Here is a 232,902-nt window from a genome sequence, read left to right as displayed (position 1 = left end):
GGGAATTAGCAAGACCCAGAAGCGCACTTGTGTGAGTCAGAACATTATTCTTCTATAAGAACAGACCTCCTAGATGTATTCATCCCCGTTACATAACTGCCTCACTGCCAGGGGGCCAGCCTTGGACGCTCCTCAGTGAAAAGGTTGCAGGAGAAGGCAAGCCTCAGGACACACCTCATGCCTTCCTCTACTGAACTCAGGGGGAAGGAAAAGACATGTTGCCCTGAGGGCATCTTGATCCTGGAAGGAAACTAAGGAAGACTGGGTGAAGGGAGTGGGTGGCGAGCCAAGTCTCCCACATGCCCACTCTGTGCTGGGTCCTGCCCACAAGTAGCATCATTTGGCCATTTTTATATCTACCTAGCCAAAGCTTGAAAACTGCAGAAAGGACCTGCCCCAGGTGATCCACTGGGGATGGTGGCCACAGTCCTGCATTCATCCTCAACGGTCTACAAGTCAAATTCCATGTGTCTGTGGGCTTCACACCACAGGCAGCCCCCTGGTGGATCTGTATAGGAACCCACCACTGTCCTCATCAAGACAAACACCGGCCAGACATTCCAGAAAATGAAGAATACTCCCCTGGTGAGTTATTTAGGCGGAGATGTTTCCATCTAGGGGGATTAATGACGTAGCACCTCTTGCCTGCACTACTGAAAAGCTTCATATCTCTTCTATTGCCTGTCGTGTCCTTCTGATCTGCTCTCCACTGGGCAGCTGATATGTTCTTGTGTGTGTGTGTGTGTGTGTGTGTGTGTGTGTGTTAAAATAAACATAACTAAAACCTACCATTTTAACCCCATTAAGTGCAAAGACGCATTCACACTGCTGTGTGACCAAGGCCACCACCCATCTCCAGAGTTTGTTCATCTGAAACCCTGTCCGCATTAAACAAGGGCTCTCTTTTCTCCCCAGTACCCCGCCCCCCCCCCCCCCCCCCAGCCACTACTCTACTTTCTGTCTCTGGATGTTCCTCTCTAGGTACCTCATACCATTATTTCTCCGTCTGTAATGGGTTTATAGCATCATATCCTCAAAATTCACTCCCGTGGCATGTGGCAGATTTGCCTTCCTTTGTCAGGCTGAAAAACATTCCATCGGATGGATAGACCACATTTTGCTTATCCATTTAATCATCAGTGGGCATTTGGGTTGTGTTAGAATGGTTTTTTTGTCCCCACCCCCCTGCCTGGTCTCCACAAGCAATTCCATGGCTGGACACTCTTTTTTTTTTTTAATAAATTTATTTTTTATTGGTGTTCAATTTACCAACATACAGAATAACACCCAGTGCTCATCCCGTCAAGTGCCCCCCTCAGTGCCCGTCACCCATTCACCCCCATCCCCCACCCTCCTCCCCTTCCACCACCCCTAGTGACACTCTTCTTAGCCAGGATGGCAGCAGGGAGGCAGTGCGGAAGTAGAGGGTGGGGCGGCGGCTGGAAGGCCTCCCTGGAGTTTGGTAACTTGGCTTTGAACTACTCCCACCACGAGGAAGGCTCCACGTGACTGTAGACTAGTCAGCCAGCCAGCAGTTGGCGACACCCTTCTCAGTTATGCCCTGCGCTGTCCTCGGCCGGCTGTGCCCCACGGGGAGCAGGGCCCTGGAGGGGCTCCCTGGCATCGCTAGAGCAAACATTTGCACAAACACACAGACGATCGCAGCCCACTTGCTCCCACCGCAAATGCTGCTGTGGAGCCTTGTGAGCATTGGCTGGCTGGGAGAAACTGCGAAGTTGTTTTTCTAGATTTAGACACTTTTCCCCTGATTCAGGGCTGACAAAGGAAGGCACATTATGTGGGGCATCTCCCCTGGGACATCCTCTTCAAATATCAGCGGGTCGAGTTCCTCCTATGCAAATCATTTTGAGCATTTATCCTGCTTTTCATTAACATAATATCTCCCAGGTCATCACCCTGGCCTCTCTCTGAAACATTTCCCAGGCAAGAAAAGCTCTCAACGGGGGAGGGGAATCCCTGCATCTTTGTAAAGGAGGTGGAATTTTTATTCGTGTCTCCTCCAGCTGCTGTACATCACTATATGCAATATCCACATGTAAGAGGCTTTGTTTTTACAATTAAAAAAAAAAAAAACAAAATAAAGCTGAGATTAACTACTCCTGGATTAAGAAGCCTCAGACTCCCAAAGGAGTTCTGAATTCTATCTGTAGAGCACTCTACACAAAGCTGCGCTTGCTATCCAGGAGATGGGCCAGACGCTAGACAGAACACACAACTAAATTGTGCAGACAGTGTGCTCATTGCAAAAGACACTTAGTACTGAGGACGTGTCTCCTCCAGATGGAGAACTTATTCTGTGTAGGAGAGGCTGGAGGCATGGTTTCCACCAGTGCCTTCTCTTCTGGGAGAGCATGTTGCACTTCTCTACCAGCTAAGAATGAGGCAGATGGGGCGGTGGGCACCTTCATAGCCCTATTCTGCTGCTGCCCACTTACTTCCCCAAATGCCATGGTCGCAGCTTGTCACTTGATTTGCATGCACACATGGACCATTCCTTTGGATTCTCCATGTGGTGCCTGTCAGCCAGGCTCCCAACCCATTCTTTCGTTGTACCCACACAGTCCCAGCACTTAGTAGGGAGATGTAGGAGAGCACTTAATCAGTGTTAAATTGAGTACATTTCATGCATTGGGGTGGGAAGTAGGGATTCTCTGGCTTTGAAGAGCCTTTGTTTCTCAAGTCATAAAAACAAGGGCACAGAACCATATACAAGCTGTAATCACGGCTACAAATACATGCGCACCCTTGTGCACAGATGCATTAAGAAAAAAAGGCTGCATGTTATCACCATAGTAGTAAAAGAAGTTACCTCTGAAGAGTTGAAATTATAATTGGTTTTTAGTTTCCTTTTTACATTCTTTTGAAAGGTCTATAGGAGACTCTGTTACTCATCAGGAAAAAAGACCATTTAATTCCTCTATAGAAGTCCCTGGAAACTGGCTAATTCTTAAGTAATCATCAGGCAACATTCTCAGAGCAATCAAGGAACGGCCAGCTCAGAGCAAGGACTCAGAGAAACAGAACATGACACCCGTATCTGAGGTTGGGGGAGAGGCAGTGGTGACAGGGAGGACATGTCACATCTTTGCTTCTGATGTTTTTCTGGGTCTGTCAGCCACAGCTGTCTGCCACACCCTGAGGCAGATCAGAGAGTTCTGGGCCCCTGGAATACCTCCCCTCTTGGGCTTTAAGGTGACAATTTAACTTTCTTATCAGTCAAGGTTCCAAACAGGAAAATGGAGACATCTCCTAGTCTTGAAAACAGAAGGAAATAAATATAAGAGATTGGTTTCACCAGTGAGGGACCAACTGGGGACTGTGAAGGCCCTGAGTGATTAGCACTAGCAGGAAGCCATCAGCAGGGACAAAGGAAGTGCAAGGGCGGGTGACCCTGGGGGAGCTGGGCCTTTTTGCTAGGCCCAGAGCCCTGGAGGGGCATGGAGGGCAAGGGAAGAGAGTACTGGCTTCTGTCTTTCTTTTCCTCGTCTCCTACCCGTACTTCCTGAGTCAACCCCACTGGAAGCAGCCAAACCAGAGGCAGGTGGTTTCAGCCCCAGGGACCCTGGTTGGGGAGCAGGGTGAGCACATTGTCCTTGGACCAGAAGGACTGTGCTGCCATCCGCCCCCCGCCTCCCCCAACTTCCCCAGCTATTAGCAAGATGCATGTGAGCCATGCCAGGTAAATATTTTCTGCTTTTTTTCTTTTTTTTAAAGATTTATTTATTTATTCATGAGAGACACACACACAGAGGCAGAGACATAGGCAGAGGGAGAAGCAGGCTCCATGCAGGGAGTCCGATGTGGAACTCGATCCCAGGCCCCGGGATCATGACAGTTTTATATTCTGCTTTTTAAAGTTAACATATCAAAACTATTTTTAATCTTTAAGTATTTTAAAACATTACAGTAATAGGTTTACAACAGTCCATCTAATGGTTGTTCAGAAATGTAGATATAGATTTTAAGACTTATTCTCTGCAGAATAGAAATATGGTCATGTCTCTTCCATATTCTTTTTAAAATTAATTGCTAGAGCACCATAGGTCCTTGAAGCAGAAAGTCCGTTGCATCCCTCTCCATATTCCCTGCCTGCCCACCTCCCACCCATGTTCTGCAAGAACACTTGATCCTTCCTCACCCTAAGACCAGGAAGGAGATCCAGCCAACAAAACTGGGGACCCAGCGCGCCCACCCTGCGGTTCCTAGAGACTGCCACCAGGTGTCACTGTTGAAGGGTAGTCCTGTAGACGCCAGCAGGCGGACGGCGTCCTCACCTAGGACATCTTGGTCCAGCCCCTCGGAGTTTACATTCCCATTCCCAAACACTGTTCTCTGAGACACAGGCACTGAGAAAGACCTGTGGGTCTTGAGACGCTCCCAAGGTCAGCCACGTACTGTTCTGAAATCAATTCCTCTACCAGTGCTTTGGCTCCTGCTATGAACTTGGAACATGAGCCTCTTCCATCAGGATTACTTTATTTCAGGGTCTTGTTCAGTTCCCTGCCACTAGATTTCAGCCCTCCCTCTTGTACCTGACAGACCTTGCTCATTTCACATTATGGGGAGCAGTGGTTGAATTGTTGACTCACCCAGAGAACCCTGGGCTAAGAAGGCAATCCGATTAGCTTCTTCCCCAGCCAGTAGATCTGCAGATCAAGGAATATGCCAGATTTTACAAAGTCATTAGGAAAAACAAAATGTTTTGTATCTTCCTTTCTTTGGGAAAAGAGATACCTTCTTGCTCTATGTTATAGGACACCATGGCATTGACACAGGTTTTTGCAGTTTGAAGATCTGCTTCAGGACATACCCCTTCTGTTCTTTGTAGCAGCATCACGCAGCCAACTGATGATACTTTTGAGCAGGAATTTTACAATGATCACACGTGGAAGCTATCTATTTGAAAAGGGCACACATGGGGGCACCTGGGTGGTTCAGTCGGTTAAATGTCTGCCTTTGGCTCAGGTCATGATCCCAGGGTCTTGGGATTGAGTCCCGCATCCAGCTCCCTACTCAGTTGGGAGCCTGCTTCTCCCTCTCCTTCTGACTGCTGCTCCCTCTACTTGTGTTCTCTCTCTCTCAAATAACTAAATGAAATCTCTGAAAAGATAAAAAGCACACATAAACCTCAGGATATGTTAGTTATTTTTTGTTAGTTTCATCTTTACTGCAAAAGAAAGTTACTATTTTGATGATGAGTAGAGGGATTCCAGGCTTGTAAATAGGAACTTTCCAAGCATATTAAGAATAAAAAGCAGGGCAAAAGCTGCTCTCCGCCACCTGCAGCTGCACATGATATGAGTTGTTGGGGAGTGGGCATCCCAATGGGGAAATCAGACACAGTTGCTGAGGGTCCTCTTGATACCTGCTTATCATGGTATGTGATATCCATATGGTATGGTATCCACAGAAACTAACAACAAAAAAAAATCATTGGTTATTCGTGGACAATCAGTGCCTTGAAGAGAGGGAAGCATTCCAAGCACTCAAAATAAATGCCTGCGTCCATATCTAATGGAGTTAATTCAGGAAGCAAGAGGTAAAAAAAAAAATTTTTTTTAAGATTTTATTTATTTATTCACAAGAGACACAGAGAGAGGAAGAGACACAGGCAGAGGGAGAAACAGGCTCCATGCAGGGAGCCCGACGTGGGACTCGATCCTGGGACTCCAGGATCACGCTCGGGGCCAAAGGCAGGCTCTAAACCACTGAGCCACCCAGGGATCCCAGAGGTAAAAAATTTTAAACTATGATTATATTCTCTGAATATAATCTACTTGAATATTCAAGTAGATTTCCCTTCAATAAAGCAAGAGCAAGCATCTTGAAAGGGGGCAATTAGATAATAAGACAGATTTTGGAAATTAAAAAACTGAAATGGAAACAATGTGTGGTATATCTACTCAATGGAATACTATTAAGCAATAAAAGGGGAAAAACTATTGTAGGATTGCAGCATGAGTGAGTTGAGCTGAAGAAGCCAGACCCAAAGAGTACATGTAGTATGGTTTCATGTACATGAAACTCTAAAAAAGGCACCGCTAAGCTATGGTCTTAGAAATCATTCATGCCTTCTGGCAAGGGGTTGTGAATTGACTGGGAAGAGGTGTGAGGAACTTGCTGGGATGATAGAAATGCTTTATATTTTGATTGAGCGGTTATATGGTCTACATGTATGCATTTGCTGCAGTTGAAATATACACTTAAAAAGTGTATAAGGGTGCTTAGGTGGCTCAGTGGGTTATGCTTTGACTCTTGATTTCAGCTCAGGTCATGATCTCAGGGTTGTGAAATCAGCCCTGGGATAGGCTCTGTATTCAGTGAGGAGTTGCTTAAGATTCCCTCCTTCTGCCCCAACTTTGTACACATTCTCTTTCTCTCTCTCTCTCTCAAAAAAAAGACTATTTTTAAAAAGTGTGTATTTTGTCTATGAATATTGCACAGCAATTTTTAAAAGGATGTCAAAAACAACATGAATGGACACTGTCTCAAAAAGAAAAAAACCCTACTGAATGGGCACACTGACTTGTAACTCAACTGAAAATTAAATCAGTGAATTAGAGGAGAAGTGATAGAAATCATAAGAAGGGATAAAAAATGAATCCAGAGTAACTAATACCTGAGTAATAGGAATTCTATTAGGAGAGAATAGAATGAATAGGAGAAAAAGCACCAGTGACAATATATAACACATTTTTTTCTGAGTAGAGAGAAAGGGGTCATTGAGCTCCAAGTAGGAAAAAATTAAAAAAACAAAACACTGAGACATTGTCTAATGAAATTTCTCAATTCCAAGGTCAAAGAGAACATTTTTTAAAAAGATTTTATTTATGTATTCATGAGAGACACAGAGACACAGGCAGAGGGAGAAGTAGGCTCTCTGTGGAGAGCCTGATGTGGGACTTGATCTCAGAATCCTGGGATCATGACCTGAGCCAAAGGCAGACACCCAACCTCTGAGCCATCCAGGCGTCCCCAAAGAGAAAAATTTATAAGCTTCAAGGCAGAAAAATAACACAAAACCCCCAGAACAATTAAGAAGAGAACCAAAGAGGGGTACCTGGATGGCTCAGTCGGTTAGGGGTCTTACTCTTGATTTCAGCCTCATGAAACTCTGCTCTGGGTGTGGAGCCTTCTTAAAAAAAAAGAGAAGAGATGGGATGAGCCCTGGGTGTTATACTATATGTTGGCAAATCGAACAAATGAAAAGAAAAAGAGAGAGAAGTGAAGCGAACATCTTCCCCATGACTTCAAATGCTGGAAGATAGTGGGACAACCTTCCCAGGGCCCCCTGAGGAGAAGAACGAACTGTGAGCTGGTGTTCCACATCCCTCCAACTCCTCCCTGGTGTGTGAGGGTAAAAGGAGGCGTGCCCACAATGTTACCAGCTCTTGGTTTAAAACCTGGAAACTACTGAGCCTCCAGGCAGTAAGTGAAAATGCACCAAAGTAAATACTACAAAAAAGATGAAGAGAAGAAACAGTGATAAACAATGAAAGTTGTGGTTGAGTTTGAATCATTACTGGTAACAAGATTGTTAAGTCCCATAGATTTTTTAAAAATATTCTTAAAATAGAAGAGGCATAAGTAGTTAATATTGGCATAAACTCCAACCTTTAGATGATTTTGACTACAACTGAAATACTGGGGAAGGGAGGCAGAAAAGTAAGAGTATGCTAAATATTACACTAAATATTGCATCTTTTTTGAAATTGAGGGAGCTACACATATTTTTTAGTTCTTGATATTGATGAAAATGTATATTCATATATGTTTGTTAGAATAGAAATAGGGCATAAAAAAACCCCTTTCAACAATTAGGGGAGGGAAGGAAGACTGCATTACACATTTTTTCTAAATTTAAATAATTATTTACAATGAACCTGCATTATTTCTGCAAAAATTGTTTTGTTTTCTCTTAAAATTCTTTTAAAGACTTTCAATGGTTGTTAATTGTAAAAGTAACACATGCCCACCAGAAAGATACGCATTTCTTTTGTCTCAGTGAAGAAGTCTAAAGGTATTTTCACTTTAAAAATTGCGAAAAATTTTGTTTTTAGATGTATCCATCAATTTTTGAATGTATCCCTGATTAGTTCATCAGGAGAGTTTTCTTGAAGTGTTATCAATGAGGCCAAAAGGCAGGAGCAGTTTTAAGGGTCTTGGAAAATATTGCCAAATTATCTTTCAGAGAGGTTGTGCCAATGTATGTTTTCATCAGCACGTGTATAATAGCCATTTCATTGTGACTTCACCAATACTGCGTTGTTTTTTAATTTAAACATATAACCAACTTTCAGAAAAGTATTGAGGGCAGCATTTCATTGATGATAAAGTCAAATGTTTTTCCTATATGCTTATTTGTTGTTATTGATTCCATTTATTTAAAACAGCAAAACATATATAGAGTGGGGTGGGTTTTTTTTTTTTTTTTTTGCCTATTTACTGATTTTTCTAATAGAGACTTAGTATTTTTCTTTTTGATTTTATGAGCTTTTTGTGTGTTAAAGACAGTAATTCCTTATCCTACTTAATTCAAGTGTTTCCCCAGTTTTCAGCTTACTTTTCAATTGTGATTTTTGATATGTATTCAAAACCATTTTTAAAATATCTTACTTTATGCTGAAAAAAGTTTTTCCCTTAGCTTTATTGATATACTATTGACATAAAACATATATAAGTTTAAGATGTACAAAGTGATGATTTGACACACATATGTGTTGTGAAATGATAACTACAATAAGGTTAGTTAACGACTCTGTCTCCTCACATAATTCTCATTTGAAATTTTATGTTGATAACATTTAAGATCTACTCTCTTGGGGTGCCTGGGGAGCTCAGCTGGTTAAGTGTCTGACTCTTTTTTTTTTTTTTTTTAAGATTTTATTTATTCATGAGAGACAGAGAGAGAGAGTGAGAGAGAGAGAGGCAGAGACACAGGCAGAGGGAGAAGCAGGCTCCATGCAGGGAGCCTGATGTGGAACTCGATCCCAGGACTCCAGGATCACAACTTAGGCCGAAGGCAATGCTAACTCCTGAGTCACATGGGCTGCCCCAAGCGTCTGACTCTTGGTTTCAGCTGGAGTCATGATCTTGGGCTCCTGGGATGGAGCCCCATGTGGGGGCTCCATGCTCAGTGGGGAGCCTGCTTAAGGATTCTCTCTCCTTCCCCCTCTGCCCCTCCTTCACTCTCTCCCTCTTTCTGTCCCTCAAAAATTAAAAAAAGATCTACACTCTTAACTTCAAGTATATAATACCATATTGTTAATTACAGTCCCCTTTGAATAAATTCTCATCCATTTAGAGATCAGGTATGTATGTTTTCTCATGTTTGTTTGATTTTACTGTGTGTTCCATGCGGAATTTCAGTCAATGTTATGAGATAAGAATTTAACTTTAACAAGTAATAACTTGTAAAAACACTGAAACAAATAGTCCTGAGCTAAAATCCTGGCCCAGGAATAAATTTCTGTGTGACCTTGAACAAGTTACTTAATCTCTCCAAACACTGGCTTTATCACCTGTAAAATGGAGATAATAGCACCCACTTTACTGAATCATAATGATAAAATGATATAACGCATGCAAAACTCCATACAAGCGGCCTGTTGTCAAGAACTGTGGAGAGCCTGAGATCTTAACCCTGCTTTCCAGCTAACAAGTTACCTACCACGCTTCCAATGATGCTGATAGAAGACACGAGACTCTCGTGTCAGCGACAAAGGATTTTGTTACTCAAGGCTCAGCAGCAACAGGAACATCACATATTTGCCTCAATCTCCTGGCCCTAAGTCCAATGGCAATGAATGGGTAGGCACAGAGGGTTGCCTGTATATGCAATGGGTTGCATTCCAGAGAAGCAACCCTGAGCTTAGGGATCCCAAAGCATCTGTAGTGCTTAGTAAACATAGCTGCCCTTTACTCTAAGGGATCCCTCTATGTTACAAGGCTCTTGGCTATATGACCATCCTTAAAATGATAGTCTGGAACAAAAGACAGTTAGTTCCTCTCCTGCAAGACATGCAGAAAAGTGAGAGACCCATGGAGAATTGTCTCCCAGCAGCTGAATATATAGAAAATGTTCAAGAAAGAGAATCAGGTTGTCATCACCTATTAATAGATATCATATTTATTGTATATACTTGGGTCTGTCTCTGGGCTCTTTTGCTCTTTTACTCTTCTATCAGTACCATTTTGATGTAGCTAATCTTATATTCTATGAGAAAAATCAATGTCAATTTGAAAAATTATTTTGATATAAAGGCTGAACAAGTGGCTAACTTAAATAAAGTTGTGTATTGCATAGCTGTTTTAGTACCTGTCAAGGTAGAAGAATCGGTTCACATAGAAGCCACCCTCCACTTCCTTCTGTGCTCCAAACACATGCCAATGATAGACAAAAACATCTTTCAGAAAATTTTGAGGGGATCCCTGGGTGGCTCAGCGGTTTGGCACCTGCCTTCAGGCCAGGGCATGATCCTGGAGGCCTGGGATTGAGTCCCACGTTGGGCTCCCTGCATGGAGCCTGCTTCTCCCTCTGCCTGTATCTCTGCCCCTCTCTCTCTCTCTCTCTCTCTCGAATAAATAAATATTTTAAAAAAAAGAAAATTTTGAGAAATCTTAAAATTTTTTTGAATAATCGTCCCCAAAACAAGATAAAGACATCTTTGAATCAGAACCAGGAGATAAACTTGAAAAGCCATGGGTCTACTTGGCTTGGGGTCCAGAAACAGTACTGCCCCGTGATAGCACTAGGGGGCAGCATTTGCGCTGGTGTGTATGCAAATGTCTTCCTGGGGTACAGCTCCCTGGGCCAGAGGGCCTAGAGGGCTCCAGAGGAGGCGGGATCTGGAAGCAGAATTGTTAGTAAAATGAGCTATAAAACAGTGTGAAGAGGTTGATTTTATTTATTCGTGAGAGACACACAGAGAGAGGCAGAGACACAGGAAGAGGGAGAAGCAGGCCCCGTGCAGGGACCCTGATGTGAGAATCAATCCCGAGACTCCAGGATCACACCCTGAGCAGAAGGCAGGCACTCAACTGCTGAGCCACCTAGGCGTCCCTGTGAAGAAGAGGTTTAGAACACTACTCAGGACTGGGACTGGTATTGAGCTGCATGTCTGCTGGAGTCAACACTTGTCATGTGTGGCTGCTTGCTATTTTGACCAACCTCTCCCTACTGAATTCCCGCATATTGAGTCTTGCCTTTCCAAAGTAGAAGCCAGAAAATCTACATTCCAGGAATTCCTTGAAACCAGGCTCCAGGTGTAGGGCCTGGTCTCCACCAATCAGGCGAGTCCCCGTGAGGCCTGGACTCTGTAGTAAGCAAGATGCTGTGGACTGGATTGTGCGCCCCCAAAATTCATAGATCAATGATCGAAGCCCTCACCCCCAGTATGACTTGTCTGGAGATAGGGCCTCTGGGAGATAATTAAGGTCAAATAAGGTCATGAGGGTGGGACCCTGATCCAATAGGATAGGTATCCTTAACGGAAGAGGAAGAGACACCACGGCCTGGTGACTGGAGAAGAAGCCAAGTGAGGACACAGCGAGAAGGCAGTCATCCACAATCCAAGGGGAGAGATCGCAGGAGAATCCAGTGTTAACATCTCCATCATGGATGTCCAACCTCTGGAACTGTGAGAAATATCTTTCTGTTCTTTAAGCCTCCCAGTCTGTGGTGGTATTTTGTATGACCACCCAAGCTAAGAGGCAAGATGAGGCCATCCTGCATGCTGGCAGAAGCATCTGTTTCTTCGGGAGATGGCAGCGGTGAAGATTCTGATACCTAGCTCCGAATACATCAGGGAACAAATGGCAGGAGAGTTGTTGCTAGAATAGCACCTGTGATGTCACTGGGCTTTGTTCCTAATCGTGTGTTCCTAATCGGAGCTTGGAGTTCTAGCCTTACCAGAGACTTTTGAACTACCTTATATCCTTTAATAAATCCCTTTTCTCTTTATTTATTTATTTTTTCCTTTTCTCTTTAAACACCACTGTTATTTGCATCTTTGAGCCCCAGCCAATATAGTGATTTTCCATAGGGAACAGTATCAGAGAAAACCAAACTATAGTGACTTACCATGAAAAGGTTGTGCCAGGGATGCCTGGGTGGCTCAGTGGCTGAGTGTCTGTCTTCGGCTCAGGGCATGACCCCGGGGTCCTGGGATCGAGTTCTGCATCGGGCTCCCTGCGAGGAGCCTGCTTTCTCTCTCTGTCTCTGCCTTTCTGTCATGAATAAATAAATAAAATCCTTAAAAAAAAGTTTTTGTCATGCACCAGGTGGACTTGAGGTGGGGAGTCCAGTATGGGTACAGTGGCTTATGAAGGCCCCTGCTCTGTTGTCCTTGTGGGTGGTCTTTGTCCTCATAGCTGTAAGTGCCCTCTGCATCCTCTACATTGAGGGTCAGGAAATTTCTTGTGAAGGAGCCAGAGAGTGGCTAGCAGGCCACAGGTTTCTGTCACAGCTACCCCACTCTGCCAGCGTCACACAAAAGCAGCCACGGACACATGCAAACAAATGGGCATAGCTGTGTTCCACTAAAACTCGATTTACAAGAATAGATGCCAGGTGGAATTTGGCTGGCAGGCCGCAGTTTGCCTGAACCCTGTTCTACATCTACGTTCCAAGAGGAAGGAGGAAGAACAAGAGTCAGCACTCGGTGACGTCAACTAGACATCGGCTAGAGCTGTGTTAGGTGACTACCTCTTGCTGCAAAGGCAGTTGGAAGCCTGAGCATCTATTAGCATGTTCAGCCTTCAGAGCAGTGCTTCCCAAGCATCTCCTACTGTGTTATGCATGGAAAGTAACACTTGTGTAGTGTATAGGAATACTTGGTCAATGCTACTTATGGCCAGAGCACACAGACCAGGGTCCACAGGGGACCCAGGTCCCATCTGGCCACCTCAAAGGCTGGCAGGATCAATTTTTCAGTCACATGTGGAGCTCATTTGCAGATATTGGTTGGAATGCTCTGCTCTGGAGAGATCCAGAGTAATCCGGGCAAGGAGGAAGGTTGTAAAATTGAGCAGGTTCCCCGATGTGTGCGTGGGTTCAGGGGCTGTATCTTTAATAACCTTGCAAAATGGAACCCCTCAGCCATGGTGGGAAACTTGGCTTTCGTCAAATACCTATTTTAATTTTGATCATAAGTATTTTCATAAGCAGAACCATCTGTAAGTGTTTGGTAATATGGTGTGATGTGCTTCCTGTGGTGCCTACCAGGAGGCAGGAGGTGACACTTCAAGCTATAGTTGATTCTCTAGAAACAAGGACATCTTTGTGCACCCTGTGAGTGACAAGACTCCCTGGTACTGCTTTCAAACCACAGAGCTCCGTATTTTTGGATGAGTGTGGATACTTTAGAAATAATTCCAAGCCAAACCACAAAGCTCCTTATTTTTGGGTCAGTGTGGATCTTTTAAAAACAATTCTAGGGCAGCCCCGGTGGCGCAGCGGTTTAGCACCGCCTGCAGCCTGAGATGTGATCCTGGAGACACGCGTTGGGCCCCCTGCGTGGAGCCTGCTTCTCTCTCTGCCCATGCCTCACTCTCTCTCTCTCTCTCTCTGAATAAATAAATACAAATATTTAAAAAAAATTCCAGGGCACCTGGGTGGCTCAGTGGTTAAGCATCTGCCTTTGGCTCAGGTCGTGATCCCGGGGTCCTGGGATTGAGTCCCACATCGGGCTCCCTGCATAGAACCTGCTTCTCCCTCTGCCTATGTCTCTGCCTCTCTCTCAGTGTCTCTCATGAATAAATAAATAAAATCTTTAAAAAATAATAATAATTCCAAACCTTAAAAGTCTTCCCTTTGCCCAGGTTCACCTCCTTGGTAGGTCCTCTTCACTGTTTGGTACTCAAGTCCCTTGTTCTATTTCCACTTTGGGCTTCCTCCTTGTACTGAGACACAGCACAGTCTGGGAGCAGGTGCTTCCAGAGTCGCCTGTGCCATAGCTCAAAGTCTATTTCCTGATACACCCGTGAGGCATTCTGCATGCCTCGCCCGTGTTTGCATTTGGCTGCAAATATTAGAAGTCTTTGTCTGATTGTACTAAAGCCAGAAGGATTTATATTTTGTTTATTAACCAAGAAGCCAGGCAGTGAGCCGCATAAGGACTAGGATGACACCTTCACAATGTCATCAAAGATCATATTCTTTTCTGTCATCCTTGGTACATCGGGTGGGCTTTTTCTTTGTGGACACAAGCATGGACTTTGCATGACAATGTCCAAAGCATGAAGGAAGAGGATGGGGCTCCTCTTTTTTAGAGAAGCCCCACAGTATCTCTCCATATGCCTCCTTGCCAGCTTCAGGCCACATGCCTAACCTTAGAGTGGTAGGAGGCCAATCATAAGTCTAGCCCCGTGACTGGGCAAAATCGGGTTCTGTGAACAAGAAAAAGGACAAATGGCTCCTAGGGCAGTGACCAGCAGCACCTGTCCTTATCCCTTTGGTCCTGAAGACCAAGCATCCTGTACGCAGCAGGGGTCTTGTGTTTTGGGTCTTTCCTGTCTCCTCTTCTAGCCCACTAGAGTGATCTATTCGAAGGGAGACCAAATAGAGGTCTTTTAGAAAACTATGTGTGTTCTTGTGGAATACTACTCAGCCATAAAAGAGACAAATTCCTGACCTATGGAATGACATGGCTGGATGTCAGATGCTGTTGAGTCAAAGAAGCCAGACACAAAGACTCATACATCATGATTCCACTTATATGAAGATCTATGATTAGCAAAAATATATTAAGGTGAGAAAACTCGATCAGTGGTTACCACAAAGGGATAGGAGGGAGCTTTCAGTGAGAAGGGAGATGTTCTATCTTGTGATAAGGTGTGGATTACGAGGTGTCTCATTTGCCCAATTTGTCCCAAAATTGCCCTTCTGAGCTGTGTGCAGTCCACACAGGAGAGGGTGGACACATAGAGATGAAACCAGAACAGCAGAATGTTACTCTTTGTTGGAGCTGGTTGACAGGAACATGAGGTTCACTGTTTTCATTCTGTTTATTTTATATTTTGAGTTTTTAATTTTTTTTCTTATCTTGAAATCTCCTATCTCCTTCATTCCAGCTGGGTCTTTAGTTTGCATCTCCTCATTCTGAGGCTTTTCCCCAGAAAGGGCCTAGTTGGCTGCCCTTTGCAGCATTCTGGCATGAGAGGCAGGGCCTGGTGTTCTAACTGGAAGCACCCGGCTCGCTGGACAGAGGCCCAGGTGCAGACCGCCCCCATCACTCCATGAACTCTGTCATAGTAACGTATAATCTTTGGACTCCTTGAAAGTAGGGATGGACACTCTCCCTGTGTGCCTAGCACCTAGCACAGAGCCTAGAGTGGGTGCTCCCCCAATGTCTGGCAAATGAACAAATGAAAAAATTCACAGAACAGTTAAACCAACAGATTAAGCCAATCATTGTAATAGCCTGTAACCATTTCTTTTTTTTTTTTTTTTAAGGTTTTATTTATTTATTTATTCTTGAGACACAGAGAGAGGCAGACTTAGGCAGAGGGAGAAGCAGGCTCCCTATGGGAGGCCTGATAATGGGACTCGGTCCCAGGACCCCAGGATCACGACCTGAGCCTAAGGCAGATGCTTAACCACTGAGCCACCCAAGTGCCCCTAGGCTGTAACCTTTCCAAAAAACAAATATATTGTAGACAGAACAGTTTATAAATGGACAGTATGCCAAAGATTCATTTGTCAACTGTTTGCTTTTCTTGATGAATTTCTCTTGAGTGAAGTTTCCAGATCTGCTACAGAAGATGATGGCTTCCTTCTAATCGAAGCATGTAATATTGTCTCCATGCACAAGTGAAAAAAATACATCCTGAGATCCAGCCTGGAAAGTTCGTCTTTAGTGGAAAGCTGCAAATGCGCGAATATGAAATAGTCTGTATTTACTGAGAGGCAGTGACCTAGCTAGCGAGCAAGAGAGTGAGCAGGCAGACAAAGAGCTTCCTGGAAGCTTCTCCTTCCCCAGCCTGCGAAGATGTTCTGCTGCGCGCTCCCTCCATGGCCTGCACTTCCCATCGCTAAGGGTGGCTTCAGAATTTTTATCCAGAAAGATGCTTGGAGGTCTCGTCTAGAAGCAGTATTTGCTTTAACTTAGATTGCGGTATATTTGGAATTTCATGCAGTTGGGGTTGCAAAGGTCTCTCCCCCGCGCCCATGCCTTGGCGCTGTCACTACAGATAGGCAAGCAGTCATTATTGCTTTAACTAATACTTATCTTCCCCAGAAAAATGCCTGCCTGGTGGGAACAAGCATTGTGCCTGGTGTTTTTGTTTGTTTGTTTTGGGTTTTGTTTGTCATTAACCCTCCAGCAGCTGGCCAGGGCTCAGCTATTGCGGGATGTCAGATGAATGCGCTGAAGCCTGAGAACCAGGCCGCCGGTGTGGTTTGCACGTGAAGCCTACAGATGTTTCTAGATTCCCGGAAGAACATCCCTAACCTCTGCTGGCCAGGGCTGGGCCGGACTTCGAGCAGGGGGGCCACGGAGACGTCTCCCTCGAGGATGCCGAAGGAAAGCTCTCTTGGAGACGGTGGGACCCATTCCCTACTGGATGTCTACCCTGTGCTATGCGCTTGAGGTTTGATGTACACGATCTTGTTTTACTCTCATGAGTTACATAAATATCCCCGCTGCACCGATGGGGAGACAGAGGCTTGGAGCCGGTTCTGCATGGAAATAATACAGGCACGAATTCACTCAACGCACCTAATACCCACCCAATGCCTTGGGGTCAAAGGCAGCGTCCAGGGAACTGCGTCACTCCGGCCCAGTACAGCCGTGGATGCCCAAAGCCCATCCCGTATCTGCCAGCCTGTGTGACCTGAGGACGTCTGAGCACATCATCAGGCTTCCATACATGCCCACAGGCGAGACATGTACCTCAGGCACCCACCTGTGGACACCCATGTCTTCGTTTCCTGTGGCTGCAGTAACAAATCCCCGCAAACCAAGTGGCTGACAACAACACAGATTTACTCAGTTACAATTCTAGGGGCCAGAATTTTGAAATCAGTGGAGAAATCCTGGAGGTGTTGGCAGGGCTGGTTCCTTCTGGAGGCTCTGGAGGAGAATCTGTTTCTTGCCTTTTCTGGGTCCTGGAGGCTGCCTGCCCTCCTTGCCTCTGCCCATCACACCAGCCTCTGTTTCTGTTGTACCATCCCCTCCCCAACCCCATGACTTTGACCTTCCTCCCTCCCACTTCCAGGATACTTGTTTGCGATTATATTTCAAATAGACCAGAATAAGCTCCCCATCTCAAGATCTCCAAGGAGGTCACAACTGCAAAGTCCCTTTTGCCGTGGAGGTGACCTTTGCATGTTCCTGGTTTTAGGCCATGAACATCTGGAGGACCATTATTCATCTCCACTAGGATCTCCTGCGAATAGGTCTAACGCTCGTAGGGCCAACATGGCAAGCAAACGGTTCACTCGAAAATATGAACTTCAAAATATTACTTGTAAAAGCGTAGAAGGGAAAAATCATCCCGCTACCCTTTGAAAAAATCGACAACTATTCTTTCTTCTTTTCTCACTCCTGTCCTTGGCTAAATGCAGACATCCATCACGTCATTGCTGGCATACTTAATATAATTTCTGTTCTGCCCTTTTCACTTAACATGTATTTTAAAGTATGTGTAACTATAACCGAGAACTTATTTTAGCTTATTCTTCCATGCAAAAGAGGGTGTGGTAACAGACTTCTGTAAAATACCAGGGAACTGCTGAGATTAACAGGTGCTCCTGCGGGGGTGGGGGGGGTGGGGGAGGGCTGCATCACACTTCTTCCCCCAACGTCAAGATCAGGGCCCCGGTCCCTGGTGCCCTGATGCCTCACCGCCAGAACAGTTTAAGATGTTTTCAATTGACCTTAGAAATAGGTCTCCCCTCCCCCAATTATTTTTTTTTAGTCATCGACAAGCCCCTTGCTTTCTACTGGATGGGAAGGACCCATGGGAGCCACATGGACGGTGGGGAAGAGGAAAAGAGAAAATGAATGCCTGAGAGGACGCATTGGACAGACACCGACTTGTGTATCATTCCAAATTTATTCCCTCGCTCACCCCCGCCCAGCAGCTGGGCTCTTAGAAGACGACAGTGTTGGCTAGACAGTCAGGCCTCTCTTATTCTGGAAGGATTTCTTGCTGAAATAGCAGCTGCGGATGCCTCCCACAGAGAAGGGAAAGGCAGCCAGCAGGAAAGTTTATTCAATTCCCTGGGTCCAAAGGTTATTCTGATGCTGCCGTCTTTTCTCTTTAAATCCTACAAAGGTAAGGCAGGAACAAATTTTACTGTAATAGGAAAAATAATTTAAAAACCCAACCCAACCCTTGGGCCCATGGATTCAGTAATTAGCTCAATGTGCTAATGAGAGTCTTCAGGGAGAACAGCATTAATTAATGGGTGAATTTCACTTTAATAAATGTATAGGCAATTTTCTAAATGCAGATGGCAGAGTGCGCTCTGATGGCTCTACCTAGAGCCACTCAATATGGTAAGTATCTGAGGAAAGTGGTTAATTTGTAAAATGCTTCATGATCCTGATTAGAAGAGAAATAATGCTTATGTTTGCTTTCCAATGTATTATTCATCTCTCCCAGGCTGAGAACCCATCTTTCCCCACCTCCATGGTGTCCTTTTAGTTGCTCCTATTGTCCTGAGTGAGAAGACAACTCCCTCCCACCCTCCCTCCCAGATGCCCCCTCCTGAAGGCTTTCTCTCTCAAAACCAGCCCACCATGTCTTTATCTTCCCTACCTCTAGTACCAGAAAGGGCCAGAATGTGGTCAAGCCAAGATCAACACACCGTCTCAGAGAAATCATCTTCCGGGAAATGTGACGTACCAAAGCCACCATTTCTTTAAGAAATAATTAGCTAATTAGTATCTGGTTAATGACATTGGCAAACACCAGCCCTGATAGGGAGCTAAGAAAAATGAGTTTCTCTTTTCCTGTAACTAACCCTCTGGGTTGGGTTCATCCTCCAACCTCAAGATCATGTGAACCTGGGTTACAATTCAAAAACAAATTTCCAGACTTTAGGAACCAGCTCTCTCCTCAAGATTTCTCAGGAACTTTTGTGTGCACTCCTACGGGGAAGTCAGAAGCACAATAAAATGTAACTGTTCTGGATCAATAAACTTGAAAAATTTTAAGTAGTCAAAATTCATCACAACCATTATCTTGACGGTAAAATCTCAGTTTAACAAATTCTCTATTAGCTAGAATCAAACTAATTGGAAAGTCCAGTTAAATGGAAACGACGTGGCCTGTGATTCCAAGTATTAAGAATCAAAATGAGATGCTGGGTGGTGCAGTCAGTTAAATGTCCAGCTCTTGGTTTCGGGTCAGGTCACGGTCTCAGTGGTAATGAAATCGAGCCCTGTGTCAGGGTCTGCCCTCAGCAGGGAGTGTGCTTGAAGATTCTCTCCCTTTGCCACTTCCCCAACTTGTACATGTATGCTTTGTCTCTCTCTGTCTCTAAAATAAATAAATATTTTTAAAAAATAGAATCAAAGTGGGAAACTGCTCCTGGATCACTGCTACTGCTTAGGAAAAAGAGATATATGACAATATCACTTATCTGCACAGGATCAAACTCCTCCCTCACTGGGCATTTTCCACTGGAGACTCTATCACTGTCATGGACCCCATAAAGCTTTGCTGATATTTGAGAGGTGACTCTAAGGGACAGCAGGAGCCTCAAAATAGAGCCCACCCACCTTTGGATGGCATCCCCGAGGGTGAGGTAAACCACCACACTCCAGAGACACTTAGGTTCATGAGTAGAATTGCTTCCCCCCTCAACGCATGATGAGTAGTAAACTAAGTTAATCGGACATTATGTTCTCATAAATAGATTCTGAATCCAGCATGAAAATCCAATACAACCACAGAATCTGTATGGCCCTGAAATCACAGGAGATTTTTAGGAACTGAGATAGAACTTGGGATTATTGAGTGTTCACAGCCCAGATGAGAAGAGCAAGTCCTGGAAGGGTACGGGTACATGCTCAGAGCCAGCTACATGGAGCAGAATGAAGCACGGACCCAGTTCCCACCCTACAGATGAAAGCATCGCCTCGAAAGAAGGGGCAGCCAGGATCTGCCTGCTTGCTCTTTTCTTGGCAACCCTTCAGTATGCACACTTTGACCCGGCCATTAATACACTGGCATCGTTGCTCTAGGCTTGGCTGGATTCTAGTCTTTGGAGTAAATAGGCTGCTAAATTTAGACAAGTGGAGCAGATTTAGCTAAGTCAAGAAACCATCATTGCCATGTCCAGATATACAGCAGCCCAACCGGATGTAATTGGTATCTGCAGGAGATGCCCACCTAATTCATGGGCCTAATTTATGGACCCTTGGAAGGAAGGAAAAGTCTCCTTTTAAAAAAATTTAAAGATGTATCTACTTATTTTAGTGGGGACAGTGGGAGAGGAAGAGAAAGTCTCTAGCAGACTTTCTGAGTGCTGAGCGCAGAGCCTGATACGGGGTTCAGTCTTACAACCCTGAAGTCATTACCTGAACCAAAATAAAAAGTTGGACATGTAACCAACTGAGCCATCCAGGCATCCTCAAAAGTCTGATTTTATAAGCAAACTGGGAAGAGAAATGCAGAAATGCATGTCTGACTCCCTTTCATGATATTGGCTATTGAGATGTGGACAATTTTTTAAAATGTGCTTAGAAAATTCTTGCTAAGAGTTAGAAGAAAGAGCGTGGGGCAGCCTGGGTGGCTCAGCGATTTAGCGGCTGCCTTCAGCCCAGGGCATGATCCTGGAGACCCGGGATCGAGTCCCACATCGGGCTCCCTGCATGGAGCCTGCTTCTCCCTCTGCCTGTGTCTCTGCCTCTCTCTCTCTCTCTCTCTCTCTCTCTGTCTCTCAAGAATAAATAAATAAAATCTTAAAACAAAAAGAAGAAGAAGAAGAAAGAGTGTGTGAAGGGCTAGAGACTTCCTCACTCCAGCTGGACCCTGTTCAGAGGTTCCAAGTGACACTAGGCATGTCCCTTTGTCTCTGCTATGAGAAAGCAAGGACCACTGACAGTTGGTCTCCATTGCTGAGGCTGTGTCATTGCTTAATGGTCTATTTTAAAAACCCCACTGGCCCACAGGAGCACTGAGAGGGAGACCATTTACTAATCCACTCTGAGGGCAGAGTTTGAAAATGCTAGAGGAGGGGTTCCCCAGGTGGGTCAGTCAGTTGGGTGTCTGGGTTTCAGCTGTGGTCATGACCTCAGGGTTATGGGGTCCAGCCCTGTGTCAAGCTCCACTCAGTGGAGAATCTGTTTGGGATTCTCCCTCTCCCTCTGCCCTTCCCCTCACTTACTCTAAGTAAATTAATTAATTAAATATTTTTAAAAAGAGGGACACTTGGGTGTCTCAGTGGCTGAGTGTCTACCTTCCGCTCAGGGCGTGATCATCAGGTCCGAGGATCGAGTCCTGCATCAGGCTTCTTGCAGGAGCCTGCTTCTCCCTTTGCCTGTGTCTCTGCCTCTCTCTCTCTCTCTCTCTCTCTCTCTCTGTTTCTCATGAATAAATAAATAAATAAAATCTTTTAAAAAATATTTTTAAAAAGAAAGGAAAGGGCTCCTGGGTGGCTCAGTCAGGTAAGTGTCTGCCTTTGGCTCAGGTCATGATCCCAGAGTCCTGGGATCAAGTCCCGCATCCGGCTCCCTGTTCAGTGGGGAGCCTGCCTCTCCCTCACTCACTCCCCCTGCTTGTGTTCTCTCCCCCTCTCTCTTTTTATATCTCTCTCTGTATCAAATAAATAAATAAAATCTTTAAAAAAAGATGAGACAAGAGGAATTGCAGAGACCTTATACATGACCCTAGTGATGTGCCCAGCTGTTGATTTCCATCTTTTCAGCAACTCATTCATTCCGGAAACCTTTAACTGACCACCTCTCCCCACCAGGCACTCATACACCAGGGCAGTTCCCTCCTTACAGAGCACATGGTCTAGCGACAGAGAGCAAGTAAAATAATAATCTCCACGGTAGATCAATTATACAACTAATGTCCCCTTTGACTTGTCTAGTCAATACCCCACCACTTTGTTATGGTGGCTCTTGGGTGCTAAAGAGATAGGTCAGTCTGACTGAGGCCAGGACCAGGAGTCTGGCTCGTCTGCAGGCTCCAGGGGGCAGAGAGACCAAGAGTGTGGCTTCCGATGTCTGACTGCCTGGGCTCCTGTCCTGTCCCTGCCACTTACCAGTTGTGTGACCTTAGGCCAGTAAGCCAAGCATGTCTGAACCTGTTGCCTCAGTTGTGAAGCTGGGTTTATTGTCTGCGGGGTAGGGCCACCGTAGGCCTCCAGTGGAAGGATGTGCAGACAGGTGTACAGTGCCCACGCATAGCACCTGGTTCATGCAAATGTTAGCTGTGGGTTGGCCAAGAGTTCTTGGCCAGAAACTCCGGTTATTGAGAGCAATTTCATTTATGTGATTAACAATAATATCCATGTAAGCAGCGTAGAGGGTCTGGGAGTCTATCGAAGAAATAGAAATAGGGCAGCAAAGTTCAAAAAGTGAGGCTGATCTCAGGCAGAAAGGTCATGCAGGTCACTAGAGCTGTGGCCGTTGTGACCCTCAGGCTCACCCTAAAGCTCCGTCTTACATTCCCTATGGAAGGGAGGTAGGGATAGTGGGAGGATAAAGGGTGTGTGGGGGATCCAGGGAGAACTTTTAAGAGTTCTGAAATAAGAAAGTTTTCCTAGATTTTCCATCTCACTCACCTCTATGCAGTACAAGCTCAATCGAGGTCACGTTCACTCCTGCTTGTGAGCCCAGCTATTCAGAGGGAGACAGGACCCATGCTGTTCTCTGCCTGGATTTTCACTGGAAGCATGAGAAATGAGAGGACACCTGTCCTGTGCATGTCTGCAGGAGAGTTTAAGTTCATAGTTTAGGTTTTAAAACTGCAATTTGAGCCCATTAGAGAGATTGGGCTGTACTGACATATACGGGAAACAGTGCATTAGCCTATTTCCTTCCTGTAAAGACCTGTAAAAGCCAGCGTGATTTTTGCAGAATGAGGTTGTTGCAGCCAGTAATCGGCTCTGACAGCACCAGAAGCCCTGAAATCAGCCAAACACGGGGTCACAGGGGGCTGAGCTGGGCCAGAGTGGCAGGGAGGCTCCGTGCTTGGTATGGAAGGTGAGCCAGCTTATCTTAATATTTGCAGAAATCGGATGGGGTCACAATCAGCCCAATGTCACAGATAAGGGGGCTGAGGCTGTTCAAGGTCAAAGGGGAAGGAAGTTGGGGAGCCAGGATGCTGCTAACTCCCGTGAGTAGCGAAGGAGCCTCAGAGAGGGAAAGCCGCCCAGGAGAGCACAGAGTGTCTCAGGCAGGACAGACGGACCCTGGCTGCAATCCTGCCTCTGTGTCCACTAGCCACACGGTCTTGGGCATGTTTCTTGACTTGTGTGCCCTCAGTTTTTCAAATGTAAGTCCGACTTCCTTCATAGGGCAGTGGGAAAGCACAATGCACAGCATGCTTAACCCAGTGCCCATGTTTTGGCCGGTTGAAGGGAAAAAGATCAAGTGGGGATCCCTGGGTGGCGCAGCGGTTTAGCGCCTGCCTTTGGCCCAGGGCGCGATCCTGGAGACCCTGGATCGAATCCCACGTTGGGCTCCCGGTGCATGGAGCCTGCTTCTCCCTCTGCCTATGTCTCTGCCTCTCTCTCTCTCTCTCTCTCTCTCTCTCTCTCTCTGTGTGACTATCATAAATAAATAAAAATTTAAAAAAAAAAGAAAAAGATCAAGTGTAGTGTCTTGGAGCCTTCTCCCTGCCCCAATGAGTTTGATGAGAAGCTTCAGGCTGCTGGCTCAGCCCAAGTCCAGGCAGCACCAATGCCCAGGGAGGCAGCACTCAAGGCAGAGGTTCCACTGCCACGACTCATTGCCAGGCCCTCCAGTGACTCAGCATGGCCCCAAGCACCCTCGCCTCTACAGCCAGGCAGCCGAGGGAGCAGAAGCTTCCAGCCTGTTCCCTAGATTTTTGCCTTTTGGGTCACACAGCTTCCTCACCTAGAGGTCATAAAGTAGCCCATCCTTTGGGGAAACTTTGAGAAAAAGCAATATGATGATTGAGAGTGCTTTGAGCTCTTGAGGGTTAAGTTTTGTCACCATGATGATCATCACTGGGTTAGTGGATGTAATTAATTCACCATATAGTTTCCCTAAGAACCATGTCTTTGAAAAGCAGTATTTGTAATTTTACAAATCGGATGGCTCCATCCTGCTCAGCAGCCAGCCAGGTGACTGGAAGTAAGCCCAGGAGGGTCCTGGATTGGCATCCTGGGCCTCCCAAGGGCAGAATTGGGACAGGGTACCTCCTTGAGGGTCCTTCACTCCTGAGTCAGCAAATGCCACAGCAACACAGACCTCAGAATGGAAGAAGGATCCTGCAAAAAGTAGCCCTTCCTAAGCTGTCAATGCCAGATGGCACAGCATTCAGAGGCAGCCCACTTGTCTCCTCCTCCCAGGTCCATGGCTTGCCTACATTTCCCCTCATGTCACTGCAGCCGGAAAACCCTCCTCGATGCTCTTTGAAACAGCTGACCTCTGTTCTAGGTTCTGTAAAAGATAAGGAAATTAGACCTTCTCTCTGCCTCTCATAGCACTGATTATGGCTGTGGATGCAGAGGGGGAAGAAAAGACCATTTGACGTGGGAGACAGGGGACCAGGGGCAAGGAGAGAAGGGAGGGGAACTATGGTGACTGCAATGTAGATCTTGTCTTTCTCTTAGGGTCTCCGTGGCCCCCTAAGGCAAGAGTCACTCCTTTTCTTAAAGGATTCCTGATTTCGCAGCCCCAATGCTGAGTAAGTCTACCAATGACTAAGGTTTGCAATTAGTGAATGTAATAGGCCAAGGGTTGCTCACAGGGAGCGGGAACCAGGACCACACACACACACACACACACACGCACACACACACGTGCCCACACAGCCCCTGCGGATATCCGCAGTGATGTGGAGGAGCAAAGCGGTCCTATATGAAGGATATGGGTGAGAGAATTGAAGTACTGGGGATGGGCCCTCACCTCTGCATCTCAGCTGGCCATTGGAAGAGCTCATGTCTGAGTTCCCTTCTGGCTGATTCTGTATTTTACCCACCTTGGCAGACATCACGTTATGAGGCTGATACAAATCAAAGCTCTTGTGTAAAGAGGTCTCTGAGATGCCTCTATCATTGCTTTCCACACTGCACCTGTTCCCTGCGGGCCCTCCTTTTTGACTCTCCTTAGTAGTTCTATTGTTTCCTGAACTCCTTATGTGCTCCAGGTTCTCTGGAGATCCAACATATGTTCATGTGTCTCCTATCTCCTGAGAACCTGCAGGCTTCTAGAAGCAGTACTGAATATTAGCACCCTCGTCTCCGCTGGAAGAGGGGAAGGACAGCTGGGACTGGCCAACGGGCCATTTTGGAGTGGTATCCACAGAACAGTCTGCTCGCACTCCCCTAACAGGGAGCAACACGGCCCTGGGAGCCCCGAGCGTTACTCCGAGAAGGCTCATAAATCCCCCCACCTCTTTATTAACCAAGCATCCACAGCGTCCGGCCAGGCTGTGGACAGATGCAGAGTCTACCCCACAACGAGGAGCTCACGAGAGCAGGATTATGTGATTATTTCTTCCTGATAAGTCACTCACTGCATTGTCAGGAATAATGCTCTCCCACTGGTGTCAGACATCCACTGTGGACAGTCTCAGAGTATTTGGCCCTAAACCATTAACCGTGGGGGCCACCAGTGGTACAACCCTAGCAGGGAACTTCCGTGGTATGGCTTTGAACAACTCAGAAATCATGGACCCAAGCCCTGGAAGAACTCCCAGGGTCAGGCCGACAAGGTAGTCCGAACACCTCCGGGTGGTCCGAAGACACAGCCCTGGAAGTCTGCCTGGCAAGGCATCCACTTGGGAGGGACCGGGGCCCATGCCAGTGCTGTCCAGTCGGTGACTGTCCAGCTCGTCCGAGGGTGTCCTCTGCAGAGCTTTTCACCTGTGTGCCTGTGTGGCTTATTATCTTGTTTGGAGCGCCTTTAAATTAAGACAATCCATGCCAGCATGGTACTGTCATTGTTGCCTCTGGTCTGTTTACTCCTAGCTCTCTTCAGGGAGGAAAAGGCTGGAAACTGCACCCTAATGGCCCAATTAGTCCTAATGCTGCATAGTGTTGACTGTTTAGTTAACACCATATTGTGTACAGAACTAATTGTGGTGAAAGCAAATGAATGGTCAGGAAACAAACAGGCTACTAGAAAATAATTACTTGGAGTGTTTCTGTTTAGTACCTGCGCAGCGGATTTCATTATAGTCAACAGCCTCTAAGCTGCTCGAAATAGTGGTATTTGTCATTTTCATAGAAACTTGATAATGACATTAATTTATCTTAATGGCCTGTTCTATTGTTATAAATAGTAAAATTAGCTTAAATTGTCTTGCTTTTGCTGGTTTTGGATGGCTGCAGAGGGCCCCGCAGCAGCCGACGAGTAGATAATTTGGTGTGCTTGACAGATTTCCAATAATTTGTTATGTGGAGCATGAGTAATGCTAGTACCATTAATGTTCATTTTCCTCTAAATTCATTACTGCCCTTTTCCCTTTTATCTTTTTTAATGTCTGGGCCATTTTTCTATATTTCAAGTGGAGCCACAGAGCCTATTCATATTCAGCCAGCTATTAACATTCTGCACATAGCGAACATCCTGTAGAAAACAACTCTTTATGAAATGATGAGCCTGGTCGCTATTTATGACAGAAAAACAGACAAAATGGGAGGCTTACTGGTATCAGGGCCTGGGTATAATTAAGTCAAATGTAATTTTAAAGAAATTTAAATGTTTTCATTTTATGGCAAAGGTAAAACATACTCCAGGGAGACTCTAAGAAGGTGTAAATGCATTAATCACACTCCCAACCTCCCCTTCGTGTCACTCATATTTCAACCTCACGTGGCATTTTATCAAAGGTTTGTGTGCCACATTCCCTATCAATTCGATTCTAATTAATCCCTAAGAATTGTCACGATTAATTTCATCTGTGCGAGTGGGTATATCGCCGTAACACCTGGAACCGACATAAAGGCTACTTTTCATCAGAATAACTGCTAGAATTTAGTTTATTTACTTTCAGGTCCCGATCTTTGTCCGTATGACCCCAGGGATTGGGAAAGCCACCAAGTCAGCCGCTTCTGCCTCTCCGCCTTTCCTAAGTACAGCTCCCCTTCTTTCATGTGATAGGAAGCCTACCAAGTAGCGAAGAGACTGATTAGAGCCTTTTATAATTTTAACAATGTACACGCTTTGGTTTACAAGCATGAAAGAGTGTGCAATGTTTACCCTGGATGAGGGAAAGAACACAGAAACTCAAAGCCGCTTGCTTTTGATAATCTTGGGCAGAACCCTGGTGAACGCTCAGCGCTCAGAGACCTGCGTTCTGTGCCAGCACCACCAGCCCAGGTTAGAAGGCCCATGTGGTGCGTGGTGACAACGTAAGTAAGTATGGAGAAAAATAGGCTTTTTTGGTAAAAGTTGGTCTTCAAATTCCAGTTAGTTAACATATATGCTGGAATATTCCTTTTGGGTGTTCAATATGGTGATGCAACGCTTCCTTACATCACCCAGTGCTCATCAGGACAAGTGCCCTCCCTAATCCCCATCACTTATTTCCCCCAGCCTCCCCGCCCACCTCCCCTCTGGTCACCATCTGTTTGTTCTCTATAGGTAAAGAGTCAGTCTCTTGGTTTGCCGCTCTCCCTCTTTTATCTCCCCTCCCCCTTTGTTTTGTTTCTTAGATTCCACATGCAAAAGAGTCTTTTACATTAAAAACTGGATCTTTTTTTAAAAAAATGAACTTAACCATAAAGAAAAATGGACTTTCTTATGATGTTTCGTTCTCAAGGTAAGGGAGGTGCTCCTTTCTGTAGCTGTGCAAGACTTACCCCAGTGCTGATGGTTGTGCTGGGAGTGCCAAGGAAAGAAGATGCACTGCATTTGGTGTGTGTGTGACACCCTGAACACTTCTGTCAAACCCAAAGTCCTCAAATGGTGACTTTCACACTGAAATAGCAAATCAACATTTAAAGAACTTTTCCTGCTCATGAAACAAAAGTATTTCTTTTTTTCCACTGATACAAACAGATTTTAAAAGCAGCCTGTTCAATAAAATCACCCAAATGTACTCCTGAGTGTATGCCCAGGCCCTTCAAACCTTGGGGAGGGATGAAGGATAATGTACTAATAATGTGATGTAGCAGAGGGGCAATTCATAAAATATTTATCCTAAAGCAGAAAATGTGTCTGTCTGCCTTGTTCATTTATAAAATAATAGTTTAGGGGAATTAGGTACCAGCTAAATCCCTTAGTCAATGTGGTTGGTTTCACCCAGAGTCCATTAGACTAGGTTATGTATCTGCTAAGGAAGACGCAGCCTGTCAGTGGTGCATAATGGATCATGAAAGATAAATGGAATTAGGCAATTGAATAATTAGAGTAGTGCCCACCGGAGAGGCTCTAAGTAAAGGGCTGCAAGGATTTCCATTAGAAACCTCCATTTCAATGGTTAGAAATCCATCTGGGAAAATTTGGCTGGTGCTGAAAGTTAGTGCATGGTGGGGAGCTAAGGGGAAAGAATCTACCCAGGGGCATCCTGGTACCCAAAAGCTAGTGTTGGGTGATTTACAAGGGACTTGAGCCCTGCTCCCTCCCCCAACTAAGTCTCCCAAGCACTAGTTTTGATGGAATCAAACATTTCCCTGGACTGGTGGAGGTCTGACCTGCTCCTCTGTCCTCAAGCCTGGAACACTCAGCAATCCATTAGGAAAAGGCTGTCTATGAATGGTGCATCCTCAGATTGTGCAGTATACAACCTACCCAACTGCTCAAGCCACCTTTCAAGGGCCACATCTCCAACACAGCACAGTACCTGACAATTAGTGGCTGCCTAAAAATACCTGATTAGTGAGCAAACAAATTGCTATGACCTTTATTGAATCCAATGAGCAACAAGAGAAGATAAATTGCAAACAAAGGTGGCCCCCAGCTTGACAGATGAGGTTAGAAGAATAGGTACGGCTTTCTGGAGATGCATTATGAGGAGAGGATAAAGTTTCTGGGCCACCGTTAACAAAAGCAGGATGCATTTCTCCACTCAGCAAGTGTTTATTGAACAGCTACCATGTGCCAGGCTGTGCTAAGTGATAGGAATGCGAGGATGGAACACTGACTCCTACCCCGAGGATCTTTGTGTGTATTGTGGGGACATCATGCTGGACGAGAAGATTGTTCCCAGTGTGGGGAGCACGCTGAAGGAGGACCCAAGGAGTCTAAGCACATCTGTATGCAATAAAACCTGCACAAACATTCGAGTGCCTGTTTTAGCTCAACAGGATCTAGCTGTGTCCTGAACACTATGGCTGGAAGGAAAAAAGGTTTTTGTTAAAGGTGTCACTACATATAGAGGGAAATCTTAGTCACCTGGCCCCTAGCTCGGCGTCTTATTAGCCAGGTAATCTTGGGCAAGACTAAACATCTAGAAGCCCGTGTTATCAGCAATAATGGTGTTAATAACAGCCAACTCCCAGGGCCCTGGGCAGGACGTATATTGTGAGGCAATATGCTGAGTGTGCTGTGAACTACAAGTGTGCCCAGCTCAGTTAGGGTCATCACCCCTGCCTGGAAAGTCAGAAAAGTCCTACAGCTTTCATTCATGAAACACATATGCATCTTGTCATACACCGCACACATTTGAATTTTGTCATGTTGGCCCTGTTTTATTTCTTTTTAATTTTTATATTTTTTAAAGGTAAGATTTCTCTCTTTTTAAAAGATTTTATTTATTCATGAGAGATACAGAGAGAGGCAGAGACATCAGGCAGGGAGCCTGATGTTGGACTTGATCCCGGTACCCTGGCATCACTACCTGAGCCGAAGGTAGATGCTCAACCGCTGAGCCACCCAGGCATCCGTTGGCCCTGTTTTATAGGGAAGGAAAGTGTGACTTCAGAGGGTTGAGGAATTTGCTCTAATTCAATGGCTGGTGACTGAAGACACAGGCAGGACTCAAACTCAGGTCTGCCTGCCCAGAACACAGGCTTGGCTCAGCCAGGCCAACGGGAAAGTTCTGGCCGCCTGCATCCAGACAGGCTCTCCCCTGCAAATCCCTGCCTTTTGAAGTATCCCGAGGGACACATGCTGCGGAGGGACGCAGCTGGGAGGGTGTGCGACAAGGCATGGCTTCAGAGAGCAAGCCCTGCCCGCTGGCAGCTCTCGGGGAGGAATGCACGGCCTCTCTGCTGTCCCCCTATTGGCTTTACAGATACCTTTGCCCGAGTCTCCCATGAATGACTCCGGACGCCGCGGGTCCTGTTCCACGGAGACAGGCTCACGGTCCAAGCTGCCTCCCTCCTCCATCCTCCTGCCCCCCCACCTCACCCCGTGGGCTCCCGCCCGCCCGCGGGTCCCTGCTCCCGCAGGCTCCTGCATGGCAGCTGGAACGCGCCGCAGGTCCGGCCAGTCCTAAAAATGTCCTACCTGAAGGACAGTCAGTCAGCCGTCCTATTCCGTGGGTCCCTCAGCTACTGCCTTAAAGGCTTGATCTCCGCAGACTGCTACTTTCCCGAGAGAATCCGGTGTCGTTGCGCCCACACCCCTTCCCTTTCTGTCCCCTTCCACCCCATGTACGCCCAGTACTCGCAGGATCCTGTCTTGCTGGGTGGCTGATGACCCGCCCTCCAGATCCCGGGCCCTCAACCCCCCTGCGCCCCTGGTTCTCCATCGGCAGTCATCCCTCTTCCTCCTCCTCCAGCCCCTGAACACATGGTCTCCTCAGGACTTTGTCCTGTGGCCTCAGTGCCCCGAGCTCCCCACCCGCAACCTTGTCCTCTTCAAGTGCCACCTGCCTGCTGACGACTTCCAGGTCTGTGACCAGACCCCGTTGCCCTGAGGCTCTCCTTTCCAGCCCTTTCTTGCCTCCTCCTCTCTTTCCTCTCCCAACATTTATTCAGCACCTGCCATGTGTCTGGTCCTGCTCTTGGCTCTGGCTACAAAGGACTGAAGGAGGGTCCCCTTTAGTTCCAGGCCTGCGTGTTCCTTCTGTGTGCCGCCACCTGGTCCAGGACACATGGGATGAACGTCTGGAGGCCTCCTCACCTTCCACCTGTCTCACAGGCTCCACGTCAAATCCACCGCCGAGGCCTTCAGCCTTACTTGGGAAATGTGCATCCCTCCCTCTGCCACTGCGCCCTTGCATCCTTCCCGAATTCCCCAAAAGGGGATGGCTGCAAAGTCTACCGAATGGTCTGTGTCCTCCAGCTTCAGCTTTTGTTCTGTTTTCTAAAATGCCAAATACATGATTTGCTCTGTGAACCTATGTTTGTGTGCCTGCTGTGTGCCAATTATTGTGCTGGAGACACAGTGGTAGAGGAGCAGGTGGAGGGCCTGCCCTCGGGGAGCTTACTGTCTGCAGGGGTGGGGGGCGGGGGGACAGACGTAGTTAATGGCCGTGGATTTCACAAGGTAGAAGTGCTTTGCTCCAGTCTCCTCTGGGAGCTCTCGATGGTTCTGAGCAGTTCAAGCCCAAACTGCTTACATGATGGTCCAGGCCCTTCATGATCTAGTCTCACCTACGTTACATGGGATCACCTGCCACCATCCATCACTGTGTCCTTGGGACACACTCAACATGTCACCGTTCCTTGAAGACACCAGGCTCTTTCAAGTTTTTAAACTTACGTGTGCCCTTTTCTGCCAAGAAATTCTCTATCCATTTTTTTTCAATGTAGTGAAATACACATAATGTATAGTTTACCATCTTGGAGACTTCTAAATGCACAGTTCAAGAGTGCGAAGTACATTCCCGGGGGCGCCTGGGTGGCTCAGGCAGTTAAGGGTCTGCCTTCCGCTCAGGTCATGATCTCCAGGTCCTGGGATCAAACCCAGCATCAGGATTCCTGCTCAGCTGGAGTCTGCATCTCTTTCTCTCTCTCTGCTCCTCCTCACTGCTCATTCTCTCTCTCAAATAAGTAAAATCTTTTTTTTTTTAAAGCGTTAAGTATATTCCTGTTGTTGTGTAGCCAATCTCCAGAACTCTTCATCCTGCGAACCTGAAATTTCATGTCTGTTAAAAACAACTCCTCCTCTCCCCCCACAGCCCCTGGTAACCACTCTTCTGCCTTCTGTCTCTGCACCGGTGACTACTCGAGGCACCTCAGATAGGTGCAAATCATACAATAGTTGTCATTTCACCAAGTGTGATGTCCTCAAGGCTTATTCACATTGTAGCTTGTGTCGGAATTTCCTTCCTTTTTACGATCGAATAATTTTGCATTGCATGGATGTACTGCCATTGGTTGGGCTGTTCATGTGAACACTTGAGTTGCTTCCACCTCGGTTGTGGTGAATCATGTTGCTATGAATGTGGCTGTACAAATACCTCTTCAAGACCCTGCTTTCAATTCTTTTGGTTATATACCCAAAAGGAGAATTGCTGGATTGTATTGTATTTCTATTTTCAATTTTTTGAGGAACCTCCCCATGGCTTTCCATAGGGCTGCACCATTTTACGTTCCCACCAAGAGTACACAAGGATTCCGGTCTTTTCACATCCTCACCAATACTTTTTATTTTCTAGTGTTTATTTGTTTGCTTTTACAGCAGCCATCCTAATGGGTATAAGGTTATATCCCACTGTGGTTCTAGTCATCTTTTTTTTTTTTTTTAAGATTTTATTTACTTATTTGTTGGAGAGAGAATGCATGAGGGGAGGAGGAGATGAGAAGGGAGAAGAAGAGGGAAAGAATCCCAAGCAGACTGCACTGAGTATGGAGCTCAATGCGGGGCTCAATGCCATGACCCTGAGATCACAACCTGACCCGAAACCAAGAGTCTTGTGCTCAACCCAACTGAGCCAGTCATGCACTCAGTGGTTTTACTTGTCTATTAAGACTTAGCATCAACCTCTTCTCTCCTGTCAAAATTCCCCCAATTGCCCCAAACCAGCTTAGCATCCTATGCATACTATGTGCACCATGACACCTGTTCCCAACTCAATCATGCCTTATGAGGTTCTATATTTATTTGCTTGTCTGTGTCCCCTGCAGGATTCAAGCTCCTAGATGGTGGTCCTATTCAGTCAGTGAGGTGTCTTCAGCAGCCAGTACACAAGAGGTACATTGCAAACGTTTGTTGAATGAATTAAAAAAATTCTGTCCCTCACATTCAGCTTAACATTTTTTGTTGGTTTACTGGCTTTACTTTTTATAGAGCTGTAACTTACATAAATGGCACAGGTCTTAAGTGTGCCGTTCAGTGAACTGTGAGATAAACTTGTGTAACCATAATCCAGATCAAGACTGAACATTTCCAGTACCCTAAAAAGTTCCTTTGGGTGTCCTACCAAATACCCACTCCTTGGGACACCTAGGTGGCTCAGCGTTTGAGCGTCTGCCTTTGGCTTAGGGCGTGATCCTGGAGTCCCCGGATGGAGTCCCACATCGGGCTCCCTTCAGGGAGCCTGCTTCTCCCTCTGTCTATGTCTCTGCCTCTCTCTCTCTCTCTGTGTCTCTCATGAATAAATAAACAAAATCTTTAAAACAACAACAACAACAAAACACTCCCCAGAGTAACTCCTTAGATTTATTTTTATTTTTTTTAATCTCTGATTTTCCTGAATATCTGTCAGCTTTTTCATTTTTTTTTAAAGATTTTATTTATTTATTCATGAGAGACACAGAGAGAGAAGCAGAGACATAAGCAGAGAGAGAAGCAGGCTCCATGCAGGGAGCCCAACGCAGGACTCGATCCCGGGTCTCCAGGATCACACCCTGGGCTAAAGGCGGTGCTAAACCGCAGAGCCACTCGGGCTGCCCCTTAGGTTTATTTTTAGACTCTGAATTGCTTTGCCTCTTCTTGCATGTCATATAAAGGCAATCACCCTGTACTTGCTCTTCAGGGTCTTACTTCTTGTACTCAACTAAATATCTAGAGCGTCATCCATGCTGCTGCATGTTAGTGATTCCTTCCTTTTTCTCCCTGAGTACTATCCTATCCTATGAATATATCATGGTTCACTGAGCACTCCTCTGTTGATGGACATTTGGATCATTTCTAGTTTTTGACTATTGTAACTAAAGCTATTGAAAATATTCTTGGCCACTGCAAATAAAGATGCTGTGTCTTGGACACATCTTAGGAGGGATCTATGCGCTCATTCTGTGCTGGATCATATTCCACATGCCTGAGTAGATTTACACTCTCCCTGAACAATGTGTGGGGGTTCCAGTTATTCCCTACCCTCATCTACACTTGGTACTGTCAGTCATCTGATTTCAGTTATCCTGGTGATGGAGCATAGCTTTTTCATGATCTCTTATCCAATTTCAAATTTTTTCTTTGTAGCAAAATTTTATTTCTATATTGATATTTAAAAATTCATTCGTCACATTTCTTTTTTTTTATTGACAACGTATTTACTTCCTTCTGCTTTTGAGGTAGATATTTAAATATTTTTTAAAGTTTTCTTTTTTTTTTTTTTAAGCTGGGCTTTTAAAGCATAAGTATTTGAGCAATTAGGTGAAAGCTCTGGCTTTGTAATCTGAGAGGAGCAACAGCAGGGGATAGGGAGGGCTGACCTGAGACTGTGTGTTTGACCTGGTTCTGCCATTTAAGCTGCTCCGTGGCTTTGGGCCAGGTGTATAGAGGCTCTTTGTTAACTCAGTTTCTTCATCCATGCAATTGGGACAATAATAGAACCTGCTTCATGACGTTGTTAAGTTCTCCCACTTAGAATAACCCCTAGCACAGAGTTAATACTCATTACATATTAGATACTATTGTCACCAGTTTCTTCAATGATATTTATCAAAGTTACTTTCTTCTCCATTTTTTTCTTATTCCAGGTTAATCCTGGGAGTAGCTCTCATGAAGTTAAGGCATATACTTGGAATCTATGCTTTATTTTATTGACTATTTTTTTCCTGTTCTTAAACCAATGTCATATAGCCCTATTGTCATTTGATAATATATTTTATAATTATCTGGGAAGTGATTTCTCCTGAGCTACTTTCTCCTGAGCTATTTTCCTCCCCCAGTGCAATACTCTAGCCTATGTATTTGTCCAAGTGGATTTTTAATATAATTGTCATGAATATTTTAATTCATTTTTGAACTCTGTAATGAACTGCTCGAGCTTTTTGATCTTTATCATTCTGAATCTTCCTAACCTAAAACAGAGTTCCAAACCCCAAATTTCAATTCTTTATTTCTCCCAGAAAATTTAATAATTTTCTTCAACAGATCCTAAAATTGCAACACCAGATTAATTTCCAAGCATGTTTTTCAAAGCTTCTGTGAATGGAATTTCCTCTTTCACTATGTTTTCTGTGTCACCCTCATGCATTAGAAAGTGATGGGTTTTGTGGGTTCACGTTTTAGCGCATCATTTTGGGGAACCCATTGATTATTCCCAATAATTTTCTGCTTGGGAAGGGAGATGGCACATTACAGTGGAAAGAACATGGGCTTAGAAGGTGATGGGCCACAATGTAGATACATCTTCTTTCATGACTTGTGTGGAACACAGGCAAGTGGCCAGCTTCCCAGAGCCACAGTCTTTGCTGGCAATAATAACATGGAGTAATAATATTAGAGAGGGCTCCTGCTGGAACTCCAGAACTTCTTTCTTTCTTAAAAATCAAATGAGCCACTGGGTATATACTCAAAAGAATTGAGAGTGGAGTCACCAAGAGATATCTATAAACTCACATTTATAGCAGGCTTACTCACAATAACCAAGAATGGAAACAACTCAAATGTCCATAGATGAATAGATGAGCAAAGTGTGGTCTATCCATACAATGGAACGTTATTTAGCCTTAAAAAGGAGCAAAGTTCTGGCATGTTCTACAACATGGATGAACCTTGAGGACATGACACTAAGTGAAATAAGCCAATCACCCAAAGACAAATACTGTATGATTCTACTTACATGAGGAACCTACAGTAGTCAGTTCATAGAGACAAAGAATAGAATGATGATGCCCAGGGGCTGGTGGTGGGAGGGGCATGGAGAGGTAGTGTTTCATGGGGACAAAGTTTCAGTTTGGCAAGATGGAAAGTTCTGGACATGGATGATGGTGATGGTGGCACAACCATGTGAATATACTTCCTGCTGGTGGAAACGCTGTGCTTAAAAATGGCCAGGATGGTAAATTTGGTGTATATTTTTACCACAATTTAAAAAATAACATTTTTAAAACATACAAGCTGGAGTTGGCATTCTGAAAACAAATCCTTAGCAGATGGAAATTGTCAGTGCAAATGAAATCTACACTATGCCCTCAAAACTATAGTGCTCAAAGTCACTGACAAATGTTGAATTGTGCACATTTTATATCTCCTGATATGCAGAATAGGGATCATAATTGCTCCTTTCTTAAGTTAGCAAGTTAGAGGGGAAACCAATCCTTCCACAATCTCCACGGGTGGAGGTGGGCAAGAGGGGTCACAGTGGGGAGAGAGGTGGGAAAACCAGGTGAGAGAAAGGAGGAAAATGTGCAAATTTGGAATCATCTTATTTGTGACATTAATAATAACAAAACTGACAAGGAGTATTTAGTGAGTCTCTGGGTTAAAAATTTTGTAATTGTTATTTTATTTAATATTTGTAGCAACCCATGAAGTAGGAATTATTCCAATTTTTCCAGCAAGAAAACTGAATTTTCGAGAGGACAAGGAAGAGAGAAGAAGCAATATATTTTGCCATTCCTGCAAATAGGCTTCTTCACTCTGTGGGGGGCCTGAGGTTGTTAGTTCTTGGTGAATTTTTGTATTTTTCCAGTCAAACAGGAGAAAAATAGGCTATTCTGTCCCAGGTTCAGTTGGACAGATCCCATTGACCTGGCTTGGGTCACAAGTCCTTTCTGGAAGCAGTCACTACAGTCAATGGAGGTGGGAGCAATATGATTGGCCCAGGGAGAGATGAAGCGCTTAATCAATCATACACTCCTGTTCCTGATTTTAAGGGAGATGCATCTGGTCTATCACCATTAAAAAGCACAGGTGACAAAAGAAAAAAACAGATAAATTGAACTACATCACAGTTAAAAACGTCTGTGCTTCACTACCAAAAAGTAAAAAGATAACCTATAGAATAGAGGACAGGTATTTGAAAATTGTACATCTGATAAAGAACTTATATCCAGAATATATAAAGAACTTTCACAACTCAACAATAAAAACACACATAACCCAATTTAAAAATGGGCAAAGGATAGGAAAACACATTTCTCTGAAAAAGATATACAAATGACTGATAAACATGTGAAAAGGCGCTCAACAGCATTAGTCATTAGAGTAATGTGTATCAAAACCACAATGATAGCACTTCACACCCACTAGATTGGCTATAATTAAAAAAGACAGACAATAATAAATGGTGACAAGGATGTGAGAAATATACTTCTTGTGGGAATATAAAAACGGTGCCGCTGTTTTGAAAAACAGTTTGATGGTTCCTTTAAAAGTTATACATGGAGTTACCATATGACCCAGCAATTCCATTCCTCAGAATTTATCCAGAAAAACTGAACACTTATGTCACAGAAATTTGTACATGAAGATTTACAGCAGCATTATTCATAATAGCCAAAGCAGAAACCCTTTACAGGCCAATCAGCTGACGAACAGATAAACAAAGTATGGGACATCCATACAATGGAATATTATTTAGCTGTAAAAAGAAATGATATATTGATACATCCTAAATGTAGGTGAACCTTGAAAATATAATGTTAAGTGCAAAGAGCCAGTCACACGAGACTGCATATTATATGATTCCGTTTATACAAAGTGTCCAGGATAGGCAAATCCATAGAGATAAAAAGTAAATTAGTTGCTATCTGGGGAAGGAGAATTGGGGATTGATTATTAATAGGTACAGGAGTTATTTTTGAGGAGATGAAAATGTTCTGGAATTAGGTAGTGGTAATGGCTGCACAACTTTGTGAACACACTAGATTGTATACTTTTAAAAGGACAACTTCTATGATTTGTGAATTTTCTCAATTTAAAGAGTTAAAAAAACAGTTGGATTTCTAAGCATTAGCAATAAACTTAGAAAATATAAAAATATATTATTTACTGTATCAGCAAAAGCATCAACTATGTAGTAATAAATCTAACAAAAACAAATTTTTTCTTTTAGAGAAAAAAGTAAAAAACATTGAAACATTTATTTTATTTATTCATTTTAGTGTTTTTAAAGATTTATTTATTTTATAGAGAGAGTATATGCCAGTGGAGGAGGGGCAGAAGGAGTGAAAGGGGAAGCAGACTCACCTCTGAGCATGGAGCTGGTCTTGGGGCTTCAGCTCACAACCTTGCAGTCATTACCTGAGCTGAAACTGAGAATTAGACACTTAACCAATTGAACCACCTAAGTGACCTTCATTTTAGCAATTTTTAAAAGATATTTTATTTATGTATTTTTGAGAGAGAGAAAGCATGAGCGGGGAGAGGGGCAGATGGAGAGGGTCAGGAGGATAGAGAGAAGCAGACTCTGCACTGAGCAGGGAGCTTGACACAGGGCTTGATCCCAAGACCGGAAATCACGAGCTGAGCGGAGGGCAGCTGCTTAACCGACTGAGCCACCCAGGTGCTTCATTTTAGCAATTTTTAATGAAAGTACAGGATTACTTTATTTGTGCATCTTCTCAATTGTTTCTTCCTTATATTTGCTCTTTTCATTTCCTGTTGGCAAGATTTGACTTTATGTTCAAGGATCTTTTGGGGGTTTTTGTCTGGTTTTGGTCTAGTATTAACAACCTTGCTAGGATGAATGCTACATGGACAGCTGTGCCATTAGTCTTCTCCTGCTACACTTGTTCAGTGTAGATGACATAGCTCTTTTTTATTTTTTTTTTTAAAGATTTTATTTATTTATTCATGAGAGACACAGAGAGAGAGAGGCAGAGACATAGGCAGAGGGAGAAGCAGTCTCCATGCAGGGAGCCTAATGTGGGACTTGATGCCGGGACTTCGGGATCACGCCCTGAGCCAAAGGCAGATGCTTAACCGCTGAGCCACCCAGATGTTCCAATGACATAGCTCTTACAAATCTAGACTATGTCGCCAATTTGCTGACCTTTATCGTGTCCTGCAACAACCTGAATGCCATCGTCCCTTCGGATAGGTATGGATTCAACACTGTACTTTTGTCTCAGCTCTTTGGAAAGAGGGGAGACAAAATCTTGCTGCCAATGTGGGAAGGGGCATTGAAATGGCCTTTATGGTTCTTACTCTGGTCAGAAGTCACAGAGAAATTGAACTTCTTTTTTGGCCACTGGTGCTTTAGCAGTGGTTGCAAAAGCGAGGACTGGAGATTTATTTTTTAAAGACCAGAATCAATGTAGAAAACATGAAGTTCAGGGACGCCTGGACACCATGCTCAGTGGTTGAGCATCTGCCTTTGGCTCAGGGTGTGATCCTGGTTCTGGGATTGAGTCCCACATTGGGCTCCCCATGAGGAGCCTGCTTCTCCCTCTGTGTGTCTCTGCCTTTCTCTGTGTATCTCTTATGAATAAATAAATAAAATATTTTTAAATAAATAAAATCTTAAAGAAAACATGAAGTTCATGGATAGCAGATACTGCCATTGTAAATGGAATATTATGAAGATGTCAATGCTCTCTGAATAATCTTAATGCAATTGCAAGCCACTCGCAGCAGGCTTATCCAAGGAATTTAGCAAGCTGAATCTAAATTTTTATGTAAAGGTAAAGAACCTAGAAGACACAAAGAATTCTTGAAGAAGAAAAAAGCAGAGGGACTTTCATATTAAATATAAGGTCTCTTTATGCAGCTATTATTATAGGTCAAAAATGGAATTGATGTCTATCCTACATCATGCACAAAGATCAGTCCTGATGGAAGAAAGACTGTAATATGAAAGGCAAAACTTAAATATAGAAGAGCATCATAATGATATAGACACAGGAAGATCTTAAACAAATTCCCCCAAGTACTAATTATAAATGAAAAATGTAACTGCATTAAAATTAAGAATTCTATTCATCAAAATACAACATAAAGGGAATTAAGGCAATACATATGAAATGCACAGTGGTATCCTACATTGGCTCCTGAAATTGCAAAAAGACATTGCTGGAAAAACTGGTGAAATTCAAAGAAAGCCAAGAGTTTAGTTAACAGTAACATATACCAATGTTTGTGGTGTTTCTTTGTTGTGAGAAATCCCCTTGGTGATATAAAATGTGAGCATTAGGGAAAACTGAGTGAAGAGTAGATGGTAATTCTCTGTACTTTGTAACTTTGTAAATCTATATTACTCCAGAAAGAGAGTTTTTTCACAAGCTGGGAATTGGTTTTTAGAATATATGTAATTAATAAAGGAGTAGTTCTAAAGAACAATAAAAAATCAACAAGAAATAGTCATATTGGTCACCTGGGTGGCTCAGTTGGTTAAGTGTCTGCCTTCTGTCAGGTCATGATCTCAGGATCCTGGGATCCAGCCCCACATCAGGCTCCCTGCTCAGCAGGGAGTCTGCTTCTCCCTCTCCCTCTGTCTCTACCCTCTCTCGTGCTCTCTCTCTCTCTCTCTCAAATAGATAAAACCTTAAAAAAAATAGTCATACCATCCAACAATAAAATGGGCCAAAGTCACAAACAAATATCCTCAGAGGAGATATAAGTGGCAAATAAGATGACAATCCCATCTTACCCACCAGATCACTGAATGAGTACCGCAATGCCATTCCATCTCAATCAATCCTCCAGTGAACTCTCCTAGGATGTAAAATGGTATGGCCACTTAGCAAACAATTTGGAGGCTTGGCAAGCTTTTCCTAGGTACATGCTCTAGGGTCGCTCTTTCTCTTGTGCCAGGGTGCCAAGAGGCATCTGGAAGAATTTTCACAGCAGCACGGTTCAGAATAGACAAAACTGAGTAACAACTGAAATGTCCATCATGGGAGAACAAATAAATAAATCATGATGAGATCACTCTATGGAATATTATACAGCAGTGAAAATGAATGACTGTTAGCAACATACAAAAGTAAGGATGAATCTTAGAAGAAATGTTGAATCAAAAAAAGTCTCAGGAAAGCTAACATAGAGTATGATAGTTTATGAAGTTCAAATCATTCAAAATTAAATTTCATATTATAAAACTGAAAATAAAAAAGCAAGGAGCTGATAAAGAGAAAATTTAGGAAAGTCGTTATCCCAGGGTTAAGGAAGAGGCAGGTAGATGGATTCAGGGAGGGACACTCTTGTTCTTGTGACCTTGGTGACACTGGTGACCTTCTTGGTGACCTTGGTGACAGTCTTGTTCTTAGGCCCTGTGGTGGGTTCATGGTGTTCATTTTATTATTATGCCTCAATCTTATATCTATTATTTTGTATCTGTTAAATGTTACAGAATCTTTAAAAAATTGAAAGATAGGTTTAAAAAAAATAAGCAATGGGCAGAGCAAGCATGTTTCCAAAATTTCCGAGAACATTTTTTTTAACTCTAGTCTTTTTAGAGGAAAATGAAATCTTTTAAGGTTTTCAAGAGACAAGGGAAGCATCCGCATGCCTTCTCAGCTGGAATTTATGCCAAAAATGGAGTGAAGACTGCTGATCTTAATAGGTTGCCTAGAGTCAGTGAGTGGGTGGGTTACGTGTGCAATGCTGCGCAGCCCCCAGCGGGCCTCCACTAAGGCTGCTGAGCGCTGCCCCGGGTGGGGGGGAGGCTCTGGTGCCATCCCCACAAAGAGCTTACAGGGAGCAGCAGACCTCGTGCATTAAGAACATATCCAAAAGAGCCCAAAATGATCTGTTTGGAACATAAGCAGATCGTGTCATCCCTTTGCCTACCTGCCTCGGAGGACTTTCCCTTGGCTGTGAGATAAAGCTCAACCTGGTTTCGGGCAAGGGCCTCCCTTCTCTGGTCCCAGCCCTCCGTGGCCCCAGGGCGGGGTGGCCACGCTCCCTCAGTTCTCCCGGAGACTCTCTTACTGAAGTCCCTTTGTCCCTGGCACATGCCCAAGCTCTCTCTTCCCTGGACTTTTTCACACTCTCGCCAGACTGTCTCCTACCAGTTGCTCTCCCTGCACTGAGTCCTATTGAAAGACTATGCAGTCTCCTCCAAGAAGCATGCTGTGAACCCTGGACCCCAGTTCCCTGTGGTCATAATAATCTGTGGGCACCCCATACCCCCATCAGCTCCGGGGTCAGTCTTGTGCACCATGGGAACCCCAGCAGTGCCTGATCCATGTTTGGTCGATTAATTAGCATTTATCAGAAGCATTGCATCCAGGTTACAGAGGAGGAAGCGGTGATTGTGTTTGGAGGGCAGAGGCGGAGGGCTTTCAGGAGGAAGTGGGGGGGGAGGTGGGGGGACATGTCCATGACTTGCATCAGCTCCCAGTTGCCAAGCTTTTGTCGTGCTGCAGGCTGTCCTCAGTGGGTGGGCTGTGTCTCCCTGAGGTTACAGCACTGCTGGGGAGAGATGAGCTTTCTCTCTAGACCTAGTTCACTAGCTCTCTCTCTGTCACGCTGTCATCTACTCCATGCGCTCCATCCTTTCCTGGTTTCAGCACAAGGTCACCATTTCCGAGGGGGCCTTCCAGGCTGGGAGAAGCTCTGCATTCTCCTGGAAGGACTCTCGGCCACCTTGCATTCCAACAGCAATGCTCTGACCACCCCAACCCAGAGTCAGAGTTTCCCTTGTTAGTCCCATCTGGCCTAGCATGTCCACAATGACAAGTCTCAGGGAGCAAAACCCATCTAGTTCAGAAAGTTGTGTGCTCAGGAAGAAAAGGTGCATTGTGCATGGAAAGCGTGCAAACTCCTCGTTAGCTGAGCATCAGCAAAAAGAAGAGAAAGATCAGTTGTGGCAGGTGCCTTTGGGTGTGGTCTGTGTGAAATCCAACCAATCATACATTTATGGTCTGTGCATTTTTATTTATCTATGTTATGTTTACGTTTTTTAAACATTATAAAAACATCATGTGGGCACCCCGGGGGGCTCAGCGGTTTAGCGCCGCCTTCAGCTCAGGGCATGATCCTGGAGTCCCCGGATGGAGTCCCACTCAGGGCTCCCTGCATGGAGCCTGCTTCTCCCTCTGCCTGTGTCTCTGCCTCTCTCTCTCTCTGTGTCTCTCATGAATAAATAAATTAAAAATCTTTAAAAAAAATACAAAATAAGTAAAAACGTCATGCTCCATTGTCAATCCCCTTTCTAACTTAAAATAAGCTTAAGAGGTTGGATCGGGGGGATGGTCTGGCTGCAAGGCCTACCTTCACTGGTGCTGAGGCCTGCCGGGCTCCCCTGGTTGAGCTGGCAGGCAGCTGGCACCTGCCTCACTCACTGCCCTCAGGGACGGGCACACTCCCCAGTCAGTGGCAAAAGCAAAGAGGCTTGGCATTCTGTCACGGAGCCAGCGCAGGATCAAGAAACGACATGCGAACAGGGTCCCAGAAGCCCTCCCCTGCGGGTCCTCTTCCAGTATCTACTCTCTGAAGTTTGGGTGACCGTCCATTGTAAGGTGAAACGAGTAAGGAGGTTCCCGCACACGGACCCCCTGTCCCCAGGTACTACCAAGACACGCATTGTCCCAGAGGTCCCTCTGATCCTTGGGGCCATTTTATTGTGCACAACTTAGCTGAATCACCACGCTTCAGATGTTTTAAAATCAGAGAATGAGAGAGCCACGCCAGAGCGCATGTTTCCTGGGAGAACATCTTGCCCAAGAAACGATTGCAGACACTAGTATTAATCTCAAGCAGGGCTGAGCTGGAGCCGGGTCCTAGCAGCCAACTGGGGAGCAGCAGCTCTGCATGCGGGACTCCCGGCGACAGCCGCACGGCCCCGGTGGGAGTAGTTCCCCAGGGGCGGCAGATGCTACCGGCTGGGCTCCTCCACCGCCGCTGGGCCCGGGGCGCTCCTCCAGCACTTCGCTGGCAAGTGGAGCTCAACGTGTGACTGGGGAGTAAATTGCCCTTGGCGGGGGCCGCTGTCTCACTCGCTGAACGTCTTGAACATCTTGGTTTGCCTTTGACTGAGGCGTGGCTCCGGGGGCCCTGGGTCCGGCGGCGGAGGAACAGGAGACTTGCGGGCTCAGAAGCGGAGGGCAATTGGCAGCCGGTCACAAGAGACTCTTTGTCCACTCGAGCTGGCACAGGCTGCTGGGTACCGCGCGCCCCAGGCCAGGGAGGGGGGCCCTGCTGCGGGGAGCCAGCCAGGAGACTCCCCGAGGCGACCCGGCATCCCCAGAGTGCTTGTGGGTGTCACTTGCTGGCCTTTCTCAGGAGGCCAAGCAGGTGACCCTCTACCGGGAGGAAATCCCATTGTGCCTTTGGCCACAGAGCTCTTCACGATCATTGTTTGGCTCGGGGATTCTTACACTGGACCTGTAGAGCAGGTGCCAATACCAGGCTAGGAAACTGAGGCTGAGGGCGGGAAGTGGCTACCATGGGTCAATCTGGCTCCAGATTCCCTTTTTCCAGCTCTACCCCAGGCTGGCCCAGCTGGTGCTCTGCTCCCGTTCCCTCCTGAACAGCAGCAACGGAGCAACCCCAGCGCAGGGAAAAGAGGGCAGGTAACCAGCCCCACGGCGAGGGGACAGTGATGGGAATGTGATGGGAATGACCAGAATGGTGGCTGTCCTCTGAAAACCCAGCAATATTTCTCGTCCCACAGGAGCCACAAGCAGAGCTCAGGCTGGAGAAGCCTCCCCACTAAGAAGGAAGTACACTTGGTGTCCCTCCCTCTTCTCCTTTTTTTTTTTTTTTTTTTAATTGTCTTAACTAGGATCATCTTTCCCTTAGGCCTCACCATCCTAGTGGGTACAGTGAGGACGTGGGGACAGCACTAGATTTGAGATTGGGAGACAGGGCCCTGGTCCTGACCCTGGAAAGCCACTGACCTCTAGACTGGTGGTTGGTCTTCATCCCCTACTAGGATGTGTCCATGATCCACAACTCCCCACTCCTCCCTATCCTGCCCACCATCCCTCGTTGGGGAGCAGAATTCCCAGCCCAAGACACCCTTTCTATGAGCCAAGTTCCACTAATAAAGGCAACTCCAGCCCCGAAAGTGCGAGGGACCCCATGGTAGAGACTGTCAGTACAATAAATTGCTCTGTAGAATAGAGCTATTCTCTTGTCCCCAAATAGTGTCCCCAGTAATAGTGCTTGGAGCTGACTGCCAGAAGGGCCCTACAACACCTAACTCGGTTCTATACATGCTTTTCTCTGTCAGTGCTACCCTCCTTCTAGAAAGAAAGGGAGGTGGGAGGAGAAGACTTCACCCTTGTTGATATGACCTCAAGCACTAACGGCACTCCAACATTTTTTCCTCAAATATTCCCCACCAGAAACCCTTCTGCAAGCCCCGAATGCTACCCAAAGGAGCATGGAGGATGTGGCTGGGTTCTTGACAACTCCCCCTCCATCTCAGTGGCACCAGAGATCTCAGAGTTGGAAGCATCCTCAGAGGCCACCTGGTCCAGCTTCTGCTCCAGGGCAGGACCCCTCCCTACATCCACTTGGTCTCCACACAAAACCTCCCAGCGATCTGGCTACAAGCTGAAGTGCCTGGAATTGTAAGGAATTTCCCACACTCTCAGTCCCAATCCACCTCCCTGTGGACCAACCAGCTCAGCCCTGGGGAATTTGCTCTCTTCCAGACTGCAGCCTTGCAAATTTATGAAGACAGCACGGGGTTGCTCTTGGTGATTCCAGGGTAGACATCTACTGTTTCTTCAATCATACCTCAGATGACCAGGCTTTCAGAGCTCCCTTCTGGACACAGTCAGGATCCCACAAAACCTAGACACCACGTGCCTGGAACAAAGGATGGGGGCTACTCCCTCCCTTTATGGAGTCTCTGCTCTGACTGGGTTAATATAGCTGAAAACTGCACAGCCACAAGTGACGTGCTAATTCATATGGGATTTGTGGCTGTCTAGAATTTCCAACTTTACCCCCATCTTGTCTTTGCACAGTTAATTATTTGAACTGAAATGAGGCACTTTACCTTTTAAAAGCTTGTCCTTTCCCTATCAGCTTATTGGTTTTTTTTTTCTTGTCCTGATACTCAGTCATCTAACCTATGAGCTCCCCCATGTAGCTCTGCAGCATCCTGAGGTGATAAGTCACACAGGGTGACCCCAAAGACAGAGATCCAACACCTGATGTTACAGTCTCTTCTTGGTTGACTCTGAAGCATTGAAAATTAGTTAATGTCTCTTTTCAACCACATCTTAACAGCTCTGAGTGTAATAACATTGATTCCACATCTCAGAAATCTTTTGTTTTTTTTAAAAATCACTTTTGCCATGGAGATTGTGTGCGCATGCCATTGTATCCCCAGTTCAGACAGATCCAGAGGGTTCTTACGAAAGTGTTTGCACCAGGCCTAATGCCCACTACGGTCAAGCCTGTGGGATGTCCATAACCACCTCTCATTAATTTTTCCAGAATCTTCTACTAGGGTTCTAGGTGCAATGTTTCTATGCCACACACTGTCTTCCTAGTGTTTCATGGGTGAATGAAGTAAGATGTGAGTGTGACGAGATACATATGCAATGTCACAAGGAGACACAGTTGTGCCTTCCACGGTGGGATTTCTGAGAGGAGAGGCTGAGAAGTGTCTTCTCCTCTTATGTATCTTTCCTAATATGACTTAAACTCTTTTCATCTTTATGCCTTTTAGTTTTCTTTTAACCAACTGTGCCCTGACTAACCTAATTTTGAAATTTCTCCCAGTGTCTACACCTAATGAAGATGAAATTTGTACCCACTCCCCTCCCCTCCCCGCCAGAAGCAGGCAATTTGGACTTGGTGGGGAAGGAGTCTAAATGCCCTGAGCCAAAGTGTCCCTAAAGTCCCTTCCCAACTACAGGACCGGGTCGGAAGTAGGAGGAGGGGTGGGAAATGCCAACTGATGGGGAAATGTTGGAGACACCCCTATCCTGAGCCTGCATCTCCCTCCAGGTGTCCCCAGCAGGGAGAGGCTACCTGGCTGGAGGAGGTACACTGGGCAAGTTTCTTTACTTAATACTACGTCTATAAAATGGGAATGATAATACTCACTTTGCAGGGTTTGCTTTGCTCTGGGTCAGTAGTCCAGACTCCACTCTTCTCCCTCTGGTTTCCTATCTGGGTGTCCCCAGAGGGGATGCAACCTGGCTGAACGTGTTCCTTCCTTATCAAATGAGTATGTCCACCTCCATGTCCTGTGAGATCTCTTGTGGTGCTCAAGGCCATGTGCCAGATGATTTACCTGAATTCTGTTTTCACCAGAGTAACCTGCAGACTGAGGTACGGTTAATCATTTGCTAAATGGTTCGGTTTTTATTTCAGAGAAACACCTACCGCACATAGTGCATATGAGAAAGGTTTGCATTGTATGAATTATTTTCCCATTTGAAACCCAGAATCTCGCTCAAATGGCTTTCCAACCCATATTGTACTGAAGTATCCTGTTTGTTCCATTAACTATTCACAGAGTCAACTGGGGAACCGTTGTTATTAATTTCAATGGAAAGCTAAAATGCAGTTCATTTTCTATAATTGCAGGCCCACGGTCTAAAGAGCCAGCAAAAGCTTTTAATCTGAGGCATTTTTAGAAGAGTATGATCAGAATTACATTGAACATCTTTTGAAGGTACATAATTATGAAAACCTCAATAACATTGACATTCAAAGAGCATGGATGCTAAACTCAAGCGCAGTGAACGAGCGGGATGGCCGTCTAAGTTGCTCCTGATGGAGGAATGCCCACGGGGAATGTTTGCACACCTCGGGTTTCCAGTTTATTCAAGCTCCGCAAGCTCTTCATGCCACATGGGTGGGGATGTGCCGGCTCCCCTTCTACATGCAAGGTGTTCAGAGCTTCAGGGAACCTGCACCAGGCCGGGGGCTGCACACCCAGGGGAGCGAGGGAGGGTGGGCGGTCCCTCCAGCCACCAGAGGGCGTGAGAAGGCGACACAGTTCACCGTCTCCCCGGAGCGCATTCCCAATGCACTGAGCACCCAGCACCCGCAACCGGGTCTGGAGCCCGGCTGCTCCAGTTTGCAGAAAAAAAACTAACCGGTTCCTCCACTTGCTACCTTCTTCCAGACCAGCCAGGAGTCACAAGCACTCGATCAAGGCTGTCATCCCGTGGGTCGCAATCCCAGGAGGATGGAGCTCCGCCCCCTCCCCCCAAGGAGAAGGACAGTAACAGAGGGAAGGGGAGTGACCGGGACCGAGGCCATCAAGAGCCACCTCGCCCCCCCCCCCACCCCACCCCACCCCCCCCGCGGAAGGCAAGTTAAACAACATCGCCAACAGACAGGTGGCTGGAGGCTGTGGGAGATCAGGTGAAGGACAGATGTCGCTTTCATTCAACACGGAAATCCGTTTTTGCAAACATAGGCCATGCTGAGACCATGCTGCTCAGTAAGGGGCTGCAGAGAGGAGGGAGGCACCTGAGCCTGTTTCAGGGCAGCGCCAGCACCTTGCTGGAGCGATGATGACTGTGCTACGGAAGCAGGGACAGGGACGAGGGGCGCGGGGAGTCCCAGGAGGCAGTGAGCACTTGAACCAGCTTTGGCGGAGAAGAGGCCCAGGGTGCAGGGATGCAGGGGATAACAGGGGCAAATGAAAGACCGAGGAAAAGTCCTGTTGGGCGGGGGTGGGGGGGTGGTGTTGGGTGAGGTCTCAGAGGCAGGTTGGGGCTGTGGTCGGTGGGTCCTGTAAGCCTTAAGGCAGACTAGGGAGTCTGGGTTTTATTCAGTTGGCCAGGAGAAGCCAGCAGTGGTTGTAGAGAGCGACAGGGTCAGATGTCTGATTTAGGATGCCAACTCTGAGCCTTTGTTGTCATCACAGCTGGGTGGGTAAGAGGGGACAGTTTAACCATTGTAATGCTGGGAGCTAGTGAGGCAAACCCACATGCTCCTCCGGTGCTCCTTGCTTCCCCTGCAGTCCCTAGGGGGCCATCCGTGTCAGTCTCTTTGAATGGTGGGGAAAAATTAGATTTTCATTCACTTTTTCCTAAAAACTAAAAAACCTAACAAATGCTTAAAATACAGATGGGTGCTGACACCGTCATCCACTCTGCATATTAAAGTCACGTGTCATTTGGGAGATGAGAAAAGTCATTAACAAGAAGTGACCCTCTGCAGAGAAAGGGGCACCTTCTTCCACTGTTGATGGGAATGCAAGCTAATGCAGCCACTCTGGAAAGCAGTATGGAGGTTTCTCAAAAAGTTGAGAATAGGACTGCCTTACGACGCAGCAATTGCACTACTGGGTATTTACCTCAAAGCTACAAATGTAGTGATCCGAAGGGGCACCATACATCAATGTTTATAGCAGCAATGTCCACAACAGCCAAACTATGGAAGGAGCCAGATGTCCATCAACAGATGAATGGATAAAGAAGATGTGGTATAGATATATACATTGGAATATTACTCAGCCATCAAAAAAAAAGAAATCTTACCATTTGTAACGACATGGATGGAACTAGAGGGTATTACGCTAAGTGAAATAATCAGAGAAAGAATTATCATATGATCTCACTCATGTGGAATATAAGAAACAAAACAGAGGATCATGGGGGAATAGAGGAAAAAATAAAACAAGATGAAATCAGAGAGAGAAACAAACCATAAGAGACTCTTAATCATAGGAAACAAATTGAGGGTCACTGGAGGAGAGAGAGGTGGGGGTTATAGGGTAACTGGGTGATGGGCATTAAGGAGGGCATTTGATGGAATAAGCACTGGGTGTTATATAAGACTGGTGAATCACTGACCTCTACCTCAGAAACTAATAATACATTATATGTTAGTTAATTGAACTTAAGTAAAAAAATAAAAATAAGCCAGACAGAAAAATAAGTACCGTATGATTTCACTCATATATGGAATCTTAAAAAACCCAAATAAACAAAAAGCAGAATCAGACCTACAAGCACAGAGAACAAAATGATGGTTGCCAGAGGGGAAGGGGGTGAAGAGATTGGACAAAATGGATGAAGGGAAATGGGAGGTCCTGGTTTCTAGTTATGAAATGAATAGTCATAAGGATAAAAGGCCTAGCATAGGGAACATAGTCACTGGTATTGTAATTGCATTGTATGGTGAGAGATGGCAGCTATCCTTGTGGGGAGCATAGCGTAACATATGGAGTTGTTGAATCACTATGTTGTGTGCCTGAAACCAATGTAACATTGTGTGTCAACTATACTCAAATTTAAAAATTGTATTTTTTAAAAAAAGAGGTGATTCTCAAAGAAGGGTGTCGGGAGGAACCCACACATCTGCATTCATTTTCATTATGTTGTGACTTGTTGCAGTCTGTGTGTGTCTGGTTAAGAGGATTTAAGGGTTTTATAACTTAATGTTAAGTATACTGAACCTGGAAAAAAAACTGACAGGTGGCTTTAAAAAAGAACACTGCAAAGAAACTGAGACTAACGATATAAGTCTTGAAATCACACGTAGACACCAAGGGTCAGCTGAGACTGCTGCTTCTCCTGGGAAGAGCCCTCATCAACCACCCAGCAAAGAAAGCATCCCATCTGGCAGTCTCAGGCCACCAGTGTTTATTTTAGAAAAGCCAACAAATCTGTCATTTCAAGAAAAGATGCTGTAACAATAAGTGGAAACATAATTCTTTTTAAAGATAATTTTCCTCTAGAGGAAATGTATGCTATTAGAATAGTGTTTTGAAAATGAGATATTTGGAAATGTCTTACTATTATGGCATTTTTATTGTCGAAAGGTTAGATTTGTAGTTGCAACCTGTAATAACTCTCATGTGCACACTTCAGGTTGAAACAGAATTTTCTAATTACACAAAAATCTACCTTACAGTGTTTTGAAACCATTTGTTCAAAATGTAAAATTGCAAGAGCTTTTAATTAGCATGCAAAATAGACTGACATCAGAGAAAATGGAAATTTGTAGCTAAATTGAAGCAACAAACTGTATAATTGGTGGATGGACACAGAAGTGAGTATGGAGATAAACCGGTCTCAGAGATGTGTGACAGCCAAGCACCAACGCAAATTAAATTCTAGAACCAGTTTTTCTAGATACTGTATCATCCAGTACTTCTGATACTGTATCCTCAAATACAAAATGAAGTTTTTTTTTAAAAAAGAATGATGTATATCCAAGCCGATTGTTTTCACTAAAACTTAATAATAAATACTTTGGCTCAGGGCAGTCTGGGTGGCTCAGCAGTTTAGCGCTGCCTTCAGCCCACAGGTGTGGTCCTAGAGACCCCGGATCGAGTCCCACATCAGACTCACTGCACGGAATGGAGCCTACTTCTCCCTCCACCTATGTCTGTGCCTCTTTCTCTCTCTCTCTGTGTGTGTGTGTGTGTGTGTGTGTGTGTGTGTCTCATGAATAAATAAATAAAATCTTAAAAAAAATACTTTGGCTCAGTTGGTAGGAGCATGTGACTTTTGATCTTGGAGTTGTGAGTTCAAGCCCCACACTGGGTATAGAGAGTATTAAAAAAGATTAAATTAAATTAAAAAATAAATAATTTAGTGAGGGAAAAGATTTTTTAAATATTTTTCATAAACTAAAACCATATGTTATTTCATCTTTTTCTTCTATTTTCACATTTTGTGTCTAATGTGTCTCTATACTAGCCAAGTCATATATATATATGTCATATATATATATAATTGATAGGTTAATGTATGTATATTGAGGGGGTGAGTGATCCTGATTCCTTCCTGAGGGGGTATGCAATCTTAAAAGTCTGAAGAAACCTGCTTTGATGAGCAAGCATGGTTGTCTCATCTGATCTCGCCTCTGCACAGGCCTGCCACTTCCCAGGGCACAGCCTTCCCGGAGAAGTGCCATGTGGGACACTCCTGCCCCAGGTTGTCTCCTTCACTCTTTGTGTTCTTTTTTTTTTTTTTTTTTTGTAAGATTTTATTTATTTATTCATGAGAGACACACAGAGAGGCAGAGACACAGGCAGAGGGAGCAGCAGGCTCCATGCAGAAAGCCTGACATGGGACTCAATCCCAGGATTCCAGGATCACGTCCTGGGCTGAAGGCAGGTGCTGCCTGGAGTCAATGAGGAGCGCTCTCAGCTGGGGAGGACCTTGGAAGCGTTTGAATGGAGAAGGCCGTCCTGGACACAGAGATGATCCGGGAAGAGACAGGAAGGTGAGTGGGACACATGGCAAAGGGGGATGAGTCTGTGGTTACCGTCCCTCCATTCAGCACATCATAGAAAGCCAAGGAGGCCCACGGGAGGAGGTGTGGGAAAGGGAGGGAGGCTATGGCTGCAGATGGGGACGTGGACCACAAGCCCTGCTCTCAGCTGGCGCATCACCTGCAGAGGCTCTGCATTTGTCTGTACCTTCCCTGGGGCAGGTACCTTGGAGGACTGAGAAACAGCAAAGCCCTGGCACCCATCCTTAGATGGCTCAGAGAACTTGTGCCCAGGTAAGGCTTCCACAAGTGAGAAGGTCGCTCATACTGAATATGGTAAGAGAAATGCTGGAATATTTTGATGTTCCGATAGACCAGATTTTGCAGATTAGAGAAAATAAAGACTATGGATCAGCTTGAAGTATTGTTCAGATCATCGGGAAAATTCTTCCTCTAGAACCTTGTTCCAGGCCTAATTTTGAGAAATAATATATGGAAACATGAAGAAGAGAAAACGGAATTTTTCCATTCTTTGCAACCAGTCTGGAATTCACTGTCACCTGCTCTAAGAAAGAATAAATGAATGAAAAATGGTGGGCCTGTAGGAGAAGCTGCCTTTAAAAAGATAGCCGCCCTGGAAGAGGAGCTCACTTTACTCTGCACCCAGATTGCTGCAATCGTGGGGAGGCAGGGACCCAAAACCAGTGTACATGAGAGCTTCTTTGACTTGAATGACGAGCCTAGCAGTTTGGGACAACAGTCATCACCAGAGACTGCTGAACTGGGTGCCCAGCTGGATCCATTTTCAAGTTCAATGCTTTCCCCTCCTCCTCTGCCTCCTCCTCCACTGCCCCCTCAGCTTTTTTCTCCACAGCCTCTGTGTTCTTCTCTCACACAGCCAGGATTGAAAAATACACGTGACTCAGATAATTCGGCCAATGAAATGAAAAAACAGCACCCAGGTGACAACAGTAAGACCAATTACAGTCGTTTAAAAAACCAGGATAAAAAAAGATGTTCCAAACATATTGGATGTTCTAAAGGACATGAATAAGAATAAGGTTAAGCTTCACGGTATTGAATGGTCACCTGGAGGTAGACCCATTCATAAGAGGAAAAGACAAGATTTACATTGGGATCCAGTGTCTTTAATATCCCATGCACGTAAGAAGAAGTTTGCTTTCCAAGAAGATGATTCTTTTGAGAAAGAAAATAAGTCTTGGGAATCTTCTCCATTTTCCAGGAACTTCAAGAGTGAGCTATAATAATGTAAAGTTAATGTTTTAATTTTTTTTAAGTGTATTGTTCATGATATATCTTTGCCTTCAAGTTCTCTTAAAGTACCTGCACAGAACGGGCTATACAGTTGTTGCTGGTACCGCTAATGTTTCTGTTGTTTCTGTTGTTTCACACATTCCTTTTTGCTTTTGACTTACTATGAAGCTTTTTGAAATAAAACACTTGATTTGAAAAAAAAAAAAAAACGATTAAAAAATAAAATAGGGACGCCTGGGTGGCTCAGTGGTTGAGCCTCTGCCTTCAGCTCCGGGCGTGATCCAGGGGTCCTGGGATCAAGTCCCGCATCAGGTCCCCACAGGGAGCCTCTTTCTCCCTTTGCCTATGTCTCTGCTTCTTTCTATGTGTCTCTCATGAATAAAAAAATAGAATCTTATAAAACAAATAAATAAAAGAGAACAGAAAAAAAGAACCAAAGCTCAGGCGGAGCATAATGTGGGCCTTCCCTGGGCGCTGGAGGTGGTGTACGAGGAGCATAGGGGGTAAAGTGAGCAGGCCCCACAGGGCTGGGGCGGGGGGGCTGGTGGGATCAGATAGGGAAGAGAAGAGAGAAGCTTGGAAATGAAGGAACCAGGGGCTCCTGTGTCCCCGGGGCGCGGGGGAAGTACACCGTCAGACCCTTGAAATCCAGCCACAGACACCTTGAAAGCCTGGCCAAAATGCCACAGGAGCGAGCTGTGGGAAAGAGATCCAAGATCCAAAGCAGGCGTGCTTAGACGCGGTGTCGTTTTCAGGCCGGGGAAGCAAAAAAGAAACAGAGCAAAGAAAGCGAGGACCAAAGTGAAGGAAAGAGGGATGGGCACAAAACAGAGGCAGACAGGACAGGCTCAGGGCCAGCAGGCTGGGGTTCCTCTCACGATCTTGGGGTTTTTACCCTGAGCAGTGTCAGTCCTCTTGTATACCCACAAGCCACTCTGTGCAAGGCCTTGCGAGTGTGGCAGTGACCAAGACAGGCTCTGACACTGCCACCTGGAGCCTCCATGCTACGTGGGCTAAGGAGGGTCTTCCTGCTTTTGGTGGAAAAGCCCAGAACCTTGACGGAGAAAGCCTAGCTTCCTAGAGACCTGTGGGTCCAGCGCCTGGTGCAACCTGACCTGCAGGAGGGTGGCCAGGCCAGTCACAGCTTTGGAGAACAGGCATCTTTGTCAACGATATGTGCTGTTTCTAAGAAGCCCTTGTTCACATTTACTTCTGGATAATTGGAAATCCCATCTATTCAATTACATGGAAATAATAGTGCATTGAGTATAGTTTGCATTGTCAAGTAGCTGGGACAGATCATACGTTCTTTCCAGGGGCAGGAACTATCCAGGGATGGGCTGATTCAACTCAGGGTCTGGCCCACCGGCCGCCAGTTCAGTCTTCCCCTTGCTGCCCGGCCACGTCAGATGTCAGGTGGCAACAAGGGAAATGTGACAAATAGGGAGGCAGATAGATGTCAGACAGGAAGGCAAAAGCAAAGACAGGGTCAGAACGTAGATTTTTGATCCCCAGTCAGTGCTCACACACAAAATCCAGGGAGGTGTCCCCCGGCCTGGTGTGAGATCTGGCGTGGCCTTCGCATCATCATGGGACAGAACACAGCACTGTGAGCTTATCGCTCCACCAACGCTCTGCCCTGGGAGCCCAGTTCTCCATGCCTCAACTTCCCCTGGCTGTGCAGTTGGAATAACTGCAGTGTTTACTTTGAAAGCCTGTGAGGAGTGAGCGCATAAATGTGTGTGAATAATGCTTGGCATAGAGTCGACTTTCAATAAATGTTAGTTACTGTAATTTCACTCAACCACAGAAACCAAAGGAATTTTTTTGGGTTGAGATGCTGTATTTATGGAGGTTTCCAAATTTCTTACTGAATTTCAACATCAAATTGTCAAGCTACCATCTCTGGATTCTGAAGTATACTTGAGATTTTCTGCCAAGATAGGTACTGTGAGAGCCAAGAGAAGGAATTGAGAGGGCGCCTCTGACGAAGTTCCCTGTTTAGAAATTAAAATGGAAATGTGAAAGTACAGAGCTCAGATCAGGAGCATGGGCTGAAGTCAGCTGGTCTAGCATTAGGAACCAAGAATGTCAGTCTTTTGCAAAGTCAAGGATGAGAGAAGTAAATCAGAACATAGACTGAACACAGTGTGCAACCTTGCAAAGCTCCTCCAAGTTAATTCCTGGTCTCTCTAAAGTTCTGGCAGAGGACAGTGACATTATTCACCGTTTTCATCTGACTCATCCCTGTAAACCTCCCAAGGGACAGAGCTGTCCTACTCATTTTCGCTGTTTGTTGAATGGATGCTGACTGTGGCAGAGCACTCCTCTTGGGGAGGGCAGATGTGAAAAGAGGGGGAAAGCAGCTCTATCCCCTATTTTTGGTCATGCCGTGTGATCAGGGCACAAATGGACTATCCTGGGGTACAGTCCGGTCGTAGGCAGCCAACAGGGACACTTGGGTGCAAGTTCTGGCTTCTAGGGTGTATTTGTCCACTTGTTAGTTACGTGCAAATGAGTAAATTCCTAACTCCAGCTTTCTTCTTTTATCAAATGGGTATGATCTCCACCAAACATGTCTCATTAAGTTATTATGAGAATGAAATGAAACATCTGTAATGAATGCAAAACATGTGCAAGTAAAGCATTGATGTTAGGATGTAGTTAGACAGATGCGTGGTGTTCTTGTGTCACTTGCACTCCTTGAACATGCGTAGGGGAACTAGCAAACCTGCCTCGGCATTACACCCAAATAGGTAAGCCAAAAGAAATAAATCACAATCTTGTGTTTCCCATACAGACTCATTTTGCTGATTTCAAACTACAGAGGTCTGGCTAAGGACGGACTTTTTGCTCACTGCCAAGCGCTTTTGTTGTTGTTTTTTTTGCTACAATGCCGTTTCTATTATGGAAAAGTCAAAGAGTCTCTTGCCCCCTTCTTTCTTCCTTTCCCTTACTCCCATTTTTCCTTCTCTGTTTGCTGGAGTGCTTGCAAGCCAGGCCCAGACACCATGTTATTTCATCCACGAAGACTTGTACATTTACATTTTGACAGACTTGTTGCAAAAACTCCCCAGCTGCCCCGCATCCATCCGCCTTACCCCTTGGCCTCTGGTCTTCCCCAGCCCCACCCGCTGCGGAATCTTGAAAGTCATCAGTGGTGCAATCCAGAGAGGGGTCTCCATTCTGTGCCTCGGCTTCTCTGCAGCTCTGACACTGCTGAGCATCGCCTGACGCCCAGTGCCAGGTGCTGTTAGGTGTGCGGGTGGCCGAAGAGCCGACCCGAGGCGCCTGCAGCTGCTGAGGGGGGCTGCAGTGGGGGGTGGGGGCAGCGTCAGAGGGACAAGCACAGCCGAGGGGCATGGGGCACAGGGGGCGCGGGGGGCAGCGGGAGTGAGAATTTGGAGGAGCAGGGCTGGACGCTGTGCAGCCGCAGGCCTCGGGGCTGGGCCGGGAAGGATCCGCAGGGCTGGCAGGCCCTCCCGGAGGGCGGCACGGCCCGAGCAGCAGCCCGGCCACGTCTGGGAGAGTGAGTCACTTGAGTAATCAGGGTGCATGACAGAACCTGCCGAGTGCACAAAACACGCACAATACTGAGGGCAAACAAAAGTTGGGGTTCAGAGGAAACTCGGAAAGCAGGTAACTCCCTTCTAGTGCTTCTCAGTGACTCCTAGGGATGTGTAGCCAGTGTCTCTGTCTACACATTGACTACAGCCTGTTTAGCGCAACGCGTCAGCCACTTTATATGCACGATCTCTGAAACTTGCACCCACCTAGTGGAGTAAGCACATAACTTCTCATTTGCTAGATGAGAACACGGAGGAGCTGAGATTAAAGGACTTGCTCCAGGTCTCTCAGGCTGGTAAGTGCAAGCACAGACCTCTCAGCCTGTTTGGCTCCATGCACTGTGTCGCCCAGTGGGCCTCCCCCTAAATTAGTATCATGTGCACCTCAGCACACATCAGTGCTTTTGTTGCAGAGCAGGGGCAGGAAAAGAGGAGTGATCGCCACCACGTGATCCGGAGGTCTCTAAACAACTGATGGTGCGCAGTCCAATGGCAGCAGTGAGCCCGTATTCCACCTGATGCCTCCTTAGAGGCTTTCCCTGATTGCCTCTCTCACACAGCTCGTTTCCACCGCATGCCCTCTGTTCACCTGGCTTTTTTTCCTTCCTTGCATTTATCACCTCCTAAAAGCATATGATTTCATTTTAGTGTTTATGCTTTACCTCTTTCAACTGTAAGCTAACAGATAGCCGACAACTTTGTCTTGGTAACTGGTGGATTTTGAACACCTAGCACAGTGCCTGGCATGTAAGCAGGTGCTAAGGAAACCTTTGTTGAGCAAAAGGGAGAAAAAGTATCAGTACTTTGTGTATTGTGCACACCTGACATTTATTTAGATATTAAAGATAACAAATGAAGAGATATCTTCCTTTCCCAAGTGTCTACATTCCAGCCGGAGAAAGGCTCTATTACTGAGAACAATCATTTACAATTACAAATGGAGTAGTGAGGTCCCTGTCATGGAAATATTAAAGCAGGGGCTAGAAGACCATGTTATAGAAGTGATTCTTATATCAGAAAAACACAGATAAGGACTTCCCATCTAAGGTTCTATGATTGGGGTCAATGGGAAAAAGAACTATCTGAAGTATGGGGACTTACATGACACAAGGAACATCGGATCCTTTGGAATGACTTAAAGGTAAGAGGGGATGAAATCTCATTTTCCATATAAATATTCAGTAATTCTCCACAGGGGTAGCTTTGCTGCTGTGAGCACCCACTTCTCTGCAGAGTAACCACCTACATCAGCACAGGGTGGGACCCCAGGGTCAGGAGGACAGCCCATGCCGTCAAGAGGGCAGGCAAGACCCAGAGGCTCACACCATGGAGGAAGGATACGGCCACAGAAGGGAGGAGGCGAATCGACCCAATTGTTCTGGGGTGTCACTTCCCCAGGAGGTCTGGTGGTGGGAGGGTTGCAGTCATGGGTATGTGACTGAACACATCCCATGACCTTAGACATTCTTGCAGAGTTGTGGATGAGAGGAGACTCCCTAATAAAATCTTGGCACAATAAAGACGTCCTTAATTTTTAACAGTTGCCTCCACCCTCAAAACCTCAACACTGGACAACCGTGTTACTTCTCTACATCAGATGTAGATGTTTCTACAATAGATATTTCTAACATGCCCGGTCTTCAACCAGTGGCCAGTTTTTGCGCAATTCAAGGAAGGGTTGTTGTTGGACTCACCCTTAAAACTGAAAACTTTTGAGGAACAAAGGCGGGGTACTGGTAGAAGTTTGCAAAACAGCCCAACTTCAAAGCATGATGTGCAGGTGAGTCACTAGAGCTCAAATGGAAATCTTGGCGCACTGGGCATGCAGTCACCCTTCTCCTGGCTGGAGGCCTGCCTTCTGCTGTGGGCGGGGAGGTGTTACGTCTTCTACTCCTTTGTGTGATTAAATTTCAGCACCTCTTACCGTAGGTGCTTTATAGCTGGTAGGCACTGTGCTTACATGTTCACCTTTACTAAAGAGCTTTTGTGTTGCCATAGAAATTAATAGCTAGCACAATTCAATGGAGTAGATTTACACTGTAAAATGGCAAGAGCTTTCTAATAAGGACCCTGAGGGGTTGAAACCTTGCCTTCAGCAGGAAAAGAAGAGAGACTTCAGAGAAGGAGCTCGCTTTACAGCTCCCTCGCCTGTGACTGGGCAGCAAGTTCACTCTGCCATGTAACCTACACTGTTTTATCACCGAATATGGACAAATGGAAGAAGGTGTGAATTATGAAAGATGAAATTAGGTGTTCTCAGAGGTGATCCAGAGCCTGAGAGTCATGCATACAGTAGGTGCTAGGTGGATTCTTGTTTAAATGATCACAAAGGATAAAGACCTATCAATCACTGAAATGTGCCTGGGTATTCAAGTGCTTAAGGCAACTTGGAACCTGTAATAGTTCAGCATGAAGCTTAGATACCCACTTTTTAAATGTTGATTTATTTCTTATATAAAGTGCCAAAGTAACTACAACTCCATTTAAGCTTTCAAGTTCCAAAGAAGTTAAGTCTGAATTAATGGGACTTTGCTGGACTATCACATGGGTCCTGTAGGGATGAGGAACAGGTGAAGTACCCTTAGAAGCTGAAATTCAGGTTCGCTAACTTTAAATTTAAACCATCCACTTATACAAGGTTTCAAACATTTGAGGAATCATAAAAACAGCCCACTTCAATATGCAAAAGAATGGAAACCAAGTTTGGAAATTACAGCAATAGAATCTGCAGACTGCATGGTCTTCTCGTGAGAAAGTACAGTAGCTAATTTGGAGTGTGAGTAGTCCACTACACTACTTGAAAACTTGCTCATATTGCACAGTATCTCAAGAAAACTAACCCTCTAAAATCTCTGGATTCCCTTCTTTCCACCCACAAGGCCTCCTTGAGCAGCACCAGAGACCCCCTCATAGCGCTGACAGGCTCAAAAATAAATGGAGCGTAGAATTCCCCACACCTGTGTCAGCTGTGCAAAGTGACTTCTAGTCCAAAGACTACAGTATAAAGGGAAGAGCAAGCAACTTTACTGTGGAGAAACCTAACACTCTACTTAGGCCAGGTGAACAAGGTCAACACCAAGTTATAGGCCATGCTGATAGAATGCAGCCTCACTAAAACATGAAGACAATGGCATTTCACCTGCAAACCCACAACCCCAGTCTAATCATGAGGGAAAAAAGCAGACAAATTCCAAGAGAGGGCATCCTACACCAGTGCTCAATATTGTCAAGATCCTCATAAGCAAGGAAGTCTGAGAAAATGGCACAGTCAAGGGGAGTCTGAGGGGGCATAACTAGATGTAATATGGTATCCTGGAAGGGATTTGGGACAGAGAAAGGACACTTGGCCTACATTCTCCCTCTAGAATACCCTGGGCTCTTCAGAAGGTATAGAATCTCTGATATTTTATGTCCAATTAAAAAAACTGCTACAGTGGTAATCAAGCACCAATCTGGCAAGTTTTTCATCCTAGTACGCATCCGTGACCCTACAAGTATAACAATAAAATCTTTCAAAAGAGAAAAAAAAGTGCTTGCCCCAGGAGGTTGGTAAAAATTTGCCCAAAAGAGGTAATGCCATTTGAGCCAGGTCAGCCCCAGTAGGCACAGGCGTGATGGTAGTTCTAAATGAGGCAAGGAGTGGGGGGGAAGCGAGGTGGGTGATGGAAGCAGGACCTGAGGATGTGGGCAAACTGTTGGGAGCCACAGAGGGCAAATGGCACCGCAGAGCCATCCAGAAGACCCGCTTGGGGGGTCAGGCCACACAGGCCTTGGTCGGAACTGAATTTGCTAGGAAATTGGGAAGAATTTTCTTCAATTAAAATTTTGTTTTATTTAATGCAGAGAATGCTCAAAGCTCTGGGAGAGACAGGGAAGCACAAGGTCAGGACTGCCTGTTTGGTAAATGCTGTGCCAGTGAAGAGGTGAGGCACCCGGCATGAGGTTTGACAGGAATACAAGGTGAGCCACATCATGTAATTTTGGATTTCCTGGTAACCACATTTTTAAAATGGTGAAAAACTGGTGAAATTAATTTTAGTAATGTATTTTAGGGTTGGGGAGGGTGATTTGGAGGAAGGTGGTCAAAATGTATAAACTTCCACTTATGACATAAATAAGTACTGGGGATGTAATGTACACCATGCAGACTATGGGGAACACTGCTGTGTGATATACAGGGAAGTTGTCAAGAAAGTAGATCCTAAAATAGATCCTTTTTTTTCCCCCCCTTTTTACTGTGTCTATATGAGAATGTGGATGTTAGCTGAACCTCTTGTGGTGACCATTTCACAATATGGGTAATTCAGTCCACCATACTCTATGCCTCAGATTTTACACAGTGATGTGTGTCAATTATTTCTTGATAAAACTGGAAAAAAAATGCATAGAAAAAGACTAACGGGAAATCCACCAAAAAATAAAAATTAAAAAAAAAGCACCATATTTTATATCAGCCTATATATCCAAGGTATTATCACTTCAACATGTAGCCTGGTAGTATTTCTGGTATTCAGTGGCCACACATGTTGGACAATACAGGTCCAGAGGTAGTGCATGGGCAAAACTTCCAACAATCACACGTGTTATGCACATAAGAGGAAGGATCAGAAGATGGACTTAGGATTCTGAGGTCCAAAGCTTGGACCACTGAAATGAGGACAGAGGGATCGTGAACAAACAGAGATCACATACTGAGTCAACTTCTGCTACTCAAGAAAAGAGACAATGTCACTAGTATGGAAAGGATGACTTTTATTTCCATCCTGATTATCACACCATTATTTAAACACATTTGAAAATCCTGAAATAATTTAAACCAAAGGCACAGAACAAATCAAAATATTTGAACTATTTATGCTTAAGATGAGAAAATTCAAATATTTCAACAGTAATAATAAATTATGAACAAGTTTCCATCACCAAATATCATTCTGACCAAAAGCTACCATGTTTTGTAATAAAACCAAATTAGCTTAGGCTGAGTCTGAGATTTCCATGATAAAAATAATGTCGAAAAAAGTGTCTTCTTTCAAAATACTCGTTATATCCCCAGGTTCAATGGAAGTATTTTATATATAACAAAGTAGCCATTAGGATATTTGTTGATGGATGGCCACTCCCCAAGAAATGACACATTCTTACAAAATGTTTAAAAAAATAGCAAAGTAGGATAGAAAATTCTATTTGGGGAGCAGGGGAAAAAAAAAAACTTGTTCCATGTCAATTAGAATATCAAAGCATTTCAATACCAAATTGCTTCAAAAGCCAATCATCACATAACAGTAATATACTGTATGGGGCATTCCACTGTATCTTCATTATATGTTGATCATACAGTGTAGCTAAGGGGTTGAACAAATCAGTAGCAATTATTGTTGCCGTTTCTTATTTATTCAAAAGAGACAGGCTTAAAAAAAATTACTAAGAAACTAACAGGAATAATCAGTGACATGCTATAGACACGATAAATCCTAGCAATGCAATTGCTAGTTTGAAAATCAAGTGGTCATGCTTCATAATATACTGTCATATTTTTAAAATACATTCTCTGATAATCAATACCATTTATTACAGAGGTCACTTGTAAATGAGCTCAGATTCTGAACTATATTTCTAAGTGAAACTTTTTCAAGTATGGATAATATTAATAAGGTAAAGATATTTTGATCTTACTTCTTTATGTATTCTTCCAAGGGACAACCAGGTGGAATGAAGGGCTAACAAAGGGGGTTGATGGTACTTTTCAAAAACAGAAAAATAAGAAGTAGCCTAGTGACCAAGAACTGACTGAAAGATATTAATATCTAAAACCTAATATTTTAGATAAAAATCCAGGACTTTTCAGTCTTTTTCTTAAAATAATTAAGTTCACAAGAAATAATGGGGAAAAAATTTAGGATTTCTAGAACACTCAAGGCTTTTCTTGGAATGAAATAAAAAAGGTATACCTTCTCCTACACTGAGCTGCGATACATATGAATGTGTACTGAATAGCAACACAGTTTTATCTTTAGTTTAACTGCATAAATCACAAAAAGCATGTCTAGCCAAGACTGCTGATAAGTACAATACAAACTCTAGAAAATGAATTTTAGCAAAAACTGCTTCAAAATTTCCCTGCATAACAAATCATTCCTTTGGAAATGAATCTTTAAATGCTACTGGACTTGTGCAAGTAAGTGTGGCTTTTACCATCTCCAGCACTAAACTGTAATCACCTCCCAAATGCCTTTGTCACTGGAAAACGTGATTTTTTATTATCTAGTATTCTAATTAATGATATATTATTTTTTAAAAAGCTCTTTAGTAGTGTCAGACTTCTGTCTTCATCACCTACAAGTACTAAGAGAATAAAGGAGAAATAAAATAAGTCCAGAAAAATCACTTTTTACAAACAGTATGAAGTTTTGAAATGTTGGCACCGACAGGAAAAAAATGGGGAAGGGCTACCAGCTAAATTTAAAACATATCCATTTGTGGCCTTGGTTGAGGCAGGGGCAGAGGAAGCTACCGCTACTGGCTTCACAGACACCAGTGCTGGGGCATGGAACTCATTCTAGGACTTGGAGGGGAAATAAAGAACTGCCTGAGGTCCTCTCATCCAGCTGGCCAGGTCACAGTTTGCGCGATCTTCATTATTTCATTATTTTAGGTCACATTCTGAAAACGGGGAGTCTGGATTTTGAAAATAAGAACTTACAAGGGTTAATGAAAGACTGTTTCCAAGCTAAAAGAAATGTGGCTAACTTGAAGAAAGCCATTTTAACAACAACAAAAGGACAATCTGAGTGGTTCTGGGCCCTGCAAACACCAGCTGAGTCTGGCACTCCTAACCAGAAACACAACACAAGGAAAGAGATTTCTTTCCAAAGTCTAAAAAGGGAAGATGTTTGACTAGAAACCAATTTCAAAACCTACACCAGGCTTCCAGGCCAGCAGATAACTGTCAGAGTGACTTTGTTCCTTTGCTCCTTCAACATGGGAACGAGTGCAGAATGGCTCATGCCCACAGTTGACAGGCCGTTGACGGCTACGATCATATCCCCACATCTGGACAAAGACAAACAGAAATGGGCTGTTAACTATTTTCATGGGATTAGAAAACATTATCCTAACATTGGTTTAGCATGAAATTCACAGTTTCACTTAACCATTAGCTGTCAATGGTAAGGGTCTATTTTCTACTTTGTGAAACATCTGGGGCAATTTTTAAGCCTCTATTGGCCTTCCCTTGCCAATCAAGGACACCCATGGGCCGACCTCTCCTCTAACTGCTGGGTGATTTTGAGGGCAAGCAGAGCAATTTTCATGTAAGCATAAGCAAAATATAATTAGGAGAATAAATGTGCTGTCTCTTGAAGGAATACTAAATAATGCATTTGGAGGGGGGTTGCTTATTATTTTGACTATTCTTTCTCTGTTCATTCTTAGAGCTCATACATTTGAGGGTTTAATTACACTGAGAATAAGACCCATACCTCCTCTTCTTTCAGCTACTGATGCTTGTCTTCTGACAGGATTATCACAAACGGATGATACATCTGAAGGTCTTTCTCTTCTTTATGATTTTTGCTCTTTAGTTTGTAATACTAATAAGTTATTTTGTTGTTAGTTCCTTCAATTTTTTTGGAAGTAGGTGGAATGCAAATTATAAACTAACTGAGACCCACACTGGTTGAGTAACTTAGCTAAGAGAATGGTTAATTCATTTTCCCCCTACTCTTTCTGCCTAAAATACTGATTTTTTTTTCACCCATCTCGGTCAACATAAGACTCATCAGGAGCTTACTGACCCTGATCCACTTTTTACAAGACTATCTGGATGGTACTTTCTCTTTGTGAACAGTATACATTCTCCATCTGTGCGGCACTCTGTCTAGTGTGTCAACATTTACTTTTTAAGAGTTGGCTCTTCCCTCAAAAACTAAACACTAAGAATCTACATAAATCCATCTCCTCTCACTCTGTAGAATCTCTTGATCTAACATCTCGTTCTTCTCCCAGTGCCTGAGCTTTGATAAAGGAACGAGGCTGCACAAGGTTGGCTGAGGACTTCCTGCCCCGCAGAGGAATTAGCAATCCCAGCTCTGTAGAGATAGTCCGGGGTGTGAACCCAATCAACCATATCCAGCTATTTGGCTGTGGGCAAGTTTCTTAATCTTTCTGAGACTTAGTTATCTTGTTTATCAAACAGGAATAGCAACATCACTTACCTCAAAGGGCTGTTAAGAAGATTCAATAATATAATCCCAAGCGCTTAGCATGGTTTCTGGCAGCTATCACATGTTCATTCATCAACTATTTATTGAGACCTTACTATATACTGTTACAGCGGTCAGGAACATAATAATAAATGCAACACATCCCCCCACCCCCAATGGAGCTTGCATAAATATAATGCTAAGTAGACATAAGTGCTGTGGAGGAAAAATAAAGCAGAGTCACCTAATGACAGGACTGGACCGAGGGAGGTGAGACTGTGCAGAGCTAGCTGTCATGTATCACAGTGTGTCTAATCAGATGACTCAGGTTTGGTCCCTGTCATTAGATTAACAAAGCAGACCTATCAGTGGCAAGATGGTAAAAGTGATGCTTCAGTCTAGATCTGGGATGGCAAATTGTTTCTGTAAAAGGCCAGTTAGTAAACAAACATTTCAGTCTTTGTGAACCACATGCCCTCTGTCACAATGACTCAGGACCGCCACTGTGGCTCACAGGCAGCCAAGGAGGATGTATTACCAGCCATGTTCCAGTAAAACTTTATTTACGAGAACGGACAACAGGCTGGGTCTGGAGCTGACCCCAGCTCACGATCGTGTTCATCACAATCAACATGAATCATATTATCTGATATCACAAGACTCACTTTAATCTTCCATCATAATAAGCAGGAGTCCCCAAGACGATAGTTTTAATGAAGAAGGGCTGATTGGTGTGGTTCTCTTCATATCCACCAACAATACTAAAGCCCCAACTTCCCAAGTAGCTTCTTCGTAAAACTATATCATGGCAGCTATGAAGGGCACTGTAACAAACACAAAGATTGAGAAAAGTTAACGGGGAGGCTTTTATCGGTGTTCACCTTTGTTCTAACTCCATACCACATTATACTGATCACTGTGGGGAAACGAGAAAGGGCTACTTTATTTCCTTCTGAACACATTACCCTGACAACCCATCGTCTAGCACACACACAGTCCTAGGTAGACTGGAATTTCTTCAGCATTTTTCAATCTTCTTTTCCCTTGTGAAGGTATGTGTGTACACACAGCGCTAACTACACCTGTTTATAAGTTTATACCACAGAAATGCATATAAAATGGTTCTGTGCTTATATTTGCTCTCTGCACTGTCAAAGACATCCTCAATTCGGATATCCATCTGTATGTACAGAGTTTGTATCTACAAAAAGATGGTACAGAAGGGATCTAGTACCACTGATCTTAGCAGTCAAATGAAAGATGTGAGCATTGTGAAGCTTCCAAAGAAAGGTAGAAAACTCTTTTTAATCTATATGAGTTGTTCTATTGTTGTTATTAGTTGTTGTTCTGCCTCCCTCTGTATGTCTTTCATGAATAAATAAATAAAATCTTTAAAAAGTGCACTCATTTTAAGGGAGACTGATGAAGAAAATCAGGAACTCAATCTAGAAAACACTAATGAAAATCATCTCCCCCCCCTTTTATTTTATTTTTTTTACCAGGGACACTGAGATGCTTCAGTTAAAATACCACTGTCAGTTTGGAGGATGTGAAACATCCGTGCTCTATGAATAAAAATTTAAAAAATAAAAATAGAAAAAAGCCCCATCTAAATGATATAGAAAAAGTATCTTTTTATGAGAATTAAGTATCTTTCATTTTTAGATGAAATTGGATATAAAGTCATCTAAGGCAAGGTTTTTTGTTTTTAATCTATTAAAAAGATTTTTTAATAAAGCCAATTCTGTAGGCAATATATGAAATGCTAGAACTTTTAATCTGGCCCAGTTTTTTAGCTCACCAGTATGAAAGGGCTTTTAAAAAGGCTTCTGGCATAGAGCAGGGTCCCATACATTAGCCTGGTATTTTATAAACGTTATTTTCATTATTCTGCATTTCTGCAAAAAACAATCAAAACAACACAATACAAAACAAAACACATAACTGTTTCATCTGGTATGCTGCTGTCTGGTATACCCCTAGCAAACTGTGGAGGAAGAACCTTTCTTTTCAGAAAGAGCAGAGCTGCTGCCCTATGTGAGATGAAACCTGCTTAAAGAAGCCACCTATACCCACAGAGTAGTGGCCCTTCTGACACATGGTTGTGAATACAGGTTTGCACAGAGACCCCCAAGATTCCACAGAACAGAGACCTTTTATTGACAGATACTCTTTTGAAACAGGTAGACCCCCAAAATAGATCTTATTATCCTATATATATTTTTCATCTGAAATATTCATTAGTCTTCCTGGTACACCTGAAAATGGTCTAAACACAAGAGGTAAAGTACTGACCCACAAACTAGCCTGAACAATAGATAATGAAAACTAAAAGGAGCACGAGCACAGCACAAGTGTCTCTCCAGCACAGCACCAGTGTCTGCCTGTCCACCAGTGGGTGTGGACCCACCCGGCCACTATATGGCAGGGGAAGACCGAAGACCACTCCTTACCCACTGATGTGTGAAGGGGCCTTTCTGACATTCTAGGTTTCACTTGACAGGTCAATGCATTGGGCTGAGTATTTAACATGATAAATGAGGTTCCCTCTGATGGCTGACACTTCACAATTAGGTAGCATGTCTGTGGTTTAATAGCAACCATTTGAATCTACCCCTACATGTCCCTGAGATGTGAATTGTATTACAGTTTCAGGCCTTTTTAGCTTTTTTTCAATCCTGAGGACAAGTCTGTGTTAGATTATTGACAAACGAATTTCACTCATCCTTGCTTTTTCTGCTATTCTTTATGTGAAAGTATTTTTTTAAAAGAGATTTTATTTATTTATTCATGAGAGATACAGAGAGAGAGAGGCAGAGACATAGACAGAGGGAGAAGCAGCTCCCCATGGGGAGTCTGATGCAGAACTTGATCCCAGGACCCCAGGGATCACGACTTGAGCCAAAGGCAGATGCTCAACCACTGAGCCACCCAGGTGACCCTGAAAGTACTTTTTAAAAGTAAATCATATAGGGGCACCTGGGTGGCTCAATTGGTTAAGCATCTGCCTTTAGCTTAGGTCATGATCCTGGGGTCCTGGGATTGAGCCCCACATCAGGCTCCTTGCTCAATAGGGAGCCTGCTTCTTCCTCTCCCTCTGCTGCTCCCCCTGCTTGTGCTCTCTCTGTCAAATAAATAAATAAAACCTTTAAACAACAAAAAAGTAAAATCATTCATATAGCATTATACAAAAGCTAGTTATTACAAATTACATCCAAATGAAGCTAGATGGCTCAGAAACTGGCATTCTTATTGTTTATTTTTATTTTAAAAAATCAGTCATTTTCATATTTGCCTCGGAGTCAAAATGTTACATCATAGCTCAGTTTTAGCATTCCTCTACACATTAAGAATCTAAAGTGATCTGGCAACAAAGACAGTAATACACATTCTTCCTATCTCAATACCAAATTCTACAGCCATCATCAGGAGGTTTCAAACACTGTCATGACCAGACAATGACCAACTGCAGAACATCTTGGCTGGTGTCAATCATGAAGCAGCAAGCTCTTCACCAAGGTTGTGAGGAGCACCTACTCTTGAACACTAATGGTTTGGCTTAAAGACTCTCCTGTGCAATAAAAAACTGGGTTTTAATTCTGCCTTTTAAGGGAGAGTTAAAAGGATTAAGAAAGGGGTTTTGGAAAAACTTCTGGAATAGGGAAAGGCCTGACACACTGACCTGACATTTCTGGTGAAAAATCCACACAAAGTCTAAGCATGTATCAGAAAGCATAGTGGTAAATAACAGCTTTTCTAAAGCAAGAGACTGAACATCCAAATCTCCTGGCTGGTCCACTTGGGAGAATTTTAAGAGGAATGGACAGAATGGCTTTATTCATTTTTACAAACAGATACAATAAGTCTTTTTAGCCTAGTTCTTACTATTAAATGTATCTTTTATTTATTTCACTTATTTTAAAAAATGTTTTAAAAATTAAAAAAACATTTATTTTAAAAACTCATGACCCTGATATCAAGACCTGAGCTGAGATCAAGAGTTGGATGCTTAACTGACTGAATGACTCAGGAGCTCCTTATATTTACCTTTTAAAATACAATAACCTAAGAAAAAAATACCATTTTCTTTTGTAACGTGATATGCTGTTGTCTACTTTTATCTAAGACCTTTTTGCCCACTGGATGAGTGAATTTATGGTGTTATACACTGAGAAAGGTTGTCACTATGATTGTTTCACCATAAAACAACCAAAAAGCTGTCAGTACCTTGGAAGCCCAAGCCACATGACCCATGATGGGGACCAACTGGCATCATACTCATTCTCACTGAAGGTGCTCAGCTGCTCTTCCGTGGCCTGGGTTGCCTCTTCGACAATCTGGACCTCAAGTGCTTTCAGGACAACAGCAGGGGATGCAGCACTGGCTTTCAGCATAGCAACAGCCTCACTGTGACTTAAATTGGTCAAATCAATGCCATTGATATTCAGCAATATATCACCTGTTCAAATGAAGAAACAAGAAAAATGAGATGAGCTACCAAGTAATTATCTTCCCTGTACATCCTGCTATTTGCAAATTAATCAACAAAGGTTAGTTCCAATAACGTACGGTAAAAGACCATTTTTTTTTTACTTCTCTGTAATTTTTATGATACCCAGGGAAAATACAATTAGTGGAAAACATTCCAAAACAACTCAAAACTTTAAGACTGTTTCATAATATATGGAAAAGGTATGGCTTTAAAGCACTGCGATTCAACTGGAAGTCCAAATCATTAGACCTAGTTTTGCTATGTACAGGCCCTGGGTACTTCATTTCTGTTCTCTGGGCTTCAGTGATTTCTATTGTTCTTTCCTACTCAAAAATTATTTGATCCTTTGCTCTTGGAAATGAATTTTTAATATATCCTGTTTTACAGTTATAGAGTTTTATACATAAAGATAGCCCTACATAGTTTGCTCAGTGTGAACATATCAGAATACTTAAAGAGAAGATATCCTTGGGCCTACACAAAGAAATGAAACTTGTGATTTGAACATCTTTTCTTGCTTGAGATAAAGCAAAATATTCTCACTGTAGGAAACTTAAAAAATATAAGAAGATAATCAGAAGGAAATAAAATTGGCAGCCTGGGTGGCTCAGCTGTTTAGCGCCATCTTCAGCCCAGGGTCTAATCCTGAAGACCGGGGATCAAGTCCCATGTTGGGCTCCCTGCATGGAGCCTGCTTCTCCCTCTGCCTGTGTCTCTGCCTCTCTCTCTCTGTGTCTCTCATGAATAAATAAATAAAATCTTTAAACAAAATAAAAAAGGAAATAAAATTACCCCAAATTCCACAATTGGGCAAATTTTTTTTTTTAAATAGCAGCCTTATTAAGGTATAATTCACAAACCGCTCATTCCACTCATTTTAAAGTATACAATTTTATGGCTTTTAGTATGATCATATTGTTGAGTAACCATAACGCATTTCTTTTTGGTTCTCTCCCCCAAGAACCCTGTATTCATTAGCAGTCACTTCCCTCCCCTGCTACCCACCAGCAACCCCTTATCTACTTTATGTCTCTACAGATTTGCCTATTTTCGACATTTCATATACATGCAACCAAACATAGTCTTTTGTGACTGACTGCTTTCACTTAGCATAATGTTTTCAAGGTTGATTCATATGTTAGCTTGAAGTAATACTTCATTCCCTTTTTTTTTTTTTTTTTTTAATACTTCACCCTTTTATGGTCAAATAATATCCACAGTATGGACATACCACATTCTGTTGATCCATTCATCATGTAGTGGACATCTGGATTATTTCTACTTTTTGACTACTATGAAAAATTATTGCTATGAACCTACATGTACAAGCTTTTGTGTGGGATGTACATTTTCATCTCTCTAGAAATGGAACTGCTGGGTTGTGTGGTAACCCTGTTTTTAACTTTTTGAGGAACTACTACACTGTTTTCCAAAACAGTTGTATCATTTTACATCCCCACTGGCAATGTCTGAAAATTTCATTTCTCACATTGTTGCCAGTATTTATTACCACCTGTTTTTTTCTTGTATTCATCTTACTGGGTATGAAGTGGTTTTGATATGCATTTTCCTAATATCTAATGACACTGAGCATCTTTTCATATAACTTTTGGCTATTTGTGTATCTTCTTTGGAGAAATGTCTATTCAGATCCTTTACTTATTTAAAAACTGGGTTGTCTTTTTAATTACTGAACTGTAAGAGTTCTTTATGTACTTAGGTAGGAGTCTTTCATCAGATATATGATTTGTAAATATACTCTGTGGGTAATCTATTCACTTTCATTGTATCTTTGTTTTCTTGGTGGTGTCCTTGGCAGCATGAAAATTTGTAATTTTGATGAAGTCCAGTTTATTTTCTTTACTGTGTTGTTTGTATTTTGATGTCATATCTAAGAACACCAGTGACTATACATTTCCCAATCCAAAGTCATGAGGATTTATGCTTTGTGTATTCTTCTAAAAGTCTTAGCTCTTACTTTTAGGTCTTGGATCCACTATAAGTTAATTTTTTATATATGATGTGAGGTAGGGATCTGACTTTATTCTTGGAAAAACTGCTTTTAAGACTCATTTTTCCATATGAACAAACCAAGTGTATGGATAATGCTCTTTTTACCACTACCACCTCTACATATTGCATAGTACTGGTGGGGGGTGGGGTAGGGAATGTGAAATTATTAAAGAGTTCATCCCTAAAACAACTATGCCTTGTTATTAGGATTGTCTCCCACTCCACCTCTTCCATGAGACCATCCCACATAGGAACTTTATTATATAACCAACATTTGTCATTTTAGTGAGACAGTCCTTCATAACAGCCAGTGTGCCATGATGTGAGAAGTGTTAAATCTTTTAGAGGGTCTTTTCCAACATAAAATAATCCAATGGTCTGAGTAACTGTTAGAAAATAATGGGAACATTATTAAACTTCAGCAGTTTTCCTTTACATTAGGCATTTTTCTAACCTTATAGAGAGGATTCCTCTTGCATATGGAAGGGACATGTTAGAGGATTACAAAAAGCCATGTTTAATAGAAAGTTTTGTGGATATTTGTTATTTTTATTTTTAAAGATTTATTTATTTATTCATTCAGGAAAAACACAGAGAGAGGCAGAGACACAGGCAGAGGGAGAGGCAGGCTTTTCATGGGGAGCCCGATGTGGGACTTGATCCCAGGACTCTGGGATCATGCCAAGTCAAAGGCAGATGCTCAACCACTGAGCCACCCAGGTGTCCCATATTTGTTGTTTTTTAAAACATGAGTTGAATACAGGGAGAAAATGCAGTAAAACTGTTCATGATCCTATTTTACCTCTCTTGATCCGGCCATCCCGAGCAAGGCAGCCATGAGGTGGCACACTGGTAACAAAGATGGGCAGCTCACCACTCTTACTTCCTCTGCCCCCAGCCACTGTCATCCCAAGAGACTCATGTGGTTCTTTCTTTACAGTAATGTGTTTTTCTTGGCATGTTACACACTGGGTAAGATCCTAAAACATGAGAATAAAATTTATTAGATAATAAATAATGCATAGTTGAAGTAGAAACAACTTAAACTAAAGGAAAAACACCGTGGCAATAATAGCCATTTTTTAAATCACTTACTACAGAAGTAATACACAGTTCTTCATGGTACAAATACTACACAATGGGGATCATAATGCCAAACTCTGGACTGCTATATTTTTATATGACTATTAATGGAACAGAAAAAACTGAGGACTGCTGATACACAGAAGTCAAAATAAAATAAGCCCATCATTTATATAATTATCTTGGGCTCCAAGATATGATCAATTCTATGAAAGTAAACAATGAATTTAAATGCTTTAGATTCTGAAGACAAGCCAATTAATTTTATTTCCATCTCTCTATTCTTTGAAAGACATGTTGACAGAGTAGTATGAAAGGGGAGTGTGGATTTCGATAACTGCCAGAAAAAAAGTTACAGATTTATCTTGTTTCTTACTCATGAGGATTATCAGAATGTTAATCACGAATCAGGTGCAAATTGATCTTCAAAACCTTTATGGAAAGCTAAAAGGGTATGAAACAACTGAATTCTTGAAAAAGTTAATGAAGAAAATAAATTCCCAACAAACTCTGTTCTCAGGAAAAAGCAATATTTTACTGACATTCATTATTGCTATTTATTATTATTCTCCTAGAAAAGGAGAATTTAAAACAGCACCTTCCGTTTTAATTAGAACTCAATAAAAAACCAGGTGTACATATGCAACATTAATATTAAAATAGCAATACTAACATTTATTGAAGATTTACTATGTGTAAAGCTAATGGCTTTTCATGCATTATTTCATTTTAATTTTCACAATGGTCCTAAATGTAAATACTATTGTTGGCCCCATTTTACAGATGAGGGAACAACCTTAGAAAGGTCATGTAATTTGCCCTAAATCATAAAGCTCTATGTGGCTGCACTGAGATTTAAACTGATGCAAGTAAAAAAAATAAAATAAAAAAAATATATATATATGTGTGTGTGTGTACATATATATACATATATATGTATATACACACACATTCATGTTTTGTATATGCTTTTTATAGCATGATGCACTACATATATACTGATCACATGCACCCACACTACAAGAGTACTATTAAGTGTAACAATGGAAGCTAATGTCTCAAAAGATTCCTAACACTTATCAACTATTAAAGAATATGGCACATAATAAGATAACTATTAACATGATTAACAATATCAACAATGGAAATATATGAATTATATTTATAGAACTATAACATTTCCTTTAGTGACCCTACTTCAGAGCTGACAGGTACGTACGTATCTGTTAATCAAGCCCTGGAACTCCAGGTTCATCTGCTCTTCTCTGGTCCTGGAATTCATGCTCTTGAAATTAAGGGAACTACTTACAGTAATAGCCTAATGTTTTTAGAATTTTGACCTCCTAGAAAAGCTTGTAAGGTGGTACCCTATATGAAATCTATGTTAATATCTGTTAACTTCAATGATCAACCGTTGCCTTACATCATAATTCTTTAGGAATATGTATATACATGTAACTTATAAAGAAAGCACAGACCAGCTATATGAAAAACTCCTATTAAAATTCCTTTTTGAAACAGTAACTGCTTTTCATAGCCATCATTGTGGAAAGCAAAATTATAGGTTTCCTTCACACATTTCATTTTTTGTTAAAAAATGAGAACAAGTCTGTGGTTATACTTCCAGTAGGCCTAGAAGTTGAGTTCAGATGAAAGATCAAGTGAAGTAAATACTACTGAAAATACAGTGAAGTAGCACTTTTTTTTTTTTTTTATTTCTACAACTAGTGAGACAGCATTGAAATTCCCAGCACAGATAAATGACCTAGGAATATATTATAAAACCAGTGAAATATTGAAGATGCAGCACAAAGCTCAATATATGGGAATTTAAAATGATTTAGGGTAGTATTCCTATAAGCTATAACATAAAAAAAATGTTATACATATATGTACCTATCAGAATGTATGATTTATGCTTAATATTCACATAGCAAATTCTGTTATTGTAGGCAAGCTGCCCAGTTGTTAAGTATGGACTTGTTGATCATTGTCTTCACTATGCTTTCTCAATCACATAGCCAACATTTCAATCAGCAAACCAAGATAAATCCCACTTTCAAGCAGGACCAAACAAACAGAAGTTTTTCTAGAAGATGAAACATTTCTCATCAATCACTTGGCATAGAGACCTTCTTACCAAGAAACCATCCCTACTGGCTGAGGAACTGAGACTACATAGTGACTCTCAAGGTAGCCAAACACACATTTCATGCCCCAAACACCTGTGTTCACTTTTTCCAACAGACTAAAGGCCCTCATTTAAAACTTACCAGCTTGTAACAATGATCCCTTGAGGGCAGATGAATGAAAATATGTAAACACAATGCCTCACCTTATGTGAGCTGGGTCTGTTGTGATATAGCGGCTGTGCATGATGCTGGCTGCTACTCTGAGCTCCTGTGTCTCGGACAGAGTTACCAGGCTGGGATTTCCCTTGTCTAGCAATTGTTAAATCCACCCTCTCTCCACTAGCCTAGAAAAAACACACATACATAACCACCAGTCATTAATATTGCTTCTCACTTAAAAAATTATAGACAGTGTAATTTTCCACACGTTCATCATCACTGTACCAGAGCCTCACCTGCATGGTGATTGCAGGTACCTGCTTGGGGGGAAATGGGTGGGGAGGGGTTCATTTTAGGAGCTAATATTTTAAAACTTCTGCAGTTAAAACATCCACACACAGACCTCTTGGGTAGGCCTTTCTTCAGCCCTGGAAATACCAAGGACATAACCAAGGCAAAACAGTAGAACTGCCTGGGTTCTTATCTTCCCAAGATTTCTTAAAGGGTAACTAACTTTCTTTACATACTCTCCCATGCAAGACTGGCCTCAGCATTGAGAGGAAGAGAGCAAAGGAAAGAAGGTAAAAGGAAGAACTGATTCAAAATTGGATTAGAATCCTTTGTGACTTCTGAAATAAATTCCAGGGTGACTATTTTGAGAGTGATAATCAATGAAACTACATACAGCTTTGTTTCTGCTTGTTATAAGTTTGGGTCAAAGTACGGTATCAGCTTACATAGTCCTGAGAAGAATAATAACAAAGATCCTATAAAACAAGATTAGTATTTATATCCATTGTACACTGCATGTGTATATTATGTCACACGTGCGCAAACATAAATGTTAGGTAAATTTTTTTTTAAAGATTTTACTTATTATTCATTAAAGAAACACAGAGAGAGGCAGAGACATAGGCAGAGGGAAAAGCAGACTCCCTATGGGGAGCCCAATGCAGGATTTGATCCCCAGACCCAGGATCACACCCTGAGCTGAAGGCAGACACTCAAACACTGAGCCACCCAGGTGTCCCATTAGGTTAAGTTTTTTAGAGGTTCCAACTCTCACCTTGAATTTAGAGGTCCATTATCTTTATTTATAGATCTAGATTTTGAACAGAGATTCACATCTATTATATGTTTTAAAGCTGTTTTATCTTTGCCTTTAATGTACAGGCCTGATCTATTTGATGCTGATTCTTGGTTGTGACCACAAGTTCCCAAGTTTACTATCATTCCTACGGGAAAATCTGACAGCCTACCTTTTTTTTTTTTTTTTTTAAAGATTTTATTTATTTATTCATGAGACACACAGAGAGAGGTAGCAACATAGGCAGTGCTGATTCTTGGTTGTGACCACAAGTTCCCAAGTTTACTATCATTCCTACGGGAAAATCTGACAGCCTACCTTTTTTTTTTTTTTTTTTTTTAAAGATTTTATTTATTTATTCATGAGACACACAGAGAGAGGTAGCGACATAGGCAGAGGGAGAAGCAGGCTCCCACCGGGGAGCCCGATTTGGAACTTGATCCCTGGACTCCGGGATCACACCCTGAGCCAAAGGCAGACGCTCAACCACCGAGCCACCATGCATTCCCTGATAGCCTGCTTTTAAGAAGCTGTAGTGGAAAGTAGGACCCTCCCCCATAATTAGTCAATAATGTTAAGAATTCACTTCACCTTCAGTTCTCAGGTTGGGAAATGAGTGATAACCAAGTTGAGCCCTATTAAAAATCACCTGCTTATTCAAGCATTGCATTAAACTAGTTGCAGACAATTCTTCAAAATAAATGAAGAGTGACACTTCCCAGGTGGCCAGAGTCTGGGACTTGATCTAAAGGGTAACTGTCAAAGTAGAATGTGTAGAATTCTGATATTTGAGATTCTGACACTTCAGATTATTAGATCACACAGTGATGGGTGAGAAGCCCCTTTGTAATTTCATGTCAGTATATGGAATGGTTTGCTTTACTGCATAATACCCACCACCACCACCACTACGAAATACCCTATACAGTCATTCAGCTTTACTGAAAGACCTGTGTTTATGCAAACCCATTAACAGAAACAAATCCCTGATCATTCCTGACATTTTGAAAGGACAAAATTCTTGGTGTGTGATGGAAGTGGGCATGTGGGTTTAAACGATGGACCAACATTTGGGTTTAGGCTAATTTTAAATAGACGGCACATCTAACATTTCAGGGTTTCAAACACAACAAAAGAATTCTGTTAAAAGTCAAGATTTTTAAAAATGCAGGATGCCAAAATGACAATACCTATTTCATTAAAAAGTGGCATGCACTACTGTTGGGAGTATATATTGGTTTATATACTATATGTGTGTGTGTGTGTGTGTGTGTGTGTGTGTGTGTATATATATATACTTTCTAGAGGAAGTTTAGCAAAATGTCTTAAACTGGAAAACAGAACATTCAAGTCTGTTAACAAGGGAATGATTAAATAAGTTTTAGTACAACATGCCTACTACACAGCTATGTCATGATGAGTCTATTTTCAGGGTAAGAAGTCCACAACATACTGCTGACATGAAGAAACGGCTGCAAACTCAGAATTTGCAAGATGAGTGTACATGTAAGTATCTATGTAAATATGTACCTATTTATCTGCAGGCATGTACAGAAAAACGTTTATAATGATGTTCTCCAAAACATCTTAGGGGTTTAGACTGAATGTGACTTTAGCTTCCTTTTTTATTTTCTGTGTTTTGTCTCCTTTTATTGACAGAGTACATTATTTTTATAATCCAAAACAGTAAGATTTAATTTTTTTCACAAAAAAACAACTTGAACAATATATTATATTTGGTATTATATATATTAGAAGGTATCCATATCCATTTTTTTTAAACCTCAAGTCTGTGATGCAGGATCAATGCCTGAACCTCCTTCCTAATACAATACGGCTACCTGGTGTGTGCATGTGTTCTTATGGTTGTAATGAGCCAAAAATTTGTGAAAAGTAATTTGTGAAAAGTGAAAAATTTAAATGGGATTGAAACTTGGGTTTTCTTACATAGTAGTTTAAAACTTGTTATTTGATTCTGTCTGCCATACATATTTCTCAGTGACTATTAACCTACTTTTTAATCCCTAATGCTTGATTATGTTAATGTTTGGTTTCCTTGTGCTTACCTAAAAAAAAAAAAAAAAAAAAAAAAAGAAAGAAAGAAAGAAAAAAAAGAAAAAGCCACACATCTTTGTTTCACCCTTATCAATGTAGGAAATACCCTCATCATTAAATGCTGTGGCGGGTTAGAGAACCAGAAGTTCTGCTCTGGATGATTTTCTACTTTATTTTAATGCTTTTACTGAAAAAGTGTTTTTTTTTCTCTAATTATAAATTTACTTACTTTACAGGGATACTGTACGAATACGAGTTATGATGTGTTTGAAATGCTTTGGACTGCTTTAAAACAAAGGCACTATGGAGATTAAGAGCTATTCTTAATAAAAAATTATTTTCTCCACTTGTATGGAGCTGAAGCAGAGAGGGGGAATTACAAGAGCCAGTAAGTCACAACCTTGGAATGGCAGCTCCTTCCAGCTACGCCTTTCTCACCGTTCAATGTGGACGCCCCCGTTTTTATGTCTGGGACTAGGTGGAGCCCAGGGAGCAAATGAGAAACCTATGTGAGAATACAGGGCCTTCACTCTATAAAGAGCAAGGCTAAACACTCACAGGGATACAGTTTTCCAGAAAGGATCCTATCTGTAATGAAGTTATACTACTGTGCATTTTGAAGGATTTGAGGAGCCATGTTTGATTTCCCTATGAAATAGCAAATATCCCCTAGATTCTCATGTTATGAAAACAAACATCAACTGTAATAAAGGCTGAGCATTGGAAACGAACACCTGGTGCGTACCTGAATGATCTGGGCGGCAAGCTCTGGGGTCCCATGCTTCAGGTCATGCCCATTGATGGCAAGTACTCGGTCATTGCTGCTGAGCCTTCCATCCTGTGCAGCCAGTCCGCCTTCCAATAAGTCAAGAATAAAAACACCTGGCTCATCGGTCCTTCGTACAAGTTTAATGCCGAGCTGTTCACCAGAGTCCCGCTTGTGAAGGACCACGTGGAAGATGTCTTCCCGTGGAGAGCTACTGTCAGAGTGGCTGTTTGTCCGGTTCCCAAAGCGCCTCTCTCGCAGCACAGTGAGGTGCAGTGTGCTGCAGGGCTGGGAGAGAACGGCTCTGGCATAGTTGTGGGATACATTGCTGATGTTACAGTTGTTGACCTGGAAGAAAAGAATTAGGATCAAAGGGTGATAATCTTCTATCTTTTCAACTTGTAGAAATGCTTATTTACCATTTCTAAAAGAAACTAACTTTGTGAAAAGGATTTACAGTCATTATTTACAGAGAAAGTTTACAAATTACAATTGCAACTACAAAGATGTCTTAAAATACACAGCTTCTAAGCTTCACTCACAATGACTAGCATTAAGTAGAGAACAGCAGTTAGGATCACAAGCTTCAGTGACAGTTGAATCAGAGCCCTTGGTTCTGCCTTGTGCTATCAGCAGTGAGATGGGTTCACTCTCTGCTTCATGGGACCAGGAAGAGAATGCAGACAACAGCAGTATATGGCAAGTACCAATGAAATACTAGTTCTAGTAGAACAGAAACTGAACTACTGGATTGAAGTGGCTTTTGCCAATGAAATACACTTAAGCTAGAAAAGATACACTGAGTTTTATTTTAAGGAAAGGGACACATTCCAGGTATACAACCTGATCTCAGATCAGTGATTTTTACTTACAATTACAGTTTCACTCTAATTGTTTAGCACTAAATGTAATAGCTTATCTAACACAATATGCGTAACTCAGTGCACTCAGAACATTTCTCTATTAAACTTTATGATCCTGAAATGAGTATAGTGACTGAGCAATCCTTGGACACTAACATCACTAAGAAAATATGCCCAGCTTCAATTATTCACCTAGCTAGAGGAAGGGGTTGGCACAATTCTTCATATTTATCACAATTAGAATTCCTTTCTTCATCTGTGTGAAATAGCAGCCAGTGGGGAACCAACATTCTCTGAGCATCAGCTATGTGGCAGGCTCTGGGCAAGGTGTTTTTTTGATCATCCAAATCTGTCAATCTTACTCATGTGAATCTAGGCCCTCCCCCTTCCTATTCATCTAGGGTTGACAATTTTGAGCACTACTAACTTGAATTTTGTTGATTTGGGCCTGTTGACATCTTTTAAAATTCAGGCATCAAATATAGACACCACACACAAACTTGCTATTTTCCCAAGTTTGCAACATCTGTGCATTTGGTTGCCATCCAAATCCTTGACTAAAAAGTTGAATAACATAGGGTCAAGAACAGAACTTCAAACTTCAAGGCAGAATCTAAAAAAACAGCCTGACGTGGATTCGTTACTCAAAAATCATCGTTTCTGGTTATTCAGCTACTTTTCTCTAGGTTCACGTTTTTTCCATCTTAAATTCAGATGTTTCACAAATGAGCTGACAAATATCTGGCTGGAATCCAGCGATAGCCACGTGCAAGCTTGTAGCCCCATTCCATCTTTCTGATGGGGGTTATGGAATATCCTACAATTAGATGATATTTCCTTCACGGACGCGTGGTTGCCAGTGAAATCCAGAGACGGCAGAGACCAAATAAAATACGTTTTCTAGATTTTGTAAAAATAGCACCAGCGTAGTAAACTCTACCACATCTTTAGCTAAATGAATTTTCTACCAACACAATCAACACATGACTGCAATCATTTTCCTTCAAAACCAAATATGAATAAATTGCTGACGACTCAAATGATGCTGAAAATACCTACTCTTAATAATGTTCTAAATTTGTTATTTTTAATAGTGATACTGATGTAACTTTTAACAGGATTTTTTTCTTCAAATTGCTCAAAATGCTGCACAGCAAAAGGCCCTGAGGGTATATGGTTTTCTTTTTCAAAGAAGTTATTTAATAGAGTAACATGTATGTATGTATATGTGTGTGTATATATGTGCACGTATGTGTGTAGTGTGGGAAAACCAAAGACACTGTTATTGCACCTGGTTTGCTAAACTAAAAGCACAGGCAAGCTAGCTCTTTGGCTTGTAAATAAACCATCTTAATGACTCTAAGGTATTTTCAAATTGACTTGCGGTATTATTTATGCAGCTTATACAAAGTGGAAGATAACCAGGTAGTAAAAAAAATATCAAGTAGCCTTCTTTCCAAGTGATTCCTTTTGAAAGATCATAAATACTTCTCCATATTTGGGCAAGTGGTGTGGCTTTATTTATTGGCTCCAGTATATCGGCTAAAGGCCAATGAGAAGTCAGGCTCACAACAGAAGCCCATTTGTGAATTTACTCATTAGGTTATGTGCTCACAGTTTTCTTATCAACTTGAAATCATTAAACTGGATTAAGATTGCCATTATTAGAGTTATTAATATGTATGCCTCCATAAATAATAATAATGCACTAGAATTTCTACAATACAGATTTATAGCTTTGAGTTAATGCCCCAAATTATAGCCAATAATTTCAGATAATCATTTTTATTTGAGGTATACAGATTCAGTTATGTTATTAAACAGTCCTTCAAAGCAGAGTGGTTAAGAAAAAAAGCCTATAAATGAAATACAATATTAGCAAATAAAACCTGAAAGCTATTTAACCTCAACTATATTCTAAGAAATGCAAATAAGAACAAAGCATTTGTTTTTACCTTTAAAATTTAGAGAAAGAATGAAAAATGTGTAAAAATGTTAATATTCAATGCTGGCACACAGCTGGTAGCAAAGAACAAAAATAAATGTAAACTTAATTATAGCCAGAAAGGCCAGAAGTGGGGGGGAAAAAAAAGAACACTATGTAAGCTGTAGAAAAGGACAATCTGGCTCTTTTGGTCTTGGCCACCTAGGTGTCAAAATGTCAGGAGTGATACATCTGGGCAACCAGCTACAAGATTTCTTCCATAGAGAATCAGATTAGGAGCTGGGATGTAAGGAATACAAGGTAACGTGTCCAGAGAGCTGTGCCAACCTCATTCAACCAGGGCACTAATATCATAAAATGACATCAAATACAGTAATGCAGTAAATAGCTAGCTATGATAGGATCAGAAACTGGATTTTATATAAGCTGGATTAGTTATGCTTCCTGTACTCTCCTACTTCCTCTTAGGATTTGGTAAAAAACAAAACACTGGAAGTTCAGTCTGTGTCAGCCAGGCTAAGTGCAATGAAGGAGGGGCTTTGGACCTGAGTGTTAAAGTGGAAATAATATACTGCAAGAGGCAGCATACAGATAGGAGTGGAAACCAAAGCCAGGAACCCCCAATGGAAGGTCAGTCCTTGTTGCTCTGGGAACCTAGTTTATCTTTTTTCCCCCCGTAGACTTGACTTTTCATGTGTTTTTTTTTTTTTAAGATTTTATTTATTTGACACACACACACATACACACAGAGCATACAAGCAGGCAGGGGGAGAAGCAGGCTCCCTGGTGAACAGAGAGCTTGCTGTGAGGCACGATCCCAGGACTCTGGGATCATGACCTGAGCTGAAGGCAGGTGTTAAACCAACTGAGCCCCCAGGTGGCCCAGGACACTTCTTTTCAAGAACTAAAAATCCTAGAGGTTCTAAGTTTTATTTTAATGAAGGAGACAGCTATTCCCAATAGGATATTAATCCAAATCCAACCTTTTGTTGATTCAGCAAGTACTTCCTGGGCACTTACCAAAGGCATGGCACTGTGAGAGATGTGTACTGTAATTGTGTATGGTTAAGGTGGCTACAATCACCATAGAAAGTGCATTTGAATAATTCTCTGTGACTGATTATGTGTGAAGTGGTGAAGAGCAAAGCAAGGAATGCTGTCAGCACTTAAAGTAAGAAGAGGCCTGAACTGGTGATAATGGCAGGGCTTTCAGGATGAAGGTGGATAAGCTGTTGGTGGATAATGGGGTCAGGCTGGAATGTGAGAATAAGCTGTCTGGAGGGAAGCAAGGAGACTGCTAGGTCTGGCTTTTCCGCTAGATTATCAATTCCAATTATGTTATTAAATATAAATTTCAGTAATACACAAGGCTATGCATGAAAGAAAAAGCAAGGGTTAAGGTTGAGGTGACAGGTTGTGTAACAGACCACAGAAGACCCTGACTATTAGATTAGTCAGTCTGGACTTGATCCTCAGGCCAAATCTTCCCAAGGAAAGCAGAGTCACAGATGTATTAACCTGGCAACAGTGGCACTGAGTTTCAGAGCAGAGAGCGGGGAGGCAAGGGTCTTGATTCTACTGGGTTAGATGTGAAGCAGTGAAGACACAAACTAGAGAGGAAGTAAGGAGTGGACACCACCAGACGGTGGTCAAGGACTGAACAGTGATATCAAGGAGGCAAGAATCCTTGAGCTTGAGTCCTTAAAGACATCTTTTCATTCATGACTATTCCTTCTCCCCTAAATATCCGTTTTTTTAGCTTCAAGTATCATTTACACTTTTATGGGTTGTATATCCAGGCCAATATTCACATAAACTCCAGTCCTGTACTGAATTCTGACCATCCTCCCCCCAACCCCTCACTGTCAACATGCCCTTTAATGTAACAGCATCTTGTCCCAAGCTAGTTCTTCTATTGGAGTAGCTATTTCTCCTTAAAGAGCAGGAGAGGGTAGCATCAAGGGTTAGTATAGTCAAGTTGTTTGTGGAGGAAAGCACATTTGAGAGCGAACAAGAGATGGCCATGATTTCTGTATTCCATCTTAAGCTCCATGGTATAAATTTTAAGTAACTTGTGCTGCATGATCTGTCTTTTCTAGACTACAGTAATGAGTGTAGAGAAGGATAAATCAGACAATGAAGGTAACTGATGGATAGTACACTGGACTAGGGATAAAGCCAATGGGACAAGAGAATTTCAGCAGTGAAGGTAGTCCTGAAATAGCCAACCATGGGTCCAGCCAGGAAGAATCCAGTTAGCCCAAAGAGCCAAGCACGGAGTCACAAGTGGGATCCAACTTAAGATAGGGAGGGACAAAAAAATATTCCAAGTGTACTGAGAAATAGGAGAAACTGCAGATAAATTCTGATCTGTTTTGCATCTAAAAAGCAGTAAAACTTACCTTTAAATAATTCAGTACCACAATTTTCTAAGTTTTAAATTTATGAACAAAACCAAAAAGATCCAAGTCAACGAGATAATTTAAAAATGATACCTGAAGAATCTGGTCTCCAGCAAGGAGTCTTCCGTCTTTGGCGATTATCCCATCCCGATAGACTTCCTGGATAACAATGTTAATCAGTGGCGTTTCATTGCCACCCACAATGCTAATTCCTAACTGAATATAAGGATTAGATCGGTGAATTTCAATCGTGGTAATTTCGCCTTCTGGTAAACTAAGTGGCTGTTGTGTAGCTGCCAAGTTAAAAAATGAGAGAGAGAAAAATAGATGTAAAGAGAAACATTTTATATTTCGATTATCTTCTGGTAAGTTATCATCTATCATTAGCGATCACCTTATGTTAATAGATGATTAATAACAAAGCAATACCACTGGATAAGAAAAAGAGAATGACAAAAAAACATCTATAGGTTAAGATTACCAGAACACTTTCTCTTCTAAAGGTAATCAGTAAATAACCAACAAATAACTATTATGTATCAGATCACTAGAGATGACACAGTGATCTGATAAAAAAAATATACAAACAATGTCATCTTGTCCTAATTGATCAGAGAAAGTTTGAACCATGAAACAACTGTAAACAATGCAAGGCAGTAAAAAAAAAATAAAATAAAATAAAAAAAATAAAAAAGACAAACTGTGGTATAATCACCATAGCAGTGAGAAAGCAACCACGTAACCATGTCAAGCTCTAAGAGGAGGGTCTTGACCTGAGCATTAGGAGAAGAAAAAAGTATTCTAGCCATGGCTGGGAAAATTTGGATTTGTAGCAAAATTTGGAATTTTCACAAGAGAAAATCACATTTAAAAGTAAAACATAGGGACACGTGGGTGGCTCAGTGGTTGAGCATCTGTCTTTAGCTCAGGTCATGATCCCATTGTCCTGAGATGGAGTCCCACATCGGGCTCCCTGTGGGGAGCCTGCTTCTCCTTCTACCTATGACTCTGACTCTCTCTGTGTGTCTCTCATGAATAAATACATAAAATCTTAAAAAAAAAAAAAAAAAAAAGTAAAACATAACTATCAAGATATGCCCAAGATCTAGGACTATAGGCTTTCTGCCTATTTCCTGGTGGGTTGCATAGACTGATCAGTGGTTGCTACTGGAGGACAGCAATAGTCAGAAGCATGGTCTTGGGGTCAGATATATATCCAGCCACTTCCTGGCTCTCAGACTTTGACCAATTAATCTCTTAAGACCCAGGTTTCTCACCATTAAAACAATCTAATATTGGTACAAGCATTTAATTAGTTAATAAATGTAAAGTGCTTGGCACAATGCCTCACAAAGAATAAGCATTTAAGCCAAGGTATTATTTTTATTTTTCTCAATGTTGTGGATTTCTTAGTTAAGAAGCAACAAGCTTCAAAACAAACAAGAAGCCTATTAATGACCAGTGAATTCGTGAACTCCAACAGAAGAGGGGTGGAGAAGGATTACCAGCCTTAGGGTAAGATTCGTGTTCTGTTTCTAAACTGCAAACTGTTAGAGTTACATACTTAAAGGGTAAATTTATGACGTATGTGAAGTGTATCTCAATAAAATTAGTTTTTGAAGAGGAAAAAAATGCATGTCAGGAAAGTAACAGGGAGTAGTGGGAAGAAAGGAAATGTCTGATTAGAAAACAGAGATGAAAAGCAAGAGCAAGGTGAAGAGCACATACTGTCAGTGGCTGTGTTCTCCTCAAAGGCAGGATTGTCCAGGCCAGGCTCCTCAGTCCACGCAGGAAGAGATGCTGATGGCAAGTTCCGCTCAGCAGGTGCTGTGCCTGTCCCTGAACAGTCCGTTTCGGGTGATAAAGTACCTGGAAGATCTATTATAGTGGTTCCATTTTCATTCTCAATCTCTGTCTGAGCTTTACCAGTTTTCCTCCTCTCTAGGGCAAGTCTCCGATGAGAAGCTCCAGGACATCTGGAAAGAGAGCATCAGGTGGTTCCCAGATATTTCAAAAGGAAAATGATTAATAGCTTGTGCCACAAGAGAATAGCCATGGCTTCTGTGCAAAACTCACCTAGAGGTAATCCACAAGTAGCATGTAATTCTGATTTTAACTTCTGCTCAAACTAAGGCCTTACCACACCGCATAGCAAACTTAAAGCATTGGCACAAACAGTGGCTTTGTGTATATCTCATCTCAAAGAAAATTTCTATATAAAACTGTATTCAGATATATACTAGTGCCACAAATATAGCAGTACAGTTGATGCCACATTGCAAGTATTATTCTGAAATTCTAATTATATAACCCTTTTATCACAGGTGAAATGGCTTAACCATAGGAATGGAAACAGAAGCTTCTCCTACAACGTGCTCTTGCATCCCGCCTTGAATCTTCCCTGGGTGACACTCTGCCTTTCCACTCCAATGGTCAAGGATACACATTCATTTATTAGTGAGCAACAATATATTTGAAGCTCTGCCACTTGTAGGAAAGCACAGCAAAGGCCTAAGAGGTTGTATACAGTGGTGGGTGGTGATCTTATGTCCAGGGCTTCAGACTTCATTCAATGACAATATTTTTAAAAACCTAAAATTTCATTAAAAATTAAGTATAGGATTAAATTCAATGAAAACTGAAAGCCATCCTTTAACTATAAAAGTAATAAATTTCCCCTCACAAATTAAAGATATGTTGTGGATTTCAAGCTCTTGAAAAAGATCATTATAGAGTTTCTTTATTCAACATTCACTCATTACTTGTTTTCTCATCACCTTGTTTAAAAAGGGGACAACTGATTTTCTTTCCTGCATTGTTGTGCAGCACTCTAGGAAATGTTCAAATGTTCCTGTAAGGGCCTCATGAGTACTTTGGAAAATTACATTACTGAGAAAAATTATTTTTGTCAAGTAAGCAGATTTAATAAGAAATGCATTTTAAAAATAATTATTCAATAAAAAAAAACAGAAACAAAAATTGGATAATAAAAAACATGTGAAGGGCACCTGGGTGGTTCAGTGGTTGAGTGTCTGCCTTTGGCTTGGGTCATGATCCCAGTCCTGGGATCGAGTCCCATATTGGGCTCCCTGCAGGGAGCCTGCTTCTCCCTCCGCCTATGTCTCTGCCTCTCTCTTTCTGTGTCTCTCATGAAAAAATAAAATCTTTAAAAAAAACCGAGACTAGAAATATAGGTAAAGATTCAATTCCCCAAATGTATATCACACACTGGTATCTACATGGATAACAGCTAGTCTTTGATGGGGAAAGGGCCTCGGAACAGGAAGTGGGGAGAAAATACAAGGAGAATGTGCACAGCTAGGAAAGAGCCTAGCTAACAACTTAAAAATCCTACAAACTAACTATAAAGCCCCTCTTATCTTATGCAAGAATAAATTTAAAAAGAGAAACCTGAAGTTGTTAGAGAGGTAAAGAAACAGGTATACTTACATCCCAATGGGACAGCAAATTGTTAAGAGGGATTAAATAAAGGTATTTAACGTGCTATTATGCAACACTCAAGGAAGGTTACAGAGGACCTACGCAATACCCACATTTAAACAGATGGGCCAGTTGTGCAGACAGAGACAGAATGACTAGCCAGGAGGAGGCCATAAGAGAAATACTTCACGGGAGGCAGGAGTGTCAACAGAGAAAAAAATGCCACGAAAGAGGTCAATAAGGACCAAAAAGCATTACTTTCATTTGGTGGTTAAAAGGTCATAGTAACTAACTTACAACACTTTTGGTGTTGAGGGCAGAAGCCCTCATAATACTGCCACTATAGTACCACCATTTCTGTTCACAGTATATGCCTTCTATAAAAACTGCACACTAGGAAAAAAAAAAAACACCAAACAACAACAACAAAACAAAAACAAAAACTGCACACTAAAATTCACCAGGCTTGAGGGAAAACAAGGATTGAGATAGACCATTCAAAACCTGGGTGTCGGGCAGCCCCAGTGGCGCAGCGGTTTAGCGCTGCCTGCAGCCGTGGGGTGTGATCCTGGAGACCCTGGATCGAGTCCCATGTCAGGCTTCCTGTATGGAGTCCACTTCTCCCTCTGCCTGTGTCTCTGCCCCTCTCTCTCTCTGTCTCTATGAATAAATAAAATCTTAAAACAAAAACAAAAACAAAACCTGGGTTTCTGGGGAATGGCTGCTAACGGGTACAGGCTTTCTCTTTGAAAATGTTCTAAAAATTCAATCATGATGATGGCTACACACTTCTGTGAATATACTAAAGACCACTAACTTGCACATCTTAAAAATAGGTGAGTTTTATGGTTGGTGAAAAACACCTCAAAAGAACTATTTTTTTTTAAAGACTGTTAGGGGATGAGCAAATCAGAGCAGCTTGGATAAAAAGCTCATGACCACATACAGCTCGAAGCTGTCGTTCCTCAAATCTGTAAACACTTGGAACTGAAAGAGTGTTGTTGAGTGTCTAATCTGTGTCAGTCACTGCAGAAAGACCTCTATATACCACATTTCACTGAATCCTCACAACCACTCTGTTATCCCTATTTTACAGACAGGAGACTTGACACTTAACTAAGGTAACATCACACAGCTATTAGGTTGCAGAGTCAAAATCCAAACAAAGATCTGATGCCAAAGACATCTGCTCTTTCCACTACATCATACTAAATTCATGCCTCTTTTTTTTTTTTTTTTTAAGATTTATTTATCTGAGAGAGAGAATGCACACATGCACAAGAGAGCAGAGGAGGGGCAGAGAGGGAGGGACAGTGGAATTCCAGCAGACTTCTGCACTGAATGAGGAGTCTGATGTGGGGCTCAATCCCAGGACCCTGAGCTTAGGACCTGAGCCAAAACCAAGAGTTAGAAATTTAACCAACTGTGCCACCCAGGTTCCCCTTTGCTAAATTCATTCTTATGATGTTCTTTTTCTAGGCCAAAGTGAATTTGTTCCACAAAGTGCTATCCAGAAACACAGAGAATATTAGAATGAGAGAGACCTTAGTGAAAAATTAAAAAGCAAACAAAAATCACAAACAACAAAAACCAATATATCTTTCTAAATGGAGCATTTAACAATAACATCACAAACTGCAACTGGCATCAGGGGTATTATCTTGAATTATTCAAGTAGGTAGATCAATGTAGCAGGAGGTTGGTATAGAAAATATTAAAAATGAATAGAACCAGAATGGCTGCTAATCAATGGATGGCTGGTGGCAGGAAGTGGAGAGCTCCGGTGTCTGGTTTTAGGTGGGAATTGAAACCATGCTACTGCCAACAAGACCTTGAAAGCTGTGCATTTCCAGCTTGAAGGAGGCCATGCCTCGGCCCTCATGGCCTAACAAACCAGTCTCTTACTCATAGTCTGAAAATTCTGACAGCAGTGATGATTTTGTTTCTGCAACTGCACTCTGAAATAAGAAGCCCAGAATGCCACCAGAAGAGTAAAACTAGAAATGCCAAAACCTAAATGGAAGAGTCTCCAGAAAAGAAGACATTCCCCTTACAAGAGAAAACCCCTAGAAAAAGATGGCTTTTGATGACAAGCTCTGTCAGCGAGACTTAAGAGTCACACTGGCTTTATGAGTGAAGTAACTCAAATAGCCACCATTGATGTGGAGGAAGCTCAAGATAAAAACAAAGGAAAATGTGGCAACAGTGAACAGAACAATGACTAAGTCTCCTCATATCTCCAACTGCTGTGTAGCCACTGATTATTTAGATCTGGGTAAGATTACTGAGGAAGAGAATTTTCATGGTGTTCCAGGGAAAAGAAAAACATCAGTGAAGGCCATGGTACAACAGAGGAAGATCCAGAGTGGCAGTGCTGATGACTCTGAACTAGACTCTGCAACTAGTGGAGTCTGAAGGTGATTCTGATTTTAGTGAGAGTGAATATATGATGAAGATTTCCCCACGAGAAAGAGTAAAGTTAAGGGAATTTAAAAAAGGAAGTGAAGATAAAAATCCCCAGTTGAAAAAAAAAAAAAAAAGAAAGAAAAGGAACCTAAATCCACGTGTAATACTTTGAAAGGCCAGTAAGAAACCATCGCAAATACTCAGCCTGTCAACAGAAAGCAGAAAAACCTAGACGAGTCCCGCCAGCAGTGTGTAGAAGCAGTAGCAAAGGCAGAAGCCCAGAGGCAGGTGTGTCTGCTAAAACTCCAGATCAGTCCACACCTTGGTTTGTCTAGGTCAGCATGAGTTAATCCCTTGCATCCAAATGCAGCTAGGAGCTGAGTGTGGTAGTAGAGAGAGAAATGTTTCATTAGGAGAATCAGTTTTACAAGTGTTTATACTAGATGTGTGTTTCTGTTTTAGAGGGTATCTAATAGAAAAGAATCTTTTAATGTCATATAAATTATCTCTGCCTGTTCTGTGATAATGTTCTCTGAAGCTGAATTCAAGACTTCAGTAAGAGATTTGTTTGTAAGTATTACTTTGTAATGTCATTTCCTTTTGAATATGATTTTGTTTTTCTTATGAGAAGTCATATCATTAAGTGGTTGTCAGTTTGACATGGAAAAAGTCCACACTGCATGCTGTTCTATTCTAGTAACATGAAGTTCCTTCTAGTCTTGCCTAATTTATGGCTCCTTAACTTGAACTGCTCAGTTTATTTGGCAAAAGGAAACATGCTCATTTTTTCCCACCAGGGGACACTTCTGAAATCTTACTTAAGCAACATTGCCATTTTTTAAAAAATTTTATTTATTTATTCATAAGGGACACAGAGAGAGGCAGAGACATAGGCAGAGGAAGAAGCAGTCTCCCTCTGGGGAGCCTGATGTGGGACCTGATCCCAGGACCCCAGGATCACACCCTGAGCTGAAGGCAGACACTCAACCACTGAGCCATCCAGGCATCCCTACATTGTCAATTTTGATGCAAAGGTGTTTGTTTCATAGTTTAGCCAAACATTTTTATAGAAAGAATTCAGCATTATTTTACACATTAAAATGGCTGCTATATAATGGCATACACCTCCCACTTAGAAGTAGAGGTTTATTATGTGACAAATAGAATGCAATGACATTTTATAAAACTCATTGTCAAAATCTTTAATAAAAGCAAAAAGGTTTTGATACACTCTTTTCCTTGACGCCATTGTATCCATCTCTGTTTTATGATTAAATGAATGCTTTGGGGGGAAAAAAAAGAATACAAATAGAAAAGAAATGCATGCAACATTTAATTATATCAGAGTAGGAATGTGCTGACACAACGCAGGTGGAAGGGGAGCTCTGAGACAGTGAGCTGCCCCTTAAAAAGGACACTGACTTGCCATAAGCTGAGGGCTATACCTCCCTATGGAGGTATCTCTATATTCGGATGTGTCTTTAACTTTCTTAAAGAAAACCAAAAGGCTCCTACAGCAAGCAGAGCCTTCCTTTCCCTTCCCTTCCCCTCTTTCTCCTCTCCTCTCCTCTCCTCTCCTCTCCTGATGGTGATACTTCTATTCCCACTATTCTGGCTCTCCTTATGGAAGAAAATTACATTGAACTAACTGATTTAAGATATAGTAGCATTAAATTGAAAAAAAAAAAAAAAGAAAGAAAAAAAAGATATAGAAGCATTATTTCCTGATATAACTATGATTCACATTAGGAAATGTGGTGTAACAGTACATACTATATATATCATTAGTGGTATTGTTGGTGGTGGTAGTGGTGGTGATGGTGGCAGCAGCAGCAGCAGAATGAAAATAGTGATTTAAGAGAAGTGCCAGCACAATTTCCGGGTACTTAATGAAATTCAAAGAACACAATCATCTTAAAAACAAGAAAAATGATAAAAATTGTTATGAATTGAAATATTCAAAAAGTAATTCAAGTACTATCAATGAAAATAAAATGGTAGATTAAGAATGTCTGGAGTGAGTGTATTTATGCTAAGTGAAATAAGTCATTCAAAGAAAGACAAATACCATCTGGTTTCACTCATATGTGGAATTTAAGAAACAAAATAGGTAAGTATAGGGGAAGGGGAAAAGAGAGAGAAGGAGGCAAACCACAGGAGACTTAACCATAAAGAACAAACTGAGGGTTGATAGAGGGAGATATGTGGGGGATGGGCTAGACAGGTGAAGAAGATTAAGGAGGGCACTTATTGTGTTGAGCACCGGGTGTAATATGTAAGTGATGAATCACTAAATTGTACTCCTGAAACCATTATTACACTGTATGTTAACTAACTAGAATTTCAATAAAAACACACACACACACACAAAAAAAAAGGAAAAAAAAGGATGTCTGAAAAGCCTCTCCTCCATAAAGCAATGAGGATTCTTGCAAATCATCAGAACCAACTATTTCTGAGCTCTGGAAATCAGTCAAAGTTCTGTAGCAATCTGGAGTGCATTTATCCAAGGAAAATGGTGGAATCTCAGTAGGAACAATATACTCAGCTTATTAAAAATGTTTAGTGTTCAATACAAAATTAAGACATATGCAAAGAAACAAGGAAGTATGGCCTGTACATAGAAAAAAAAAACCAGCAAAACTGTCCCTGTGGAAGCCTAGACATTGGCCTTAGCATACAACTTAAATCATGTATTACAAGTATGTTCAAAGAACAAACAAAATCATTCCTAAAGAAGTAAAGGACAACATAAGAATAATGTCTCACCAAATAAAAATGTCAATAAAGAAATATAAGTTATGGTAAAAAACCAAATAGAATTTCTGGAGTTTAAAAGTATAATAAATTAGATGAAGAATTCACAGCAAATCTGAATAGGCAGAAGAAAAAAAAATCCATGAGCTTGAAGAGAATGTCAACTGAAATTATCCAGCCTGAGGAATAGAAAGAAAAATAATGAAAAAAAAAAAAAAAAGAATAGAACCTCAAGGACCGTGGAGCTATCTATGAGCTGAGTTTTCGTACTCTAGTGAAATTAAGTTTGTATTAATCTAAACTAGACTGTTATAAATTAAGATTTAATTGTAATCTCTGGGGCAACCACTAAGAAAACAATTAAAAAATATATATGAACAGAAATGACAAAGGAATTAAAAGGAAATACCAGAAAATACACATTAACAAAAAGGAATAGAGCAAACAAACAAAAAAAAAATGACAAAAATAGCAAAATGGTAGACGTAAATCCTGCCTGCTCAGTAATTACAACAAATATAGACAAATTAAATACTCCAATTAAAAGTTAGTGATTGGAAGAATGGATTTAAAAAAAAAAAGATCCAACTATATGCTGTCTACAAGAGACATATTTCAGATTCAAAGAAACTGAATTCTGAATTTAATTCAAAATTAAAAGAAGAGAAAGAGATACACCATGCAAATAGTAACCTAAAGAGAGCTGTTTGAGTATACTAATTTTAGACAAAATAGACTTTGAGACAAAAATTGTTTCTAGTGACAAAGAACAATTTGTAGTGCTAAAAGGTTCAATCAATCAAGGAGCTATAACAATTATAAGCATAACTAACAACAGATCCTCAAAGTCCATGAAGCAAAAAAAATGACAGAATTAAATGAAAAATAAACAATTCAACAATAACAGTGTAGGACCTCAATACCACACTTGCAATAATGGATTGAACAACCTGTCATAAGAACAGGGAAAGAGAGACTTTAATAATACTATAAATCAACCAGACTTGACAGCTTAGAACACTCCACATATCAATAGCAGAAGCACATTCTTCTCTAGTATACATGCAGCATTTTCCAGGGCAGAGCATGTGCTAGGTCATAAAAAGAGCCTCAATTAAATTTAAAGGACTGAATTATACAGAGCATGTTCTCCAATCACAATTAATTAAAAATGGATCAAAGATTATAAAGGTCTTAGAAGAAAACAGGTGTAAATCTTTGTGACCTTGGATTAAGCAGTGATTTCTTGGCTATGACACCAAAAGCATAAGCAAACAAAGAAAACACAGCAACTGGACTTCATAAATATCAAACATTTCTGTCCTTCAAAGGGCGCAGGAAAGTGAAACAACAGACCAAAAGAAAACATTAACAAATCATAGATTTAATAAGGGTCTGGTATCCAGAATATATACAGGACGCTTACAACTTTACAAAAGATAAACAATCCGTTATAAAAATGGACTACTGATGCTGAGCATTTATTCACATGTTTATCGGACATTTAAATAATCTTCCTTGAAGAGATACCTATTCAAATTCTTTGTCTATTTAAAACTGTGGATTACTTTCCTTTTTGTTGAGTTGTAACAATTCTTTATATATTCTGGATATTCTCATCAGGTATATGATTTGCAAATATATATCTGCTTTTTACATTATACATAAGAATGCTAGTAAGAATGTTCCAAACATGAACTTCTCTCCAAGCTAAACTGTGAACTTAACAGAGCAATCTTGCTTCAGCCTACCAATACCCCTAAAGCCTTTGAAACTGTTTGATGAACTAGAAAAGTTCTCAGCCTGGAAAAAAAAAAGACTTCTTTTAAGGTTTTCTCTATATTGTAGTAGCTTTTTATAATACTGTTGAACTATAAGTTTTAAGAGGAAAACAAAAAGCATTCTGAACTTTGCCACAAACAAGGACACGAACGCTCAATTTAACAACAAAAAAAATTAACATGTACAATTACCATCAGGTTTAAATGCTAAATTGTTGGGGGTGAGGTGGCAGGGATGAGGAGTAGAGAAGGAGAGGAGGAAAGTTTTATAGTTAAAATTGCTGGGTGGGATTGCACAAAGTAATTCCAGATGTTATCTGCTTAATAGAGAACATTTCCTAAAAGTTTTATTTCTCTATTCAAAGATGAGCACTTTCCTATGTCTTTAAAAATTTATTGTTTTACTAATATATAATCAGTTAATAACTAGTAATTTCAGTTAAGAACAAATTCACCTTTTGTAAATATTTACTATTAGTGGTAAGAGAAAATATCAGCTATTCTCAAACTGAAGCAGATTTTTTTTTTAAAGATTTATTTATTTATTTTAGAGAGAGGAGAGAGCCAGTGAGCATTAGTGGGAAGGGCAGAGGGAGAGAGAGAGAATCTCAAGCAGACTCCACACTAAATGCAGAGCCCAATGTAGGACTCGATCTCAGGATGGTGAGATCATGGCCTGAGCCAAAATCAGAACTCAGATGCTTAACTAACTGAGCCACCCAGGCGCCTATAAAGCAGATTTCTTAAGAGCAGGATTTCATTCAAACAGAACAGGTAATCTTAAACTAAAAATTACACAATCTTAATGTCATATTTCTACTAATAATTAAGACATTTCCAAATCCTAAAAAGTTTACAAATGGCATGTGATAGTCATGTAGCTTTTATACAAAGAATCATTGTTACTGATGCTGAACTCCTATAAATTTTAATGAAACTTGTCAATTCCTATCAAGTGAGTGAGACTGTGTGCAAAGATGCCACAGTCAGAATAATCATATTCTGTGACTCATGGTATCACTCGGTTGCCTGTGTTGGTTTTAAAACATGCAAATGTCTGTCCTCCGCCTATCACAAAGTGAAGACCCCGTCTCCTCCTGTTGAATCTGAGTGGACTGCTTCAAACAGAGTAATAGCAGAAGGAATACTATGTGACTTCAAGGCTAGTTCATACAAAGTCAGTTTCTGCCTTATTCACTGGGACATTGAGTGCTAAGTTTTTTTTTTTTTTTTTTCCCCAAGGAAAGTTTTAAATATCCTGAGGCTGCCATGCTGGAGAGGCCACCTGTAGGCTCTCTGAGCTGAGCTGCTGCCTCTGGTTATCTCCATCAGGGTGCTGAGCATGTGAATGAAGAAGCCATCTTGGAAGTTCCAAACGCTGCAGTCCCTAGCTTTCAGTTCTTCCCAGCTGTGGCCCAGATAACACATAACACAGACAAGTCATCCCTGCTGTGCCCTGTCTGAACTGACTCACAGTATCCATGAGCAGAATCAAATGCTTGTTTCATGTCACTATATTTGAGATGGTTAGTTTCTCAGCAACCGATAACCAAAACACAGATTAACAATTTAATTGAACAAATATCAGCTGAGTGTCAGTTTTGGGCAAGGGGATTTGAAGACTAAGAAAGACATGGTGCTAGGCTTAAAGCAATTTTACAACTCAGCATTAGATTCTAACTTGCTCTCAGCTTGCAGAGACTACTTAACATTGACATTTTTAACTGAGAAACTAGAAAAAGGTCAGGCTGTTCCACACATTAACTGTTCCAATAGGATATAAAATTTTTATTTTATAATTTGTCTATTTTCCATAATTAATAATCACAGCTGTTTATATCAAGCAAGTCACCTACCTTTTCAAATCATTCACCTTTTTCAATTATCGTTCACTATACAGGCCTAAGACGCTTTGGAAATGATTAAATGAGTAGTTCAAATATTAACAAGCTTATGTGGAAAATGGAACTTACAACTGGATGATTGCTTAGCCTTTATCAACCTACAAATGAAGAGACAGTCTGCCATTCTCAAGTTTTTACATCAGCGACATAAACTGCTGATCCAAAATACTGATACTTTAACTACATATTGAAGTCTTGTTGGCATTTTAGGTAAGTGAATATTCCTAAAAATGTATGCAATGTTTACCTCACTGCTCTCAAAATAACTGGTAACTGAACTGAGACTTTGTTCAGTTCTTCTAACATCCTATAACTGATGTTCATAAGAGAGTCACAAAAGAAACCTATCCCCTAAAAAGAATAGCCCAATAGAGATAAATTAAATGAGCCTAAAATATTCCTTAACTGCAGCCATAAGTAGACCCCACCCAGAATATCATATTCAAAAGTTTGGCATCAATTGCACAAGGTCTCTGCTGTCAGGTTCAGATCCTACACCTGCCGGTGACTGAGGACACACAGAAATCTAAGGCTACATGCTCTTTCAAAAGTTTCTGTATCTACCCTCCACTTCTTAGCTCTTATTAGACAATATAGCTTAGATTTAAAACAATTTTTCCATAAATCTTCATGGTCCTGATACTGTAATAACATCTTGTTCTTTCTCATATATCTTAATGATTTCTAATGAGTATCCTCATTTCATAACACTGATGTTTAGGAACAGAAGGAGCACGTATGTATCCTCATGTCTATAGGAAACTTACTACCACATAATGGTAGGAAACAAACAGGATTTCACCTGTGATAAAGTCAGCATGGTATATCAGAATGGTAAATAAGAACACTAGAGCTGAGTGAAGTCAGTCAGTCGGAGAAGGACAAACATTATATGTTCTCATTCATTTGGGGAATATAAATAATAGTGAAAGGGAATATAAGGGAAGGGAGAAGAAATGTGTGGGAAATATCAGAAAGGGAGACAGAACGTAAAGACTGCTAACTCTGGGAAACGAACTAGGGGTGGTAGAAGGGGAGGAGGGCGGGGGGTGGGAGTGAATGGGTGACGGGCACTGGGGGTTATTCTGTATGTTAGTAAATTGAACACCAATAAAAAATAAATTAAAAAAAAAAAAAGAACACTAGAGGTTTAGGCCTAACTATACCATTAACTAGCTCTAAATCTAGTTCTGGTTCAGTCTAACACAGATTCTTTAAAAGATCCTAACAAATAAAATCATCTACCCTCATTTCCATGTTGCAACAAAATTACTGTTTTGTACCCTCTGCATACCCCAGAGAGTTGATGTACTACAGTAATTTTAACCCTTCTCTACTGTTAGATTGAACTATGTACACTGCTGCAGTGAACACAACTTTAAACATAATTTTTCCTTCTTTTAGATTATTTCCATAGGATAGTAAGCTACATAAAGCAGTATTTACATTCACAGTTTTTGAAACAAATTTCCAAACAGCCTTGGACAAAGTCTGTCACTATACATCCTGCTACCCATGTGAATGTAACAGCTCCATATTATACCAGCAAAGATATTAATAGGTACTTCATTTTAGTTTTTGTATCCATGTTTTTGATAAATTATAATTTAAATACCGTTCCACACAATTTATTTATTCTCTCTTATATTTGATTTGTTATTTACTTATTGATGCCTTGGTACTGTTTTTGTAAGCTTCTGTTTATTCATGAGAGATACAGAGAGAGAGAGGCAGAAACACAGGTGCAGGGAGAAGCACGCTCCCTATAAGGAACCCGATGTGGGACTTGATCCTGGACCCTGGGATCACACCCTGAGCCGAAGGCAGACATCCAACCACTGAGCCACCCAGGTGTCCCATGTCTTGGCACTCTTTATGAAGTTTTTGTTTGCTTGACCAACCTTTTTATAAAACCTAGACTTATCACTTCTCTTCCCTTAATATTTTTTGCTTACCTGTTTTTAAGATGTGCCTCCAGATCACAGCGTTGCATTACATCTTGGCACACTGAAGAAAACGGACATAACACTAATAACTTGTCCAGAAGCTTATGAACTAGAATACTAGACTTCTTACACAACTTAAAGTGGAGTCTTTTCCGGTCCAATGGACAAAAATCCTTCTCCTGTAAGAAGTTTCTGAGGCACTTGCAGCAGAACGTGTGTCCACAGGGAGTGTCTAGTGGCTGCAACAGAGGCTGAAGGCAAATATGGCAGACCAGGTCATCATCTACCTCATTCTGGTAATTGTACAAGTGGTTCTCTCTTGTCCAGTGTTGCTGGCCACATTCGAAACACAGAGGATTGAAGGAGGAGGAGGAGGTCTGCTCCACAGACATCATCTCATCACTTGTTGTTCCCATTTTTAATCAACCAAAGCAGTTTCTAGTATCTTCATATGTTATGCTTACACTTCAGGTGTAGTTTCCTTTAATGGACAGTGATGTATTTGACTAAAACCAATGTTTTTCTAGATAAGCAAAACAAACCAAAAATGCAATTAATATCAATCAAGAGAGGCTAAAAGTTATTAATACAGTATTACTAGTTAACTTCTCTTTTAGTAAAAAAATAAAATAAAATTTAGATCAGGTGATAAATTAGTCATAAAAACTGTACAAATTAATTAATTAATTTGCTAGCTGGCTAAGCTACTTGGCTACTTTGCCAAGTTCTCTATAAAAAAAAGAACTTTTGATTAAAAGCAAAGATGTCACATATGGTGTTACATAAGAAAGAATCAATCTGTTTTACTGCCTGAAATCCTCCAATACTTCACTGCTCAATGGTGGTTTTCAAAGCCAATTAATCTACATAATATGCTAATAATGCAAATTGAGGTATATTATGCAATACATTTGCATCTGTCATCCCACTCCGGGTTCTCTGCTTCTGATTTAATGCATTACAGTGCTATACCAGAGACTCTGTCTTTGAAATGTTGTCTCAAGGATAATTCAATGTCTATTTAAAAAATGACCTCTCCCCTGCACAATGTTTGGAAAAAATGGATTTTAAAATATGTATGATTTAGATATTCTCTATATAGTATAGATTATAGGAAGATAAAACTACATAGCATATATAAATAACATCTGTGCAAATTCCATAAAGTGCAATATTATTTTATACCATTAAAGGAAAAAGCCCACTGTAATTCAATTAAATTGATGTGTTATAAATCACAATTCCACCCCATATTATTCCACACTTTGATTTGTTCTTGCTTACTTGAAGCAGCAATTGTGTGCAATTTGTGTGTGTGTTTGTCTGTCAGCTCTCCAACCATAAGACCCTCAAAACAGCCTCTCCAGTTTAGCACAAGGCTAGTAAGGAATGCTCCCCTGGGCCCCCCAGGGGTACCAGGGGGTTAAAAATCAACTCCAAGGCAGCAGCTATCTATATTCACTCTCCTGTAAATATTAACAGTCTCTAGTATGTGCTAAACATTGATCAAGGAGACAGGAGAGGTAGTAAATGGACAGTAAAGAAAACCCATTAAAATTCAATGTACTCTAAGAAAGCAATATGCAGGATGCTATTATGTGAATACAGAGAAAGATGAGAACTGGCATCTAACTTGAATTTGGCTTTATAGTGGCAAAGGCTTTCAAAAGGGGAAAAACATTGACTGCTGAGTTGTGACATGACATGTCAGCCAGAGGGGACCAGACAAGGGCCCCTCTGCCCAGTCTCAGCGGCTTCACATGGCACACTCAGGGAGTATGCAGCAGGTCAAAATATCCAAGGCACAACGTCCTCATCAATTGCCGTTTGATGAGGCAATCATCAAACTTGGGTCTCCCTGCCACAAGAATGGAGAGGGTAGGACACCATGTTAATGCTATCAACATTTGTTTCTTTTTTAAAAAATATTTTATTTAAATTCGATTTGCCAACATATAACACCCAGTGTTCATCCCATCAAGTGCCCTCCTTAGTGCACGTCACCCAGTTACCCCATCCCTCCACTGTCCTCCCCTTCTGCAACCCTTTGTTTGTTTCCCAGATTAGCAGTCTCTCATGGTTTGTCTTCCTCTGTATTTTCCCCCACTCAGTTTCCTTCCTTTCCCTTATCCAATGAGAATATTCTTCTCTCATCACACAGATGTATTTATTCTTTTATTTATTTGGGAGTATTTGTTAGAAAAACAATATTAACATTTTAACAAAGTTAACAAGAACTGCCATAAATTATGAGCAGGATGGGGCAGGATTCAGATGGGATAGCTGACCTTTGGATAAACGGTTTTTAAAAACTACTTAAAAGAACAACAGCAGCGGCCCACAGTCTAAACTCCTATCAGTACCAAAATTAAGAGAGCAAACGCTTCTTGTATTTTGTAAGTCATGACGCTTGTTCTTTACCCCTGGGCATCATAACTTTTTAAACGTCAGTGCACAGTATGAGATTAAGGAGAGAAACATCATTTATCCCAGAGAGACAGACTAACGTACTTTAATACAGAATGTCAATAGACTCTTATTCCCTACTCAATTAGCAAGAAAACTCACATATCCTTTGCTCTTCTTTCTGTTTATTCTAATTTTTCTTTTCTTCAAGAAAAATGCTGCAATTCTAGCCTCCCACATAATGACTAAGAAAGCATTTCTCTTAAGACTATTATGTTTTTAGCTATTTTTTAAATCTCTAAATAACTTTTAGTTATTTTCATTTTATCACAAAGTCTTTTCATGAGGAAAAATAACATGTTCCCATTTAAAATACCAAATAACAACTGCATTATCTTCCACCCCCAAAATACCTCTCTTACCATGAAACAAACATCAAGTGAAGAATTATCATGTGCAGATCACTAGCATGTGCATTTAAATACTGATTAAAGTATAGCTTAAGTAGTTAAAAGCACATACCCTGGAGCCAGTCTGTGAGGGTTCAAATACTTGCTGCATCACTTACTAGCTTTGTGACCTTACTAAATGTCTCTGTGTCTGTTTCCTTCTCATATGTAAAATGGGGTAATAATAGTGTCTGTTTCAAAGGGTTGATATAAAGAATAAATGAATGTGTGTATAAAATAGTGCTTGGCACATAATAGGTGCTATTATAAGTATTAGCTATTATTATTATTATTAAAGATAAAGAAACAAAAGTTCAGACAGATGTTATGATTTGCACAAAGCCAAACAACTTATAATTACTTGGTAAGAGATAAGGAAGATAAATCTAGTTCTTTCTTGCTTCAAAATAACCCAGTAGTAAATTAAGTAATCATAAGAAAGAGGAGAGGTATTTCATGAAAGCCTTAGTTGTATGAATTTTGTAAGGACCAAAGGCAACCCGATCCTGTCTCTCCAACCCCTAATCCCGTCCTCTCTATTCCCAACCCAGGCAAATTATTTCATTCCTTCTTGGTGTGCAAGTCTACTGCAACACCTTACTATTTCTCATACTAAACTGTGAGCTTCTTAAGAGCTGGACCTCCCACAGAGAAGCTTAGTAAGTGCTGAATGACTGCATGGGTGACGATTTACTTGGGCACTCTTACTACTACATACAGGTGGTCAGAAGTACATTTATGCTTGTAAGAGGATATGTCCATGTTTATATATAATTTTGATTTCAGATATTCTTATGACCACAATCTGAAATATTAAAATACAAGTTAAATAATATTCTTAAATATTTTTCATAATATAAAGATAAAATGTAGTATATAATGTGTATCTTCACAAGCTACATTATCTGTTTAGCTAATATTCCAGGAATAGTAAAGAGATGGAAGCTATTAAATTGGCTAAGAACATTATAACATATTTTGTTGCTTTTTATTTATTTTTAGATTTTATTTATTCACTTGAGAGGGAGAGAAAGCAAGTAAGCACAAATTGGGCGGGGGGGCGGGGGTGTTGGGGGAGGAGAGAGGCAAAGGGAGAGACGCAGACTCCCTGCCGAGCAGGAAGCCTGTCACAGGGCTGGATCCCAAGGACCCAGAAATCATGACCTGATGCTTAACCATCTGAGCCACCCAGGTGCCCCTTACAACACATTTTATGTAATATCTTGAAAAACAGCCCATTCAATGGAAAAGGAGTAAGAAGACACTGTTTTCTACCTACCTGTAGTTATGAGTCACAGGCTTGCTCTTCCTGGTTTACGAGACAAGAATATCCTGGTGTTCATAGAGACTCTCAGGAAGAGCTATGTTTTTTCATAGTTAATTTGCAAACTCCAAAACTACATATTATTTAGATCATTTCTCTTGAGGTTTTTTTTTTTTTTTTTTTTTTAAGATTTATTTATTTTAGAGAGAGAGTGCACATGCAAGCAAACAGAGGGAGGAGCAGAGAGACAGGGTGAGAGACTCTGAATCTCAAGCAGACTTCCCTGCTGAATGTAGAGCCTGACTAGGGGTTCAATCTCACCACCCTAGATCATAACCTGAGCCCAAACCAAGTTGACTGCTTAACCAACTGTGCCACTCAAGCACCCCTCTTCAGGCTGCTTTTAATTCAGACTGAAAGAGTCCTCATGGTTCCTAACACTGGAGATCCAGCCCAGGAAAAAAAGACCATGAGCTAAGGATTCCCACAAAAGTATGGTTAGATGGGAAACCCCTAAGATTCCTTTGATTCATCAACACCAGGTCTCAGGCTACTTTCTCCTCACATGTCCTCCTAGGAAATTCCTACTCAAACTCTACTTGCTCTGTAGAACCCATCAGCCTCCCTCCTGCTCTTGGATACATCTCTCTTCCTAATGCTCTTGCTGCTCTTTACACATACCTTCCTCTCAGCAATTACTACATGTGCCTTCTTGCTTATCTGTCTTCTCAGCTCTTTGAGGTTAAAGATAGCATCTTCTTTATTTTTTAGTATTCCTTGTTCTTGGCAGATATTATGCACTAAAAATTTTTTTGTTCTCAGGCTCATATTTGAGCCTGAAATGTTTTAAGTGTCCTGAAATGTATAACATCACTATATAAACATATAGGAGAAAACCTTACAATTTATGGCACTGCAAAGCAGTTAATATATTGGAACCTGCTCTATGATTACGAAAAGTAAGACATAACTTCCTCTAGTCTTCAAAAGTCTGAGAATTTAAAAAGTTATTTTTTTACTTGTTGATATCAATACAAGAAAACTCTCTTATTGCATATGTCACACATCAGCTATGGATAGTGCCTTCGTATACAGAAGTAGATGTCAAACTTTTACACCTAAGGATCCTTTTATCCACTGTGGACAAGTCTGGCAGTTTCTTAAAAAATTAACAAGCAACTACCATAAAATTCAGGTACTGCACTCCTGGATATATATTCCAGAGAAGTGAAAACTTATGTCACACTAAATGTGTACAGCTTTATTTGCAATGACCCCAAACTAGAAACAACCCAGATGTTTTTCAACAACTGAATGGATAAACAAACCATGGTATATCTGTACTAGAGTAGAACTTAGCAATAAAGAATGAATGATTGGGTGCCTGGGTGGCTCAAGTCATGATCCTTGGGTCCTGGGATTGCGCCCCACATCAGGCTCCCTGCTCAGCGGGGAGCCTGCTCCTAACTCCTGCCTGTGCTCTCTTTTTCTCTCTCAAATAAAAAAGAAAGTCTTAAAAAAAAAAAAGAATGATTATTGCACACAACAACCTGGATGAATCTCCAGAGAATTATGCTCAGTAAAAAAAAGCCAATCCTAAAAGGCTACATACTACACTATTCCATTTAGAAAACATTCTTGAAATGACAATGTAATTGATTAAAATGTTTACATATTCATTTGTTAGTAAAACAATAAACCCATCACATGCCAAGGGTTTTATGAAAAATTACATTTCTTTTTCCAAAATAAAAAATACAGTGAGATGAGGCCATTGTTTTACATCTTTGAAAACCTGGAGTTTCAGATCTTTCTGTTTTCAATCTTGTGAGATCACATGTATTCTCTGGAAACTCCACTGGGCACTCATGAGAGAGTGGCAATGAGAAGGCAGATAATGTCTTAGGATTACTGGGGAAACAGTTTTGACTGTGTGGTCCCAATAGAAGAGAATAAAGGAAGCTGGGTCACACTTTAGAACAACTGATAGAGAGCACTGAAGGGTTCTCATATCCCTTTTCACAAGAAGTACCAGTCAATAACCAGAACTACTTTTAAAAAAGACAAAAATTGAAAAAGGTAAAATGTTGAGATGAGCTATACTGGAGGAGTCTGTCTTTCCTGGAATAAAGTTCTTTCCTCAGAGTCTTTTCCTACTGGAAGAAATATGTCCGGGTATTTATGAGCTGTATAGAAATACTTAGCATGCTAGATGACAGTCTTATATAAATTCTATTCTTTTTTTTTTTTAATTTTTTTTTTTTTAATTTTTATTTATTTATGATAGTCACAGAGAGAGAAAGAGAGGCAGAGACACAGGCAGAGAGAAGCAGGCTCCATGCACCGGGAGCCCGACGTGGGAATCGATCCTGGGTCTCCAGGATCACGCCCTAGGCCAAAGGCAGGCGCCAAACCGCTGCGCCACCCAGGGATCCCTATAAATTCTATTCTTAATCAAAACTTATTTCCTATTGCATGTCACTAAGAAAACTACCGAAGAGCAGTTTCCAACAATTCCACATACATAATTCTCTCATTTTTCTACATAAAACTGTAATTCAGCACACTTAGCTATTTGTCTATCCCTTCTTATGGTGTTTGAAAACGCATTTTAAAATTCTTAAGCTGCTACTTGTAGTAACATGTATTATATTTCATAATCTAGAAAATTAGTAAGCTAAGCAAAAAATGCTAGAAGCTATGAAACTTAGGCTCTAAGCTCTAGCCAGCTGGGTAACTAGGTCACTATACAATTAATCCTTTCATTCATCAAATGCTTATCCAATGTCTACTATATGCTAGTATATCATATATATTCTCTTTGGCTTCCTGTGTATAAACTATCAGTTTGCCTAAATACTATTTGATCTCTCTCTCTTACATACACATAGTTAAATGTAGCTCTAAAATTCTTATGATTCTGTCTTTTTATAGATAATACTCAGTGTGATATGTCATATTTACCTGTTGGTCTCAACATTTGTTATTGTTTTTGATTAACTTTGAGATATTAAATATTCTATAAAATGGAAGTTAAATTTTGGTGAGCAGAGAAATAACCAATCTGAAATGTCCTCCTAATTTTGAACCACTAAGCTACGATTAAAAACTTTTTTAAATGCAAAAGGATAAAGGCCAAAAACCAAACTGCATTACCTTCCCATGTCTTATAGATTCAGATAGTGATACAAAGCTGTATTTTTAGAAGTCATACTAAATTATATTACCTTAGAGTAATTTAAAAATAGAATTGATAAAAAACTATTTCAAAAAAGAAACATACCATATGGAATGCTAAACATGTCTAGACAGCTAAGTATCCAGACAAGCCTCTGCCAATAATTAAAGACCTCTGTGCAAGAACTTTATTCCAGGAAAGACAGGCTCCAGCAGCACGTGGGCTCTTCCCAACAGCACTCCTCATCAGCTAGCTGAGTTGGGGCAATTTTTAATGTCTCAGAGTGTGTCACAAATTCTAAGTGTTACATACACCTAAAGGAGGCAGGGTGGGTGGTGAGAGGGAAATACAGTTTTCATTGGTTCGGTTTTATTGCAGATGTTTACCTGCTGGATAGTATTTAAATGCTTTTATTACATTCAAAGGCAAGGGTTCTGATTTTAATAAATTAAGTCATCTGTTTTCTCCTAAAGGATGAAAACTTCCAAACATTTAACTTCTTGCACAGTGCAAACAGAAAACATTTGTTCTCAAGTGATTGATAAACTCTTAATTTTAAGACCTTTTCAGAAATCTCTAGTTTCAATGATTGTGAGTCACAATTCCTCCACTAACTCTCAATTAGCCAAGGGAGTGAAAAGCATCGAAAGAGCCCCTGGAGTTAGTGGTTGTAGAGTTTGAGACCTGGGTTCAAAATTTGGCCCTGCTACTTACTAACAATGGTGACACCGTGATGTGCACGGCACCTAAACACCTACAAGTCTCAACTTTCTTGCGTGTAAAATAGCAATGGTTTCTTTCTTACAGAGGATTACTGTGAAGCTAAAATCATTACACAGCTGGAAGGAAAAAGAGAGTACAACAGGGAAGTCAGTACTGGCAGAAAGGCAGCTTTTTAAGTGGGGTGAACGGGAAAACACTCACTGTGAAAGGGCACTTCAGTGAAAACCAAAAGTAAGTAACTAGGAAGCCACACAGGTATCTGGCATAAAAATGTTTGTTACAAACAAGGACAATAAGTATAAAGGCCCAGGGGAGAGAAGGTACCTGGTGCATTCACTAAACAGAGAAGAGGCCAGTGTGGAAGAAATGAAAACGCAGAGAAAAAAGAACAGGTCACTGTGGCTAACTAAATCTTGCAGGGCTTTAGAAATTTGGCTTTTACTCTGAAGGTACTTCACAGGATCACTGTGGCTGCTGAGCTGAGAACACGGTGAAGGGGCCAAAGGCAGAAGCAATTAGGAGCCTACTGTAATAGGCTAAGCAAGAGAAGACAGTTGAAAAGAACCAGGTGGATGTGGCTGAGATCACAAGAGGAGATTCAATTCTGGATGTATTTTGAAGACAAACCAATATGATCCGCTGCTGAGGAAAATGTGTGCATGGGCTGATGGGAGCAGGGGGTGGGTGGAAGTCATGGATGACACATGGTTTCTGGTTTAAACTGGAAAAATAGAATTAACATAACTGAGATGTAAAAATCTATCAGAGAGTAGGTTTAATGGCTCTGCTCAAGTTTGGACATCTTATGGTCAAAATGGTTTATCAGATTTCCAAGTGAGACTCTGAGCAGACAGCTACATATCCCATCTCAGTTTAAGGGACAGGACTGAACTAGTGGTATACATTTAAGAAGCATCAGTATGTAGAAAGGAAAAATCACCAAAGGAAAGTGGATAAGTGTAAGCAGAAGAGTGGTCAGGGGACCAAGCCTTGGGACAGTCCAACATTTATTACAAAGTCTGTGTGAGATAAGGAGGAAGCAAGCTGAGGTGGAATAGACACCGTGGTAGGAAGAAAATTAGGAGTACAGTGTGCAGAAACCAAATAAAGTGCTTCAAGAAGGAGGGACAAACTGACTGTCAAATCCTGTAGGCAAGTAAAATAAGATTAGGACTGAGAAATAAGCCTTGGATTCAGCAACATGGAATTCACCAGTGACCTTGATACAGAGTTTTGGTGAAATGAGAGCAAAGCTTCCTGGAAAGAGTTCAAGAGAGAACTGAAAAAGAGGCATTATAGCACAGACAATTCTTCTGAGAAATTATGCCATATGGAAAAGGTCTTGAATTCTGGGAGAAGTAAGACCATCAGAGGTGATAGCACCCCACCCCTTTAACAAAACACTTTTTACCTCCGTGTGTATGTATAAGTTTATTATTGTATTTATATGCATCCTTAATTCTTTTCTTCTTCCAACAAATATCCCCCTTCCCCATATGAAGGTGAGTCCCCTCCCCGACCTGGGCTCAGTGTCCCATACCTTTTGGCAACCTCTGTCATGTTCCTCATATTTCTTCAACCTCTCTTTCCGCTCCACATGAAGTTCATGTCTTGACAGCTTTAAAAATGAAAACAAAAGATTTGTCTGCAATTATTACCCTTTCCCCCTTATTTCTGAAATATAAGATCATAGGTGTAGTCTCCAATTCCTTACCCAAAGGGCTTCCATGTTCATCAGCCCCAGGTTGGTTCTGTCATGGCCAGAAGTATCTAACTGCTAAATCTCATGGCCACTTCTCAGTTCCAGCTGGTTTTACTTCCCTGCCCTTAACTAATTTCTCTCCTTAAAACTCCTTGCTCCCTGGACTTAAATTATACCCACTCTGGTTCTCATCCTACTTACTATCAAAATGCCCTCCAAAATGATGAACAAAATTCTGACTCCTACAAGCAATGGGTACACATGCTAACTTCTCCCAGGTTCTAATCCTGGTTAATTTTATTCTTTTTAACATTTATAAACCTGACCACTGAAAACACAAGTGTAATACTAAATTTTTCCTTTAATTTGCATCTGACTCTAACTTTATATGATTACTATCCTTATGTCTTTTATGAGTGCCTCTATATCCTTGGCTCATTTTTTTTTCCTTTGAATTGCAGCATTTTTCTTGACATGAGCTTAATATATTAAGTATGAAAGATCTTTATCAGATTGTAATTTTTCGCCAGGCATCCTGTGTACCTGTGTGTCCACCAACATAAAGAAGTTGTCCATTTTCATGTAATTGAATACATTCATTTGTCCCTTCAAAAATTCTTCCACTACTCTGCTCTTCTATAACAAGATGATAAAGATGTGCGCCTCTATTTTCTTTATTTGTATAGTTTTTAATACAATAATTATGACATTGTTCTGGTCAGTATGTAATATGAGAAAACATCTACCTTTTTCTCCCAATAGTTATTAGATAATTGTCCCATTTCCCATATATCTGACTCATACTTACATTCAAAAACCATGTCATTATTTCCCTCTAAATGATCCTATTACAGCACTTCCTAATGGCACTTCTAGACTCCCAGCACCCTGTAACTAGAACCAGAGAATCCTGTTTCTTTCTCACTCTCTGCCTTATATTCAACACCCAGTCACCAAGTTCCCACCGACTCCCCCTCCAGAACATGTTGCTTGTGTGTCCTCTAACCTCCATCTCACCACTGCTCCCAAATTAGGCTGCAGTTATTTGTAGCACCTATTCTTTTAGCCATCACTCAAAAGGGTTTCCCATTATGCTCTTCCTTTCCTAGCTACCCTGTACAACACTAGCATCTTCAGAACAGTGGTATTATTTTCTTCACATTCTTCTGCAGTCCCCAATTGCTTTTACGAAAGGAAAGCCAAATTCTTCAGCCTGGCACTTAAACCTTCCAGATCTGGCTCCTTTAGTTTCATTTCCTGACACAATTCTACACATTCCACCCTTTGGCTATGCCAACCTACTTACAACTTCCTGACCTCAGCATGCTATTCCCTTTGCTTGGAATATCATCTCCAACCTTGATCTGCAGATCCCCTGTCCATATAAAGGCCAGCTCAAGTGAACTCTCTGCCACAAAGCTGTTTCTCATCTGCCCCCCCAAAATCACTCGTTCTGTCCCTTGAGCCACCATTTTATTATTATTTCATTATGCCCTTCACTGCTGTAGTTGAGAAATCACTCGCTTGGATGTCTTCCCTACTGGGCATCCCTTAAAAGCCAGGTAGCATGTCTTACATTCAGAGGCCCAGCATCTTGTAGCATGCCTGAGACAGCACGTGGTTAATAACAATCTCTAGACTGAGAGAGAAAATGAATGAACAAATGAGTCCTCTGCTTTCACCTGCCTCACCAAATCTGGATTCTAGCTCTCTGGATTCTTTTTATTCCTGCTGCCTCTGTTCTAAATCAGGTTCCTGTTACTCCTTGATTACCTGTCTCTCGTTTCACCTCACCATCACAAAAGATGATGTCATGATAAACAACTATGATTCTACCATTTCCCTCCAGGAAAAAAAAAAATCTGTTTATAGAAGAAAGACCTGGTATCTTTACAGGTTATGTCTGATTCTTATTCCTACCCCAAGCCTCCAGACCCTGTGTTCTAGCCAGATGCTGCTTCAAACCACTCATTGAAGACAGACCTCATTCCACTAGGTTTCCAGGGACTGCTGGTTTATCACTCTCCTCTGACAGTATCTTCCTGGGTCTCTCCTCCCTTTTTCTCCCTTACTTCCCCCTCTTCTCACCTACTCTGTCTCTCTGTACCCTCAACATCACACTCCCATCACTCTTCCCAGCAATTTCCTACATCTCTTCCCTGTTACATACTTCCTTATCTTCTTAAATAGAAAATACTAACCATACATTTTTATCCAAGGATTATTATTCTATATTCATGATTCTTCCACATAAAAGTATTACAATTGAGTCAACTTATCAGTTTTTCTGCCATCTCCCTTAATGCTTGTCATCTGTTTCTCTCTTTCACACACACACACACACACACACACACACACACACACACTTATAGTTTGTTGTTGCTAATCTGCTCTAGCCTGGGCATTTACATACCCAAATTTATTAGGAACTTGGAACCAGGAGCCAGGCTTAGTGAGGCTTGGAAAAACTCAAGTGAAGCAAACTGGACACAAATAGTTATGGTGCTCATTAGTCTTTTTCACGTCTGATATTTCACCATTCAAGGTGGCTTTCTAAATTCTAAATGAGCATACTTGATGGGAGTAAAAGGTGCTCAGATTGGTCAGGGATTCTAGCCAATCTCAAGAGTGACCCAGCACAGTTAAGTTACCAGAGCTGCATTATAATTCTGCCAGTGTAAAAACTCAACTGGATTTGTTTACTCAAGAATGGTTGGTTCCAGTGAACTAAATCACTCTATCCAAACATGTAAGTGGGTCATTCAGAAACCAAAATGCCATCTTAAGGTATCATATAAAATATAACTGCCAAACTGATCAGGTGTAAGGGAGCAGATTTTCATTTGTTTAGGGAGTCTCTCACTCCGGATTTTATATACATGTACATATATCTTCTCTGGACTACATATATATATACACACACATATATATATACATACATACATACATATATATATATATGTATAGCCTTTGATGGTGTTTGCCACAATGCCATCACAATGCATCCCCACAACTTATCTTTATAACATTTTACACTTTACAAATTTACAGGTTTTACCTATAAATTTTACCTAAGAGGGGTGCCTGGGTGGCACAGTTGGTTAAGTGTTGGGTTCTCAGTTTCGGCTCAGGTTGTGATCTTAGGGTTCTGAGTTCAAGCTCTCTGTGGGGCTCCATGCTCAGCAGGGAGTCTGCTTGATACTCTCCCTCTCTCTCCCTCTGCCCTTCCCCTTACTTACACACCTTCTCTCAAATAAATTTTTTAAAAATGTTTTTTACCTATGAGATTTGCCATTTTCAGATACAATTTATGGAGAGGAATTATGGGGAAATGAAAAAAATCAAATCATAAATCATACTATAGAACAGGGTTACTTCTGGAACATTTTTTGTAGAACACCTATTCTTAAATATGGGATGTAGATACTTGCTCAATTTCTCAAAGACTGACAGTTCTTGAACTTGTTCTTAAATATTGTGATTTTTTGTCCTGTAGGATAAAGCCTATAATGAATGGTTCCTATATCCAAGTCCTAAGTAACACACCCACAGACACCTAATGGTCTTGTAGAAAAAAAAAACCTCTAGAAAATTTAGAATTATGTATGTACACACACACACACACACACTCCTATCTGACATAGTCATTTTCTACTTCAATGTTTTATATTGTTGCTTCTTTCTTCAAATTTATTTGACAGTGGAGTTAGAATTTTTTACTTTAAAATATCTGTTGTTTAGTAGTCCAATACGAGAACTTACTCTGTTTCTTTTTTTTTTTTTAAGATTTTATTTATTCATGAGAGACACAGAGAGAGAAGTAGAGACACAGGTAGAGGGAGAAGCAGGCTCCATGCAGGAAGTCTGATGTGCGACTCGATCCCAGGACCGCAGGATCACGCCCTGAGCCGAAGGCAGATGCTCAACCACTGAGCCACCCAGGTGTCCCATGACTGTGTCCTTTTATCTATATTTTTACAGTGGTTGGAGAAGTACAGTAATACACATGAAAAGTGTTGTGTTGTGATATATGTATTATATATATGTGGGAGTGAAATGCACGATATATAAAATATTATTTAATCATATAACAACTTGTAGTCAGGCTTAATAAAATTATATTAAGGATAGGTATACTATTTTTAAAGTAGATGAAATGTTATTAACTACTCAAATGTAAACAGCAAATATTAGCTTTAGTGTGCTTAATAATTGAAAAGGGCAGTTAGATGAGTCAGTCTTTATACCATATAATTTACAAATGCCCCAGACTTCTAATACCAAATTTCAAAGTTAAAGGAGGCATGAAAAAGATATTACTGAGTCTATTAACTTCTGATAGAAAAGGAGTTAATATAAGTTAATTATTGATTTTAAAAATATTTTCTCTCAAACACTATCATTTTCTAACTACCATCTGCCTAGGCAATTGCCTTTCTTTTTTTGGCAGGGGTGGGGGGTCTTGAGACTAAATATGTTTATCATTTAAAGATATTCACTTAAAACATTTTAAGCTATCTATTATACTTTACATCAGTGAATTATAAATCATTGGCCAACTAGTCTAATAAAAAATAGCTACTTTAGACTTAATATATTTGGTCTTTAACTTAAAACATACAGAACATTAAAAGCAGTACTAACTGGGATGGGGATCCCAGGTGACTACTTTCTTCTTATGCTTACCTATATTTTCAAAGTTTTCTAAAATGGCTATGTACTACTTGTATGATAAAAATCAAGCTCATTTGTTTATTTAAGAAGTAACACATCCTCTTTAAATGAACAAAACAGTGTGTGAAACTGATAAACGAAGAAGGGAAAGAAAGAAAATAAAAGAGGACCTACATAGGCTTGGGGCATATAAGGATAGGTCCCTAGCTTCTTACCAAGTTCGTAGGTTTCCTACAATTCAATGGTGGGAACATTACAAGAGTGGAGTATAAAGATCTTAAGCATCTCTTTAGCATTACTATTTCTTTCCATATGCTAAATATAAATGCCTCTATTAAAATTTCTTAAAAGTGGAAGATTTCAGTACATATCCCAATGAGGTGTTAAAAGGGGACTGGTTAGACCAAGAGGATTCCAGAGGAAGGAGATCAAATAAAACAGCAACTTCTATTACAGGGAACTAACTCCCTACCTCCGAAAATGCACTCACTCAGAGACTACCACCCCAATGAAGCCAGGCATGTGAATCTGAACAGGACCTATCCTTCCATGCCCCCCAGGATAAATAACTGTGGAGGCCCAAACAGCCAGACACCTGTAGAAATGAGGAAAACTCACTAAACAGAGGGGGAGGCTAGAAGTAGGAGCCATACCACTCAATGGTCAATTACAGGAAGAACCGTCAATTACAGACTACAACAGAAGAATCCTTAACAGGAAAGACTCCTCAGTTACAGGCCACAACAGGAAAAGATGGATATTGCATCTCCTACAAGGAATCAGCTACTCCTGCTACTCAACCAATGAGAAACTGTCATCACCCTGAACTCTTACTTCTCTCCAAGGGACTTTTGTTCAAAACAACCCCTCCCAACTTCCGCCTTCTTCTCCATAAAATAACATTCCTCTCCTTTGTGGGGCTTGCCTATTGTTTTGCCAAACCTTGTGTCCTAAATTAAAATTCTCTGCTCTTCCTGAATAAGCCCATTTTGGCTGTTAAAGTAACTGCTTTATTTTGAGGATTAACACACATAAGAGTACAAAAGAGTTCATTCAGTTGTATGTGATCTTTTTGCATGAAAGGGGCTTATTAGCCCACGGAATTCTATCTGTGAAGAAGTCCTGAGGACCAAAGGGTCCTATTTTGACCCTCTCCATACCAATGAAGAGATTAATAAATCAAAAAGTCTTTGATCAACTCAAAACAAGTAAGCCCTGTTATTCTCTGCCCCTATAATCCTATACACCAACTAACTTTTCAGCCTCTTTACATCTTGGGTATAACTGCAAACACCTACTGTTAATATTCTTGGACCAGACTAGTCCATTTAGTGCCCATCCCAATCTGCTCACCACCAGAGATCTAATGACCCATAATTTGATCCCTCCTCCCAAATCCTCCTCAAATACAGGTTTCCCCCACCATCTGAGAGCAGAGCATTCCAATAAAATCTTTTGTAGGTTGAAATGGCATAAAGCAAAGAAGCAATCATCATTAATTGATATGGAAAAATTTTTGAGCATTCCCAGACCACAAAAAATAACCTCTCTTAAGCTTTTCTGATACCTTAGGACACATCTTTCCAACAGATACACAAAATAAATCAATATAAAGCACAGGTGCTCACAGCCACAGTTCAAAGCTGTGGCGGCCTGATGGCAAGATGCTGAGCGCAGCTCTCCAGAAAGGGCTGTTGGGCTGCTCCAGCCAATCCGGATGTGTGCTACGATGTATCTCATTGCTCACTGCAAAACAAACACTGAATGCTATTTTTGCTTTTTGGTTTCTTATAAAGGCCTTTATAAGAAAAAAGCTTTTATAAGAAAACCAAAACTCCTCTCTGGATTTCTTTCAGTTAGTAAAAACAGGTACTATTGTAGGTCTTTTGAAAAAGCAAATGGTGGAACCCAAACTTTTGAAAAGCAGGGGTACCTCTAATTTTGTCTCTGTAACTACGCTTATTAATAAAATATACACACATGTATACAAAGTTACTGAGAGCTTCAGTTAAGCATGAGAGCCAGATTTTCAGAGGTGTTAAAATGGTGGCTGCCTGTTTTATTGTTTTTTTTTTTTTTTTTTTTTTTTTTTTTTTTTTTTTTTTTTTTTTAAATTTTATTTATTTATGATAGTCACATAGAGAGAGAGAGAGAGGCAGAGACATAGGCAGAGGGAGAAGCAGGCTCCATGCACCGGGAGCCTGACGTGGGATTCGATCCCGGGTCTCCAGGATCGCGCCCTGGGCCAAAGGCAGGCGCCAAACCGCTGCGCCACCCAGGGATCCCAATTCTACCAACATACAGAAAACAAGGAAATTTATGGCTTTTGAGAAATTTATTCATCTTTTCAAAATATTATCTCAGGATATTGCTCCTGAATGGATTTAGAATTTCATGGTCATAGATATTATACTGTAGCCTTTAGTGTAACTTTTAATTACATTAATTACTTTAATCTTTAACATATTAAATTGCATCCCACAAATATTTACTGAGGGCCCAGGATGTGCTAGTCTGGGAACTGGGAAAAGAAAATGGAGTACCTAATCCACAATTCTATTAATTGAACACATTTATGTCTCCATTTTCAACTTGTATATTTCACAATAGTTTTTAAGAGAACAAAATTGGAAATAACAAGAAAAATTCAGTTTAATTTGTGGCTCTTGGCAGATAAAATGTTTTCAACGTACATTCTCTTCATTTTAATTCATTTCACTGGAATGTGAGAATAGAGGCATATGTTAAATGCCTATAAAAGGAAATCCTTTGGCCTAGAGAACAATCTTAAAACAGGTCAGAAATCCATTACACAAAAATAAATATTTTCAATTAAGTATGATTTACATACTTATTTGTACTTATAAATTGTGAGGATGCCTTTTAATCTACATGAATAGTGAAGTATCTAGCTCAGAGAGTTTACAGATTCATTATTTAGCTAGATGAACTTTATTTTTAAAGACAAATTCTCATAGAAAAGATGGTGAAAGGAAAGGACCCACTGGAGGGATGTTAAACTTAGATGTGGGACCAGCCCTTAGATCAATGCTATTTCATAAATTTTATTTTCTTAATTTCTTCTCTCATCTAAGTTCTTCCCTTTTCTCTACTTCAATATTACATTCTCTAGCCTTACCTGCCTTTCTTTTTTAAACAAAATTTCTCTAAGGAAATCAACCTCGGTAAAATGATTTATATACGATTTATGAAATTTAATATACTACTTGTTCTAAGAACATCTGTATATAACAGAAGACAAAATGAAACATTAAAGGAACAAATCTTTAAGATACTGCCAAAGAAAGATATGAGTGGAACTAACTTCTGAGAAGGAAATTTCCCCATACTCCCAGTATCATAATACATGGATAGATGCGTCTTTATAAAGTTTAACCTGATGGCAGGAGAGTCTCTAACAGACTGATTCAGACCTTCCTCCCCTAACTAAATACACATTTTCCCCTTAAAAATGATCAGGCTTCCTGTCAGCCTTCCTGTTTTTTTTCTTTTCCATTATCAATAGTAAAATTCCCTATCATTAGAAAGATTATTGCTAGAGGGAAATGATGTGAACAGATCTGCATGTTGGGGGAGTAATGCAGGAAGGTAAAACTGGGAAGTTCCTGTGATGGTCAACAAAATGGTAATGAGAACTTGAACTAATATAATGAGTAGGAATAGTTAATAGTTAAAAATAGTTAAAGTGGATTTGAGCAACACTGTAGGATGTTCGAATAAAAAAGGAGACGCAAGAGCGTAAGGGGTCATTATATCAAAACCAGGAGATATATCAAAGGAAAAAGAGCTAAAAGTGAACTTTCCTCATATTTCCCACCAAAATACAACTACTTTTCCCTATAATTCAAGATTAGTTTCTCAATTATAAATAGAAGAATTTCTAGATATTTCCTAAAGCCCAAATTTAATAACCCATTTAATATTTTATTCTGTAATTTATCTTCTGTTAAGAAATAAAATGTCTTGGGGCCCCTGGGTGGCTCAGTTGGTTAAGAAGCATCTGCCTCTGGCTCAGGTCACCATCTCCCAGTCAAGTCCTGCATCCCTCTCCCTGCTCAGCAGTGAGTTTGCTTCTCCCTCTCCCTCTGCCCCTCCCCACTGCTCATTTTCTCTCTCTCTAATAAATAAAATCTTAAAAGAAAAAAAAAAAGAAGGAAAATGTCCTGTCATATTTACAAAAATTGCCCATCCTCTGAAGGAGTTGTAGTCACAGGCTCTAACCTTCTGCTTTGAACAACAAAGGAACTGAGTTAGACAATCAACAAAGCTTCTTCCAGCTCAAACATTCTAGCACAGCATTGGGAAGGGAGTGGGGGAAGTTTGGAGGAAGGAAGTCTCGCCATTGTTTAAAAGTAAAACATGAAACCTCTATGGTCAATACCTACGGCCTATCCTGTCTGAAGTATCAATGCCCAATAAACTAAAAACACAGTATAGCCAGAAAAAGATTGGGAGGCAGGCAACTAAAATAAGAACAAGAACACAGGGAGAGTACAAAATATTAGGATTTTTGTTGTTAGACAACAGCCACAGGGTTGATGTCATGAAGAGAGTGTAAATTAAACAGGCTTTAACTCATGACAGCAATTTTGACATATAAAAGGAATGACTGAGGAGATAATTATAATACCTGATATTTTTACAGACTGTTTACTATGTGTCAGTCAGGCATGGCATTAACTGAGATGGGGCATTAACAGATTTAATCCTCATGAGTTTGATATCATTAGCAGCAGCAACTTCATGTTTCAGATGAGGAAGCTGAAAGAAAGAAACATTAAGTAACTTGCCCAAAATGGCAAAGCCAATAGCTGATTGAACATGATTCAAATCAGGCAGTCTGATTCCAGAGCTTTAATTTTGTAAGTACATACACTTAAAATAAATATGTAGAGGTTGGTTGCACAAGCCAAAATATGCACACATTCATATACAGGCATGTATACACACACACACACTCTATCTATCTATCTATCTATCTATCTATCTATCTATCTATCTATCTCCATATAAATAAATGGATGCTAGACCTGCAGGGAAATTATTTATCTTCTGTTGTTAGTTAGCATTGTGGAAGCTAACTTCCATAAGAAAACAGATATTGCTATTTGCATAAGAACCAAAATACTTAAAAAAAAAAAAAAAAGAACCAAAACACTACAGAGACCTCATTTTTTTAGTCTCAAGGTAATTTCCCCAAATTTCGCATTTTTTTTAACTGTGATAAAATGGGGCCTTCAAAATCAACATTCCTTTTTACATTCACAAAATCCAAGTAACTTTCTACTTCTGCATTCAGATATCAAAATCAGTTTGAATGAGGGATGCCTGAGTGGCTCAGTGGTTGAGCATCTGCCTTCATCTCAGAACATATCCCAGGGTCCCCAGGTTGAGTTCCACATGGGTTCCCATCAGGGAGCCTGCTTCTCCTTCTGCCTGTGTCTCTGCCTCTCTCCGTGTCTCTCATGAATAAATAAATAAAATCTTTAAAAAATCAATTTGAAATGAACATAAAACTGTATAGCATCTCAATTTTTGAACTGTCCATCAATCTCTAAAAGCTTCTTGGAAAACTTTCACTCATATATGCCACAGGGCACAAAATTTTTTCAAAGTTCTGAATTTAACCTTCATACATAAAAGGGTATATAAAGAAATGTTTCAACCATGCTTACAGCTTTCTTCCTGGGCCTTTAACGTATAAAAGGAAACTTTATTTTCTTCATTACAACAATGCTGTCCACCCAAGGCCATCTACTACTACCTCATAAATTAATGTCTCAAGATCTGGAATCCCACCTGTTTTTTCTTGTCAGTGGTTCTGAGTTATAGAAGTAATGTTAGATATAAATGCCACTATCTCTGCTAGCATCCTCAATGGAATCTGAACTTATTTTTGTTTCGATTCTATTTATTTCAAAGACAAGAGGGGAGAGAGGGAGAGACAGAGATCGCATAAGTGGGTGGAGGGGCAGAGGTAGAGGGAGACAGAAAAAACAAACTCTGCTGAGCAGGGAACCTGACACAGGGCTCAAACCCAGAACCCTAGGATCATGACCTGAGCTGAAGGCAAATGCTTAACTGAGCCACCCAAGCACCCCAACAGTCTTAACTTACGATTCCTAATAAGAGAGGTTCACTTATGTTACAGACTATATATTTATGTCCTAACTATGTAAAGGTTTATTAGTAATATTTATTAACAAAGCATTCACTAGGAAAGAAAATCAGTAAGTGATAGACAGCAAAATGAAAACAAACAACAAAGTTATCCAGCAGAAACAGAACAGCACTCATCCTTTACCAACTCTTGGAGCTCTGTAGCAAACTATTTTATGGAAAGGAAGATCTTCAAAAGAGTACCGGAAAAAAAATATTTAACAACTCTCCCTTCAATGAAATTTCTATACTTGGTTCTCAGATTCAAGAAATCTTCACCTAAAAATTTAAATTTCTGCATCTTGATTAACAATGGCAGCAGTGAATATCACCTATAGAGTATTATAGTATCCCCAACAATCTTGGTTGCTGTTCCCATGGAAATAGTCCAAATAAAGAAAACCTAACAGTAAAACATATGTATTAAAAAGAAAAAAAACCACTTTATTTTGTTTTCCCCTATCAGTTAACTAACATGGTACATAACAGGTACATAAATTAAGCACTAGAAAGCTCATGATTTCATTCAACAAACATTTGATGGTCATATGCTACATGCCAAGGAAAGGATTACTATGGAAAGCTAAACAGATAGTCCCTTGCCCTCACAGATCTTAATCTAGTACACAGGTCTTAATTAGACAGTGACACAAATACATATGAAACAACACGAGTACATGATATATCATTAGAAGAGCCTAACAAGGAAGTTCAAAGTAAGGCTTCCCTGAGAATGTGACGTTTTAGCTGATAACTGAGGAAGGTCAGCTTTTGAGAAGCCATCAGTGAGCCTGAGGAAAAGTTGGGAAGTCTGCAGGGGTGAGAGTAATTCATAAGGCACTAGGGACAATGTCAAGGATTTGGATGTTTGTTCTATTAAAAAAAAAAAAAAAGAAGAAGAAGAAGAAGAAATGAAAGGGTTCTAAGAAGGACAATGACAAGATGAGATCTATAATTTAAAAAACTTATTCTGGATACATTGTGAAACAAGAATTAAGGGGAGGTTTGAAGAATGGAGAGAGTCCAGTTAAAAAGCCTGAGAGTAGTCTAAGAAAAAAAGAGAACTTGAATTAAGACGCTAGCATTATAGAGGGAGAATGATTATCAGGTAGTTAAAGACTGAAGAGACTCCCACGTTATATTATATCTACAAGATAAGGAGCCACAAAATGAAAACTGTCTGGGGGCAGGTGTCATCCTTCATAGCATGATAAAACAAAATACATACCTGGTTGTTTTAAAGACACCATAACATGTCCAAAATCAAACCCAAGATCATTTCCACTAAAACTTGGTCTTCCCCTAGAGAATGGGCTCACTAGCACTCACCATACAGGCACAAAAGCCAGAAACTCAGAAGTAACCTTTGATGTTCCTCTCCCTTACTTCCTACACCTAACCCTGTATAAAGTCCTACCAATTTTACTCTGCATAAATCTGGCCTGAGTTCATTCTCCAACTTTTATTTCTTCCCACAGTCCTCATCGTTTTCATTTCTCTACTCCACAAATTTTCTATTCATTCCTTTAAAATGTCATGCCCTGTTTTGACTGAAGACCTTTGTAAATGTTCCATCTGCCTGTAATACTCTCACTATCCTCTTCTAGATAACTCCTTGTTTTTTAAAATGTGATGTCTTAAAAAAGAAAAAAAGTTCCAGAAGGCACCCAAGACTAGGACAGATCTCCTATTACTTGGTCTTATAACACCCTATGTGTTTCCCTGTTAGTACTGATCACAGTAATTATTATTCTGTATCATTATTTAATATATCTCCCCCACCAGAATGTAAGCTCTGAGAGTGCTGGACCTGTGTTCTGTTCAGTATTACAAGCTTTGCACACCAACCATACCACCTAGCACACAGAAGATCAATATTTTTTAAGTCAATCATTAATTCAAAGTTACTGATAAATTACCCAGGATATATAAAAGAGAGAAAGAATTTAGGTGAGGTTTATGTATCTATATGAGTATGGAAAGTGTATTTAACAGGAGTATGATAGTCTCTTCTCTCAAGGAACTTCCAATCTAACCAGCAGTCAGCCGTTATACAAGCAAAATACACATACATAGAGACATAAAAGTCTGACTACAGGATCATTTACTACGTAAAAAAACTCCTAAGCAACAGTACTGATAGATACAAATTGAATGAGCAGCTCTGTGTAGGATTCTTCCAGTTGCAAATGATAGAAAATCTGACTGAAACTGGCTTAAGTGAAAAAACAAGTCTGGTGATGGGACTCAGGACTCTCTCCCACTCTGCTTCCTCTGGACTGGGCTCACACACAGGCTATATGTGGCAGCTGGTCCCCAGCAGTTCTAGGGTCGCATAATCATAGCCCTTGTTCAGTTCTATGATATTGCCAACGAGAGCCCCTGAATTACATGTTCCTATCTCTGACTATTAGTCTTTGGTCCTACCCATTCTGAACCAACTGAGGTTGCCAAGGATGTGTGGTCCTTTAACAGGCCAGATCGGCTATATTCCTGAAACAAGGCGCTAAGTCAACTTCTCAGAAGCACATAGATGGAAGCGAAGAAAAAGCAGATCCCAACAAGGGAAATTAGAGTTTGTGGCTAGAAGTAAGGAGAATGGACGCTGAGCACCAATAGAAAAAAAAGAGTATGTACTACTTGAACTTCTCATTCTCAAGCACCACTCTGAATGTTGAAGCCTTATCATACTGGTCATTTGGGAGCAGCCTACTGATTTAACGTCTTTAGGCAGGAATCTATCCATAAATGTCCCTGGTATTGTTCCTGGGTCACGAGTGTTCATTCAGAGTCAATCAAACATGTAATGATATTCATCTAAGCATACCACCTTACAGCTTTACTTCCTCCTCAAACAACCCAGAAGTCTTAAAGTCCATTTCCAAGGATTTCACTATTGCTTCATAACTCTACTTATTACTATTACTACATGCTAGACACTATATACTAATTGCTTCACAAATGTAATTTCATTTACTTTTCCTAAGAAACCTTCTGAAGCAGATGAAGTGCTTACCACTATCATTTTATGGATAAGAAAAATGAGGATCTGATAGGTTATAATAGCAGGCTGTAAGTGCCCACAATGGGATTCAAACCCTGGTGCAACCAGTTTCAAAGTCCACGATCCATGGTTCCTGAAGTTGGGAAACTTTACCACTCCTTCCCTCTTCTCCAGCAATTAAAGAAAAAACAAAAAAGCATTATATAAGCAAAATGCAGTAGAATTCCAGAGAAACCACATAATTTATAATTATCTAAAGACATTGCCTAATTTTTTTTTTGAGGGAGGAGGGGCAAAGGGAGAAAGAGAATCCCAAGAAGGCTCCATGCCCAGCATGGCAGATCTCAATCCCACAATCCTGAGATCATGACCAAGCCAAAACCAAGAGTCAGACTCTTAACCAACTCAACCACCCAGGCATAATCATCCCCTACTTTTTGTATTAAAAAAAAAAAAAAAAAAAAAAGGAAAATGTTAAAACAATCCCAACGAAAGACAATTGTATTAATGAGCTGGAATGTACTTCTCTGTACCCTGACTCCTAAAATAAGGACATGATTTAATATAATTAACTATATAGATAAATATCACCAAAGCAAAGAGAAAAAAAATAGTTTATATAACAAATCATGCATCGTAAAATTTCCATTATCAATATTTTTCCAACAATTTAATATGAAAATTTTCTAAGTTTAATATTTTCTTTTTTACAGTAAATATGTGTATCTTACAAGTCTACTGTTAACATTTTCTAAATTTGCTTTATCACATATCTACCCATCCCTCCCTCCATCTTAGCTTTTCAGGCACTTCAGAGTATAATGCAGAAGTCAGCATATTTCTCTCTAAATATTACAGCACGCATATCATTAACTGAAGTTTGATATTTGTTTATGTTTTCCTTTTGAGGTAAAATTAGTATTTGTGCATTGGTTAAATTAAAATATATATTCATTGAATTCCTGAGAAATGCATACATCTATGTAATAAAGATATAGAACATAATCAACACCCCAGAAAGTTCCCTTGTGTCCCTTTCCAACCACTGGCCCAATTTTTTTTTTTTCTTTACAATAGATTAGTTTCACTTATTCTAGAACATCATATAAATGGGAACATAGATTATGTACTCTATTGTGTAAGGCTTCTTCTACTCAGCATCCAAGTTGTAGTATATATTAGCAATCTGTTTCTTTTCATTGTCAGTATTACCCTGATACCAAAACCAGACAAGGATACCACAAGAAAAGAAAATTAGAGGACAACATCCCCAATAAACACAGATACAAAAATCCTCGGCAAAATATTAGCAAACCAAATTAAACAATATGTTAAAAGAATCATACATCATGATCAAATGGGATTTATTCCAGGTATGTGAGGATGGTTCCACTCTACAAATCAATGTGATAGGCCATGTGAACAAAATGAATGGTAAAAATCACCCGATCATCTCAACAGATACAGAAAAAGCATGTGACAAAATTTAATATCCATTTACAATAAAAACTCTCAACAAAGGGGATAATAGAGTGAATGTACAACATAATAAAGGCCATATGACGAGTCCACAGCTAATATCACACTCAACCATGAAAAGTTGAAAGCATCTTCCTCTAAAATCAGAAACAAAAAAAGGATGCCCATTCTTGCCACTTTTATCTAACATAGTATTGAACTCCTAGCCAGAGCACTTAATTAGGCAAGGAAAAAAAAAGGCAACCATATTGGAAGTGAAGAAGTAAAACTGTCACTGAATGCAGATGACATAGTTTTTATATAAAACCTCAAAGATTCTACCAGCAAATTGTTAGAATAAGCAAAATCAATAATGTGACAAGATAAAAAAATCAATACACAAAAATGTTCTGTTTCCATACATTAATACACATTAAGAAAACAATCTAATTTATGATTGTAACAGAAAAAAATAAAATACCTAGGAATAAATTTAACCCAGGAAATGAAAGACCCATACACAACTAAAACTATAAGATATTGATGAAACCGTTACTGGGAAAATAAATGAAAAAATATTCAATGCTCTTAGGTTGGAAGAACATTGTTAAAATGACCATACCACTCAAAGCAACATACGGTTTCATTCAACATAATCTCTATCAAAATTCCAATGCCATTTTTCACAGGAATAGAACAAACAATCCTAAAATTTGTAACCACAAAGAACCCTGAATAGCCACACCAATCTTGAGAAAGAAGGAAAAAGCTGGAGGTACCACACTTCCTGATTTCAAACTATACTCTAAGGTTACAGTAATCAAAATGGTATGGTACTGGCATAAAACAGACACGTGAATGAATGGAACAAAGAGGGCTCTAAAATAAACCATGCATATATGTTCAATCACTTTATGACAAAGGAGCCAAGTGTAACGTTAAAAATTACCCCATCTCTGGGTATTTATCTGAAGAAAACAAAAACACTAACTCGAAAATACATATGCACCCCATGTTCATGCAGTATTATTTATGATAGACAAGATGTGGAAATATTCTAAGTATCTACTTAAGGATGAATGGAAAAATGCACCTGTACGTGCATGCACGTGTACACACACATACACACACACACACAGGAATACTATAAAAAAGAATGAAATCTTGCCATTTGCAACAACATGGATGGACCCTGAGGGTATTACAATAAGTGAAATAAGCCAGTCAGAGAAAGACAAATACCATATGATCTCACTTATAAGCCAGCAATTAGCTGTTCTTTCAGGTTTTATTTTTTTTAAGATTTTTTTTTTAATTTTTATTTATTTATTTATTTATTTATTTATTTATTTATTTATTTATTTATGATAGTCACAGAGAGAGAGAGAGAGAGAGAGGCAGAGACACAGGCAGAGGGAGAAGCAGGCTCCATGCACTGAGAGCCCGATGTGGGATTCGATCCTGGGTCTCCAGGATCGCACCCTGGGCCAAAGGCAGGCGCTAACCCGCTGTGCCACCCAGGGATCCCTCTTTCAGGTTTTAGAATTCAAACCACAATTTCTATAAAATCATTCAACTGCATTCTAACAAAACAATCCTACTGAGTTCCTTTTGAAAAATTATCTCATTATGAGTCCTAGAATATGACTATGACCTTTTTTACACTTGAAACCTATTCTTTGGTCAATTATATGGTTTAAACAAAAATCTATGTAACCAGCTGAGTAAATCCCTACATGGTAATACAGGTCTTCAAGAGATAAACACTTTTTTTAAGGTAATACAATTCAGGTGAGATCAGCAAACACATTAAAAACTGAATTTCAAAAAGAAGAACAAAAGAAAACAAATTTTTAGCTAATTTAAATCAAGTACAGAACAGTATGTATGTATGTATATACTTATTATTTTTAATCAGATGGCCTTGAACTCATGACCCTGAGATTGAGACCTGAACTGAAATCAAGAGTCAGACACCTAGCCAACTAAGCCACTCAGGCGCCCCAAGAACAGTATGTGTTTAAAAATATTAGTTCATATAGATACACATAAGTTTATATGCGCAAAATAGAGGAATATACAAAAAACTAACAGTAGTCAACTCTGAAGAAACTGAATGGCTGGGATACAGGATTGGGAGTGAGGCTTGTTTTTCATAAAATATCTATTTGTGCAAACTGACTTTAAGTTCATTTATTTATTTTTAAGTAATCTCTACACCCAATGTAGAGCTAAAACTCATGACCCAAGATCAAGAGTTGCGTGCTCTTCCAATTGAGTCAGCCAGGTACCCCTGTGCAGATTGACTTTTATGTGTATGGAAGTAGACCATGGCAGGAGCATGTACTAAAGGAAATAAAGTAGAAGTAGAATACAGCCAAGCTTCGCTATGATTATACATGATTAAAATTAAAAAGCAAAGTAAGCAAACAAGACATCATCATCAAAAATAACATTATGAAAAAAAAATAACAGTATTATGGAGCACTAAAAATGAAGTGTTGTGCCCAAGATGCTTTTTCTTCATTGCCTCATCTGTTTCAAAAATAAGCCTAAATATTAAGTATTGTATCTATCTGCAAAACGAGTACATACCATAAAAACGGGAGAAATGCAGTTACCACATAATAAAAATAGTAAGAATTTTGTTGCAAGACACATACAGTTTATATGTATTCTATTCATTGAAATGTCCAGTGTTGTAACACACTTTGAAGAATCAATTTAACATATAACACCCACAAAGATAGGCATATTTGTGTTTTCTTGCATTCACTTCCACTCCTGCTGCTTAAGGGAAATCTGCTGTTGCATTCTTTGTTTCTAAAAATGCACCACAACGTCAACTGATGAGTCATGAGTCACACTCCAAATTCTTATGTACCAAAGAAAGCAGGGCACAAAAGTCTTACACACCAATTGTAAAGATGGTGAATCAGCTAAGTTACAAATCAAGAGTTCTTTATAAACTGACAGAGATGATAGTTTTTTGAAGAGATATGAAAGACGTTTAAAATAAAACTGAAAATTCCATAAGGATTGATAAAAGCATTTACCCTTGTTTCCTCCTAATAACTGGCAGGGTTTGTTTTTGTTAACAGAACATACGAATAGTAAGTTCTGCTGGGATACTGCCAGGTACAAACTCAACAAACTCTCAGCTTCATGCAAAGACAAAAATTTGCCAGATAAATGCCTTGCTTCTCCTCTAAATTCCTTTTTACTTTTGCTGTTTAGCAATTTCACTGAGACACCTCCAGGAAAGGATAAGGCAAAGGGCAATAACCAGAGATGCCACTATTTGTTTCTCTTTGGCAGTTATTAGTTAAAGGTTTTCCTGGTGAAGACAAACTAACGGCCAAATGGAAATGTGAGGATCAGCTGCAGATTTTAGTCACCAGTACAACAGACTATTAAGATCTGACCATATCATCTTATTTTCTTTCTTGAATGTCATTATCCTTTTCATAAATCTGCTTACCTGTTTATTGTTTCTCTCTCCTCACTACCCCCACAGCATGTAAACTCCTTAAGAACAGGGCTCCCACTTGTTTTGTTCACTGCTATATTGTGGCCATCTAGAACAGCACCTAGCACCTAACAGGCATTCAATAAATAGTCGGGGGCGGGGGGGCGAATGCATAATCATTACTTAACTATCTTAGACACTCACAAAACCCCTGAAATTACTTTTCAGAATATGCTTTACAATTATAATAATAATTACACTATTGCCTTGCCACAAGACTCTCCCTCTATGCCTAAGTTTTACTATTTAAATATCATATTTGTATCAAAATACAGTAATTGTGATAACACTCTTACCTGACCAGTCTCAATTTCTGAGAACAAGAACTTTCATAATTCACTTTCATAACCCAAATATCTATAATGGTACACAAGCACAGAGCAGATATTCAAATATTTGAATAAATGATTTTAAAAGAATGGTTAACTGGTGGCATTATTTGCCACTTTCTATTTTCTTTGCATAGATTAGGATTTCCTAAATTTTCTACACCTAGCATTTCTATAATTAAAAAAAAAATACAGTGTTAAAAGAAAAAAGGAAAACCATTATTTAATTATGCCCTCATGTCTTGATGTTTAACAAGGCGAATTAAACAGATGTACTGTTTGCTTCCTAGGAGTTATCAGAAAAATATTCTTTTTAAAAGAAATATTACTATTTTAAAAGTGAATTAGAAATATTACTTTTAAGAATATTAACTTTATCTTCCAGAAAGACAGCCTTTCATAAACCCTAGTATACTTTGAGAACAACTTGTTTTTATTAACAACTTTTTTCTTTTCAAAAGGTTCAAGTACCAAAAGTAATTTTTAATGGAGACATAAAGAATGCTGCACTATGAATAAACATTTTAAGAACTACTTAATAATCTGCTTTCTCCAGCACCAAGTTTGATTTATTGCCTCTGGTGCACCCAAACTATGCATAATGAAAATTCAGTCACACTGTCACATTTAGAAAGACATAAATCATACTGAACAACTTCATAACATGTAAACCCTTTATAATAAAAAAATTAACACAATATACATTAGTTGAAAGTTAATTTTGGCGTTTAATAGATTTTATCATCCTTCTGTATCCTCCAAAATGGATTCAATGAAATTTTTTTAGTACTTTCTGTAAATAGCTACCATACGATTAAAAATATCCAGACTCACAGAATAAATCTTGAAAGCTTTCTTAATGTTATAATATGCCTTTCAAAGGTAGAAAAATCATTCAAATGTGTTGACAAATGTACTCAATATACCAGGAAAAAGAAAAGGCTAGAAACTTAGAAAAATTATTTTTAATTTTTAACAAACTGAAATTAGTCTATTGAAGTCTCAATTAATGTATCCAAAGCACAAAGCCTAAAATCAGAGAAATTAATGAGGTTAATAAATATTTCATGAGATCTAATTGCTATGGATACTTTTGAAATCTTACTAAATGCCCTGACAGAATGGTCTTAAAAAATATGCTCAGCAACTAACCACATGCATTATATATTTATAAAAAAGAGGCACAGAAAGCAATTACCTGCACTCTGATACTTGGCTTCTTCCCAATCATTTTATGTTTTAGCTTCAGCTAGTCCTAAACTACTGATTGTTTCCTTATTGGTGTCTCACAACTATAAGAAACAAAATGGACAGAAAAATTCACGCTAGAATATATTACTAAGTACCATTGGAGAACTGTGTCCTAGCTTCATTACTGTCATCAGTCCCCCCAAATTAAAACTATTCCATATATTTCAGACCTTTTACTCTTGTTTCCATAAGCAAAGTCTTAGAAATATGTTCAAAATATTTTGTTTGGACCTTTATCTTATGCCATATCCAAAAACTGACTTAGGTGGATTAAAAAATTGAAACTATAAAACTCCTAGAAGAAAACAGGGGATAAGCTTTATGATACTGGATTTGACAAGGATTTCTTTCTTCTTCTTTTCTTTTTTTTCTGGCAAGGATTTCTTGAATACAACACCCAAATTATAAGAAACAAAAACAAAAACAGACAATAGGACAGACAATCACATATTATCACATCAAAGGGCACGAGTAACAAAGTGAAAAAGCAACCCAAGGAACAGGGGAAATATCTGCAAATAATATACCTAATAAATGGTTAATAACCAGAACATATAAAGAATTTCTACTAATCAACAACAAAAATCAAACAGTCCAATTAAAAAGCGGGCTAAGGACTTGTACAGACATTTCTCCAAAGATGATCTACAAGTGGCCACCAAACCTAATGAGAAGATACTCAACATTACTAATCATCAGAGAAATGCAAATCAAAAGCACAATGAAGGGGATCCCTGGGTGGCTCAGAAGTTTGGCGCCTGCCTTTGGCCCAGGGCTTTGGCCCAGGGCACGATCCTGGAGTCCCCGGATTGAGTCCCAGGATCGAGTCCCACATCGGGCTCCTGGCATGGAGCCTGCTTCTCCCTCCTCCTGTGTCTCTGCCTCTCTCTCTCTCTCTCTCTGTGTGTGTCTATCATGAATAAATAAATAAATAAATCTTAAAAAAAAAAAAAAAGCACAATGAATTAATACTCCATACCTCTTAGGATGGCTATAATCAAAAGCTACAATAAAAAAAAAAACCAGTAACAAATGTTGGTGAACATGTGGAGAAATTGGAACCCCTGTATACCACTGGTGAGACTGTAAAATGGTATAGCCTCAATGGAAAACAGTATAAGGTTCTAAAGAAATTAAAAATAGAGAGATACCTAGGTGGCTCAGCGGTTGAACACCTGCCCCTGGCTCAGGGTGTGATCCTTGGTCTCGGGATCGAGTCCCACATCAGGCTCCCTGCCTGGAGCCTGCTTCTGCCTCTGCCTATGTCTCTGCCTTTCTCTCTCTGTGTCTTTCATGAATAAATAAAATCTTAAAAAAAAAAAAGAAATTAAAAATAGAATAACCATATGATCCAGCAATACCACTTTTGGTATTTTAAAGAACTAGAATCCAAAAGAATTGAAAGAGTCTCAAAAAGATATTTGTACCCCCAATGCTCACTATACCACTATCCGTAACAGCCAAGAGGTAGGTGCAATCCAAATGCCCAACAGCAGATGAATGAATAAGTAAAATGTGGTATATATACATACAATGGAATATTATTAAGCCTTAAAAAGGAAGAAATCCTGTCACATACTAGAACATGGGTGAACCTTTAGGTCATTATACTAAGTGAAATAAATCAGTTACAAAAAGACAAATACTGTATGATTCTACTTATGCGAGGTATCTAAAGTAATCAAATCCATAGAAACCAGGCCCTAAGGGGAAGAGGAAACAGGAACTGTTGTTTAGCTGGTAAAGTTTTAGTTTTGCAAGATGAAAAAGTTCTGGACATCTGCTGTACAACAATGTGAATATACTTAACACTACTGAACTGTACACTTAAAAATGGTTAAGATGGTAAATTTTATGTTATATTTTTTTACCACAATAAAAAATGAAGCAGTATAAAATACTTTTGTTAAATTATTATTTTAAAAAATTATTATTATTTTGATAAGATTCCTTTTACTTTACCCATTGAAAATTTAGGGTCTGCAATGAGATATATAGTAAATGTAAAAATATAACCAGACTTCAAACACTTAATAAGAAAAAAGTCAAATGTCTTACTTTTAATACACTTTTAACATGTTAAATAAAATTTAATATTAAACCAAAAAACTATTGTTTTATTATTTAAGAATAACTACAGGGGAATGTAGGGTTAGTGAAGCTTTGTTTTAAAGATTTAAGACTGGAGCATATTTAGGCTGGTACAGATAAGCCAGCAGGGAGAAAGAGATTAAACACAGATGGGAGGAGTTAACTCTCTCCTGAGAGAGACTTTGAAGGATGGGATCTAGAGCACTGTGTGGAAAAGCTAGCCTTCCAAGGATCTGAAACTTACATACATAAGCAGGGAAAGGCAGGGACAGAAATCTGAGAAATCAAATCAGCTCACCAAGTGGCCGATTACTTGAACACTGTAGAAGTGGGGCTTGGACAAAAGGGTTTATCAATGCTAAGGGTCTGGAATAACCCAAAAGAGATGAAGAACAAAGTCCTTAGATAGGGCCAACAAGGCGTATGTGTTCTGGGCCTGCCTTCCTCCCAGGCCTCATCCCAGGCCTCTCTCTCACGCAGCTCTCTCCTCTGTCTCACTCACCCTCCTTCAAAGGGCCATCCACCTGACTGCTTCTTCTGAGGGGAGTTTATCTGTGTAACACCTACGCAGCTGGGTACCTGTTCAAAGACAACCTCCTCAGGGAAGGTTTCAGGGACACCGAGCTCCCCAAAGACTAGTTCCCCTCATTTTACCTCCAGACAATATCCTATACCAATGCTACCCAATAGAAATATGGTATGAGCCACACAGGTCATTTTTTGTTTTAAGATCTTATTTATTCATGAGAGATACATGGAGAGAGGCAGAGACACAGAGAGAGAAGCAGGCTCCCTCTGGGGAGCCTGATGCAGGATTCGATCCCAGGACCCGAGCCAAAGGCAGACGCTCAACACTGAACCACTCAGGCATCCCCCTACCCCACACAGGTCATTTTAAATGTTCTTGTAGGCACAATTTTAAAAAAAGAGAGAAAGAAGAAACAAATGAATATTTTTAATATTCTATTTAACCCAATATACCCAGAATTTATCATCTTATTTCAACATGTAAACAAATAGAAAAATTATTGAGATATTTCACCTTATGCTCATACTAAATCTTTAGAATCTGGTGTGTACTTCTGACTACAGTATTGGACAACATGGCCCTATTCTATTTCTCCAAAGCACTTTGTCACTACAGTGTGCACTATTCCTTGATGAATGTCTACCTCCCCTGAAATATATAAGCTCTATGAGGATACCCCAGTATTCTTAGCTCAGTGTCAGAGCACTCCGTAGGTGCTAAATAAACATAACTGACTGGAGGGGATGGTAAGGAGGGATTGTCTGAGACATAATTACCTGCACCGAGGGCCTGGTCTTTCACTGGTGTTACCAAAGCACCTCAGGGAGAGACAGTAGAGTTAATCAGAACAGGGACATTATCTGGCAGACACAGCACAAAAATAAGTTCAAGAGGCAGAGGTGCTAGTGAAAGCATATTCCAGGTGCCTAACAATGGCTTCCAAACTGGATGGGGAAGAAGACCTCCAGGCCAACAGATGTTAATGTAACAGGGAACAGGAGGTGGGGCACAATATAGAGATTGTCTTTATCAAGAGGAAGGGCACGGTAATATAAAGTGTCGGTGTGAGCGAGCTGGAAGGACAGGATAGAAAGCGTGGTCAGAGAACTGGATATATAAATTTAGGATTTCTGATGTGGAAAATTTGGAGGAACATTAAAATACAATAGAAGTGATGATCACTGGAGGTGAGCAAAGATACTAGCAGTGGAAGGCATCAGTCACCCTCCTACTCCTTGACTGAACGTCTTTTAAGATTTTAAGCTGTACAAAGGCAGGGACAATCTTTCATGGTCCATACAGCCCAGTGTTGATCACAGCAAGTATGCTTACATGAATACAACTGAAAGTAAAAGTTCAAAAATTAAAATCATGTGGGAGAAAAGTGGCAATGGTCACAATAATGAAGTAAGAGATAAGGGAAGGACTCCCATTTATTTGTTCAATGTTTATGTAGTTTGATTGAAGAGTATTAAGAATTCTGAATGATGCATTAATTTTTCAGATTGGTAGCTGAATTCTCACTTTGGGGGAGAGGGATGGGAGGGTAGAGGAAAGGGTATAAATATTTCCCAGACTTACTTTACTTTTATTTATAAAACAAAGGAATAGCCAACAGAGTCTTTAGCTTTTTTATAGCCAGGTACATCTTATTTTTGTGTGAGAAACAAGTCCTCATAACTTGGTTATAAACATTTTTTATAAAAATTTAGGGCAATTTGTTATTTAAAAGAACTCTGAGATTACTCTACTATAAAGAGAAAAAATTAAAACCTCATTTGTTTTACTTGTAGAAATGGTATACTCTTTAAGTAGATACATGATTTACAGTATATTTTTATAAAAAAACACATATATACTTGTGTGTATATTGTATAAAGTTTTACCTCCTTATTGCCTATTTCCTGCAATTTTTCTATTTCTCATTTCTCTTATTCAGTCCAATTTTGAGAAAAAAATAATTTTCCCCCCAAATAACTCTGGGATTCCACTGAGGGATTCTGATTGTCAGAAGTAATAGTCCTAATCCCTCAAGGCTGGAAAGATAAAGGTGTAAGCTATGCTTAAACTCTCTCTACCCACAAGACTTTTTTATCTTTTCAGCTTTCCTAATCAAGCAAGATTTCCAAAGTTTTGCTAATAATCAAGAAAAGACAAAGTTATGACATAGCTATTGTCTGTTCAACTCTGAACAAAGCAATAACCCTACTTAAGTCTGTTCCTACCACCCCTCACAACTGTCAGCGGAAAATGTGAAAAAGGAGGGAATCATGTAAATAATTACAGCAGTAGGTACGACGATGACTGAATTGGAAGAACCATTAAGTTTTATTATAGTTGCTCTATCTTCCTGTGGGTTCAAAAAGCGCTTGAAGCTTCCTTGCTGGCTCAATTCTCTCTCTTATTTTCCCTGACCAACAATTGTTTCAAAGAGTTAGAGAAATCTGTGAGCCAAGAGATCCAAACCAACGGAGCCATTTCATTCATTCGTGCATACATTACTATTTATGATTCTAAGCACTTGGGAACTATCCAGTGAGCAAAACTGATATGAACCCCCCCTGCTCATCGGAAGTATACATTCTAAAGAACAGATCCTATGACACCTGCCTCTTTATTTTTTTTTTATTTTTTTTATTTTTTAAAGATTTTATTTATTTATTCATGATAGTCACAGAGAGAGAGAGAGAGGCAGAGACACAGGCAGAGGGAGAAGCAGGCTCCATGCACCGGGAGCCCGACGTGGGATTCGATCCCGGGTCTCCAGGATCGCGCCCTGGGCCAAAGGCAGGCGCCAAACCGCTGCGCCACCCAGGGATCCCCGACACCTGCCTCTTTAAAAGCATACTAATCAGATGACAATTTATTATTAAGATGTGTATGAGCACTTGCTTTAAAATTTTCATTAGACTAACATACAAAATAGCCATTTCTTTTAACTCTAACCAACCAAAAAAATTTACATAATCACAGATTTTTCTACTGTTTTGTACTCACTGAGGAAGAGACATAGGAGAGGAAAACCGAAAATCTCCCAGGCCCCATAACAGGGTCAAGGGAGGCCTGGCCAAGCCTTCTGCAGCCATAATTCAATATGCAAGATGTGTATATACACATGTATATATGTACATAAACCCTGCATGTCAAAATATATGTGTATGTATATATACATAAATATCACACATACATACATACATACATCTTTGATTCAACCAACATTGCTTCCTGGGTGGAACCTTTGAAACAAGACCTTTTGACTATTCTACCTTCAAAAGGTCTTCTAAAGACCTTGTTAGATTCTGATATAGGAAGGTGGGTCTGGAGTGAACTTTAACCCCGTAAGCTTGGAAAAGTTAAACGACACTGGATATTAAAAAATAATTTTGGGAGCAGTCAGAGAGGAAAGAAAGAGGGGGAGATGGGCACAGAGCCAATCAGATTATATGAGCCTAGAGTTCCCCTGTCATGGTGGCCAAAATGCATTTTAGGGATAGAGGTGCTTCATATTCAACATCAACATTCCTGACACTGCTATAATATAAATCTCTCTTCTTCCTCCCCATTTCTCAAATCTTCCAAAAAGCTAACCACATTCACAAAGGCATTATGTGAACTCCTAGCTCCTGCCCAGCACATCATGTCTTCATCAAAGACATCTTAACCATTCATTGGCAGTTCATCAGATTGGTCCAAAACTAATTACCTGGGCAGCCCAGGTGGCTCAGTGGTTTAGCACCACCTTCAGTCCAGGGCCTGATCCTGGAGACCCGGGATCGAGTCCCACGTCAGGCTCCCTGCATGGAGCCTGTTTCTCCCTCTGCCTGTCTCTGCCTCTCTCTCTCTCTCTCTCTCTCTCTGTGTCTCTCATGAATAAATAAGTAAAATCTTTAAAAACAAAAACAAAACTAATTATCTTCTCTTCCTCTTCTAACTTTAGTTGCTTTTAATGGCTCCTTTTCGTATCTTCCAACATTCTACTAGCTCATTAATATCATCATTACTAAGAGAACAACTAATATTTACTGAGCACTTGTAACATGCTAGGTACTCTACCAAAGGGCATTTTATACGTAATTTCATTTGATCTTCAAACCCTACTAGACAGGTACTATGATTATTCCCAAATATTAGGAAACCAAAGCTCAGGATGGTAATTCTACAGGTAAGCAATGGACCTCAACTTTTGTGCTAACTCTACAGCCAATTTAATCAGTACTGTCCAATGCTTCATGTCAAAAAACCTAGGAATCATCCTGCTCTCATTAATCATATCTAGTCACTTACCTAGTCCAACCAAATATACCTCCTCAATGCCACAACAACTCTACCTCCACTGCCTTCACTCAGAATAACAACTAGCACCTATCAAGTCCTCACTATATGCCACACACTATTGTTTTATTTTATTTTTTTAAGATTTATATATTTGAGAAAGAAAGAGTAGAGGAACTAGTTGGGAGAGGCGCAGAAGAAGAGAATCCTCAAGCAGACTCCCCACTGAGCACAGAACCTGACTCAGGGCTCCATCTCAGGGCTCCAGAATTAGGACCTGAGTGGAAACCGAGAGTCCGATGCTTAACCAACTTAGCCAGCCAGGCGCCCCATGACATTCTATTTAAAATTAGCAGATTTAGGGGCTTAATACACATATTTTTTTTTACTTTTATCCCCCAAACCCTATAAAATGAAAAACACAAGAAAAAGATTACATAGCTGAGTGAAAGAACCAGATTCAAACCCAGACAATGTGAATTGAGAATCCCTAAGCACTTAACCTCTACAATATAACAGCTTTCATTCTGTCTCTCATCTGGACCACCACCATTCTCCACTGCAGATTATCTTTCTGGAAAGCAAATGTTATCATGATGTTCTCTTATTTAACTTAAATTAAAAAAAAAAAAAGATTTATTTGAGACAGAACGCAAACTCGCACAGAGGGGAAGGGCAGAGGGAGAGAAAAAAATCTTAAGCAGACTCAGCGGGCGGGGTACAGGACAGGATCCCACAACCTTGAGATCAATAACCTGAGCTGAAACCAAGAATCTAACTCTTAACCGACTGAGCCACTCAAGTGCCCCATGACATTCTATTTAAAACTAGCAGTTGAGGGCACCTGAGTGGCTAAGTCAGTTGAGCATCCAGCTCTTGATTTTGGCTCAAGTCATGATGGGGGGGGGGGGGGGGGGGGGTAGGTTGGGTCGTGGTTTCTAACCTGGTGCAGGCCTCCCTGCTCTGTTCCGAGTCAGCTTGGGATTCTGTCTCCGTCTCCTGCCCCCCACTCACTCTCTCTAAAATAAATAAATAAAATCTTCTAAAAATATAAAAATAGAATTAACAGCTTTGTATCACTAAGTAGATAAAGTCCAATTTTCTTAATTTGGCACACAAAATCCTTCATTTTTCTGTTCACGTCAGTTCAACAAGTATTTGAGTGCCTAATGTAACCAAAGCAAAGTGCTAAGTACTCTGAAATACATAATACACCAACCCCTGACTACTACTCCAACCCCAAACAACTGTGCCCCTCAGCAGGAGTAATTCCATGTAGATCTCAAAATGCAACACCTTACATGTCAATGTTAGTCCCTTTGCCTAGAATGTACAGGGCAAAATTCCATAGCAGTTTGGAGATTAGGTTTTCCTTAGCAAACCCCAGGCAGAAATGCTCCCTTTTAAGTCCCCACAGCACTTTGCTCAAATTAACTTTCAGGTACCTAAGGGAACAGGTATGGATCAGCTTCTAAATAAGACTATGATCATCACCTTTGGGGAAAGAACTAACCCTTGCCATCAATGTCTGGCATGCAGCAGGGAGTAGGCACTCTATTGCATGCTGAATAAATAAATAATGAAAATTTTCTAACTTGATGAGAAGAGAGAAACAAGATGCAGGATTAGGAACGTTAGCACACAAGTGGGCCAAATTAAAAGTAGTGTTCTTGTACTTTGGTTCTGATTTGGCCTACATTTTACACCTCTGGGAAAACTCCCATGTGGGCCTTGGACAAGCTAAAAAGGCAAAACTTTGTTTTTCACGGCTCAACAAAGCTTCGACAGGCCAAAAAGGATACTAGATTAAACAAAGTCCATTTGCTACAAGGTTGTGGAGATGGGCATCAAATCTATCAAGGAAAATAAAATTTATCTAAGAGATCGCACTTCATCAGCAATGCGTCACACTACATGCAAGGAAAAAAAAAAAAATCTGTCCTGGGAGTAAGGCCAATTGACAAATAAATACTACTACTGCTGCAAGAACGCGAAATTCTGAAAGTGAAGGCAGTTCCGATAAACCTGAGCTCACAACTGGTTCCTCCTGCCGCGGCTGTACACTCAACTTCGTTTCTGGTTTCTGCGATTTAAACAGAAACATCTACACAGTTAAGCTCAAGCCTGAGCGTGCTGTAGCTCCTGGCAGATAAGAACGTCTTGATTCCTGACCTTCACTGCAAACTGAAATTTCAGGAGAAACCCCCACCTGTGCCAAAAGTCCTTCGTCTGAAACATACGGCATAGAGCTTTGACAGCGAGGGAGGTCTTTCCCGAATGGTGCTTTGTGTGCAACTGCCTCCACCTGGAGATCCGTATTTTGAAACTACCCCCTTGCAGAGGTGAGATCTCCCTCCCTCCCGCCCCTCCAGCCTCGAGGGAAAGGTGAGAATTCGGGGGCAACAGGCTGGGACCGTGGGTCTCTCCCTATTCCTTCCCTGGAGCACAAGACCCGACGTGAGGCAGCTAGTGCCACTCTCATTACAACACACACACACACACACACACACACACACACACACAAAATAAACTCACCCCCACCTCTCCCCTCCTGGAAGAAGCAAGCGGCGCGCAGAGCCGCAGCCCCGTGGCCGGAACCACCAAATGGGAACAGCCGGGGGTGGGGGCCTCGCGCCTCCCCGGGCACCCGGCGCAGGACCGCGCGTCCCTCCCTCGCTCCCCCGACCCGCGCGCCCAGCCCCACCGCGGGCGCGGGTCCACGTCCCCCACAGCGCGGCGAGCGGGGCGCAGAGCCGCGGGGTCGCCGCCTCCCCGGGCGCGGCTCTGCCCCCACAGCCCGCCGACGCCCGCACCTGAGGCGGCCGCCCGGCACCCGGGCAGGGCGCGGGGCCAGGCGGCCGGGGCAAAGTTACTCACTGGGAAAGCGCGGCCGCCCGGGGCGCGCACCGGCTCCCGGCGCCGCAGCCAAGCGCCAGCTCCGCTCTCCGCGGCCCGCCGGCCTCCGCTCCGCCGGGAACCGCCGCCGCCGCCGCCGCCACCGCGGATTTCCTGGCAAGAAGCAAACTCTGGCCAAGACTTCACTTCTCAACCGCCCCTGCTGCCTTCCCGGGGGCGAGCGCCAGGGCCCAGCAGCCCAACCCGACAAGCAGCTGGGCCAACCGGCTGCGGCGCAGGGCGGGCAGGGGGCGGGCCAGAGCGCGGCTCCGCCTATGGAAGCGCGCGGGGGGCGGGCCAGGCCGGGGCCGTCACTCCCGGGTTAGAGTGAGCCCACTCCGCCCCTGGCCGCCCGCCCTCCCCCACTCGGTCTCGGCTGCCCCCGCCCGCCTGATCCCCCCGCTGGAGACACGCTCGGAAAGTGCATCCGCGCTCACCGCCGACCGCCGCGAGCAGAGTGGAACAGCTGGGGAGGCAGTGACCATCTGGGGGAACCGGGGTGTGGGTACGAGCACAGGTGGCGAGGAAAGCAGGAATATAGGTGTGCTGGGGTGAGAGGACTCTGGGGCAAGGTGCGAGGGACCGGGACTGACCGGGCTGAGAAGGGCGACGGGGGTAGGAGGTGGAGGAAGGGAGGAGGGGGGACGGAGGGAAAAGGGCGGGGAGCGGGTGCGGGTGGCGAAAGGTTGCCGAGGCGCGGGCAGGGGCACCTGGGAACAAAGGTGAGAGGGAGGTTCCGCAGGTGAGGTTTGAACCGAAAGGGGAAAAGGAAAAGGAAATCCGGAGCAAGAGAGGGTGTACGTATTCCAGGTGCAGAGAAGACCCTGAGGGAAAGCACGGGGGAGCAAGGGGGAGAAGAGCAGTTTCCTTCCAAACTCTCGCTCCTCCCCCTAAAGATAGAAACGAAGGCTTTTTTGGACCCGTTTGAGGTGTGCGGCTGCAAGATCCCGGATGACACACACAACCTTCAACTCATCCTCGTCTGTCGTGAAATTCATCAAGGTGTACTGATCACCTGTAGTTTGCACCTGTCATCCCCCCGAACACCACCCCCCCACCCCCGTCAGGCTTGGGGTCCCGCCAGGGAGTGACACCCTGCCCCACGGGTCAAGCAGCAAGTCTGAAAGAGGCCCCATTCCGCCCTAAGAAGGACGGTGGCTTGGGGCGGCAGGTAAGGCCCCGCCCCCTCCGCCAACACCTGGCCGAAGGTGCGCCCACAGGCGGGTCTCGCCCTCGAGGTGGGACGGGAGGGCGGCCCCCCTGTCCCCGCTAGGGCAGCGGGCGGACTGGCCCCTGGAGCTCCAGGTGAGCCGGCCGGGCCTCGCAGCCGCCCTCCCCGCGCGGGGAGCTGGGCCTGTGGGCGGGGCCTGCGGGCGGAACGTACACGCCCCGCCCAGCGGCTGGGCCTCGCCGCGCCGCGCCGCTGCGGCTCCTCCTCCCTCCTTCCGTCCCCGGCTCCTTCCGTCCGTCGTTCCTTCCTTCCTGCTCCGCCCGCGTGCCTCGCGCTATGGCTTAGCGCCTCCGCTCTGCCCGCACCACCTGAGGATCCCGGAAGCCGTCCCCGCGATGGAAGAGGACCAGGAGCTGGAGAGGTAACGGCCGAGGAGGCGGGTGGGCGGAGCGGGCCGCGCCCTGCGCCGGGAGCGGGGAGCCGAGGGGCGTCCGCCTGCGGGGCCGGGGCGGCAGCGGGGGCAGCGGGGGCAGCGGGGGCCCGGCCGGGAGGACGCGGGAGGAGAGGGAGGTGGAGAGGGAGGGGGGCGCCTGAGCCGGGAGAGGGCCCCTGCTGGGAAGGGAGGGGAGGACGCACGGACGTGTCTGATAGAGGCGCCCCGTACAATTAGACGGCCCGGAGGGAGCGCAAGTTACGAGGCCGGAGTTAAGTCCCCACACCGCCCACCCCGGGGAGAACAGCAGGACTAAGTAAAACTAACGGAAGGCCGCGCCCGGGCCAGTGTTCGCCGAGTGCTCGTGTTGGGGCGTCCAGCCAGGCCTAAGCCCCTGTGACTGCGGCCCAACTTAGAGCTCTGTGTAGGCAGCTAATGAAGCGCTCCTGGGTGCCCTCAGCCCTCGTCTCCCTCCTGCTTGATTGACACTTCTCAGAACTTCCTCTCTAGTTTATCTCCTGCAGATGGAAACCATAGTGGGGCCTGCACGGTGATAATCTGCAGTCTCTATTTTTGAAAAGATGTGTTTTTGTGTGCCTTTAAATACCCTTTCATTCTCCAGCAGAGCCCACCCTACTCTAATCCTGTTCCTTTCTTGTGACTCTACCAAGAGAAAATTCTAGCTTTAAATATTTAACATTTACGTTTGTGCCCTCGTGGCCATGTGGACGGTGTCAAATGGGGTAGGGAGAAACTGGAGGCAATAATTAAGTGTTTATTGATAGAATATGTGGAGGCAGGAAAATGAGGGGTTAATACAAAATAGTTGAGTGTAATTGGAGTGCAGTAATGTGTTGCGATTGTGATATAGTAAATGAAAAAAAAGCTAGTTACCAAACCATATTCAGTATGATCTCATTTTTATAAAAAATATGTGTGTAGAAAAATATCTGGATTGAAGACCTCAATGGCTGAAGGCGAGAGGAAGACAGCCCTGGAAATGGTCCAGGCAGCTGGAACAGATAGACACTGTGTGACATTTGTATTGCACGAAGAGGACCATACCCTAGGAAATTCTCTTCGTTACATGATCATGAAGAACCCGGAAGTGGAATTTTGTGGTTACACTACAACCCATCCTTCAGAGAGCAAAATTAATTTACGCATTCAGACTCGAGGTGCTCTTCCAGCTGTTGAGCCATTTCAGAGAGGCTTGAATGAGCTCATGAATGTCTGCCAACATGTGCTTGACAAGTTTGAGGCCAGCATAAAGGAATATAAGGATCAAAAAGCAAGCAGAAATGAATCCACATTCTAGTCCCTTATGCACTATACGGGGAGGACTATCCTCTAGGATATTCTCTTCGTGATCTTGCAAAACCAGAAGTAGAAGTTTGTGATTACAACTCCATCTGCCCTTCACAAAGGCGTGCTTCTAGCTATTACCCATTACAGCTGCTGGAATCCCTGCAAGAACCTTTGTACTCATCTAATAAATTCCCTCTTTTATTTAAACTAATTTGAGTGGTTTCTGTTGCTTCATCTGGTAGATTGACTGTTTTAGGGGGTTTTTTGGTTTGTTTTTTTTTCTTTTAATTGAGCCAACAGTGAACGTAAGGAAGCTAGGAGAATATTAGAGACCTAGACAAAGACTTTGATCAAGAGAATTCAAAAGAATGTGCACTTGTGGCTATGATTGGGGAAGGAGGAGAGATGCAATAGAGCGTGAGCACAGACTGTGGTGGGTTTAAAAAAGAAAGGTGGAAGTGGGAGGAGGATTTAGCTTCTTGCTAGATATTTTTTAGTAATTCATGAGAGAATTTGCATCTTTTACTATGACTGCTGGGTTCAAGCGTGGGGAATAATTTGAAAGAATTGTGAGAATTTTGGATTCACAGGAGAGTTAGGATCTAGTTCTACCTTTGTGGTTGCATATATAGGATGGATGCCAGTTTACTGCTTTAATTTCAGGACACTAATAAAATATTTTGTCAGAAATGACCTGAGTAGGTCGAGAGTTTATACTGTAAAAGAAGAAAACTGGGATGATCAGGGAACATCTTCAGTCCTTAGGTGCGTATCTAAGTATATAGCCCAGGGTTACAATAAGGATGAAGAGAAAAATTTCCAAGTTGGGAAAGTGATTTTTTTTTTTTTTTTTTACCTTAAAATACTAGTGAACCTCTTCAAGGTGTCCTGTTAATCTCATCAGCCTTGTCTGCTAGCTGTCCTACATCAACTTGTCTCTTAATTCACCCTAAATCTCGTTAACCTTTGACCTGAGCACCTCACTCCCAGCACTCTGTGCTTTGGGGTCTTTGTTTTTGCTGTACATATTCTTGGAACACCCTTACTCTTCTACACTCTAGGGTAGGTGAGAACTTAGAGGTCAAGACTCCCACCCTGGTTTGGGGACTTGCCTGTACTTTCATTTTACTCCTGTGTTTCATGGTCTTGGATTTACTATGCTGTTGTTAGTGCTTATGTTGTCTACCCACTATACTGACTTGCAGCCCGATGCCTGATGGGTAGTAGGCAATTAGAAAATACTGGCTAAATCCATGTTGGTAGTTATGGCACGTAGCCTTTTATTCACTCCAATCAGACCTCTTTCTACTATTCTGCCATAGAAACTACATTTCCTATACTCAGTCAACATGTTTGGATAAATATATTTCTGTATTTATGGAGCACCTGGTACATACCAGGCCCTGGATAGAACACTATTGGATGAGACATGGGTCTTGTTCTCATAGAACATACATTATAATAGGATTGAAATTATTTTTTTAAAGTTGTAATTCTTTGAAAACATAGGAAGGATCAAGAAAGAAAACATGAGAGGGGAATTGCTTTTGGTATGAAAGTCAGGGAGGTTCATCCAGAGATTACAGGAAGAGAAGGAGCTAACTGCCCAACGGAGAGGAAGTATTCTGGCAGGATAGCTTTGTAAAGGTCCTGAAGCTGAAAACCTGTGGTCTGAGAAATTAAAGATATTGAAAATTTGCTTATATGCAGCATGGTAAGCAAGGAAGAGAAGGGCCTAGGCTATGGATATGGTGGGAAGAAGAGTTGGGGTGGTAAGGGTTTGGATTTTAAGTACAATGGGAATGACATCTGAATACTCTTGATGACAGTGTGGAGGGATGAATTATCGAGAGGAACTGTGTCATTGGCCTAGAAGGGCAGCAAGCTAGTGATGGACAAAAGGGTTGATTTGAAATATATTTTAGAACTGAATTGGTACAGGGGCAGCCCGGGTGGCTCAGCGGTTTAGTGCCACCTTCAGCCCAGGGCGTCTTCCTGGACACCCGGGGTCGAGTCCCACGTCGGGCTCCCTGCATGGAGCCTGCTTCTCCCTCTGCCTGTGTCTCTGCCTCTCTCTCTCCTCTCTGTGTATTCTCATGAATAAATAAATAAAATCTTTAAAAAAAAAAAAACCGAATTGGTACAGAATTGGTAGTCCTCAGATACTGGTGGTGGAAGGTGAGGAAACAGGACTTCAACTTCGGTTTGGGGCCAAATGGGAGGCTTACGGGGAAAAATAGGTTGGAAAGTGGAAAAGGTAATGAATCAAAAGTTCCATTTTGACTGTGGTAGATGGTGAATATGTGAGTTGGAGGCCATGAAAAACATCTAAGCTGGAGAGAAACTTTGTGAGTTCTTGTCATAAAGATGATATAAATCCATTAAAACGAGTATGGTCAAAGAAGTAGGCCCAAAACCAAGCCCTGAAGAAGCTCGGCATTAAAGATTGGGTACAAAAGTAGCAACCCGTGAGGTGTAGAAAGTGGTGTTTTGGAAGCCAGTGCTTTCAGAGAGGGAAAAATGTTGAAAGAGACACACGAGGACAGAAAAGTATTGATTGGCATTAACAAGGAGGTTGTCGAGCTCCGGGCATGTTAGTTTAGTGCCCAAGAAGGCTAAACATCAGCACTCATTGTATAGAAAAAGGCTTAGTTTGGGTTTTCTAATCAAAAAAATATACTGTCCAGCACTGGAGGGCTAAATGTCAGTGGGAGCAGGGATGAGGGGGGTCAAAGTCCTAGTACTAGGCTAGGAAGTGTTCTAAAATGATTTTAAAGAGATTCTGGAAAGCTGGAAAGCCAGTGTCATTGCAAGGAAATTAGCACTTGAAGATATAAGGAAAGCCTAAAGGGATAGGTAGGAAAGGATCAAAAATGGCTTTGCCTCATCTATAATTTTGCCTCTGAGTATTCCTGTGGGGAGGGTAAACAGGATTATATAAATGAGGTTGAATACCTCTGAACCAAGACCTTCAGGAGATGAAAGAGAAGCTTAATTAGTGGACATAGAGGCGTAGGATAATGATAGTAAACCAAAGTAATTAATAATAGCAGTACATGTGGGAAATGCACCCATTGGTGACCACCACCACAGCTCATTGCTTCATTGCTCTTAAGAGAATTTATCATCACTGGTAATTGACTTGCTGCCTTGAATCTCTTAGGGTGGCTATAAACTCACAGGTTCATACAAAACACCTTCAGAAGGCAGATGAGAAGGGAAAAACCGAGCAGGACAGTCAGGATAACCAAGAGTCATGTATAAGTGGGAGGAAACCGTACATGAAGTCTGTGGAACCTGAAGTTTGAACTGGTCTGTAAAAGGATGAGGGAGATAAATAGGAGTCAAATGCATTTATATAAACTGTGAAGAAATAACTTGATCAGTACCTCTGATTTGCTCTCTAATAGCTTTTCACTCTAAATAAACTAATATTAATTATTTAAAATTAGACATCTTGTTCAGCTATAAAGTACGAGACCTTTTAAAGAGCCAATCATTAAATAAAATGATTACATACCAAAGGTTTGTAATATATAATAATTTGAGTACTTGTGCAGCACTTTCTATTTTCAAAGCACTTTACAAACTAATTATTTATAAATTGCATATAGCTGTAACATGTAAGTGCTCTAATTGGTATAATACACAAGTGCCTACAAAAACTCTGTAGTGATAAAAAAAAAAAAAAAGTCTACACAAAAGGTGGACCATCTAGTACCATTCTGACCAGGGTGTCTTGCATTACAAGAAATATGAAAGCATATCAAGTTCTATGGCACACCGTTCCCCACCCTTTTTTTGTTTCCTTGAGACATTAAGATTGTACATAGTCCCCAGATTACTAGACAAAAGTCATCTTTTTGGTTAGCATAATTTAAAGTCAGAGACAATCTTTGTAACATCCCTCAGACTGGGCCTATAGGAAGTGTACCCAAATCCACTAGTCTGCTTTCAAATACTTACAAAGACCCCCAATCTAGCCCTTTTATCCTGAGATTCTTTGTTTTTGTTTTTGTTTTTCTCCTCTATTTGAAACTTTATAAACTGTCCTAATACAATTACTATGTGATCTGTGATTTCTTTTTTAAGATTTTTAAAAATTTATTTATTCATGAGTGAGAGAGAAGCAGGCTCCCTGACATGGGACTCAATCCCTGGTGTCCAGGATCACTCCCTGGGCCAAAGGCAGGCACTCAACTGCTGAGCCACCCAAGCTGCCCTGATCTGTGATTTTTTTAAAATGATTTCTCTCCAAAAAAAAAAAAAAAAAAAAATGACTATCTCCATACCTAGATTATTGGATCTCTGTACAGCAAATATGAACCTAGTACCGGCACAACCCTAAGAAATGGAGATTAACAATATAATATGGGTCTGTTGTAAAAAGCCTTCTGTGGTTTTGGAGAGGGCAGGCAACAATCATATACTTGAAAAAGAAAAAATAGTATTTACAATGAGGTCCCCTAACATGCAGTGTTGAGTATTATGTGCTAAACACAGAACCAGGATGGGTGAGAGATTCTCGTGAAATGAGGATTGTTCCATGAGCACCTACTCTGGCAGCTACTGTCCTAGGCACTAGAGAGAGCAACTAATATGGGCATAGTCTGCCTACTAGTAAGTCATGGAGCACTGAAGTTGGCCGACTTGTAAAATAAATACAGTATTCCAGAATAAATCGTTTTTTCTTTCCCAGTGTTAAGGAGCCAGTAAAGATTCCTGAGCTAGGTAATGCCCCAGAGTTTTTATTTTTTATCCCTTACCTGCACAGTGAGTGGAAGGAAACATTGCAAGAGAGCAGCACGTTAGGTGGGATTTTAACAGTCCAGGTGTAATGTGAGGAGGGCATAGTGTAGGAATGGAAGTAGGAGGATGGACACTCGAAAACTGCCAAATAAGAATTAAAATACTCGGACACAGATTCTGTGTAGGAGTAAAGGTAAAAGAAGAATTGAAAATGGCCCATATACCTGTCCTTTACCCCTTTGTTTTTCTACCACTCCCTCACAACCAAAACCAGTATGGCAGGATTGACCATCTCCTCTCCTCCCCAACCTGTCCTAACTTCTAGGTGTCCCAGCGTGCAGTACCCTCCTTCCCTCACCTGTGTCAGAATTCCCATCTTTAACAAAGACTGGGAATCCAGGGCTACAGGTAGGAAGATTGAGGTCCGGACCCTGAGCAGGATCTTGATCTTGCTGCTGTCTGCCCTCAACCACGTTGCTCTCCTCAAAGGGAACATTTCATTCATTCATATTTGTTCCATAAATATTACTGAGCACATACTATATATACAGGCACAGTTTAGGTAGTAAGGATATAGCAGGGAACAAATTGTCCCACAAGCGGTTTATTTTCAAACAACAGATACATAAAATACATAAATACGTGATGTGATGTGAGGTGGTGGTATAAATGAGAAGTAAAAGAAGGATGGGGATAAAAAGGGTGAGAGATTGAGTAGTTAGGAAAGTCCTTTCAGAGAAGGTAACATTTGAGCAGAGAGATATAAGAGACCAAGGATAAATGAGACTATACCCAGAGTTTTGTAAAAATATTCAGCAATGAAAAAGCAAGATTCTGAACCTTTTTAAAGGAATGAACTTTCAGCACTGTGTGTCTAGTTTTTAATCTGTGCCTAAAATTACATTACTTATCTTTAATCTGTATATGTGTTTATAATATACAGTAAAGAATAATCCTAGTAAAAAATACTGAGTTACTGGAACAGTAGGTTATTGTAAAAGTTTTAGATTGGCTAATATATGTATGTATGTTAGAGGAGTTGATTTTAATGGGCCTTTGTTTCTTTTCCCTTTGTTTTTCATTTTTTTTGTATTCTTAAGAAAAGTGTATATTTGGAGCAGAAATTGATGTATTTGGGATCCTGAATATCTTAGTGTGTATGAGTTAAGAGATTACAGTGTTGGAATCACACTGCCTGGCTCTTGGTATTGACTGTAAAGTTTTTTTAGCTCTGTGACCGTGGACAAGCTATTTGACCTCTGTGCCTGAGCTTCCTCATCTGTAAAATTGGGGTAACAATAATACTTGTCATAGGAAGATATTATGACTATTGGATAATATTTTCAAAGTGCTTAGGACAGTATCTGGTCCATAGACTATGGTCCTAATCAATAGGACCATAGTTATTAGTCTTCTTGTAGTATCATGAACTGTATCGAAGAAGCTGGTTTCATTCATATTTCTTCCAGGTGAAAACTTGAAAGCAAAGAACCTCTGTTATTTTTGTTTCCTCTAGCCCAGGGCAGGAGTATAATATAAATTTGTGGGCCCCCTGTATGAAAGATTATCAGTCTGCTAGAGCCATTACTTTCAAGATATATATATATTTTTTTTTTTTTTAAAGACTTATTTATTCATGAGAGATACAGAGAGAGAGGCAGAGACACAGGCAGAGAGAGAGAAGCAGGCTCCATGCTAGGAGCCTGATGGGGGACTCAATCTCAGGTCTCCAGGATCACGCCCTGGGCCAAAAAGGCAGGTGCCAAACCGCCAAGCCATTCAGGCATCCCAAGAGGGATATTTTTAAATAGCATTCCTATTTACAAAATGTAGATAAAATTCAAAGGGAAATAGTGTTTCTCCTCTTAGCAAGATAGAACCTTCATAATCTTTCCTAAGCTTCAAGACAAAGGTTAAGCAGGAAGGAAAGTAAGTTCTGTAGGAGATGGTCACTTGGTTTGGTGCTAGGTATCTGAATATTGACAGGAAGTCAGGCTAAGCATAAAATTGTGTGAAATAGAATATATTGATACTGTACTAATCCTCAGATTCCATATTTGTTAGGCAAGACAATTTGCTATATGTCAAAAAGAAAAGCTACCCATGTGTTTTTTTAAGTTGACCATGCTGACTTGGGTAAAACCTCAAAAAAAAAAAAAAATTATAGATAATGCCTCAACCAATTCTATTAAAAGGGTTCCACAAGAAAATCAAACTTCTAGAACATGTAGCAATTGGAGACTGCACCATTGGCGTGACATTTTGGAGTTTGGGCATTATTTTTTTCTTTTCTTTTTTTTTTTTTCAAGGGTCAAAGAGGCTTTCTTTCTAGAGGCCTCTTTCAAGATCGTAGTATGTAGAAGTGAAGGATGAGGACTCTCAAGTCAGAGGCCTGGTTAAATATCGGCTCTGTCATTTTCTAACTTGTGAATACAGGAGCGTCTTAATATTTCTGACCCTCAGTTTCCTTATCTGCAACATACCAGCTTTATTGGGTTATTGTGAAGAGTGAATGAAAAAAAGCACTTAGCACAATTCCTAGTATACTTAAATATTAACTATTACTATTGTTGTTATATTGGTCATTGTTTAAGCCAATTAGTGGTGATAGAATAGTGACCTTCATAGTATTGGTTCTATCTCATCCGTGGGAGACCTCAAAGCTGACATGCACCAACTGATCCCTGTCTTCCCACATCATCTGTGACTGTGCCCCACTAGCCTTACTTTTTTCAAATCCGCCTAGCTGGTTCCTCTTTCAGAGCCTTGGCACTTGCCCTTTACTTACCTAGACTTTCTTCCCTGAAATCTTCACATAGCCTGGTTCTTTACAAGGTCGTTTACATCATTGTAAACATCATTGACCACTGTATTATTGCTGTATAACAAATTGTCCTAAAACTGAGTGTTGAAAACAAAAGTACGTTTCTTAGAGTTTACATGGGTCAGGAATCTGGTTGGAGCCTAGCTGGATGAATCTGACTCACAGGCTGCAATCAGTGTGTCATCTGGGCTTGCAGTTCTCAAGGCTGGAATGGATGATTTGCTGCCAAACTCACTCACCTGGGACTGCCTCCTACCTTGGTACTTGGATTCCCCCAGAGCAAGTTATCCAAATAGAGAACTCAAGATGGAAGCCACAGTCTTTTTATACCTTAATCTCAGAAGTGACATCTGTCACATATTTCTGCCCAAATTCTGTTTGTTAGAAGTGAGTCAATTAAGTCCAGCCAACACTGAAGGTGGGATTATACAAGGGAGTGACTATCAGAAGGTGGAGATCCTTAGGAGCATTCTAGGCTGTCTTCTCTAAAATAGCCTGTGCACCTGTATACAAATCTCCATCGTTTCCGTCCTGACTTGCATCATTCTTCATAGTACTCATTGCTAACAGACATTGTATGATGTATTTATCTGCTTATTGTCTAACCCCGCTTGAATGTAGGCTCCCTGAGGGAAATAGCTTTGTCCTTGTTTGCCTTTGTATTGCTAGCACTTGAAATCATTCAGGCACATATAGACATCCATTAATATTTATTTAATAAGTGAATGACCATGTATGTCAGTGTCGATGTGCCTGCCACAACAGGGAGGAAAAACTGCAGAGAAAAACTAAGGGTTTGTAGTGACATTTTGTACTCTCATCAGTGGACACTTGCATGCATACTCAGAGAGCCACAGCAGTAACAAGCCTTGAGAAAAAAAAAAATTCTTGGGGCACCTGGCTGGCTCAATCAATAGAACATGCAACTCTTGATCCCAGGTTCAAGCCCTACATTAGGCGGACAGATTGTGAAAGAAAGGAAGGAAGGAGGGAAGGAAGGAAGGAAAAGTTAGATAGATTGTTGAGTGAGGCGATGAGGCATGCCTGTCCTTGGCTTCAATGGGAGGAAGAGCTGAGGTGATTAACATCTTAGGCTAAATAATGGTGGTTGTGCTTTATAATCTGTTTCATTTATGTCTTCTCCTTATCCCCAAGAGCTTTGATACCACCATCCCTTACCACCTCTATCCCATGCTACTTTTATCTTTTCTCCTATTGATCTAAAAGAAAAGGTAGCATATCACTTGTAAGTGATGAGAGAACATTTTTTTTTGCAGCAGCAGCAACAATATTGGAAGAATGGTCCCTGATTATCCTTGGGATCTTGTGTCCACAGAACTCTAGTGGGGCCAAAGGATTATTGTTTTGGATACTGTGAGATAGAACTCAAAGGGTTTGCTTCCATGGTATGCTGTTTTGTAGATACCAGATATTATATCCATTTTCTGATTGGCTGCCTGATAAATCTATGCCATTATTACAAATAGTATTGCTTTGGCAAAATACAGAATAACAAATTTTTTTCCAGCAATTATTTTAAGTCCAACTATATACCAGGATGCAAAGACATACCTCATTTGGTTCCTGAGCTATATATTACTGAACTCCTGAAAGAAAGGTAATCATTTCTTCTAATTCTTCCACCTTGTTTAAAATTGTGGCCCCTCCTCCAACACTCTTACCCTCAGCATTTTCCTTATATAGCACTTAATGCCTTTAGCATATACAGAATTTACCTATTTATTGTATCTATTCTATGTTGTCTATTCCTCCACCACCACCACTATATTGTATATATTCTATGTTGTCTATTCCTCCAACCACCACCACTATAACATAAGCTCCATGAGAGCAGATGTTTTGTCTGAACATTCATTGCTGTACCTATAGACCCTGGCCCATAGTGGATGCTCAAAAAAATACTTATCAAATGAATAAACAGAAGATTGACTCTGTATTTTTTTCATTGAATATTCTAAAAGCTTAATTTTAATTTGAATGGTTAAAATAACTATCCCGTAAGCTTTGGGATTGTCACAGAGGAGACAGACAGAAACCTAGGAATTCATTTAGGCAAAAGATGCTCATGAGTAGAGCAGGCAAAGATAGAGTGCCAAGGGGGGTAACCTGCACAGTGGGAATCAAGCCGATCTTATCGAGGATCTACCAGGTGGTTGATAGATCCATAAAGGTCACCTAAGCTAAAAAGAACCAGTCATGTTATTTATATACATCTAAGAAGGTAAGGCTTTGGAAAGGGAAGGTCAAATTGACAAATGAATGCATTTTATATTAGTGAGAATTGGCCCCCAATGCAGCCACTGTCCATTTTGCAAGCACCTGCACTACCTTATATACCTACTGCATGGTTTCAGATTTAGGGAGTTCACAGATTAATAATCCTGAAAATAAAATCTAATAGAGTGAAATAATATAAGGTTGCTAAGGTTTCATTTTGCCACTGAAAATAGACTTTCCCTTGCTATGGTAGAAAAGTGTCAGAGATCTCAGTCTCTATATGGCCTGATAGCATATGAAGGCTTCCAGTGTAGGTTTCCCAATACCACCAAGCAATGAACTCAATTCCGTTTTGACAGTCTTTACCTGAAAATACGTCCTATTTCACTGGTTGGGACTTAGTCCCACAGACTGTGCACCGTTGCCTCACCCCATTTGCAATGCCAACCATGAGTACAAGTTATTACCAGTGCTTCTGACCTACTGGTTATAAATTGGAGGTCCCTACAACCCCCGATTCAATTTACTAAAGCAGCTCACAGAACTCAGAGAAACATTTATTTAGGTTTATCAGTTTATTATAAAGGACACAGAAGAACAGCTAGATGAAGAAGTACGTAGTGTATGGCGTGTTGGGTGGGCATGGAGTCTCCATATCCTGTGTCTCCCTTGATCTCCACATGTTCAATCCAGAAGCTGTCTGAAACCTGTCCTTTGGGTATTTGAGGAGACTTCATTAGTCATAATTGATTAAATCCTTGGCCTTTGGTGACAGCTTAATCTCCAGCTCCCCTCCCTACTCCAGAGGTCTGGGGGTGGGATGAGCCCCCATCTTTGGTGACCAAGGGGCTTTCTAAAAGTTAGCTCATCAACATAACAAAAGACACCTTTATTGCTCTCTTCATTTAGGAAACTAAGGGTTTTAGGAGTTCTGTTCCCCGGAAGGATAAAGACTAAATATTTCTTATAAATCAGGATATCACAAGGCCAAAACAAAGAATAAATGGAGCATTCTCCAATATGACATCTGGTGTGTCGTTTTTATCATATTAGCTCCACAATAAGATGAGTGGACTCTGCAGTTTTCCCTTCCATCCTCATGAGTAGTTGTTAATTTCTCACCACCATACTGGCTAAGTTACATATGGGATCTCAGAATCAATTTTTACTGGAACTCAGATTTCAAGTTAAACATCACACATCACTGAGATTCCGTAGCTAAAGTTATTTCAGATCCTAATTTGCTTGCTTATTCTGTTCTGCATACTTATGCATAAATCCTGGGACTTGGAATACTTAACAGGATTTTTATTCAAAAGCGATTAATATAAAATATAAAATGTAAGAAAAATAATAAAAAAAGAAAAAATATATAAAATGTAAGTATCAATTATCATTTCATTTCCTGAAAATGGAGAATAAAGAGTATAATCATCATGTTCTTTGTGTGTCAGAGTAAATGCGATGGACTTCTATTCTGCGTCAGATCTGATCATCTAAGCCTTCTGAAGTTGGTTCTACAAATGTATCCTGTTTGTTTCTTTATTTACATGGCAAAGATGGTACTTTGTTCTTAAATGGATGGAGAAAGTTGGAGATTCTAGGGCCTTCTGATTAGATGCTATTCTGAAAATGTCTGTCTTTTGAAGTGTCAGCCTACAGGTGTGTCACTGCCTGCTGCCCAGACTTGCAGCAAGCAAGCCAAGGGTTCCCTTGCCTTTTCCTGTTGTAATAAATTGGTCCCCATTTGAGAGCAATGTATTTCAGAACAAGCCAGGACAGGAGGAAGCCAACTGGGCTTATCCCTAGCCAAAAGCAGATGGCCAAGCAGCTACGTAACTGTGACTGTAAAGTAGGATGACTAATTTGCCTAGCCACATAGGAAAACCAGTTTATTCCTCCTTCGAGGTAGAGAATGTTTTTCCCATTTACAGAAAAGGAAACTGAGGCCCAGAGAAATAACCAGACTAAGGGTATAAGGCTAATATGTGGTATGACCCAAGACAGCCTACTCCTTAGGCTCAGCCTCTAATGACCATGATGTTGCCTCTGTTACCTCCCTCAGGTGTATTGGAAGATAAAGCTTTATCAGAGCATATGCTCTGAAGAGTTCAATTTCAGAGACAAAACTGTGGACCAGTAATTCTTGTTTATTTCCAAGAGTTCAGGCTGAAACATGATGGAAATGAGGCTACTCTGTATATCTCAACCATGAAAAGAGTCAATGAGTTAGAGCGTATCTGGTTAGGAAACCAGTTATGGATTTACTAATACTTGGTTCATGAGAAATATCATTTTCCATATTGCTAGACTTCATTGGCATTATCTGTACATTCAATTTAACTGTTTAATCTCTGCTGTACCAAAGCAGCACTTTATCATCCTGAAAATGTAGAAAACATCTTCAAAGATTGAGTAAATGTGTATGTTAGTTGAAAGGGCTCTGGATGTGAAGTCAGAAAGATCTGGGGGAGATTCAGGTGTACCCTTACCAGTTGACCTTGGACAAGTCAGCCCTAGTTGGTCTAAAGAAGGGAACAGTAACTTAAAGGGCTCTTCTCAGGGTCAATGAGGTAAAGTATTATGCTGTTAATCATTGTGCACATGATAAATATTATATATAATATTTGTGTGTTTTAGTAAATATACAATTATCCATACTATATAACCATTTTTTAAATTTCTTAACACCTTATATTTGTTTAGTACTTTATAGTTACAAAGTAATTCTATGTATGATTGTATTTGATCCCCATAAGAATTCTGAAAGAACGATGAAAGTATCTTATTTTACAGATAAGGTAACCAAGATCACAAGATCACTGAGCTAGTAAGTGGCAGGATTGCTTCTTCTCTATTGTAGCTGCTTTGTCATTTTCTTAAAGAGACTTGAACATGTCCTTGATCCAGATCTAGAAAGTAAGAACTGCATAATCCCTCTTGAAAAGTATCAAGAGATGGAGTAGGGAAGGTATAAAGATAGAACAATTACCTGGAAATACTACTCAATCTGGATTTTTCAGGTAAGAAATCCTGCTTTGAAGCTTTGAAGCTTGAACTATCCAGAATTGTGTTCTTGTGTTGCACACAGTCACTGGGAAGTTACCTACCTGCCCATAGGAGCAGGCCTAGTTCAAGAATGAAACCAATGAACTGTTTGAAAAGTTAAAGAACTGGGTCCATTGGCTTTCTTTTTATACTTAGGATAGGATAGGGGGCTTTCATATGATTTGTTTCTGATCATGTATTTCATGGGTCCTGGCCATTTGAGGTAGTTCTGTTCCAACTGGTTCTCTGCCCGTCTCCATGTCAGCCTTTAAAATCTCATTCGGTTTCACCAGAGGACTCGATTAGCTCTGTCAAGCAGGCTGATTATTATAATATCACAGGAAATTTCCTCTGGCTATATATAGCAAGAAAGAATTTCCTTCGTGTTATTTGGACCAATATAATCCTTCCACTTTTCATCAAAACAGGATAATACAAGGGATAAAAATGAACATTCTGGAAGCTTTTTTTTTTTTTTACAGAATATAAATAAAAGGAGATATTGAGATGAAAAAATGTTTTGCTTTGCCAAATTCAGACCCGCAAGTGAACTACATTGTCCCTCCCAAGAAACATCAATGCAAAGAAAGCCCTTTATACCTCTCATCTTTTTCATTCCTCATAATGCATCTGTGAGCTAGGGCTTAATCTCATTTTACAGAGAGAAAACACACTCAGAGAAGGTACATAACTTGCCCAGGAACACCCAGTTGGCTGGTGGAGCTGGCTCCCTCTGTACCACAGTGTTTTTCAGCATAAAACATAGGTTTGCATTTTAATAAAGATTTTGATCTATCATGCTTTGAAGTTAACTTAGGTAATTTTATGTAGGTTTTTGTTTTTATATGATTAAGCAATCATAGTAAATTACTTTAAGAAACATTTGCCAGGCCAAGTGAGTTCCAGTTGTACCACTCCTGAATTTAGCCAGAACCCATAAGCCATTGCTGGGTAGGGTTTGCTTCTTGCATGTGTTTCAGAAAACGATTGTGGACACACTGTAGCACTGGGATGGTATTGGTACTGCTCTTTGCAGTGCTGGTCTCTAAAGGCAATGATCTTGGGCTAAAATATTGTAATTATAGTCTATCCCCTTAAAGTTCCTACCAAGATGGGGAAATGTCATCTTAGGTTGGGGTCAGAGGGATAGAAACACTGATGATTTTGAGTTAAATTTTCCCAAGAAAAGGATCTTTACCTGAGCATTTTAATTCATTTTGCTTTCATTCTCCCATATTACAGTAAAAAGAGTTCTCTAAATACTTGCATTTGAGGCCTCTCTGGAAAAACTGTTTAGAAAGTAATGTAGAAATTTAGTATGTGGCCCAATTATTATCAAGCAAATACTAAGGAAAAACTGTGAATTTGGAGGTTTGATTCTTCAAGTGAGATGTGGATTTAGGTTCTGAGCCTTTGTATTGAAATCACACGGTGCTCTTTTCTGTAAGCATAAGAGTACATCAGACCTTGGGAGTGGGCCAAATTATGCTGTTTGGTTAATCAGCATGATCTCTCTCTCCTAGAATTTTCCCCTGCAGTCTCAATTGGATACCTATTCCATTTTTAACACAGTTCTAAACTCTTCATTAGCATTGCTCCATCCTGTGAAACTGCAGCTGCTGCTCCATCCCTAAGGATGGATTATATGTCAGTAAGAGACACCAGGACTCTAGTAGGTGCAGCTACTTAGAAGCACAGTAGTAATAAAGGGCCAAGACTAGTTGTGTTTTAAGGTTTTTGACATTTATTTGTAAAATGCATACTGAAACATTCACTCCAGAGCGAATATATAAGTACTTTGTAGGCCTGAATAATGACATACTACTTCAGAGTCCACTCGTTCTTGAGTATCTTGTAGCTCCTACCCAAATCATGGGTTGTATCACCCTGTATGGATTCTTTCTTTTGGCTGTTGATGTAATTGTATGATACAATATGAACCCAAAGGTTGGATTCGTTGGTGATAGAATTTTCCCTGCTTTGGGCGTTTCTCCTGCAGCATTCAGCCTTCCTGCGCTGGTTGGGTCCATCCCTGAAGCCTCTCTGATGCCCCCTCCCTGGCCATTTATCTCAGCAGCTGTAGTGTTTGCGTTGCCATTGCTGGGGACTTCTGCACCTTCTGCCAGCTGCAAGGGAAGTCTGGGGGAGGGGGGAATTTAGAAGGAAATGTAAAACCTCATTTACTCAGGTGTGCATTTCAGGCTGACTTGTTTGGTAAGCCATCTAAGTTGAGTACTTCGAACCTCTTAAAGTTTTCCTCAGAGGCACACGACTCCCAAACTTAGACTCATATGTGTGCCTACCTGCTTAATTCCAGTAACCACTATATTATGAAAGTATGGAGTATTTTCCCCAATGCACTTGTATGTACATTAGCTGAGAATTTTTTAAATTGGAAAATGGGATTGAAGGGACACCTGGGTGGCTCAGCAGTTGAGCGCCTGCCTTTGGCTCAGGGTGTGATCCTGGAGTCCTGGGATTGAGCCACATCAGGCTCCCTGCATGGAACCTGCTTCTCCCTCTGCCTATGTCTCTGCGCCTCTCTCTCTCTCTCTCTCTCTCATGAATAAATAAAATCTTTTAAAAAAAAAATGGGATTGAAAATCGCCTTGTTCTACTTAAATTCATTGTTATATAAATTAGCCCCTGAAAGACAGCTTGAAACCTGAAACTCTGGAGGGTTTATGAAGAGTCTAGAACACACTGATTGGTTTCAGTAAGTTATATTTGTATGGTAGATTCTTGTGTTTAATTACTGATGTAGAAAATATCACCTGTGTGTACATGTACTTTTTTCCCCCCAGAAACTCTCTCTGCCAGTTTTATAGGGGAAACTACTACATCTCTCAAATACACTTTGATATCTACTGTGAAAGATAAGGGAATAGGGGCTGTCAAGATGAGGCTGTGTTGGTGCCCTGAAGTACACACTTTCTCTTCTCAATTCACTGTGCATTGCTGGATTTCTGAGAATTCGATGTATCAGTATGTTTTTTTTCCTGTTCAGCTCCTTAAAATTGCTTACATCAGTTGATGACAGGAAAATTTTTTATCTTAAAATGCTACTTCAAGAGAATAGTTTCTAAAGTGTGTTTTAAAGTGGAAATACTGGGGGATCCCTGGGAGGCTCAGCAGTTTGGTGCCTACCTTTGGCCCAGGGCATCATCCTGGAGTCCCGGAATCAAGTCCCACATCAGGCTCCCTGCATGGAGCCTGCTTCTCCCTCTGCCTGTGTCTCTGCCTCTTGCTCTCCCTGTGTTTCTCATGAATAAATAAATAAAATGTTAAAAAAAAAAAGTAGAAATACTTTTTAAAGATCGTGAAATGACTGGAAATCCTACGCATTCTGGAACTTTCTGTCTTCATTTTTTTTGCATTCCTTGGCTCTTGGCTCTAAGTAGGTTCATAATCACGTGTTGAATCAAACACCGAGATCTACAAGGAGGGGGCAACTGATTCTCCAGCAGATTCCTGCGGCCCTGACTTAACTGAAGGAAAAAGCTTCAACAGGCTGACCATACTTCCTGCTGAGGAAGCATTGTCCAGGACAGCTTGCAGAGAACTGCAGATCACTTGCGTGAACTGAAGCTCCTTTAGGATAAGACAGTGATTTACAGACCACGCTTGTGATGAGGTGGTTTTCCTGGTATGCAGTGTATTATCAAAGGGCAGCATGCCAAACTTCAGCCCTCACTGAAAAAAGCTGTGCAGGCACACTTCAGAGGCTTTATACTGTAATTTCTTCTTTTGTACAGCTGTTGCGGTTTTTTTTCTTTTTTGCACTTTGAGGGACTATTTGGTGAGAGTTTGAATTTTTTTTTATATTTTGGCATTTTGAAGCTTTCAGCCAGGTTTCCCTATTTACCAAATTCCAGTAGCTGCCATGTTACAGCTTTTCTTTGCTCTCATATTGACTCCCTTCCATGGCCATCTTTCTAGACATTAAACACTTTTTTTCTTGCAATTTTCTTTTCATCAGTTTTATTTCTCAAAGCATCTGCTTTCTTAAGGAGATAACAAAATTCTTTCATTGATTAAAAGAGCTCAATAATCATTTTTTTTTAATATTTATTCATTCATGAGAGACAGAGAGTGAGAGAGAGAGAGAGAGAGAGGCAGAGACAGAGGCAGAGGGAGAAGCAGGCTCCCTGCAGGGAGCCTGATGTGGGGCTTGATCCTAGGACTCCAGGATCACACCCTGGGCCAAAGGCAGGCACTAAACCACTGAGCCACCCAGGGATCCCTCAATAATCATCTTGACCTTAGATTCTTTGTCTGGGTTTATTTCTCCCCACTGATATTTCGGGAGAGCATGCATGTATGTTTTAACTTAACATTTGCCCTACCAACAAGATTTGCAGCTGTACTGGAATGGTAGAAATCATGGGCTTTTCTGTTTAGAGTTTTCTGTTTTCTAAGTTCATCTTCCACTATCCCCACCCCACCTCTTCAAAATTTTTTTAGGAAGAGATACTTGGGCGCCTGGGTGGCTCCGTCAGCTGAGCGGCTGCCTTCAGCTCAGTTCATGATCCCAGGATTGGGATTGGGATGGGGATCTGGATCGAGCTCAGAGTCAAGTTCCCTGCTTAGCAGGAAGTCTGTTTCTCTCTCTGCCTCTGCCCCTCCCCCCTGCTGATGTTCATGTTCGTGCTCTCTCTCTCAAATTAATTAGTTAATTAATTTTTTTAAAAGGTAAAGATGCTTTTCTTGTAATATATACAATTTACCATGGCACAGGTAATTAGGTCTTATGATATAAACTGAAAATGGATCCCTGTGTTTTCTGTATGTGGCTCCTTAATCAGGATTTAAGAATAAATATTTGTAAAAAGATACTTAATTACTTTGAAAATGAGGTCATTTCATTTTGAGGCCATTCCTACAGCAAAGCATCTTATGAACTGGGCAATAAGTCTTCCCTCTAAGAGCTAAACTAGTAAGAGTCAGCCCACATATTAACTACTAACTGAAGCGATCATCTCTCTATAATAATAACCCACACTCAGAAGTCACCTGTCGTAGAAGCTGTGGAGATTTGAGAATGTCAGAATCTGGGGAGAGGGTCTGGAGTGTTGCCTTCACTAGAACTGTTCTTGTCATGAATACAAATCACTATAGTAAAAAATTACTACCTTCCCTTAAATGACTCTCTCTCACTAGAGTGAGCTTCTTGAGGGTTGGGAGCATACCTTATAATACAGTAGTGTTAGCTAATAAGATCCCAGGCCCCAGAGTTCACATCCTAGCCCCATCACTTACTAGCTCTTGTGGCTCTTCTCCTTACCTTCTCCTTACCTCTTTCTCAGTAAACTAGCGTTACGTAGAGGAGTTGTAAGGATCAGGTATAAGATACATGGTATATAGGTACTGTTGCCATTATTACATTTCATCATAGCCCCAAAAGTGCACATTAAGTGCTCCTTATATCAGTATTCAAAGGAGATTTTCCGTGACCTGCGCAGGACAGCACCCCACATAACACACACATAGGTCCCTCTGTCGCTAGGTGTCTGGCACTCCACCCCCCTCATGTTTTGACCTGCATCCTCAAATAGATATCGCTGGGTTGTACCACTGTTGACTTTGAGGCATATACTACTTGAGCATACAGGAAGGATTTGAGCTGCAGAGGGGTCAGAAAAGATAGATTAACTTGTTGAGCCATCTCAGTGTGAATGCAGTGGATTGTACCATAAGAAGATATTTCCCAAGAGTGCTGAGCTTCCATTTCTCTGCTTGTCTTAGAGTTTCACTTCGTGGCTCTGGAGGTTCTCGTGGCTTAGCACACTATTAGGAATGGTTCTACGTGGAGGCAGAATGACATTTGTAGTGTTAAATCCTATTACTGTATATATGTAAATATGTAGGCTTATAGAGAGCATACAAGAAGTTCAATGCTTATTCAATAATCATTTTATTATTTTATAGGGAAATTTTAAAACATTTGAAACTTAGGTTTTCAATTTTTTATGTTTAAGGTAATTAACCTTTTGGCAAATATATTAAAATTTTATCCATACTAAATGCAATCACATATTGTTTTTTAATACTTTAGATTATTAGAACACAATTTATGAGGGTGCCTGGGTGGCTCAGTTGGTTGAGCATCTGCCTTCAGCTCAGGGCCCTAGGATATGATCTTGGGGTCCTAGGAGAGATCCCCATGTCAGGCTCCCCACTCAACGGGGATTCTACTTCTCCCTATGCCCCTCTCCTCAGCTCCTCCTCTCATGCTCTCTCTCCCTCTCAAACAAATAAATTCTTTTAAAAATACATAACTTATGTAAAAATCTTTATTTTAAAAGTATAATGATTTTGCTGAAATCAGGGCAAGAAAATAAATTTTATGGAATAAATACATATGAATGTTTGTCTTTCTGTATCTTTCTGTATTCATCAATATTACCAACTCATAAACAGTTCTCACTGTGTGCAGTAAGTTAATACCGTCACCTCTGGTATTTTGCTGACTTCCAGTCATTTTAAAAAACAGCTTTACACATGTTTTTTATTTTTATTGTAATGAAGGTATATTTATCATGGTAGGAGGAATGAATTTTTTATTTAATAGTTTTTAGCTTATTTTAATACTTGTAAATATTAAGAAATATGGTCTGTGGGACTTTATTTGTCCTTTGGTGGGCCTAAGAGAAAAGAGTGGTAGTAACATCTACTAATATGGAGCAAACAGGAAATCAGGAAAGTCCTGCAGAGAAGGTAACACGTGATCTGGATGTCTGGTGACAAGTATGTGGCTGGACTGCAGAGCAGTTTAGACAGAGAATGTGGCCTCCACCGTGCATGTAATGGCAGATAGAATGCTGGGGACACCTAGCCCAACTGGGCTCCTGGACTTGCAAAAAGCTAAGACCCAAGAATGTGGTAATCCCACGGGGCACATATTGTCTGGTGAGGTCTTGCAGACATAGGCCAGTAAGCCACCGCCGCAGTCTCCATTAGTATGCTCAGACTCCTAACGCTGAGTACTTTTATTTCAGAGTGCACTTAGCATCTCTACTAAGAGATGGAGTTTAGAGAATGTGAAAGGAGCAGAGTGAAGTGGGCTTTACTCATTCGCATAATGACTCAAAAGAATGATACCAGAAGCCGAACAAAGGTCATTTATCTCTGGTAGTCCACAAAGAGAAAAGTGTTTTCTAGATATGAAAGCTTGCTGAGATTTTCAAGCAGCCCTAGAGGATGAAAGACCTCCATCCAGACTGGCCAGATTCCAGCTGTCCCTCATTCTTAGCACTGACTTGGCGTCTTCAGTCCGCGTCTAGGCTTTCCCTTTATGGCCTGATACTTGATGCTACCGGGGCTGCGGTGCCAGGGCACTGCTGTTCCTGTCTGGCCACCACAGAAGATGGCCCAAGTTGCCCAGGGCCATTGGCTTATTTCATCGCATTTCTTTGCCCTGTGACACACGATCTCACTGTTGTGTCTTCACCATCCTTGTCTTGTGTTTTCCATCTCTCCCAGCATCTCCTCCTCCAGCTACAGATACAGCAGTTTTACTTGTAAATCTGTGCATCGTTGTCCTGTCCTACTCACACCCAGAATCCATTCATTGACCAGATCTCAACTGAGGACCTACCATGTGCCAGACGTAGGGAAAACTAGGGTGAAGAGGACCAGTCTACTGAGCTCTAGGTCAGATATATTGAGGCTCCCTCTCTACGTTCCCCTAAGTAATCCAATATTTCTTTTTCTTTCTTTCTTCTTCTTCTTTTTTTTTTTAGATTTATTTTTTTAGTGGAGAGATGGAGCCAGAGAGCACAAGCAAGGGGAATGAATGGCAGAGGGAGAGGGAGAAGTGGGGCCCCTGACCTGAGCCTAAGGCAGACGCTTAACTGACTGAGCCACCCAGGCACCCTCAATATTTATTTCTAATATATACATACAGGTCTTTATTTGATATACAGGGCCTACTATAAGCCTCTCCAGGGAAAGGCCTTGCTCACCATATAAATCATCATGCAGAGCATGTAAGAGAGATTGGCCAAATTTAACATCATCTTGAGAATTAACTTCTTGTGCTTTCATCTTTTATCTATAAATAATTATTTTCATATCCCAAATGATCTCAATGTCACTCTTGAGTTTTACCTTTAAAAACCTTTCCCACAATTTGAATTTTCTTACCTTTCTGTATAGCTGATAGGCGAACCCAGACAATTTGATGTTTTCTGAAATACAGATGGCCTAAATTTCTTCATCTGTGTCTATGATCAAATTACTGAATAATACAGAACCCATACTTTGTCATATGGTTTCTCCCAATCCACATGGTCACTCCACTGCTAATTACTGCTGAGTGGTTATGAGCCTGTAGGCAGATGTCCAGCAGTGATCTGAGTCATCTGTCCCTGGTTTTTTTTTTTTTAATCAGAATGTTCTGTGGTCTGACATCAAATCCTTACTTAAGATCAAGTAAATTGTTCCATTTTTTTTTCTTCAAAACATCACTCCATGGAAAGACATTGAGTTTTTTTAAAATTTTGCCCAGTGCCCTGCTGTATGTGGATGGCTCGGGGATGAACTGGTGGCCTGCAGCATGGATGATGATACGCTGGGTCTGGCAGGGGCCTCCTGGTCAGCAGCAGCCTGTCATTGCACTCCTTTGTGCCCAATTTCCAAGTCAGTGCTTGTCACCAAGTTATACTTGTTTAAACACAAGACCCTCAGCCTGTCTTCCATGACTTAATTGCCATATTTGAACCGCTTTTCCCATCCATGATGTGACAGATACTGTACATTTAGTTGGTCAAAGGTAACTTTTTTTTAGTAATTTTTTTTAAAGATTTTATTTATTTATTCATGACAGACACAGAGAGAAGGCAGAGACATAGGCAGAGGGAGAAGCAGGCTCCTCACAGGGAGCCCGATGTGGGAACTGATCCCAAAACTGCGGGATCATGCCCTGAGCCAAAGGCTGATGCTCAGCCGCTGAGCCACCCAGGTGTCCCATCTTTTCTTTCTTCTTCCTTTCTTCCTTCTTCCTTCCTTCCTTCCTTCCTTCCTTCCTTCCTTCAAGAAGGAAGGCCTGGACGGTATTTCAGGGAGTGGGGATGGGGAGGGCGTGCTTCGGTAGGGATTTAGGGTGGCTTTATTTAGGTTCTTTCTTCTTTTTTGTTTCGTTCTTTGTGGTGTTCTTTTTCTTTCTTGCTTCTTTCTTTCTTTCTTTCTTTCACTATAATTATACATATAGAAAAGTGCACAAATCCTAAGCATGCAGCCTGATAAGTAGTCAAGTGAATGTACCTATGAAACCAGCACTTCAATCACAAAACGGAACATTAGCACCACAGCAGCTGCCTTGTACTAATTCATCAGACTCTGTCTTTTTTCCCCTCTGTGTCTTTTTTGTACAACTATTTGACGTGTAGCTTTTCTGATTTGATTCTTTGAAAGATCTCATTTTCTCATGTTCTCCATTATTTAATTTGCCAATTCTCAATTTGTGGTTTGATTTCAGGTACATTGGTTTTCATGCTACCCTTTCTGTATACTGATGGAGCCAGTTAGCTCTCGGTTGATTTCTGTGAGTAAAAAGAAACATAAGACCCAGATGACTCCAAACTAATTTGCTTGACTCTGGAATTTAAGATGATTTTGACCAGATTTGCATTCCCACTTGGGTTCTATTTCAGCTGCTATTATCATCCGTTAACATTCCTTCAGCATGTACCAGCTGGCTTATGGAATGAACAGGCAGGCCTCAGGGAGCCCGGAGAGGATGGAAAAATGGGTGGAGACGATCCTACACATGTGAATCCTTGAAAACTGATGTTAGTGGGTTCCTGTGCCCAGAAAACAGTCTGCATAGTGAGCTGGCTTTCTTGGACTTCTTGTTTGCACTCAACTGTATATTCTAATATAATAAATTGGTTTTACAAAGACACCTAGGAGATGTTTAGGAATCCAAGTTTAAAAACTACTCAGAACCAAATTTGTGTCTGAATAATTATTTACTTACCTATGTTCTCCCCGTACTTGGAGCTTCCATGGATGTTCTCCTGCTGTTTGCTTTTCCTGTGTTTGAACGCAGCTTACGCTTGCTTCGTTTCAGCAGCTCCATAAATAAGGAGGTTTTGAAACATCCTGAGGTTGATGTTTCATAATCTTTGATGACTTACACCTCTGGGACAATGTGCAGTAGAAGCTGGCTTTGCTCTTTCCTTACCCAGGAGTCAGTAGCCAGACTTACAGGAAAAACGATAAGAGGCCACAGTAAAGATCCCTAAAGACTACCTGGTTTTCTAGTCTTCTCCCCTGAATTTTGAAGGTGGTGGTGTTATTTCAAGGCAGGATGTGCAATTGCTAGGAATTGTTCTTTTCCTACTTGGAAGTAATGACCTGCAGACTGAGCTACCTCGAGCAGGAGAATTTGGGGTAGGAGGCAGCAAATGCTCTACATTCTCAGGATGAAATAGTATGCCTTTCTCCGTGGGTGCTGCGGCTGCTGAGCACGTGGGTGCTCCATTAGGCCTCCCTCCTCCCCTCTATCTTATATTTTGCCTTTTATGATAAAGGGAAAACGATTCCTCTGGACTTGTGCAAATGTTTGTGGAGAAGATAGGTGGTAGAACCGGAAGACCAGAGGATATATAGCCTTAAACATGCGCAGGGGTCCTTTTGTTTGTCTGTCTCTTCCCTCCTCCCTGTCTCCTCTCCTCCTTCCCTATTCCCTGTCCCCCTCCCCTACTCCCTGACCTCCTCCCCTGCCCCCTCCCCCTCCCCTGTTCCTGTCCCCCTTCCCTGCCCCTTCTCTCCTTCCCCTGTTCCCTCTCCCCCTCCCCTGTTCTTGTCCCCCTCCCTGCTCCCCTCCCCTGCCCCCTTACCCCCCCTGCCCCCTCACCTCCTGTCCCACTCCCCTACTTCCTGCCCCCCCTCCCCTACTTCCTGTCCTCCTCCCCTGCCCCCTCTCTCCCTCCCTGGACCCCTGTCCCCTACTCTTCTTCCAGGATCACTAGCAGTGCTGTCTTGGGAGAGCTAGGCAGTGTACCACTTCACTTTCCTCATCTGTGAACTAGTTGCCATAACTATGTTGTCATGTTCCTGTACCACCACGCTTTGCCAAAGGTAAAGCTCCACAACAACGTTCGTTGGTGTTAAACCAATTACAGATACCAATCGTGGTCACACCCCAGCCCCTGGCAGTGGGATCCTGCCTCCCACACTTAACTGGGGACTGAGTGTATCCCCCATCTGAAGCCACAAGTGAATTCCTTCTACCTCAGCAGCCTTTCTCATACCTGTACCTTCTTTTCTCTTTGATTGTGGCTGTAAGTCAGATCTCTGAAATCGTGGCAGATGAAGTTAATGACAGTACTGGAGATGGTTTTACATGAAACCAGAACTATATAAAAATCAATGTTAGACTCTTGAAGGTGCCTAGAATATGGGCTCGGAATCTCTGCAAGATTCTTTGGACTGAGTATTGTACGTCTGCAGATGTACAGCATTTCAACAATATTATGACACAAGTAGGCTTTTGTGGGCTACTCGAGGGGAGCTAGGTAAACATTTTAATATGGGTCTAGTGGGAAAAGGCATTCTAGTTTATTTTGACTTGATATACAGTTGTTCATAATTGGAGAACTGCCCAAACAAGCTTTTTCCCTGAAGATTTTTAACTTTCTGTTGTCAAGAGGAGAGATCTAATTATGGGTGGGTCTAAGTATGATGGATGACCTGTTTGTATTTAGATACTACCGCACTTAACTAATGGGAAAGAGGGGGAGGTGTATTTGGAATATTTTTACCCTTTGATTTTTTAACTTACATCTGTGAGAGTGAAAAAGATCTTTGGAGCTAGATAGGATGCATTTTTCATGAAATACTAGATGAGACAAAGCCCTCGGATCACATCCAAAGGATGTATTACTATTATTATTGTAAAGAGATGGGAGAAAGAATGTGTAGTAGTGAAGGGCAGGCTGCCTCAAGATGGGCCACTTTGCATAAAGATTGAGTTAATCAAACCAGTGCAGGAAAAGCTCTCTGCCTTCCCCTCAACTGCCTGAATTTACTTTGGAAAGGAGAGCCAGTACCAGGAAGAGAGTCATTCAGAGACTCCCCTTTACTTAGGTAACTGGTTTGCATCATAGGGAAACTTTGTTTTTCCAGACATCACCTCTCACCTATCTACTAATGGTCTCCATCCCCTCTATATCCTCAGGCCCTCCTCAGCTCTTAGAAGCTTCACGTGGCCTCACTGTCTTTGAAATTTCTTCTCTGTCTGGATTCCCCTTATGAACGCTACTGGATTTGATTTTCTCCTGTTAATTGGTCTTAAGTCAGTGTGGTTCCCAGGCCAGCGAGAGGGAACATAGGGTAAAGGAGGGTCTTCTTCCCTCCCTGACAGATGATAAGTAGTAAGTAGATGCACTCACCTATTCCTGATGCCAGAAGGCTGGACTGTGAAATACAGTCTGCCTGAACAAGTCCAGAGGGTAAGAGGGCACATAAGTTTGTCACTGGTTCTTTGCTGACCTGGTCAAGTGTGCTCTCTGGGATGGAGCACAAAGGATCAAGCTGCTGAGTCAGCTGAAAAGACCTTTTTTTTTTTTTTTTTTTTTTTTTTTAAATGAGAGTTTATTAAAAAATATGTAAATGATACAAAAATAGCCAGGTACATTTGTTGAAGATCAAGAGGATGGTGAAATAGTTTGACAGCATACTAATAGAAATATGGAGGTGAGTACCAAGAGAAACAGATTTTTTTTATAAGTCTTTAAATAATATTTGCTGTTTTAAGCTATGTGCTTTGATAAAATAAGAATCATTATAAAATAGTCATAGAATGTTAACATCATTTGAGGATTATGTAAATTGTATCTAGAGTAGTGCTATAATAACATGATTAAATGTTTTTATATAGAATCAATGTATAATTACCAGTTTCAAAATTTTGTGATTAGATATATAATTGTGTCTTTGGACTATATTTATTTCCAACTTTATACCTCTCTTTTCTTTACTACTTATATGTCAGAAATAATATTAAAATCAGGACAGGAATGGTCATCTTCCTATTTTACTACCCATAGCACCTTGCACAGTATCTTAGACATAGTAAAATCTCAGAATATGATTGATAAGTACATTTTCTGGAGTTTTTTTTTTTTCAATCTTAAAGTTGCACAAATAATACAGATTCACTCTAGAAAAAATAGAAAATGCAGAAAAGCAAAAGAAAAGAAAAAAAAACAAAAAACCTTTTTAATTACCCAGAAACTCATCTTACTATCTTGATACTACCCCTCCAAATGTTTTCCTATGTAATACATACATGCAAATAAATTTGAAATAAAAATTATCCAGGGGCACCTATGTGGCTCAGTTGGTTAGCATCCGCCTTCAGCTCGGGTCATAATCCCAGGGTCCTGGAATTGAGCCCCACATTGGGGCTCTGCTTCACCTTCTCCTTCTGCCCTCCCTTGCCTTGTGCTCTCTGTCTCAAATAAGTAAAATCTTTTTTTAAAAAAATTATCCAATTCACACCGTACCCATGTCCTTAAGACAAGGTGGAATTCTTAGGTCAGCAGGTATGTATTATTTTGAAGGCTCTTTATCATGTTGCCAGATTGCCCTCCAGAAATGTTATATCAGCTTCAGTCCCCATTAGTAGAGCAAAGAGTATTCATTTCTCTCTCACTAAGTAGTGGGCAGAAACATATTTATCCTTGTTGGGTTCATTATTATTTCTTAGAATAATAATGTATTTGACCATCTATAATTTTCAGTGTTTTTCCCCTTCATATAAAAAGTTTCTTTTTAATGTTATTTAAATAACATTTAAATGCTTTTTAAAAACTGTTTTAAAACATTTTCAAATGTTTTTTAACATTCAAAATGTTAAATTTCAACATTTTAACATGTTTTTAACAATTTAACATGTTTTTTAAATTTTAAAAATTTCTCCCCAATTTTGAAATTTTATACTTCAAAAGCTGTTCATTCTGCAAGATCATATATGCAGAATGAACTGATTTTTCAGAATTTAAAGGAGTGACTCCCTCTCAAATCTCTTTTTCTCCCCATCAGGAAGGCAATTGAAGAACTGCTTAAGGAGGCAAAACGTGGGAAAACAAGAGCAGAAACAATGGGACCGATGGGTTGGTAAGTGCTTCCTTAAGTAGAGCACTCTTCCTTCAAAAAACAGTATAGAGGAAGTCTTGGCTGGAGAAGTGGATATGGAAATCTTTAGCAGACTAGGGAAGGTAAAGGAAAGGGAAAACCGTGGCTGTGGAGGAAATCCCCCAGAGTGTGAGAGTGGGAGCCCTGCTGAGCACAGCGCTAGGGAGCTCTGAGCCTTCGAAGAAGGCAGAGGGTGTGGATGGAGAGGAGCCATTAAGGCGTCATCATCCCTTAAGTTCACAGATCCCAGGAGATAATGTAGATGTGACTCCCGAAGGTACCACCTGAGAGGAATATTGTAGCAGTGTCCATTGTTTCAGCATCTGTTTTAATTATAGTCTTAGTAAATTGAAATTTCTTTTTAAAATTCTACTTGGAAGTATTTTGATTCTGTGACAGCTGTGTAGAACTAAAGTTTGCCTTAGCAGTTTCTACATATGAAGCAGTGCTTTAAAACTTAAAGTTTCGAAACAAAGGAAGAATTTAACCTTAAGAATTTAATCTTAAGCATTATTAAGCTTTACTTTAGCAATAACACACGCATTCAATAAATATGCTGACTTTAGATCTTTAATCTAGAATTTAGAATCCACTACAATGGAGGGTTGTGGATGATTAAGAGCAAAATGTAAAAGTGAGATAGGAGTGGAAACTAGGTTTCAGAGTATACCTCATTCTATAGCTTTGACTCTTAGAACCATGTAAACCATCATTTACATAAAATACAAAACAAAAATAAATAGAAGGAATAGGCAATCCTTAAAAATCAAGCAAAATAAAACAAATAGATCTAAAAAGCCTTTTAGTGGACAGTTTAGCAGCACATAAAGGAACTCCTTCATGTGATCTGAAATTTGACACTCTTTCCAAAAGAACTCCCAGAAGTATTAAATTGTTTACAGTCATCATCTTAAATGTTTGCAGTCATCATAACTGTCAATAATACTAATGTTGTTTTTCTGAAAATATTATATAACAGGATAAAGCAAAGTAAATATTTATTTGCTATAAACACCCAGATTTCCAGTGTCCAAGAGATACAGATATAAAATCAAAGTAAAAACCTATAATCCTAAATTGGAATTGGAAATAACAATACAAAGCCATGCTAGATTTTCTCTGGAAGGAAGGAAGGAAGGAAGGAAGGAAGGAAGGAAGGAAGGAAGGAAGGAAGGAAGGAAGGAAGGAAGGAAGGAGAAAAGAAAAGAAAAAAGAAAGAAAAGAAAAGAAAAGGAAAGAAAGAAAGAAAGAAAGAAAGAAAGAAAGAAAGAAAGAAAGAAAGAAAAAAAAAAAAGCTTTTTCTAGCTCTGTTCATAGAAAAGTGCTAGAAATGATGACCACCCACTCAGTAGCAGTGAGTGCCCCTGGCATCCATATTGTGGTGTATAAATACCATTTCTCACTGAAAAAAGACCAAAACCTTAGAGAAATAACTGACTGCACATCCGAGATAGTGCCTGGAGATCACCAGACAGCAAATTAGAAGTCACAGTCCCCAAGACTGCCCTCACTCTTACACCAACTGCAAATTCAGGGAGTTCTCAAAAGTACCCTCAGCTTCCTTAAGTCACTGACAAATTCCTACAATTCACAGAAAACTATGATATGAACAGTTACACTTTATTATAGGAAAGGATACAGATTAAAATCAGCCACAATAAGAGGCGTAAAGGGCATTGTCTGAGAGGTCTGTCTCTCTGAGACACGAAGTTTCTGCTGTCCTCTCCCCATGGAGTCAGGACCCATCACCTACCCAGCATCAGTATGTGATAATATGCGTGGCATATTGTCAACCAGGGAAGCTCATCCAGGCCTCCATATTCAAAGTTTTTTTTTTTTTAAGATTTTATTTATTTATTCATGAGAGACACAGAGAGAGAGAGAGAGGCAGAGACACAGGCAGAGGGAGAAGCAGGCTTCATGCAGGAAGCCTGACATGGGACTTGGTCCCAGGTCTCCAGGATCACAACCTAGACTGAAGGTGGTGCTAAACCGCTGAGCCACCTGGGCTGCCAGTATTCAAAGTTTTTATTGGGATTCCAGTACTTAAGGATGATTGATCGATTGGTCACATGGTTGATCTCAGTCTCCAGGTTGACCAAGACCACATGACCCAAAGCTTCCACCCTAAATCACATGTTTGGGGTTTTTAGTTTTGTTTGTTTTTAGCATGGGCAGCTCCCACTTTAAGACCATCAAGTGGGACCTGCCCCATCCTAAGATCTACCCTAAACAAAGACATTTTTGTCAGATATGGCATTACCTCCCAGAATTGAGATTACCTCCCAGAAGCCAGACCTCTCTGTGGGTTAGGCCATACTTTTACTACACAGACAGGAAATGTGTAAGAGGAGGAAGAAAGTGATGTCAGGAAGACTCAGGAAACTACTTGAAAGGTCTTCCACCGGATGGGATAATTTGATCCCCAAGAAGAATAAAGCTGTAATGATTGAGATACCTGAAACATGTTAAAATCCATAAAGTCATAAGGATACCACAAGAAGCTTAGTGGTCCCTTTTGGAGAATACTATAGAACCAAATCATTATTCATAAAATTGGCAAATAGTGAAGAACATTTATCCTGCTCCCTGTGCAAATTATACCTAAAGATTACCAAATAATTGATGAAAGAAAAAGAAAACTTACTTGTAGAACTACATCTGGTAAATATACAAGGACTATAGAATAAGATCATCATTTGAATTTTTAACAATTCAATAAGAAAACAAACAATCCAATTTAAAAATGGACAAAAGATTTGAACAAACACTTCACTGAAAATTATGTAGGATTGGCCAATCAGCATATGAAGAGATGCTGAAATCATTAGTTATCAGGGAAATACAAAATAAAACCAGAGTTAGTGGTGGCTCAACAGTTGAGCCTTTGGCTCAGAGCATGATCCTGGGATCCTGGATCGAGTCCTGCATCGGGCTCCCTGTGGGAAGCCTGCTTCTCCCTCTGCCTATGTGTCTGCCTCTTCTCTCATGAATAAATAAATCTTAAAAAAAAAACCAAAAACATAGTTACCACTATATATACACTAAAATATCTACTTTTAAAAAGACTGAGAGTACCAAATAACAATGAGGATATAGAACAATTTCAATGTTCACACATTGTTGGCAGAAATGTAAAATTGTATAGTCATTTTAAAAAATAGTTGGCTGTTTCTTATAAATATACATTCACCAGAGAGAATTCTTCCAACCAATTACCAGAGAATTGAAAAGTAAGCCCACACAAAAATCTGTACAGTTATATGCATAGCACTTTTATACATTATAGCTCAAAACTGGAAACATCCCAAATGTCCGCTACCTGATAAATGGATAAACAAATTGTGGTTCTAGCCATACATGCAGGGCTCCTCAATAGTAGAGAGGAAAGAAGTACAGACACACTGCACGGAAGAATCTCAGGGGCACCCTGCTAAGTGAAAAGAAGCCAAACACAAAACCTTACACTCTCTAAGATTCCACTTATGTGGCATTCTAGAAAACACAGAACCATAGGGAGAGAAAGCAGATTATTGATTGCCAGGAAATGGGGACAGAAGGAAGGGATTTACTGCAGATGTTTGTAGGTGACAGAAGGAGTCTACATCATGATTAGTGTGGTGATTATATGACTTGGTACATTTATTTTACTTAAAAAGGATAAGTTTTACTCTATATGAATTATACCTCGTAAAACCAATTTTAAAATAAAGAGAATGTCCTTATTTGCAATCCGTAAGGACACACGGGACCCAGGCAAAGGTCAATGGCCACTAAACTGAGATAAGGAGTTGGTGGGGACCATTCTGGGACAGGTCAGGCTGACCACACCTGAACTCACTGACCCATCTTCATGCCGCGAAAAGTTGCAGTAGGTAGAGCAGACCACCATTTCTGAGACATCCTTGTCAAAAGATTGAACCCAGATCTGATCAGATCTCCAGTTAGAACTACAGGTTTGCAGGTAATACAGAGAGCAGAGGAACACCTTAACTGACACCATAGGGATAAAACCACAAAAATCCAGTATGTGGGGAATTCAACAGGACAAACAACCCAGTTTCTTTTTTTTTTTTTTAATAAAATAATTTTTATTGGTGTTCAATTTACCAACATACAGAATAACACCCAGTGCTCATCCCGTCAAGTGTCCTCCTCAGTGCCCGTCACCCACTCACCCCCACCCCCCGCCCTCCTCCCCTTCCACCACCCCCAGTTCGTTTCCCAGAGTTAGGAGTCTTTATGTTCACAACCCAGTTTCTTTAACAAATGAATTGAAAAGAAGGAGGGGGTATCCTATGAATTAATAGATTTGAGACACATCAAATAAAATATATACTTTATTTGGATCTTTTCCAAACTAACTGTAGAAAGATGTTTATGAAACATTTGGGGTATTTGATGATATTAAGGAATTAATGTTGCTTTTTTAGGTGTGATCATGGTTTTGCTGTTATTTCATTTTTTAAAGCTATTATCTTCCAGAAATTCATTCTGATGTATTTATGGATAGAGTGATACAAAATGAAATAATCCGGTGTGAGTCAATCTGTATGTAACATATGCAGTCATCTTAGATTCAATAAAATACCCACCTCCTGGAAGGATACTTAAACAAATTAGGTGAGATAAGATGTATGCAAAACATTCGATATCGTTCCTGGAATGGAGCAGTGGGTCAGAGTTAATTAGATCTGCTCTTATGTCCTTTCAGCCCTTCCCTGTCCTTTACTGAGATGAAGGTGCCTCTACCCATTTGAATCAAATTAGTACAAACTTGCTTAGGGGCAGGCCGCTTTGGTGTTCAGGGATCAGGTTGACCATAGCCACTGGTCAGCTACTACCGAATGTGAGAGAATCGACATAGAGCTAAATCATGAATGCAGATGGCTTGACAAGTGAATAAGAAAATGTCAGGGTCCTGCTATGTTAGGAGTGCTCAAGGAGATCAGTTGCATCTAGGCAGCTCTCCAGAGGGAAGTCATTGATCCTGATGATCTTTCTGCCGCTAACTGGCTTGGTCCAACTTTCTGATAGTGGAAGAACTAGTTTATCAGTGTCAGCTCTGTTTCCCCTGCAGAGAGTTACCACATGCCCAGGTCATCCTGACATTCATGGGAGTGCTGATGTCCTCACTGGGCATCATCTAAGTAGTGTCAGCAGTTCCACCAAGTTGCCGCCGACCTGGGTCCCTTCCAGTATGCTGCATCTTGTGGCCGTAGGGTGTGATTCTTTTCCACAAGGTCCAGTAGGGTGACAGCCATTCAATCCTGATTTCAGTTAACAGAAGGGAAGAAAAGGAGAAGGAAGGCATGCACCCTCCTTTAAGGACACTGCTCAGAAGTTGCATACACCATTTCCATATATATTTCCATATATACTCCATTGGCCAGAATTTCCTTCCATGTCTTCACCTGGCTACAAGGTCAGGAATTTCAGTCTTTTTTCTCCCCAGGAAGCCACGTGCCAGACAAATATCTGGGGTTCTTTTACTGTTAAAGAAAGGAAGAATGGATATCCGGGGACACCTGGCAGCCTCTTCCCATGAAGGAGGGAATCATGTCAAAAGGGAGTAAAATAAAAGATGGCAGGCAAAGTCAAACATTCCAGACTTGTAAGGGCAGATCCTAGGAGAATAGGATATGAAACTTCCAAGTTCCCATTAGCCTACAAGACAAGAATTCCTGCTGCCATTGCTCCTTCTCTCAATTGTCTTGTAATAGTGGTCCTCCAACATTTGGGTTATTGGGTCCTTTACCCGCTTAAAAGCTATTGATGACCCCAAAGAGCTTTTCTTATGTGGATTATGTCTATCAGTATTTATTGTATTTGAAATTAAAATTAAGCAATTTTAAAGGATTCTTAAATTCATTTAAAAATAATAATAAGCCTATTACCTGTTAAAGGAAATTATATACCCTTTATAAAAATAACTGTATTTGTGGGGGAAAATACTGAGTTAAAGCAATATTGCTTAGTATTTTTGCAAACCTCCTTCATGTCTGGCTTATAAAAGACACCTGAAATTTCATATATGCTCCTACAGTCTGTTGTTTTGGTTGAATTATGTGAAGAAAATCCAATCTCACAAATATATATTTGGAAAAGGAAGAAGTACTTCAATAGCCTTTACAGAAAATTGTGGTATTCTATAACCCTTCATCAAAATTTTGCAGATAACCTCAACAAGTGGTAGTTTCTTTAACATCCTCTTTAATAGCATAGACTTTTCATAAGCTGTTAGGATAAAAATCCCTTCATCTACCTTGCACCCTGACTGGGTCTTCTCATATGTAATTTTGTAACATCACGCAATGGTCATCTCAGAAATGTTGGCTCACTGAGTCATCCTCTAAATGTTGACACATTTCATTATATAATATTAAAAGAATCCATTTGTAAATACCACCACAAATCCCATCAGAAAAGTCTTCTAAATGTTGGGAACTTGTCAAGCGCACAGTTTTCCAAGTCTCATTTTCTTTCACTTGAAAACCCCAGTTTTATCATTGCCAGTGAGGACTGTGAGCTCTTTTCCTTGAAGTGACAGGCTCACTCACATCTGAAGAACCAGCTGGTTCGCTTGCAATTCCAACATTCATACACGTCTTTTCCTGTGGGTCAGCACACTCTGACACATTTGGGCTGTGCAAACAGGTCTGACTAAAGGACAGCCATGACTTGCTTCTGCTCCCGAGGCTGGGACAAGAACATCTTCACCATCATGCTCCTCCTGGGGGAATAACTGGTTTTCCATCTGTTTGTGTGCATGCGTGTATATAAATAAAAAATTCTGACCACTAATCCAGTGGTTCTCAAATTTGAAATTATGTGGGAAGCTTCCCAAAATACTAATGTCTGTGTCCCACCATCAAAGATTATTAGTTTGGATAGCCTGAGCTTTGGGGTTTTAAAAAGATACCCAGGTGATTCTAGAGTGCACACAAATTTGAAAACCACTATCACAATACCTACATATTATAAAGAATAAAACCAACCTGCTCTGCAGAATTCAGACCTCTCCCAGGGGCAGATGGCTCCATAGCACTTGGGTAGCCAGAGGCCCAGCCACGGCAGGCCCAAGATCCATCCCTGTCAAGCAGACCTTCTTGGACAGATCTTAAAGGAGTAGACAGTCTGTGGCTTACTAGTGGGCCATGATCTGTTTTTCTAAGCATCTAGAAGACTTTTATATTTGCTTTAAAGTTTAAAATAGAACCAGAGTGCCATTTTTTTTCCTCTTGGGTATTCCATGAAAAGATCTTAATGAGGTAGTTGAGCCATTGCCAGAAAGAGATTGCTGAACTAAGAAAATGCCAAGGAATGGCATTTTTTATTTTATAAAGAAAGAGACCATTTGGTGCTCTGTATTTCCATGGATGTGTTTCAGCAAAAGAATCTCTTCAGAGGCTGTTCTTTATTGAGGCCTCAAGGAAGCTGAATGTGGGCCCATATGACTTCCTTTTAGTCAACATAAAGGAATTTATAAGCACAAATTTCAGAAATTTGCCCAGCTACGTTGTCCACAAAGCTGTTTTTATTCTAGTCACATTTACGTCAGCTGATCTATAGCCCAATGTAATTTTTTGAGTCTAGTGCTTTCAGAACTGCAGTCTTATACTTGGAAAGGCTTATATTCTGGTAGGAAAAGTTAACAAAGATTGAGTTTGACAGAAAACGATTCTTCAGTTTTTTGTGGTTTTTTAAAAGATTTTGTTTATTCATGAGAGACACAGAGAGGCAGAGGGAGAAGCAGGCTCTTCCCAGAGAGCCTGATGTGGGACTCGATCCCAGGACCCCGGGATCACGTCCTGAGCCGAAGGCAGATGCTCAACCACCGAGCTACCCAGGCATCCCCGATTCTTCAGTGTTTTTTAACCCAGTTTTAAGAAGAATGGCATTTTAGGGTGCTTTTCTATTTGGCGTGGCAGATGTTCTGGTGATAAGGGGAAAAATCATCCACATTGTTCTTCCATTGTATATAATTATATATTTGGTTATTTCTCGAACCTTTATGCAGATATTTTATTTTTTATTCATTTGAGCACCAGCAGGTGTATTAAGAGGCCAGGCTTAGGCAGCAGTAAAGAAGACTCTTTCTGTCCTGGCCTTAAAGTTATTAATCCACTGGTGGATACGGACAAGTGAGCAGGTAAACACAAAGCAGCATGCTGGAACCAACCGGCAGGGAAGGAAGGGCTCCCATTTCAGAGTGACTCATGGACGAGGCTCTTGGCAGTGTTTCAGGGCCACAGAGATCCAAAGGCTTTACTCTATAGCTAAAGAACGTGGGGCCTAAATGGGTTCCCGAAGGCCCCAGCTAGCAAATTGAATGGATCATTTGCTTTCTTGTCCCTAGTCTAACACTCCTTGCTACACCAGCTCTCTTCTGGTTGTTATTGTCCGATAGCATGCGGGCATGTCAGTGCTTCCTGCCCCCGGCTTCCCACATGCCTTCCAGATCAAGTTATGAAAGTGAATTGGAGAGCCTTGCACATGTTAGCACCGGATCATATGGCTATGGAAAATAATGTGTGCGGCTAACAGAGCAGGAGGCCAAGGATGACAGCCCTGTCGTCTGTCCCAGGATACCACCATTCACATATTTGCTTGTGAGCTTTATCTTCACACATCCTCTGTTCCTCTCAGTAGTCTCCTAAAGAGCACAAATGCATAGACAGGTAGCTTGGGATTTATCTTTGCTGCAGGATCCAGCCTAATGCCTTACATATGAAAGATTCTCAGACTTTAAGAATCAGTTAATAATATAAGTATATACATACATATGTGTCAACTGTTGCACATTACCTTTAGGTATAGTGTCGGGGCCAGAGTACAACAAAAACCTACCTGGGGCCTCAGGACTGTTGTCCACAGAGTAATTAAGGATTAACAATTCAGCAATGGCAATTGTAACACCATAAAAGAATCTCTCGGGTGGCCACATGCTGAGGCATTTGATTGTCAAATTATAAACTGTAAGCACCGTGGGTGGTTGTGGTGGTTGTAGCAGCATCAAACAACAAAATGAGCTGTAATCAACCACAGTGTCAAGATGAAAAATCTTACCCATGTTTCATGGAGTGTTTGGGGTGTAGTTGTGCTTCTTTCTATGGGTGTAATTTTTTTACTCACATCCACAGTAGGGCAAAGGAATATACAGAATGGAAGATAAAGTGCTGCTTGCTGGTGTGGGAGTGAGTGTGGCCATAGAACAAAGGAGTGAATTGGAGAGCATCACATGGAAACTTGCTCCCATGATTCCAGGGAGTCTATTGCCCTAACCATAAAAATAAGAAACGTAATTTCCCATTGCCTGTTATACTTCACAAATCTCAAAGTCAAGTGCATTTGGGGAGTTCCATGACTTTGTCCCAGCCTTGTCCATGTTAGTGACTCACCACTTGACACCACATACACATCTGCTTCTTGGTGCCTGTGCAGGACGAAGCAGCCTTGCCAGCAAGAGTGCCAACAGGCTCTTCACCTGTGGTTTCTTTCCCCAACGGCTCTGGCAGTTGGTCACCTGGTCACACCACAGTGCGTCTTTGTCTCTCTCTACTCCTTCCTGATCTGGGATGATGTTGGGAGGGTAGACCTTGGCATCATAGCCCTGATTCCAGTCTTTCCAACTTGGGATCTCAAATAAGTTGCTTTCTTCTCTTGTCTACCCATAAAGTGTTCAATGGTTGGAGAAATGGAATGATGCGATGGCATGGGGCGATTACTTCATGGAAGTCAGTGTCAGTCAGCACTGTTACTATTCCCAATTGGCTAGTGATTGTGTGCCACTGTCCAGTGGGTCATATTCATGGAACTATTTTAGAATCCAGAAGTGGCAGGTCTGGGGGACCTGGGTGGTTTAGTTAGTGAAGCATCTGACTCTTGGTTTCAACTCAGGTTGTGATCTCAGGGTCATGAGATCAAGCCCCTCATTGGGCTCAGAGCTCAGCATAGAATCTACTTTAGATTCTCTCTCTCCCTTCTTCACCTCTGTCTCTAAAATAAATAACATCTGTGCTCGCTCCGGCAGCACGTATACTAAAATAAATAACATCTTTTTTAAAAAAAAAAAAGTGGCAGGTCTGAATCTGTAGCATGCTAGATATAACTTTCTATCCTTCAAGCAGTGAAGACAAAAAGTATTAAAATCAGAAAAAAAATTACATATCTTTTCCCCTTTCTATTTTCTGTTGGTTTTACAGTCTACTATTTTTCTGAAGTCCAGCATGATAACTGCAAGGAGGAAGTCCTTATATTTACAAATTCTGTTATACGTTATGCCCACTCAAAATAATAGAGAGATGAAAAGCTTACAATCCCCCTAATCAGTCCATAGGTCCCTTGAATGGCAGATTCTTCAGAAATCCACCTCTCCTGGGGCATACAGAAGCCCTCACAGCTTCTGGGCTGACAGTTTTGGAAGTGAAGTAAAGCACTTCACTTTTAAAGTGTACCAGAGTGAGGATGCCAGATCTTAAGTCTGACAGTGCTGTCGTGGGTACTCTCCCAATGCAGTCATAACCAGTCGCATTGTATATAGAGTTTTATATCCATTTACATTGTTAGCACCTTAAATCATTTCTTCCCACATGAGCTAGTATACCTTTCTAAAAGCAAAAACAGAAGCTGGCCAGGCTGAAAAAGCTGACATGGTGTGGCTCAGAGCAACAGAGAGGGAAGCAGCCACTCCAACCCCAGTAGCATGTCTTGGGATGTCACCAAGGACGTAGGTGGTGCAGACACCTGGAGCAAGCAGACTGCCCTCACTCGAGGGCTCAGGTTTTACCTCAGTGCAGATATGAAAAGCTCTGGAATCGTTGGTTCCTAATGCTAGCTTATCACATCATCTCAAATACTGGGGGAAATGGCACTAATAAAGAGCTGAGAAACAAAACAAATAAATGAGTTTTCTTTTTTTTTTTTTTTTTTAAGATTTTATTTATTTATTTGAGCAGGGGGACAGGGACAGGGAAAAAGAATCTTAAGCAGACTCAGCACCAAGCATGGAGCCCAATGCAGGTCTCTTTCTCAACCCCGAGACCATGATCCCAGCCCAAATCAAGAGCCCCTGGCTCAACCAACTGAGCCACCCAGATGCCCCAGAAATGAATTTTCTGATGGGATGAATGAGAGGAGAGTAATTTTTGAAAGGGGTTAACATACAGAACACAGGCAGAGAATTTGAAGACTGGAACTTCAGAAACCACTTATATACCTCAGCCTTCAGTGGTCTATCTGAAGAGTTATCTCCAGAGCTTTCACAGTATTAGGAAATGCAAAGTATAAGCTCAGAGGTAATACTTTAGGGCAGCTTGAAATGTCCTGGGAAGTGAAACTTGCAAGTTTAACCATTTGAAATACCAGAACTATTTGTTTCAGATAGATTGATTGATTGATTGATTGATTGATTGATTGATTTGAGAGAGAGCATATGCGTGAGTGTGTGCACATGAGTAGAAGAAGGGGCAGAGGGAGAGAATATCCAAGCAGGCTCCATCCCACCAGCCATGAGATCGGAACTTGAGCTGAGACAAAAAATGGGACACTTAATTATCTCAGCTACCCAGGTGCGCTGAAGTACCAAAACTTTTAAATGTTAACCATTTTTATGAAAATTTCTATGAAATCTCATTAACTTTTTCTTGATGACTCTGGGTTTTTTTTTTTTCTTTTTATATATATATATTTTTTTTTTTTTTTCTTGGCTCAACTCAGGTTTCTTTTTCTTTAAAAAAAAATTTTTTTTCTTGATGGCTCAGGATTTTTTCTTTTTAATTGTTTTTTGTTGTTTGTTTTTTGTTTTTTCATTGAGAAATATCAGATAGCCTGCTCTGTTCTTGATTAGCGTCTTATCCCAGGTGATTTGGGACTTTAGGATGTTATCACAAGTTGCCACCAAGGAGAAATCCCTACTATATTAACTGATGTGAGTACTGTATGTACTTACATATATGTATATATGTATTTTTTTCTTCTGTGAAGAGAGTGAATACTAATATAGGTCCACAGTCCCTTGTTTAAACCCTTGAATCCTGCTAAGTGTCTAAATTGAGATATTTTTACATTTTAGCAAGGTACATAAGCATGTCCAGTATACACCCTGAACGCCCCCAGGGGTACTTGTTCAACACATGATTATTTCTGCCCCCACACATATGAATGCTTACACTAAATGGGATAAAGACTAGACATAAATAGCCCAGTGTCAGGTTAGGCCAGGTTTTGCTGCCAAACAAGTTTCAACATCATATAAAGACCTTGATTTTCAAAGGTTTTAACATTTTAGAATTGTAGAGAAGAAATTCTAAACCCATAGGTAACACTGAAGATTTACCATGTGCCAAGTACTGTGCTAAATTCTTTATGTATTATCTCAATAAATCCTCCCGGTAGGTAGATACTTCTGTTACTCCTGTTTACCAATGGGGAAAACCAATGCACAGGGGAGTTAAGTAACTTACCCATGGTCGCACAGCTAATTAGTAGAGCTAGGATATAAAGCAGAGTTAACATTCACCAAACACTTGTTACATATTCGCATTACTCTAAGCACTCCCTCATTTGATCTGCAACCATTCCATTAAGATAGTCACTGCTGTTATTCTCCATTTAACAGGTAAGAGGCAACAGGGAGATTATATAACATGTTCAATCTGATGGTGTGGTTTCAGAGCATGTGTGCTCAGCTAGTACCACATTCTATGAGTTTATAGCAATGAAACAACTGGCTTCTAGGTTCAACAAGATGAGTTACCACACCGAAGGCTAGTGGGTTTCCTCACACGTCAGCAGCATCATTATACTCCTTAAACCATGATATTTTCACTGCAGGTTTTACCATTTCTTTATATGGAATCAGTTACTACATTTGCCTCCACATCTGCTGGCAACTACCCCTCTATCTCATTGCCCTGCCTTACTTATTACAAGTATAAATGAGCACTTACTCTCATGACCTAAAGCATGTCCTAGCACATTCAGGAGAAGTCACTCGCAAAGCCTCCCCCTTCCTTCTCCCTTTCCTTCCTCCTCCCTCCCCTCCTCCCTCCCCCCCACCCCAGGTAGGCAAATGCTGCCCTTGACTCTGCACCCAGAGTAGACTCTTAGGCACAGCCAACATTAAAAATCACATCTCTGGGGATCCCTGGGTGGTTCAGCGGTTTGGCGCCTGTCTTTGGCCCAGGGCGCGATCCTGGAGTCCCAGGATCGAGTCCTGCGTCAGGCTCCCGGCGTGGAGCCTGCTTCTCCCTCCTCCTGTGTCTCTGCCTCTCTCTCTCTGTCTGTCTATCATGAATAAATAAATAAATAAATCTTTAAAAAAAAAACACATCTCTGATGTTAAAAAGAGATGTAAAGGACAGTTTCCTTGTGGCTTGATTCTAGAAAGTCCTCTCACTCTCTGAACATCTCTTTTGGTGGCCTGTGGAGTCAGTGGCTCACACCCACCGCTAGAAGCTAGCAACCATCCCCTCCAGCAGGGTCCCCACTCTCAGCAGGAACCCCTGTGTCTCTAGCAGAAGAGCTTCATTCATCTCTGACGAGCATATGGGGGTAAAGATGATCTTACGTGGAAGATAGCAAAATAGAGCAGAATTCATCAGGAGTTACCAAAGGGTTTGTTTTGACTATTGTCCCATCGGGCCATCCTCACCTTTCCTCATTTGTCTGATCCAGAGAAGAACTGACCAGGTTTACCAGCACTGAGCTGGCCCCCTCCAAGGAAAGTAGCTAGCCCAGGGTTCTTCTGGAGCTGGCTGTACGCAGCCTCCGACAGCCAGGACACATGTGTGGTCCATTTCCTCATACTCTGTACTCTGGTCCTGCTCGTGAACTAAGCACTGGGCCACAGGTGGCAGAGGGGGGGCACTCTCAGCTTCTTACACTCTGCACTGAGGGGCATTCTTCTCCTGCAGACCAGCTGAATGGTGCTCTTTAGTGACATCGGTGTGACGGTGTGACGTACTCCTCTGAATCTTTGCTGAGTTTGCAGGGGTTCGAGTTTCTTCACCAAAGTGGTGCCTGAAGTCCTGAGAGCCTCTAACACCACTGATGTCCCCGCAGGTGGCCCTGCCTTAGGACTGACTGCTGACATAGCAGAATGCTGGTTCCTGTGCCTTTTCCAGGAGCTCAGCGAAGCCCCACAGGGCTCCAGGCAGCTACATGGCGTTGTACCCCTGGTACTTCAGGTCTGGATTTTCTGTACTCTTTGTCACTGCCTTTTTTCTTCGCTCCTCATCTCATTCACTGTGGCTTCAAAACTCTAGCCGCAAAGAAAAATAAAACAAAATCTCTGGTGTTGCTTCCACCTCTAAGTATTCCCACTGGCCCTACTACACTCCACTCACCTTTCTCTCTACATTCCTTTTTCTCCTTGTTCTAGTTCTTTGCCTTGTCAACTCTCCTGGCCTGAGCATTAAGCATACACTGCATATGGAGTGCCTACACCACCTTCGATTCTCAGATATTTTCTCCATTCGTGTAGGCTCAAGAGCTGCTTATTGGCTGCAGGAGACATTTTCTTTTATTTTTTCTCCACCTTTATCTTCTAGATTCAGTGCCATTCTAGTTGCTTGATCTGCTCTGACCTACCTCCCTATAATAAGTGGCACTAGGCTTATGTCTGCTCATGTTTCACTTATCGAGTACTAGATTATAAAATCAATCCAGTGGGGTGCTGGTGGGTTGATTTGGAAGTATTGTGTGGGATTCTCTTTTTTATCAAAGTTTGATCTGAAGATAGAGATTATAGAATCCTACATTCATTTTTGCTTAATGCCAGCCACTCTGAATAACATGATTTTGGGGACCAGCATCCTCCTAAAATAGCCCATCATGGGACAGACAGTTCTCACCTGCATGGGGTTTTCTTACCCAAAACAAAAACTTTAGTGTAATTGAAAAAGAAAATAAATATATGCTTAGGTATATACCTAAGCGTTAGTTATATCCTGTCTCTTGGGTGAACTTGAATACCCAGCTGATTTAATATACAGTGCGCAGAAACTGACCCAGAGGGTGCACCTGGGTGGAATGCTCCCCAACCGAACACAGACTAGAGTCCTGAGACGGAAGTGTAAGAGAGTCTTTTAAAGGAAAAATGTGTTGGGATGCCTGGGTGTGACTGCGGTTAAAGCATCTGCCTTCAGCTCGGGGCATGATCCTGGAGTCCCACATCGGGCTCCCTGCATGGAGCCTGCTTCTCCCTCTGCCTATGTCTCTGTCTCTCTCTCTCTCTCTCTCTTTAAAAAAAATAAAGGGAAAATGTGATTATTGCATTTTTATGGATTCTTTGGATAATGTTTATTTCTAGAGGAGAGCATTTAGCTCCAGTAGTCAAGATATAGCAAAATAATTTTTTTTTTCCTTAGAGAGGGACTCAACTTTTTACTCTCTGGTAAGTAAAAACAAGCCATGATCAGTTTGGCTCAAAGTGCAGATGATAGCCAAACCAAGCATTTATTATTCAAGCAGAAAACATAAGCAATTCCCGTCTTCCAGGTTCTAGCCAATACCTGCACATGTACAGCAAGCAGTAGAAGAGTTAGTCCAAAAAGGAAGGGAGTGAAGTATTCAGAGAGGCCCAGTCTGCAGTCTGCAATTCCAAGTGTTTTGCTTTTTTCCCCCCGTGTACTCAGAGTTTACACTAGGTGGCATGCAAGGAAAGCCGAACACATTTGGAAACTTGATTCTGTGCACACCCAATTCTTCTGGCACAAACCCTGGCCAGTGGGTGCAGCTTCAGAGCCAGCGATCTCGTTTGAGATTGTTCTTTTTCTCCTCCCCAGGATGAAGTGTCCTCTCGCTGGCACAAATAAAAGATTCCTAATTAACACAATTAAGAACACGCTGCCCTCCCATAAAGAGCAAGACCCTGAGCAAAAGGAGGGCAGCAAGGAAGCCACGAAAAGCCAGGGCCAGAAAGAAGAAAAGCGGAAGAAGCACAGAGGTCACCCCTACAAGCACAGCTTCCAGGCCCGGGCCCCCGAGGGCCACTCTCCACACCGGAAGCCCAGCAGCCGGGACAAGTCGGGGAAGCGCTCCAACAGGCGATGAGGAGGACGGGCAGGAGCCACCTGCACTGATCCGTCTGGGACAGGGGGTGTGCCCACGAGGATTTGAGGACAGGCCTGCAGCCAGAGAGCAGACACCTAGGAGTGACTTTTACAGTCGGTCCTTAGTTGCTATGACAAGGAAATGAGTGCAAAGGGACTTGCTCTGCAGGTGTCCAGGCAAGTTCCAGCTTTTCTGGCAGTGGCCTCCCATAGCGTGTCATGTTTTCATTCTCTGTTGTTTGGAAGTTGGTTTCAAAATAAATCTAAAACTTAAGTTTTCAGAGGTTGTAACGACTAATTCCAGTTTTTTCGACGTGTTAACGACTGTGGTCCTCAGATTTTCTCAGAAAATGAAACACTTGTAAATCCTCTATGTTATCTTTTTGGAAGATGAATTTAAAATTCAGAAGTCATCTGGCCAGTAACCACAGTCAGGAAAAGATGTAGCCCTTCAAGGGCTAGAAATTTACCATGAAACTCTTTGATAGGTTTGTTTTCCTCTAAGGGAGCCATGTAGAAAATTCTCAAGATGGCTTTGAATTCAGTGTTCCATATCAATAACCAGAGGCTAAATAATTGGCTCTGTTGTTTCCTTGTGCATTCTCAAACTCATTCCTGACATAGAACAACTTTCTATATTTAATTTTTTGGGAATATATAAGTTTTAAGTGGTGCTTTTAAAAGAACCCTCAAAAGTTAAAACTAACATAATTACTTTAGTGCTATGTCTTATTTAGCTGCAGACCTATAATACCACTCTTAGTATAGTTGTTTCAGAAATCTTAATTTTAAATTAAAGTGTGTTTACAAGACCGTTTTCTGGTTTTTTTTTTTTCAATATCGATGTATCTCCATTTTAATGTATAATTACAAACCTTTCAAACCAGTATTCTTCCTTTCATACTCAGGAAAATGTCACCAAGTACCCTCTTCCCTGGTCCACAAAAGGAAGAAGAATCTCTCTCTGTCCCCCCCCACCACCACCCCCAGTTTTCCAAAGCATCTAAGCTTATGCCTGGCTGCTCCCAAATAATCACTCGCCACAGCCTGCTCCCTGCTTCCTGGCAGCCAAGAAAAGCCCTTTCTTAATGTTTAGAAAGGAGCACATCCGAAAAGTTAGCTTCGGGGTGTTTATAGAGAAACCGTAATAGACCAAGCACTGGCTTTGACCATCAGGCCGCTGGCCACACCCTTGGTCTGCTCTGAGCTAAAAGCTCAGGAGTGAAGACCAGGCATTCTCACTAGACCCACCTGTCTCCCGAAGACCCCAGGGCCCCTGTGACTTCATAACGACATAGCAAGACACTTCGCTTTCAGACGTACAAAAGGAATAGTTTGGCTCATATGACTTTATCCAAATCCATTTATGCATTAGCTTACACTGTTTGTGCTAAATTGGGAACATTTTGTATTTAAATACTAGAAATAGAGTCCTGAGTTTTTGAAAATTCTTGTTATAATTAAGTAAAATAAAGTTGGATTGTATCAATTGTCTATGTTCTTTGTGTTTAGAGCAAACTGCCAAATTTGTTATTCTTTAAAAGAAAATTACTTTTTTTTTTAAGATTTTTATTTATTTATTCATGAGAGACACAGAGAGATGCAGAGACACAGGTAGAGGGAGAAGCAGGCTCCATGCAGGGAGCCCAGTGTGGGACTCCAGGACCACGACCTGGGCCGAAGGCAGTGCCCAACTGCTGTGACACCCAAGTGTCCCAAAAGAAAATTATTATAATGAGCACATTCTGTTACTTGCAGGAAGTCTCTGTACCTCCTTACACTTAACCTTTCTTATTTAATTGTGTTAAAGGACGAAGTAGTGTTCTACAGAATCACTCTCTCCTTAAAAAGGAATTGTTCCTGGGAAGCCTGGGTGGCTCAGAGGTTGAGCTCAAGTCTGCCTTCGGCTCAGGACATGATCCTAGGATCCAGGATCAAGTCCCACATCGGGCTCCCTGCATGGAGGCTGCTTCTCTCTCTGCCTGTGTCTCTCCCTTTCTCCTGTGTGTCTCTCATGAATAAATAAATATTTAAAAACTAAAAAAAAAAAAAAAAAAAAGGAATTTTTCCATTCCTAAAAACTTGATTTAGAATCTTTAAAATTTTGATCAAGAGCAGGAGTGTTTTCCTGTATATAAATGTCAAGAGCAGATTATCCATTTTGTAAGTCAATCAGAGAAGGACGAACATTATATGGTCTCATTCATTTGGAGAATATAAAAAATAGTGAAAGGGAATAAAGGGGAAAGGAGAAAAAATGAGTGGGAAATATCAGAAAGGGAGACAGAACATGAGAGACTCCTAACTCGGGGAAACGAACAAGGGGTGGTGGAAAGGGAGGGGGGTGGGGGTGACTGGGTGACAGGCACTGAGGGGGGCACTTGATGGGATGAGCACTGGGTATTATGCTATGTGTTGGCAAATTGAACTCCAATTAAAAAAAATATATGTAAAAACAAAACAACAAAAAAAAGATTATCCATTTTGATTCTCCATCTATACAGTACATGTTGGAGGAGGTGATTAGTACTGAGATCTCACATGCACCTGCCACCTGCTTCTGCACTTAGGGAGCAGGCCCCTCCAAGAGCTTCCTCAGTCTCCTCCTCCTGGCTGCTCTCCAATATAAATGTCTGTGGAGCTCCCACAGCCCAGCAAGGTGTTGGAGAAGTTGAAAGGGAGCCCACCTCTGCAGTTGGCGGGCTCCGGGGCTCCCTTCCTGTGGCTCCTCTGGATGCATCTTCCCCATCCAGGAACCAAACTCTTTGGACTGAGTCCCTAATTTAGCCAGTAGAGATGGAGTTACCAATGCTCAGCCCTCAGTTTTAGGAACTGCTCTTCAGGCTTCCTTTAGAAAGCTCTAAGACTTGAGCACAAGTGTGACTCAGCAGAACTCATTTTCCTGGGGCAGCCCAGGGGGCTCAGAGGTTTAGCGCCATCTTTGGCCCAGGGTGTGATCCTGGAGACCCGGGATCAAGTCCCACGTCCGGCTCCCTGCATGGAGCCTGCTTCTCCCTCTGCCTGTGTCTCTGCCTCTCTCTCTCTCTCTCTCTCTCTCTCTCTCTCTGTCTCTCATGAATAAATAAATAAAATCTTTAAAAGAAAAAACTCATTTTCCATTTTACCTCTTTTCAGAAAGCATAGTCTCTGAGAAATGTAAGCCAAAAGCAATGGCCTCCACCCGCAGCCAGTGACCTTTTAGTGTTATGTTAGTCTTCACAAATGGCCCACAGGTCATGGGGAAGGGACCGAGCAGCTGGTTTTACTTAGAGTAGGCTGAGCACTGAAGGACACTTCCTCAAATCTAATTCTGGAAGGTGGCTGTGGAGCTTTGAATTTGCCTGTTTTTTCTTCCCACCCCCCACCTCCCAGGGCGGGGTTGGGGTGGGGGGATAGGGGTGGAAGAGGTGGTACAGGTCTGCCTCAAATTTACTGGTACTATTAATCATTCCTTCATGGATTATGTGACTCAGCATGGCACTCACATTTTTTATATTTACATAATCCCTATCCCTCTTAGAGGTTATGCCATTGTCTTTGAATCATGAAGAGTATCTGGCCCACAATCAGTGCTTGCTTAATAAACATTATGTGAGGTGAATTCCTGATGAAGTGAAGCCTCACACTCCCTTAAGGAGTGTTAAACTTGTAAGTATTCTCACCGGGAGGGATGAGTTGGCTATACTAAAACTGTGTGGACAATAACACTTACGATGTATCATCAATGGGCCAAACATGTTAGGCCTTTTTTCCTCAGCTTTATTGAGATACAGTTAACATATAACACTGTGTTAGTTTAAGATGTAAAATGTGGTGATTTGATGTAAGTATATATTGTGAAATGATTACAGTAAGGTTAACACATTATCTCAGTTACCATTTTTGTGAGTAGCAAGAATATTTAAGATAGGCCTTCACCTATGTCCATATAGTCATCTCAACCCTATGAAGAAGATAGTATTATGCCCATTATATAAATAAGGAAACAGGACTCGGTAAACAGTTTGCCCAAGGTCACAGCGATGGGAAGTGGCAGGAATGCTGTCTGAAGCTGTCTGAATCTACAAACCTATATTCTTTCCAGAACTTTGTGCCAACCTGGATCTAAACTCAACTCCCTCAAAACACAGGACCGGAGGGCACCTGGGTTGGCTCAGGGGTTGAGCGTCTGCCTTTGGCTCAGGTCATCATCGCAGGGTCCTGGGATCAAGTCCCGCATCAGGCTCCCCGCAGGGAGCCTGCTTCTCCCTCTGCCTATGTTGCTGCCTCTCTATGTGTCTCTCATGAGGAGGAGGAGGAGGAGGAGGAGGAGAAAGAAGGAGAAAGAAGGAGGAGAAGGAGAAAACACACAGGACCAGGATATCTTAGTGTATAATGAGCCAAGGATTTCCAAGTTAAGAGGCTAAAGAACTTGTGTAACTAATGCATTTTATTGGTTACCGTGTACTTCTGGAGACCTGACTAGGCAAGCCCCACCCAAGGAACAGGGCCAGGAGCAGTGTTTCCCCTGGGCCAGCTTAGCCATCCAAATCCAGGAGGAAAGCTCTTAACAGTTCTCTGGTTAAATGGCAGCTGCTGGAATATCTAAGGGAATTTAAACTCCCACGTGAAGCAAAGATTTTCATATTCAGCCTCTGCTTTCTTCCATCCACAAGAATAGAAGGTTTTGGAGTTAAGAAATCCTAGCATCAGGACCTCTCTGGTACATTAAATAACATCATCCTGTGACCCACAGAGAGCATGCTGCCCCCACCTCGACCCCCTTCGAAAGGTGGGTCAACAGGTGCTGGGATAAGCCCTTCCCTCATCCAATGCACAATAGTGAGAAGCCAGGCGACGAACATCCTCAGGTTTGAAAAGACTGCTAAGAAGTGTGCACTCATACCCACGCGAACACATAAAGAAGTAAGTAAATTAGTTAATCCACATTAAACTGCCAATACAACATAGTAAGCAGAATTCAGAGGAATTTTATAAATAAATAATTTCGACCTGTGTTACCAGGCTATAAATCTCAGTAGAAGGCCCTGGGCATTATCACGAAATGAACAACAATAAACAGATTTGGGAGCATCATTAATAGTTGAGCTATTCTCCCATCTATCTAGCCCTGTAACTTGCACCTTTACTCTTCCTGACTTATGAAAACTCCCTATGTGCAACATGAACTCCAAATATAACATCCTGATGAAATACCTGAGAGACATTTATCTCCACCAGGTAGGTGTATAGCGCACCCTCCATGGTTGTCCACCATCCTTCCTAACTGGTTCTTTCTCATTAATTCCTCAGGTTTAGTTCCTTCAAGACAAGCTAGTATATACTGCCCAGTTACAAGCCTCCATTTACTCCAAGTTACAGACCTGTCAGTCTGATAAATAGTCTTTCAAAGCTCAGTGCCGATTTACAAACAAAAAAAACTGCAAAACTGTTTTTTAATCCCATCTCCTACGTGAAGAACAAGCCATCCACTCACTCACTCACTTGTTCCATAAGAGAGCTAAGCAAATGTGACAGGTACCATGCTGGGCCCAGATTGGAACAATCGAACTCCTGGCCTCAGAATCTTTTAAGCCATGTTCATGTCTGCCAAATTTAAAGGTAGAGAGTATCTGGCCAGCAGGATGTTTACTTCTCAAATATTTTTTGGCCCTGCCTGCAGTATTACAATTTTCCATATTTGGGAAGCAATTGGTGGTTGGTCATCAGCACAAAAACAGCACAGGTGCTTTCATTTTCAATTAAAAAAAACAGTCAAAATTTTCATTTTGATGAGTTCTAGAAATATGTATATATGTACCTATGTATGTATGTACATATGTATCTATGTATCACACACTCTTAAAAATAGTTGGGTGAATCCCAAAAATAAACACAAGGCAATATATAATATATAATATATAACTAGATCATGTAAAACTATTAGAAACACACTAGGAACAAGACAAAAAATTTACAAATAGATGATATGTTCACAGAAAATACAAACATGAAAAATGTTCAATTTACTAGCAAAGAAAAAAATGCAAATTAAAATGATTTTTTTTAATTGCTGGATTTGGGGGTGTTTTTTGGAAGGGAATTCTGCTAACCAGAGTATGGTGATACACATACTCTTGGAAAACAATTAGCAAGTGGGTAAAATGGCTCAGTATTTCCAGAAATCATTGAAATGTTCTCTGTTAAAAACAAAGACATCGTGCTTCTAAAAGTTACATAGTGAGGTTTTGCATTCAATTTAGTATATATTCTTATCTAGTTATTGCTTGGCTTTTTGTTCTTGCCCTGGTTTGAATAATGCTGCTTTAGAACCATATTAACAAGCAGAGCAATAATATCAATGTAAAAATGTAATTACATCACAAACTTATTTTCTTGCTTGTTAATTATGTTCATTTTCCCATTCATTATAAGGTTGGGATGTTCTTTTGCAGGATGCTATATCTGCTCTGAATTAGCAAACAATAAATTACTCTTTCTCTCCTAAAGCCAGAACACAACAGGTCTGGAAACGAGGAGGAAGGAGTGACGAACCTCAAAATCAAGATTAATAATTCACTCTTAGAGACATGTGTTCCCTATCCCTAAATCTCTGAGTCTGTTTCAGATCCAGTGGAGAAAGAGTACTACCAGGGTCATGATAGTGATTGCGCTGAATTGGAAGTTAAGACTGTCCCATGCAATTTCCGCCTCTTCTTAGATGGAACTGCTGAACTGGGAGTTTGATCATCAATATTAAAAGCAAATTAGCACCATATCTTGGGAACTCGAGGAAGTTTAAGAGGGATCCTGGTACATCTGTGAGTGATCGTGCTTAGCCTATAAAGGTTAGTGGAGGACTACTAAAGCTTTAAATAGCCATGGGCACATGGGCTAGGGTCATGCCTAGTACGTACAGTGCCTGTGCATGAATAAGAGCAAAGTATCTTGGATGTCTGTGATGGTGTATTGGTGAGCTGAGGGCCAGCTGGATTTTGCCTCCATTCACAAACCCTCCACTAGGAGCCCCTGTGTGTGTTATGTCACTTAGAGTTGTAAGCAGCAGTCCTGCCAAAGACTCTGACGCCCCATGAACAAAGTTTTAGGTTATCCCACTAGACAAAGAGCCCTGACAGCTACAGTGCTGGCTAAAAGCAACCCGATCATGGAAGGAGCAGTAGAGGAAAGAGGTCAGGAATACCTCTATATTGGCAGGACCAGAGGAAGAAACAAAGACTATTCCTTTTTATGATTTCAATGAGTTTTGTCTCTTTCTTCTTCCTTTCCCTTCCTATTGTATATAGTGTCTTGGTTGGGGGTTGGATTTATCCCTGAGTCTGCAGAAGTATGGAACACTAAGACAGAGCTGGAGGTAAAGTGAAATGGGCTGGAGATCCTGGGGCCCGCTGGCCCCATGACATCACTTCCAGAAGCAATGATTGGGTGTGACACTGCTGGTACTTCTACCGGTAAAGAAGTGAGTGGGTCGCTTTGTAGGGCAGTTACACTGGGAGAGATTGGGATATTTCTGGAACTGTGTGTGTGTGTCCTCCCAACCCAGGGGAGGACTGAAATGATTTCCTCTGCTCAGTACTTTTTTGCAGTCTTGGCTTTGTGACAGATTCTGCCCCAGCCATGGGGGTGAGTACATGAGCAAGGCTGGGTCGGTCAGACAAACTGCTTCAACCATGAAGTCAAAAGTATTGCTACAAGGGTGCAGTGGGGCAGCAGGAATCCTTATGGCCAGCAGAGAGAGCTTGTCATGGGGCCAGAAAGTTGGGGGGAGGAATGAGGCATGTAATTGAAGGAGAGTGGCAGGAGGCAGGAGTAGGCACATGGGAAGTCTAAGCCACTAACAATCTTACCTAAGGCTTCAGGATCTGCTTGAGCCTGACCTCATATTAATACTGCAGTTGAGGGGCACCTGGATGGCTCAGTGGTTGAGCGTCTGCCTTCGGCTCAGATCATGATCCCAGGATCCTGGGATCGAGCCCTGCATCGGGCTCCTTGCTCAGCAGGGAGCCTGCTTCTCCCTCTTTCTCCCCGCTCTGGAAACTGAAGTGCTGCTTCACAGGTCCAAATGTGTGATTTTTGGATGACATCCAGTTCATAAGGGGCAGTTCAGGTCATATGGTCACTTAGTGTTCTAGGTATTTAGTGTCTACCCAGACCCAGTTGCAATCTGGAAGCCTTTTCCCAATAGAAGATTAGCTATTTGCCTGGGACAGTGTGGCTCCCCTCTTAAACACTATGATCTGAACTGTAATTCTTCCAAACGGGTTTCCCCCAGGCTTCACAGAGCATCTCCATCTGCTGCAGACACACTGAGTATCTATCAATGGATCTGCTAGATCACAGGGCCCAAGGATAACAGCCGCCTTGCAGCCTAAACTAGCTAGAAAGCATCTCTTTGCCCTTGGCACCACAAAGACTTTCTAGCTTTACAGATTTCTCAGTGAATGAGTAGAGAAGCACATTCACATATAGTCGAGTAGGACACTACATAATATATTGTCCAAGCCTAGGCACTTTTAAATGAAAGGAGTCCTATTTAAAATTGTATCAGGACAGCAGGCATAAACTTGGATTGTTCCAGACAAATAAGTCACTCTAGATATGTATATTGCCTCCATGATTCAAAGAAGCTTACCAAGCATTTTGACTTTTCTTTAGTGGTAGGGGGTGCAAACTATTATGTCAATGGCCTGTGTCCCCATTTTAGTCATAATCTGCCTATTCTCTTCTTGGCTCCAGCCTTTCCCCTGCAGGAAGATAAATGCAGTGTTCATGTACGAAGGGTAAAGGGGGTTACCTAGTGGCATCTATGAGTGAGTGAAGACTAACATTAAATCTTGAAGAACTGCATGGGGATGCAGGACAAATAACCTCATCCTTTAACTACTTGTATGAACTTGAAAATCACTTGGCTAATATTAATTGCAAGATATGTATGTCTTTCTCTTGCCTACAGTTGAAGTTCATTGCTGCCTGGTAAGAAGATCCTGCTTTTTCCACTTGCCTCATCTAATTCCCAGAGATTTCTCTCACACTGAGAATGGGCAATTACAGTGTGGGAAAGGTATTATTATAGCCAGTGAATGTAGATGTATAAGGGTATGGACTGATATATCTGCAGGGAGAAAAATGATGAAGGAAAAAATTATGTCAGATATTCTAAAAGCTAAAGACTTTGAAAGAATATTGTCATTCCCTTTCTTTGCAAGAACACATTTCATCTGATTTGTTATCATTCTCTCTGTTTTCAAAAACACACAATCAAATACTTTCCAAACTTATACTGTAAGTTTATATAAGTGTGAGTTGGTTTGCCTTTAGAAAAGTGGGATAGGGATCTTGCGTCTTACTCATGTGTAAAAAAAGGCTATGAAATGAGTATATTAAGAATGAATTAATATATTAAGAACTGAAGTGAACTTCTGCTTTGGGCAAGATGGAATAATAGGGAATTTACCATACACATGAAACAATTTTTTAAAAGCCCCAAATACATGAAAGAATGAGAACAGTTTTTAATACATTGGACAGCAGGCATCAAAGGACAGTGATCTCTGAGTGAGAGAAAGCAAATGAGGTGAGACCTATGATTGCCTCTGCATGGAAAAAGTTACTATGCTGCAGAGCAGGGAGTCGGGGATGAGGCAGAACCTAAAGATTCCCCTGAGTTGAGGTGACAGATAGGGAAGCTGGGGAAAACAAGGCAGCTGTAGTGAACTGTAGTACACAGTGGAAAGCACTAAAGCAGAAGGAGCTAGACAAAAAAATAAGTCTGGAGATCAGCAAAGGGCCACTCTCAAATACTCAACTGAATATTGATCAGTTCATGTGTCTAAGGAAACTTCCTGAGGCCAGGAAAAGAACCTCATGAAACGGTTAAAGGGAACAATCCTCAGAGCTCATAGAGTCAGAAATAGTACCTGTTTTGACTAGCCATAGTGGAAAGCCTAACAATTCACAGGATATCAGATAGAGAGTATTCAAAAGGATTTTGCCTCATTGCTGGAGCAAAATTAGCCCTAGACCAAATAGTGCTCTGAATCCACCAAAGCTTAAAGGCAAGACTCAAAAGGATCAAATTGTTTCCAAGCAAATTAATAGCATTCCAGGACAAAGTTCAAGAACAATTATAGGAATACAAAGATAAATAGTACCACCAGGCAAAATTCCCAATGTCTGTCACCTAATAAAAAACTAAGACAGGCAAAGAAGCAGAAAAACACAAGCCATCGTAAGGAGAAAAATAAATCAATAGAAGATGACCTAGAGATGTCAAAGATGATAGAATTAGTAGTTAAGGACAATAAATATGTTCAGGACACTATAAGAAAGATTGAATGTTAAGTAGAGACACAGAAGATATAGAAAGACCCAACTCAAATAGAGATAGAACTAGTATCTTTTTTTTTTTAAGATTTTATTTATTTATTCATGAGGGACACAGAAAGAGAGAGAGAGAGAGAGAGAGAGGCAGAGACACGGGCAGAGGGAGAAGCAGGCTCCATGCTGGGAGCCTGACGTGGGACTCCATCCGGGGTCTCCAGGAACTCACCCTGGGCTGAAGGCGGCGCTAAACCGCTGAGCCATCCAGGCTGCCCTAGAACTAGTTTCTAAGATGAAAAATGCATTGGATGAGATTAATGGCAGATTAGACATAAAAGAAAAGATTAATGAACTTTAAGATGTAACAATAGAAACTATTTGAAATAAACTACAAAGAGGGGTACCTGGGTGGTGCAGTGGGTTAAGTATTGGACTCTTTAAAAAAAAAAGATGTATTTATTTTTATTTTAGAGAGAGAAGGTGGAGAGGAGAAGCAGAGTGAGATAGAGAAACTGAAGCAGACTCCACACAGAGAATGGGGGGACTCAATCGCAGGACCCTGAGATCATGACCTGAGCAGAAACAAGAATTAAGCACTTAACCAACTGTGCCACCCAGGCACCCCAGGCATCTGACTCTTGATTCTGGTTCAGGGCATGATCTCAGGGTTGTGGGATCAAGCCCCAAATCAGGCTCTGCACTCAGCAGGAGTCTACTTGTCCCCCTGCTTGTGTGTGCACATGCTCTCTTTCTTTTTTTTTTTTTTTTTTTAATTTTTTTTTTTTTTTTTTTTTTTTATGATAGTCACAGAGAGAGAGAGAGAGAGGCAGATACACAGGCAGAGGGAGAAGCAGGCTCCATGCACCGGGAGCCCGATGTGGGATTCGATCCCGGGTCTCCAGGATCGCGCCCTGGGCCAAAGGCAGGCGCCAAACCGCTGCGCCACCCAGGGATCCCACATGCTCTCTTTCTGTCTCATAAATACATACATACATACATACATACATACATACATACATAAGATCTTTTTTTTTTTAAAGGAAAGAAATTACAAAGAGAAAAATGACTGAAAAGGGAACATAGCTCTGAGACAAACTCAAGTGACCAAATACACTTGTAATTAGAATCCTAAAAGATGGTGAGGGGTAGAGAAACATACATGAAGAAATACTGTCCACAAAATGTCCAAATATAATGAAAACTGTAAACACATGGACACAAAAAACTCAACATATTCCAAGCATTTTTTTAAAAGGAAGAAAACCGGGCAGCCCGGATGGCTCAGCGATTTAGTGCCACCGTCAGCCCAGGGCCTGATCCTAGAGACCCAGATCGAGTCCCACGTCTGGCTCCCTGTGTGGAGCCTGCTTCTCCCTCTGTCCATGTCTCTGCCACCGCCCCCCCCGTCTCTCATGAATAAATAAATAAAATCTTTAAAATAAATAAATAAATAAATAAATAAATAAATGGAAGAAAACCACACCAAAGCACATTAAAATGAAATTGCTTTAAACCAGTGATGAACACATGATGTCAGAAGCAGCCTTCCCACCCACACCAAAAGACACAACACATTCAGAAAAGTAATTATAATGTCCAAAGCAGATCTCAGGGAGAAACGAAGCTAGAAGGCAGTGAAGCATCTTTAAAATACAGAAAGAAAAAAACAATTGTCAACCTAGAATTCTTTACCCAGTTAAAGTATCTTTCAAAACTGAAAATTCCTTGTCAATCCCCTCATCCTCACTCTGTCAGGGAACCACCAGTCGTGCCCTTCTTTGCACACTGGGTCTTCCAGGAGAGAGTTTCAGGACCATGGAATCAGAGGCCCCTGCTGCAGCTGACACCTCCTCGAGTCCCTTGTGAGCACATGTAAGAGAAAAAAATGAAGCAGGGTCAGGATGAGGCACTATGGTTTTGATTTTTTTACACATTTTTGGCACTTTTTTATTACAAAAGTTATACACTGCTTATTTTTTAGGAGAGTGCACAAAAAGAAAAGAAAGTTATACTCTCCCCTTACTCTTACTTTTTTTTAAAAAAGATTTTATTTATTCATTCACGAGAGACAGAGAGAGAGAGAGAGAGAGGCAGAGACACAGGCAGAGGGAGAGGGAGAAGCACGCTCTTTGCAGGAGCCCAATGTGGGACTCCATCCCGGACCCCAAGATCATGCCCTGAGCCAAAGGCAGATGCTCTACCACTGAGCCACCCAGGCATCCATCTTTTTTTAAAAAGTCCTCAGAAATAGTTTAAGGGCATAATAGCAAATAAACATTTTTTTTTTAATCAACAAAATTTGTAAAGACCAGTGAGTCCCTGTAGTTTCTGAACCAAGACCACACTCTCCTTCCTCCCTTGGAGCTCAGAAAAACAGAAACTCCACTTCAGACTGATGCAGAAGACAAAAACACAGGGCTGACTTTGACTCCAGCTCCCAGTAAGTGAGTTGTTTTCTCAGAAGGAATAGGATATCAGCATTTTTCAGCCTGTCCCAGTCTTTTGCTAAGACTAAGTACTGAGCCAATTGTCTGAGAGGTTGCACTTCCTTCTCCCACCTAGTTCCTACTGGTGAGACAGAAACTCTACCTTGGGCACAGTGCCACTGAGAATTCTGGGTTCCTCATTGCCCTCATGCTGGTTCATAAGGTCATGGTTCTATGCCAGGAGAGGCAAGCCAAGAAGATCTGAGGCTACTCTTCCCCCTTCTACCTCATGCTAAGCTCCTAAACTGGAAGTGTCACTCAGAGAGAAGAACACTATTGTCCCCTTCCTAACACCAAAGTCCTGACTCAGAGATTTTGCCTACAGGAAGTAGCAGACCATAAAATAGCCCCTAATCTTTTCCCAAAGCAGCTGACTTCATATGCAGTGAAACATGGAGAAATTTAAGGGTAAAGGTGCACTCAAAAACAGTGGAAATTGTGTTGAAAGGAAATTAGGAAAACACTGGTAGATTTGTTAAACATAGGCTAAACTTAAGACTGCTAATTTGCAGCAGAGAGCCCCAGGAAACGATAGCTGGCAGTAGCCCTTCTATTTTATCAAATACTGACCTCAGGAACCAGTCCTTCGAAGAAGCTGGAATTTGATTGGTTTAGTCTGTGGAACAATTCATGCCCCAGAACATTGTTCAAAACAATAGAGCAATCATCCCACAATTTGTGGCACTTAACAGCTGAGTGTGGTCTGGGGAAGAGATAGCTAAAGAGACTGCTGGCAAACCACTGTTATCCCCTGCACACCAGGGGGCTGCACACCAACATCAGAGGCTTAACACTGTGTGTGTGTGTGTGTGTGTGTGTGTGTGTGTGTGTGTGTGTGTGTGTTGGCTAATACACATCACTAAAATAAAAGCTAGTCACTAAACAAATAAGCAAACAAATAACAATAACCAGAGCTGAGGGGCAAGGGTAGGGATAACCAGAACCCAGAGTTACTATTATGAATTATCTAAAATGTCCCATTTCCAACAAGAGTGTGAGGCATAGAAAAAAATAGGAAAATATAACTTATACGCTGATAGAAACAGGCAACAGAAACTGCCTTTGAGAATGACCAGATAAATATTGGATTTAACAAAGATTTCGATGTAGCTGTTATACATATGTTCAAAGAACTAAATAAACCATAATTTACAAAATAAAGTATGCTGATAATGTCTCATCAAATAGTCTTGACAAAGAGATGAATTAGAGATAAATTATTTTAAAAGAATCAAATACAAATTCTGAAGTTGAAAAATATAATGATTGAAATGAAAAATTTACTAGAGTAGGGATGCCTGGGTGGCTCAATGGTTGAGTATCTGCCTTTGGGTCAGTTCCTGATCCCTGGGTTCTAGGATTGACTCCTGCATCATGCTCCCTGCAGGGAGCCTGCTTCTGTCTCTACCTATGCCTCTGCCTCTCTCTCTGTATATCTTATGAATAAATAAATAAAATATTTTTTAAAAAAAAGAAAGAAAGAAAAATTTACTAGAGGATCTCAACTTATGGAAGAAAAAAATATTAACAAACTTAAAGATAGAGTGATGGAGGTTATACAATCCAAAGAACAGAAATAAAAAGAATGAAGAAAAATGAGTGGAGCCTCAGAGAAATGTGGGATAACATTAAGCAAACCAACAAACATGTAATAAAAATACCAGAAGGAAAGAAGAGAGAAAAAGGAAAAGAAAAAATATTTAAAGAAGTAATGGCTAAAAACTTTCCTAGTTTATTGACAAACACTAACCCACATATCTAAGAAGCTCAATAAATTCCAATAAGATAAACGCAAAGAAATCCATAACCAGACATCATAGTTAAAAGGTTGAAAGGAGAAAATCTTGAAAGTTGCAAGAGAAAAACAACTCATCACTTATAAGAAACCCCAGTAAGATGAACTTACTTCTCATCAGAAGCAATGGAAGCTAGAAAACAGTAGAGTAACATATTCAAAGTGCAAAGAAAAAAATAACTGTTAATCAAGAATCTTATATGTAACAAAGCTATCTTTCAGAAATGAAGGGCAAATGAAGACATTACCAGATAAACAAAAATCAAGAGAATTTTTTGCTTGCATATCCAGCTTACAAGAAATAGTAAATAAGTTTTTCAGGCTGAAAGCAAGTGACCCCAGATGATAATTCAAATTCCATGAAAAGATCAAGAGCACTGGTAAAGACAGTTTAGGTAAGCATGAAATCAACAGTGTATATTTCTTCTCCTTTCTCCTCTTATTTGAAAAGTAATTGTATAAGACAATATGTATGTAATATATTGTTGGGCCCATAACACATAGAAATGTAATAATTTTCTCAATAACAGCACAGAGAAGATAGATGGAAACTAAGCTATATTGTGACTCCAAAAAAATGACTATAGATGATAACTTGAATCCATAAGAACATATGGAAAGAGACAGAAATAGTAAATGAGAATATTAATATAACAAAAGCATCAATATACACTAGTTCTCCTTTCTTCTCTCAGCTCTTTAAAAGTCATCATTACATAAAGTAATAAGTATAACAATGGGATTATAACATTCATGGATGTAATATTTATATTAAAATACCACAAAAGGTGAGGGGAAAGAGACAGACCCAAAAAAGTAATGATGTTTCTATATCTCATTAGAATTAAGTTAGTAAAAATCTAAATTGATTCTGTTATGATATATATGGTAAGCCCTAGAGCAACTACAAAGAAAAATCTTTAAAAATACAGTGAATGAAACTCACTAAAGAATTTAAAAACAAATTCAGTGGAGAGTCTTTTCAACAAATAGGTCAGATATGAAATAATTAGATATCAATACATTAAAAATCTAAAATCAAAAATATTGACTATATCAAATATTAGTGAGGATGTGGAGCAATTGCATCACCCACACACTGATCATAGGAATATAAAATTGTATACCACTCTGTAAAACTGTTTGACATGTTGTTAAAAAGTTAAACATAGACTTACCATATGATCAAATCATTGCACTCCTAGGTATTTTACCCAAGAGAAATGAAGTAATATGTCTATTCAAGGCTTATTCATGAATGTTCCTAGCAGTTCTGTTTGCAATAGTCAAAAGCTGGAAACAATTCAAATGTGTATCAAAAGGTGAACAGAGCTCAAAAAAAAAAAAAAAAAAAAAAGGTGAACTGATAATTAAATTATGATATATCTACACAATGGACTAATACTCAATAATTAAAGTAAGTCAATATTGATTCGTATAATAATATGAATCACATGGATGAATGAATTTCAAAATATTATGCTAAGTCAAAGAAGTGAAACCAAAAAAGAAAAAGTACATAATTCTTCCTTCCATTTATATAAAATTATAAAAAATGTAAACACCTATAGAAACAGAAAGCAGATCAGTGGTTTCCTGGGGGTGGTGATAGTAAAATAAGAAACAGATGTACATAGACAAGACAGAATAAAGAAATATTAGAGGCAAGAGATATATCCATCACCTTGATTGTCATGCAAAATTTTCTAACAAGCAGTAAAAGTCATATTTAAGAAAAATCTTGGCATCTCAGTCCTTAGAATTCCTTGTTAGAAAAATTTGTATACAGGAAACGTCAAAAGGAATAGTTTGGTATCTACTTTACTTTAGTTTTTTTCCTGATAACATTTTTAAATAGCTATATTGAGGTATACAACAAGCTTCACATATTTAAGTGTAAAACTTTGTAAGTTTTAATTGTGTATACATCTATAAAATCATCACTACAGTTAAATTAATGAACATATCTATCACTCCCTAGCATTTCCTCCTTCTCCCTTGTCCTTGTACATCTGTCCCTCACTTTAACGTCACCACCTCCAGGAAACCACCAATCTGGGCTGAAATATGAGATTCAAATAAGTTCCAGAGTCTCATAATACCACAAATTTCTAGTTTAAAAAAAAAATGCTCATTATACCAAGAACCAGTAAGATCTCAACTGAGTGAAAAAGGCAATCCATAGATGCCAACTCCAAGATAACATAGGTATTAGAATCATCTTAAAGATTTTAAAACAATCATAAAAATGTTTCAAGAAACTATTTTAAACCCTCTCAAAAAAATAAAAAAAAGAACATCTCAGAAAAAAAAAAAAAAGGTATAAATAAGAACCAAATGGAAAAATACAGGGGATCCCTGGGTGGCTCAGCAGTTTAGCACCTGCCTTCAGCCCAGGGTGTGATCCTGGAGTCCAGGATTGAGTCCCACATCAGGCTCCCTGCATGGAGCCTGCTTCTCCCTCTGCCTGTGCCTCTATCTCTCTCTCTTTCTGTGTCTCTCATGAATAAATAAATAAAATCTTTTTTAAAAATACCTTAAAATTTAAAAAATTAAAAACTCAACAGATAGATTTACAGCAGAATGAAGGAGACAGATGAAAGAGTCAGCTAACCGGAAGCTAAAACAATATAAATCACCCAATCTGAACAACAAAGAGAAAACACTGAAGAAAATGAACAGAGTCTCAGGGAATTAATTAATGAATCCATGGAATTTCACAAGGAGAAGAGAAAGATGATGGGGTGAAAGGGTACTTGAAGAAATAATGGCTGAAAACACTCCCAATTGGGCAAAAGATAGAAGCTTATAGATTCAAAAAGCTGAATGAATTCAAAACAGGAAAACAAAAAAATCCCCCCCCAAACACATGATAGTCAAACTTCTGAAATCTAAAGACTAGTTAAAAAAACCTTGAAACAGCTATAGAGAAACAACACTTTACCTATAAAGGTAAAAAAAAATTTAATGATAGTGGATTTCTCATCAAACTGTGGAGACCAGAAGCAAGTATTATCACATATTTCAGATACTGGGGCGGGGGGGGGGGGGGGGGGGGGCGGGGATAACAGTCAACCCAGAATCTTATACCTAGCAAAAATATCCTTCAGGAATGATGGGAAAATCAGATATTCTCAGAGGGGGGAGAAAACTAAGAGGATTTGTTGTTAGCAGATCTACCCTAAAACAACTTGTCAAAATAGAAAGGAAATTATGAAGGAAGAAATATTTGAATATAAGAACAAAGAACAATGGACAGAGTAAAATTATGGATAAATACATTACATTTTCTTTCTCCTCTTGAGTTTTCTAAATTATACTTGAGGGCTGAAGCAAAAATTTAAACACAGCTTGATTGGTTCTAAAGGTAAGTAGTGTAAATATTTAAAACAGTTATATTATAGACAGGTTCTATCCCTGCACCATAACATTTGTGCATTGAGGGGAAACCATCCCCCCCCCCCCGTATCATTGCTTTGGGGAAAACTGAAGACAATATATTCCACATGTATCCTAAGCAAATGTCACTGGATCCAGTACACTCAGAAGAGTGAAAGAGAATGCAATATCTGAAAAAATATATATATTATAAATGGGGAGAAATGAAGGGATGTAAAGGAGGTAAGGTTATGACACTTCACTGGAACTGGTAAAATAATGTTATCAGACTGTAGTAAGATATATATATATATATACACACACACACACACACAATACAACACCCAGAGCAACTACTAAAAAGGTTATGTAAGGAGATAACAATATATAAAGCAAAATGTTACTTTAAAAAAATGCTCAAACATGGGACACCTGGGTGGCTCAGTGTTAAGCATCTGTCTTTGGCTTAGGGCATGATTCCAGAGTCCTAAGTTCAAGTCTCACATCAGGCTTCCTGCATTGAGCCTGTTTCTCCCTCTGTCTACATCTCTGCCTCTCTCTCTCTCTGTGTCTCTCATGAATAAATAAATAAAATCTTTTTTAAAAAACTAAAATTAAAAAATGCTCAAACAACCTGCAAGGAGGTAGTAAAAAGCAAAGAGAAATGAAAACCAGAACAAATGTAAAAAAATAATCATGAGACTTAAGCCCTAACATATAAATATACTTCAGCACAATCCATTAAATGGAAAATTGAAAAGTAGGCTTCATCAAAATTGAAAACTTTTACTCTGCAAAAGACCATGTTAAAAGGTTGAACAGACAAACTAAAAAGTATGAAAAAATATTTGCAAACCACATATCCAAAAAAATTAGTATCAGAATCACACAGAGAACTCTCAAAACTTAAAGGTGAAAAAACCCCAAACAGTGCATGCTCACATGTGGTCCCATAGTGCTTTGAAGGCCCCGCCTAGACTGGGGCATACCGTCCCTCAGTGGTCTCAACATGGACACCTTGTGCTCCATGCCTTGCATTTGCAGTGGTACCCCAACTCCCTCTGCTAGCCTACCAGCTGGAGACAACTCATCTGTGCCCCCAAAGCCTCCCAATGTAAATACTGCACACTTCCGGCCTTGTGCACCTACTGGTATCCTGACTCCCTCTGTGTGCCCACCTGCCAGTCCCAGCTCACTTTCACCCAAGAAGCTTACTTTTTGCTTGCCCAGGAACTTTGTTTTTGTTTTTTAAATATTTTATTTATTTATTCATAAGAGACACACAGAGAAAGGCAGAGACATAGGCAGAGGGAGAAGCAGGCTCCCCATGGAGAGCCTGATGGGGAACTCGATCCCAGGACCCTGGGATCATGCCCTGAGCCAAAGGCAGATGCTCAATCACTGAGCCACCCAGGTGCCCTTGCATATTTCCCCCTCACTCCTGGGATATCCTTGAAATTTTTCTTTACATATTATAGTTACTTTCCTATTTTACCTTAATAATTTCTTATATATTAACTTCCTTGTTCACATATGTAATTTCTGTCTCCTGATTTGACTTAGATAAATTTGTATATATTGTTGGATGTGACCAAATTCTTTTGTTTAAGAATTTATATCTTTGCTCATGAGGAAATTAGTCTGCAATTTTTAATTTACCTAATGCCTTAGGTTTTGGTCTTAGTATAATATCAGCTTCACAGAAAGTGTTGGAAAGTGTTCCTTCCTCCACAATTTTCTGAAGTTTTTTGTACAAAATTGGATTTTTTAATACACTTTTTATTAAATTCACCAATAAGTCTATCTAGTCTTCAAATTTGCTACACAGATGGTATATCTATCTATCTATCTATCTATCTATCTATCTATCTATCTATCTATATCCAAGTTGTTGGATTTATAGGAATAATTGTTCACAATGTCCTCTCATTATCCTTTTGATATCTGTTGGATTTGTAGTAACAATCCATTTTTCCTCTCATATTAGTGATATGTGTTCTCTTTATTTCTTCATCAGTCCGATTCGAAGTTTATCAATTTTATTATTCATTTCAAAGAACAAGCTTTCAGTTTTATTAGTTTTCTCTATTGATCTCTTGATTTTAATTTCATTGATTTCTGTTCCAATTTTCATTTTTTCTTCCCTTCTACTTACTTTGAAATTGATTTACTCTTCTTTTTCTAGTTTCCTTACACAGAAGCTTATGTTAGTGATTTTTTACTTTTGTCTTCCCCCGCCATTCTTTTTTTTACCTTTTTATGTGTTTGTCCTAGAATTTGCAAAACACATATAAATTAATCTAAATCCACTTTCAGATAACATTGTATCACTTCAAAGGTAGTGCAAATATATTATAACAAAGTATTCTCAATTTCTCTTCATCCCTTATAACTTTGCTGTCTTTTATTTCTTTTATTTTTTTTTAATTTTTTAAAATTTATTTATGATAGTCACACAGAGAGAGAGAGAGAGAGAGAGAGAGGCAGAGACACAGGCAGAGGGAGAAGCAGGCTCCATGCACCGGGAGCCCGACGTGGGATTCGATCCCGGGTCTCCAGGATCGCGCCCTGGGCCAAAGGCAGGCGCCAAACCACTGCGCCATCCAGGGATCCCTCTTTTATTTCTTGTATCCATAAACTGCAATTACTGAATACATTGTTGCTTTAGTATTTTGAATATACTGTTAGATCAATTAAGAGTAAAAAAATATATTTTACTGCATTTATTCCTTCTCTAACATTCTTCCTTTCTTTATGTAGATCCAAGTTTCTGAGCTACATCATTTTCCTTATCTCTGAGGAACTTCCTTTAACATCCTGTAAGGCAAGTCTATTGATGACAAATTACCTCAGGTTTTGTTTGTCTGAGAAGGTTTTTATCTTACACTTTTGAAGGAGAAGTTTATTAGATACAGAGTTCTAGGTTGGTGGGGTTTTTTTTTCTTTTAACACTTTGAGTATTTCACTCTACTCTCTCCTTGCTTGCATGGTTTCTGAAGAGAAGTCTGATATAATTCTTATCCTTGCTCCTGTATAGCTAAGGTTTTGTTTTTCTCTGGTTTCTTTCAAGGTTTTCTTTTTGCCTTTGATTTTTTCAGTTTAAAAATGATATGCCTAGGTGTAGGGTTTTTGATGTTCATCCTCCTTGGTGTCTCTAAAGTTTCCGGGATCTGCACTTTGGTGCTATTATTAATTTCAGAATATTCAATAGTCATTGTTGCTTCAAATATTTCTTCTATTCCTTTCTCTCTTTCTTCTTCTTCTAGTACTCCCATCACATGTATGTAATACCTTTTAGAATTGTCCCACGGTTCCTCTATATTCTGATTGATTGATTGGTTGGTTGATTTTTAACTCTTTGCATTTCAGTTTTGAAAGTTCGTTACTGACATTTCTTCAAGTTCACTGATTCTTTCCTTGGTTGTGTCCAATCTACTGATGAGAGCCCTTCAAAGGCATTCTTCGTTTCTCTTTGGTGTTCATTTCTAGCATTTCTTTCTTAGTGTTTCCATCTCTATGTTTAAATAACCATCCATTCTTAAATACTGTTCATCGTTTGCATTGGCATCCTAAGCATATTAATCAGAGTTGTTTTAAATTTCTAGTCTGATTATTCCAACATCTCTGCCGTAACTGAGTCTTGTTCTGATGCTCACTCTGTCTCTCCAAATCATGTTTTTAAGCTTTTAATATGCTTTGTATTATTTTGTTGAAAGCAAGACATGATGTACTGGGTAAAAGGAACTGAGGCTTTTAGTGTGAGGTTTTATGCTTATCTGTCCAGGGGTGAGATTGTGTTTCATATTAGTTGTACTTGTAGGTGTCTGGAACTAAAATTTCCTCTGGTGCTTTTTTTGTCTCCTCTGTTATCTTGGAATTTCTCTAGAGAATCTTGGAATTTCTCTAGAGACTCCTTAAATAAAGTTTGAAGTGTGCAGTTCTTTCTGTTGTATTCTTGTTGTTATACAGGAACCCTATTGATGTGGTAGTAAGCTAAGGAGGGAGGGGAAGTTTCTATAGTTGTATGATTAAGTTTCACTCTTTCAGTGATCCTGTGCCCTGAGCTGTGACATTCACAAGGGCCACTCAGTTATGTTTTGTTTGCTTGTTTGGTTGGTTGGCTCATTGGCTTTCAAAAGTTACATTGAATGACTGGGGAGTCTAGAGTTGAGTATTTCCCCTTCCCTAGGTTGGTTGGGCTTTGGCAAAACTTCCATTGGGTTAGGCTCTGGTGAAATAGTTTCCCTTGTGGCAGGTCTTCCTAAGAAGAACAAAATGCTCTGGGCATTTTTCAGGTCTACTTTTCGTCTCCTTCTAGCAGAAGTAGAAAGAGATTTTTCTCCAGTCTTCACTGTGAGAACCTGATGGTAAACACTCAAAAATGTGAGCATTCCCCTACGACTGGGCTCCTTGAGTTTTAAATCTCACATAAGTGTCCATCTAGAGTCTTCAGCAATTTCCAAAAAAACACATTGTTTTTCTTTTCTTTTTTAAAGTGTATTTTATTTATCTATCTATTTTTTTATTTTATTTATTTATTCATGAGAGAGGCAGAGACAGACAGAGGGAGAAGCAGGCTCTTCGCAGGAAGCCCAATGATGGACTTGATCCCAGGACCCTGGGATCATGACCTGAGCCAAAGGCAGACACTCAATCTCTGAGCCACGCAGGTACCCTCACATTAAGTCTTTCTACTCTGCTACTGGTCCTAAGGAAAGTTTATGCTCCTGGCCTTTTGCTGTGGTAAGTTGAGACTCTCTGTATCTGCCTGTTTTCTCTCTAACTTTGGGGGCATGGTTTGCTCCATGACCTCAGTTCTCTAATGGATTTAAGAAGAATTGCTGATTTTTAGTTTGTTCAGCTTTCCTCTTTTTATAAAGGTAGGAGTAACAAGTCCCAAGCTCTTTATATGCCAGAACAGAAACTCATACATTATATTTTTGTTATTATTTAGTTCAAAATAATTTCTAGTTTTTCTTTTGGTTTCTTCCTTGATTCTGGACTACTCAGAAGAGTACTGTTTAATTTCCAAATATTTGGGCCTTTTAATCAATTTCCAATTAATCATAATATGGTTGTAAAACATAGTCTATTATTTTCTATTATTTCAGTAAAAAGAGAAAATATACTAATTCTGTGGACATTTTGTTTAGTCATAAGAGATATATGTCCATTGTTCAGTATTTTATTTTTTATTTTTTCAAAGATTTATATATTTATTTCAGAGAGAGTTAATGTGTTAGTGGGGAGAAGGACAGAGGGAGAGGGAGACAAGCAGACTATCTGCTGAGCTGGGAGCCCAACATGAGGTTCAATCCCAGGACCCTGAGATCATGACCTGAGCGAAAATCTAGAGCCAGGCACTCAACCAATTGAGCCACCCAGGCACCCCTATCACTTAGGATTTCAAATGAGTCAAGTGTTAATCATTGTTTGGCAAGAGATAAATAACACATTTCAATAAACATTCAATAAAAATATAGTACACACTCTTTTAGAAATGACATAGACCATTCATTCTGCTGTAGTAGTCTTGTTAGATGGTTTGCAGAGAACTCAGTTGCTATAGCCAGAGAAAGCTACTGTTGTTTTGTTAATTCTTTGCCCAGAACTGGTGTTTTCAGATCTATATGTGGCAGAGCAGTATTATAGTAAGTTCTTGTTAGTACTCCAGGTAAATGTATTGAGACTTTTAAAAAAGCCAGTCTATGGTTATCTTGGTAAATATACCATGCAACTTTGGGGATATAATACTCTACAAATATGTAGTAGAGATACATTATTAGGTAAAACAGTAATAGATCAGATTGTGTCTTGACTTTTTGCCTACTCGGTCTATCAATTTCTCATAGAAGAGTATTTAATTCCTCTACTATGATTTTGAAACTGTCTCTATCTTCCTTTCATTCTGTAAATTTTTGCTTCATATATTTTGTATCTCTTTCCCAGAGTTATCTTTTAGTATCATTTTCTCTGAGACTGAAGAAATTCCTTTGGCATTTCTTATAGTGTAGATCCAATCTAATGAATTTTCTTAGTTCTCCTATATCTGAAAATATCTTCAACTTTATTCTTAAAGAATATTTTTAGTAGATACATATTTTAGGGTTGGAAGTCTGTTTCCATTGATTTAAAAGCTTTATTGAGATATAATTGGTATACAATAAATTACATATATTTTAATGTAGAATTTGATATGCTTTGGCATATGTTTACACCTGTGAAACTCACTCCACAATCAGGATAATGAACACATCCATTACAAATAAAACTATTCTCATGTCCCTTTTAATCCACCATTCTATCCTTCCTTATACTCTATCCACTGGCAACCACTAGTGTCCTTTCTATAACTATAGAATAACTTTTCATAACTATAACTATAAATCACATTTTTAGAATTTCATATGAATGTCCTATAGTCTGTTCCTTTTTCTGGTCTGGATTTTTTCACTCAGCATAATTATTTTGAGATTCATCTATGTTGTTGTGTGCAATAATAGTTCATTAATTTTATTTCTAAGTAGTATCTGATCCTATGCATATGCCATAAACTATTTATAGCCACCTATTGATGGCAATATGGACTATTTCCAGATTTTGGCTATTTTAAATAAAACTGTTATGAGAAATTATATGTGTGTCTTTGTGAGAAGATATGCCTACATTTCCCTTAGGTAAATATATCTCTAACATACAGTAGATGTATGCTAACATTTTTAAGAAATAGCCAAGCTGGGATCTCTGGGTGGCGCAGCGGTTTAGTGCCTGCCTTTGGCCCAGGGCACGATCCTGGAGACCTGGGATTGAATCCCATGTCGGGCTCCCGGTGCATGGAGCCTGCTTCTCCCTCTCCCTATGTCTCTGCCTCTCTCTCTCTCTCTCTCTCTCTCTCTCTCTGTGACCATCATAAATAAATAAAAATTTGAAAAAAAAAAGAAATAGCCAAGCTGATTTTCAAAATCATTGTGCCATTTTACAGTCTCACCATCAATGTATGAGAGCTACTATCCTCCACGTTTTCACCAACACTTGATATACGTCTTTTTTAATGTTAGCTATGAGATTTAGCCATGAAATTCTATATTTCTAGAATATAAAAATACAACTGGATTTGTATATTGGTCTTATATACAACCTTGTTAAAATAAAATCACTTACTAGTTCTAGTAGAGGATTTTTTATTTTGTTTTGTATTTCAGTAGGATTTTCTACATAGGTGATCATGTCATCTGCAAATAAAGACAGTTATAACTCTTTCTTTCCTATATAAATGCTTTTTATTCACTTTTCTTGCCCTATTGCACTGGTCAGAACCTCCAGTATAATGTTGAATAGAAGGGGGAACACACACACCTTTCTTGTTTCTAAACCTAGGAAAGCATTTGGCATTTCACCAGAAGTATTACATTAGCTATGTTTTTTGTAGATGCCTTCAGTTTGAGGAAGTTTTTTTCTACTTATAGTTTGCCGAGAGTTTTAAAAATCTGAAATAGATGTTAGTTTTTTTTCAAATGCTTTTTCTACATTTATTGAGATAATTATATGGTTTTCTTTTTTTGGCTTATTAATATGATGGATTAAAGAAATTGACTGTTGCATGCTAAACCAATGAAGCATACCTGGGATAAGCTTCACTCAGTCTTGATATTTTTATCCTTGTTATATATTGTTGGATTTGATTTGCTAAAAATTTTTTAGATTATTTTGCATTCATGTTCATGGAGGATATTGGTCTGTAGTTTTCTTGTAATGTCTTTATCTGGCTTGGGTAATAAGATAATGCTAGAATCATAAAATGGGTGGGAAGGCTGTCCCTTTTTAAAAATTTTCTGAAATAATTTGTACAGAACTTGTTATTATCTCCTCTTCAAATGATCAATGAAGCCATTTTGACCTGGAGTTTTCCTTGTGAGAAGTTTTTATTTAATTTTTTAATTTTTTTAAGATTTTACTTATTCATGAGAGACACAGAGAGAGGCAGAGACATAGGCAGAGGGAGAAGCAGGACCCTGGGATCACAACCTGAGCCAAAGGCAGATACTCAACTACTGAGCCAACCAGGCACCCCAGGAGGTTTTAAACTAAGAGTTCAACCTAATAGATACAGGGACATTCCGGTTAAATATTTCTTCTTGAGTGAGCTTTGTTAATCTGTTGAATTTATTGGCATGAAGTTGTTTATAATATTCCTAAATGATGGGATCTCTGGGTGGCGCAGCGGTTTGGCGCCTGCCTTTGGCCCAGAGCGCGATCCTGGAGACCCGGGATCGAATCCCACATCGGGCCCCCGGTGCATGGAGCCTGCTTCTCCCTCTGCCTGTGTCTCTGCCTCTCTCTCTCTCTCTCTGTGACTATCATGAATAAATAAATAAAAATCTTTAAAAAAAAATATTCCTAAATGATATTTTAATATCTGTACAAGCTGTAATGTGTCACTTCTCTCATTCTTGATATTGGCAATTTATGTCTCCTCTCTTTTTTATCTGATCAGTCTGGGCTATAACTTTGTCTATTTTCTTGATCTTCTAAAAGAAGCACATCACTCCATTTCTGGCTTCCACCATCATATTGCCTTCTCCTTTTCTATGGTCTTCTCTCTTCCTGCCTCTGTTATAAGGACTCTTGTGATTATATTTAGGGGCCATCTGGATAATCCAGGATAACTTAACCCACTCAAGTTCTTAATATAGTCACATCCACAAAGTCTGTCCTAGAGTATAAAATAAAGCTCACAGGTTCCAAAGATTAAGAAAAGGTTTATTCTTTTTATTTTTTAAAATATTTTATTTATTTATTCATGATAGACAGAGAGAGAGAGGCAGAGACACAGGCAGAGGGAGAAGAAGGCTCCATGCAGGGAGCCCGATGTGGGACTCAGTCCCGGAACACCAGGATCACGCCCTGGGCCGAAGGCAGGCACTTAAACTGCTGAGCCACCCAGGCTGCCCAGGTTTATTCTTTTTAAAAGGTGAATCTGAGATGCCTGGATGGCTCATTAAGTCCAATTCTTGATTTTGGCTCAGGTCATGATCTCAGGGTCATGAGATCTAGCCCCAATGTCAGGCTCTTCACTGGGCATGGAGCCTGCTTAAGATTCTCTCTCTCCAACTCCCTTTGCCTACCCACCTCAGAAAAATTTTTGATTAATTAAATTTAATTTAAAAAATGAATTCCTAGTACCAGGTAAAGATAGGAATCCTTGGGATGATTTGTGAAAATATAGGAATCCTATAAAAGGAAGCCATACACTCATGCTAGAGATAATCTTCATCTGGCTTAGTAGGATCCAACATGAAAGTAAAGTATGCTACTCTGAAACTAATAATACACTATATTTATTGATTGATTTTAAATAAAATAAGATAAAAAAGAAAGTAAAATATGAAACAAGAAAGGTAAGTTACAGCAGTGAATTAATTAGTGGCTTAGCAAACATTTGTTGAGCATCTACTATGGAAAGGCATGATATCAGGTGTGGAGGTAGGAGTGAGTAGAGGGAAACAAAGATGATTAAGACAAGGCCCCAGCTCTCAATGTCCTACATTTCAGAAATGATGCACAGAAAGCAAAATAAGCTAAGTGCTAGAAAAGTCCATATATAGAAGAGGGAGGGATCATGGAGAGCAGGAAAAGTTTAATGAAAGGAATCAATATTTAGTCTGGGGTTTGAATTTAAGCCTTTTCAAATGTTTACAATGGAAGCATAAACAGGAGGTTGACCACGTATCCTTTCAAATGCAGAAGTCCCTAAAACTTGGGGCCCATCGTAATAATTTTACTACCAGAAAAATGTCAAGATGATTTCCTCAGTTGTATCAACGTTAAGCTGCTTCTTGACAGCCCAACACAGAAGCAACGTCAGGAACTTCTGGGGGTGAGGGGCGCGGAAAGGAGAAGAAAGGTATTAGGCAACTGGCAAGATTGGAGAAAAATGGCAGGACTGGTTTCCCAGGAATCACCTTAGCTGAGCTGGAGCTGTGTTTCCCAGAATTCCCTTTGAATCCAGGTTAGGGTTGGCCACAGGGAACATTTGTGACTTGAAAGGTGAAAGTAAAACAGCATTTGTTAAACTCTAGATTATTGCAAGTTACAAGTACCACTGCAGATTATGCACATGGTTGATGTGCCAACCCCTTATAGGCCCTCCAGCTCCTGCCAGGTCTCCACAGCAATTCTGAGTGCCAGGGCAGGCACAGGTGCACCTCAGTAAGAATACTGGCTTCTTCTATCGGCCACCTATGGGAGACAAGCAGGAAGTGATGGAGACAGACGTGGGTTCCAATTTGTCCTTGTGGATTCTGATTTATCCTTATAGGTTCTGGTTTGTCTTGCTCTATCTGGGTTTTTTTTCCCTGACTTCCAGCCCTGCTGATTTACAGCAACTTTATGCTCACCATCAGACAACAGAGGTGAGAGCTTTCTCCATGGACATCTTCACCAGCTCTCACAAGTGTGAAAAGTCACATGCCTACAAAAGTCCCTTGTTCCATATCACCTGTAATGTTTCTGCTTCCCCAACTGAACCCTGAGCAATGCAGCAGTCTGCTGCAATGACCATGTCTGATTAAAAGAAAAAAGATGCCTTTTTTCATTACTTTGGGGAAAAAAAATCCAAAAGATTGCTTACGTTACAAATATACAGAGCTATCAGCAAGTAAATGGTTCTTTCTTATTACTGGTATTTTCTCCCACAAAATAACTCTTCAAGACCTCGAACTATGAAATTTAACGTCTTGATAAACATAGCTACTGGCTTTTCTTTTAGTATTTTGCAAAAAATCTTGGTTTTTTAATAAAATAATTCAACCCACAATCAAAGTAGAACATTGGTTTCAATCTCAAATTATTTGTATCTAGCTAAATCTCCCCCTTTTATCCCCCTCTTTAGAAAGCCACTTGAGAAATCCCATTTGACAAGGGACATTATTACAGTTTGTAATGCCCAACATCAGGGCAAGACTTTTTTTTCTCTTTTGTAAAATCAATTTGAGTTATTTACAATGAACTTAAAAACCATGAACTTTTATGAAAAAGCTTGACAGGTTTGATGTATGATAGACTAACATTTCAAAAAAAGAAAAAAAAACAGAAAAAGATTTTTTTCTTTTTGGCCATGGAATAAAAACATGGGTCTGGCCACTCAGACTCACTTCTGAGTAGAGAAATAGAGTTGCCCAGTGATTATTAACTTTCTACAGAAAACTAGTTAACAAAGGAGATGTAAATGTTTTTCCATCAATGGAATAATGTAGCAGGAGGGGGTTGCGTTTTTCTCAACAAATAGAATCGTTGTTTTGTGTGTGTTTGTCTGCAAGCTAGTTACTGATTAGAGCACTTATTTTATTCCATCAGAGTAGCTCCTAATAATTATTTTTCAGGAGAACCACAAAACAGGTAAGGCGTGGGACATCCCTGCAGAAGAGTGGATTCAGCCATTGATGGCGCAACGAGCAGGACATTTGTCAACACACTCCTTCATGCCTTCCCTTTGCATCTGCAGCCCTGATCCTTGCTTTGTGAATGCTTCCCAGTTCTTGTAAGCAGTTTCTCAAACATAATCTTCAACAGGGTGTTTACTTTGACCACTGACTGTTGATTTAGAAGGAGCTCGTTTTTCAAAGGAAATCCATCCACTTTTCCTGTGTCTAAAGGCAAGAGAGAATAATTGTGTCATGGCACCCAGCCCTGTGTGTTTAGAACTTTGAAATGATCACAAAATTACTTTTCCCCTTTCATTTATTTTCCTCTTAAATCCTGTTTTACAGTAATCATTCAAATGACTTCGCTACATGGTCAGCTAAATAATAGCTTTAGGAGGCTGGCTATTTTAAAGAGGAAAGACTAAATAGCCACTTCTCAGTGCAAACCTCTTAAAAAGTATTTGTTTAATGAACGAGAATGTCCGGAATAGGAATGAAAATGTGTCAAAAATACAATTGCATTCTCTGAAACCCTTTTATGCAAGAAAATGTAGATTTGATTCCTCGCTTGTAACTTTTTTCAAGATTGTATTTGTAATTGTCTCTTTGCGTGCAATGAAGAGGAAAAGAATAGGGCAAGATCAGAAAGAAAAACATCTTTTTAAAATTTTAATGACATCTACCTAATGACTTACTAATTAATATGAAATGACTGACTTTAAATATAAATACTCCAACTTTTTTTTTTCCTTAGGAGAAACTCTAGACCTTTCATTCTGTCCCTTTCATAAATTTATTGACTCTGTTAAGTTTATTCTTTGTGATGACTTCATTCTTTGGCTGAGTTTTATATTTGGACTACAGAAAGAAAACTTGGCCCAGTCTAAACGAGGTTGGAGTCTTCCTTTAACTTGGTAGTTCCTGTTCAGCAACAACCCTTCCCCAAATGATGACAACAATATCAAACAATTGGGAGACTAGGTGAGAAGGTCCTTCTTAGTTGGGCTTGGGAAGAGGTGGGCTCAGGCAGCCCTTCAGTGGCTGAATTGACTCACAAGTACAATGGTGTCTAAGACGCTTGGTAGAGCTGGATGTACTCAGAAATATTCAGGAGGAATTAAAATAATCCACTAATTCAGTCATTTAAACATTGGGTTAAAAAAAATTTATAGACTCTGGAAAATTTCAGGAATTAGAAAATCTATAAGAAGAATACTGGAATTAGAAAATCACTACTTAACAGTAATTGTCTTGGTTAAGAATCATCAATGGATTCTGAAATCTGTGGGCAAAAGTCACATGAGAAAAAAAGACACAACTTATAAGTCCCTGACTTATAATGGTTCAAGTTATGATTTTTTTTTGTACTTTAATGGTAGAAAAGTGATATGCATTCAGTGGAAACCATACTTTGAATTTTGAATTTGGATGCTTTCCCAGGCTAGTGATTTGTAAACCATCCTCTCTGTAATGCTGGGCAGCAGCAGCAACCCATGAAGCCCCCAGTCAACCACAGGATCACCAGGATCAACAACCCACACACTGACAACCACTATGTACCTAGACAATTGTTCTGTTTTTCACTTGCAGTACAGTATTCCATCAATTACACAAGATATTCAATACCCAATTATAAAATAGCTTTGTGTTTGATGATTTTGTCCAAAGTAAGTGTTCTGAACACATTTAAGGTGAGCTAGGCTTAGGTATGATATACAGTAGGTCAGGTGTATTAAATGAATTTTCCACTTAAATATTTTCAACTTATGATGAGTTTATCAGGATGTAGTCCCACTGTAAGTCGAGGATGATCTGTATTTGCACCTTACAAATATATCCCCATGAGATACTTAATTACAAAAGGGAACACAGTTAAATTTCTAGTGGATAAACCTGGCCTCACCACCTTCACTAAAGGTTAAAGTTAACATTACCAATCAGGGAGCAAAATAGTGTGCCTCCAAGGACCCACACTGAGGACACAGAATTTCTGCAATAGTCATATCACAAGTGTGTAACCTGAATCTGATCATGAAGAAACATCAGAAAAATCCAAATAGGGGAGCTCCCTGGGTGGCTCAGTCGGTTAAGCCCTACCTTTGGCTCAGGTCATGATCTCAGGGTCCTGATATCGAGTCCATGTTGGGCTTCCTGCTCAGCAGGGAATCTGCTTCCCCTCTCTCTCTCTCTCTCTCTCTCTCTGCCCCTCCCCCTGCTCATGCACATGCTCTATCTCTAAAATAAATAAATAAATATTTTTTAAAAAGATTAAAAAATAGTTGGCCTCTAATCTTCAAAAGTGTCATGAAAGAAAAAGATCAGCTGGAATGGTTACCAATTAGAGAAAATGAAAACGAAACGCAATTCATTCTGGAAATTATCATCTGCATTTCATACAGGGACTCGAACTTAGAGAATTTCAGAGTCTGGTCTACCGCATCAGCTTATGATGTTACAGTGACCCCAATCAATGCTATTCCAACACGTGCACTCAGATCAAAAAGGACAGAACAAAAACTGTTTTTGTCAGAGGCAATTTCATGTAGTGAAAAACCTGTGAGTTTCACAGAACAAAAGGCATGGAGTACTGAACAAGAGATCCTCCAAAACACAGGCTGAGCAGGGAAGTGACAAGAAAAGATACACACAGGTCGGGACACCAGAGGAGTTTTCCAGAGAGCTATCCCATCACCCCTTCCACCAGCTCATGGATGCTGACAGTCTAGACTGGAGTGAAGCTACCACACCACGTGGCGATCAACAAACATTCTCCCATAAGTACGACATAATTTTCATGTGTTTTATTTTCTTACAGCATTAAACTCTTTTAGCGGGCAATGTAGAGGAAATGAATGTGACTTGCAAACTGGAATTTTTTAAAAAGACTTTTACATTTATTTTAGAGAGAGAGTACAGAGGGGAGGAGCAGAGGGAGAATCCCAAGCTGACTCCTAGCTGAGCGTGGAGCCCAACCAGGGGCTCCATCCCACGACCTGGAGACCATGACCTGAGCCAAAACCAATGAGTTCGATACTCAACCAACTGAGCCACCCAGTTGCCCCTAAATTGGGATTTCTGGTGTAAACTGTACTATTGAGTTTTATGGTATTAAAAATATGAAGTTTGCATAAGTTTTTTATCATTTCCAGAAATCCCCAAATGATTTTGATTGATGCAAAATAGCCAATACTTCTTCAAATAATTATTTATAATACGAAAGATTCCTAAAATGTATGTACTTTTAAAACATTAATTTCCTACATATTAGGTGCTGTATTACATTCACACCTTATAAAAGTATACTTTTAAAAATCTTCCTGAATTTTTGGAGTTAAGATAACTAAATCCCAGCAAGGCTTTGATATAGAACTGATTGAGTCCCAGACATGCCAGGTCAACCATCCTCTGTGTTTTGCTGCCAAACAGTGTGCCAACAGAGAAAGAGCCTACACTTTGAAGCTGGAAAAACCTAGTTCTGAATTCCAGTACTTTCTGTAATAACCTGGACAAATTATCTTGCTGAGCCACTTTTCTAATCTGGAAAATAAGGATAATGCTTAGTTACCCTCAGAGTTACTGCAAAGATTAAGTAATAGATGGTTTCCCAGTATAGAGTGTGATAGAAAGTATAAGGCAAGTACAAAGGCAATATTAGTTCCCTTCATTTTTCCTATCCTCTTATAATCCATGACTGGAACATTTTATATGTCAAATTAGCATGCAATAACCTTCACATTGGGTGGCAGGTTCATGAATGATTGCTACATTATTAAAATTTGATTAATTAATTAAAGTAGGCCATAGGTGGATAATGACAACTGTATCTTGAACTCTGGATGATGATTAGTACAAGTCTGTGTACCTGATGTCCAACATACAATTACCCATGGATATGTGTTCAATCAGAATTCCTTCACCCTAAAAATTGAGCATTTTTGTTAAAAAGTTAAAAAGAAAAAAGCTTTTTGAAATTTTGCAAGACTGAGAAATCATAGCTCCAGAAATTTACATGTAAAAAGCTGACATGGATTAAGCATCTACAAGACATTATAAGAAGTGAATAAGTACACAGAAGCTGAGTTGCCTGGTATAAAAGTTACATTTCACCTATTTTTGTAATGTACAACCATGAAGCCAGTAATTACCAGGATGGGAGTATATTCAGTCATTCCATCATTTATTCAGTTAGTCTGTCAACAAAAATCATTGAGTACCTATTATGTGACAAGCCTGTTCTCCAGGGGATGGAGACTAGACCATGGACTTGGGCATGATGGAGGTCACTGGTAAGCTTGATGAGAGCAGTGTCAGTGGACAGGTGAAGATGAAAGCCTGGTTGGGGCAGCTTAATGAGAAAATACAAGCTGAGAAAGTAAGGACAGTGAATATTTGAAAACTTGAGGACTGCCATAAAGGAAAGCCAAAATATTGGGTTATAGTTGGAAGAAACATGGAGTCAAATAATTTCTTTTAAGATTGGTGATATCACAGCATATTTGTAGGTTAAAGGGACTTGCCCAGGAGGGAAGGAGAAATTGATGATGCACAAGAGAAAAGAGGGAAGCTCTGGAGCCAAGACCTTAATAGGCGAGAGGGGGAGGAGTTCTGGTACAAGTGGAAGCGAAGGCTGAGGGTGTGCAAGTCAAAGCTGCGGGGAAGTTGGAGGGAAAACGAAGGAAAGAGCCTGGCAAGGTCAAGAAGGAGTGTGGGAAGAAAAAGTTTCCATTCAAGAGGCAGAGTGAAAGCAGTGTCCTTAGGAGAAAGCCAGGCTTCAGTTACAGCAAGAAGATGACTTCATCAGTTATGAATCAATTTAGTGAGGCATGATTGAACTTTAACAAAATTGAAAAAGAAGATATATAATAGAATAGAAAATATAAGAGCTTATCTCATAAACTTTAGATAAGCACTGTTCTGTAAATTCTTTTGTTTAATAAATTTGTGTATGTGAGTAGTATGTGTGTGTGTGTGTGCGTGTACTAGATATAGACATAGAATATAATCTATTGCAGGTTGAAGTGAAAAAAGCTTGAAAGCCATGGCATGAGGTGACTGTAGAACCCTATGGAGATAAGATTCTTCATGGTGATGGATGACCTGGATTGGTTTGGAAATAGGAAGGGAAGTGAGGCACGATGGGATTAATGCCATTATCTATGGGGGACACTGAGTCCTAAAGCCCCAGGCTCTGGTGGCTTGTTCAGGGTTTGTCCCTCACCTGGGCCCAAGTTCATGCAACAGCTTCAGCATCTGATTGAGTAACACCATACAGAGGTGACATAAAGGCTCCTGGCATCTGGTCAGTCATGCAGGGTAGAGAATGCCTCTTTTCAGCTCAGACTGCTGTATTGGCAGCATGAGGCACACCCATGTCCTGGAGGGTTTGTTTAGATGGAATGAGGCTGAGATTTACTTCATCCAAGAAATCTTCATGGAGAAAAGGTGATCTCAGGAACACAGTGAAATAATCTGTGGCTTTGGCAACACAGAAACCTCAAGAAATGCTTGGCACAATGTCATCATGATTAATTAAAGAGAGAAGTTATCCAGGAATAGCAGCAACATAAATGCACTGATTCATTTTTCCAACCTATTAAATGCAAGGTTGAGGTTATGCTAATCTTGTACAGACAAGTTGGGTATTTTAGTTCTAGTAGTCAGAATTTAGTGGAAAGAGATCATGACCATGAATTCGATCTCCATAAATACAAGGTTTTAAAAAGTGACACAATTGTGTGGCTTGGCCCAAAGCTCTTATTTTTTTTTATTTTTAAAGAAGTTTTTATTTATGTATTTGAAAGAGCACGCACGAGCAGGGGGAGAGCGGGGGACATAGGGAGAAGCAGGCTCTCTGCTCAGCAGGGACCCAGTGCCAGGCTTGATCCCAGGAGTCCAGGACCACGACCTAAACCGAAGACAGACACCCAACCGACTGGGGATCTCAGATTAAAATCCTCACCTTGCAAAGTTTACAAGTCCTTTTTGCTACGGCTGGGAAATAAGACAATGGGACTCCAATGCTTTCTTGCTTTACTGTTTTCATCAATTACATTTTTACGAAATTTGTTGACACTGTGATATTTGTATGCATTTAGAGCACTTAACTGTCCCTCTGTTTTAACATGGACTCAGTCCCAGACACTTACAAAACTGTGGACAGGTGACAGACTTGCACACAGACATCCCAGTCTTTGCAGTGGCCTCTGAGGGCAGCTAGAGACAGCTGAAGATAGAGCACCCAACTCGTGGTCATGTTTTGCGATCATATCCCAGGGCAAAAATGCTTCACACGACAACATAAAATAGTGGCTGTTAAAAACACGTATTCCAGAGCCAAGATGTCCACCAACAGCACCCTTATGGTTTTGCATCTAAGCTGGGCAGGGACCGGGAAGATGGTGAGGTATGTGCTAATCTGGATCCATTTGAGCCATTTTCTTCATTTGTGCCTAATTAGTACAAACTTCCCCAAAGGAGCTAAGGTTCACTAAGGCTTTTCATTGGCAGGGGAGGGAGTACGAAGAGAGAACTGGTGGAGGGAAGCCTAACAGTGAATTGTTCAAACTATATCTCTGTTCAGCGTGTCGAATACATTCTTGAGGCAGGTGCTCGAATTCACAGGCTCTTTAGAGAGAATTTAGCAGCCCCAGGAATATATTGGTTAAGAAGAAGAAAGGAGGGGCGGGGGTGGGGTACATGGGGGGTGGAAACACACAGCATCAGCTGCTTGGAGGGAAAAAGCTAATCGTAGAAACTTCTCTGCCGAGAGGTGCAGCTGTCAAAGCAATAAGGTAAATGAGTCTCAGACTAAAATGGATTTTGCAGTAGAACTGTGTTCTCTGATAAATAGGGGAGATTGAACTCCAGCACCATCCTGCTATTCCTTGGTAATGCCCCATTTGGGCGCTGACTGGGTGGTCTTAAGCCCACTGCCACCCTGGCTATACCGGCCACACCAATCAAGGCCCCGCAGCTGAGACCCTGGCTGACCTGCCTCAGGAGCCTTTTTCAAACTCCAATTCACTCATTTGTGTGGGATGCTTTTTTTGCTACTTTATTTATGGGATTACATAAATGAGCCATTAAAAATGTAAATCTTCAGAACAGTGGAATAATACAGATTTAAACAATAAGCTCGGGGCGGTACAGTACAGAAACGGCCTTGCACCCGCGCTATCACCCCATCGTGACTATGGCAACAATAGGGGGTGAAGGCAAGGACAGAGGGGAGAGAAATAAAACATCCCGGCATTGTGGCAGTCATTGGCACCAGAGAAAGATTAGGGTGGTTTTTTTTTTAAAGGAGTATTAGAACAATAATGAAGATGTGCCATTATAATCAACAAAGGAGCCGGGGCATCCCTCACACAGTGCAGGCACACCACAGATTTGAGAAGTTTCTCCCACCTCGTGGCAAAGTATTTAACCCTTTTGTGGCTTTTTGCAGAAGCAAAGGAGAAAAAGCGAGAGAGAAAAAAAAAAAAAAGAATTCTCATCCTTATCTAGTTATGATCATTTTAGGGTTAGAGTTTTTTTTAAACTCTGCTTCTACATGTGAATTCTATGGGATCCTCCCACTCGGGGAGTCGGTCAGGCCACAGCAAATGCTGCTTTCTGCACGGAGCAGGTGCAGAGTGGAGCTTCAAACATAGGTGCACCCAGGTCCATAGCAACACTATTAGCCAAAAGCTGGAAGCAACCCAAGTGTCCACGGAGGAAGGAAGAAATAAAATGTGGTCTATCCATACAACCAAATACCATTCAGCCTTAAAAAGGGAAGAAACTCTGAGATGTGCTACAACATGGATAAACCCTGTGGACATCGTGCCAAGTGAAATAGCCAGGGACAAAAGGACAAATACTTTATGATTCTACCTAGATGAGGTGCCTAGGTAAATGTGAAATCAGCAGATGCTGAACACAGAGCTGAGGTTCTCCTCAGTTAGCCCTCCCCCAGCAATCGCTCCCCCAAACCGCAGTGGACCCTCAGGCCCCCTGCAAAGTTGAAAATCACCACCCTCAACCTAGATCCCCACACCTGCCTTTGCTGTGAGCATCCTGCACTTCTGACACATAAAGGGTCAGCATATGGACGAAGGTGCCATGGACAGCATGCAGCCTGGGGGATCATGGACGGGGTAGCTGACAGGGCAGGTGCCCCAGAAAGAACAGACTTGCCTGTAAGCCCACGTGAGACTCTCCCACCCTTGTGCCCAAACGCCCCTGAAAGCAAGTAGAGGCAAGGAGCCATTTCCTCTTCTAGTGACCTCATTAGTACCGACAGCCTGCAAAGTCCAGGTATGCTGGGTTACAATTATAGCTGCCTCTGGTCAACCAAGGTCAGGCAGGTCCAAGCTGTGTCTTGGTCTCCTACAAAGCCTTTCTCTTGTGGCTGCTTATCTTGTTGCCTCTCTGGCTTTATCCCCCACCCCCTCTAAATTTACCCTTTGGATCTACCTTCCTCATTTGCTTCTTCCCCCACCATGGTTTTGGAAACCTCCAGTTACTATCCCAAAGAAGTGGTTTCACTCTTTACAAGGCATGATCATTTGCTTCCCAAAGTCAATCCAAATCAGAGAGACAAGGCCCAATTCACGGCTCCTCTGGGAGGTGGTGGGGAGGAAAGGTACAAACCCAATGACCCCTCCCATCCCAATCCACTGAGGGCTTTGATCACAGAATTCTTAGAATTTCAAACCTAGTAAGGAGAGTTTATGACAACCCTCCAGAGAAGAGGTTCTCAAACTTTGCTACATATTAGAATCATCTAGAGGACATTAAAAATATTTAGTACTGGGTCTAGCCTCCAGAAATTCTGATTTGATTGGCCTGGGGTGCAACTGGGGTATTAGGAGTTTATTAAATTTCCCCTAGTTGAAAAAATAAAATAAAATAAAATAAATTTCCCCTAGTTGATTTTAATGTGCTGCCAGGACTGGAACCCCTGGTAAGAGCTAATGCAGATGCATCAGAATTGTCAAAATTTATAAAGCATTTTGACCTCATATGTCATAGCCACCGGCCTATCACCATTTAGGACAGTTGGGAACAGTGTCACAGAGGGGTCTAGCAATTATGCAGAGTGGGGAAAACCATATTGTTTTCTCCTTCAAATAGGAAATGGATATGGATGTTGCCTTTCTCTTACAGCAGACATTTTGGGGAGTGCAAGAAAGGCCTGGGCAAGCATCTGTCATGTCTAGAGACAATCTCAATGGGAGTAAGAGGTGGCCCTATTGCTGCTGGGAGGATCCCAGAGAATCTGAAGCAGTCATGTTGCTGGATGCCTTTACCTGTTCATTTAACAAACATTTGCTGAACGATTACTGTCTTATTGGCATTTTGCTCAGCCCTGGAGATAGAGCAGAGAACAGTCCTCCAACATGGAATGTAAGAACAAACCTTATATTCTAGCAAGGGACACAGAGATTATACAAGCAATGACCCAAATCATCATTTAAATGATAATTTCTAGGCAGCCTGGTTTAGCGCCACCTTCGGCCCAGGGTGTGATCCTGGAGACCCGGGATTGACTCCCATGTCGGGGTCCTTGCAGGGAGCCTGCTTCTCCCTCTGCCTGTCTCTGCCTCTCTCTCTCTCTATGTCTTCCATGACTAAATAAATAAAATCTTAAAAAAATAATAATAATAATTTCTGGCAGTCCTGGGTAGCTCAGTTGGTTGAGCATCCGACCCTTGAAATCAACTCAGGTCATGATTTCCAGGTGGTGAGACCAAGTCCCACAGTGAGTATGGAGCCTGCTTAAGATTCTCCCTCTCCGTCTCCCTCTGACCCTCCCCACCCCACGCATGTGCACAGGCACTCCCTGTCTCTCAAAAAGAAATAATAAAATAAAAATGAATAAATAAATAAATAAATGATAATTTCCATAAGAGCCACACAGGCTGTTGTGCTAATGTGTCACAGAGTGACACATAGATAGGACAGTTCACAGGGACACAACACATTTTCAAACTGCAGATAGCAAAAGAGAGGCAGTGTTCAGGAGTGACCATAATTCATCCTCTATCATTTAAATGAGTGCAGGGAAGCCAGGCTACCAAAATTCCATGGACATTTTCTATCTAGTTTTGGAATGCATTTGTTTTTCCCTACTGGACTTACAAGGGCAGATTGGGAGCGTTTTGAGGGTAGATACTTTGATTGATATTTTTATTCTAATAACAAAGTAACTTGCTTATAATAGGCATCTAATAAATCTTTGCTACACAAATTAAATAAAGGATTTACTTACTCAGAAACCTTTGGGGGAAAACTAAGGAATATTCCAACTATCCAATTCTTTATTTCTAAAAAGCCTCCCACCTAGATCTCCATGTTTTTCTGTTTGATTTCATCGACCTAGAATAATTTCCTTCATCATTGCTCCTCCTCCTCTCTTCCTCTGAGATGATCCAAATCCTACACTGCACTTACCCTCTAGTTGTAGATGACTGATGTTCTTCCTGTCTTCACGGTTAGAAACTCCCTCTACCCTTGAACACACTCCACTTGTTGGTGCCACGTTGCTGTGAAGTGTCTTCTTGTGCAGCTGTCTTCTCACTGAAGGGCAGGCTTCGTGAGTCTCTGGGCTATTTTTATCTTTGGCCTCAATGCCTAGCACTGGGCTACAATTAGTCTATAAAGTTTCTGCATACATGAATGAGTGAATGAAGAAATATCCATTAATCAGGGTGTGTGTGCAGTTAAAAATTAATTTCAGAATCCCATTGGTTCTTCCGTAAGGAAATTATTGGAGAGTTTACTTTTTGTAAGTGTTGCCCATCCATTTTGGTTTCAAGTGAATTTTGAATACATGAATGGATACAATTACCAGGATAATTAAAGTGACTAGCAGATGATGGTGCTTACCATGTGCCAAACTCATCTCTAAGCACTTTAGATACAGAACATTTTCTTTTTTTTTTTAAGATTTTATTTATTTATTCACGAGACACACACAGAGAGACAGAGAGAGAGGCAGAGACGCAGGCAGAGGGAGAAGCAGGCTCCCTGCAGGGAGCCTGACATGGGACTCAATCCCGGGACTCTGGGATCGCACCCTGGGCCAAAGGCAGGCGCTAAACCGCTGAGCCACCCGGGCGTCCCAGATACAGAACATTTTCTACTCCAGACATTCTACCTGACTAACTATAGGCTGGATACGTTGTGTGCGTGCGGGCACACGTGCATGTGCACACACACACGCCCCTTCTGATGAGTGGAATCTTGATTATTCATCATTGCTAAAATATATTAATATACAATCAACTGATATATACAATTGTATATATCAATATATATTAATATACAACACAAAAATCAAACCCATCATGTTTAGGAAGAGAAGTTTTCCTGCCTGAACCTACAGCTTACACTCATATAACGACTTTTCGGTGGAATAGGAAACTTTGAAAGGGCTGGAATACAAGCGGGGTAGAGCTGCAGGAGGATGGTTTCCACTGAAATTGGACCTGCTATTGCCTTTCAATGTTACTTCTACAAACTGGGGTAAGGAGGGGAGGCTAGAATAACTTGTCCGAGCTCCATGAGCAACAGAGACAAGTATTTTAATTTTCTAAATGTTTGTACGTGTCAAGAGCAATGGAAACTCCCCAACTGGGAAAGTCATCCTCTCAGGTTCTTGCCCTTTTCAGGTTCGGGAGCACTGCTGGGTGCTGCTGAATTCACAGGGTCAAGTTGCCCGTGGACAACTGAGAGAGGGAAGGAAGGGAAGGGAAGGGAAGGGAAGGGAAGGGAAGGGAAGGGAAGAGGGAAGGGAAGAGGGAAGGGAAGAGGGAAGGGAAGAGGGAAGGGAAGAGGGAAGGGAAGGGAAGGGAAGAGGGAAGGGAAGGGAAGAAGGGAAGGGAAGGGAAGGGAAGGGAAGGGAAGGGAAGGGAAGGGAAGGGAAGGGAAGGGAAGGGAAGGGAAGGGAAGGGAAGGGAAGGGAAGGGAAGGGAAGGGAAGCCTTTGGTGCCAAGATACGAAGCACGGTGTGTTCTGTCAGACTTAGTAAATCTGCTGCTGCCACAGCTGCTGGTGAATCAAAACGAAGAGGGAGAGGGCGGGGGAGGAGAGGACCTACTGGCAGTGCTGTTGGTCACGGGTCAGCCTCGCACTGCATTTTCTGGTTAACGCGGTGACAGCACTGATTATTTTTCTTCATACCAGTGATACCGTGGAACTGTAGAGCATTCTGAAAGATGACAGCCATTTGGCCTTTTGTGCCAAACCAGGCATTTTCACCTGGGTAACGCCTTGTGCAGTTTTATTCATGTTTCTGGACTCTGAGCACTTGGCAAGCAAAACAAGAATTCGGAGCGGTCTTTTTTTTTTTTTTTTTTTTTAATGACTTCAGCAGGAGGGCCCTGCCCAGGATTCTCTGCCCCTTTCCCACTGAGAAACTCAGACTGATGTTTTAAGCTGTTTACCCAAAAACAAATAAACAAAACCCGGTGACAACATTACCTTTCTTTCATTATCGTTCCCTGTTTCGAGGCTATCAACATCTTTTAAAGTTGGCATTAATTCATCTTCTATATTTTGCCTTAAAAAAAAAAAAGGACTAAAGCCCACTAACTAGTTTAAAAGGGATGATACAAACAAAGCAGGCTTTTTCCTCCTCGTGAACTGTGTATATAATTACTTGAATCATGTTGAATTTCACCCATATGCTGGGCAAGGAAAAAAACCCAGCAAAAATAACTACTGTGAATTCAGACTGCAAGTGAATGGAACCGGCCTCATTCATAAATGTCATATGAAGCTTTGGTTAAAAAGGCAAGTCTGTCATTCCAGGGACAGCAGCTGTTGTTATGTTGAACAAAATGGATACAAATGGGTATTATTTTAAAGTGAAATGCTTAATTTCAGGCCTAACAAGCACACTGTCCTCTGCATAGCCCCATGTCACACGAGCCATGATCTCCAGTAGAGGGCTTGATTGCACAGGAAATCAAGTTCGCAGACTGCGGCCGCCGGACCAGCAGACACACTGGCAATGTTTGAGTTACTATGGCAATCACAAAATAGGAAGGCCTTTTCTTCTTTTCCCCATCTCTGCATGCAGCCTCGGCCTGCTCCTGAATAGGCCACATCTGCAAAAAGTTTTAACACGGTACTCAGATAAAGAAAAGGATCCCAAAAATGGGCACTGACCCGTCTCAAAAAATGTTGCAAATTTTACATACAAGAATTGGGGAGCCGGGCCACTTTGCACAGGTTATGTCATAATGCAGACACAAAGGGATAAAAGCACATGAAGGCTTTGGCTGTCAGATATTGAGAGGAGGGAACAGCAGAAGTAAATGACAGCTTAAATGCAGATGTAAGGAGAAAAGTCAAAGATGGGTGACAGAAAGTTACTGGTCAATGAATAAGGGAGAAATTTCAAACACAAAAAAACAGACAAAAGGGTAAAATACAATAAAATCTATCTATAGAGATTTACTGAGAAAACCCCCCAAAGCATATTTAGCCAATCTTAGAACCATGAAACCCTGTGAAACCAACACATGGCCCTTTAGACGGGGTCTTTGTAGACTTTTCGCATCCTACCACTATCTCCATGCAACTTCCCAACGGGCCCAGGAGGCTTTCACACAATGGTGGAGCCCCCCTGGGGACTGATATTTCAGACACAGCTTGGAAAAACGGATGTTTTCTGATTTTAATATATATATACATATACATATATATAAATATATAGATATAGATATAAAGACGGGTTTAGAGGATCCTTGGAAAGGAGCCTTTCTTGGCATAGAGGGACTGGGCCCCACAGTGTCCTAGGGCACTTTTGCTGGAAAGACCTCCCCCACCACTTCCCTACATATTTCTTGAAAATTTAACACTCAGTCAGATTTTGCGTCTCATCATCTCTCCCAGTTTTAAGGTGAGGGGCAGTTTTCCGAAATGGAGCTTCCTGCCCATGCCCTGGGTGCGAGGGAATCATCTTTAAGCTGCAGAAGAACATAGCTTGTTCCTCCCACCCCACCCCCACCCCCGTGGCTTATTCCCCCCCCCTTCCACTGAGCCAGAGGGTGAGCGATGATGCGTCCTCTCTCGAAAAATCCAAGTGTCAAGAAGAGGCAAAAATACTGAAATTAATCTTCACTTTTCTTTTAACTCAGAGAGCTATTCACGGTGTGAAAACAGTTGGAAAAGACTTGGGTGGGTAGCTGACTGAAACGTCGCCATTTGCAAGAGTTGAAACTCTGAGGGAAGAATACTTTTAAGTAGCATGAACTCACCACAAAAAGTCCACAGCGCTGAAAGGCGTCCAGAGTCCAGTAAAACTGACACTACATTTCACATTCATTGACTCTTGTTCTTTTGGGGGAGTTTTCTTATGAAGAGAAAGAGGCGGCGGAAGACAATAGTGCTACCTTATCAAAGTTCATTCATGCAGCTATTTCAAATACTTTTAACTGCTTGTCAATAGGCCTTGCAAGTCCCTGAGATTCTAAACGTTCTGTCACATTTGTGTACTAACCACTTAAAGTTCTGCTAAAGCTTTGTGACCTGGACTGCCTCCCCTTTATGTGGGTCAAAATGCAAGGCGAAGCCATTGTGTTAAACGGCCTTCATTAAATTCATTGATTTGACCTGTATTTTAAAGACCAAAAGTCAAATGGAATGGGAAGTTAACGTTCCCATACAAAATCTTCTCCTGGGTACTTTTCGGCTTCCTTGAACTATCTGGTGTGTAGGCAAAGGACATTTTTAGGGATGTTGAAGTCTGGCTTGTAGCTCTACGAGCTTTCTGGAGAAAAACTGGGGCTTGTTTCTAATTTTATGCAAGGATGAAACAAATGCCGGGGTTGAAGGAAGTGAACTCCCTTGAACTCGGGTTTCTTCCCAAGAGGTGGTTTTGTCCACCTTACAGAGCAGCCTTGCACACTGAGGCTGGCCCCATCGCTCTGGGCTGCGTATTTGCTCTTGCTCAGAAATGTCGTGCTTTTAGCAAATATGCACTCTTGGACTTGAAGCAAGCTTGGATTTTCTTATTGACATATTTAGGAATGTCAGCTTTGAAAAGTCTGTCTTTCTCTTGTGAGTGTTTATATGGCAAAAATGGTCACAAACAGTGCTCATTTAACAGGGTAGGGAGGCAGGGGAGAAAGAAGAATTGTCAACAAAAAGCCAGAGAAGTGCCCTCCAGCTACATCCACCTTAGCCTGCTCTTTCTCGATCTCATTTTTAGTCTTATTTTTCTCCTATATTTCCCAATGAAAAAGAATTACTTAGAGGCTCTATGTAAAACTCAGAAAGATGCAAAAAGACCAGTGAGTGAACATACTTGTAGAAATCTCAAAACTTCCAGAACAGGGTCCTCCAAAGTCATAGAAAAATATATCGGTGCCCAGAAAGCTCACTTCTAACTGTTGCTAGGTACGATGACAGTATAATTTACAGCATCGTTGTTAAAGTAGCCACTGGTATCCTCAATTTATAAGTGAAGGAGTTGAAACTCAAAGGTCAAGTAGCTTTCTAAGGCCACATAGCAAAGAATGGCATGGAACCAGATCCGTGTGATTCCAAAGCCCACATTCTGAGGGGAATTTTGTGTAAGCTCCTCCCAATCACCAGGTCTGTGAATCTGCAGATGCGGCTGAGCATGTGGTACAAAAGCACAAGCACTCATTAGGGGTTATTGTTGTAGGATAAGAGATATTTTCCTGAGGCTAGCTTTTAAAATAGAATAAAAATACATCTCTGGGGGAAAGAGGTAAATAGTAGAAGTCATGAAGGTAGCCCAAGAAAGTGAACTGTTAACCCCATGCTCGCCCTCACAGAAATCACACCCGTGCCTCATGCCCCTTCTTCATGCTATCCCCAGAGAACGTTCCCTACGACTGGACAAAAGGGACTGGATGAGCCAAGAGGGGCATGATCATGGCCTCCATCCTGTTCCCTCACTCTGCCTGTTTAGCTCTGCTTACCTGAGAACTGTAGTCTCTTAATCCCCTCTTAGGACAAAAACCATATTGATACTTAACATCTCTGGAAAGTTACTGCCTGCCTTTATATTTTTCCCACAGATCCTATTTTTTCTTGAACAGTTTTGAGTTTTTCGTAGAATGAAGCTTAGAGAACACTGAGTCTTAGTTTATTGTTCTCCAGGGCAGTCTTAGGACCTTGTGCTTAAAAAGGCAGTTTCTTCTCTTCCTGCAGCTGAAGGAAAACACAGAGAATCTCTGGATTTGTTGGCATCCTTTCTTGTTAATTGTTAATTCAAAAAACTCAGGGCTAGGACTATCTGGGACTATCTCCTCCTCAGGTTCAGAGGGGCCAGGCTACTGCCCTTGTCTGCCCCAAAGCAAGACCAGCCCAGTAGGCCTGGAGGATGCAGCATGGAGCCATACAGGATAGTTCTTGAGCCTTAAAATTTAATGGAGTTCACCCTGCTAGGTTTTGGGCTTACTTGGGAATGATGGCCTCTTTCTTTTTTCTGATGTTTCTCATTTGGAAAAGAAATATCCATCTCATGCCTATCCCCTACTGCATTGTGGAAGCAGGGAACTTATTGTCTGGTTTCACAGGTTCACAGATAGAAGGAATTTTACCTCGGAATGAATCATATTTCCAGGCTCACTCACACCTGATTTAGATGATACTGAGGTGAGATTTTGGACTTAGAGTTAATGGTGGAATGGGCTGACTTTTGAGATTGTCAGGACAGAGTGGACGTATCTTGCATATGAGAAAGACGGGAGTTTGGAGGGACTAGAGGGCGGAGTGTTCTAGACTAAATTGTGTCCCTCCCCCCAAACTCATATGTCAAAGTCTTAACCCCTAGTACTACAGAATATCACTGTATTTCAGATACAGGATCTTTTAAAAGATGATTTAGCTAAAATGAGGTCATTAGGATGGGCCCTAATCCAATATTATGGGTTTCCTTATAAGAAGGGGAAACTTGGACACAAACAGAAAAAATCATGTGAAGACACAGAGAGAAGATGGCCATCTACAAGTCAGGGAGAGGCACCAGAAGAGAACAACTCTGCCAAAACCTTGATCTCAGGCTTCCAGCCTCCATGACTGTGGGAAAATAAGTGTCGTTGTTTAAGCCACCCTGTCTGTGGCACTTTGTTATGGCTGCCCCAACAAACTAACACACTATGGTTCCAACGTTGCAGGCCAATGTTAGCTTGTTTTGGTTTTATTGTTTTTGGCTGCCATAAAACACTGCAGACTCCCACTGAGAACCTGAAAACCCTAAGAACTTTTTTACATAATGCATTTATACTGTAGTATAGAGAATTTGGTCTTTAACCCTGGTTCCTAGGAGATAGCCTCTAAATCTTAGAATTTCTTCAGTGACAGAAGTATCTTGTTCACGGTGGGCCCGCAACCGCACTTGAGTTGATGCTGATGAGGTGAGTCAGGATGGGACTGCTGCTGCCAGAAAGATCAGTCATATGACTAGAGGGTTACGATCTTGAGCCACCTGTGCCTCCTGGGGGAAGGAGCCTAGAGACTGAATTCATTTTGTAGTCAATGAGTCCATCAATCATGCCTCACATAATGAAATCCCAATGAAAACTGTGAACATTATAAAATCACTGGGCACTGCAACCTGGGTGAGTTTTTGTGGTTGGTGAACATCAGTGTGCTAGGAGGGTGATGTATGGTAATTCCACAGGGAAAGTACATGGAGGCTCTGTGTTCAGAACCCTCTAAGACTTCACTGTATTTAACCCTTCCTTTAACTGGACCTGACTTGTGTCTTTTATAAGAAAACTCTAATTATAGGGCACTTGAGTGGCTCAGTGGTTGACCGTCTGCTTTTGGCTTAGGTCGTGATCCTGAGATCCAGCCCTGCATTGGGCTTCCTGCAGGAAATCCTCTTCTTCCTCTGCCTATTTTGCTGCCTCTTTCTGTGTCTCTCATGAATAAATAAATAAAATCTTAAAAAAAAAAAAAAAAAACTGCAATTGTAAGCATAGGACTTTCCTAAGTTCTGGGAGTTGTTTTTCTAGAGAATTTTCAAACCTGAGGAGATTGTGAGAAGCCCCAAATTGAAAGCCAGTTGTGGTCAGAAGTGTGGTTGGCCTGGGGACCTCCAAACTTGCAACTGGCATCTGAAACAAGGGTAGTCTTGTTGATGAACCCTTGAGTCTGCACTAACTCTCGGTGGTTAATGTTAGAATTACATTATAGTACTATAGCCTAAAAGGCAGGATATCCCCAACCAGTATTTATGCCATTAATTTTTTTAAAATGTTGATAATTTATGGAATGCCTGGGTAGTTCAGCAATTGAGTGTCTGCATTTGGCTCAGGGCATGATCCCACAGTTCCAGGATCAGGTCCTACATCAGGCTCCCTGCATGGAGCCTGCTTCTCCCTCTGCCTATGGGTCTGCCTTTCTTTCTCTGTGTGTCTCTCATGAATAAATAAATAAATTAAAAATCTTAAAGAAAATATTAATAATTTACTCTGATCATAAAGTTATACATACTTTTTGCAGAAAATATTTTTAACATAGGAAAATATTTCAGAGAAAATAAAAATTGGCTATAATCAGGACGCCTGGGTGGCTCAGTGGTTGAGCGTCTGCCTTCGGCCCAGGGCCTGATCCTGGGGACCTGGAATCGAGTCCCGCATCGGGCTCCCTGCGGGGAGCCTGATCCTCCCTCTTCCTGTGTCTCCGTCCCTCTCTCTCCCCATCTCTCATGAATAAATAAATAAAAATTTTAAAAAATTAGCTATAATCCCAGAACACTGAGCCACTGTTAAACTTCACTCTGAGTCCTCTCATCTATCTACCTACCTAACAAATAGGAATCATACCATAACTTGGATTTGTAAAGTGTCACTTTTCACTCAGCATTTTATTATAATGTTTTTCCACTTTGTTAAAAATTCAATAGAAACATCTTTCACGTAATCTCAAAACATTCTACAAAAAGGCAGATATTATTCATCTGGATGGACAAAGGAGCAGCCACTTGCTTATTTCCCTATAGTTTGTTAATGAGATATCATACGCAGGTTCCACTTCTGTGATCTGTTCCTCACTATGCTTATGTAGATTTACTGGATAAGTCACTGGGAGCTTTCAGATAGTTAGGAACAAGTTAACCCATTGTCA

The 232,902-nt window shown here is 40.9% G+C and overlaps 3 protein-coding genes, 1 long non-coding RNA gene and 2 pseudogenes across 8 annotated transcripts; 4 read left to right on the top strand and 2 right to left on the bottom strand.

The window, feature by feature from the left end:
* Positions 1 to 38,733: 38,733 nt before the first annotated feature.
* Positions 38,734 to 41,806, bottom strand: LOC106557742 (annotated as a pseudogene).
* Positions 41,807 to 52,493: 10,687 nt separating this feature from the next.
* LOC100687280 lies at positions 52,494 to 53,488 on the top strand (annotated as a pseudogene).
* Positions 53,489 to 61,796: 8,308 nt separating this feature from the next.
* On the bottom strand, positions 61,797 to 138,519 carry LNX2 (ligand of numb-protein X 2). Of its 4 annotated transcripts, none has more exons than XM_038573395.1 (11): positions 138,414 to 138,519; positions 108,058 to 108,135; positions 98,507 to 99,020; positions 85,991 to 86,238; positions 84,356 to 84,555; positions 79,032 to 79,400; positions 75,189 to 75,329; positions 72,573 to 72,750; positions 69,493 to 69,724; positions 65,931 to 66,089; positions 61,797 to 64,114 (listed from the first exon to the last, which is right to left on the bottom strand). In XM_038573395.1, exons 3-11 carry the CDS (start codon positions 98,911 to 98,913, stop codon positions 63,979 to 63,981), a joined length of 2,070 nt encoding a protein of 689 aa, XP_038429323.1. In that variant the 5' UTR covers positions 98,914 to 99,020; positions 108,058 to 108,135; positions 138,414 to 138,519; the 3' UTR covers positions 61,797 to 63,978. The 4 variants fall into 4 exon arrangements, with proteins under 4 accessions (XP_038429323.1, XP_038429324.1, XP_038429326.1 ...); XM_038573396.1 differs by lacking the exon at positions 138,414 to 138,519 and adding an exon at positions 117,545 to 117,563; XM_038573398.1 differs by lacking the exon at positions 75,189 to 75,329.
* Positions 77,104 to 79,399, top strand: LOC111092405. The gene is made up of 3 exons (XR_005378427.1): positions 77,104 to 77,255; positions 77,664 to 77,737; positions 78,523 to 79,399. It is a non-coding gene; the product is annotated as an uncharacterized LOC111092405 (long non-coding RNA).
* A 1,312-nt stretch (positions 138,520 to 139,831) lies between the features above and the next one.
* On the top strand, positions 139,832 to 141,554 carry LOC111092404 (DNA-directed RNA polymerases I and III subunit RPAC2). The gene is made up of 2 exons (XM_038573401.1): positions 139,832 to 140,023; positions 140,978 to 141,554. Exons 1-2 carry the CDS (start codon positions 139,998 to 140,000, stop codon positions 141,351 to 141,353), a joined length of 402 nt encoding a protein of 133 aa, XP_038429329.1. The 5' UTR covers positions 139,832 to 139,997; the 3' UTR covers positions 141,354 to 141,554.
* POLR1D (RNA polymerase I and III subunit D) lies at positions 139,896 to 185,891 on the top strand. 2 transcript variants are annotated; one of them, XM_038573399.1, is made up of 4 exons: positions 139,900 to 140,023; positions 161,685 to 161,855; positions 168,255 to 168,329; positions 184,136 to 185,891. In XM_038573399.1, exons 1-4 carry the CDS (start codon positions 139,998 to 140,000, stop codon positions 184,401 to 184,403), a joined length of 540 nt encoding a protein of 179 aa, XP_038429327.1. In that variant the 5' UTR covers positions 139,900 to 139,997; the 3' UTR covers positions 184,404 to 185,891. The 2 variants fall into 2 exon arrangements, with proteins under 2 accessions (XP_038429328.1, XP_038429327.1); XM_038573400.1 differs by lacking the exon at positions 161,685 to 161,855 and having other exon boundaries at positions 139,896 to 140,023; positions 184,136 to 184,676.
* The last annotated feature ends 47,011 nt before the right edge of the window (positions 185,892 to 232,902 follow it).

The sequence above is a fragment of the Canis lupus genome, chromosome 25 (genome assembly GCF_011100685.1).
Source record: "Canis lupus familiaris isolate Mischka breed German Shepherd chromosome 25, alternate assembly UU_Cfam_GSD_1.0, whole genome shotgun sequence".
Lineage (NCBI taxonomy): Eukaryota > Metazoa > Chordata > Mammalia > Carnivora > Canidae > Canis > Canis lupus.
This window is presented reverse-complemented; position numbering and strand designations above follow the sequence as displayed.

Excerpts from the sequence above, each read along its gene's own strand:
- LNX2 (XM_038573395.1), bottom strand. The coding sequence starts at position 98,913 with ATGGGAACAACAAGTGATGAGATGATGTCTGTGGAGCAGACCTCCTCC. Across the intron at positions 69,725-72,572 it reads GGATGGCCGGATCAAGAGAG|GTGATATATTGCTGAATATC; the intron begins GTAAAATAGGAT and ends TCATTTGAACAG. Across the intron at positions 64,115-65,930 it reads TATTATGATGGAAGATTAAA|ATGTGGGGATATGATCGTAG; the intron begins GTGAGTCTTGTG and ends GTCTTTGTCCAG.
- LOC111092404 (XM_038573401.1), top strand. The coding sequence starts at position 139,998 with ATGGAAGAGGACCAGGAGCTGGAGAG. Across the intron at positions 140,024-140,977 it reads GAGGACCAGGAGCTGGAGAG|AAAAATATCTGGATTGAAGA; the intron begins GTAACGGCCGAG and ends ATATGTGTGTAG.
- POLR1D (XM_038573399.1), top strand. The coding sequence starts at position 139,998 with ATGGAAGAGGACCAGGAGCTGGAGAG. Across the intron at positions 140,024-161,684 it reads GAGGACCAGGAGCTGGAGAG|CATCTCCTCCTCCAGCTACA; the intron begins GTAACGGCCGAG and ends CATCTCTCCCAG. Across the intron at positions 168,330-184,135 it reads ACAATGGGACCGATGGGTTG|GATGAAGTGTCCTCTCGCTG; the intron begins GTAAGTGCTTCC and ends TCTCCTCCCCAG.